General features: G+C 48.5%; 6 protein-coding genes and 1 long non-coding RNA gene across 15 annotated transcripts; 3 read left to right on the forward strand and 4 right to left on the reverse strand.

The window, feature by feature from the left end:
• Positions 1–18643: 18643 nt before the first annotated feature.
• Positions 18644–20820, reverse strand: LOC128120591 (hydroxycarboxylic acid receptor 2). Its single transcript, XM_052754749.1, has one exon. The coding sequence runs from the start codon at positions 20675–20677 to the stop codon at positions 19595–19597; it is 1083 nt and encodes a 360-aa protein (XP_052610709.1). The 5' UTR covers positions 20678–20820; the 3' UTR covers positions 18644–19594.
• An 11274-nt stretch (positions 20821–32094) lies between these two features.
• On the reverse strand, positions 32095–35929 carry Hcar1 (hydroxycarboxylic acid receptor 1). Its single transcript, XM_052754750.1, is given in 2 exon segments — positions 32095–34555; positions 34557–35929. Coding segments are annotated over 2 exon segments (1161 nt in total). The 5' UTR covers positions 35547–35929; the 3' UTR covers positions 32095–34384.
• A 24532-nt stretch (positions 35930–60461) lies between these two features.
• Denr (density regulated re-initiation and release factor) lies at positions 60462–80557 on the forward strand. 2 transcript variants are annotated; one of them, XM_052755420.1, is made up of 8 exons: positions 60462–60593; positions 61274–61388; positions 65888–65907; positions 67394–67478; positions 72953–73036; positions 76631–76747; positions 79957–80096; positions 80210–80557. In XM_052755420.1, the coding sequence occupies exons 2-8, from the start codon at positions 61283–61285 to the stop codon at positions 80252–80254; spliced, it is 597 nt and encodes a 198-aa protein (XP_052611380.1). In that variant the 5' UTR covers positions 60462–60593; positions 61274–61282; the 3' UTR covers positions 80255–80557. The 2 variants fall into 2 exon arrangements, with proteins under 2 accessions (XP_052611380.1, XP_052611379.1); XM_052755419.1 differs by lacking the exons at positions 60462–60593; positions 65888–65907; positions 67394–67478.
• Positions 80558–83453: 2896 nt separating this feature from the next.
• Ccdc62 (coiled-coil domain containing 62) lies at positions 83454–128799 on the forward strand. Of its 7 annotated transcripts, none has more exons than XM_052755412.1 (13): positions 83454–83637; positions 86291–86483; positions 91584–91750; positions 93704–93805; positions 96684–96855; positions 100291–100392; positions 107331–107419; positions 107932–108047; positions 110018–110746; positions 114085–114229; positions 118143–118259; positions 126121–126153; positions 126193–128799. In XM_052755412.1, the coding sequence occupies exons 1-13, from the start codon at positions 83473–83475 to the stop codon at positions 126247–126249; spliced, it is 2187 nt and encodes a 728-aa protein (XP_052611372.1). In that variant the 5' UTR covers positions 83454–83472; the 3' UTR covers positions 126250–128799. The 7 variants fall into 7 exon arrangements, with proteins under 7 accessions (XP_052611372.1, XP_052611373.1, XP_052611371.1 ...); XM_052755413.1 differs by adding an exon at positions 124939–125031 and having other exon boundaries at positions 126121–126235; XM_052755411.1 differs by having other exon boundaries at positions 126121–128799.
• Positions 128800–128901: 102 nt separating this feature from the next.
• On the reverse strand, positions 128902–131381 carry LOC128121038 (uncharacterized). Its single transcript, XR_008222047.1, has 4 exons — positions 130973–131381; positions 130645–130748; positions 130439–130555; positions 128902–129287 (listed from the first exon to the last, which is right to left on the reverse strand). It is a non-coding gene; the product is annotated as an uncharacterized LOC128121038 (long non-coding RNA).
• A 104-nt stretch (positions 131382–131485) lies between these two features.
• On the forward strand, positions 131486–162409 carry Hip1r (huntingtin interacting protein 1 related). 2 transcript variants are annotated; one of them, XM_052755409.1, is made up of 32 exons: positions 131486–131707; positions 147846–147957; positions 148200–148342; positions 148559–148615; positions 149433–149513; positions 149939–150015; positions 150245–150306; positions 153358–153498; positions 154065–154122; positions 154207–154282; positions 154396–154539; positions 154687–154748; positions 154927–154999; positions 155073–155256; positions 155340–155428; positions 155506–155622; positions 156314–156415; positions 156874–157068; positions 157859–158006; positions 158123–158209; positions 158526–158633; positions 158806–158942; positions 159159–159269; positions 159396–159454; positions 159662–159692; positions 159775–159837; positions 160081–160181; positions 160299–160404; positions 160517–160640; positions 160736–160797; positions 160899–161105; positions 161268–162409. In XM_052755409.1, exons 1-32 carry the CDS (start codon positions 131615–131617, stop codon positions 161313–161315), a joined length of 3258 nt encoding a protein of 1085 aa, XP_052611369.1. In that variant the 5' UTR covers positions 131486–131614; the 3' UTR covers positions 161316–162409. The 2 variants fall into 2 exon arrangements, with proteins under 2 accessions (XP_052611369.1, XP_052611370.1); XM_052755410.1 differs by having other exon boundaries at positions 147894–147957.
• Positions 162410–164475: 2066 nt separating this feature from the next.
• Vps37b (VPS37B subunit of ESCRT-I) lies at positions 164476–193601 on the reverse strand. The gene is made up of 4 exons (XM_052755418.1): positions 193417–193601; positions 170193–170364; positions 167504–167586; positions 164476–166627 (listed from the first exon to the last, which is right to left on the reverse strand). The coding sequence occupies exons 1-4, from the start codon at positions 193525–193527 to the stop codon at positions 166136–166138; spliced, it is 858 nt and encodes a 285-aa protein (XP_052611378.1). The 5' UTR covers positions 193528–193601; the 3' UTR covers positions 164476–166135.
• Positions 193602–202267: the final 8666 nt, after the last annotated feature.

The following is a 202267-nucleotide window of genomic DNA, read 5'->3' on the forward strand; positions in this document are numbered from 1 at the left end:
CTTTTACCTAAGCTGTCGCACACACACGGTTGTCTTTTTTCTGCAAGGAGAGAGCCACTAGGTTATGCGTGGACAGTCTTGCTCCCCTTTAGGTAAAACTATTCTTTGTCTCCTGTTCCAGAAGCACAGTATTGCAAAGGGTATCTTTTGCTGGTGGAATTTGGGGGGAGAGCTTAATGGCTACACAGGGGAAATCAGGGTTTCCTTTTAGTGTTCTTGGTCTCACTAATGAAAGAACTTAAGAGTGGACTGAGGTCAGCCTGGTCTACAGAGTAAGTTCCAGGACAGGCACAACACACAGAGAAACCCTGTCACACACACACACACAAAGGTCAAGTTCATGGGCTGGAGAGATGGCTCAGAGGCTAAGAGCACTGACTGTTCTTCCAGAGGTCCTGAGTTTAATTCCCAGCACCTGCATTGTAACTCACAACCACCTATAATGAGATCTGATGCCCTCTTCTGGCCTGCCGGCATACATGCAGGCAGTATACTGTGTACATAGTAAATAAATAAGTAAGTAAATAAGATACAAAAAAAGACTTGGCCAGAGAGGTGAGGACTGAGGACCTGAGTTTGATCCCTGGGACCCACGTGGTAGAAGGACAGAACAGACTCCTGGGAGTTGTCATCTGACCCTCATCTATGCCCTACAGTGCTCTTGCACACATACACATATACATATGTATGTATATGTATACATATAAGTCAAAAGTAATAAAAATAAACAGTGTGAAAAAGAGGTTTGCCTACTGTAAAAACCATATCCTTGCAAGATTCTATTTATTATTATCATTATTATTGTTGACATGAAATTCACACACTGTATAACTGCCCATTTTAAAAGGGGAAAATCAGTGGCCTTTAATACTTTCTCCTGTGCTCTGTCCCCATCATCTCTGCCTCGCTTCAAAACCTTTTCCTCATTCCCCAAAGACATTCAGTAACCGTCAAACAGTCCCCACCCTCCCCCTCTCTGAGGCCCTCGGCATCTGTCCCCAGTCTGTCTCTAGATTTGTCTCTTCTGGACATCTCATATGAATGAGCTCATGCAGTGTTTGACTGTTTGCAACTGACGTCTTCCCTTCGCCTCGAGTTTCTGGGGTTCGTGTGCACTGCATGTGTGTGTCAACACTCCCTCCCTTTGTGTGGCTGAACCACGTTCCATGGGATGAAGAGACCACATTTTGTTTATTTGTTTATCTGCCCCATGGGGGCTGTTTCCACCTTTTGGCCACTGCTAAAAGTCATACAGTGCTTTTATGTTCACACCTGTACCTATATTGCTTTGGACGACCTGTTTTTAATTCTCTGGGCATTTACTTAGGAGAGGAACTGCTGGATCATATGAGTGTTGTTGGTTGTTTTACTCTTTTCGGGTGCCTGCCATCCTGCTCCCAAATAAATCACACACAGAGGCTTATTCTTAATTATAAATGATCAGCCTTAGCTTGGCTTGTTTCTTGTCAGTTTTTAACTTATCCTGCCTACATTTGCCCCTGGGCTTTTCCCATTCTCTTACTTCTGTAAATCTTACTCTTACTCCGTGGCTGGCTGTGTAGCTGGGTGGCTGGCCCCTGAAGTCCTCCTCCTTCCTCTTTGATTCCTTGATCCTTTTCCTCCCAAATTTCTCCTTCTATATATTCTCTCTGCCTACCAGCCCCGCCTATCCTTTCTCCTGTCTTGCTGTTGGCCATTCAGTTCTTTATGAGACCATCAGGTGTTTTAGACAGGTAAAGTAACACAGCTTCACAGAGTTAAACAAATGCAACGTAAGTGAAAAGAACACACCTTAAAATAATATTCTACAACACATGAGAATGCCATGATTCACTCTCGGAGGAGTTGCCAAATTCAAAGCTCCTGAGAGAGAGTCTCATGTAGCCCAGGCTGGCCTCGGACTCACTATGTAGCTGAGGATGGCCTTGAACTTGAGGCGGTTCTGCCTCCACCCTCCAAATGCCAGGGTTACAGGCATGTGCCACCATGTTTTATGTAGTGCTGATAATTGAACCTAGGGCTTCAGGCATGCTAGGCAGACACTCCATGAACTGAGCTACATCCTTGGATCCCAAAAGCCCTTTAGAAAAATCAGGGGACTCTCAGCAGAACAGCCCTGACTGTTACATCTCCATGTCCACAGCACTGTCTAGGCAACTGACCAAAGCTAATCACACCCCACTCTATAGCTTGGTTGGGATCCAGTCACCTCCAAAGGGTGCAGTTGCTTGGAGGAGAGTCATTTTTCAGAAGGTGGGGGCAGGGACAGTGATGACTGTGACAGACAGGTTCAGTGCCACCCACCCCTGCCACTGTCCTACAGCAATCTGCTTTTCATTCCGGGTTATCAGTCAGTCAGCTTCTCTTCGGGGATTGTGTCGCTCTCTCTGTTCACTTGTGTGCTTGTTCTGTAAACATTTGTGTGACTGAGGGAAGTGTGGGAGCAAGAGTCACCGCAAACAGCAAGCCTGAGGATCAAGGCTTCCTTGATGCTTCCCTTAGAGCCCGGGGCCAGCCAGTGGCTGTGGTCCCCACCTCCCCCTCCAGAATGTAAAACCATATTTGCCTACTTCCCCTTTGGCCCTGGTATATGTGTGTGCAGGCCCATATCTCTCCAGCAACAAATAACTTTTTTTCATTTTGGACAGGGACTCTATGTAGCCCAGACTGGCAGGGAACTCTCTAGGTAGACCATGGTGGTCTCGAACTCACAGAGATCTACCTGCCTCTGCCTCCCAAATGCTGGAGTTAAAAGTGTGTGCCACCATGCCAACTGGCTGTGCAAACTGTATTCTGTAAGTGCTTGGGGCTTAAGGGTCACACCACCTCTGTCTCATACTCAGCCCTGCCTTAGATTGTCAAAGCAGCGTATCGATGGCCCATGAGTGACCCCATAGAGCATGGGTACAGGTGGGAGGAGAGACATCCCTGATTGTAAACAGTAGGAAGGAACACCCTCTCAAGTCACAACGGGGCAGAGACAGTCCTAAAAAATAGCAAGGACTTTTGCATTTTACACGGCGGCTCGTGCACTGGTCTGAGCCCCCAGTTCCAGCCCTGTGAACAGCCGTGTTCCAGTGCAGTGTTATTCATGCAAAAGCAGGCAGCAAGGTGGTTTGGCGTGTGAGCTGCAGTTTTTGACACTTGTCTGTCTTCAGCCCCTTTCGTCTCAACTCACACAAGTCCCCCAACTTCCCCAACAGCCAGTGTGTGTTCTTTATGCTTCTCTGGCTTAACTGAGGTCCTCCACAGATATTATTTTTTCCTTGTTTTAGAAAAACAGGAGACAACATGCTTTTTTTTTTTTTTTCAAGACAGGGTCTCTCTGTGTAGCTTTGCGCCTTTCCTGAGACTCACTTGGTAGCCCAGGCTGGCCTCGAACTCACAGAGATCCGCCTGCCTCTGCCTCCCGAGTGCTGGGATTGCATTTTTTTTTTTTTAAAGCATCATGTTTTACACACTTCCCAATAATTTGTGGACATGCTAAAAATCGGAGATGGTCATTGTTGTTGTATTTTAAAAGTGGCGGCGCGAAGGAGTCAAACCATGCAACAGGCCCACGTGAGAGGTTTACTGATGGGAGGGGAGAGAAGGGTCAGAGACCGGTCCCTGGGGACGAGAGCGAAGGAAGAGAAAGAGATGGGAGGTGGGCAAAGTCAGCCTTTCATAAAGAAACATAGCGAATGTGCACAAGGGGTGCTCTAAGCTGCTGCAGCTGAAGATAAAGCCTGTCAGAACCCTAAGGGCAGGCCAGTACAGATGCCTAAATGCTAACAATTATCCTTCATTATTAATTAAATATCCCATAGGAAGGACAGAGCATAACTCATTCAATCATTGCCCAGTTTCTTTGGACGGGCATTCACTCTGTGGCCAGTTTTCTGACCCCATCTACCACCAAAACAACAACAGTAAAAAAGACCTCCCGTAAACATCTTTAAAAAAAAAATACTTGAATACTGCTGTCTTTTTATTTCTTTGGGACAGCTTCCCAGGAATGGGATTAGCATGTCAAAGGGGACATTTAGTTTCAATTTAATGGACATTGCCAGATTGCTTTCCCCAATGGCCACAGAGTGTGTGAGAATGCCCTTTTCTCCACATTTCTGCCGGCATTGACACCACTTGCCCATCTCAGTCCGATGCGTGTAGTAATGGTTCCTTGCTGCTTTCCTTTATTTGTTAAATTTATTTTCATTGTGGGGGGAGGGGGGCTGTCAGATCCCCTGGCGCTGGAGTTACAGGTGTTTGTGAGGTGACCCACATGGGTGCTGGCAGCCAGACTCAGGTCCTCTCTAAGAACAAGTGCTCTCATCCCCAGAACCATTTCTTCAGCCCCTCGTTCGCGTTTTTTTTTTTTCTTTCTGACTACCCGATTTGAATTTGAGTGTCTTTTCCAAAGTCCATTAGCCATTTGGGTTTGCTCTTGTGTAAATAGTCCATTTGCCTGTGGCTTGGCTTGGTCGGGTCAATTTGTAAAAGTTCTTTAAATAGTGTGCAATTTGGCTTTTTTGGCTTCCGTCTGTGGGGTGACCCAGAGTGCTGCCAAGGGTCACATCTTGAGTCTGCCCTGCCTGCCCACGTGACCCCAGCAACTTATTTGACCTTGTCATGCCTCAGTTTCTTCATCTGCGGGGTAGCCATTGCCAGCGCCACCATGATTCCTACGTGGAGGCATTCCCAGAGGCAAATGCATGTGGAGGAAGCCAGCTGTTGCCTGGCATAGGGTAACAGGCAGCAGATGCTGGCGGCTGTTATTTAGATTGCAAACATTTTTTTTTTCAGCTCCGCCATTTGAATGGGTTTTATTTATGGTGTCCTTTGTCACACAAAACAGCTGAATGTTTATGCAGTCAAATATATCCGTCTTCTCCTTCGTGGCCTCCGAGTTCCCAGGCTCTAGTAAAGCCTCTCCCATGTCCTTTGTGACAAATCTTGCTCTTGGAGAAATCAGAAGTATACGATTATTTCCTACGCTGGTGTACACCATTGTCTGACCTCCTCGGTCTGTTTCCCATAGGTTTATAGTTTCTTGTGTGTTCACAGTGGTTCTCACACCATCTCTGTGGGCTTTCCACACCGACTGAGTCTCTTGGGACACTGTTATGATTTGAATCTGAAATGTCCCCCACAGGTTCCCATTTTGAAATGTTTCCTCCTCAGCCAGTGGAGCTGTGAAACCTAGGTGAACCCTGGTGTGTGGGAACAGGCCTTTGATGGTTACCCCACCGCTGTGAACTGAGCTGCTCGATGACGCCATGGACTGAAGCCCTGAAGCAAAATAAAAGTCCTTCCTTCATTTTTGTATCATTTACTTTTCTGTGGCTGTGAAAAGACACCATGACCAAAGACAACTTAAAGAAGAAAGTGTTTAGTTTGGCTCAGTTCTAGGGGGGCAGAAACTATCTCCTTTCTTTCCTCCACATTCCTTGATGGGCGGTGAAAGACAGCTACTCCTCACCTTACTCTCTGGGCATTGGCTGAGAGAACGGCATTTTGCAGTTTTCCCGACAGAGCATCCATTGGAAATCTTTCTCTCTTTTTTTGAGTTTTTTTTTTTTTTGTTTTTTTGTTTGTTTTGTTTTTTTGTTTTTTGTTCGAGGCTGGCCTCGAACTCACAGAGATCCACCTGGCTCTGCCTCCTGAGTGCTGGGACTAAAGGCATGAGCCGCCGCCACTGCCGCCGCCACCACCCAGCCAGAAATCTTTCTTTTTTTTTTTTTCTTTTTTTTTTTTGGTTTTTCGAGACAGGGTTTCTCTGTGTAGCTTTTGCGCCTTTCCTGGAACTCGCTTTGGAGACCAGGCTGGCCTCGAACTCACAGAGATCCGCCTGGCTCTGCCTCCCGAGTGCTGGGATTAAAGGCGTACGCCACCACCGCCTGGCTGAAATCTTTCTCTTTTATAAGAGTCTGATACGAAACTGTTAAGATTTAAACTGTCTGGAGTACATGTGTCCAAAACACCTTTCTCTCCTTTTCTTGAGTATTCGTTTTGATTTACTGAGAGAGGGTTTTCCTATGTAGCCCAGATAGGATAACTTAGGACTTTCCACCCTCAGCCCGCTAGGTGCTGGGATCATAGGTACTCACCACCACACTCTACCTTCTTGGGTTTCCTTTTTAGATTCATGGTGGCTTGATAGTCAGTACTTTTTTCAAGTACAGGTGGTGCCCTGGGAGCTACAGCCAAATTCTTTTTGTTTGTTTGCTTTTTGTTTTTTTTGTTTTCAGAGCTGAGGACCGAACCCAGGGCCTTGCACTTGCTAGGCAAGCGCTCTACCACTGAGCTAAATCCCCAACCCTGCTACAGCCAAATTCTTGAGTACCCTTTTATATCTTCTCCTTCCTTTTTTTTTTTTTTTTTTTTTTTTTTTTTGGTTTTTTAAGACAGGGTTTCTTTGTGTAAATTTGACTGTCCTGGAACTTGCTCTGTAGACCAGGCTGGCCTTGAACTCACAGGGATCTGAGCACTAGGATCAAAGGTGTGCCCAACCATGCCTGACTCTTCTTGATTCTATGGCTGACAAAGATTTTAAAACTACATAGAAGATGCTTGGTTGCAGTATGAGCCCGTTTTGTCCTCCAAATTCTCCTTCCCTAATTGTCCTTTCTAGTTATTTGTTTGTTTGTTTTTGGAGATAGAGTCACTCTATGCAGTCCTGACTGCTCTGAACTCACTATGTAGTCCAGGCTATCTAATTCCACCTGCCTTTGCCTCGTTAGTGCTGGGATTAAAGGTGAGCCCCAGCACACCTGGCTGTTTTGTGTGTTGAGACAGCCCATCATGGGGAGGGGCTTGCTAACTTTTTTTTTTTTAACTTTAAATTCAATTTTATGTACATGGATATGTTTCATCTGCATATATGTCTGTGCACCGTGTGCATGCCTGCTGCCCTGGGAGGCCAGAGAGTATCATGTAGGGTCCGAGGCAACGCTGAAGGAAGACCCCAGACTCAAATAGTATATGCAAGAACAAAGGGCATTTATTACAGCATATGCATGTGGGGGCGTTCACCTGTACAAAATGGTAACCACCCGGAAGGATGTGTGGTCTCCTTTTAAGCACAGCTAAGAAGAGTTTCAGGGTCAGCTACATGATTGGTTAAGCAAGCAGCAGTTACATTAGTATATTTCTAATTGGCTGAGGCTTAGTCTCATTATTTTAGGACACATCTGCACAAGCTTGGATGTGACTCAGAAGGGGGCTGCTGGGTTTGTCCTTGAGACACTGTGCGGCTGACTTAGACTCTCTGTGTTTGTCCTCTCCCCAGACCCTGAATATAAGGGTCTTGTAGATAAATGGCCCTTTGTTGGAAAAGACACCTGTTTGTCCTTCTCAGAGATCTGGAACCTAAATTCAGTTGTGAAAGTGGAAGAGTTTAACCCCTTTAGTCAGATCCCCTGGTACTGAAATTCCACATGGTTGTGAGCCACAGTGTGGGGTGCTGGAGATCAAACTTGGATCCTCTGGTAGAACAACCAGTGTTCTTAACCAGTGAGTCATCTCTCGGGGCCCAGGCTTGCTAACTCCAGGCTTTACCCACGGGCTGGGATTGAAGGAGCTGCCATCAAGCTTGGCTGCTTATCGGTAATTTTTATTAGCATGTTGTGTCATTTCTTTATTATTCTCTCTCTCTCTCTCTCTCTCTCTCTCTCTCTCTCTCTGATACACACACACACATACACACACACACACACGTACACACACACGTACACACGTGAATATAGCACATATCTTTAATCCCAGCACTCAGGAGGCAGAGGCAGGCAGATCTCTGAGTTCGAGACCAGCTTGGTCTACAGAGTGAGTTCCAGGACAGCCGGGACTACACAGAGAAACCCTGTCTTGAGAAACAAAAACAAACAAACAAAAAAATCACCATTTATTTGAGTGTGTTCGTATGTGGGGGTCAGAGGACGAGTTGCCCGAGGTCCATTCTCTCCTTTTACCATGTGAGTTTAGGGATCCAACTCAGGTCATCAGGCATGGCAGCAAGTACCTTTGTGCACTGAGCACTCTTGCTGGTGCTGTGTGCATGCGTGTGTGTGTGTGTGTGTGTGTGTGTGTGTGTGTGTGTGTGTTTAGAAATTGTGTTTTGCCGGGTGGTGGTGGCGCACGCTTTTAATCCCAGCACTCAGGAGGCAGAGCCAGGCGGATCTCTGTGAGTTAGAGGCCAGCCTGGTCTACAAAGCGAGTTCCAGGAAAGGCGCAAAGCTACACAGAGAAACCCTGTCTCGAAAAACCAAAAAAAAAAAAAAAAAAAGAAATTGTGTTTTAATCGATTTCTGTTATTGATTTCCATCATCAAACAAGGCAGATGGGGAGATGGAGGAATCAGTGGGGTGTGTTTGCCTGTGAGACGTCAATGTGTTCCTAATGTGATTCTGCTTTTTCTAATGTTGAATTTCTCTGTAACGCAGTGTAGCCGGCCTTTCGTCCAGTTCTAGTCAGGGTTATAGCTGATAAATCGTTTTTTAAGCAAACACATATGGTGTTCCGCTCTGGAACCACTGGCCAGTCCCCACAGAAGGCTGATAATCAGATTTCATCTCGGTCAGCCAGGGCTTCCGTGGCCAAGCAGTCCAGTCTAGGTAGCTTCAACAACAGACGTTTACCTTCCCACAGCTCAGAGTGGGATTGTTGGAATCTGAACTGTGTTCCACTGGCTCAAGCACTGAGTTCTTGTTCCCAGCTGGTGACACTCTTTTGGGAGGCTGTGACACCTTTAGGAGGTGGGACCCCATTGGCAGAAGTCAGTCAGTCACTTGGGGGAATGTTATGTCTGCCTTCTTCCTGCCTGGCTCTCTGCTTCCTGCCACCATGGTGAAAACACAACAACAGCCACGCCCACAGCCGTCTCAGAGAACGGACATGCTCCACCATGATAAACAAAACTCTTTGAAGACATGAGCCAAGAAGAATCTCTCCTCTCCAGGGTTGTTTCCGTCAATATTGACTACAGTAGCCTGAAAGAAAGGCAGGGTCCAGCATGGTGGTCCACACTTAGAATCCCAGAAGCGTTCCAGTGGCAGAGGCAGGAGGATGGCTGAAAGTTTGAGGCCAGTTGTGCTCCATAGCAAAACTGTTCCAGGTAGGTAGGTAGGTAGGTAGGTAGGTAGGTAGGTAGGTAGGTAGATGGATGGATGGATGGATGGATGGATGGATGGGTAGGTAGGTAGATGAATGGATGGATGGGTGGGTGGGTAAGTAGGTAGGTAGATTGCTAGATACACACACACACACACACACATACACACAGGAACTGAAGTTATAAATGGTTGTGAGCTATTAATAAATAAAAATAAATCTTTAAAAAAGGGGGGGACATTTAAAAAAAATTATAGTGTGTAGCCAGGTGGTGGTAGAGCACGCCTTTAATCCCAGCACTCGGGAGGCAGAGCCAGGCAGATCTCTGTGAGTTCGAGGCCAGCCTGGTCTACAGAACAAGATCCAGGACAGGCACCAAAACTACACAGAGAAACCCTGTCTTGAAAAAACAAAAAACAAACAAACAAAAAAAAATTATAGTGTGTAATGTTCTGAGATTGGCCTTTTTGTGGTATATCTATCTATATATGAACTACCACACCCCATTTATGCAGTATATATATATACAAATAGATTAATAAGAAGATAGGGCATGATGGCACATATCTGTGATTCCAGCACCCAAGAGGCTGAAACTCAAGAGATATGATACAGGGCTGGAGAGATGGAGAGATGGCTCAGTGGCTAAGAACACTGACTGCTCTTCCAGAGGTCCTGAGTTCAATTCCCAGCAACCACATGGTGGCTTACGACCATCTGTAATGAGATCTGGTGCCCTTTGCTGACAGACAGAGCACTTATGCCTTAAAAAAATACATAAATGAAATTTTAAGAGATGTGATATAAGTTCCAGGCTAGCCTGAGCTACATGATGAAACCCTGTTGGTAAAGCGATTGTCTAGCACGCAGGAGGCCCCGGGGTTCAGTCCCCTGAACTGCCTAAACAGGGTGTGGTAGTTCATGCCTGTGACCTTGCCCTTGGAAGGCAGATGGAGAAGGATCAGAAGTTCAAGGTCATCCTCAGCTACATAGTGAATTAGTAGCAGCCTGCAGGAGGAAGGGGAAGAGGAACGAGAGGAAGGAAGGGCAGGAAAGAGGGAGGGAGGAAGGGAGAGGAGAGAGAGGCCAGCAAGATGGCTCATCAGGTAAAAAGGTCCTGAGCCTTCTATCTCCAGAACTCACATAGAGGAAGAAGAGGACGGACCCCAGAAGTTGTTAGCCTCTGACCGCCACACAGATGTGTGTATCCAGTCTCTCTCTGTCTCTCTGTCTCTGTGTGTGTGTGTCTGTCTGTCTGTCTCTCCGTCTCTCTCTCTCACACACACATACACACATACACACAAATGTAGAAAAAAAATTTTTGATGTAGAGTCTCACTAGGTAGCCCTGCCTGGTCTGGAACTCTGTAGACCAGGCTGGCCTTGAACTCACAGAGATCCAACTGCTTCTGCCTCCTGAGTGCTGGGATTGAAGACATGTGCCACCAGGCCCTGTAAACCATTTTTTTAATAAAATATGTATTTACTTTCTGTGTATGAGTGTTTTGTCTGAACGTGTATATATGTATACCACGTGCATGCCTGGGGCCCACAGAGACCACAAGAGGGTGGCAGATCCCCTGAAACTGGAGTTACGAGTTGTTGTGAGCCACCACGTGGGTGCTGGGAATCAAAGTGGAGTCCTCTGTAAGCGCAAGAACTGCTTTAAACCACTGAGTCATCACTCCACCCCCACCTTTCTAACAATTTATTTTACTTTTAATAATGTGTGAGTTAGCTGGGCAGTGGTGTCACACGCCTTTAATCCCAGCACTCGGGAGGCAGAGGCAGGTGGATCTCTGTGAGTTCGAGGACAGCCTGGTCTACAGAGCGAGATCCAGGAAAGGCGCAAAGCTACACAGAGAAACCCTGTCTCAAAAAACCAAAAAAAAAAAAAATAATAATAATAATGTGTGAGTCTGTGTGTGGGTATGTACACATGAGTGCAGTTGTTCTTGGAGGCCAGAAGAGGGCATCAGAGGTTGTGTGCCACCACGTGGGTGCTGGGAACCCAACTCCAACCCTCTGCAAGGGCAGTTTGCACCCCTAACCTCTGAACCATCTCTCCAGCCCAGAGGAAAAACAAACATTTTTTTTTAAAAACTGGTTTTTCTAGACAGTTTCTTTGTGTAGCTCTAGCTGTCCTGGAACTCACTCTGTAGACCAGGCTGGCCTCGAACTTACAGAGATCCGCCTGGCTCTGCCTCCTGAGTGCTGGGATTAAAGACGTGCGCCAGTACCACCCGGCTAAGAAATATCTTAAGAGAAGAAAAAGAAACAAATGCACTAAGAAAGAGGAGCAAGGTCATCCAAGAGCCAGGCTTGGGGAAGGGAACCAGTCATTCTAGAACATCCTCTAAGTTCTAGGAACTTTGCCAGGCATCCTGGGAGGGGCCTGAGGCCCTAATGGTTGGAAACCTCGGAAGTTCTAAAAAATAATGCACACCCCCCCATGTGGGTCAACATTTCAGCCTACGTTTTCCAGTTCCTGTTGTCTGTCCATCTCCCATTCCTATGTGCTCAGAGCCTTGAAAACAAAGCCTGTGGAGTGAGATGCTTGCGTTTGCTCTCCTGGTTTATCATGGGCCAGATGTATGGCTTTGGATAAGTTACTCAACCTCCCCGGGACCTCAGTGGACTTCTCTGTGAAACAGGAAACTGCACCTACCCATCATGTCATCATTATAGGAAATCACCAAGCTAGGCTCAAACAGAAGCGTTTCTCTGAGCTGAGCACGGGGCCCACCAGATACAAGACAATTTCTGCTGTGATGACCCAGGGTGATCAAATGATGGCGATACTGAGCAGGACTCCTCTCCTGTCACTCCATCAAAACCCTTTTCCCACCCCCAAAGTGTCGCGTATTTTGCAAATGCCAAGAAGGAACCAGCTGCTTTCCGATCCGATGACATCAACAGAGTTCGCTCTCTCTTCTCTGCCGACCTGCCCTGAGGATGTCAGGTGCTGTTTCCAGTGTAAACCCACGTCTGGGTGTGGTCAGAGCTCCACGTGTATCAATATTTGTTGAGAGCCCAGAAGGACCTTCCTTTCTTGACACAGGGCCGTGGGACTGCGGACCTTAGGTCAGGCCCCGATATTTGCAATGCCCCAGGCCAGCTCCTTTTCCCTGAGGAGACAGAGTGCAGCCAAATGTTACAGTTGGGCCCGAAGAGAATCCAGCACCGGTTATGAAATAGTCATGTTCTTTTGGTCATCGAAGACAAAGAAGGGACAGAACTTTCTGTCTGTCTGTCTGTCTTTGTGTGTATGGGAGTGGTTGCATGCGTGGGTACTGATGTATGAGTATGCGCTGATGTATATGTGTGCGCTGATGTATGTGTGGATGCTGATGTACGTGTGTGCACTGATGTATGAGTGTGCGCTGATGTATGTGTGGGTGCTGATGTATGTGTGGGTGCTGATGTATGAGTGTGCACTGATGTATGAGTGTGCACTGATGTATGAGTGTGCACTGATGTTTGAGTGTGCATGCACATGTGGAAGCCAGAGTTTAACCTCAGGTGTCTCTCTCTCCTCAGGAGCCGTCCATCTTGTTCTGTTTTATTTTTAATTTTTCTTACATTTAGTTATGTACTTGTGTGTGTGCGTGCACGTGTGTGTGTGTGTGTGTGTGTGTGTGTGTGTGCATGTGCACATGAGTGGATATGAGTGCCACTGAGCACCTGTACAGGTCACAGGACCTGTCGGTCCTAGGTAGCGGTTGGTTCTCCGCTTCCACTATGTAGGTTCTAGAGACTGAACTTGGGTCTCCCAGCTCAGTGGCCAGCTCCTTCACCTGCTGAGCCAGTCCCCATCTTGCTTCCAGAGACAGGGTCTCTTCTTCGGCCTGGAACTGGACGAGTAGGCAAGTCTAGCTGACCAGCAAGCCCCAGGGATCTGCCTGTCTTCACCTCGCCAGCGCTGTGCTTACAAGTGGGTGTGCTTAGCTTTTTAGGTGAGTTCTGGTAACCAAACTTTTGGGTGCTCATGCTTGCCTGGCAAGCATTTTACCAACCATCCCTTGTTTGTCCCAAGTTTATGAAGCAGTCCATAACACCACAAAGACCTTCATCCTCCAGGAAGGTCTTCTCTGGGCTTGTGACTACGTGTCTAGAAGCTCACGGGTGAACGGTTTGAGCAGGCTCAATGTGCGTTACTCCCAAAGGTGCGTGGGTGTGGTCGGTAGGAACAGCTTTGTGGCATGGCTGACATGGCAGAGTTTTTGCAGAGAATTGAGATGGGCTTGGCTGAAAGCCCAGCCATGCTGGTGAAGTGGAGAGTTCCCTTTCACCTGACCCAAGGAACACCTGGCAGAGAGCATGTCTTTGTACAAACTGGTCTTAAAATGCCATTTACGCTGTAGATGAAACCAAGATGGCCTGGAGACCCTTCGCTCTTCTAAGAATGCTGGGCCAGTGGGTGAAGGCAGGCTGTGTCCTTTAGTATCTGGGGCCTCCTTAGTGTTCTGTCACCACTCAGCCTCTATAGTAGGGACACCTCAGGGGCCACCAGGTCCACCCACCACTGCCAGGGCCCCTTAAAGATTGTAGGTGGTAAGAATCATATAAACATCATATAAACCTCACCCGGCATGCCCAGCACCTATCACGGCCCCCAGGACCCCAACTTGGAGTAGCTGAAGCTGTGACTACCTCTGTTGGCTGGGAGGAAGTGTCTCCCCTATAGTCCCTGTTGAACATGTAAAACTTCTTTAAAAAAAAAAAAAGAAAAAGAAAAAGAAAATGTAAAACTCAGGTCTAGGAATGTAGCTCAGTGGTAGACCACTTGCCCTGTACTCCTGAACCCCTAGGACAGAACCTCTGAACTACAATAAATAAGCGTACAAACCAAAACACACGCACACACACACGCGCGCGCACACACACACACGTGTGCACACACACACACCTGTGCATGAGCAGTGCTCCTGTCTTTGTAATAATTTTTTAAATAATTATTGTTTTGTGTGGTGTGAGAGTGTGCATGTGGGTGTGATGGAGCCCTTTTGTGCTTAGGGACAGCCGTAGGGAGTCAGTTCTCTCCTTCCGCTGTGTTGAAGTCTCTCTCGTGGTTCTGACGTGCTTCTTGCTCCAGGCTAACTGGCCCATGAGCTTCCCTGCCTCCCATTTCACTGCAGGAGTTGCTATTACAGATGCGCACCACCACAGCCAGCTCTTTTATGTGGGTCCTAGCGGTTGAGCTCAGGCCATCAGGCTGGCCCAGCAAGCCTTCTTACACGCTGAACCATCTCACTGGCCCCTTATAATATTTTCTAAACAGTGATTAGGAATCAATGGTTTCTCCTGTGCGAAAATCTGACTTGACTGATATGTGCATTGATAGGTTGAGTCTCATTCGTGGCTAAGAGTGAGATGAAGGACCTGGTCCTGGCCCTTTGCTGCCCAAGCCTGGTTTATACTTCTTTAGATAGAGACTCACCATGTGGCCCTAAACACACCGGGTAATCCAGGCAGATCTTGAAGTCATGATCCTCTTCCTTGAACTCATGACCCTTCCAAGTGCTGGAACTACGCGTTCCCTGCTCCCACCTCCTGCCTGGTTTAGTATTCTCAGTTTTCTCCCAAGCATCCTTCCTCTCTACTTTTAATGTCTTGGGCAACCTAATCTGAAGTTGCATGGATTTCCTGAGACCATAGAGAGAAATGTCCGCTTACCTCAGCTAAGACACTGTGGACGGACACCAAAGCAATTCTGATTCTGCTCAAGTCCAGCTCGGTGAAACAGTGGGTTTCTAGAGATCACTCTCAGGAACAGAGCAGAAGAAAAGGCAGCTGTATCACTGTAAAGTCTGCCTCAGTGTGGTACAGCTCACAAAAATTCTCTCTGGAGCTCCAAGCCCAATCTGCAGGCAGTTCCGCTGAAGAGTCTCCCCTCGACAGCAAGTATTTACTGTTTATGTAGAAATCCCCAGAGACAGCCGTCTGGAGGCATCCCCCGTTCCCCCTCAAGGTCATGTTTCAAGCTGGAGGACACAGCTCCAGAAACGTGTTGCAGCTATTTGCAGCATAAGGACCCTTGCATTCAATTATTGTAACAAACACTACTTTCCTATTACTATAAGAAGAAATAAAAGTAATGTCTTCTCAGGAAGTCTGCCTGTTTAACATGAACAGCTCCAGACTCAGTCACCAAAGAATTTCACCAAAAAAAAAAAAAAAAAAAAAGTCTGAGCTGGGCAGTGGTGGTACACAACTTTAATCCCAGGGAGGCAGAGGCAGGTGGATCTCTGTGAGTTCCAAGCCAGCCTGGTCTATAGAGAGAGTTCCAGGACAGCCAGGGCTACACAGAGAAGCCGTGTCTCCAAACAACAACAAAACAAAATCCCAACAACAAAAGTCTGTTCCAGGGCCGGAGGATGGCTCAGGGAGGGACACTTGCTGCCAGGCCTGACGACCTGAGTTTGATCCCTGGAACCTACATGGTGGAAGGAAAGAACCAACTCCTTAGAGCTGTCCTCCGACCTGTACACGCACACACAATAAAATCCATAAGCATAAACTTTTGAACTGCTCGTTCCACTTTTTAGGGGCTTTTATGGGTGTGTGTGTGTGTGTGTGTGTGTGTGTATGGGTGAGTCCACGTGTTCGAGTGCATGCTGAGGCCAGGGGTTGATGGAGAGCGTCCCTCCTCAATAGCCTTCTTAGTTTTGACACAAAATCTTTCATTGAACCTGGAGCTCTCAGTGCCGCTAGGCCTGGGAGGTGGGGGCAGTAAACTCCAGTGATTCGTGTGTTTCTGCTGTCTCAGCCCGAGGATTACGGACGTGTGCTGCTGTGCCTAGCTTCTCGTTGGTTTGCTTTTCATTTTATTTAGTTTGGTTTGATTTGAGTTTTTTTGTTTTGTTTTGTTTTTTGAGACAGGGTCTCACTAATGTGCCGGGTTGGCTGGCCTGGAACTGGCTTATGTAGAGCAGGCTGGCCTCAGACTCCTCGAGAGCCACCTGCCTCTGCCTCTCAAGTGCTGACATTAAAGATGTGTACCACCACACCTAGCTCTCTCAGGCATCTTACCAACTGATCCGTGTGTGTGTGTGTGTGTGTGTGTGTGTGTGTGTTTTGAGACAAGGTCTTCTCGTATGTTGATCAACTTGGCCCCAAATTCCCAGGCTCAAGACATCCCCCTATCTAAGCCTTCTGAGTAGACCTCAGGTCTGTTCTAGAGGTACAGCCTTATTCTGATGTGAAGACATCACCAATTGAACCAAAAGATGGGCAAGCCGGAGATGACCTTGCTGCTGGTAAGTGGTACATTTCTGTGACTTTGCCAAACATTTTCGCTGTCTGAGGCACCTGGAAGAACTGCTCCCTTAGCTGAATCACCGATAACAGAAGGGCAGGGGATGAGGCCAGAGGCCCCTGGACAGGTCATCTATGTGGACAGCTGAGACTTGTCACCAGTGCAACCAGCACAAGTCCAGACCACGTTCAGGAAGTGTTTTGAATGTTAAACTGAGCCCCAGTTGAAGGGCCAGGATGTGTTGTCATTAGAATACTGGATGCTGTTCAGAGTCCCCTACACTAAGCACAGCCCCAGAGCGAGGTAGGGGAGTATCCAGTGTAATAAATCTGGAAGGGAGGAGAGTTCCTGACATCAGAAACAGGCATGGTCTTGAACCCCTGGTTTCTGGTTCTAAATTTAGGGGGCGATCTGTCCATGTTTGGAAGGGGTTGCTGAGCTAAAAGGAAGTCTCTCTTTACAAAGTTCAGAGTAATTGGAATGTGCGGGCCCCTAGAACTGCCACACCCCTAAAGTCAAGAAAGCAGTTGCAAGATAGATTTAGAGAGGGCGTAAAAGAAAATACACGCATAAATTATTGTGACTGGGGTAATGGGGGGGTGGAGGGGGGAGCAGGGGAGCAGTGAGGCGGCTCAGAGGAACACACAGCTACAAGCTGAGCTGAGTTTGATCCCTACAGCCTGAGCTAAGATGGAAGGAGGGAGCTGGCTCCACGAAGTTGTCCTCAGAGGCACAATACACACATCCTATACACAACAACAACAGCAACAACACACAAAAACTTAAAAGTTTAAAACAATTATTATGACTGCCCTTTCCAGTCAGCAGCTACATGTCCAGGCATTCATACACTGGGTTCCAGGACACCCATGGTGCCAAAACCCAAGGATGCTCAAATCCCTTGTAAAAATAGTACAATATTTACATAGATGATAGATGGCCTCAGTGGGTAGAGGATAGCATATATGAAGTCCTGGATCTGATCCCTAGCACCACATAAACTGGGCGTGGAGGCACGTACATGCCTGTAATCTCAGCAAGCAGGGATCAGACTATTGTGTCTACAAGCCAAATAGCAGAGGGTTTGCTGGCAGCCACAGAGGTTGGAGTGAGGTGACGCTCCTGCAGAGCCAACGCAAGAAGCCAAACTCAGCCAACACCTTGATTTTGGATTTCTGTCCTCCAAAAAAACGGACAGAATAAATTTGTATTGTTTTAAGACACTCAGCTTGTGGTTCCTGATTAGGGCGGCCTCCGGGAGACTAATTTGTGCTCATCAAATTCACGGTCACCTCAGGACCTTCGCACACACTTACTCACCTCGCCTCCTGAGCCCATATTTTTTTTTTTCATGGTTTGCTCCGTCTTGCTAATCCTGGCTCAACTCGACGTCACTTCCTCCTGGAGGCCTTCCTAGCCATCCCCACCCCAGTCATTCCCACTGTTCTCATCGTCATGCTTGACTGTTTTTACAACACCACTAAGCTTCATATTTACATCTTTCCTTCATTACCATCTGCCTGTTCCCTGTCTGGAATTTGAGTTCAATGGGAAGAAGACCATCATCTATCCACCTTGCTCCTGGATGCATTGCCACCACCTAGAACAGTGTCTGGCACCCCTTGTTTTACTTCATGAAAACCAGATGAATGAATGTAAGCTGTTGACTTCCACCGCTGAAGGACTGGGAGTTTCATCACCGGCTTCCCTGTGACTCACACTCTGAGTTGGGGAAATCCCTGCTCAGCTCTGAGCTCTGGTCTACCACCTTCCTAAAGAAGGCGACCCCCGCTTTTAAATCCCTACCTGGAGGAACGGAAGGTAGCAGAGACAGTAACCTGCAAGCACGCGCTCCAACTCCCAACTGTCCATCTGCCCCTTGTTTCATGCCATCCACCTCCCGGCTGAGACATCATCTGCATCCAACTTGGGAGGGAAAAGTGAAGTCTCATCTTGCCAAAGGATCAAGGAGGGACGGAGACTGGAAATGAAATTACAACAGAAACTTGGACCCATGGCAAACTCAAACCAGTACATCTCCTTTCCATCTTCGAACTGGGAACCGAAACCATTCCATAGGAAGCTCTCCCTTCCTCTTCCTGGGGGCGGGGGGAAAAAATCACACTGTGGTCTGATTCTTTTTTTAATGTGCAGCTATTCATAGCAACACTCACCAAACTGTAAAGGGGGAAACTCCATTTGCAAACTCTTCTATACAGCCTCCCCAAATGCAACGGCCTTGTGTTTCCCCCCACCCCACCCCCTCAGCTGTCTCATGACAGAGCTCTGTGCCCTTCAGTGCTTTGCAGCGCACCGGATTTTTCTGCTAGGATATAGTTCATAGCCCACATAGGTCTTAAGTAGTAAACCCATTGCTGTGAACTCTAACCCAGACAAATGCCGCCGCAGACCGTCTCCTGTTGAAATTTATTGAAACAGTAGATGTAAATACAGAAACACAAGCAAATGAACCCAGGAGGAATTCCACCCGCTCCCTTTTACCCGCAGACACTTTTAAACCCCTTTGAAAAAGAAAACCGAGAAGGGAAGCAGCTGTCTTCCCCGAAGCCTTTGAACGACGCGGCTGAATTTCTTGCTGATGGTTCAATTCCCTCCAACACTGTTAGTCCGGTCCCTCCTGGGGCTATCCTAACCCCTTCTTACCACCATTGGAGACTCTGAGAACAATCAAAGCTTTTGAATCTCCATCCCCTCCTCCATTTCTGCTAAAGTCTGGCTGAAAAGTGAACTGGTTCCACAGAACCCAGGTGACCTACTGGCTTGTTCAGTGACACCTGGGTAGAGGTCCTCTCCAGCTTCTTGGCTCTCTTTGTCCCCCTGGAGCCCACAGACAGGCTCGGTAGGACTCTAGGGGCTGAAGGACCATCCGAGGCTTTGAGCAGACAGGAAGGAAGCCAAGAAGCCATAGGTACGGATGGGTGTGTCTGGGGCTCAGAACTCCACAGGACTCGGTCCTCTTCAGCCCTGCAGGCTTGGGAGACTAAGAAGTTTCCGCCACCTGGAAACTTCACTTTCTGATCCTCTGAGGTTTCTGTGGCAGCACCTTGCAACCAAGCCGCTCACTCCACCACGGCATTTCTCTAAATCAGATTCTCTGAATCTCCAAGTTCCAATAGAGTGCGAGCCAAGTCTCATGATGTTACTCTGTGCAACGGCCAAACCGTCTCTCCAGAGAGCTCAGGCCTGAGTGGCAACCTCCCTTTTTTTTTTTTTTTTTTGCCATGGTGGCTTAACGAGATGTTGTGGCCAGATAAGAGGGGCTGCATGGCTCACTGGGGTCAGTCATTAACGCCTCTGGGACGCTTCGGACTGTGCTGTGGTCCCCCGTGAGCTCCACACTTGTACTCCGGTTATTCTCTGCTTCGCCCCATGACTTCTTCCGAAGGCAGCGGTTGATGCACGTGGAGAAGAAGTTGGGGAAAGACGGACTGGAGAAATAGTAGACCACCGGGTCCAGCATGCTGTTCATGTAGGTGAAACTGAGCGTGGTGAAGAAGGCCAGGTCCGCTGAGGAGTAGATATCACAGTCCCGCACGTCGTTTCTGTAGAGAAGCCAGAAGATGCGGATCCGCACAGCCACGCTGGGCAGGAAGCAGATGATGAAGACGATAGCCACCACCATGATGAAGTTGATGGCCCTCTTGATCTTGGCATGTCTGTCCATCTGCCTCTGCCGGAGGCTCCAGATGATCCTGGCCGAGCAGAACAGGATGATGCCTAGGGGCAAGAAGAATTCCAGGAGGAACATGGCATCATGCCACCTGAAGGTGTAACAGATGCTGAAGCTGCTGCATAGATTTGCCTCGCCATTGCGGGTCATCATGTTTGTATAGAGGAGATGGACGGTCAGGCCAATGGTGATACCCCACAAGAAGCAAGAGACGATGGTCGCCGTCCGGTTGGAGAGCTTGTTCAGGGAATGGTGGGGATGGACCACCCGGAAGTACCGGTCCACAGCCACCACCGTGAGGAAGATGATGCTGCCTTGCCGGTTCATGGCCAGCATGAAAAGCATCAGACGGCAGGGGATGTCTCCGAACCTCCAGTCCCACTTTTTGACATAGTTGTCCATCAGGAAGGGCAAGCAGATGATCAGGAGAAAGTCAGCCACGGCCAAGTTGAACAGGAAAATCCGGCTGGATTTCCAGGACTTGAGATGGAAACAGAAAATCCACAGGGCAAGGCCATTGCCCAGGAGCCCGAACACAAACTCCAGCCCCAACACCGGCGGCAAGACTTTGGCAATGTTTTCATCTCGGAACACGCAGCAGTTCTTGCCATTGATCACCAGAAAGTGGTTCTGTTTGCTCATGAGTGGAGCTGCTCGGTCCGCCCCAGAGCACCTCACCTAGCAAAGGCTCAAGGCAAAGTGTGTGTCTGTGTGGTGAACGTGTGGTTCAGCCCTCAGCTTTATGTCATGTCAGGGTGTTGAAAGAGATGACTGCATGGTTACCAGGAAACTACGAAATCATTTAAGGAAAAAAAAAAAAAAAAGCTAGCAAGGCTCTTATGCAACTTGCTGTTTGCATAAACAAGTAATAAAAAAATCCCTCAGGCAGACGGGAACCCACAAATTTTTCTAAATGTAAAGGATCAGTTTAGACAAGCAGACTGTCCATTGTGAATGAGTAAAATCTGGGGCATTCCTTCTGAAGGCTGCATGCATGCACACTGATTAGTTAACTGGCCTTGGAGGTTTCATTCACTGCCATTTGCTTGGTTCACCTAATTGACAAATTAACAATGACAGTAATCTTGCACTGTGCCAAATGAACAGCAAGGCTTTCAGAAACCTAAGAATTCACGTGAAATTTAGTAATATGTTACATTAGTAACACATGCATTAGTAATCTGTATACAGTTTCTTCTCTCTTTTCTTTCTAGGATTTACTTTTGTTTTTAATTATATGTAGGCATGTGTGTCGGGGTGGGTACATACATGTAACTGCAGGTGCCCAGAGGCTCCTAGATAGAAGAAGCTGGCGTTCTAGGCAGTTGCGAGCCCCCTGATGTGGGTGCAGGGAGCTGAACTCAGGTTTTCTGCAGGCTCAAGGTGCTGTTAACTGCTGACTCAGCCCTTTAGCACCCTGCTCTTCTCTCTCTCTCTCTCTCTCTCTCTCTCTCTCTCTCTCTCTCTCTCTCTCTCTCAGGGAATCTTGCTATGTTGCCCCAGCTGGCTTTAAATTGTCCATCTTCCTGCTTCTGCTTCCCAAGTCCCTGGATTGCAGGCATGGAGCACCGTGCCTGGCTGTGTGGTATGTGCCAAATTAGATTTGGATTTCAAGCCCCAAGAGCATGTGAGCCCTGCCTTGCAGAAAGACAGCATTTCCTTTTCTTCCCTCCCGCCACCTTTTTTTTTAAAGTGTGGTTATTATCCTATAGAGGATCTCCAATGAGTATTTTGGCATGACCATGTAGATGGGAGTTTTGAGGTCAGTGGTGCCCACACCTGCAGTTTCCAGTGTGCCAGGCTCCATGCCTTCAAGAGTCATTTGTTTTTGAATGTGCGTGAGTGTTGGTCTGTGTCAAAATATGATGTACACCACATGTTGTAGTGTGTGGTATGGCCAAGGAGGCCATAAGAGGGCGTCATATCCACTGGAACTAAAGTTATAGACGGTTGTGAGTCACCATGTGGGTGCTGGAAACAGAACCTGGGTCCCCTGCAAAAGCAGCCAGTGGTTTTAACAGCTGAGCCACCATCTCTCCAGCCCACGCTTTAAGTGTGTCATCTTGTTTTAGCCTCTGTAGCCCATGGACCAAAAACTCTTGTTGATTATGACTTCCACACGAGGCAAGTGAAGTTCAAAGAGGTAACGCGCCCAGGATAAATCCAGCAGAACTTGGGTTTGAATCTGGCAGACCTCCAAGCCTCTGCCCTCATCCTTGTGGTATACTACTTTTCACTTATTTATCATTTATTGGAAAACTGTAATTACATTCATTTATTTGGAAAGAGAGGGGATAAATGCCATGGCACATGTGTAGAAGTCAGAGGAGAGTCTAAAATAATCAGTTCCCTCCTGCCTGGGTATTGAACTCAGGCCGTCGCGCTTGGCAGCCAGCGCTTTTACTCAATACACCGTTTTGCCAAACGATACTGTATTTTTTAAAAGATTTTTGAAACATTTACTTTTCAAAAAAAATGTGTGTGTGTGTGTGTGTCTTGGTGTAGGTGTGTGCATGTGAGTGCTGGTGCCCTCAGAGACCAGAAGCAGGCGTCAGGTTCCCTGAAGCAGTAGTTACAGGTGGATACGAGGCCCCTGATATGGGTGCTGGCCATTGAATTCAAGTCCTCTGCAAGAGCAAGTGCTCTTAACTGAGCCATCTCCCCAGCCCCTTAAACAAGTTTGGAGACAACATCTCCCTATGCAGCCCAGGCTGGCCTCGAGCACCAGGCCTGACCACTGCCTCTTCTGCGATTGCCTTGAGCCTTATCTGGCATTAACGCTTGCCTTTCTGCCTGTGTATGCTTGGTGGTGCTTCCTCCCTGGATAAATGTGGACTTAAGGATGGCATGTGTTGTGGTTTGAATGTAAAGGGTCCCTCTGCAGGCTCCCAGGTTTGAACACTTGGTCCCCAGCCGCTGATGCTGTTTTGGGGAGCCTGGAGACCTTTGGGGATGGCAGCTGGTAAAGATAGGTCACTAGGGACAGGGCCTGGAAGGTTATATCCACTTTTGGTTAAGGCCTGCACTCCTTTCCTCCTGGTCTATGTGAGGAGCGAGCTCCGCCCCACATTCCTGCTGCCCTGCGTTCCTGTCACCATGGACTGATCTGCTCCTGACATCACACTCCTCTGTGTCACAGTGGACTGTGACCCTTATGCCAAAACAGACCTCTCTGCTCTAAGTTGTTACTGTCACGTTTTGGGTCACAACAACATGAAAGTAACTCGCACAACACCCATAACGTAATTTTTCGGGGTTTGTGGACTAAGAGTCAGAGAAACTACTAGTACTAATTATTTCCGGCATCCAGAATCTGCAAGGGAGACTCCTTCCTAAGTTAGAATTTTTTAAGTGTGTGGTGCGCACGCATACATGTCCGCGCAGGCGCGCTTGCCTGTGTGTGCTCGTGTGGCGACTGAAGGCTGACTTTGAATGGCTTCTTGAGCTGCTGTCTACTTTATTTTATTTTATTTTTTTTTTGAGCCAGGGTCTCTTATTAAACCCAGAACTCACTATCACCCATTGGGGTGACAGGCATGTGCCGCCGTGCCTACTTTCACATATGGGTGCTGCACATCTGAACACAGATCCCCGTGTTTACACAGTAAGCGCGTTACCCACCGGGTCATCTTGCCAGCCCCCCTCCCCCTTCTAAAATAAAAATTTAAACAATAAAGCTGGGCATCCTGTAATGATCCCAGTATTTGGAAGATAGAGGCAGAAAGATCGGGAATTCAAGGCTAGCTTGAGCTACTTGAGACACTGTCTCAAGACAGACAAAGGCAAACAAGAAGAAGAGGAGGAGGAGGAGGAGGAGATGAAGATGAAGAAGAAGAAGAAGAAGAAGAAGAAGAAGAAGAAGAAGAAGAAGAAGAAGAAGAAGAAGAAGAAAAGTCATTATAATGGTTAGCTTTAATTGTCAACTTCACACAACCCAGAATCATTTGGAAAGAGAGTTTCAATAAGGGATTGTCTATATTGGGTTTGCCTGTGAGTATATCTGTAGGGGATTGTCCTAATCAAGTTAATTGATGTAGGAAGACCCAGCCCACTGTGGGCAGCACCATTCCCTGGGCAGGGGGTCCTGAGCTGTGTAAGAGCGGAGAAGCTGAGCTGAGCATTGAGTCAAGCAAGCAAGCAAGGCTGCATGCACTCATCTCTCTCCGCTCTAGAGTGTGGATGCTGTGTAACCAGCTACCTCGACTTCCCAGCTTCACTTCCCCACAAAGGGGACTACAGTGACAAACGGAAATAAACCCCTTTCCCCCTTACTCTGCTTTTGGCCAGGGCATTTTCTCACAGCAAACAGAAATGAAACCAGACAGTCATGAATAAATCTTTTTTGGGGGTTGTGGGTGTTCTTTTTTAGAGACAAGGTTTCTCTATGTAGCCCTGGCTGTCCTGGAACCCAATCTGTAAACCAGGCTGGCCTTGAACTTAGAGGTCAACCTGCCTCTGCTGGGTTTAAAGGCATGCACCACCACCCCCCTCCCAATATACCACAGATAAAAGGAGGGTAACAACAAATAGTTAAGTTTGGGAAAGGAGAAAAGCCGGTAGCTGATTCTGGCTCCTTAGTGAGCTGTGAAGCCCCTCACTTGACCACTCAGCTTCCTCTTGTGGAAACTGAGGAACTAGGTGACGCCTCCCCTCCCCCGACTCCCCACCCCCCAGCCTCCCTACCATGCTCACATTCAAAGCTTCTAAACAGGAAACTGGGAGCTACTCAGAGGGAATATAAATTGAGGCCTCTGGGTGCCAGGGCCTGGTACGGAATTTCCAGTCTTCCCACCTCTGGAGGGCACGCCCTGTCTTGTGCTGGGCTTTCTTTTCTGGTTTTTTTTTTTTTTCTTTCTTACCGGGTGCATGAGCTGTACAGAAACTTGTTAGAACGAATCATTACAGAGTCAGGCCGTGATCCTCCAGTCTGGTGGAAAGGAAATGACCCTCACAAGTATGACTATCAAAAACCAACATGAGCCCCGACACTGGGTGGGACAACTTGGCGGTGTGCCATGGCACTCAGAAGTTATTATTAATTAAGTAATTAATTTTTCCTCTTTTGGTTTTTTGAGACAAGATTTCTCTGTGTATCCCTAGCTGTCCTGGAACTCACTTTGTAGACCAGGCTGTCCTGGAACTCACAGAGATCCGCCTGCCTCTGCCTCCCGAGTGCTGGGATTAAAGGCATGCACCACCACGCCGGGCTTAAATAATTAATTTTTCCAGTGTGGAGGGTCTCAGTATGTTCCCCAGGCTCACCTTGAGCTCCCGGGTCAAGGGACTCTCCTTCCTCAAAGCCCTCTGGGTAACTGGAGCTGTACATGTTTGCCACTGCACCCAGCAAACAGTTTTTAGAAGTTCAATACAGCGTAGTGGTATCTGTCTGTGAGCCCAGAACTCAGAAAGAAAACAGAGGCAGGAGGATCACTGCAAGTTCACCGCCGGCCTGGTCTACTTGGTGAATTGCAGGCCAGCCAGGAGGATCACATAGACCCTATCCCAAAAACAAACAACAGGGGCCGGGGGGTTGGTGGCAGCAAATCCCAGCACTGGGGAGGCAGAGGCAGGTGGATCTCTATGGGTTTGAGACCAGACTGGTCTACAAAGCTAGCTCCAGGACAGCCAGGTTGTTATATAGAGAAACTTTGTCTCAGAAAACAAAAACAAACAAAACCAAAAAAACAAAACAAAACAAAAAAACACAACAAAAATTAACTAATTAAAAATAAATAAATAAATAAAACCAAGGGGTGCTATCACATGCTTTAAATCCCAGCATTGGGAAGACAGAGGCAGGCAGATCTCTTTGAGTTTGAGGCTGACCTTGTCTACGTATTGCGTTCTGGGTCAGTTATGGCTATATATGGAGACCTTGTCTCAGAAACAAACAGAACAAAAATAATTGAGCAAATGAATATAATCGGGCCAGGGCTATGGTTCAGTGACAGACCGAGCTTGGTCCCCAACACTACACAAGTAAACTAAGAATACCAGCTGTCCCTTGTCAACCCCTTCGCTGTGCATCAGGCCTTGAACTGGGATTTCTGAAGGAGACACCCCACCCCCACCCCCGCCACTGCAACAGTGGGAGCTTCCTCCTGGACCCCAGATTAGGCACAAACCACACCCAAATACCTGTTTTCACAGAGAGCTCCTTTATTAATCGGGGGAAGAAAAGTTGAAGTGTTTTTCTGACTCAGACAACAAAACAGAGCCAATGACCTTGCAGGTAGGATTTTAAGAAGAGGAAAAGGGAGGTCTGTGTTAGAATGGGCTAGGATGCGGTGGTGGAGGGGGGGGAATGGGGGGGAGAAAGGGCAGGGGACAAGGGAGAGGAGGAAGGGGTATTTGTCCCAGAGAGACAAAGGACTGCCTCTGGATAGAGAGGAGACAGACGAGGGACATGAGCCTGTGATGGTTTATAAAGGTAAAGGGGGAACCCCGAGTTAGGGTGAGGTGTTTAATTTTAAGTGGGCATGTTAACTAGGTGAGCCAAAGGGGGCTTCCCCCCCCGCCCCCCAGCTGAGGACCGAACCCAGGGCCTTGCGCTTGCTAGGCAAGGCTCTACCACTGAGCTAAATCCCCAACCCCAAAGGGGGCTTTTGATAGCTGGACCTTGGTGGTCAGCCTCAGAAGGAGGGAGTGGCCCAATAAGGGAATAGCCCTTGGTGGCTAGCTTTAAATGTAATCTAATGATTTCCAGTAAGGCCGAGGGAATGGGGAGAAGGGCAAGGCCTGACCGAGCCACATGCTCGAGTGGGTTAGCGTCCCATCAATTTCCATGGGTGGCCTCAGTTTATCTTCACATAAGCCGAGTGAGGTGTTGTTATTATCCCTGTCCCAAGACTGGAAAAACAGGGCTCAGAGTAGCAGTTCTCAACCTTCCTAATGCTGTGACCCTTGAATACAGTTCCTCGTGTCGTGGTGACCCCCAATCATAAAATCATTTTTGTTGCTACTTCACAACTGTAATTGTACTACTGTTAGGAATCATCATGTAAATATCTGATGTGCAGGATATCTGACATATGACCCCAGTGAAAGGGTCGTCTGACCCCCCCACCAGGGGTCACAACCCGCTGGTTGAGAACCACAGTCGTCTTCTTCTTCTTCTTCTTCTTCTTCTTCTTCTTCTTCTTCTTCTTCTTCTTCTTCCTCCTCCTCCTCCTCCTCCTCCTCCTCCTCCTCCTCCTCCTCCTTCTTCTTCCTCCTTCTTCTTTTAAAGATTTATTTATTTATTATGTATACAGAAGAGGGCGCCAGATCTCATTACAGATGGCTGTGAGCCACCATGTGGGTGCTGGGAATTGAACTCAGGAACTGGAAGAGCAGTCGGTGCTCTTAACCTCTGAGCCATCTCTCCAGCCCCGTGTGTCGGTCTTCTACTAACCTGGGTTTCTGTTCAAGATATCTATTAACGAGTCACCACCAAACCCAGTAGCTGTTATTACCACTGTCATGTTCTTTCAAGGGTCTCTGGGTTGACTGCACTCAGCTGGCCTGCTCTCCTTGGGGGCTCTCAGTTGGTGCCTAGGCTAGAGTTAGATACCTGAGATACGACTTAAATTTTCTTCTTGCTGGGCCAAAATACACGACATAAAAGCAACCACAAGGTTTGGTTTGGTTTTGGCTCACAGTTTGAGGGGATACAGCCCAGCATGGTGGGGATGTGCGGCCGCTGTGAGTGTGAGGCAGGAAGTCGCCACACGTCTGCAGTCGGGAGGGAAGCAGAAGGAGATGGATCCGAGGTTGTTTTCTCCTTTTTATCAGCGTGAGACTGCAGCCTACAGAATGGAGCTGCCCACACTCAGGGTGGGTCTTCCCTTCCTCAGTTTACCCTCTCGGAGAACATTCCCCCAGATACACCCAGAAGTGTGGTCCCTGTAGATGACTGTAAGTGAAGTCAAGCTGACAATGGATCCTGACTGATGGCCAAGGACAACACCGAGCGAGATGCATGGGTCCATCACCTTCTTCCTATGGGTGTGTGCTTCTCGGTGTGGCTTCTTCACGGGGACCCTGTCATGTGTTTTCTCTACATGGCATAGGCTGGCCTGCATGTGGGCTTCTCGGGGTTTCCAGAAGTCCACAGGCAGACCTTCTTAACGCTGGGCTTGGGAATCTCAGACCACCACTCCTACCTACCAACCACGTCACAGCGAGGTTTCATCTTCCACTGAGACCGGAGACACTCTTGGGATCAAGCGGCGGGAAGCACAGATTCTCGGGGGACATTTTGGAAGATCTCCCACGGCAGACTGTAAATGACGTTGAAGGCACAGGTGGCTAGTAGAAGACCCGACAGCCCTGGGGCTCTAATAAAGGAGACTTAGCAGAAGCGGAGAAATGAAGGGGCAGACAGGGCGTTAGTTATACTGACCAGGGTGTATATGTGATCATATCTGTGGTATAAAGCAGTGGACATGCGTGTGTGTGTGTGTGTGTGTGTGTGTGTGTGTGTGTGTGTGTGTGTGTAATGAACGCAGTGAGGCAGGGGAGGGAGAGAAAAAAAGAATTTTTCCTTCCTGTTTTCATTTTCTGAGACAGGATCTCGGTGGAATTTCAGACATGCACTTCCATTTCCAGTTTATGTGCGGCTGGGGATCTAATCCAGAATTTGGTGCATAGTTCTGCTCTCCAGCACCGGGGTCGTAAGCATGTGCCACTATGCCTAATGCCATCTTGAGATTGTTCAATGCTGTTTAAAAAGAGGGGCCCAGGCCGGCCAGTGGTGGCGCACAGCTTTGATCCCAGCACTCGGGAGGCAGAGCCACGCAGATCTCTGTGAGTTCGAGGCCAGCCTGGTCTACAAAGGGAGATCCAGGACAGGCACCAAAACTACACAGAGAAACCCTGTCTCAAAAAATTAAAATAAAATAAATAAATAAAATTTAAAAAGTAGGGGTAGGGGCCCGACAATTTCCATTTTGCATTATGCCCTGCAGACTGCCGGGTCTGCTCGGCAGCCATGGATGCAGCCTATTGTGAGACTGGGGTCTTGCGTCATTCTGGAACCGGATTTGGAGCTGAAGGCCCAGAAAGCCAGCAAGGCCAGACCTTGCAACACACTCTGTTTCTCTTACAAAAGCTTTAACAACTGGTTTAACTCCTCACGTGCCAAAGATCTAATCCCTCCAAGCGGTGTGCATGCATGACTTCAAACCTCACCATAACCATTTTTCCTTTCATTAAAGGGGAAGGCATGGTGGTGAAGATTTTTCCAAAAACATGTTTTTAATTTATTTGGTTTTTTTTTTTGTTTTTGTTTCTGTTTGTTTTTTGGTTTTTGGTTTTTTTTTTTTTTGTTTTTTGTTTTGCTTTTGTTTTTTTGGTTTTTCGAGGACAGGGTTTCTCTGTGTAGGTTTGGTGCCTGTCCTGGATCTCACTCTGTAGACCAGGCTGACCTCGAACTCACAGAGATCCTCCTGGCTCTGCCTCCTGCGTGCTGGGATTAAGGGCGTGCACCACCACCGCCTGGCTCTTTAATGTGTTTGTGTGTTGTGTATTGGTGTTTTGCCTACATTTAGGAGTACCACATTCATGCAGTCCCTGCGGAGGCGGCGGGGGAGGAGGTTGGATCCCCCAGAACTAGAGTTATAGGCTGTTGAGAGCCATCATGTGGGTGCTGGGAACTGAACCTAGATCCTCTGCAAATGCAGCCAGTGTTTTTAACCACAGAACTGTCTCTCAGCCCCAGCAAACACCTTTAATCCCGGCACTCAAGAGGTAAAGGCAAGTGATCTCTGTGAGTTCAAGACCAGCCTGGTCTATATAAGGAGTTCCAGCCCAGCCAGTCTACATAGTGACACCCTGTCTCAAAAATAGAATAAAATAGGTTAAGAACATCTTTTCTGAGGATATTCCAGAACTCACGTATTTCCGTTATCATCGTCAATTAAGGACAATTGTCATTTCTTCCATATTATCCTTTTAGGCTATTGACTTTCCCGGGAGAGGGAAATCATTTCCTTTAAACACATTGTTTTTTATTCCAGACAGCAACCCACGCCATCACCCCTGCCCCCTCCCCCGCCTCCTTCTCACCAGTTCTAAAGAATGCTTTCTGGTAAGACACACTTTTGTCACAGTCTGCCAGCTTCAAAAGGGAAGTGTATGTAAAGTATGTCAAGGCTAGGCTTGAGGTCTTGTTTGATTTTCCTGGCTTCTGGTTTGCTCTGGCTGTTTTGTGGTGAGAACCTCTGTCCACAGGCCTGCCGTGGGCTTCTGAGTATCGGGCCTTCAGTTCCTTCTCTTGGAGGGCAACATCAGAGAAGGTTTCCGAGCAAGAGTCACACTTAAGAGACACACTTTCTTTCAAAATCCGTTTTTAATTAGGGTCAAGCAACAAAAGAGTGAAAAATTACGCCCCAGGGTAGAGTTAAAAGCAGGATTTTGCCGGGCGGTGGTGGCGCACGCCTTTAATCCCAGCACTCGGGAGGCAGAGCCAGGCGGATCTCTGTGAGTTCGAGGCCAGCCTGGGCTACAGAGTGAGATCCAGGAAAAGGCGCAAAGCTACACAGAGAAACCCTGTCTCGAAAAACCAAAAAAAAAAAAAAAAAAAAAAGCAGGATTTTCCCACAGATTTCTAGGGTTTTTTTTTTTTTTCTTTGCATGTAGGAGGAGTGTGCACTCCACTGTGAGTGTATGTGGAAAGCAAATCAACACCTGGTGTCATGCCTCAGGAGTGACTTTTAAAAAATGGTTTGCTTGTTTGTTTGTTTATTTATTTACTTACTTACTTACTTATTGTGTGTGTGTGTGTGCGCGCCTGTGCGCGCGCACAGGCATGTGTGAACACATAAGTGTAGGTCAGAGACACACTTGTAGGAGTCATTTCTCTCCTTCCCCTGCATAGGTTCCTGGGGGGATCAAGCTCAGGGCGTCAGCCTTGGTGGCCAGCACCTTTACCCACTGAGCCATCCTGTCAGCCTCTGCCTTGTTTACTTTGGTTGTTGTTTTGTTTTTAAGACAGAGACCTAGGGCTCCCCCATTCAGGTAATCTGGCCAGTGAGCCCCTCCCCTCCTGTCTCCGCCTCCCCAGCTCTGGGATTACCAACTTGTGCTGATATATGAGTTCTACGGACTGAACTCAGGTCTTGTGACTGGCTGGTAGCCTCTTTACTTATGGAAGTAGCTCCCTAGCCAGTTTCCACAGATTTTTTTTTTTTTTTTAAGATTTATTTATTTATTATGTATACAGTATTCTGCCTGCATGTGTCCCTGCAGGCCAGAAGAGGGCACCAGATCTCATTACAGGTGGTTGTGAGTCACCATGTGGTTGCTGGGAATTGAACTCAGGACCTCTAGAAGAGCAGTCAGTGTTCTTAACCATCGAGCCATCTCTCCAGCCCCAGTTTCCACAGATTTTTATCACAAGGCAGAGGCCGGACGATCTCAAGTTCAAGACCAGCAAGTTAGCCGGGTGACGGCGGTGGCACACACTCTTAATCCCAGCACTCGGGAGGCAGAGGCAGGCAGATCTCTGAGTTCAAGGCCAGCCTGGGCTACAGAGTGAGTTGCAAGACAGTCAGGATGACACAGAGAAAACTTGTCTCAGAAAAACAAAAAAAAGACCAGCAAGTTCCAGGCCAGGGCTATGCCGTGAAGCCTTGTCTCAAAAACAAAATAACAATAACAATAATAATAATAATAATAATAAAAACATGAAAAAAAAGAGGATATGTGATCCTTGATGCTGGTAAGAATTCTTGGCGGGACTCCTCCCTAGGAGGCAGAAGGCAGGTTGTGGCAATGGAGTGGCTGCTTAGGGGCTCTTGACTCCCTGCTTCTTTATACATATTTTAGATGTACCACATGCTAATGTGTCAGTCACTACAGAGTCACCATGAGATTCTCAGTCCTGGCTCACAAAGGCATGCATTCCCCTTTTCCTTTTCTTTCTTTCTTTTTTTTTTTGTTTTGTTTTTCGAGACAGGGTTTCTCTGTGTAGCTTTGCACCTTTCCTGGAACTCACTCTGTAGCCCAGGCTGGCCTTGAACTCACAGAGATCCGCCTGCCTCTGTCTCCCGAGTGCTGGGATTAAAGGCATGCTCCACCACCGCCCGGCTTTCCCCTTTTCTTTTTCTGTCTCTTTCTTTCGACCTGGCCAGAGCCTAAGCATCCTGTCACTGGGCACCTTTCCACTCTTCCTGAAGCCCTCTCCCTGCTGTGTGGCTGCTCATCCACTCTGCAGCTGTTGAGAAAAGCCATGCCTTTCTTCCTCCTCCTCCTTCTGCTGAGATTCACAGCTTGCCTGCCCTGGAATTTTTCTTTTAAACTTTAATGGAATTATCCTCGAGCTTAACAACAAACCACATGTAGTGTCGTAAGTCATTATTGAAAACTTGGAGCCAGATGTAGGGTCTCATACTTTACGTGCACATAGTCATTCAACAGGTATTTATTTATCATCTACGGTAAGCAGGTAGTCTCCTTCTAGGCACCTGGGACAAAACAGTAACAAAGTTCTTGTACTTCAAGATTATACATTCATTGAATCTGCCCCTAAACCCTGTGGAGTCAGTATTACCCCTGTTGGACAAATGGAGGAATCAAAACTGAACACGATGATATAAAATCTTCCCTAAGAGCACACATCTAATAAGTATTTAAACTAGGAATCAAACTGAGATCCACTTGACTGTGCAGCCAATACAATTGTTATTGAATTAATAAAGTGTGTGTGTGTGTGTGTGTGTGTGTGTGTGTACGAACACAGAGGCTTTGGGGGCCGGTCCTCTCCTTCCACCGAATGGGTCTCAGGGATGCTCAGGTTGTCAGCGTGGCAGCGGGCCCCTTTACACCCTGAGCCATCTCCCCAGCCCTGTAGCCAGACCGTAGTTTTGGCTACCAGGCTGTACAAACACCTCGGGCAAGGAAAGCCATAGGGACAGCCTAGAGGAGTGTCTCAGGCTAAGGACATGAAAGTTGTCAAGGTCCCTGCCTCGGGGAGAGCACCCTGGGAGTTGGAGAAAGTGTAAACCGGAAGAGTGACTGTCACCACTTTGGAAGCGGAGCTAAGGTTGACACAGGACCTATTTTTCCTTTCTCCAGGACAGGAGCAGCCTGCAGTTCACAAAAATCATCCAGTTGTGAGAGTTCCAGGTAGTATTTGGAGAACACGTGTGCAAGAGGGAGGCCCACAATAGGGGGGAGATCCCGATAATTGATTAGACACTGTTCAACAAAAGGGAGAGGAGCTGAAATGTCTCTGCTCGCCCCGCCCCCGGAACTTTTTTGTTTGTTTGTTTTTTGTTTTTCAAGACAAGGTTTTTCTATGTAGTTTTGGTGCCTGTCCTGGATCTCGCTCTGTAGACCAAGAACATTTTTTTTTAGCATTGGCTAACAGCGCTGTAGCTCAAAGAGGCCTCAAGGGGTTGGGAATGGAGCTCTGTGGAAGTGCCTAGCTCATGGAAGGCCCCGAGTTCAATGCCCAGCACCAAAGACAAAACAGATGAGGATACAGGATGGTGCTGAACAACGCAATATGTATTCAATAAGGACTTGAGAATGAATGAATGAATCAATGAATGAATGATTTTTTTTTTTTTCGAGACAGGGTTTCTCTGTGTAGCCCTGGCCATCCTGGAACTCGCTCTGTAGACCAGGCTGGCCCCAAACTTACAGAGATCTGCCTGGCTCTGCCTCCCAAGTGCTGGGATTAAAGGCGTGTGCCACCACCACCCGGTGAATGATTTCAACGCATACACAAGCAGTCAGAAGCAACCATGCTTGAACTGGCACATCCCAATAAGGATTCCTGGCCTCAGGGCCCAGGCTCTCAGCTTCTTCTGGAGAAACCAGAGCAGTTAGACGTGTCCCTCAGCGTCTTTGAAATGCAAACAAAGCAAAACCAAACCACTTAAAATCAGAAAAATGCAGAGCTGGAAGGTTGGAATAGATTTTTTTTTTGCTGTCCTCCTGGGCTACCTAGAAGTCCAAACACTGAAAAGGAAATGTATGGTGGCTCCCCAGGGAAGATGAGAAACCGGCCAGAACCAAGCATCCTGATGTAAAGAGTCTGCTCAGCTGGAAAAAAGTGTATCGACTTAGTCCAGTTTCTTTTTTTTTTTCCTGTCCAGGAAATACTGACAAAGTTATCAAGTTCATTAACTCTCTCAGAGCAAGAATAAGACCCAGCAACACTCACACCTCTTTTCTCAGCCAAGTAAAATGATGCAGGCTCTGAACAGTTCCTAACCCAACACACGTTTTCCTACACACACACACACACACACACACACACACACACACACACCCCGTCCCCTCACCATATAGCAATCAGAGTACTTGAACACAACCAACTCACTTCAAGCACCTTCTAGAAAAGGTTGAATGATGTGGATTTCATTTCCATCTGAGTAAGAGCAAGACATAGCTGAGACAGGGTGGTGACATTTTTGAAGTCCCCCCTCCATTTAACTCACAGTTGCCCGTCCTTCTGCCTTGCTCTTGGGCTGTTTGTCTTAGTGCCATTGAACACACTTGGAGATCCCACTGCCCGTCTGATGGCCTTTGGGGAGCTATTTGCCCCATCGATGGGACACTTACGACAGAGGGTGGCAATTGGCACCTCTTCTGACCTCTGTGTCTTCGAGCGGCCTGGGCGTTTGGGCCTCAGACTGCAGATGTTGAGCTTGGTATAGAATTTGGAGAATGAGGGGCTTGAGAAATAATAGACGAGAGGATCCAGCATGCTGTTCAGGTAGGTGAAGCTGAGGGTGACGTGGAGGGCTGTGTGGACGGAGGGGTCACAGGCGCTGGAGGGCACCGTCCAGAGGAAGTAGAGCCTGGCCAACACGCTGGGCAGGTAGCACGTGATGAACACGGCAGCCACCACCATGATGAACCTGGTGGCCCTCTTTATTCGAGCCTGTCCCGCCAGCTGCTGCCTCTGTCTCAGGCTCCAGACGACTTGGAAGGAGCAAAACAAGATGACGGCTAGCGGCAGGAAGAACTCCAGCTGGAACATGATGTCGTGCCACCCGTTGGCGGACTCCATGATGAAGCTCTCACAAGACGACACTGTCTCCTGCGCACACAGGTGACTCTCCATGAGAAGATACACAGTCCCCAGGATGACCAAGGTCCAGAGCACACAGGTGGTGGCGGCTGCTGTCCGCCTGGATATGGCGTTCATCGTATGGTGGGGGTGGACCACTTTGAAATACCTGTCCGCAGCCACCACCGTGAGGAAGACGATGCTCCCGGCCCTATTCATGGCCAGCATGAAGAGGACCAGGCGACAGGGAATATCCCCAAAAATCCAGTGTCTATGCCTGAGGTAATAGTCTGTCCGTAAGGGCAGGCTGATCATGAGGAGAAAATCAGCCACGGCCAAGTTGAAAAGGTAAATAGTACTTGGCTTCCAGGCCTTCACGTGAAAGCAGAAACCACACAGCGCTATCCCGTTGCCCAGGGCACCGAGCACGAAGGCCAGGATGAGTAGCGGTGGCATCACCTGGGAGATGGGGTCCCCCTCGATGAGACAGCATGACCCGTTGTCCATGGCAGTCGGGAGAGCAGACGCGTGTCCTCAGGTGGCCGGCACAAAGGCGCAGACGCCTATCTGAACGCTACCACTCCCCCAGCGGCCGGGCCTCTAACCTCATCGCCCTGGGATGCAGACGCTAACCCCCACAAGAGAAACTTCAGCCAGGAAATGAAAGCCTGGAGCAGGTCCTTTCTCTTCCCCCAGCAGCCTGGATCACAAGCTCCATGTCCCCTGCGGCTGGGCCAGGCTCGGAGGTGCAAGCCGTTTTCCATACGTGCGCATGTCTGCGATGCAGCTCTGGGGTCCGATGGGATGCATGTTGCAGAGGAATGGCGGGCCCCAGCCCTGGGGATGATTTTTCTTTTCTGCTTCTGTCTTCGTCCCCACAGCCTGCTGCAGAGTGCTCAGAGCTGCCCAGAAAGCTTGAGGGGAAAAAAAAAAAAAAAGCTTGTTTGCCCTCCCTCCTGGTGGAGAAATCTAAACATTTCCTGGAGTCATTCTGGGCCTCTGCCTAACTCTTTTCCTCCCTAACCTTTGCCTGACTGCCCCTGTCCTTCCCAATCCCCTGGGACACTCCCCTGCAGTGCCAGAGAGGGGAGACTGTGTTCTGCAACCTCTCAGGGCCGCGTCCTGTGCCCACACCCAAAAATACAGCTTGCAACACTCGGGAGGGCCTGCAGAGAAATGAAGTTCTAAACATGACATCCTTCAGGAATCAGAAAAATTCTTCGTGGGCTGAAGGTGTAGCTCAGAGATGGTGTGCAAAACTCTGGGCTTTATGTCTATCTCCAGTCCTTCTAAAGAGATACTCAGATTGTACGAAGGGTACCACCTTTCCCCTTCTGTCTCCATGAGGCCGCCCCTTCCAGAGGAGTCAGGTCCCTGCTCTGCTGGGAAGCAGAACTTAGTCAGTTACTTTTGCAAAAATTTGGTTCTGTTTCCTAACGGTGGCTCAGAAGAACCAAACATCACGGTCTAGTGTGTTAGTGGGGGTGAGTGAGGCATTTAGTGGTTGCTTAAGGAGTTGATTTCTAAAATAATCATGGGCAAAACGAGACTGCTTAAAAAACTGCTACAATGTCCTTCCGGTCCTTTGAGAGAGTGTCCATCTGCCCTGCGCCTTTCCCAATTTAGGAAGGGTAGGGAGGGGAGTGCATTGAAAGAATGCACAAGTTCATTCTTCTACTTGCTGATGAAAGCTAGATTTGAGCTAGAGGTGGTGGTGCAGGCCTGGAAAACACACACACACACACACACACACACACACACACACACACACAAGCACACATTTTAAATAAAGATTTATTTGATTATTTTACTTATGTGTCAGTGCTCATGGAGGCCAGAAGAGGGTGTTGAATCCTCTGAGCTGAAATCACAGGTGGTTGTGATGAGTCTGGGTCCTCTGGAAGGAAGGGCAGGAGATGCTCTTAACCATTGAGTCATGTCCACACCACCACCCTTTTCTTTCTTTCTTTCTTTCTTTCTTTCTTTCTTTCTTTCTTTCTTTCTTTCTTTCTTTCTTTCTTTCTTTCTTTCTTTCTTTCCTTCCTTCCTTCCTTCCTTCCTTCCTTCCTTCCTTCCTTCCTTCCTTCCTTCTCTCTCTCTCTCTCTCTCTCTCTCTCTCTCTCTCTCTCTCTCTCTTTCTTTCTTTCTTTCTTCCTTTCTTTCAACCAGTCTCAAGTGGCCCAGGTTGGTTTTGAACTAGCTCTGTAGTTGAAGATGTCCTTGAATTCTGTATCTTCTACCTCCCAAGTACTGAGATTAAAGGGTGGAGCCACTAACTGTCTGGAATCTCCTTTCTTATCTCCACCTCCTCTTTTTCTTTCCACTCTCCTCCACCCTTCCTTTCCCTAGTTTTTCTTCCCTCTCTTCCTCTTTCCCTCACTCCATCCTCCCTCAACTCTTCCAGGCAGGATCTCTGTAGAGCCCTGGCTTCCCCTGAACTCTTCACCCTTGAGTGTCACTGTGCCAGGTGCTTACATTTTCCCAACTCCAAATCAGGCCCATGGATTCCCTACTGCAGCTCCATCACAGACTCCATCACCTTCCATGTATCCACTGCAGCTCCATCACAGACACCATCACCCTCCATGTATCCACTGCAGCTCCATCACTGACTCCATCACCTGATCACATGAAAGGCATTTTTGTTAGTCTTATAAGTTAGTTTAGATTTGAAAAACCATACTATTTGATGAACTATCACATCTCCTAATCAAGAGGTCTCTCCTGTTCAAATCTGATCTTTATCAATTTTGATGGTATCCACAGATTTTCTTTTCCTGTGGAAACAAAAGCAAAATCTCTTGCCCAGTGTAACATTCTGAAGTCAACACATCCTTAAAGTATACAGGCTGATTTAATTTAGCAGGTTTTTGTTTGTTTGCTTGTTTTGTTTTTTGTTTTTTGAGACAGGGTTTCTCTGTAGCTTTGGAGCCTGTCCTGGACTAGTTCTGTAGACCAGGCTGGCCTCGAACTCACAGAGATCCACCTGTCTCTGCCTCCCGAGTGCTGGGATTACAGGCGTGCGCCACCACCGCCCAGCAGGTTTTTTTTCTACTATCCATTGTCTCTCTGCATCTGTTGTTCCTTTCTCATTAGCATTTAAAAAGTTTAAAGTTGATAAAGCATTGTGTATTCTGTGTCTGGGGGTCTTTATTACTCCTTTCTGTTTATCATGCATATCTTTTAAAGTGCGATTAGATCTTTCTATAAATGCTTGTCCTGTAGGATTGTATGGTATACCTGTAATATGCTTTATATTGCAATACACAAAAAGTGTAAAATGCAAAAAACTGTTTCTTTTTTTTTTTTTTTTGGTTTTTTTTTTTGTTTTTTTTGAGACAGGGTTTCTCTGTGTAGCTTTGCGCCTTTCCTGGAACTCACTTGGTAGCCCAGGCTGGCCTCGAACTCACAGAGATCCGCCTGGCTCTGCCTCCCGAGTGCTGGGATTAAAGGCGTGCGCCACCACCGCCTGGCACAAAAAAAAACCTGTTTCTTTTTACTAGAGACATATGCTAGAGTATTGTCAGTCTTAATTTGTACAGGTAGCCCCATAATAGCCATAACTTCTATAAATGTATGATTACAGAATCAGCCTTTTCAGAACTCAAGCATTTGCCCATTGAAATCCTGAATATATATTTATGGTATGGTGCACATACTTTAATTTTCCAATCTCTGCAAAATGAAATATATCCATTTGCCAAATGTCATTTCTTTGAGTACTCTTTGGGTTACTTCCTGCAGATAATGGAGTTTGTTTATACAAAGTACAAGTAGGACATTTCCTTATATTTACCTTGGCTTGTTGCCAAGTGATAGAAAAATCTTTCTTCAAACCTTAGGTGTTAACATGTTTCTTATGAAAATTTTCTTGGGAAAATCTAATAATACCATGAGAATGGCATATAATTCTGACTTTTGAACAGAATTATAAGGGCTTTGAGCCATTTTACTTAAATTTCTTGACTTATAACCTGCTTTTCTTGATTTATTTTCATCAGTATAAAATGTAGGGGCTCCAGAAATTGGTTTTTCCCATACAATATGAGGAAGAATCCAATTTAATTCTTTCCACAAACTGAAGTCTCTTACTTTTGGGATTTTTGTTGTTAATCTCTCCCAAGAAATTACTGCAAGCTCTTTGACAATGTTCATTTTCTGCCCATAGTGATGCAGTTTCATCATTAGCAATAGGTACCACAGTTTTGGTTGGGTCTATTCCTGATAATTGACAAAGTCTCAGTTTTCCTTTCAGAATCAGTTCAGAAACCTTTTCTACATAGGCCTTTCATTTTTTACTCAGTTTGTGTGGTAAAATTATCCATTCTAAGATATTATCTTCTCTCTGTACGAGAGTTCCTGTAGGAGAATGAGTAGAAAGTAGTATGACCAGGACACAATCAAGCTCTGGATCCAAACAATTCACATGTATGTCCTTTAATTTCTCTTCTACTAATAAGAGCTGGAGGGATGGCTCAGTAGCTAAGAGCACTTGTTGCTCTTCCAGCGGACCTGGGTTCAATTCCCAGCACCCACATGGTGGTTCACGATCATCCCTAACTCTGGTTCCAGGGGACCCCAAGCACTCTTCTTACCTCTGAAGGAACCCACTGTGCACATATATGCATGTAGGCATATATCCATAAACATAAAATAAAAATAAATAAATTTCTCTTCTACTAAAGCCAATTTTCTCTCAGTCTCAGCTGATAATTTCTTAGACTATTGAAGTCCTTATCACCTTGCAAAGTTTGAAATAAATTACTTAATTCTTGAGTTGTCGATCCAATTGTGTGCCATAGTCAGTTACTGTCTCCCAGCAAATTTTGAAAATCATTAAAAGTTTGTAATTGATCTCTCTTGATCTGTACTTTCTGTGGTTGAATTTTTTGTAAACCTATCTTATATCCTAGGTAATTAATAGAATCTCTTTGTATTTTTTCAGGTGCAATTTGTAATCCCCAACAAGGCAAAATTTTCTTTACCTCTTCAAACATTTTTTTCTAAGTTATCAGAGTGTGAATCAGCTAGTAAGATATCATCCATATAATGGTAAGTTATAGACTGAGGAAACTATTTATTAATTATTTCCAATGGCTATTGTACAAAATATTTATGCAAGGTGGGACTGTTTAATATCACTTATTCAAGAACTTTCCGCTGATACCTTTTAAGAGGTTGGGAAGGCAAATTTTTCTCTATCCTGTTCATGTAAAGGTATAGTAATGTTGCTGGATACCAATGACTCCCTTGGGGGAGGGGGCGAGAAGGCGCGGTGTCAACGACACAGACACCAGGAGTCAGTTGAAGGCAAACAGCAAACTTGTTTATTCAACAGTGGGGAAGGCCTTATATACCCTCCTTTCAGTATCCAAGCTGTGTCCCAATCTGGTGGCATTTTGTGGTCATCCCTCCTCATTGGCTGGGCACCATCTGGAACTCTGACAGTGGCCAGGAACTCTGACAGCACTTGTTGTGAGGCCCTCAGGCAGACTCCAGGTTGGCTCATAAGGAAGTATGTTATGTTCATGCCTTAGCAACTGGTTTGAGCCAATTTCCTTTACCCTATGGGCCTGTCCTACTACATGGTAAGGAAGCAGTTTTTTTTAAATCAATCATTATAATAGACCATCATTTAGGTAATAGAGAAGGCAAGGGAATTCCAGGCTGTAAAGAGCCCATTAGCTGGATAACCTTATTAATGGCTTTTAGATCTGTTACCATTTTCTCTTTTCCAGATTTCTTTTTTTTTTTTTGGTTTTTCGAGACAGGGTTTCTCTGTGTAGCTTTGCGCCTTTCCTGGATCTCGTGCTGTAGACCAGGCTGGCCTCAAACTCACAGAGATCTGCCTGCCTCTGCCTCCCAAGTGCTGGGATTAAAGGCGTGCGCCACCACCGCCCGGCCAGATTTCTTTTTAATGACAAATACAGGAGAATTCCAAGGACTGCTTGATTCTACAATATGTTGAGAATTGATCAGCTGTTCCTGTATCAGCTGTTCCAGTGCCTGTAATTTTTCTGATGTCAAAGGCCATTGTTCCACCCACACACATTCATCAGTTAACCATTTTAAAGGTAGGACTGTTGGTACCTTTGAAAGACCAACAGCTGTTGTGCCCTGCTTATGTACAACCTGAATGGTCAGTGACTGTTCTTGATAATACCTTTTAATATTTCTCTCAGAAGTACACGGTAGTTTATGGTTTGTTTCTGAGATTGGAGGAATGTTAATCTGTGTTTTTCATTGTTGTAATAAATCATGTCCCCATAAATTCATTGCTATCTTATGGTTTTAATTTTCCTACCTGTCTTTCTGGCCCTATATATTCAAACCATCTTGCACTGTTTTACCTGAGATAAAGTTCTAATCCCTAGAAGCTGAATATTTACCTCCTGAATCTGGATGCCAAGATTTTGGTGAAAGTATTGTTACACCTGTACCTGTGTCTAGTAAACCTTCAACCACAATGCCATTTATTTGTATTTTTTAGCTTTGGTCTTTGATCATTTATAGGTTTGCTAAAATTGCTGTTTTATGGTCTATCCTAAAATTTTTGTTTTATCTACTGAAGCTGTTCTGTCATCCAGAGCAGTGTGGTTTTTCTCAACAGGCATTAAGTCTTTAAATTGCTCTGTGGAGGGATTTTCCCAGTGTTGACAGAGAATGGTTGAGCCAAATTTGATGTGGGGGCCTGTGAGAGGCCCCCCTAAGTCTTCCCCAATGGCAAAGGGTTACCTTGTCTGTCCCATGTTGATCTGCATTCATTAGTCCAATGCCAGCCTTTGCTACACCTTCTGCATATTCTGTAAGGCTGAGGCCTTCTGTTTGGATTATCTCTAGAAATATCACTGTTTCTAGGAATATCATGCCTACAATCCCTTTTCAGATGACCTGGTTTACCACAATTAAAACATCTAACCTTTTGATTTTTCTTAAAATTTTTAGGAATCAGCCGGGCGGTGGTGGCTCACACCTTTAATCCCAGCACTCAGGAGGCAGAGGCAGGCAGATCTCTGTGAGTTCGAGGCCAGCCTGGTCTCCAAAGCGAGTTCCAGAAAAGGCGCAAAACTACACAGAGAAACCCTGTCTCGAAAAACCAAAAAAAAAAAAAAATTTTTTTAGGAATCACTTCTCTTATCCAAGTATCATTAAGTATGAGATCCAACATCAGCCATATTTCTAATCTATTCATCTATTGGTGCTGATCTTGCTTTTAAAAGGCCCAATCAGCCTTTTGCATTCTGAATTAGCATTTTCAAAAGTCAAAGATTCAATTAATATTTATCTATATTCTGGATCTGATATCATTCTATTTACAGCTGAAGTCAATCTTTATAAAAAAAAATTAGTGAAGGCTTCTTTTGGGCCTTGTATCAATCATTTTAGTAAATGACTCAGTTCTCTTTCCTAATTCTTCAACCCTGACCCAAGCATTCAAAGCTGCTGTATGGCACAGAGCCAAGGTGTGATCATCACATGTAATTTGTCTTTGCAAATTGGCATACTCACCTTCACCGAGAAGATGTTCTTGGGAAATTTCCATACTTCTAGCCCTACTTCATTGTTCTGTGGCCCTAGCTTCCTTTCTCCACCATGTTCTCCATTGTAACTGAGGACCAGCTTCCAATATTGTTGTAGCTAAATCTTTCCAGTCTTGTGGAATAATACTGTTCCGAGTTGCTCATTAATGTAACATCTACTTCACAAAGGGTGAATGCATATCATATGAAACTACTGCTTCCTTAAATCTCTTCAAATCTAACATTTCTCTAGGATTCCAGTTAAGTTCTGCATAGCCTTGGGGGTGTCTATCATCTGGTGGTTGTTCTTGTATGGTAACTGGATAAATTAAGGTTGGTTTTCTCATAACCTTGGGCCGCTTCTCTTCAGTTTCATCATGCCATGGTGCGGTAGGTTCTGCTCTAATCTCCTCTGTCTTTGTGTGAATATTTCTCTTAGTTTCACTAGTAGGTCTTTCTAAAGATTGCATCTTATCAATTTTTTTTTTTGTATTTGGCACTGATATCAAACCACGCTTTAAAGGATAGAATGTGAAATAACCAAACTGATAATGATTATAATCGACATTATGTCAATCCCAGCTAAGTTGATGACCCCTTCATTTAATTTTCCATTTTCAAACTATCCATTGTTGAACCACACAGAGACCTAACTCCATGCATCTTAATATTGTCCCTCATTCTTAACATGGGGAAAAATGTTTTTGTTGGTTTCTTTTTATTATTATTAATTCCCCCTTTAAGAATTCCCAGGTGAGCTGGGTGGTGGTTGCACATGCCTTTAATCCCAGCACTCGGGAGGCAGAGTCAGGTGGATCTCTGTGAGTTCGAGGCCAGCCTGATGTAGAGAGCGAGATCCAGGAAAGGCACCAAAGCTACACAGAGAAACCCTGTCTCAGAAAAAAACAAAAACACAAAAATACAAAAAAAAAAAAAAAACAAAAAACCCCACAACAGTTTTTTTTAGTTTGGAGACACCATCTTTTTTTTTTTTTATGGTTCAAGCTGGCCTGGACTCCACTGTACAGGCTAGGCTGGCCTCAAACTCATGGTAATCTTCTTCCTGCTCCAGACTCCTAAGCTCCAGAGTTACAAGCATGAGCCACTGCACCGTGTCTACGTTCTCAGAAAATTGGAAGATCTGCCACACTGGATCAGTATTCCCACACAGCAACAGCCCACAGAAGCTGAGAACAACTGTCAGCCCACCCTACCCGGGACCTGAGTCCTGGAGTTTGCCACGGTCCCCACCTTACATCTGGTTAGTCTCCTTCCTTTATGTCCCTGGTCTGTATGGGCTTTTGTCCTCTCTGCTCTAGGCTACAGTTCACATTTCTTGGGTTAATCCCAAGGATCTTCGTGGGCAATTCTGTCTGCCTCTCTTCTTCAATGTCAATCTTCTGCTACTTTTCTCCTAGCATCCCACCCCTGGTTAGTCCCATAATTTCTAATAGATAAATGAAGCCACCAAAGACTTAAATCTAGTTTCCGCACTGCTCCGGAAGCTCTTTGAAGACAAATTCTATGTGCTTGGCAGGTGAGGCATAAAATAAGGACCATGTAAGTGATTTTTTTGAAGGATTTGTTAAGTTTTATTTATTGTATGTGTATGAGTGTGTGCCTGAGTGTATGTATGTACATCACATCTGTGCGGGAACCAACAGAGATCAGAAACAAGTACTGGGGTTAGTACAGAGGATCCAAGTTTAGTTCCCAGCACACACACTTGGTGGCTTCATGACCTCCTCTAACTCTGGCTTTGGGGGTTCCAACACCTCTGGCCTTCCCCTGCAGTTACATGCACATACCCACACACAGACACAGACACACACAATTAAAAAGAGATTTTAAAATGAATATTTAGAACAGGACATTGTGGCACACTCCTTTAATTTTGGTATTCAGGAGGCAGATGCATATGATCTCTGGGAATTCCAGATCAGCCTGGGCTACATAATGAAACTGTGTCAAACTTTTTTCATTTTCAGTATTTTGAAGTGTGTGTGTGTGTGTGTGTGTGTGTGTGTGTGTGTGTGTGTGTGTGTGTGTCTGGGTATGTGCACATGAGTGCAGGTGCCCATGGAGGCCAGCAGAGGGCATCAGATCCCCTGGAGCTGAACCACTGAATCATCTTTCAACCCCCCAGCTTCTTTTGAATGTTAGGTAAGAATTCCAGTGCTAGGACAAAATATAAGCTTCAAAACTGCTTAGTTTTGGTGGCCCACAGAGGCTATGTAGTGAGACCTTACTCAGGGTCAGAGAATCTGAGCTTGCTTTACCCAGCAGGGCTGCATAAGGAGATGATTTGGCCACGGGCATGGTTACCAGGTGTTTTCAAGGGTCTACACTTGGCTGTACAGTGTGCTTTGATCTTGCAAGGGAGAGGGTTTTTTTTGCCTCTCCCCTCAGCATATTATAAAAAGCCCTTTTGAATAAACCTCTGGGTGACTGGGTATTGACTCAGGCCCTCCCAAAGCTATCTTGTGTCTCTGTCTTTCTCTTTGTTGTGTAGGTCTATCTTTCTACCTAATATTTCCTCATTCCTCTCTCCTCCACCCAAGACCCCTTTGAAAGGTGGGAGCAGGTTGGAGCTGGACTCCCACATTTAGTGAATGAGCTGGGCTTGGTGGTATGGCCCTTTAATACTGGCGTTCAGGAAGCCTAGGCAAGAAAATCTCTGAGTTCAAGGCCAGCCAGGTCTACATAGTTAGTCCTAGGACAGCCAGGACTACACAGCAAGACCCTGTCTCAAAAAAGCAAAATGCTTAGTGAATGCATCCCTGAGGTATTTTTCTTGGTGCTTTGGGACATCTCAATAGCCACACAATGTCTGGAGGAGAATGTAGCGGGGAAATAGTCCATGAGCATACCTAACAATAATGAAAAGCAACAGGAGCTGTGCATGGTAGCTCATGCCTCTAGTTCCAGCACTTGGAGGGCTGAGGCAGAAGGATTACTATAAATTCAAGTCCAGCTTAGGCTTTTCAGTGGGGTGAGTAGTTAGTTGTCTTAGTTATGATTCTATTACTATGAGGAGACACTATGACTGAGCCAACTTATGGAAGAAATCATTTAGTTGGGGGTTTGCCTACAGTTTCAGAGAGTGAGTCTGTGATCCTCATGGCAGAGAAGGTAGCAGCGGGCAGATGAGTTGCTGGAGAAGTAGCTGAGAGCTCACATCTGATCTGCAAGTTACAGGCAGAGAGAGAGAGTCACTGGGCCTAGCATGAGTTTGAAACCTCAAAGCCTCACCCCCCAGTGACACACCTCCTCCAACAAGGCCACACCTCCTAATCCTTCCCAAACAGTTCAGCCAGCTAGGAACCAAGCATTTTAACTTATTAGCCATTCTTGTTCAAACCACCACTACAGTAGTCTAAGATAATATTTCCTAAGTGTGGTAGATACATCAGAGATACTAGGAAAACGAGCCAAGGAGTCATAGAACAAAATATACGTTTTTATTTTACTAGGTATGAACTGAATGGGAGTTAGGAAATTGAAGTTGGTACCTTGGGCTCCTGAGCCCTGGATTACATGAAGAGCTTAGGAAGATGGAGAGAACTGTTAGAGTCTCCAGGGGAAGAAAAGAAGGAACTAGCTTTTGAGTGTTTGTTTTTTGAGGCAGGGTCTCATTATGTAGCCCTGGCTGGACTTGAACCCACAGAGACTGCCCACCACCTCAGCCTCCCAAGGGCTGGTATTAAAAGCATGTGCCACCATGTCTGGCTGAGAAAAGTTTAAGAAGCCTTCCTGTCCAGGGCGCTTAGGAGGTATCACATCCCTCAACTCCAGAGTCTTCCGGGAATCGCCTTTAGGCTGTGCCTCTTCCACGAACGATTCTACCGCCCACGTGCACACTCGCATGCCCACACACATGTGCGCACCACGCAGGAATGTGATGATGCTTTTCTTATGTGGCTTACCAGAACCTACGGAGCCCAACATGTGGAATGCAGAAAACACACAGCCAATATGTCTTCAGTGACTGAGGAAGCCAATGATGGCAGACCTGGCCAGTCCACTTGTTGCCCTGGCTGAGAGGACACTGTACTGAGCAGGAAGAAAGCATGGAAAGGTCTTGGAACTTGCCAGGCTGGTCTAGGGTCATTTCGGGGGCTCTCACATCCTTTGGTGCCGCCTACTCTGGCGCTTGTATAAGTTGGCGGTCCATTTTATCAGTGACCAGGGCAGGAAGTGCGATTCCCAGTGGGGCTACCTAGTAACAGGTGGTAGGAGGGGATGGGGATGTGTGAATTCAGGGACCCTGCTTCCCTAAAACTCCTTCCCCAGCTGTGGGTGGGAGTGTGTGCTGTCTGAGTTCCCTATTCTCGTGTAACTACTTATCACAGCTTGGCGACTGAAGTTAGGCCAGAGGGCTGAGAGTTAGGTGTCAGCCTTGGCTACACCGGCTCAAGGCCTGGTTCTGGGTTTTGCCTCTTCCAACTTCCTGGGCTTATGGTTCCATTTCTCTACTCTCTGGCTTCCTCTTCCATGTCTCTGTCTCTCTCTCTGAGTCTATGTCTCTCACTCTCTCTGTTTGTATGCTGTGTGTGTGTGTGTGTGTGTGTGTGTGTGTGTGTGTGTGTGTGTGCTGGAGACTGAAGCTAGGGTCTCATACAAGCTAGGCAATTGTCCTATCACTGAGCTATGGCCCCAGTCTCCATGCGGTTTTTTGTTTTTGTTTTGTTTTGTTTTTTTGAGGCAGGGTTTCTTTGTGTAGCTTTGGAGCCTGTCCTGGATCTCGCGCTGTAGACCACGCTGGCCTCGAACTCACAGAGATCCGCCTGGCTCTGCTTCCCGAGTGCTGGGATTAAAGGCGTGCATCACCACCGCCTGGACCTCCATGTGTCTTTTATAAGGATATTCACCATTGGATGTTAAGACCTAGTTAGTCCAAAAATATCTCATGGGAACATTTTGTTTTCATCTGTGTGTGTATTTGTGCATGTGAGTGCCGATAACCTCACCTCAGTCCTCATGCCTGTACAGAAGAGCTTTGCCCAACTGAGCCCTTACTCAACCTTTGTTCCGTTATCCTTTTTAAAGATTTGTTTAATTTTTAATCATGTGTATGTTGTTGTTGGTGGTGCTGGTGGTGGTGGTGGTGGTGGTGGTGGTGTGTGTGTGTATGTGTGTGTGTGTGTGCACATGCACACGCATGAGTGCATATACTGTTGGAAGCTAGAAAAGGGTGTTCGATTCCCTGGCATTTGAGCCTCCTGATCTGTGTGCTGGGAATCAAATTCAGCTTGGATTCTCGAAGAACAGTTTATACTCTTAACCACTGAGCGGAATGTTTCTTGCATATATATATATATACACACACACACACACACACACATACACACACACTGTCTATGTAGCCAAGACTGGCTCAGCCTCCCATGTGCTGGGTAGTCCTTAAGTATAACTACAAAGACTCTTCCAGATAAAGTCATATTCACTAGAAATCAGGTTTATAGAAATCAGGACAGGGAACTGGAGAGGTGACTCAGCAGTTAAGAGCACTGGCTGCTCTTCCAGAGAACCCGGGTTCAATTCCCAGCACCCACATGGCAGCTCACCACTGTCTGTAACTCCAGTTCTAGGGTGGCCCAGTCTTCCCATCTGGTCTCCACCCAGGACCACACGCGCACATTATATATAGACATACGTCCAGGTAAAACACCAAAACTAAAAATAAAATAAAAGAATAAATAATTTTTAAAAAATAAAAAAAATCAATCACTCAATCAGGGTGTGGATGTATATTTTAAGAGACTATTATAGTGTAGTGTGTTTTCAATGTCAGTGTTTGAGTACTGGGTTTCCTTTACAGCCAAGTATTTCAAAATATCTCTTTGGGAGGGAAGAAGAATTACTGACCGAAATTAAGGCTTAAGTGTTTCATCATATATATATATATATTTTTTTTTATTTGCTTGTTTCTTCTACAGGTGGCTTTGGCTCCGAGCTTAAAGCTGGGAGAAAGTTCTCCTAAGGTGAAAAGCAGAATTGCTTCACAGTGTGACTATGTGTCACCCTGATCTGTCACAGGTTCTGAAGGAAGTTCCCCCGCCATTTCAAAATAAACTCTGAAAACTACAAAAACAAACAGAAAAAAACCCTACAATTGATGGATTCTTTGTACATATGAAATGTAAAAAAAAAAGTTTAAAAGAGGAGAGAAACTCTAGACTTAAGGAGATTTAAGAAACTGATTGAGCCGGGCGGTGGTGGCGCACGCCTTTAATCCCAGCACTCGGGAGGCAGAGCCAGGCGGATCTCTGTGAGTTCGAGGCCAGCCTGGGCTACCAAGTGAGTCCCAGGAAAGGCACAAAGCTACACAGAGAAACCCTGTCTCGAAAAAACCAAAGAAGAAAAAAAAAAAAAGAAACTGATTGAAATCTGATGTAAATTCCTAAGTTATCTCTGTGAGTTCGAGGCCAGCCTGGACTACCAAGTGAGTTCCAGGAAAGGCGCAAAGCTACACAGAGAAACCCTGTCTCCAAAAAACCAAAAAAAAAAAAAAAAAAGTCAAAGACACTGGGCTGGAGAGATGGCTCAGGGGTTAAGAGCACTGGCTGCTCTTCCACAGGACCTGGGTTCAATTCTCAGCACCGACATGGTAGATCACAATGACCTGTAACTCTAGTTCCAGGGGATCATACACCCTCACACCAATGCACATAAAATAAAATTAAATAAATTATCCTTTTAAAAAAAGTCAAAGACATTGAGGGAAGTATGGCTATTGATTGACAAGTTGAGAATATTAAGGAATTATTACTAGTTATGGGTAATAATGATACTTTGGTTACATTTAAAGAAAGAATGCTTATTTAAAAAAATTTTTTAAGTTTACTTATTTGTGTGTGTGTGTGGAGGAGGTGAGCATAGTCTCTTGACACACTGAGGAGGTCAGAGGACAACTTGGGGGAGTCCATCCTCTCATTCCACCACGTGGGTCCCAAAGGTTGCACTCGGGTCATCGATCGGGTTTGGTGGCGCTACCCATTGAACTATCCTGCCGGACTCAGAGTCCTTATGTTTTACAAGGGACTGAATGTGGTGGCCCAAACCTGCAGTTCTAGCTCAGTGGTAGAGAGTTTGCTCAGCATGTGCAGGGCCCCGTGTTCCAGTCTCAGCACTGAAATAATAGCAGAAATAAAAGAAGCAAATGAGCCGGGCGGTGGTGGCGCACGCCTTGAATCCCAGCACTCGGGAGGCAAAGCCAGGAGGATCTCTGTGAGTTCGAGGCCGGCCTGGTCTATAAGAGTGAGATCCAGGTTGTCCTCTGACCTCCACAACTGTGCTGTCTCAGGGGCGTGGGCATGCATGCACAAACACATATACACATAGACACACACACACTCTCACACACGTGTGCATACACATACTATTTTCTTTAAAAATGTAAATATTTACTTTTTTTTTTTTTGTACAAAGGATTTCACCTAGGGCCTTGAGCCTGCCAGAAAAACATTCTAACACTGAGTTACATCTCTTTTATTTTTCATTTTGAAATGAGTGTCTTTTGAAAAGCCAGTGTTCTATTGCTGTGAAGAGACACCACGACCACTGCAACTCATGAAATAAAGCATTTAATTGGGGCTGAGTTACAGTTTCAGAGATTTAGTCCATTATCATCATGGTGGGGAGTGTGGTGGCATGCAGGCAGACATGGTGCTGGAGAAGTAGCTGAGAGTTCTATATCCAGATCTGCAGGCAGCAGGAAGAGAGGGAAACACTGAGCCTGGCTTAGGCTTTTGAAACCTCAAAGGCCACTGCCAGTGACACACTTCCTCCAACAAGGCCACACCCACTCCAACAAGGCCACACCTCTCAATCCTTCTCAAGTAGTGCCATTTACTGATGACTAAACATTCAAAAAATGAACCTATGGGAACATTCTTATTCAAACCACAACACAGGGTCTCATTAAGTTGTCCAGGCTGTTTGAGCCCACTCTCTATAGCCCAAGCAAACACTGAATTTGCAATCCTGCTGCCTCAACCCCTAGGTAGCTAGAATTACAGGCTGATGCTACAAGGTCACCCAATGCTCACTTTTTAAAAATTGTGTGTTTGTTTTGAGACAGAGTCTTCCTATGTTGTAATGGCTGACCTGGAATTTGCTATGTCAACCAGGCTGTCCTCTAACTTGTGGTAAAACTCAGCCTTTGCCTCCCAGTCATGAGCCATCTTACATGGCTCAATACTCACTGTATATTTCAACTCAATGTCAAATTATGGATTTAGTGTCTAAGGCTGTATTACAGTTGATAGAATACTTGTCTAGCACATACAAAGCCCTGGGTTCAATCTCTAATACCACATAAGCCACATGTGGCAGTGTATGTTTGTAATTCTAGCACTTGGGAGGTAGAAGCAGAAAGATCAGGGAGTTAGTTTAAGGTCATCCTAGTCTACAATAGTGAGTTTGAAGCTAGTCTTCGAAACATGAGGTCTTGCCTCAAAAATAATGTATATGGGACTGGAGAGATGGCCCAGAGGTTAAGAGCACTTGTTGCTTTTGCAGAGGACCCGGGTTCAGTTCCCAGCGCCCACATGATAGATAACGCACAACCATCCATAATTCCAGCCCCAGAGGATCTGATATCCTGACCTCCAAGGGTACTAGGCATGTATATGGTGCACAGACACACATGACGAATAAATCTGGCTCTTTTTTTTTTTTTTTTTTGGTTTTTCGAGAGAGGGTTTCTCTGTGTAGCTTTGTGCCTTTCCTGGAACTCACTCTGTAGCCCAGGCTGGCCTCGAATTCACTGAGATCTGCCTGTCCCTGCCTCCCGAGTCCTGGGATTAAAGGCATGTGCCACCAATGCCCGGCAAAATTGTTTTTATTATTGGTGTGTGTGTGTGTGTGTATGTGTATGTGTACACCACAGCATTTCTATGGAGGTCAGAGGTCTCTTTGGTCCTTGCAGTATAGATCTGGGGAATCCAACCCATATCATTAGACTTGTAGGCAGGCTTTACCTCCTGAACCATCATCTCACTGGCCCTCCAGCCTTCAACTTTTTTTTTTTTTTTAAACAGGTAGCATGTGACATTTTTATAAGATCGTAATGGAAGGCTTTTATGAGTTGTAGAAGGAATTTCAATAAAGATTCTCCTCGCATTAACCGACTTCGTGTGCCTCAGACCCAGAGATCTCGCGCACTGACTAAGGGAAAATGGTTTCCTGGCCCGCCTTCTCCTGATAACACGGTATTATCTTTCTAAATTGATCTTCTGCATTGAATATGCATGGGCCTCTTGTGGGAGAACCAGTTGAGTCCCGTGTCGGTCCTGTTTTGCTAGAATGGCAGATGACCTGATTAGACATCTAGGTTTTGGAGGAACCAGACAGGTTGGTTTCCATTAACCACTGAGGAACCCTCTCTCCCTCCCTCTCCAGTGCCTCATCCTGCTTGCTCGGCTCAGGGTTCTGGGATCAGGAGCCAGGGAGATGGCAGTCTGTATGCTGTGCTAGTGACCTCAGCATCCTGCATCCTTCTTCTGTCTCTCCTCCCTCTTTTTATTTGTCTGAAGTTTTCGAAGATGGGTCTCCAGGGGTTGAGGATAGCCTGGTCTACATAGTGAATTCCAGGCCAGCCAGAGCTACAAAGTGAGACCCTGTCTCAAAACAATAACAGCAACAAAAACTGTTCAAATAAAAGGGACCTCTTGAGAGGGGATGGATGGTCAAAAGGCAACCGACCAATATCCAGACCTACAAAATGGCTCCATAGGTGGACGCGCCTGCCACCAACCCTGATAACTCTGAGTTTGGTCCCTGGAACCCACACGGTGGAAGGAGAGAGAATTGACTTCTGCAAAATTCTCCTCTGACCTCCCCACGTGTACCCTGACATGTATGCCCACCCCCACACCCCCTACACACAAACAAAAAAAGAAATGTAACAAACACATTTTTCAAACGACATATCCACTTCACCATAGTTGGTCATTTTGAAAACCTTAAGAAAGATCCAGGCAACAGGAAATGTGTAACTCAGTGCCGATCCCGTCCCCAGAATGGAAGGCGAAAGCCTGTGATTTCTGGAGAATCTGGACCCTGTGATACAGCATCACATGTCGGTCACAAAGCCCAGAGCAAACGTTCTGATTCTCATCAGTAGGAGACTTCTCAGAAAGGGATGTCAACACGGCCCCTTCCTGCAGGCTTCGGCTCAATGGCTTGCCTTGCCGCATCACTTCCCCCTTGTTCTCCAGGCTGGCCTTTATCTCCTGACTTTGGACATGCTCAGTATGACCACAGATTTCTCCCCCCACCCCATTTCTGGGACAGGGTTTCTCTGTGGAGCCCTGGCTGTCCTGGATCTCCCTCTGTAGACCAGGCTGGCCTCAAATTCAGAGATCCGCCTGCCTCTGCCTCCTGAGTGCTGGGATTCAAGGCGTGAGCCACCATCACCCAGTTTAGATTTCCCTCTTGTGGTAAAGGAAATATCTGGTTTCCTGGTGGTGTCAGCCTGGTATGCATTCTATAGTGCAAGAGAAAAACCCTACTGTGATGGTTTGAACACATGGGGACTAGTGTTTTTCTTTATGTGTGTGGAGGACAACCTTAGGTGTCATCCCTCAGCCGCCACCCACCTTTTTTTTTTTTTTAAGACAGGGTTTGTCATTGTCCATCAAGCTGGCTAGGCTACAGGAGTGTGAGCCCCGGGACCCCCGCCTGTTTCTGCCTCTGCATCCCTGGTATTCCAAGTGTACCCGGGCCCAGCTTAGTTCTGGGAAACAAACTCAGGCCCTCAAGCTTGTCCCACAAGTACTTTACCAACTGAGATGTCTTTCCAGCTTCTGAGTGTTTGTCTTTCAAAATAAGAAGCCCAGCAAGAAGAAAGGCGAGAGCCCATAGGCCACCATTCGCATAATGATTAGCATAATATCATGAGTATAAGAACCTCTATTCTTAGGCATGGTCCTTATGGTCACAAGGTGCCAGTTCTGTTTTCTGCCTTATGTATATGATCCAGTTAAAAAGAAGGGAGCAGCCGAGTGGTGGTGGCGCCTTTAATCCCAGCACTTGGGAGGCAGAGGCAGGTGGATCTCTGTGAGTTCGAGGCCAGCCTGGTCTACAGAAGGAGTGCCAGGACAGCCAGGAAGATTACACAGAGAAACCCTGTCTTAAAAAACCGAAAGAAGAAGAGGAGGAGGAGGAGGAGGAGGAGGAGGAGGAGAAGGAGGAGGACACGGGTGAAGCTTTTTATGTGGTCCTGCCGTTTTTTTTTTTTTTTTTTTTTTTTTTTTTTTTTGGTTTTTTCGAGACAGGGTTTCTCTGTGTAGCTTTGCGCCTTTCCTGGAACTCACTTGGTAGCCCAGGCTGGCCTCGAACTCACAGAGATCCGCCGGCCTCTGCCTCCCGAGTGCTGGGATTAAAGGCGTGCGCCACCACCGCCCGGCGGTCCTGCCGTTTTATCTGGGAAGTGTTACATTATACAAAATGTGAGGGCTGGACAGATGGCTCAGTGGGTAAAGACACTTGTCACCAAGCCTGATGACCTTCTTTCAATCCTCTGTACCCACATGGTAGGAGAGTCCCAACACCTACAAGCTGTCCTCTGACCTCCACAAGTGCCCTGTGGTATGCAGGTGTGTGTGCGGGCACACACACACACACACACACACACACACACACACACACACAATGTAATTTTAAAATTATGTTTTTTTGTTTTGTTTTTTGAGACAGGGTTTCTCTGTGTAACAGCCCTGGCTGTCCTGGATCTCACTCTGTAGACCAGGCTGGCCTTGAACTCAGAGATCTGCCTGCCTCTGACTCCTGAGTAATGGGATTAAAGGCATGCGCTACCATGCCCAGCCAAAAATTAGGCATTTTTTAAAAAGATAAAAGCATGATTTGCCAGGCAGTGGTGGCGCACGCCTTTAATCCCAGCACTCGGGAGGCAGAGCCAGGCAGATCTCTGTGAGTTCGAGGCCAGCCTGGGCTACCAAGTGAGTTCCAGGAAAAGGCGCAAAGCTACACAGAGAAACCCTGTCTCGAAAAACCAAAAAAAAAAAAAAAAAAAAAAAAAAAGCATGATTCACTCAAGTATAAAATGTATGTGACGAGAATTTTACTTCTCTCTTTTTTTAACAAGGGAAGATGCTAAGGACCAGTTCAAAGAGAATTCAAGACAAAGCAAGACATAGAGCTGGCCGGAGCTCAGTGGACCAGTACTTGCCTGGAATGCCTGGCTTTGGCCTCCAGCACCAAAATAAAAACAAAAGCTTACGGTTTATCTTAGTTAGGGTTACTATTGCTGTGATGAAACACCATAACCAAAACCAACTTGGGGAGGAAAGGGTTTGTTTGACTTATGCTTCCACATCACTGTTCATCACTAAAAGGAGTCAGGACGGGAACTCAAAACAGGCCAGGACTCTGGAGGCAGGAGCTGATGCAGAGGCCATGGAGGGGTACTGCTTACTGGCTTGCTCCACCTCCTTTCTTATAACCCAGGACCACCAGCCCAGGAATGGCACCACCACCAACAAGGATCTATCCACACTACTGGAGGAGAAAAGAAATGATCAATCCCACTCAGCTACGAACTTCTCAAGCTACAACACTGACCTGCCTCACAAGGTCCATGCGCTAGTGTAATAGTGGCATGAACGTTATGGTTGTAACTAATCAGTTTCGGGTTGGATTTAAGGCCCGTTCAGTGAAATGGAACCCATACCTGATACTGTCACTGAGGCCAAGAACCTGTGCTAGATATATCATAGCCCTTAGGGGAACCCCTACTATTGTTGTCTTGCCAAATGGACAGAGCAATTAAACGACTTCTAAAGACTTGATTCTATCCCCATAGATCAGAGCGTCATTGAACCCTCATCAGAGAAGTGGTTTCCAGCAGTAGATGGTAATTGACAGAGACCCACAAGGGGAGAATGTGTAGGAAATAAGAGACTTCAGAACGCTCAGCCCTAAGTGGGCTGTTTCTCATCACACCCTTCCCCTCAAGGCTCAGGGATCTATGGATAAGAGGTAGTGGAAAGATTTCTAAGAGCCAGAGGTGGAGGTTACCTTCAAGGAAACAGCTTTCCAGATGCACGTATAAACTAACACGGAGTGTGGCAGCATGCGCAAGCTCAAGGCAGACATTCCATCATGGAGGAGAGGGGGCGGGCACTAAGTCCACCCCTCGCTGAGAAGCGATTGGCATTTAATTGCTCCTGGGAGAGGGAAAGTTGGTTTTCTTCGATGGAGAGACAGCTGGCATTTCGTCATACTTCAGGGCAGATCTGAAATCCTGAAATAGTCGATTAACACGAGCCGGACTTGCTGTTTTGTTTTGTGGTTTTGTTTTAGAGAGGAGAGCAGAATGTAAAATTTGGGTGGAGTTGGGGTAAGGGGACTTCCCAATAGGTAAGATATTATTAAAAAGCGTGGACCGTGGTGGCGGCACAAGCCTTTAATCCCAGCACTCGGGAGGCAGAGGCAGGTGGATGTCTGTGAGTCTGAGGACAGCCAGGGCTGCAGAGAGAAACCCTGCCTCAGAAAACAAACAAACAAAAAACAGAAACATGTCAAAACACAAACCAATAAAAAACAAAACCAATGTCTGTGTGTATGTTTGTGTGTAACTATGTTTACATCCCTACACACACACAGGCCATCAGAAAGGCTGAGCTGAGTTTCAATATAAATGAGAAACTACCTGATATCCACAGAGGATTAAACACAGCTCTTTGGAGTGAGCTCCATTTGCGGATCTGTGGACCAGAGCCAGTCTTGTTAGCATCAATATTATGCAATTGTGAAAAACCAAACACAGAGCAAGATGGAGGAGGGAAGGGAGAGAACAGCAGGACCAGATCAGCCAGGGTTCTTTTTTTTTTTTTTTTTTGAGACTGTGTCTCACTATGCAGTCCTGGCTGTCCTGGAGCTCACAGAGATTTGCCTGTCTCTGCCTCCCAGGTGCTGGGATTAAAGGCCCAGACTCTTGAATGATTTTTTTTTTTTTTTTTTTTTTTTTTTTTAGCATATATGTGATAGGTATTTTGAATCCCTGGTACTAGGTTCCTCCGCCGACACAGTAAGCCAAATCAAACGGAATTACAAGATAAAGGACCAGGTTTAATCTGAGCAAAACACTCCCGGATGATCTCGCGGGAAGAAAGCAGGAGAGATCACATGATCACAGGGCAGGTCTATGGACTGGAGCTCTGTAGGCTCTGTCTTGAGCAGCTCCAGGGAATGAGCCGCCACTTGGCTGGCTTTCTGAGGGGCAGGGTTTGGAGAGGGAGAAGGGGGGCCTGAGGCAGAGCTTCCAACCAAACCCTATGAGCATCAGGCTGCCTGTAGTAGACAGCTGTTATTTTTCTTTAAAGGTTTATTGTTAATTATGTGTGTGTATCTGCGTAGGGGTTTCTGCACCTGAGTGCAGAGGCCTGAGTTCCGAAGAGGGTGCTGGGGGTTATGGACATTTGTAAGTTGCCCATCATGGGTGCTAGCCACAGTCCAGTGTTCAGGAAGAGCTGCAAACACTCTTAAGTACTTGAGCAAATTCTCTAGCCAGGTTTTGAATTTCTGATCTTCTTCTTCTTCTTTTTTTTTTTTTTTTTTTTTTTTTTTGGTTTTTCGAGACAGGGTTTCTCTGTGTAGCTTTGCGCCTTTCCTGGAACTCACTTGGTAGACCAGGCTGGCCTGGAACTCACAGAGATCCGCCTGTCCCTGCCTCCCAGGAGTGCTGGGATTAAAGGCGTGTGCCACCGCCGCCCGGCAAATTTCTGATCTTCTTGCCTCTCAAATGCTGCACCTACGGGTGTGCGCCGGCCACACCCGGTCTACACAGAGCTGGAGCTTTCTCCCCAGCTGGAGACTGTCCTGCAGGCTAGGCAATGGCTCGTGCCACCAAGCTACATCCCGGACCCCTGAGGAGAAGGGCTGCATGTGAGTAGAAGACCACATCTCTCAGGAAGACTGTCCTGCAGGCTAGGCAATGGCTCGTGCCACCAAGCTACATCCCGGACCCCTGAGGAGAAGGGCTGCACGTGAGTAGAAGACCACATCTCTCAGGAAGACTCTGCCAGCAGCTGGAGTGGCACTGACCATACCTACGAGCTAAGACTGTGTGTTAGGATTGGAAAAAATGCAAACTTGGGTTCCAATGTCAAGCGTCCAGCCAAAAAAAAACAGAACCACCATGTAAGAGTGCAAAGTAAAGGAAAACTGAATTCTGGACATTGTTTGCACGTGGGGTGAAACTGTTGCGACGGAGCGGGGAGGTCACAGGGTTGTGAGCTTGAGGCTAGACCCAGAGTGGGTGCAACATCACAGAATCCCAGGCAGTGGGGGCCCCTATCAGGGAAGAAGGGGGCAAACGGTAGGAGTGAGGTGAAGGGACACAGGACCCCAATTACGGACAGGTATGCTGCTCCGGGTGGGAGAAAGCTGCTCCCATGGCTGCCTCCCATTGGCTGAACACCGAGCTAGAACCTAGGGACCAGGAAGCTGGAACAACAGCCTACACAGCCCCCCCTTCTGGACAAAGCTGAGTAAGACCAAAGTGTGAATAAAAACTCTCGAGGACGTTGGCATTTCAGACACAAAGGACTGGGCAAGTACTCACTCCCAAGTCATCGCATCCACATCTAAAAGCCTTTGACTGCCACGTGCACAATTATTTTATGTACCTTTAAATTTTGCCGAGTAAACTGGCTAATGCTAACAATCCATGGCCATTTGACATTCTGTTTTAATGGGTATATGCATGTTCTTACGTGTGCATATGTGTGTGTGAGTAGGTAAGGGGCAACACTGAGTGTCATCCTAAGGAACTGTCCACTTCCTTTGACACAAGGTCTCTTCATTGGTCTGGGCCTCACCAACTACTGTAGGCTGGATGTCCGGTGAGTCTCAGGGAATCTCCCTGTCTCCAGTTCCCCAGCACAGGGATTATACACATGGAGTACCACATCTGGCTTTAAATATTTGTTTGTTTATTGTGTTTTTATATGAATAGGAGTGCCATGGAAGACATGTGGGGGTCAGAGGACAACTTTGTGGGGTTGTTTCTCTCCTTTCCACTAACTTTATGTGGGTTCCAAGAATTTTAAACTCTCAGGTTGCTAGGCCTGTGTGGCAGGTCCCCTCTGTCCACCAAGCCAGCTCACTGGTCTCCATGCCTGGCTTTGGACATGAATTCTGGGAATCTAATCCAGGTTTTCATGCTGGCCAACTGGGCCACGCCCTCAGCCCTGAATCTTGGTGTTGATTTTTAAAATGTGCTTTTCTTTTTCTTTCTGTTTTTTTTTTTTCTTTTTTAAACACTGGTCTTACTGTGTAGCCTTGGATGACCTCAAACTCACAGCAATTCTGTCTTAGCTGTTTGAGTGCTGGGACTACAGGCATATGCCACCAGGTCTGGCTAAAAGTGTGCATTTTTTTTTTTTTTTCTTTTTGAGACAGGATTTCTCTATGTGGTCCTGGCTGTCCTGGAACTCACTCTGTAGACCAGGCTGGCCTCAAACTCAGAGATCCACCGGCCTCTGCAGGGATTAAAGGCATGCGCCACCCCACCCATCTTAATTTTATTTTATTTTATTTATTTATTTATTTTTTTTTTTTTGGTTTTTCGAGACAGGGTTTCTCTGTGAAGCTTTGCGCCTTTCCTGGATCTCGCTCTGTAGACCAGGCTGGCCTCGAACTCACAGAGATCCACCTGGCTCTGTCTCCCGAGTGCTGGGATTAAAGGCGTGTGCCACCACTGCCCGGCAATTTTATTTTTTAAAACAGGGTCTTATGAGGTAGCCTTGCCTGGTCTGCCTCCTTGATGCTAGGGTTAAAGATATGCATCATGAAACGTTGGAATGCTTTTTTTTAAATTTTTATTTACGAGGTAGCCTTGTCTGGCCTGGAACTCACAGAGATCTCTTCCTCCTTGGCGCTAGGGTTAAAGATATGCATCATGAAATGCTGGAATGCTCTTTTTTAATTTTTAAGAATATTATTAGAGGGCAGGGGCTGTAACTTAGTGGCAGAGCACTTGCCTAGCATTCACAAAACCCTGGGTTCAATTCCCGGTACCCAAAGAACGTTGTGGGAGGCCACGCTGGAGGACTCTCTGGTAAAGAGTGTTTTGGACAGCTAAGTCCACGCAAACTAAGCTGTAAACAGAAAATGAAAGGAATGGCGGCAGTGGCTGATGAAGTTGTCTCTGGAACGGAGGTGAATGCAGAAGAGCAACTGTCTTTCTCCCAGGCCCTTTCTTTCTGAGCTCTGAAAGTGTTCTTGGGACTTGGGGTGAGTATGTAGATGAAGGGGTTTCCCCAAAATAAAAACTAGGAAGCGAAACCGAGGCACGGCTGTGTGTGGTTAAAACCAGAAACCCTGAGACGGGACGCATACATTCCGGTAAGGGAACACGCAGAAGGTGAGACAGGCACAAATCCTAAGAGCTGTCAGCCTGGGGGAGGCCAATGTAAACAGTAAATGATATGATCCCTGCAAGAATAATTCCAATTTGGGGAAGAGTCATGGAAAGCAACCCAAGTGTCTCATCCAGCCGCAATCTCTCCGCGGAGGGGCTGACTTATCCATCAGGCTGGTGGGTAGCTGGGACTCTCGGATGTAGCCCAGACACTGGGGCGAGGCTGCCCACATCACCAATAGGGAGTCACCTGTGACTCAATGGTCTCTCCGCCAGCCCAGTCCACGCCCCGCTGCGCAGGGACCTCCGGAGCCGCCGGCTCCGCCTCGCCAATAGGTAGCGAGCGCCACCTACCGGCCGCCCGCCCGCCCGCCTCTACGCCACTCGGGCCCCGCCCCTCCACCCGGGCGCAGGGCGCATGTGCCCTCCCTCTTCGCCCCGCCCACCCACTGCCCCCCCCCCCCCTCCGGCTTCTCGCGACATCCGCCTAGCGGCTGCCGGGATCTCGCGATAAAGGCCTATTGTCTCGCGCGAGCGTGCCTCCGGACGGCTTTCGGGCTGCTGTGTGGCCGGGGCCGCCGAGTTGCATGTGTCGCTTCAGCTGGCGGGAGCGGAGGCGGCGGGGGCTGTGCGCCAGGCTGGGTAACGAGCGCTCGCGCCTCTGCGCGGCTTCTGAGGGGCTGGTCGAGCGTGTGGGGGCCGGGCAGCCGGGCCGAGCTCCTCGGAGGAAGGGGGCCGGCCCGAGCGTCTCCGCGCCCGCCCACATGGGGGCCTCCCGTGGCGGTCCCCGGGAGCTCCCCTTAGCGTCTGCCGTCCTGAGGGCTGCCTGTCCTTTTCCCGGTCCCTCTGCGCCCCCCACGGTGTTGTCAGCCCAGGCCGTGGCACTTGCAGCCTCGTCCCTGGCTCGCTCTCCCTCCCTTGGCATTTTGCTGTCGCCGCACCTTGCATTCTGGTCGCCTCGAGTGACTGGTTTGCATCCCTCCCGTGTCAGCCTCCGACCTGCCCGGTCTCTGTTGAAGTCCCTCCCCCCAACTGCTTCCTCTTTTTCTCGGGTGCCCCATTTGCCCTCGCCCCCAACGCTCAGCCTTCATGGCCCATCATTGCTTCTTGCTCCCCCTGTAAATCCGTGGAGCAGGTAGCCGAGCCTAGAACGAACGGATCGTGATGTTGTGCATCCAGTGAAACTCGGGTCCTTTTTAGTAGAATCGAAACAGCTTCGGGGTGCAGGGGTACATCGTGAGAGCGAAGACTGCGCCCAAATGCTGCTCTTCGGGGTGGGGGTCGAGCTCCAAAATAGTGATGTTGTGTTACTTTGCTTGCAGGTTTGTGAGATGGCTACTGACATTTCTGAATCCAGTGGGGCTGATTGTAAAGGCGACACGAGGAACAGTGCCAAGTTAGATTCGGATTACCCCCTTCGAGTCCTTTATTGTGGAGGCAAGTGTTGGAAGGGAAAAGAAATGCCTTTTGCTCACTGTTTTTATGCCTAATGTCACATTTGGTCTTGTTAACTCTGGCATCTGTCTTTGTGGTTTGGTGGATTCTTTTTGTTTTTTTGTTTTGTTTTGTTTTTTTCAAGACAGGGTTTCTCTGTGTAGTTTTGGTGCCTGTCCTGGCTCTCGCTCTGTAGACCAGGCTGGCCTCGAACTCGCAAGAGATCCGCCTGGCTCTGCCTCCCGAGTGCTGGGATTAAAAGCGTGCACCACCACCGCCCGATGTTTGGTTTTTTGTTTTTTACTTTAATTCATTTGTGTGTGTGTGTGCACTGTGTCACGATCCATGTGTGGATGTCGAGGACCACTTGTGGACCTTAGTTCTGTCTACCGTGTAGATCCTGGGGATTGAACTCAGGTCCTCTGGCTTGGCATCATGTGCCTTTACCCCATGAGCACCTTGAGCATCTTTGAATTATTATAGTACAGGAAGGGTGTTGTTTGAGGAGAGAGGAGATGAGGTCGGGGTGATGGGTAGTAGGGCAGTCTTGGGAAAGTCTGGTTTGGATAATTAAGGTTTTTTGTGTGTAGGTGTGGGTGTGTATGCATGTGATACCAGAGGTTCAAAAGTTGGGTGACCTCCTCAGTCACACTCCACCGTGTTTTTTGAAAAGGGTCTCTCACCGAATCTGACACTCTGATGAGCTAGACTGGCTGGCTAACAAGCACCAGGGATCCTCCACCTCCCCAGTGTTGGAACTGTAGTCCTGTGCCCGTGCTGGCTTTTACATGGATGCTGAGATTACTGGCCATCCTGATTAGTCTTTAGGCTTATGTGGCAAGTACTTTATTGAATAAGATGAAGGCATCTGCCCAGCTCCAGACTTTGTTTTCAAGATGGGGGTCTCACTGTGTAGCCCTGGCTGTCCTGGAATTTTACTCGGTAGACCAGGCTGGCATTGAACTCAGAGATCTGCCTGCCTCTGCTTCTGAGTGCTGGGATTAGAGGTGAGTGACATCATGCCCAGCTCTGCCTGGACTTTTTAACAAAACCGAGTTGGAGTTTAGTAAGAAACAGGTTTTGTTTTGTTTTGCTTCCCACCCCACCCCCACCCTATCACCAAGGAAAGCCTAAGACATTTATTTCCAGTCATCTTCCACTCATTCTTTTTGTTATTTAGTTACTTATTTATTTTTGAGATAGAGTTTCACTTTGTAGCCTTGGCTAGCCTGGAACTTAGATCAACCTGCTTCTGCCCAGAGTGCTAGGATTAAAGATAGGTGCCACCATGCCTAACTACTTTTTTTAAATGGGGTTGCATATGTGTCTGAGTGGATGTATGTGTGCCACAGGTGTGCAGGATCCCATAGCGGTCAGAAGAGGGCATTGAATCCCTTGGAACTGGAGTTACAGGTGGTCCTGAGCCACCGGTGGGTGCTGGGAATCAAACCTGGGTCTTCTGTAGGAGTAGTAAGCTGTCTTAACCATTGAGCTATCAGCCCCCAACCTTTATTTCTCTCTCTGTCTCTCTTTCTTTCTCTCTCTCTCTTTCTAAATAAGCTCAATTAGCTTATTGTAGAGAAACTGTGTGGTAGCCATGGTTGAATCCTGGGTCCTGTGCATGGAGATTCTGGTCTGAGTTTTCACATGCTATTCTGTAAGTTCCTGATAGGGAGATTTTAATGGACACAGTCTCTTTCCAGAGGGTCAGGTAGCTGAAGGTCTTGGAGATGGTACCAGGGTGGCCTTGGTGAAATTGCCCAGGTGGCTCTGCAGTCCCTGCCTGAAGTACAGTGGTTATCAATACTGGCCATTGGTACCAGCGTCCTGGACACAGAAGCCAGTGTCTCTGCTAGTGGAGATGAGATACACCAGTACAGAGCTACAGCAGCCTGTCACTTTGTGTGCAGTTCTTGTGTCCTCTGCACAGGGCTGGTGGAAAGCTTGACTCCTTGGATGGCAGCAGCTACTTCCTCGGAGCACTTAGGCTCCAGACTAGTGTGACTGTTGAGGTCCCCAGTGGCAGTAAATGCCTTGACTCTGGTCTGTGGGCCAGTGTGAGTGTGCTTCTACCTCAGGAGTCTTCAGAACCCATCTCCTTAGGGGATGTCCCAGGAGAAAGTCAATGTTCTGATTCCTTAAAGGAGAATGGTCACATCCTTGACCAGGTGGCTCAGCTTGGTGATAGGGGTTCCCTTCTTGCCTTTGGTCTTCACTCCATGAGTAAAAGTACTCCTTGTGGCCTCAGTCCTGGTCCCCATCATGACCCTAGAGACTGCTGCAGAGCCTCTGAGGAAGTTACTATGGCCACTCAAGCCTGGGCCCCAGAGCCTCTGGGCCCTCCCCTGTATCAGCATCAACTCCCCTTAGGTGTTTTCCCAGGGAAGATGTTGAGAAGCAAGGAAACAGTTCTACTGTAAATCCTAAGCACAGGCTTTAAGGGAGGTGGGAGGTGCTTAGGGAAAGGGCAGTACACAGCCATGTTTGCAGGCTTCCTGAGAGGGCCATCAGGAATCTACATGTAATCCCTGCACTCAACAAAGGTTAGTCAGGAGGATTTCAAAGTTCCAGGCCAGCCTGGGCTGCATAGAACCTGTCTTAAAACTTGAAGGGACAGAGTGAAAAAGGAAGAAATTACATAGGGTTAATTGTGTTTTGTTACGGTACTGGTCATGAGAGTCAGGGGCCAGAGTGTGCTTTCTGACTTCACTTCTTCCTAGGTTTCTGTAAGATTTGGAGATTTGTGTTGTAATGTGTGTAAGCTGAGAAAAAAAGATGACATATTAAGGAAGAGAAGCACATGTTAATCCCAGTACTCAGGAGACAGACACAAACTAGCCTGGTCTACATAGCAAGTACATACATAATAAGTAAAGATGAAGCAGGGCATGGTGGCTCAGGCCTATAGTTTCAGCGCTTGGGAGGTGGAGAAAGGAAGGTTGTTGAAAGATTCAGGGCTACACAGAAACCCTGTCTCAAACTGCTCCCCCTCTCCCCCAAAAAAGGAAAACCCCCAAACCAAAATGCTAATCATGGCACATACCAAGGAGGCAGAGGCAAGAGGGTCACCAGAAATTCAAGGCCAGCCTGATTTACATAGTGAGTTCCAAGCCAGCACAGGCAAGTCGATCTCTGAGTTTGAGGCCAGCCTGGTCTACAGATTAAGTTCTAGGACAGCCAGGACTACACAAAGAAACCCTGTCTTGAAACAACAACAACCAAAAAAAAAAAAAAGGTGTTCTTCTGTTGTTTTTTGAGACTAGGCTGGCCTCTGCTTCCCAGCTGCTGGGATTAAAGGTATAACTATACTGTACCACAGTGCCCAGTTTATGGGGGTCCTAGAGATTGAGCCCAGGGTTTCATGAGTGAGAGAAGCAATAAACTGATCTACAATCTAGACAACCTCCCCCCATGTATGTCACTTCTGAAGTGGCTTTTGAAAGGCTGACACTATTCAATCTGTGCCAGTGGTGAACAGTTACTAATCTCAGGTTTAATTGAATTATTTTGTGTGTGTGAGAGCAGAGCTCAGATCAGAGGACAGCTTTGAGAGTTAATTCTCCCTCTCTTGAGGATTCCAGTACTTGAACCCAGGGAATCAGGCTTAGACTGACTACAAGTGTCTTTACCCGCGAGATCATTCTGTTCTAGTCCTTAACCTTTTTGAGAAAAGTTAACTTTCTTCAGTTCCTGTCCTGCTTTTGTACTGGCATTACAGTTACTGAAGGAAGGGGTGCTTCTAACTAACCCCCAGGGAGTTTAAGATCCACATGTGTAAGAACCACTTGGAGTAGTGGGCTCAGTTGTAAAGGATCTGACTACCAGGCCTGATGACCTGAGTTCAGTCCTTGGGACCCACATGGTCGAGAATCGCTTAGGGAGTAGAAACACAGAGTCCATGATACTAACACAGCTATAGATTAGAAGTTGAGGAAGGGGGGGGGGTCTTTGTGAAGTGTGAAGTAAGGAAGTTGACAAGGAAATGGGTCGTTGTAAGACTTTGGTGATAGGTTTTTATATGATGGTTTTCTGTGAAACAACATTTTTTGTTGAGTGCTTGTGTGAGTCAAAGATAAGGCTGGACTCTAAATGCACCTTTTGGTAGCCTCTGCCTTACACACCTGGTTTACTAAGCCTTTTACCCAGAAATCTTTGCACAGTAGTATTTGAAAAGTGAGTGGTACAGAAAAGTCTGAAGGCAGGTGGTGCGCGCTTGTAATCTCTGCACCCAAGAGGCCAGGGCAGCAAGGTCATGAAGTTTGAAGCCAGTGTGTGCTTCCTGGCTGATACTGAGTATTCTTGGGGTCTTAAGAAAGGGAAAACTCTCAAGTAGAATATTCGATTGAAAAGTAGAAGTGGTGACACATAGGTGTCTTTAAAAAGGAGAAAGAAATGAAAAACCAAAGGGAAAAATTGAAGTACTCTGTCAGGTAGAAAGTATGAGGCTCCCGTGTTGTCATGGTTTTAACATTTCACGTCTTTTTTTCTCTCCATTTCTCTAGTCTGTTCATTACCAACAGAGGTAAGTCCTACTTGTTAGGTTTTTTTGTTCTCTTTTTTTCTGCATGTGAGATCACTCTTTTTTTAGAGTTAATCTGAGAGTTCTTCTATTTTTCATTTCTTATCAATTGATAATATTTCAATCTTTTGTAGAGAACTTTGAATCAGAATACTTAAAATTTTTTAAGTGAGAGAGAGTGTGTGTGTGTGTGTGTGTGTAAGTAAGTGTAAGTGACATGTTCCACAGTGCCCTTGTAGAGGTCAGAGGACAACTTACAGGAGTCAGTTCTCTGCTATCATGTGGGTTCCTGGAATCAAATTCAAGTTCTCAGGCTTGGTAGCAAGCACATGGACTCACTGAGCCATCTTGTTGGCCCTGGATCAGAATACTTTTTAATCTTATAAATTAGACATTTGAAGTAGGGTTTTAGCCAGGTGTGATGGTGCATACCTTTAGTCCCAGCATTCATGGGGCAGAGGCAGGCAGGTCTCAGTTCAATGATGCCAGGCTACACAGAGAAACCTTGTTCAGATAACCAAAAATGAGCCAGGCAGTAGTTATGCATGCCTTTAATCCCAGAAGTCCAGAGGCAGAGGCTGACGTATCTCTGTGAGTTCAAGGCCAGCCTGTCTACAAATTGAGTTCCAAGACAGCAAAGAGTACACAGAGAAACCCTGTCTCAAAAGAAAAAAAAAAAGAAAGAATGAATGAATGAATGAATGTAGGGTCTTGCTATGTTGCCCAGATTAGCCTTGAACTCAGCTGTGCTCAAATAATCCTTCCTTAATCCTCCTGAGTATCTGTGATTATAGATGTCTTTTTTCTTAAAAATACTTATGTATTTTTATTTATGTGTATTGTGTGCATCATATGTATGTGTGTACTGTGTGCATACAGTGCCCTCTGGTCAAAGAAGGCATTGGATCCATTGGAACTGGAGTTGGAGGTGGTTGTGAGCCAACATGTGAATGCTGGGACCTGAATTAGGGCCCTCTGCAACAGCAATAAGTGCTCTTAACCGATGAGCATCTCTCCAGCCCCGTGTGTACATCTGTTTTGTACTTGGCTGTGTGCTTTAGATTTTTTGTATGGAATTCATGAGTAGTCGGATGGTGGAAGCAAAAGTAACCTGAAAGCCAAGACTTAACATGCATGAGCAGAGGAAGAATGAGGAGTAGAAATTGTGTTTAAGACTTTCCTCAGTCAAGCTCTGTGGACAAGTCAGGAAAATAATGAAGGCCCTTTGTGACCAAAGCAGGGAACATCTTAAAGGATGTTTCCTACTTGAATTACAGATTTCCTATGGATGATCAGGTGAGGCTGAACATGGTGGCCTGTAATTCCAGTACCCTGATTTAGATTTAAGAGACTTCCTGGCTACATAGTGAGATAGTGAGTGTATGTGTGTAGTTTGCATTCTGTGTGTATCAAGTGTATGGGGTGTTTTAATTACATTGGTTGAAATGCACGTTTTCTCACTCAGTTTGTTCTTCTCCTTCCCTTCCAGTACTGTGAATATATGCCTGATGTTGCTAAATGTAGACAATGGCTAGAGAAGAATTTTCCAAATGAGTTTGCAAAACTGACTGTAGGTATGGACTTTTTCCTTTTTTGAACATAGGTTTTTATTTTATTCAAACTGTACTAACGAATCAAATACATGTGTGGCATTTTAAACATAGGGAAGTTTAGCTGGACCTGGTGGTGAAAGGCCTGCCGCCCGGTTTTGTGGCCGACTGAGGTTGGACAGCGATGTCAAGGCCAGCTTGGGCAGCTTAGGAGACCCTGTCTCTTAAAGAGGTTGTGGATGTAGCTCAGTGGTAGGGTGCTTACTTAGCATGTCCAGGGTCCTAGTCCTAACAGAAAAAGATAGGAAAATTCTTTTCAGGATGTTGTACAATTTCACCAGTTTTGGTTAACTTTAAAATTATTTAAATTCAGAGAGAAGATAGATCTTTGGGTCAACTGACATAAAAGTGAATGATTTAGGGGCAAATATATATTCATATTTTTCTTGTAAACAACTTGGCTGAGAATGGCAATTGTGGGTGGAGGGTGCTCAGAGCTGGTTAGAGAATGAGGCTGTTTAGAGCAGCATTGGATGTGAGGTGTGAGGAAGAGGGGCACTCGGGCTAGGGTTTAAGCATCTCAGTGGAATTGATGGTTGCTGGGGTGTCACAGACAGGAACAGATTTCGCAGCTCTTATTGATGGCTTCTCTTACAAGGTTTGTAAAAGGCAGCAGGAACAAGGAAAGGTAGGCTTCAGACAGGCCTATTTCACTCCAGTGCATCCCATGTTGCCCCTCTCTTTGCTGCTCAGTTTTTGTATTATATACATGAGGCAAACACTCTTGTCCTTGGTTAAGACCTTTGGAGATAATAGCTTCTTACTTAGTCACTCTTTGTTGAAGAGAACACTTAAAGGCTGCTCTTGTAATTAGCTCCTGCATTTCAACCCTGAGCATGACCTGCCTAGACATGCTTATGACTGGGAGAGGGACGTAGAAGCGTGTCTCATCCAGGAGCAGATGTTAACAGGATCAGTGTGAAGATTCTAAACTGACAATGAGATAAGTAGGATTGACTGGTTCTGTGAGTGCCCTCTTGTCTGCAGAGTAAATAAAGACAATTTTACACAGAGTGCTTTCCTCAAAGGAGTAGGAGAATGCCACCAGTGTGAGGGAGGATGGCTCACAGCAGGCCGGGGGCCTGACCCCTCCACCAGCTGTCATGTTAATAACAAGTTGTTTGTATTTTACTTTTGTTTCTGTGTTAAAGACACAGGTTCTATTTTGTTTAGTTTTTGAGACAATCACACCATTTAACTCTGGCCAGAACTTGATAAATGTAAAAAAATAAAAAAGATTAAAGTTTCTTTTTTTCCTTTTATTATTATTTTTTAGATTTTATTTTTAGTTTGTGTGTGTGGGTGTTTTGCCCGCACATATGTCTGTGCACCACATGCGTGCCTGATGGAGGCAGAGAGAGGGTGTAAGATCCCCTGTAGCTGGATCTTTGTGAGCTGTCAAGTGGATGCTGGGAATCGAACCCAAGTCCTCTGCAAGAATAACAATTGCCCTTGCCTGCTAAGCCATCTCTCTAGCCCCATAAGAAATTTTCTTGACCTATGTGTTTTACTTCCCTTTCACATGGGTACAAAAGAGTCATAATTTGTGAGTTGGGCATAGTGATGTATCCTATAATCCTACTATCTGGATGGCTGAGGCAGAGTTTTGTGGGGTGTTTGTTTTGTGTTTTGATTTTTTGAGATAAGGTTTCATTATGTAGCTCTGGCTGTCCTGGAACTCAGAAATCTGCCTGCCTCTGAGTGCTGGGATTAAAGGCATGCACTACAACACCTGACTTCTCTTTCTGTTTTTGTTTTTAGCTATTACTATTTTTTTAAAGTAGGTGTGTGTATAGTTGTATGCAGGTGTCTAAGGAAGCTGGAAGTGTCACATCTCCTTGGAGCTGGAATTAACAGTTATAAGCCACCTGATGTGGATGTTGGGAACCAAACTCAGTTACTTTGCAAGGGCAGCAAGTGCTCTTAACTTCTGAGCCATCTCTCTCTAGCCCCTGTTTTGTTTTGAGATGGGGTTTCCCTATGTAGCCCAAGCTGGCCTGATCCTCCTGCCAAATGCTGTCTTAAAAAACAAAATCCTTGCCGGGCGGTAGTGGCTCATGTCTTTAATCCCAGCACTCAGGAGGCAGAGGCAGGTGGATCTCTTTGATTTCCAGGACAGCTAGGGCTGTTACACAGAGAAACCCTGTCCTGGGGGGGCAGAGGGGTGGATCCTCAACCAGGCGAAGTGGTGCTCACCTTTAATTCCAGCACTCAGAGGCAGATGGATCTCTGTGAGTTTGAGACCAAAACAAACAAACAAATGCATAAATAAATAAATAAATAAATAAATAAATAAATAAATAAATAAATAAAAATTCTGGGCATTTTGTTCTCTATTAACCATCTCTATAGTAGATACAATAAACTTACAAAGAGAAAAGGCTAATTTGGCCTATGGTTCTGTTTAAAGATCTTTGTCCAGTCGGGCAGTGAGTGGTAGCTTATGTTTTTAATCCTAGCACTCAGGAGGCAGAGGCAGATGGATCTCTGTGAGTTTGAAGCCAGCCTGGTCCAGGACAGCCAGGACGACAGAAACCTGTCTCAAAAAAACAAAAGATGTCAGTCCATCACTGTGGTCCTCTTGGTCTGGGCCTGTACTAAGGCAGCAGGAGTTACTTCATGACTGGGAAGTGAAAAAGGAAAGAACTGGGTCCCATTGTCTCCAAGTTGAAGTCCCCAGTGACTGTCTCCTTCTAGACCATAGCACTCTTCACTTTAAACCCTCCTACTGTGCCCCACCCCTTAAAACAGTGACACCTTCTTGGGGACTAAGTCTTTAACACCTGAGCCTTTGGAGGATACATAGCCAGACTGCAGCACTTACTGTAATACTTTCAGAGTTCAATTTCATTAGAGTATAGTATAGTCATTTGCTTTGTAGATACTATATTCAGCTAGTGTGGGATGCTTTATTTACTTAGGTTGCTCAGAGGTAAACTTTAAAAAAACGCTATGTTTGTGTGTGTGTGTCTGTCTGTCTGTCTGTCTGTCTGTCTGTCTGTGGGAGCTATGCTTTCCATGTCACAAACTCAGGTTGTTAAGGTTTAAAGCAAGTGCCTTAGCCACTGAGCCTTCTCTACAGCCCTGTTTTTTTTTTTTTTTTTTTTTTTTGGTTTTTTCGAGACAGGGTTTCTCTGTGTAGCTTTGCGCCTTTCCTGGAACTCACTTGGTAGTCCAGGCTGGCCTCGAACTCACAGAGATCCGCCTGGCTCTGCCTCCCAAGTGCTGGGATTAAAGGCGTGCGCCACCACCGCCCGGCTACAGCCCTGTTTTGTGTTGAGATGGATCTCATGCAGCCCAGGCTGGCCTCAAACTTACTCTGCAACTGAGAATGACCTTGAACCCCCACCCACTCTTTTTTTTTTTTTTTTTAACAGTTGAAGAAAGGGGTCATTAGAGGGGTGAGGAAACACACAAATGCAATAGACACATAGAAAAAAAAGAAAAAGACCTCAGCAAAGGGGGGGGGGGATGACGACAACAGACAGACAGACAGACAGACACACACACACACACACACACACACACTTTCGTGTTTTAAAGCCTCTAAAGAATTTTCCTCCCCTAATTTGGCTTGAAGAAAGCTAGGATGGTTGGTCGGCTCAGAACTGTTGTGTGGCATATCTTGAGCAGGCTTTGAACTTGTTGAGCTAGTCTATTAGCAGGGGGCCTGCTGGTGGGAGACCAAGGCCTACAAAGGCCTCTCTTATAGAGCCTTTTAAGCTGCTGGGCTTTTGTCTCAAGTCTGGAGGGTAAGGAGGAAGCTGGCCATTTTAGGAATTCGCCACCTTTATTACCCAGCAGTGTCCTCTCTTCACTGTCTGTCTGCCTAACTTGTAATTTCCCTTCTCTCAGAGGTCACCCTTACTGCTCTTAGGGGACTCAAGGAGGATGATGGGGGCGGCAGTCAGAGTGCCTCAGAAGAGAGTCTGTCTAAGGGGCCACAAAACTTAACCAATGGCAGAGAGCTAGAGCATAAGACAGCCGTTTGGTGATGGTGTGTATCTTTGGAGCTTGTCATACTAGTTGGGTAGCATCTGTTAGTACACTGTAATTCCTACTAAGAGTGTAGTGGGAAAAATAGCTGGGGCAGTTTTACTCTTAGTAGAGGAAGAGAACATATAAAACCATCTAAGGAATCCTTGGCAGGCTCTGTCACAGGTATTGATGAGACTGATGATTTCTCTGCCACCATTGTCTACTGTATGTACACTGTGGAGAAGTTCTTTTATCAGGTTTTAGAGTTCAAGGAGCCGGGTGGTGGTGGCACACGCCTTTAATCCCGACACTCGGGAGGCAGAGACAAGCAGATCTCTGTGAGTTCGAGGCCAGCCTGGTTTACAGAGCGAGATCCAGGACAGGCACCAAAACTACACAGAGAAACCCTGTCTCAAAAAATCCAAAAAAAAGTAGTTCAAGGAGTAAGCTGGGCATGGTGGTACACACCTTTATCCTAGCTGTCCAGAGGCAGAAGCAAGTGGATCTCTGAGTTCGAGGCCAGCCTAGTCTACATTGTGACTTGCAGGACAGTCAGGGCTACACAGAGAAACCCTGCCTCCGAAAACCAAAACAAACAAGCCAGTTTAAGCTTATAAGTTGGCCTTTGAGTTTCTTTTATTGTAACCTCATGGGGAACATTTAAGACACAGGTTATCGGGCTGGAGAGATGGTTCAGAGGTTAAGAGCACTGGCTGCTCTTCCAGAGGTCCTGAGTTCAATTCCCAGCAACCACATGGTGGCTCACAACATCTATAATGAGATTTGGTGCCCTCTTCTGGCCTGCAGACAGACATTCAGACAGAACACTGTAAATAATAAATAAATAAAATTAAAAAAAAAAAAAAAGACACAGGTTATCACAGGAAGGAATTTTGGCGTCATGGTTAACATAAGTTTTGTTTAAGAAGACAAGGCATAATTTTGTAGCTGCCTGGACCGTGTACCAGAAACAGTAGAATACTGTAGCAGGCCTATTGGCAGTGTTTCCAGTAAGAAATACCACTGTCAGTGGTCCTCAAAAGAAATCTGAGACAAACCCCCCCAAAATGATGCAGTCTAGGAGTTTTGATCAGGTTTCTTTTCTCTGTCAGTTAAGTAATTAAAAGTAAATAAAAATCTGATAGCAGCAGAGAAATCTCAAGCATTGCAGACAATCAGCAGTTGAAGAATGGTGTTTATTGGGGGTGAGGAAACACATCAGTAGACACACAGAATAAAAGACCCTCTGCAAAGCGGTAGGGGACTCAGGAAGTGGAAAAATCCTGGCCTTGCACTCCTGATGCCTTTACCTCAGTGCTGGAATGAAAGTGGGAACAGAACCTAGGGCTTTATGCACTCAGAACTTTTTAGCCTGAGCCACATCCTCATCGTGTGATTTCTTTTTTTAATATTAGTATTAAAATGATGTTCATGCTCTTGTATTTTATTTTTCTATCCAGAAAATTCACCGAAACCAGAAGCTGGAATTAGTGAAGGTCAAGGAACAGTAGGGGAAGAGGAGGAGAAGAAAAAACAAAAGAGAGGTAAGAGAGCTGATCCACGTTTGATTTATGCAAACATCCCTCCTGTAGAGGATAGGGGAGTGGTGAGGGCTCCAAGGTAAAGAGCTTCTGCCTGTTAACGTGAGCTGGGCATGCTGGCTCATGCTTGTAATCTTAGTATTTGAGAGATTCAGGCCAGAGAACTGTGGGTATTCGAGGCCAGCCTGAGCTGCATAATGAGACTCTTGTCTCAAAAAGCAAAAACCAGCTGGTCACCTTTAATCTCAGCACTTGGGAGGCAGAGGCAGGCAGATCCCTTGAGTTCCAGGACAGCCAGAGTACGTAGACAAACCTGTCTGAAAAGGAAAAACAAAACAAAACAGATTCAAAATAAAAGCGTGTTTGTGTGCATTTAAAACACAGCCAGCCTGCTGAAGGTTCCTTCTGTTGAAGTGGAATGAGCTGTTAGTACACTTAGCTCTCTCCTCTCTAAAACAAGTTTTCTTTTTTGAGACAGGGTTTCTCTGTGTAGCAGCTCTGGTTGTCCTGGAACTTCCCTTGTAGACCAGGTTGACCTTGAACTCACAGAAATCCACCTGCCTGTGCCTCTCAAGTGCTGGGATTACAGGTGTACGTCACAACCCCCTAGCTAAAACAGATTCTTTATGCTATGGCACCTAGTCCCTACCCATCTCTTCCTCATTAATTGTTTTGTGAGTAAAATTAGCTTATCATTTATTTTTATTTTATTCATATAGGTGTTTTGCCTGTCTGTATACTGTGTGCATGCATTGTCCATAGAAGATAGACATTAGGGCCGGGCGGTGGTGGCGCACGCCTTTAATCCCAGCACTTGGGAGGCAGAGCCAGGCGGATCTCTGTGAGTTCGAGGCCAGCCTGGGCTACCAAGTGAGTTCCAGGAGAGGCGCAAAGCTACACAGAGAAACCCTGTCTCGAAAAACCAAAAAAAAAAAAAAAAAAAAAAAAAAAAAAAAAAAAAAAAAAAAAAAAGAAGATAGACATTAGGGGTCAGATCTCTGAAACTAGAGTTACAGGTGGCTATTCGCAGTCATGTGGGTGCTGGGAACAAAACTAAGGTCATCTTTAAAAACAGCAAGTGTGCTTAACTGCTGAGCCATTTTTCTAGCCGCAGCTTATAAATATTTTAAAGTTTTTTGCCATACACACACACCTTATTTTCCCCAGTGCTGGACATTGAACCCAAGGCCCTACCCATGCTACTTACAACATCTATAAGGTCTCTGCTAAGAGTCTGTTGCTATCTTTTCCTTACTTTTCTCACCCATTCTTAGCCAGATGCCTTTACTAAAGTGGACTCACCTCCCACCCCCTACATTTATTACTCACCGCTCACTCCAGCCTGCTTAACCTGACTTTAATTTTTCTGAAACTGCTCTGGTAAAAGTCACCAGTGTCTTGGTATTTGCTAAGTAGAAAGAACATATGAAAGCCAGGTGTGGTGTTGTGTGGTGTGGTGTTGCACACCTTTAGTCCCACACTCGGGAGGCAGAGGCAGTTGAATCTCTGTGCGTTTGAGGCCATCTGGTCTACAGAGTGAGTTCCAGGACATCCAGGACTACATTAGAAACCCTGTCTTGAAAGACAAAAAAAAAAAAGCACCTGAACCTTTCTGAAGTGTGGATTTCCCTGGTTTGTCTGTTTGTAAGGATCTCTTTTTTTTCCTGGTGTCCCTTCAGAGTAACTTCCCAGGCCCTGTCCTAGGTCCTCTTACCTTCTCATTCTGTTCATTCTCCCAGGATATTTCTATTGTATCTCTAACTTCTGCTACACTATATACCTGTAATACCTGGCCCATGTCAGGCTGGAAATGTGCATGGTCCCCACAGATACCACAAATGAAGACTTCCTAAGCTAAATTGACCGAGTCCTGAATCGATCTTTTATTTCCCCCATTTTAGCAGATGTAGCTCAATTATCCTATCGCCTGAGCTGGAAACCTGAGAACTGTATTAGGCTCTGCTCCCATTAACAGTCCTAGAATCCGACCTTTCTCTTGCTCCTGCTCTTTACAGCTGATAGTTGTTCCCAATGCCATATTTGGTTTATAGTTTGATTAGTTTTTGCTGGAGTGAATGCGGGAACTGCATTTGCTTCTCTTTCTACAGTTCACACTAGAGCTGACCTGATCTTCATAACCATGAGTCCATTCTTTCATTCTTTCTGTCTTGAGTGGCGTCTCTTTGTCCAGTGTAGTCATTGCTGAGCTTGGCTCTAGTTCTTACTGACTTCTGACCTCCTGTACTCCGTACCCATAAGCATGCTTCAGTAAGACAAGCATGCTTCCCAGATTCATTTTCTCTTGGACTGAATGGATGTCTGTCTTGTACCTTCCCAGTCATTTGACCTGAACACGCCTCAGGTCTCTAACACTCACTTCCATAGGAAACATTTTCTGTCCTTTTTATTTTTCATATATATCTATCTATCTATATATATAGATAGATATATATGTTTATTGTGCCAGGCAGTGGTGGCCCACACTTTTGTTCCTAGCACTCAGGAAGCAGAGGCAGGTCGAGCTTTGAGTTTTATGACAGCCAGGCTACACAGAGAAACCCTGTCTTGAAAAAAAAAACAAAACCAAAAAGTATTCATTGCGTGTGGAAAGTAGTATACACTTGAGGAGGTCAGAGGAGTCTGCAGGAGCCAGCTCTTTCCTCGCATCATGTGGGTTCTGGGGATTGAACTCAGGTCGTTAGGCTTGACACCAAGCACTTTTACTTGATGACACACCCATGGGCCCCTAAGACTTGGTCTTACCAAGTAGGCCAGGCTGGACTTGTGTAGCTTCCTGATAAAAAATGATTACCTAATTTATTCCGGTATAAAAACTCCAGAGTCAGAAGTTGAGATAAAGACTTGAAGAATCTAAGGAAAGTGGAGTGATTGGCTGACCCTCTCTCCATATTCTCTGGAACCTCCAACCTCAGAAATTCCACTCCCAAAGTCCTCCAAGAACTATGTCTAATCCGGGTCAGCCAATTGCTGACTTTGTCCTAGATTCAAGGTTGCTTTATTGGCACAGTGGAACAGCTATAGTGACAATTCTCCTGCAACAGACTTGAACTTAGTTTCTTCCCTCACTTTCTTTTTTTTTTTTTTTTTTTTTTTGGTTTTTTTTTTTTTGGTTTTTTCGAGACAGGGTTTCTCTGTGTAGCTTTGCGCCTTTTCCTGGAACTCACTTGGTAGCCCAGGCTGGCCTTGAACTCACAGAGATCCGCCTGGCTCTGCCTCCCGAGTGCTGGGATTAAAGGCGTGCGCCACCACCGCCCGGCTTCCCTCACTTTCTGAGTGCCGGCACTATAGGCCTGCACCACCATGTTTGGTTTAACACTCCCACCCCCACTCATTTTAATGGATCGTGAGTTTCTGGAGGGTGGGAACTATGTCCTTCCTGCTTATCTTTGCATCCTCAGTCCTTAGTGCAGTGCTGGGCACATAGTAAGTACTAATTGATAAATGTTTATTGAGTAAGTGGCCTGTGTGATTTTGTAAATTAGAAAAGGAGCTTGAACACAAAGCTAAAGACTCAGTATTGTATGTTTTACAATTATGAAAAGAGAAGCAATTGATGTGATCTCTTTCTTAATGAAGGTGGAAGAGGTCAGATAAAACAGAAGAAGAAGACAGTACCACAGAAGGTCACGATAGCCAAAATTCCCAGAGCAAAGAAGAAATACGTGACGAGAGTGTGTGGTCTTGCAACTTTTGGTGAGTTGAGGTTTTAGTTTGTTCCTTTGTTTACAGCCTGGAATATATCTGCTTAGATGTATAAACTGGAGTCTTATCTGTATCATGAAATACCATAGTTCTGCTGTTTGCTCGTTTTTGTGACGTTGGGGAAGCTGCATCACTGCTTCCATATATCTGTTTATGCCAAGAATATACTAGAAGAGGTTTTGCCTTTCTGGTTTTTTTTTGTTTTGTTTTTTGTTGTTTGTTTGTTGTTGTTTTCAAGACAGGCTTTGGTACCTGTCCTGGAACTCGCTCTGTAGCCCAGGCTGGCCTCAAACTCACAGAGATCCACCTGCCTCTGCCTCCCGAGTGCTGGGATTAAAGGTGTGTACCACCACCGCCCGGCTTTCTATTTTTATTTATTTTATTACATGTGTAGGTGTTTCACCTGCATGTATGTCTGTATACCATGTGCCCACAGAGGGTGCCGGAGCCCAAGGACTAGAGTTACAGATGGTTGTGAGCCACCATGTGAGTGCTGGGAATTGGACCCAGAGAAACTGTAAGAGCAGCCAGATATCTTTCTGGCCCCCAGTTCTGGACTTTTTTTTGGGGGGGGGGAGGGTGGCCGTGGCAACAAGGTCTTGCTTTGTAGCCCAGGTTATCCTGGAGCTTGCTGTGAAGTTCAGGCAGTCCACCCACCTTATTTTCTAGGTGTTGAGATTACAGGCATGTGCCATGTTCAGCACAAGACTCTTTCTTTTTTACTTTTTTTTTTCTTTCTGTTTTGTTTTTCTTAAAGGCAGGGTTGCCAGGTGTGATTTAATTTCAGCACTCCACCTTTAATTCCAGCACTCAGGAGGCAGAAGCAGGCATATGCCAGTCTGGTCTACATAGGTAGTTCTAGGTCAGCCAGGGTTACATAGTGAACCCTTGTCTCAAGGGAAAAAAAAAGAGTGGGTGGGGCTTCTGTATTTCAAGCTGGCTCTGCTAGTAATGAAGGGTAAGGATGACCTTGAGCTTCTGATTCTCCTGCTTCCACCTCCAAAGTACTGGTTTATAGGAGTGTACCACCTGCCTAGTGGTCCCCTGCTGGAGATTAAAAGTGAGGGCCTCCCAGATGCTAGGCAAGGACTTTTCCTATTCAGCTAAGTCTCAGGTTTTATATTTCTAACTATAGTTTCAGAATTAACATTTAAAGTCTTTCATAGAAGACACTAGCACAGCCGGGCGGTGGTGGCGAGCGCCTTTAATCCCAGCACTCGGGAGGCAGAGGCAGGCGGATCTCTGTGAGTTCGAGGCCAGCCTGGGCTACCAAGTGAGTTCCAGGAAAGGCGCAAAGCTACACAGAGAAACCCTGCCTCAAAAAACCAAAAAAAAAAAAAAAAGAAGACACTAGCACACCTCCACCCCTGCCCCCAATCTGGTGGTTTTGCTTGGTTTTATTTGCTTGCTTTTTGTTTTTGAAAGCTGTCTTGCTATGTTGCCTTGGCTGGGCTCAAACTACTGCTTAGCCTCCTAAGTTTCTGGGGTTGCAGGTATGTACCACTGCCCAGCTCTTAGGGGATTGCTGCTTGAATATATTTGCATAGAATCAGGAGTGCTAAGTAAGACTTGACTGCTGGAGAGAGGCAGTCCTTTTTGAGAGAGGTTTGAAAAATAGCCTATCTCTGGGAATGACTGTAGAGATGTGAGTGAGGGGAGGTGGGTAGTGGCAGGGAGTTCTGTTCAGAGCCCTTCAGTTGCTGGAAGATGTGTAAAAATGTAAACTAAGGTCTCTGTGTGTGACAATACAAAATGTACAGATTGAAAAATACAGCCGGGCGTTGGTGGCGCACGCCTTTAATCCCAGCACTCGGGAGGCAGAGCCAGGCGGATCTCTGTGAGTTCGAGGCCAGCCTGGACTACCAAGTGAGTTCCAGGAAAGGCGCAAAGCTACACAGAGAAACCCTGTCTCGAAAAACCAAAAAAAAAAAAAAAAAAAAAAAAAAAAGAAAAAAAAAAGAAAAATACATCACTGTAGCTAGAGTTTTCCTGCCTGGCCCACAGTCAGGGCAAATCTCTCTCACCTGCCAGTCCCACAACCTCTCAGACCCAACCAAGTAAACACAGAGACTTATATTGCTTACAAACTGTATGGCCATGGCAGGCTTCTTGCTAACAGTTCTTACAGCTTAAATTAAACCATTTCCATTAATCTATACCTTGCCACGTGGCTCGTGGCTTACCGGCATCTTCACATGCTGTTTGTCATCGTGGCAGCTGGCAGTGTCTCTCTGACTCAGCCTTCCACTTCCCAGCTTTATTCTCCTCCTTGTCCCGCCTACACTTCCTGCCTAGCCAATGGCCAATCAGTGTTTTATTTATTGACTAATCAGCAACACATTTGCCATACAGAACATCCCACAGCACTTCACTAAACTGCATTTTAAATATTAAGGTTATCCTGTTGAGGTGGCACATTCCTGTAATCCTGCCACTTGGGAAATGTCTTAGTCAGAGTTTCTATTGCAGTGAAGAGACACCATGACCACAGCAACTCTTATAAAAGGAAAACATTTAATTGGGGCTGCTTTACAGTTTCAGAGGTTTAGTCCATGATCATCATGGTGAGAAGCATGGCCATGTTCAGGCAGACGTGATGCTGAAGAGGTAGCTGAGAGTTCTACATCTTGATCCACAGGCAGCAGGAGACATTGTGTGTCACAGTGGGCATAGCTTGAGCATATGAGACCTCAAAGCCCACCTCCACAGTGACACACTTCCTTCAACAAGGCCACACCTCCTAATAGTGCAACTCCCTATGGGCCAAGCATTTAAACACATGATCTAAGAGAACCATTCCCATTCAAACCACCACAGAAGCTAAGACAGAAGTTCAAGGTCAGCGGGGCTCTGTAAACAAAACAGACTTAGGCATAGAGGTTTGGTTCTCTGTTGTCGGTTTTCTATTACAAAGAACTAAAGCATGTATGAACGTGATCTTGGAAGTAATGTGTTCCTGGATTCGTTCTGTTTTCTTTCTAGACAGGGTTGGTCTCAGTGTCGTCGTCGTCTCCCCCCGCCCCCTTCCACCATCTGTCTCGCCATTTTTGTCTTACTATGTTATAGAGTACTGTGGAGGATGCTGTTTTATGTACTGAGACTGCATGACCTTGAAAATATATGTTAAAATTGAAATATCTTTGTTGTCCAATTCCAATTATAGTCTTGCCCTTCTTTTTCTAAAAAACAAACCAAAACAGAAATTGATCTCAAAGAAGCACAAAGATTTTTTGCTCAAAAATTCTCCTGTGGTGCCTCAGTAACAGGAGAGGATGAGATCATCATTCAGGGAGACTTCACAGATGACATAATCGATGTCATTCAGGAAAAGTGGCCAGAGGTAAGTGCACAGGATGCATGCACCCGTAGAAACAAGATTTTTAAAGCAAGTCACTTCATTTCTTTGTTAATTTTTGCCTCAATTCCTGAACTTCTTTTACCTGTGTCTTTCAGGTGGATGATGACAGCATCGAAGACCTTGGAGAAGTGAAGAAGTGATTTTGGAGTCCTGTGTTTCTGAGCTGACCCGAGAGTTGACAGGGCCAACAGAGGAGAGGCCTTTCAGAAATATATACATATGTATATATGTGTATATATATATATCCTACAGTAAAGCTGTGGACTCCTCATCCTTGGCGTTCTCACTGTTCTGTACAAGGCTGCTTGGTTTGTTTGTTTGTTTGTTTGTTTGTTTTTTTAATTGCCAAAGTCTGATAAACAGAGAGAGAGAGAGAGAGAGAGACTGTCATGCTTATGCATGAATCTGAATTTAGTCAAATAAAACATTTTGGTCATTTGGTACTGATTTTTTTTTTTTTTTTTAATTTTTATTTTAGAAAAACACTGTGCCCCCCCCCCCCCCCCAACTCGGTGCTGTCAGTGGGACCCAGGGCCATGTGCTGGGCATGCATTGCCACTGAGCTGGACTCTTGGCACCAAAACCTTCTTATTTTGGGAAGTGTTTCTGTTGGTTATCTTACTGGGAGAAAGCTGAGCGACTCTTCAAAAGAAATTGTATTTCCTTTTCTTAGTAGAAGTGTGTCCTTGGTTGGTGAGAATCTAATGGGGTTTTGGTTGGATTAGGTTCTTCATTAACACAAAGTCCACTTCGTTGATGTAACAAACAACATGGAATGGGTAGGTTTGCTCAAGTCATTCCGGAGATTACTTGATAAGTACATTAAAAGCCTCAAAACCATGTGCACTGTGACCCTTCAACACTGTCCTAAGATAAGAACAAGTCTTGCATGCAGCTCATGGATGAGGGTACTATTCACAATGTTACTGATGATGTTAGAGCTCATAAATAATGCAGAACAGTTAAAAGAAATGCTGATGTGTCTTGTGGGTAGGACACTGTGTATTTGAAAAAGCTTTCCCCAAGAATATTAGGAACCTGCTTGGTAATGTTGAGTAGGGTCAGACCCCAAATTTGTTTTAGACATTTTTTCTTACTGTTACAAGTGGACGGATGCTCAGAGAGGCTGGGAATTCTTGTTCTAGCTATATATACCATGTGGGTAAAATTTTAACCAATTAAAAATGGCATGTATCTGTTCTCGGTCTACAGTTTTAGAAGTAGTAATTAAACTAACTTATGGAGAAACTGATCATTTTAATGAATGCACTGGGTGAAATTAAACTGAAAATCAGGTGTTCATGTGAAAAGGCTTTTATTTTTTAAATTGCTATAGGTGTGGGAGTATATATAGCTGAGCAGTACAAGCACTTGCCTAGCATGCACAAGGCCATTGCATTCAACCCAGTGTCACAAACAAAAGTTGTATAGAAGATACCTTTAAGAATTTAGAATCCCTGAAATCATTAATTATACAAATATATTCTCTCCCCCCCCCCTTTTTAAGATTTATTTATTATGTACACAGAAGAGGGCGCCAGATCTCATTACAGATGGTTGTGAGCCACCATGTGGGTGCTGGGAACTCAGGGCCTCCTGAAGAGCAGTTGGTGCTCTTAACCTCTGAGCCGTCTCTCCAGCCCTCCCTTTTTCTTTTATTTATGTGCACTGGTGTTTTGCCTGCATGTATGTCTGTATGAGGGTGTCTCGTACTCTTGAACCGGAGTTACAGACAGTTGTCAGCTCCCCTTGGGTGCTGGGAATTGAACCCAGGTCTTCTGGAAGAACAGCCAGTGCTCTTAACTGCTGAGCCATCTCTCCAGCCCTGAAAGGGTGTTTAGGGGAAAAAAAAAGTTAGAAAAAAAATGTGTAATAAAGATGGAAGGGTAAAAAGAAATTTTTCACCAACTGAAATTTGCCAAGTAGGAATACTTGGCAAAGCAAATGCACCTGTGATAGCTATTTGGCAAGTGTTCTTTTTGGTGTTTTTTTGGTGCTGAGATCTCCGTTTATGTACACATGTTCATGGAAAAGGCACTTTAATGTCCACAGTTAAGTTTTATAAAAAGGATGAATATTGCCCACAGAGGCCAGAAGAACCTGTGCGCCCCTACCCGCCCAAGCTGGAGTTACCGGTGACTGAGCTCCCATTTGCATGTTGGGAATGAACTTGGGTCCTCTGCTAAGGGAGCAAGCACTCTTTTTTTTTTGGTTTTTCGAGACAGGGTTTCTCTGTGTAGCTTTGCGCCTTTCCTGGAACTCGCTTTGAAGACCAGGCTGGCCTCAAACTCACAGAGATCCGCCTGGCTCTGCCTCCCGAGTGCTGGGATTAAAGGCGTGCGCCACCACCGCCCGGCGGGAGCAAGCACTCTTAACCACAGTCATCCCTGCAGCCCCCAAACAATTCTTATATAGCTATTAGATGATGTTACTGTCGGAAAATGAGGGATTAAAATGCCCTTATTGATAAAATGAATGTTTTCCTTTGACTTGAAATTTAATGTGCCCCACGTTCAAAGGTTGACTTTAATTCTAATTGGCACAATCTTTTTTAATTTGTTACATTTTTGTTTGGTGTGTACGTATATAATAAAGCGTTTGTTTCACAATGATGAGGACAGGAATTTGATCCCCAGCACACATGTAACTGCTTTCAATGTCCAGGGCCATACTGCTTGTCCTTCCCCGACCCCCAACACACACACACACACACACACACACACACCAGCGGGCGTCTGTCACGTGTGCATTTGTAATCCTAGAGCTGGGAACCAGGTAGGATGGCTGGCCAGCTTGTCTGGTGTAATTGGTGGACCTTCCTCAAAGGCCTTTCCGAGGAGACACCGCCTGGAAGCTGTCCTCTCACCTCCGGCCAAGTGCAGGGATGCACACACCTGAAAATGAGACCCGGGGTCTCCCTAGGTCTCCGGTCTTTCTACCTCAGCCCCAGGACCCAGCAATAATATGGTAGATGTTGATATAATAAAGTGTCACGGTTCTCATCACTATTGAGAGCAGATAGATGATTGATTGGCTGATCGATCCTTCTGTCTTGAGTGATCTTTGGTTTAGTCCTGTCTGCCCGAGCGATTATCCACAGGGAGGGAAACGGACGACATTCTAGTTGAGTTAAGGGGAACCAGAAAGCGAGTGAGCCGGGGCCACTGGGACCTGGACACGATTTTGTCTTTTCGCGCTGGAACGCTTCTCTGGAGACTTAATGTGGCGCGGGAGCCTTCCAGCGTGAGAAACCGGGTTCCCGTTCCCAAGCCCGGCGCATGGCCGCAAGTCTCGCGAGACCTGGAGCGTCCACCTGCGCGACGCCTCAGCGCCGTCGGGCCGGGCGGTTTGGGTGCGCATGCGCGGCCGCGAGGGCGCGGCGTGCCGGCCTGCGGGCTTGCCCGCGCCTCTGCGGCCAGGCGCCTATGGCGTTTCTGGGGTGACGCGCTGGTGGCACCGACTCTCTCTGGGGACCGGGGCATCACCCATGATCCCTTCGGCGACCTTCTTCTCCCGGCGCCAGGTGAGCGCCGCTGCCCCGGGGAGGCGGTGCAGAGCGGGGACGGAGCGGCCGTTTGCTCCGCCCGACAAAACCTGGGACTGAGCTGACGCCGCCGCCGCCGCCGCCGCCGAAGCGCGAGCACCCGGGCATTGCTGTTGAACGTTGGCAGCGACCTTGCCCTCCCTCGCTTACTTCACAGTAGCCCGGCGAGGGGACGGGCCGTCCCACAACTTCACTTTGACGGTCCTGAAAGGGAATTTGCCCGAGGTTTGCATTCCTGCATCCGCGTAGGGTGAGGCGAGCACGCTGGATGCTCGGCTCCTCGCCCGTGTTCCTCCGCCGAGCTCCGTGCCCCTTGCCTGCCCTTCCTATAGACTGGAATTCAAGTATTGTGACTTGGAATTCCAAGTTCTTTTGTGTGTGTGGGTGTGTGTGTGCTTAGTTACTAGTAAGTGTAAATCATCAGTATTTATAAGTCCTTTTCCAAACGCCGTGGTCATATACGTGAGTCTCCGATGAACTTGTACGGCCCTTCACACCCCGTGTAGGCAACGCTGGCGTCACTCTGGCCGCCTCTGCCCCCGGAGTCCCGAGAAGCTAGGTGTGAGCCACCGTGCCCCAGCTTTAATTATTGTCTTTAAGTTAGAACTCTCGGGGCTAGGCTTAGCTTAGTGGTGGAATTGCCAGGAGTGCGGGAGGCGAGTTCCAGTCCCGCTTTTCATACACAAAACCAGAACATAATTCGGCACCATATGGTTTACAGTACAATTTAACAGTAGCTCAGTGGGTAAAGGTTTGTTAAACCAGGCCTGATGAATTGTGTTTGATCCCAGGAACTCAAATGGTAGGAGAGAACCAACTTCTGAAAGTTGTCCTCTGACCACCCCGGGCCCCCCCCCCCCCCATACATGAATTAAGCCAGGTGTGGTGGTGCACACCTTTAGTCCCAGAAAGTACTTGGGAAGTAAAGGCATACTGATTCCTGTGAGTTCAAGGCCAGCCAGGGCTGCATAACAAGACCCTGTCTAATTGTAATTAATAATAATAACAGCTAATGTTGAGAGATTACTATATTCGAGGCACTTATAAAGCCACAGGCCTGTAATCTCAGATACTTTGGAAGCTGGAAAGTTCGAGGCCACAGAGCCTAAAAGGGGGGGGGGGGCAATTTAGTGAGCCTACATCTCAAAAGGTATTTTCTTAAAAAGCTGTGGGAACTAGAGAGATGTTTCAGCAGTTGGTCAAGAGCGCTGGCTACTCTTCCAAAAGACCTAGGTTTGATTCCCAGCGCCTATCTGGTGGCTCACAAATGTCTATCATTTCATTTCCTGCAGACCTGATATCCACTTCTGACCTCCACAGGCACTGAGCTTGGAAGTGGTACACAGATATACATGCAGCGAAACACTCTGCTGCACCATCCCAATGCCCTTTTAAGATTTACTTGTTTTTTATGTGTTTAGATGTTTTGCCTGCATGTATATCTGTATACATGTATGCCTCGTGCCTGGGGAGGCCAGAAGAGGGTATCAGATCCCCCAGAACTGGAGGTACAGACAGTTTTGAGTTTCTGTGTGGGTGCTAAGACTCAAACCTGTGACCTCTGGATCCTTTCTGCCCTTGTTTTTAACTATATATTTTGAGTTTGGACAAGCAACAATGTTAAATTGCCCTTGATAGATTGAGTGCATTTCAATAATGTGTCTGTTAATAGTAGATTTTAATTATTGTCTTCCTTTCATTATTTTTGTTATTGTTGCCATAATATCTCACTATGTAGTCCTAGCTGTTCTGGGACTTGATTTGTAGACCAGGCTGGCTTTGAACTCATAGAGATCCACCTACTATTACCTTTGAAGTGCTGGGACTAAAGACTTGTACCACCATATCCAGCTTAAGTTTTCTCCACCCCCCCCCCCCCCCAGGGTTTCTCTGTGTAGCCCTGGCTGTCCTTGAACTCACTATGTAGATCAGGCTGGCCTCGAACTCACAGAGGTCCACTGGCCTCTGCCTCCCAAGTGCAAGGATCAAAGGTATGCGCCACCACAGCCTGGCTATTTTCTTACAGATTAAAATTTCCATTCTTTGATCAGAATTATTTATAATATTGTTAAAAACAATTATTTCATGTTTACCTTTCCTTGATTTCTCCAAAATTTCTAGGCCAACGATTGGGACTGTAACTCAGTTAGATCACATGTTCATTAATGCTCTGGGTTTGAGCGCCAGGACCACACATACAGAAAGGCTGCCTCAGGAGTGTGTGTGTGTGTGCGCGCGCGTGTGTGTGTGCGCGCGCGCGGCGTGTGTGTGTGTGTGTGTGTGTGTGTGTGTGCGCGCGCACGCGCGCTGCAGGGCACAGAAGGGCAGAGTGGGGAGCAGCATTATTGACTGGAGCAGGAAGGTGGACAGCAAAGCAGGCAGAAGCGGAAGTGGAGGGTGCTGTGGTCAGCCAGAGGTTTTGGAAATGGTCCTCCTTTCTCAGAGCTGTGTGGTCTGATGGAAGCTGATAGCGGCAGCCTGTGTGGTGTAGCTTGTTGTTTTGCTCTTAAACGAGGATAGAGCTCAATTTCACAATTCAGAGTTGGCAGTGAAAGAGTATAATTTTTGGAGATATATTGTGGCTGATGTGTGGTATTGGGTTTATCTTGATTCAAAACCACCCTCCATGTAGAACATCGGGTCAGAAGTTGAGAATTCCACTATTGAAAAACAGCGGAAGGAGCTGCAGTTGCTCATTGGAGAACTGAAAGATCGAGATAAAGAGCTCAATGATATGGTCACGGTGCATCAGAGACAACTTCTCTCATGGGAAGAGGATCGGCAAAAAGTGTTGACTCTGGAGGAACGTTGCAGCAAATTAGAAGGTCAGAAACACACGCAGCTCCATCTGTATGTCTGAGTGCTGACACATAAAGAATTCAGCTCCTGATGTCCCCGGGTTCAGTCCTGTTGAAGACGGGCAGACTGTATAAACAGCCACGTAGGAGAAGTGCTGGCCAGAGCTACAGTTAGCATGGAGGGAAGGCTGTGGGTGTAGCTCAGTGGTAGGAAATGCTCAAAGCCCTGAATCACCACAGTCATTTTATAAAACATAGACAGGAGGTGGCAAGATGGCTCAGCCGGTAAAGGTGCTTGCTGCTAACCCTCAAGACCTGAGTTTAGTCCCTAGTACCTAAACAGTAGAGAGAGAGAGAGAGTTGACTCCCACAAGTTATCCTTTGAATTTTACAACATATAGATATGTTCTTATAAATATACCATAAATAAGCCGGGCGGTGGTGGCGCACGCCTTTAATCCCAGCACTGGAGGCAGAGGCAGGCGGATCTCTGTGAGTTTGAGGCCAGCCTGGTCTACAGAGCGAGATCCAGGAAAGGCTCCAAAACTACACAGAGAAACCCTGTCTCGAAAAACCAAATAAATAAATAAACCATAAATAAATAACTTTTTTTTTAAAATTTATGTGTATGAGTGTATGTATGCCTGCACAACATGCATGCAGTGCCAGAGGAGGTCAGAAAAGGGTGATGAATCCCCTGAGACTGGAGCTATAGATGCTTATGAACCACCATGTGGGTGCTGGGAATCGAACCTGGATCCTCTAGTAAGTGCTCTTAACTACTGAGCCATTTCTCCATCCCCTAAATATAATTTCAAAAAACTCAAATAGGGCTGGGAATATAGTGTTAATCCCACTAACTGAGAATAGAGACAATTACTCAAATTCTTTGGTTGAGTATGCAAGCTTTATTTTCCATCAGACACAGCTATCTTCCTAAAAGGGGGTTTGAGTCAATAGCATCCAACACAGGAGACAGTAGGGTTTATACAGCCCCCCCAAACTGCAATACCAGGGAGTATTCAAGGGTTTGGAGATTTCCAGAGGAACTTGGGTTACATAGGAACGTGGCTGAAATTTCAAAATTGCTTGACAAAACATCTTATCAGGGTGGAGGTTAGGTATTGTGGTGATATATTGTGTACCCTAATAGATTTGCCTGAAGATTAGAGAACAGGACAAGCCACTAGATTAAACATAGAGGCCAGGTGATGGTGGCACACACCTTTAATCCTAGCACTCGGGAGGCAGAGATCTGTTTGCATCTCTGTGAGTTCAAAGCCACCCTGGACTACATGAGATTGACTCAGTCTAGGAGAGAAACAGAGCTCAGCAGTGGTGGCACACACCTTTAATCCCAACACTTGGGAGTCACACGCCTTTAGTCCCAGCACTAGGAAAGCTGAGACAGGAAATGATATGGTGGGCAGAGAAAGGTATATAAGGCGTGAGGAGACAGGAACTAAAGTCTTTTGGCTGAGGAAGGCTTTTCAGGCTGAGGAGTCCTAGAGGTAAGAGGTGGCTTGTTCCTTTGTCTCTCTGGTCTTTCAGCATTTACCCCAATATCTGGTATTTTTTTTTTTTTTTTATTAAAAGACCATTTCACATTCAAGTTACAGATCTAGGGTATGGAACAGGTCAAATTCTAGAAAATGAGTCAAGACCTGGTCATATCCAAGTTTTATTTTGACCTTATAACAAGATGGCTTTTTGTTTTGTTTTGTTTTTTGTTTTTTGAGACAGGGTTTCTTTGTGTAGCTTTGCGCCTTTCCTGGAACTCACTTGGTAGTCCAGGCTGGCCTCGAACTCACAGAGATCCGCCTGGCTCTGCCTCCCGAGTGCTGGGATTAAAGGCGTGCGCCATCACCGCCCGGCAACAGATGGCTTTTAATCTCAAAGTAGAGTCAGGCTGGTCCATCAGTAGCTCAGTTGGTAGGGTGCTTGCTTAGCATGAATGAAGCATCGGGCTCTATCCTCAACATCAGGTAAAACCAGGATGGTCGGTGCAGGTCAGATGACCAGAAGTTCAAGGTCACCTTTGGCTACAGTAAATTTGAAGCCAGCCTGGGGTTCATGAGACTTTGTCTCAAAAATTCCAAAAATAAAAATAAAAAAGCAGCCGGGCGGTGGTGGTGCACGCCTTTAATCCCAGCACTCGGGAGGCAGAGCCAGGCGGATCTCTGTGAGTTCGAGGCCAGCCTGGGCTACCAAGTGAGTCCCAGGAAAGGCGCAAAGCTACACAGAGAAACCCTGTCTCGAAAAACCAAAAAAAAAAAAAATGAAAAAGCAAAATACAAGTATAAAAGATTGCTAATTGAAAGTAATATAAATATTGCCTGAAAGATGGCTTAGTGGGTAAAGGCACTTGCTGCCAGACCTGGGGACCTTAGTTCAGTCCCCAAGAGCCTCATGGTGGAAGGAGAGAACCAACTCTCACAAGTTGACCTCTGACCTCTGCACACACTGCGACACATGCTTAAGCATGTGCACACACACAATAAATGTAATTTTAAAAAATTTTAAGTAGTCTAAACAGCCAGGTGTGATGGTATACACCTTTAATCCCAGCACCGGGGAGGTAGAGGTAGGCAGATCTGTATGAGTTCTAGGCCAGGCTGGTCTACATAGTTCTAGGACAGCCAGGGCTACAAAGAGACCCAGTCTCAAAAAAAAAAAAAAAAAAAAGTAGTATGAAGATACTTCTTTAAATAACACAGATTGTATATAGCCATCAGTACCTAGTTTTTGAAGTAAGCAAGATTGGGGCTTGGGTATGCAGATTAGTGGAGGTGCTTGCCTAGCACCCAGAGGGCTGTTAATCTTCAGCGCCACGTACAAGAAGAAGACTTAATAAGTTCTTCATGGAAAGAGGAAAATTTAATAACCAGTCAATATGTTAGTATGTTCTCATTCTCATTAGTAAGTAGGGAAACACAAACCATAATGATAGACCATTTAACATTTGTTAGACTGGCAAGAGCTGTCAGGTGTTGGTAAACCAAGTTGGAGTCAACTCGGCAGCTATGCCAGTCTGCCTCTTGGTATCTGGCCTTGGAAGCCATGGAGGCTCAGGCCTTGCTAGCCCACGTATGGGAAGATAGAGAGCCACAGGGGGGGCTTATGCATTGCTCGTGGGAGTAAGTTACCGCAATTATTTCAACAGTGCCTAGTCAAGTTGAAGACATACATACCCTGTAAGAAAGGGTCTAAAGTCTGAAAGATGTTCTAGCTGTGGTCCAGCCATTCCACCTCCAGGAATTTTCACTTTAGCTGCCTAAAGAACCTAGTAAATGCAGATTGTGGGCTGAGGAATATGACTCACTGGGAAAGTACTTAAAGCCCTGGGCTCCATCCCTAGCAACCTCTAACCTCACCCCCCACAATAGTAGATTCTGATATAATAGGTTTGGGATTAAGAGTCTGCATTCTTTTTGTTGGTTTGTTTTGTTTTGTTGTTTTAATTAAAACCCCCTTTTAAGATTTTAATGTATATGGGATTTTTTGCTTCCATGTTTGCCTGTGCACCACATGCGTGCAGTGTGTTCAGAGGCCAGAAGAGGGCACTGAATCCCCCGGACTGGAGTTGAGGTTGTAAACTGTCATGTGGGTAATGAGAATTGAACCTGGGTCTTCTGGAACAGCAGCCAGTTCTGTTATCCACTGAACCACCATCTCTCTAACCTCTTCTTTTTTGTTTTTCAAGACAGGATTTCTCTGGGTAACATTCTTGGCTGTCCTGGAACTTGGTTTGTAGATCAGGCTGGCCTCGAACTCACAGAGATCTGCCTGCCTCTTCCTCTTAAATGCTGGTATTAAAGGCATGCGCCACCACGGCCCAACGATCTCTTACTTATTTTTTAAATAGATTCATTTATTATTTTTATTTTATGTGTATGGGAGCTTTGCCTGGATGTATGTGTGTGTGTCGCACATGTACCTGGTGCCCTCCTAGGCCAGGAGAGGGCATTGGACCCCCTGGAACAATACAGGTAGTTGTGAGCTGCCATGTGGGTGCTGAGAACCAAACTCAGGTCTGCAAGAGCAACACTGAACCATCTCTCCAGCCTTTACGTTTTCATTGTTATGTGGGGTGTGTGTGGGCACATGCACATGGTAAGTGCTGATGCCTGAGAGGGTGCTGGTGAGAGCCTGATCCTCGAGAGCTAGAGTTACAGGCAGTTGTGAGCCACCCAGTGTGGGGACCAGGAACCAAACTTGAGTTCTCAGCAAGAGCAGTCTAAGTGTAAGCTCTGAACTGCTGAGTCACCTCTTCAGCACTTGCTTTTTGTCTTTTCTTGTTTTTTAATTTTGGAAAGGGTATTCTGTAATTCAGGCTGGTTTTGAACTTGCTTTGTAGCAAAGGATGATCTTGGGCTCCTCATCTTACTGTCTTCACCTGCCTGGTGCTGGGCTGCTGGGATTACAGATGCCATGCCTCGGGGAGGGGTCTCATTTCTAGCAATTTCCCCAATGATGCTACTGCTTCAGGGGCAAGGACCACATTTTGAGGAGCAAAGCAGATATGCCCCAAGACACATGTAAATGGTCATTCAGAGCAGCACCATTTAACAGCTGCAAAGTAGGCATAACCTAGATAATCACCTAGATAGATGTAGAGTAGATAAATATATGTTGGAGTTATAATTAATAGACTCCTATTGCAGCGTTAGTGATGAACACAAGTTACAATGTGGGTGGCCCTCGGGATCTAATCTCAGCAAAACAAGTGAAGAGACAAACTCCTGAGTATAACTGCATCTGTGTTCGGCTCAGACTGTGCTTTGGGGTGGATGCAGAGCGAGGTAGGAGAACATTAACAGTAAAAAGCTCGGTGGTGGCCAAGTGCCTGGCACACCATCCTCAGCATGAGGGGCAGGTGGGCAGCAAAGAAGGGACCATTCTAAGATCAGGGCAGTGGCTTGGAAAGTGGAAATTAAGAGAGATTATGTTTGGGAAGGTGTCTTCTGGGTTGGTGCCAGCGTTTATGTCTGGAATACATGTTAGGCATTGTGCATTTCACAATAAGATGTTTTAAAAACATTTAACACACCTTTACTCTGTAATCTGATTTTGAAAATGTTGCCTGTTACATCTCAGTGCAGACACAGTGATTGAAATTTCCCTCAGGTGAGCTGCATAAAAGAACTGACATAATCAAGTCTCTCATGAAGAAGGTCAAAATGCTTGAATCCAATCAAATAGAGTGTCAGACCGCTCTTCAGAAGACTCAGCAGCAGCTTCAGGAAATGGCTCAAAAGGCCACACATTCTGCCCTCCTCTCGGAAGACCTTGAGGTTGGTTGTAATTTTTGATGATCTTCATTAGTCCAAAATCCAGGTTTCGGTTACAGAAAAATGAACTTTAAATGTCACCATTAAAAATGGCCTGTGTGTAGGAAATGTGCAGTGTGTGTTCTGTCCGTCCTGGCTTTGTGTTCTCCCGGCTTTCTGGCCAGCTGCACAGCACCGTTCTGTCCTGGAGGTGAAGTTTCATCACTTCAAAACCATAAAGGGTTTTGCTGTTTGGTTTAGAAGCATTGTCCTTTTTACCAACAATGGCTTATTTCGGAAAACCTCCTTTCTCGAAGTCTGAAATAAGTACCTTCGAGTTTTGGTAGCTTCAAATTTGGCTTTCTAGATTCTGAACCCCTCCCCTGCCCTCCCCTCCTCTTCCTTCCCTCTCCCTCCTCCCTTCCCTTTACCTCTCTCTCTCCTTTCCCCTCCTCTTTTCCTGTTGTGGAGATTAAACCCAGGGCCTTGAAGATGCAAGTGCTTTACATTCCCAGACATTTTTCCATGTCTCCTTTAGTCTCTAGCTAGTGTTGAACTGCGGTCCTCCAGTCTCAGCCTCTCTCTCAAGTGCTGAGATTAGCCTAATCTCTATCTGATACGATAAATACACACATACCCAAGCTAGTAACGTATCTGGGATAAAATTGGTAACATCAAGTTTTCAGTATTTTATTCTTTCTTTATTATTTATTCATTTGTTTATTATTGTTGGTTTTTTTTGGGGGGGGGTTGTTTTGTTTTTTTTGAGATAGTCTCACTATGTAGCCCAGGCTGGTCTCAAACTGGTAATCCTTCTGCCTCAGCCTCCTGAATGCTATGATTACAGTTTGTGATACTGTGCTCAGCTAAGCTGTATATTGTAGAACAGTTTCAGGGTTACAGCAAAATTGTATGGCAAGTACAGAGTTCCCATGTCTGCTATATCCACACACACAGCCTTCCCCACTTCTGAGACCCTGCACCACAGTTTGTTATAACTGGTGAATGTGAGTGAATACATCATTATCAGCTCAAGTCTAGTTTAGAGAACGGCTTACTTTTTGTGTTTTGCTTCCTATAGGATTTTTGCAAATGCATATTGGCATATTGAATGAAACCCAGGATAAAGCTTTTTTTTAATTAATTAATTGTTTATTTATCTACATACTTTTTTTTTTTCGTCTGCATGTATGTCCATGAGGTTGTCAGACCCCTGGAACTGGAGTTACAGGCAGTTGTGAGCCTCCATGTGGGTGCTGGGAATTGAACCCAGGTCCTCTGGAAGTGCTCTTAACTGCTGAGCCATCTTTCCAGCTCCCGGGATAAAGTTATTTTAGCCTGGATATTAAAAAAGATGTGTAGAATTCACTAAGGCCACTCCCTTGATGAAAATCCAGTTATCATTCATTTATTATCTTCTTTACTCCCAACCTAAAATTATGAATAAAAATAGGAAAAGGACACAAGTCATGAAAGAAGATGTAATTTATGTTTTTTCTAGTTTCAACTATCATAGATTTTTTTCTTTTTTTTTTGTGCTGGATAGTGAATAAAAAATGTAATTGACAGTGAACGTGTAAAATCATAAGCAAAGCTCCATGACTTCAGAACAGCCACTCTGTGTTCATGGAAAGGCATAGAATTTGAGACTGGGCTAGTTTTTGAGTGGCTTCCTTAAACCATCTGTGTGGTGTTTTATTTGTGAGTTAACTAAAATAAAATGATTTTACTTAAAAATAAATGTTTATCAACTTAACCTATATAAATCAGTACAGGTTAGAACAATTGTTAAGTATTGAGAGAAAGCTAGAGTTAATAGAATAGGTATTTGCCTTCTTTTTTGACGATTGCTTATTTAGCCCACTTTGTTCCTTAATAACATCAAATTTAAAAAATAGAGACACGAGTGTTGACTGTAGTCAGTAACATAGTGAAAGCACCCGCAGACTCAATATTTTTTGTGTTGTTCCCTTGTAGGCTAGAAATGAAAATCTCAGCAGCACGTTAGTGGAACTTTCTGCTCAGGTAGGACAATTGCAAGCTAGAGAGCAGGCTCTCACTACCATGATAAAGCTGAAGGTAATTGAAGTGCCATACCTCCACTTCTAGAGCACTCTGTAGCTTATAGAGCTCACCCACACACCCCAGCTCTCCCCAAGTCCTTAGCAGCCCAGAAACAGAGCTGCTACCATTGCGAATTTCATCTTCCTCTTTTAAAAATGAAAGAAAGCGCCGGGTGGTGGTGGTGCACGACTTTAATCCCAGCACTCGGGAGACAGAGGCAGGTGGATCTCTGTGAGTTCGAAGCCAACCTGGTCTACAAAGCAAGTTCCAGGACAGCCATGACTGTTACACAGAGAAACCCTGTCTTGAAAAAAAAAGAAAAGAAAAAGGTTTACACAGTGCTCCCAAAGCTTCTGCACTCCATCTCAGTGAATCCGTTCCCTCCCAGGTATCTGCTGTAGTATCCTGAAGGTACTGATCATTAGATGCTTGTTAGTCTTTTAGTAAGATAAGAGGCGAACTGGCAGCTGGCAGATGCTGGTAGAGTGTGAAGCACGGGTTCCTCAGAGACAGGGAGCGCTCCTCTGCCGCATGTATCTTTGGCAGTTGCTAAGCAGGGGATGATGTTGGTGTAGTGGTACATTTGTGTGAATTCATCTGTAATTTTCCCCCAGCATTAATGCTGGGACATGATCATGAGCAACCTTCCTGAAAATTAAAGAGAAAATATTAAAATCTGTAGAGTTAGCTTTAGTGAAAATAGTGACCAGCATGATGTCCATCCCAGCACTAGCAGAGCCTGTGAAAAACTGAAGGTGTTTCCAAGTGTCCCTATGTTAGGGCAGTATGTCCATAAAGAAGCGGCACACCCTCAATCCAAGTTCTAATGGAGGTGAACGGTCTTTGCTAGAAGCACATGCTTATCCCGACATACTTAGAAAGACTGAAACAGGAACTCCCAAGTTCCTTGTTTAAGGCGCACAGGGATTGAAGGAATTGTCTCTTGTTATTGGCTTAACTGCTTATTATTTTTAAACGTGGCTGGACACAAAGTTTTTGGTTTTTGTTTGTTTGTTTTTGTTTTTTTCAAGACAAGGTTTCTCTATGTAACAGCCCTGGTTGTACTGGAACTCACTCTGTATCACTCTGTAGACCAGATTGGCCTCAAACTCACAGAGATCCGCCTGGCTCTGCCTCCCGAGTGCTGGGATTAAAGGCGTGCGCCACCACCGCCCGGCTTGTGTTACTGTTTTAATAAAACAATTTTTTAAATGAATGGTGGTGGGATCTGAACCCAGGGCCTTTTATGTGCTATGTAAGCACTCTACTACTGAGCTACATCCTTAGCCCTTCTACTGTTTTTAAAGATTTTGTTTTTTGTCTACTGGCCTGAAACTTGTAATGTAGCCCAGGCTGGCCTAGGGCTCATTGATCCTTCTCCCTTAGCCTCCAGAATGCTGAGATTCCATCATGGCCAGTCTTCCACTGGCTGTGGAGTGGTTTGCCCCAATTGTTTTCTCTCCATAAGCCCTCCAAGCTTGGGAGGATCTTATCAGAATGCGTGTGTGGTGCTGCCGGAGCCGTGGGTGTGCGCAGGAAGGTACACCTGTTAATCATAGTGTTTCAGCAAGTGTCCCTGAGTCTAAGGAGTGAACCTGGGCAAGTGCTCTGCCACTAAGCTACCTCAGCCACTTACTGTTGTACATTAGTTATGGTTAGAATTGCTTTTCAACCATAGAAGTTTCTAATGCGGCATGTTGGTTGGATGAGGTTTTAAGAGTCTGTCCTTTTAACAAGCTGAATGTAGGTAGGAAATGTTGGCCCCATGAGACTTAAGCTGTCATCCAGAGAGTAACATCCCCATGGAAGAGCAGCCAACCCCTTACTTGCTGAACAGTCTAGCCGGGCCATCAAATTGTCTGATTTTGCTCGTTGTGGTGGCACACGCCTTTGATCCCAGTACTCGGAGGCAGGGGCAGGCAGATCTCTGTGAATGTGAGGCCAGCCTGGTCTACTGAGCAAGTTACAGGACATCCAGGGCTATGTAAAGAGACCCTGTCTTAAAAAAATGTCTGATTTTCAGCCGGGCGGTGGTGGCGCACGCCTTTAATCCCAGCACTCGGGAGGCAGAACCAGGCGGATCTCTGTGAGTTCGAGGCCAGCCTGGGCTACCAAGTGAGTTCCAGGAAAAGGCGCAAAGCTACACAGAGAAACCCTGTCTCGAAAAACCAAAAAAAAAAAAAAAAAAAAAAAAAATGTCTGATTTTCAACTTTTCAAGAGAAAGTAAGGTGTCATGACAGCACATGGTTTCTCAGGCCAGCCAACTACATTGAAATGGCTGCTTTAGCACCATGGTCAGATAAGAATTTTTTGTGCTGGGCGGTGGTGGCATGTGCCTTAAATCCCAGCACTTGGGAGGCAGAGGCAGGCAGATCTCTGTGAGTTTGAGGCCAGCCTGGGGTACAGAGTGAGTTCCAGGAAAGGCACCAAAGCTACACAGAGAAACCCTGTCTTGGAAAAACAAAAAAGAAAAGAAAAAAAAAAGAATTTTTTTGTGTCTACTGATTTCTTTGCCACTTGGTACTACCATAGAGTTACAACAACTGAGTTAACCTGAAAGGTGTTTAGAAAGGAACTCACTGCACAGTACAGTCTAAGTAAGAACAACCTAACTGATTATTTAGAATTTAAAAATCTAGACTAACCACTGCTGCCAAGCCTGACGACCCGAGTTCAGTCCCTGGGACCCACACGGTAGAAGGAGAGAACTGACTCCCTACAAATTGTCCTCTGACCTCCACACACAGGCTGTGGCATGACAACCCCAAGCTTCTCCCCTCCAATCTCCACCAAATCAAAATAAGTGTAATAGCAGACCATCATACACACCAAATAAATGTAATAAAAATTAACTTAAAAATCTAGACTAACAGTTTTCTCCTTGGTTTTTAGGACAAAGATATTATTGAGGCAGTCAATCACATTTCAGACTGTTCGGGTAAATTTAAATTGTTAGAGCATGCTTTACGTGATGCTAAGATGGCGGAGACTTGTATTGTGAAAGAAAAGCAAGATTATAAGCAGAAATTGAAGGCACTTAGGTTTGAAGTCAGTAAACTGAAAGGTAAGGAAATAATTTAAGATAGTATTACCATGTCTTAGGAGTTTATTTCTTCATCTGGGTCCCTTAATCTTATACTTGAAAGTGGGTTTATTCCTGGCTATGGATCCTAACGTGCAATATCTGTTTCACTTATATAGAATTGTGCCACAAGTTTTGTGATACAAGATAACAGAATTGTGATTAAACTGCACCTTTCCCCCCAGAGCTGAGGACTGAACCCAGGGCCTTATCTTTGGTAAATCCCCAGCCCTGAATCATATTTTGAAGGGAATCCTGCTTCAGTTCCCTTGACTCTGTCAGCTAGCTGTTGCTGGTTGGTACATGCTGTGTAACAAACAGTGCGGTGTAAGTGCAGCAGTTGTTAAACTCGAGCAGCTGGAGTTGGTCCAGATGAGTTGGTTTAGCCTAGACCCAGCTAGGCTTCTCACAGACTAGTTCTGCTTCAAGTGTCTCTTCTCCCCACCCATGGGCTAGTCAGAGCATCTCTTCCCACAGTGAGGGCAGAAACTTGAAGAAGAACAGAAACATTGGAAGATTTTTAAGGTTTAGGCCTGGACCTGCCACGGTGCCACTCCGTTTCATAAGCACCTCATGTGGCTGAACCCAAAGTCACTCAGTGGGGAACTGCTCAGCTCTTTGGGGGAGAAACATGTAAAATCTTATCAGGGGAGGTGAGGGATCTTGCAAATACCTTTTGGATGGTTTTCTAGTTTTGTTCTAGGTACTTCTGTGACTCACTTCTTTCTGATTCTTGATGTCTTCTAGTGAAAGATAGACCAAATGCCTTGGCTGTGTGTGTGTGTGTGTGTGTGTGTGTGTGTGTTGTATTTGAATAAGAATACCCATGATAGTGTTAATTTACATTGATCTTTGAGGACCTCGAAGTAGGCCCACTCCTCTCTGGTCTTCCCCCGGGCAGCTTGACCAGTGAGTGGGTGCTGAGGTGACCGTGGGACTGAGGAGCTATTGCTCTAGCCTCAAATCCACACCATTTTATAAATGGTGACTGGGTCAGGTTAGAGGACTGACTATTTAATAAGCCTCTGAGGATCTGCTACAGAGCCACAGCTTGAGGAAGTTATTCTCACGCCTGTCCAGGGTGAAATGCTTCATAAGACAGTGGCAGGACTGGAGAGATGGCTCAGTGGTTGAGAACACTGGTTGCAGAGCACTGGTTGCTTTTCCAGAGGACCTGGGTTCAATTTCTAGTATCCACATGACGGCTTACCGCTGTCTGTCAGTCCAGTTCCAGGGGATCCAACGCCCTCACAGATATACATGCCATAAATGCAGGCAAAATAACAATGCACGTAAAATAAAAACAAATCATTAAAGACAGTGGCTTAGTCTTCCTGAACATAGTCAAGCATGAGTATAATGTGGAGAAGATTGCTGCCTACTCTCAAATTGTTTAGATTCTGAAATTTGAGCCAGGCATAGTAGTACAGGTACTAGCACTTGAGAGGTAGAGGTAGGAGGATCATCAATTCAAAGTCATCCTCCACTACATAGGGATTTCAAAGGCCAGCCTAGGCTACATATGACCCTGTCTCAGCCCCATCTCCTAAATCTGAATTTTTTTTCTTGACCAATTTAATGTAACAGTCTGAGGCTACAGAGATGGCTCAGCAGTTAAGAGCACTGACTGCTCTTCCAGAGGTCCTGAGTTCAATTCCCAGTAACCACATGGTGGCTCACAGCCATCTGTAATGAGATCTGGTGCCCTCTTCTGGCGTGCAGGGACACATGCAGGCAGAACATTATCATAATGTTAATGCATAATAAATAAATAATTAATAAATCTTAAAAAACAAACAAACAAACAATGTCTTCACCAATGGTCATAAGTTCATAAGACCCATAGCAGTAGTGGGGACAGACTGTTTGTCTTTGGTCAGCACAGCACCAAGGATACACTGTGGGTCATCAGTGTTTATTGAGTTTGTGTGTGTCAAGTAGGATGTTCACGAAGAAGTCTGTTGTGTCAATATTTATATATTATAAATATTTGATTAACCCGATATTTATTTCAAATATTTTTTAAAGTAGGGTAATGGGAAATAGAACAGAGAGCAAGGGAGAAAAACTCATTTAGTGCAAGTTGACTGAGAAAGTAAATGTGAAGATTAGCATTTGACCTATAACTGGAGTGCAGACAGAACTAGCCAGACCCCAACTGAGAACTTTCTAAGCAGAAAACAGGAAGAACAAATGCAGAAGGCCCAGCGTGGATTTTAAAGTGGGGCTGTTCCGGGCTTATTTGTTTCCTTTTTGGAAAAGGGAGCTCTGTATTTCTCTTTTACCAGTTGGGTACATAGACATTCACTTCAGTTTGATGCTTTTGATGCCGTCTATGTGCCTGGAGTTAGTGACGGATCTCACGGGTTCATGCCCAGGAGACTGTTCCCACTTAAGACACCAGTTCCAAATCCCAGGGGAGGCTCACATACTTGTGACCAGCCAACTGGCAGTAAAGCAAGGGTTCCCACAGCCACCTGAGCGGCCACCACCATTTTCTGAGCCCCAGCATTGAAGAAAGCTCAGGGAAGCACTTTGCCCCATTTCTGGCTGAAACTCTGGAGCTGCGGATGGAAGTGGCTTCCCATGCAGAGCTCCTACATCCTCTCCTAAAGCAAAACCTGAACCCCTCTACATGTATGTAGCTGGGACTCTCCATCTCAGGTCCTCTGGAATCTCTATAGAGCTCTGTCTTCCCCTTGGTTTGGAGGCAGGTGAGTAGGGCTGAAAATTCCAGCCCTTGATGGCCTAGGACTAGCTGGTGAACAGTGGGTTCTAGATGCTAACTGGGGGGGGATCTGGAAGGGTCCCTGTTTTGTTTCATTTGGCTTTGTTTTGGTTTTTGAGACAAGGTCTTGTCATATAGCATAGCCCAGGGTAGCCTCAAATTTGAAATTTGTGATCCTCCTGCCTCAGCTTCCTAAGTGCTGTCATTAGCAGAGGGGCTTCTTTTGAATGGCAAGACATACTCATCAGTCAGAAAATTCCAAGAGATTCAGAATCTGTTCACCAAGAATGGAGAACAAAACCCAGATTATGTCTTCTTTATCCCAGAGGCAGTCAAGGAACTGAGAGAAAGAAGAGGAGAGAGGTAGGGAGCAGGGAAGGCCATGTCACTGTGGGCCTCGCTGTTTGCAGTAATGAGTTGGGTTTCATCCTGAGTGCAGCAGGGAGGGCCTCATACCAAAAAATGACACAAGGAGTTTTTAGTTTTAAAGATCGCTCTGGGTCCCCTGAGTGTAGCAAGAGAGGCCAGGCCAGAGCCAGGAGAGCAGCCAGGCCAGAGATGGGGAATGGGCCAGCTGTAGACCCGGCAGCGTCCTCAGAGGCGGCCGAGCACATGGAGGTTTTGTGCAGTGTCTGGTTCCTAGGGGGCTGGTGTTTACCTAAGGATTTCTCTTCCTTCTGTGTATGAAGAGGACCTAACCGAGAAGACCACGGAAAACAACGATCAACGAGAAGAGATCATTCGCCTCAAGCAAGAGAAAAGTTGCCTGCACGACGAGCTAATTTTTACTGGTAAAAGAATTGAAGTATTTGCATAATTGCATGTTTGTACCCTCAGCCTTTGGTCACAGGCTAAGGGGTGTACACTTCCCTAAAAATAAGGTTTTGGGTGTTTCCCCCTGTCTTTTGAGGGATTGGTAAGAGAATGGGCTTGAGTTTTAACATTCCTTTAATATTTATTTATGTATTTATTTTTGGTTTTCTGAGACAGAGTTTAACTGTATAGCCCTGGCTGTCCTGGAACTCACTCTGTAGACCAGGCTGACCTCAGACTCACAGATCTGCCTGCCTCTGCCTCCTGAGCGCTGGAATTAAAGGTGTGCACCACCACCCCTGGGCGAGTTTCAACATTTTTATTCTCTGTCCAAGTAGCTGATTTTCTTCCTGTAAAGTGGAGATACACCTTGTCCAGCTTGAATGGGTCATTATGCTTCTGAAGAAAACAAACTCCTCCTCCTGGAAAGCTCGTTCTAGGGAAGGCGTGTGGCTCAGTTGGCGGGGTGCCTGCCCGACACACAAAGCCCTGGGTTCAGTCCCCGGCAGTAGCTGGGCCTGGTGGCAGAGAACTTGTAATCGCAGAACTTGGAAAGTGGAGGCAGAAGGATCAGAAGTACCATCATTTCAAAAGCATCTTACAGGTTGATGAGGGGAGGTTGTTATTTCACAAATGCTAAGTCAACAGTCAGGAGTTCAAAGGGCTGGGGTGGAACCTAGTGTGCAGAGTACTTACCTAGCACTAGACTTACCAGCACTAAAAACGCTTTAGGAATTCAGCATTGAGTTTGCAAATTGATTACCGTCAGTTACTAAGTTGGGGAAACATTCATGTGTATGTGTAACTCAAAGTAAGAAAGCTAGGCACAAGCCTTCCTCAGTGATAAGTGTCCCAAGCCTTCCCGTCACACACCACCGTCCCCAGCACTGCCCCTGCCCATCCCACCTGAGACTTCCACTGGTGAAGTCCTCCCCCTTCTCGCTGTGGACATCGACCTTGTTTATACCCCTGCCCACCAAGGGTTCCCTCATTTCAGCAGGTGTGTTAGGAAAATCATAGTTTTGGAGGGAAAAATTCAAAGAGAAAATGAAATGAACATTTTTGGCCCAGCCATTCTTCTCCTCAATCCCCTCCTTTTAAGAGGAGAATTCCTGCAGTTAGAGGGAAAACACAGCATTACCTAATTTTCAAATACAATGGAGTCCTTCATTTTAATCGGGCTCTTAAGGATTAGGGTGGGACAGTGCCGGTTTCACCACTAGAGGTCACTGTGTTCATTAGTGCTAGGATTTCTGTCTTAGTTGTGCCTTGTGTGTAACTAAAGATACACTTGATGGTTGAAATCAGACACTCTGGGTCAGCCTGTATGATTCCACTAAAGCCGAGACAGTCACAGGCCACAGAGAATTAGAACTAAGCAGATGCTACGAAGATTCTGCTTGATTTCCTCTGGTATGTTCTGAGGTGTAATGTCAAAGGTAAATGTCATGCACGTCTTCAACTACCTGCATATCATATTAAGATACATACATATGTACATATAACACTGCATGGGAAGGTCAGAGGATGATGTCTAGTTTACAGGCTGTTTTACACCACCAGCCCCAATTTGGTCTTGAACTGAGTCTTATCGGTGTGCATCATTGTACCCAGCCCACCCTTGATTCATAAATATAAAAACCTCCTTGATTCGTAAAATGTATGAGACTTGTTAAATAAAACTATAATCCATTTTGGGAAATAACTTTTAAAAACATTTCTTTAACCAATTAACTTTCTACTGAAGACAATTATGCATCATTGTTTAAAAAACAGTTTTTGTATGTTTTAATTATAAAAGTAAATTGAGGGGACTAGCGATGTAGAGTTGGTGGAATGCTTGTCTATTATACCTTGGGTTTATTCCCCAGCATTACAAAAACCGAAGTGTAGCAGGGTGTAGTGGCATGTATCTTCAATCCCAGCAGGCAAAGGCAGAGGCAGGTGGATCGTTGTGAGTTCGGGGCCAGCCTGGTCTACATAGGAAAGCCAAAGCTACATGAGAACCTGTCTCTAAACATACAAAAACAATGAAAAAAACCAAGGTAGGTGTGTGTATGTGTGTATTATAGGTATACACCTGTAATCCCAGCACTCAGAGAAGGATCAAGAGTGCAAGGGCGGCCTCAGTTTATATATAATCAGTTTGAGGGCGGCCTGGATTATGTGAGACCTGTATTTAAAAACAAAGTGAGGGCTGGGGATGTAGCTCAGTGGTAAAGCCCTTGTCTAGCATGCCCAAGGCTCTGGGTACACATAAAGTAAGTACAGAATTAAATACATGAATAAGATTTGAGGGTATGCATGCATGTAGCTCAGTGGTTGAGTGCCTCCTGCCTAGCATACACTGAACCCTGGGTTCAGTACTCAGTGAAACAAAGGGGAGTGGGTAACAATTTGAAAGGCTTCCTGTGGTAACATGCTGTCAGTTCTGTGGAAGTACTGTGGCAGAAACTTGACACATTGTATTCAATGTTGGAAGACGGTCTCAAGTTTTACTTTCAGGTTGAGAACTTTGTTTCCTCTTATTGAAGGTGAAGCTCTTCGCATAGGCTTAGAGACACGTTTCATCTCTTTGTACCCGCTGGTTGGTCATGAGCAGCTTGCAAAGAGGAAGATCTTAGTGTGTCTTGCATGCTATGAATGAAGGCTTGTCCCATTGAAGTTCTACCTCAGGCTACATAGTCAGTACAAGGCAGGGCCTCAACTAGACTGGGACCCCAGAGCGCCCTCCTCCGTGCTGTGTTGTGCTCAATCAAGCAGAGCTGTTAGCACAACCTCCCCTCTTTGGTTTCTGTAACCGACCTATAGAAACGGACAGACCCATTGCACCCCCTCCCTCAGCCTAGCAGCTTTGCAGACCTCTGTCTGGATCAAGGAAGCATGGCTGTTTATGTGAGAGCTGCTTCCTGTGCAGCAGGAGGCTGTTCTAAAATCAGCGTTAAGCTGGGTGTGGCAACACAGGCCTGTAATCGTGGCCCTTGAGAGGTAGAGGCAGAAGGATCAGGGCTCAGGGCCTACCTTGGCTACTTAAGGTGGTAAAGGTCAGCCTGAATTACACAAGACCCTGTATCAAAAACACACAGTGGAGCTGGGAGGTAGCTCAATGGTGAAGAGTACTTACCCTGTAATCCTGAGGACCAGATGGAGCCCAGCGCCCAGGGCCAAGCCAGGCATCCTGAAATTACCCAGCTCTGAGGGGAACAGAGACATGGGGATCCTTGAGGTTTGCTGCCTTCTAGCCCAGATTTAACCAGATTCAGGGAAAGACTTTGCCTCACAGAAGTAGGTAGAGACTAGCTAGGCTCTTGAGATGGCTCATCCAGGAAAAGCGTTTGCTGCCAAGCCCGAGCCTCTGAGTTCAATACTTGAGACCTACACGGTGGAAGGAGGGAGCAGATTCTTACTCTCTGACCTCCACATGTATAACTGTGTGTGGTTCAGTGGGTAAAAATGTCTGCTGCTAAGGCTGGTAAACTGAGTTTAATCTCCAGGACCCACACTGTAGAAGAGAACTAAGTCCCAAATCCATGACCTCCAGAAGTGTGCATAGCACGTGTGCACTTGCAGTTACTTTAAAAACAAATACAATAAATTATTTGCTCCTTATAAAAATATAGGTGGACAGCAGGAAAGAGCCCCCAGTTGGTTATCAACACCAAGTGGTCAGCCTTGAAATCACATGTGGCTAAGTAACGTTATATGGACTGTGTGTGTGTGTATGTGTGTATGTGTGTGTGTGTATAAAAAACCCACAAAGAAGCCAGGCGGTGGTGGCGCACGCCTTTAATCCCAGCACTAGGAGGCAGAGGCAGGTGGATCTCTGTGAGTTCGAGGCCAGCCTGGTCTACAGCGCGAGATCCAGGAAAGGCGCAAAGCTACACAGAGAAACCCTGTCTCGAAAAACCAAAAAAAAAAAAAAACAAAAAAAAAACCCACAAAGAAAAAGAGGCCATGAATTTGAAAGAGCAAGGCTACGTGAATGGGATTGGAGGCGGGAAAGGGAAAGGGGGAAATGATGTGATTTTATTTCACTTTTAAAAGAATTATCATTAAAAAAAAAAAACAGGTGGAAAGTGATACCTCCTTTGGTCTCCAAGCATCTCACACACACTCATAGACATGCACACTGATAGACAAGTAGAAGTAAATCCTAATCACAAAATAATACTAAGATCAGAAATTAATGTTAAATTAAAATGTGTCTGTTTGCTTGCTTATTGTGTTTTTTTGTTTGTTTGTTTGAGCCAAAGTCTTATGTGGCCCAGGGAAGCTTTGAATTCTTGATTCTCCTGCCTCTACTTCCCATGTGTTGGGAGTATAGATATACACTAGCATACCAGCTTCTAAAGTTTGTTTATTTATTTGATATTTTTTAATGTGTATGAGTGTTTGCCTGCTTGTATACCTGTGTACCATACACATGCCTGGTGCCCAAGGAGACCAGAAAGGACATCAGATTTCCTGGAACTGGAGTTACAGATTATTATGATCTGTTGTGTGGGTGTTGGGAACTGAACCAGATCCTATGTAAGTACAGGTAGTGCTCTCAACTGCTGGGCCATCTCTTCAGCCTCCAAAAATTTATTTTTAATTGAGTCGTGATTCATCATATTGCCTGGAAATATAGCTCAGTATTAAAGCACTTTCTTAGCATGCTCCAGACCTAGATTTGATCTCTAACACCACTGATAATTGTAATAATAATACCATACACTTATGAAGAACAATGCATTAATTTAAAATACACATATACAAGGTTTGATACTATGGTATTTTAAATGAAAATATGCCCTGTAGATTCATATGTTTGAATACTTGGTGCCCAGTTGGTGGAACTGTTTAGGAAGGATTAGATTATATGGTCTTGTTGTAGGAGATGTGTCAGTAGTGGTGGGCTTTGAGTTTTTCAAAAGCCCATGTCATTCATAGTGAGCTTTCTCTGCCTCTTCTTTTTTTAAAAGATTTTATTTTTTATTTTAAATTGTGTGTGTGTGTGTGTGTGCATGCATGTGATTGCAGTGTTCTGGAGGCCAGATGAGGACAACCATGGGATTGGTGTTACAGGCGGGTGTGAGCTGCTTGAGATGGGTGCTGGGAGCTGAACTGTGGTTCTCTGGAAGAGCAGTAAGCACCCCTAACCACTGACCCACCTCTCCAGCCCTTTCTCTACCTCTTACTTGTGGATAAGGATGTAAGTTCTCTGCTGCTGACATGCTTCCCACCATGACAGTCATGGACTCTAACCCTCTGGAGTTGGAAGCCCCCAGTAAACTCTTTGATAAGTTGGTGTGTCTCTTCACAGCAATAGAAAGTAACTAAGTAACTAACTAAAGTAACTAAGACAAATACCAACTAAGAATAATTTCATTTCCATCTCTTGGTATTGATTTTTTTTTTTTTTTTTTTTTTTTTTTTGGTTTTTTCAAGACAGGGTTTCTTTGTGTAGCTTTGCGCCTTTCTTGGAACTCGCTTTGGAGACCAGGCTGGCCTCGAACTCACAGAGATCCGCCTGCCTCTGCCTTCCCAGTGCTGGGATTAAAGGCGTGCACCACCACCGCCCGGCTTGATTTTTTTTTTTTTTAAGTGAAGCATTATTTCTGATGTGGCTGTGTGAATCAAATCAATCCTTTTTTTTTTTTTTTCCTCAGAGACAGGTTTTCTCTGTGTAATAGCTCTGGCTGTCCTGGAACTCACTCTGTAGACCAGGCTGGCCTCAAACTCACAGAGATCCACCTGCCTCTGCCTCCTGAGTGCTGGGATTAAAGGAGTGAGCCACCACTGTGCAGCTCAAACCAGTTCTTATGTACACTGTTAATGTATGTTTGGGGATAGTACCTTTTTCTTTCTATATTCTCTTTTGTGTAATGCTGATGCTAGGGATCTAACCTAAGGCCTTCCATGTGCTAACTAAGCACTCTACCATTAAGCCTTATCCCCATCTCCTAAAAATCACTTCTTTATATGTTTTTGTAATGTTTTAAATAGGGTCCTTCTGTGTTGCCAAGACTATTCTCTAACTCTTGGCCTCAAATGAGTTTCATGTGTCAGACTTTGGAGTAGCTGGGAACACAGGTGTACATCATTAAGCCCAGCTTGTTAAAAATAAATTCCTAGGACTGGAGAGATGGCTCAGCAGTTAAGAGCAATGACTGCTCTTCCAGAGGATCTAGGTTCAATTCCCAGTAACCACATGGCAACTGACAGCTCACAATTGTTTGTAACTTCAGTTCCAAGGGACCTGGTGCCCTCTTCTGCTCCAAAAGCATGTATGTGATGTACATACATATATGCAGACACTCACATGCAAACAATTTAAAAAATCAAATCTTTAAAGTTAAAAGCAATTCCTTAACCAGACCTGGTAGGATACCATAATCCCAACAGTGTAGAGGCTCCAGGAAGATCATAAGTTCAAGGCCAGCCTGGATTGATAGAGGGATCCTGTCTCCGTGAGTAAAGATAATGACCACTTCTCAATACCTGCTCTCAAGCTTTGGTTTTTATTGTTTGTTTTTTTGTTTTTTGTTTTGAGTCAGAGTCTCATGTAACCCAGGCTAGCCTTGAATTTCCGAGTTTCTCACCTCCAACTCCCAGGTGATGCAATTACAGGTATGTGCTCCTGTGCCTCACTTGCTTTCGGGCTTTTTTTTTTTTTTTTTTTTTTGCATATTTTCTTATAAGCACATACATATACTTTAAATCCTTTTTTGACTTAACATCATTAATTACTTTGTGCATTTTCCTGTTTCATGAATGATTTAATTAGAATCACACATGAAAGCTCTTCTCAGTCAGTCATTCTACAGTTTGTAAGAACCACAACAAAAATGTTAATTGTTAAATCTTAAGAACCTGAGAGATGTGTGTTGATATTACTGATGAGAAATATCCAATCATTTTTGTCCTTATACAGCCGAGAGAGAAAAGAGGAAGGATGAGTTACTTGATATTGCCAAGTCAAAGCAAGATCGTACAAATTCAGAGCTACACAATCTGAGACAGGTATGTTCCATCTGTCCACTGTGACCATAGGTAGGAAACGTTGGGGAATTAGGAAGCTGTCTGCCTGTTGATTATGTGTGTATGTGGGGGGGGGAGGGGCTGTGTGTTTGTTTGTTTGTTTGGGGTTTTTTTGTTTTGTTTTGTTTTTTAATGAGACAAGGCCATCCTGGAACTTGCTCTGTAAACCAGGCTGGCCTTGAACTTAGAGATTGACTTGTCTCTGCCTCCCAAGTGCTGGGATTAAAGGCATACGCCGCCATCACCCAGCACCTGTTGATTTTGTTAATGGTGCCTCCTGGCTGTTCACTATATCAGGCATACGACATAGTTAGTGTAGCAGATAGTGTCTTGGCTGTGGGAATTAAGAGTTTAGGATGTATGGAAATATCCTTCTGCTACCATAGGAGACAGCAAAGCAAACCATCCGGTCTGTTTTAGGATTTCAAAGTGCCAAACTGTTGATTCAGTTTGGATTTGTTCTTATTGTATTGATTTGTTGACATCTCTGGCAGATTTACGTAAAACAACAGAGTGACCTGCAGTTTCTTAATTTCAATGTAGAAAATTCTCAGGAATTAATACAGATATATGACTCAAAGATGGAGGAATCAAAGGCCCTGGGATGCAGGTAATCTTAGCTGATGGTATTGATGTTGATTTTCACTTCCTCTGTGCTTTCTGTAAGCCAGTACCCGCCACTTTTTCTTGTACACTAGGAAATAAATCTGTGTACAATAATAATTACTATAATCCTAGTGCTATAGAGGACCTGATGTAAGAATTTATGTGTAATCTGTAGGTGTCAGCTAGTCATCTAACGAAAATAAAATCATAGGCCAGGTCTGTGTGTCTGTGAGTAAAAGGCTCTGAGCCCGAGTAGACACTGCAGATGGCCAGGCCTTCATTAGTGCAGCCCGGCCATTGCTTAGGTGATGGACTTACCGTCGAATAAGATCTGTGGGACTTGGTACCGGCCTCAAAGAATAATGCAAAGAATAGCATCAGTGACTGCAGCAGGGCTCAGCTTTTCCTGTTTGCCAGTTAGTAGGAGGCATCCTTCCCTGGATTGTGACAAGAACTGTGGGGATGAGGGGCCTGGAGAGATGGCTCAGTGGTTAAGAGCACTGGCTGCTCTTCCAGAGGTCCTGAGTTCAATTCCCAGCAACCACATGGTGGCTCGCAACCATCTGTAATGGGATCTGGTGTCCTCTTCTGGCCTGCAGGCAGAACACTGTATAATAATAAATAAATCTTAGAAAAAAAAAAAAAGAATTGTGGGGATGAGTGTAAATCCAAACCACTTGAAGAGTGGCTTGATAACGCAGACAAACTACTACAGTGGAGTCCATTTCCTTTCTTTTTTGTTTTTGAGATATGTTCTCACTAAGTCGTCACCCTGGCTGGTCTTACACTGATGGCAGTCTTCCTCTTTACTGGGATTACAGACCTGTGCCAGCATGTCTGACTAAAGCCGCTGTGCTTTTCAGGAAGAGGGATTGAGGCATCCCGTCTGCAGGGGACTACGAAGTCTGAACTAGATTGTCAGTGCCTGGTGACTCCAGCTCCTCTCCCGGGGAGAACTGGAGTCGGTAGCTGCAGGGCCAGGGCGTGAGAGCTGTAACTGCAGCTGGCAGCAGCAGGATTCACTGTGCTGCGCTGTACTTCTCTCCTCGTACCTTCTGCAGGAATTGCCACTCTGTTGCTCTGTGTCCCATCTACGGCTGCCACCAGCAGACCAGGCCCACGCAGTGTTCTCTTTCAAGCAGAAGCCTTTGACATATGTCTTTTCACTCTTTGAACTTCATTGCCACTGGGAGGCACTGGATGAGTTGAAGTTGCTTCTTAGAAGTAGTTCATGCCATGGCTGGCAGGATGGCTCCAGAGGTAATGGTACTTACCACCAAGCCTGAAGACCTGAGTTCCATCCCCAGCCCCATGTGGTGCAAGGAGAGAAGCAACTGCCATAAGTTGTCCTCTGACCTCCATTTTCTCTCTCTCTCTGTCATACACACACACACACACACACACACACACACAGAGTCAACCAACCAACCAACCAACCAACCAACCAACCAATAAATGTATAAAGTTAAAAAAAAAAAAAAAAGGAAGGAAGGAAGTGGCTCAGGCCATCATGGAAAGAAAGAGCTGTGCTTTCTAAGGGATCAGAATTGGTGAATACAAGCCCAGCATGGTGTGCATGCCTGTATTCCTAGTATTCAGGAAGATCACAGTTTCTAGGCCAGCCTGGGTTACAAGTGAGAACCTGTCTCAAATCAAACATAAAATCCCTGATAGGAAAAACCTTAGAGGGAAGCATGGCAAAGGTCTTGTTACATTTCTCTAGTAGTTTTGATTTTGTTGCTATTGTTTTGATGGTAAACACAATGAGTGAGGGATAGAAAGGGGAGGGGAATGTAGGCTTTTTGTTCAGAAAGGCTTCCTGTAGGAGGTGGGGCTGAAACTGGGCTCTGAAAGTCAGACTAATGGGTTTTATTGGGATTTAGGACTACTAATGAGGCTTGGGGGAGGTAATACTAGTAGATGATAGTATCAAATTTATCTTATAACTCCTATTTTTTTGTAATGCCACTGTAGCAGAGACATGTGTTTATCAGACCTTGACAATAACTACCCAAAAATCGATATTAAGAGAGAGAGAAATCAGAAGTCATTGGTTAAGGATCAAAAGTTTGAGGTCACGTTGGCTCAGCACAATAGGTCAGACAAGAGCTCTTGTGACGCGTGCAGAGAGAAGAAGCTACAGGTTAAGACTGCCTTTGGGGAAGGAAGTGTAATTGCTCTCTCGTCTCTGTTTACCAAAGACTTACTGGAGAAACAAAAGTCTTGGTCTCTGGGTGGAAAAATCCAGACTGAACCGGAAAACAAAGTTACACTATGCAAGATTCATGCAAAATCTCCAAGAAGCAATGGACCAGAGCTTCAGATGGAGGAGAAGCAGCTCTCAGAAACATCCATCTCGCTGCCTGAAGAGAAGCAATGGCATGACATCAATGTTTACCTGGGCCTTTCTAACTGCTCTGTTGTAAAACAGCCGGAAAAGCTTGATGGGGACTGCCGTGACCCTGCAGATATGTCTGAAATCTCATGCTGCACCCAAAATGAAGTCTGTATGGGTGACAGTGACCTGTGTGATTCCAAGTGCTGCCACCCGAGTAACATCATCGTCGAAGCCCCAGGACACATGACTGACGTAGAGTGGATGAACATTTTCAAGCCTTCCAAAATGCAAAGGATTGTTCGCCACAAAACTTTGTGCACTTGTTCAGGAGGTGTCAGTGGAATGAAATATAATTCCTCAGCAAGGTTAGTGATGTTCACATCTGTAAAGACAGGTGCATAAGCGACAACAGGCCCAGATAGGGCTGCAGTAGACATTTATGCCTATGGCCAGCGAGAAAGCACCGTTTGCAGACTGCAGTCGCACTTAAGACAGACCTTTTTGCTCTTTTCCTCTTGGCATAGACACTTGAGTCTTTGTGCAAGAAGACTTTATAGACTCCCATAAAGAGAGTTTGCACTGAGGGCGGCTTCTGAGGCAGAGGTTTTACTTAAAAATAAAACCAGTTATGAGTTGGGCAAAGCTGTTTTGTTAGAAAACAAACAAGTAGGTCACTGTGCGGAGTGGAATGCTGTTCTGGAGCATTCCTCACCCTAGGATCCTTTCCATTTGATAGGCTGACCCTTTGAGGCCCAGACTGCAGTACAGACCCCAAGTCACCGTTTCTGTTTGTTCTTATCTAGGATCACTCCACGTCACATACCCACGATGCCTCACCTCTGTGTCCAGCTCATACCTGTTTTCAGTTCCCAGGCACCTCTGTGTCTAGCTCCTATCTGTTTTAAACTTTTCATTTCCTAGGCTTTCTTATTTTTTAAATAAGTGAAAGACAGAACATTGGTGTTTAACAAGCTGATAAAAGCAACTGGCTTCTTTTTTCATAAGATAATTAGTATATGCTAAATTATTCAAGCTTGTCTTATTGTTAGAGTTGCTGAATCTTGTGGCTGAGTGGCACTGTAATAATGCCTGCTATTTTTAAGTAAAGCATAGCTCTTCAGAGCACAGAAAGGATGAAGTTTCTATATTGAGAGCCTTATTTTAATCATTGCATTGACTTTCACAGGACTTTAGGATTAAAATTTCTAGTACTTACATTATGTAGGGTATTCTTTGGGCCTTTTAAAGAAGCTTGAGTCATTAAAAACCATAGAGATATTCTGCCAAGTGCAAAATTAAAAATCGTTTGCTATACTAGATGTCATTAAGTCATTTGGTTTTTAAAGATCTTTGGAATGCTGCAAGTATCAGGCAGGCATAGCTGTCTGTTTATCCCTAGTAAGCAAGATCTTGTGTGTGTGTGTGTGTGTGTGTGTGTGTGTGTGTGTGTGTGTGTGTGTGTGTGTGTGTGTTGCTGGGAATTGAAATGGGGGCTTTGTTCATGCTGGGCAGGGGCTCTGCCACTAAGCTACAGCCTTGAGAACTATCCCCCAGAAAACATTCTCTCTTTATAAGGGGAAAGCCTGCATTGGGTAGTTTTGAGAGCAGTGTGAGTGTGTGTGTGTTAAATTGAATGTACAGATAAATTCAAATTTACATTCAGGGTTTTCCTTCAAGGCCCCTTTGACCTCACTAACTTCAGTAATTTAATGTCAGCTTGTTCTGCCAGCTGAGCCACATGCTCGGGACCAATGCGTGATTAAGTAGGAGATAGTGGTGTTTTCCTGTTTCCCTCAGATTACAAGAACCTGCGTATCCACTTGATTAGGCGAATGTTCACGTTTGTGCCTCTTTCCACTTAACAAGTGAGGTCTCTTGGTGAGGGGAAGCACAGGCGCTTGCTCTTCTGTGTTTCCTCAGCTCTGGTACCTGCAGGGACACCTGCCCAGTGCCACTCCACTTTCACAAAGTCCTGGGCATGTGTCATTTCACAAGCCAGAAGCCTAACTTTTCATGGTTTATTCTTACACTGTTAGTAGTGCTTACCCCTGCCGTCTGGGGGATCTTGTCCCGAGCACCTTCTTTATTTTTTCACTAAAACTCTGTTTGTTTTGTTTCAGAGTTTGAACCCAGGGCTGAGAATGTTAAGCTAGTGAGCTTGCACCCCTAGCCTTCATACTTAAAAAAAACAAAAACAAAAAAAACAAAACTACATTTATTTATTAGTGTGTGGAGTTCAGAAGTCAACTATGGAGTTGGTTCTCTCCCACCATGTGGGTTCTAGAGATGGAATTCAGCCCCCAGACTTAGTGACAGGCAGCTCTACCCACTGAGCTGTCTTGGTCCTTCTGTGCTTCTAAAGCTTCATTTATTGGTTTTTTTGAAACACGGTTTCATTGTATAGCTCTGGCTGCCTTTGAACTCACAGAGCTCCATTTGCCTCTGCCTCCTGAGTTCTAGGATCAAAGGCATGCTCTACCATGCTGGACTTTTCTTTGTTTCTTTGTTTGTTTGTTGTTTTGTTTTTTAAAAGGCTTTTTGAGACAACGTTTCTCTGTGTAGCCCTGGCTGTCCTGGAACTTGCTCTGTAGACCAGGCTGGCCTGGAACATAAAGATCCACCTGCCTCTGTCTTCCGAGTGCTGGGATTAAAGGTGTGTACACTGCTGGGCTAAAGGTTTAAAAATACATTTTTTAAATAATTTTATCTTATGTATATGGGTGTTTTCCAGAAGAGGACATTGGATTCCTTGGTACTAGAGTTACAGCCAATTGTGAACTGCTATGTGGGTTCTGTGAACTGAGCCCAGGTACTCTTCAGAAGCAGTAAGCAGCAGTGTGTGTGTGTGTGTGTGTGTGTGTGTGTGTGTGTGTGTGTGTGTGTGTGTGCGCGTGTGCGTGTGCGCAGTTGTTTGTAGAGGCCGGAAGAAGGTGTCAGATCTCTGGAAGCTGGAGTTGCAGATGGTTGTGAATGACCATGTGGGTGCTGGGAATAAACTTGGGTCCTCTGTAAGAACAGCACACGTTGTTAACTGGTGAGCCATTTCTCTACCCCATACCTCTGTACTTTTTGAAAGAGGAAAATTCCTTGTTCTTGTAGTTACCCTGAACTACAGATTTTAATTTTTACTTGCAAAAGTATGCATTAATGTATAATATGCTACTCAGATCAAATTATTCCATTCAACCTTAACTTCATTTCAAAAAACATGTTTAAGCTAGAGGTGGTAATGTATGCTTGTTAGCCAAGTTTGAGGCCATCCTGGGTTATATAGCAAGACCCTGTCACAATCTTTTTTTTTTTTTTTTTTTTTTTTTCTGTGTAGTTTTGGTGCCTGTCATGGATCTCACTCTGTAGATCAGGCTGGCCTCGAACTCACAGAGATCTGGCTGGCTCTGCCTCCCAAGTGCTGGGATTAAAGGCGTGCACCACCACCGCCCGGCTACATTCTTCTTTGTTTTCCCTCTCTCTTTTTACTTTTCAGACGGCATTTCACTCTGTCCCCTAGGCTAGCATGGAACTTACTGTGTAGCTCAGATTGGCCTAGACGTGTGGTGGGTTAATCTTCCCACTTTGGCTTCCTTACCAAGTGCTGGGATTATAAATCTGAGCAACACGCCGGCCCTTTTTGGTCCTCTTAGCGTACTTTGAAGTGTATGAGTGACAGGTGTGTGACACTGTTTCTTTTTGGTCTCGTTTGCAGTGAGCTTATAACCATCCAGCCTCCGCAGTGTTTGGGGTCCTCCAAGTCTGCTGAAAGAGAAGATGAGTCAGGGGCCTCTCCAGACAAAAGAACCTCATCCAAGAGTGTGTTCATCAGCAAAGATGCCGCATTGTCCAATGAAAAGGTTTATGTTTTACATGAAAGTTCCCAGTTTAGTCAAGCAGAGTTTCTCCTTGGCATGCTTTTATTCTTCTGTAGCATTGTTGCTTAATTTTGGCCATTTCTAGGTTTTCCCGTCACGGGCTTGTGTGACTGAGCCTTCTTCCACACTGGAGAGATGGTTCAGTAGTTAGTGTTTGCTGCTGTTGGACAAGACCCAGGTTTGGTGGCTCACAACCATCTACAAATCCATTTTCAGGAGTCCTCTTCTGAACTTCTTGGGTATCATTCACACATGTGCTCATGCATACAGCCAAAACACTCATACACATAAAATAAAATGCATCTGAGTGTATTTTGGGGGTTTTTCTTTTGGGGGCAGTTAGTTTTGGAGACAGGGTCTCTCTACATAGACCTAGCCATTATGGAACTAGTATCCTGGAACACTCTAGACCAGGCTGACCTCAAACTCAGATCCTCCTGCCGAGTGCTGGGACTAAAGGCGTGCGCCACAGTATCTGGCACTAAATTTATTTGAAGTCATAGGCCTCTAAGGTTACTTGAAAATGTTTATTTTTTCACAATTTTGCACGCGCGCGCGCGCGCGCACACACACACACACACACACACACACACACACACACACACCCTTTGATCTTGTACTTTTCCCCATTGTCTTCTCACCCCTTTTTAGGTTCTTTTCTTTTCTTTCTGTGTTTTTTGTTTTGTTTTGTTTTTTGTTTTTTAAATCAGTGTTTCACGGAATAGCGCTGGCTGTCCTGGAACTTATTCTGTAGACCAGGCTAATAGGTGTTTTTCCACCAACGCAGTAAGCCAGATCTAGCAGAATTGAAGAAGTATAGCAACAGGTATATTGAGCAAAGCAATCCAGGACAGGTTCACTGGTCTCCAAGAACAGGCCAGAGAAGTCTGGAACCCGAACTAAGGCAGGGGATTTTATAGACTGTGGGCGAGGAGTGATGATCCACAAGCTGGGTTTGTGCCCAAGCATGGTCAAAAGCTGAGCATTGGGGGTGTGGAGTGGGAATGACTTGGGCGGCTGGAGGCATCAGGGGAGGAAGTGGCTATAGTCGCCAAGAGTGCAGAACTGGGCTTCTTGGCACCTTTCCTTTGTTCAGAGACTCTCTGAGCAGGCAGGGTTTGGAGAGAGAGAGAGAGAGAGAGAGAGAGAGAGAGAGAGAGAGAGAGAGAGGAATGGCGCTTTCCAGACCATGTAGGTGAGCCGGAGGCTGGCCTTGAACCCAGAGATCTACCTGCCTTTGCCTGCCTCCCCGAGTGCTGGGATTAAAGGTGTGTGCCACCACCATCCAGTTTACTTTTCTTTTCTTAAATTTTCATTTATTAATATTGTCTGTATGTGTGTGATGTGCATGTGTGAGTGCAGGTATGTGCGCATTCATGGGAAAGTCTGAGGCTAGCTTTCTAGTATTGGTTCTGTCTCTCTACTGTGGGTTCCAGAGATTGAACTCAGCCATTTTGCCAGTCCTCAAGGTTCTTTTTAAAAAGTATTTTTTCCTTTCAGAAACTGCTGTATTGATTTTTTTATTCAACTTGAAACCAACAGCAATACAAAAAGAATTGGCAGCAAATTCCACTCAGCTGCCTGTCCTTAGCCGCCCATCCCTCCACACACCCCTGGTGACAGCAGTCTCCATAGAGTCAAAGGTGACATACTGGTGACCTTAAAGACATGGCTGCAGAAATGACAGTGTACAGCATTGCATTTTACTACAGAAGGAACCCTCCCACCTTTGTGAGTCCCCGGAAAGCTGGGTCTGGATGAAATCTCCATTCTGCCCATGATCATGGGCAGAGCAGGTCTGGTGATAAAGCAGAGGGCGTAGCTTTCCTTCCACTCTCCTGCGAGTGTGTGTGTGTGTGTGGTTTCTCCTTCAGCATCTTACTGATGGTAAGGATTCAGGAACTACAGCAGGGATGAGCACTTTCTCTAAGTAAAGGATGTTTTATAAATTCTTCCCCTCCTTTTCTGTTTTTTTTTTTAAATGTGTTTTTGGGGTTTTTGTTTGCTTGCTTGCTTTTATTTTGAGACAAGGTCTCATGTAGCCCAGGCTGGCCTGGGACCAGCTGTGTAGCTAAGGACAACCTTGAACGTACTTGTGCCCAAGTGCTGGTGTTATAGGTGTACACCACATCCTCTTCCTTCTCTTTTTCTTTTTTCTTTAACAGGGTCCCCTCTTCGGTGCTTGAATTATAGGTATGAGCCACCACACCTACATTTTCCTCCTTTCTCAAAAGAAAAGTAAACAAACAAAAACTAGCTCGGCTTTGATTACACACATTTAATCCCAGCACTGGAAAGACAGAAGCAGGCAGATCCCTGAGTTTGAGGTCGGCCTGGTCTACACAGTGAGTTCCAGGGCAGCCAGGGCACACAGAGAGACTGTCTCAAAAAAGAGGGGGATGTTACTGTCTGATTTTAAATAATAAGTGAGCGCAATAAGCTTAGATACAACAAATAGTTTTTCAGATCTTTTATTTCCTTTTTTTTTTCTTTTTCTTTTTTGTTTTTCTTGAGACAGGGTTTCTCTGTGTAGCTTTGCGCCTTTCCTGGGACTCACTTGGTAGCCCAGGCTGGCCTGGAACTCAAAGAGATCCACCTGCCTCTGCCTCCCGAGTGCTGGGATTAAAGGCGTGCGCCACCACCGCCTGGGCTCTTTTTTTTTTTTTTTTTTTTAATGCACAAATCCCATAGGAAGGAAGGCAGACAACACCGAGGTTGTGGTACACACCTGTAACCTGACACTGCAGTCAGAGGCAGATGATTGTGAGTCTGAGCTGACCTGAGCTACATAGTGAGTTCTAGGCCAGCCTGGGCTACAGAGTGAAATGCCAGTCTCAAGAAACCAAAAAAAAAAAAGCTGGTGAGATGGCCACCTCCTTCTGCATTATTTATTTGGCTGTAGGGTGGTTGGGTTTGGGTAAAGGCAATCGCAGCCAAGCCTGGTGATCGAATCAGACACCCAAATCCACTGGGCAGAAGTAGAAAACTGACTTTGCAAAGTTTTCCTCCAACTTCATGTCGTGGAACATATCTTCCACACACAAAATAAATCAGTGTTTTGTTTTTAAATTAAAGACCATCTAGATGGCTCAGAGAGAGGGTAGGTGCTTGCCACCAAGCCTGACAACTGAGTTTGGTTCCTAGAACTTACACTGGGAAGAGAGCTAACTCTTTTACTTTGTCCTCTGATTGTCACCCTCAAAAACACCAATAAAAATAAAATAGCAGGATTAAGTTAAAGCACATATCCACATACCTTTAGTGCTAAGGTTCTGTTTTGCAGTTACTTTGACCTGCTAATCATGACTTGATTTCTTAAGACTTACTTGTTTTATTTAATGTGTATGAGTGCTCTATCAGCATGTATGACTTTATGCCAGAAGAGGGCATCAGATCCCACTTTAGATGGTTGTGAGCCACCATGTAGTTGCTGAGAATTGAACTCAGGACCTCTGGAAGAATAGTCAGTGCTCTAAAGAGCTGAGCCATCTCTCCACACCTCCCCCCACCTTTTTTTTTTAAAGACGAGGTCTCACTATGTATCCCTAGCAGGCCTGGAACTCATTAAGTAGACTAAGCTAGCCTTGAACTCAGAGATCGGCCTGCCTCTGCCTACCAAGTCCTGGGATTAAGGGTGTATGACACCATACCCATCCTGGTTTTTATTTAGGAAATGTCTAGAAACCTTTTCTTATAATTAGTTGTAGTAGGTTCTGTTTACGTTGCATTATTTCACTGAGTAGGTTATAAGAAATGAAAGGAATTGGGTGGTTTTTTTGTAATACTGATCTCTACCATTGATAGAGAGTTAACAGCTGTGTTATAAACTGTGATTGTGCAAAAGCACTTAAAAATGCACCTTGGCTCACAGTGCTGAACTGCATTGTTTTTTCAGGATGACTTTTCTCCTACCAGTAAGCTCCAGCGCCTGCTGGCCGAGTCTCGGCAGATGGTCACGGATCTGGAGCTGAGCACACTGCTGCCCATCAGCTGTGAGAATCTCAACAGAAGTGTGCGTTCCCCTTTCTTTCTCTTAAAAAAATTTGTGTGTAGGTGTACGTGCAGTGAGGAGTGTGCATGTCTGTGTGTGTGTGTGTGTGTGTGGTTATGTAGGCCAGAAGACAACCTCAGTGTTGTTGCTCAGGAGCTATCTGCCTTGTCATTTGAGACAAGGTCTCTCCCTAGGACGTCTCTCACTGGGACCTAAGCTTGATGATTAGGCTAGTCTGGCTGGCCAGCAGGTCCCAGGGGATCCACCTTCTCCAGCTCCCCAGCACTGGGGTTACAAGAGCATGTATCACATCTGTCTTTTTATGCAGGTGTTGGGGGTCAAACTCAGGTCCTCATGCTTGCATGGCTACACTTACTGACTGTTCTGTGTCCCCAGCCCGGACCCCCTTTTCTTGAGATGTACATCGATAGAGTCTGAATATGTCTCTAAGCGGTAGGGCTCAGGGAGTACTAGGAGGTGGCCGTTCTGATAAAATGAAGGCTTCAAGAAGAAAGGCAGGCACTGTGCTGAGGAGAAAAAGCCATACTGTGGTCTAGAGAGTAAGACAAAACCAAAAACTGTCACTGTGTCAAAACTGCCCCTGCTTCTTTCTGATTTGTGGGACATCGGAATGCATGCATTTAGTGTTTGTCATTTTGTGCTGCTGCAAACGGAGCCTAGGGCCTTCCATAGTACCTTACCCTTCACCTAGGTTCTTGGGCATGTTTTAAAATACACAGAGTTTCACAGGGTCTCCCTGTGTAGCACTGGCTGTCCTGGAACTACATAGACCAGACTGGCCTCAAACTCACTAAGATCTATCTGCCTCTGCCTCCTGAGTGCTGGGATTAAAACTGCACACTACCATGTCCGGCTCCAAAATTTCAAATTTAAAGTGTACACAGGATTTTAAGAACACACAAAAGTAGAAAAAAATAATATAATTGCACATCTGCCATTTAAAATTTTTATGTTCCTCCTCTGTATGCTTTAAAATTTACGTTTCTTTACTTTTGTGTGTGTGTTTGAGACAGGCAGGGTCTTATCCTTAACCCTGGCTAGCCTGGAATTACTATGTAGACCATGCTGGCCTCTCACCTCACTCATGGAGATCTGCCTGCCTCTGCTTCCTTGGTGCTGGGATTAAAGAAATATGCCAGTATGTCTGGCGTTTCTGTGTGTTTTCCTGTGTGTGTGTGTGTGTGTGTGTGTGTGTGTGTGTGTTCGCAAGCATGTGCACAAGCGAGAGAGTGAGGAGAGAGAACGAAAGAGAGGGAGAGCAAGAATGTGCATAGTATATGTGGGGGTTCTTTCTCTCCTTCTGCTGTTGGGCTCTGAGGATCCAACTCAGGACATCAGCCGTAGCAGCAGGGGCCTTTACCTGCTGAGCCATCTCCCCAGCCCCTCTGTACGCTTCTCAGAAGCAGTTTAGAGCAAATTCAAGACATAGTCTTTCACTCTTGGATATTTCAAGATGCATCTCTTTCAGGTGTGTGATTTCTTTGGCGGGCGGGGGCAGGTCTTACTATGTAACTAGCCTAGAACTCAGCCTCCTCCCGCCTTTACTTCCTAAAGTACAAAAGATTATGTGCATGTGGCACCATACCCAGCAGGTGAGGACTTTTAAAAAACAACCATAATAACATTACCACACTCAGGAAAGCCACTGCAAACCCTCAGTGGCCTCTAATGACTGTCTTTTCTAGCTCTCCCACTCACTCGACACATCTGTTTGCTCTATGTTCAGATCATTATCCAACCAAGGCCTGACCTTTGCATTTCTTCCCCTGAAGTCTCTCTAATCCTAGTTCATTGTTTCTTCTCCCCTTTCCAGCCTCCTTAACTTTTTTTTTTTTTTTGGTTTTTTGAGACAGGGTTTCTCTGTGTAGCTTTGTGCCTTTCCTGGAACTCACTTGGTAGTCCAGGCTGGCCTTGAACTCACAGAGATCCGCCTGCCTCTGCCTCCCGAGTGCTGGGATTAAAGGAGTGTGCCACCACCGCCCGGCTTAACTTTTTTTTTATGTTGATTTTCAGACAGGGTCTCTCTATGTAGCCCCGGCTGTCCTGGAACTTGCTGTAGATTACACTGGTTTTGAACTCACAGATCCATCTGCCCCTGCCTCTTGAGGGTGCACTTGTATGTGCAGGTACACATGCACATGTGTGCAAATGCCGATGGAGGCTGGAGGACAATGCTGGGTAGTGTTCCTCAGGTGCCACCCACCATGTTTTGAGACAAGGTCTTGTACTGGAACTCACCAAGTAGGCTAGTCTGGCTGGCACGTCTCTGCTTTCCCACCTCTGAGATTTTCAGCCCGTTCTGACACACTTGTACTCTTTAAAAGGTTATTGTGTGTGTAAGTGTTTTGCCTGCACGTGCTGTGCACCATGTCTGCTCAGTGTGAGGGGAGGCTAGAAGAGGGCGTTGTGTTTATGTTAGACCCTGTCTGCTATCTCAGATCTAACCCAGCACTTCCTCTTTTGGTCTCCGTGGTCTGTGTATTTATCTCCAGCAGCATTTCCATCAGGGTACACGATGGTTGATCCCCCTGCTACCCAGGCTACACAGTAATGACTGTGAGTGGGAACTGAGAGGAAAGTTCAGGGAAAGGGACAAAGCTGTGACCTTGAGTCTAGACTGAAAAATGTACTGAAGCTGTGTGAGGCTGGTGAAAACTTGATTTGAGGGAATTCTGAGTTGGGAAGACCCAGAAGAAAGATATAGTCCTAACCCTTTCCTATAGAGTCCTAACCCTTTACTATAGAGTCCTAACCCTTTACTACAGAGTCCTAACCCTTTACTACAGAGTCCTAACCCTTTCCTATAGAGTCCTAACCCTTTACTACAGAGTCCTAACCCTTTCCTATAGAGTCCTAACCCTTTCCTATAGAGTCCTAACCCTTTCCTATAGAGTCCTAACCCTTTACTACAGAGTCCTAACCCTTTACTACAGAGTCCTAACCCTTTACTAAGAGTCCTAACCCTTTACTATAGAGTCCTAACCCTTTACTACAGAGTCCTCACCCTTTACTAAGAGTCCTAACCCTTTCCTATAGAGTCCTAACCCTTTACTATAGAGTCCTAACCCTTTACTACAGAGTCCTAACCCTTTACTAAGAGTCCTAACCCTTTACTATAGAGTCCTAACCCTTTCCTATAGAGTCCTAACCCTTTACTATAGAGTCCTAACCCTTTCCTATAGAGTCCTAACCCTTTACTATAGAGTCCTAACCCTTTACTAAGAGTCCTAACCCTTTACTACAGAGTCCTAACCCTTTACTATAGAGTCCTAACCCTTTACTATAGAGTCCTAACCCTTTACTACAGAGTCCTAACCCTTTACTACAGAGTCCTAACCCTTTCCTATAGAGTCCTAACCCTTTACTACAGAGTCCTAACCCTTTACTAAGAGTCCTAACCCTTTACTACAGAGTCCTAACCCTTTACTAAGAGTCCTAACCCTTTACTACAGAGTCCTAACCCTTTCCTATAGAGTCCTAACCCTTTCCTATAGAGTCCTAACCCTTTACTACAGAGTCCTAACCCTTTACTAAGAGTCCTAACCCTTTACTACAGAGTCCTAACCCTTTACTAAGAGTCCTAACCCTTTACTATAGAGTCCTAACCCTTTCCTATAGAGTCCTAACCCTTTCCTATAGAGTCCTAACCCTTTACTACAGAGTCCTAACCCTTTACTACAGAGTCCTAACCCTTTACTACAGAGTCCTAACCCTTTCCTATAGAGTCCTAACCCTTTACTATATAGACGAGGAAAGGGGATTAAATCTTTTGCTCAGCATTCCACAGCCAGGATCAGAAAATCAGTTAATTGGGAAAAAAAAAACTGGCTTCAAACAATATTTTTGGAGGGATTAACTAATTCTGGAGATGTCAGGAAACCGGATTTAAACAGCAGAAATGTTCTTGGCAATGTTTCACACACTCTTTCCCCCATGCCTTTGAACTTACTAACCTAGAAACAGGAGAAGCAAACAGTTTCATAAAAAATCTTGTTTTTGCAACAAGGAAGCAGGGTAATGTTCTGAGCAGCCTGTCACCTCTCTGAGGTATCACGGTCTGCAGCTAAAGACAAGGGTAGTAATTGTGTGGAAGAGATGCTCCCTCAGGAAACCGCAAGGTTTCTGTCCCTTTGAGAAGCAATGTCACTTTGTGACTCTCCCAGACCCTTCTGCATGGGTACAAAATGGCATCGTTCCAGGTTTTCCTTGCAGCCTTGCTTACTAGCAGAGTGTACTTTACATAGGACAAGGACTGTTCGCAGCAGGATGCAAAGGTACAGACCACATTCCTTCACGTGTACGCCATATTATTTACTGAATAAGAGATATGTGCAAGAGCTCATGGGTGGAGGTCAGAGGACAGCTTGTAGAAGACCATGTGGATCCTTGGGGTTCCAACTCAGATCAAAAGGCTTGGTGGCGGGAACCTTTAACTGCTAAAGACATCTCACGGCCCGTTTTTAAATATTAGTTGGTGTTTTTGAAACAATGTAAATGTGTTAACTATTCAACAACAACAGTAACAGCAGAACCCAGCAATTTAAAACTTAGGTAGAACAAAGGAAAGTAAATTGCAGTGCTGCTGACCACACCCAGGGTGACCCTGACTGTAGTTGAGAATGGAGCAACTCAGCCCTAGACCGAGCTGGCCTTGTGACCGGTACACAGTGCTGGACATTCTATTTATGAGCTTAAGATTATGCCTGTAATCCTGAAACTTGGGAGGCTGAGGTGAGAGGATCATGAGTCCAAGGCCAGCCTGGGCTACATAGTGAGACCCTGTCTCAAAAAAAAAAAAAAAACAAAAAAGTGATCAGGCATGATGACACATACCTTTATCCCAGAGCTCACCAAGTAGGCTAGTCTGCCTGCTCAGTGATCCACCTCTCTGTCCTCCAGCTCTGAGATTACATGCCCATATTAACATTCTTGGTTTTGTTTGAGACCAGGATTTCTCTGTGTCCTGGAACTCACTCTAGACTAGGCTGGCCTCAAATTCACAGAGATCTGCCCGCCTCTGCCTCCCAAGTGCTGGGATTAAAGGCATGCACCACCACCACCATCCAGCCACACTTGTATTTTTTAAAAGATATATTTATTGTTATTTTATATGATGAATGTTTTGTTTGTATGTATTCTATACTATATCTGTACAGCCTGGTCTACATAGCAAGTTCCAGGCCAGCCAAGGCTGCATAGCAAAACCCTGTCCCAAAACAAACAATAAAATAAAGAAAAATTAAGCCAGAAGTGGTGGTGCACACCTTGAATCCCAGTACTTTGGAGGCAGAAGCCGGAGGATCTCTGTGAGTTGGAGACCAGCCCAGGACAGCTAGGGCTACATAGAGACCCTATTTAAAAAAAAAAAAAAAAAAAAAGCCAGACGGTGGTGGCACACGCCTTTAATCCCAGCACTCAGGAGACAGAGCCAGGCGGATCTCTGTGAGTTCGAGGCCAGCCTGGTCTACAGAGTGAGATCCAGGACAGGCACCAAAACAACACAGAGAAACCCTGTCTTGAAAAAAAACCAAACCTCCCCGCCCCCCCAAAAAAAGGTGAAGGAGCCACTGAAATGGCTCTGTGGGTCTGTGGGTAAAAGTTATTGCTGCCTAAACTGACATTCTGAGTTCGACCCCGGGACGCACATGATGGAGGTTGAGAACTGACTCTGGCAAGCTGTCTTTTAACCTCCACACACATGCCATGCCATGTACATATACACAAATAAGTAAGTGTATTTTTAAAGAATCTTTAAAAGTGGCAACAACATCCAGCAGTGGTAGCGCACACCTTTAATCCCAGCACTCGGGAGGCAGAGGCAGGTGTATCTCTGTGAGTTCAAGGCCAGCCTGGGCTATAGAGCGAGATCCAGGACAGCCAGAGCTAGAGCGAGATCCAGGACAGCCAGAGCTACACAGAGAAACCCTATCTCAAAAAACCAAATCAAAACAAACAACCACAAAAAATGGCAACAACAACAAGAATGATGGGCTGGTGAGCTGGTGAGCTGGCTCAGCTGGTAACAGCTCTTGCCAGCAAGGGTTCTGTCTCTATCCCTAGACCCACCAGGGGAGAATCAGCTCTCAGGAGTTGTCTTCTGACCGCCATACCCACCCCCACACACACACCACCACCACACAAACAAGCAGAGAAAGACGACAGAAAGGCTTTGTGAGCCAAGCACAGTGCTAAGTGCCTGTAGTCCAGACACACAGAGACCGAGCACAGTGCTAAGTGCCTGTAGTCCAGACACACAGAGACCGAGATGGGGGAGTCTGAGTTTAGGCTAGCCCAGCAGAAAACAACACAGTGAAAGTGTCCCCCAAAGACAAGGACATTATATTGTTTGTGTGTGCGTGTGCGTGTGCGTGTGCGTGAGAGAGAGAGAGAGAGAGAGAGAGAGAGAGAGAGAGAGAGAGAGAGAGAGAGAGAGAGTGAGAGCGAGCACTCAAGCGCCAGCGCTGTGGCATGTGTGTAGCGGTCAGGAGTTGGTCCTCTCCTACTGTGAGCCTTAGGTACCCTGTTCCGTCGTAAGGCTTGCTCCTCATGTGCTTCTAGTCTAGACCGTCCACCAGTCCCTCAAGGTCTTTGGAAGGTATTCCCGCTATACGCATGTCTAGTTGTCTAAAGTATTTTTAATGTCTGTAACCTGGATACTAATTTTGGAGTTGTTTTCTAGAAATTAGAAGTCTCAGAAGAGCCAGATGACAAAAACACCCTTGTCAGTCATTGAAGGAGACAAAGTCAACTTGGACATTCACTGTGGCCATGTGTAGGTCACCTTTGCTTGTCTCACTTTATATTGAAGTTGATATTAATAAGTAACTAGGAATGTTGATAATGTAGAGTCAAGGCCACACGTTCATCTGACCAGTAATTCTTCCTCTTCTGCCTGATCTACGTTTACTATAATTAACCTGAGTAGAATGCCAATTGTAAGAGAAATACAGACCAAAAGATTTTTTGTTCTTAATACTGATACTTTTTATATCTAAGGAAGTTGGTGTATAAATCCAACTTTAAAGATTGGAATCTTAGCCAGGTGGTGGTGGTGGTGGTGGTGCTGGTGCACACCTTTAATCCCAGCACTCAGGAGGCAGAGGCAGGCTGATCTCTGAGATTTCGAGGCCAGCCTGGTCTACAAAGTGAGTTCCAGGACAGTCAGGGCTACACAGAGAAACTCTGTCTTAAATAAAAAGAAAGCCAGGCACAATCTGTAATCCCTGTGGGGAGTCTGATGCAGGCAGAATTACAAGTTCAAGGCACTAGCTAAGCCTAATAAGACCCTGCCTCAAAAGGAAAAAGGGGGTGGGGTGGGGTGGGGAGAACTCAAGACCAGACACGGTAGAATACACTGTGGTAATCCTAGCACTCTGGAAGTTGGGAAGACTGAAGCAGAAAGATGAGGCGTTGGAGGTCTGCCTGGGCTACACTGGTGAGACCCTGACCCAGAAAATAGAATTTTTCAAAAGGCATCTAAATTTACATTTGAGGATCACTTCTGTACGTCTGCCTAGAAAGAATCATGTGAGCCTGCCACCCAGGAAGTACTTTGTTGGGTTCTGTTTGCTTCTGTCAGCCCTTCATTCCAAGTGCAGCTCTCTGGACTGTGGCAGAGGTGCCCCAAGAGGTGCCCCGGGTGCCGCCCTTTAAGCGCAAGAGCCTTTCCAGTAGGAAGGCAAGACATGTGAGCATCCCCTGCCTCCCCCACCCCACCCCGCTCTCCTTGCTGGGAGGTTTTCACGTATATAGTACAGTGAGGAGAGCCAGGGTGTGTAGTCAGGGTCTCAGACGCCAGGCACTCTTAGCGTACTGTGCAGAACTAATCCTTTTCATTTTAACTGCTTCTGTTCTCTTTCAGAAGCAGGACTCTGTTTGGAAGGCAGAAAGCAGATACCATACTTCATGTAAAGACAAAGGGGATTGTGATTCCTACCATACTTCATGTAAAGACAAAGGGGATTGTGAGTCCCACATAAGCAGCATTTAGTACAAAGGCCAGCAGAATCTCAAAGTTTACTTCTTAAAGCAACTGTATTTTGTTTTTGATGAACCATTTTTGTGTAAAAAAATATTTTTATACCAAAGAAATGAGGTCGTACTCTACACACCTGTTTGGAACTATGCTAAAAGGAAAAAACAAAATATCTCTGTCAGGATGCAGACACGGTTTAATTAACCAGAGAAGCTCTTTAAACCTGGCAGTATCCGTGAACCCTGCGTGGAGGAAGCTGCTTTCGCTGCCTACCTTCTTACAACCTGGTGTGTATTCACATTATAGCTTCTCAGCGTCAGCTCCCTATGTGTGATGTAGTCTTTTCTTCTCTTAGGGTTTTAGCACTGGACTTTGTTGTGTTGATGGGCATGAGATAAGATGGTATAAAATGTTTGTAATGGGACACCATCACCTTGCTGGCAGTTAAGGCCAGGCTGCCCTCGGGCGACAGCTGCATCTTGTCTGGCTCTGTAGTAGGCAGTTCACTTACACAAGACAGCACTTGCTGGAAGATCAAGTTTTGTATGGATTTTTAAAAATATATTGAAGACTATATAGATAATAAAAATTTATTATATTGAAATATAATTCCATTTTAACTTTAAAAAATTTTAATTAAAAAAAGATTACACTATTTGCTTCTGTCCCTTCTACTAGAACTGATCAGTTTCATTCAATAAAGATATTTTTAATAATAAAAATAATTTTTTGGTTTCCTTTTACAATACAGGACTAAAACAAGGAACTTTATTTATTTATGTATTTTTTCGGTTTTTCGAAACGATTTCTTTGTGTAGCCTTGGCTGTCCTGGAACTAGCTCTGTAGACCAGGCTGGCCTTGATGTCTGTGGGATTCAACTGCTTTTGCCTCCCAAGTACTGGGATCAAAGGGATGTGCCACCACTGCCTAGCTAACAAGGAACTTTAAATGTAACCTGGCAAGTTAATTTCTCGGGAAAGTATTCTCTTAAGCAGATATCAAGGTTGTATTGTGCTGGGTCAATGCCCCTTTGTTAGAGGCTTCAGGGTTTCTTGAGAGATGATTTTCATGAGCGGGAAGGCTCACCCTTGTAATGAGGATGCTGAAAAGAAACTGAGCGAGTCTGACTACACTCTGTAAATACTGGCTTTCTCTTCAGACTGGTTGTATCCAGCAAGACTGGGAACATAGAACTGATTCTGAACCAGCACTTGCCAAGTGGGAAACCCAGAATGCCCTTGGAGAGCCCCAGGTTCCAGGCTGAGAATTCAGACACTAAATTTTTTCCTGCTCTGTGTGGTAGGCTCATGACTACTCCACTTGCCTGTGACAGGAAACATCCATTAGACGTTCCGTAGCAAAACTTAGGGTAGAACAGGATTTGAAAGACTACATTCTTTTATAGCTAAATGTAATTTTAGTTCATAGGCTTGAAATATCTATGACACTTATGTACTCCAGGCTGGCTCAAACTTGTGAGCCTCCTGCCTCAGTTTCTCAAGTGCTGGGGTGACAGGAGTATACCACCATGCCCAGCTTTATAACACCTGTGCTTACTCAACAAAATTATTATGAATCAATTAACATGAAATTCAGAGTGGCCGATTTTAATATGGTCAGCTCCTCTGTCTCAACATGTTCTATTTATATAGGAGCAATTTATCATGTGTGCAGGAAAGAGTTGCAAGATAAACTAGCCTTTAGGATTTGTGTTGTGTCATTATCATTCTTAAGACCAGCATATCAGGAGGCAACTGAATTACACTATAATCTGTCTGCCAGAAATGATCTCAGCATTGGAAAAGACTGATACAGGGTATTTTTGGAACTTCTGAACAGACCTTTTAAACAGAAATAGAAACACCCCCTCCAGAAGAAATTCTGAATCAAGACTATACATAAACACTTAAAACAGTTTTACCCAAAAGGTGCCAAGAGAATGCTTAGAATTGAGACTGTGTGGTATGAGGCCAAGGATGGAAGCCCTGTCATGGAAGCCTTGTCACACTCTGGATAGTGACCCATGGTGTCTTCTGTGTCCCTGATTTGTAAGCCTCTTGCTAGGATAATGCCTCTAGCTTTCTTTCCTTTAAGACAGTTGGTGTGATTCTGGTAGTGCACAGTGCAGGAAGGTTATTCACTTAAGCCTCCAGGAGAATGATCCTCCAGGAGAAACAGCATAACCCTGATGTTCTGGAGATCAGAGTGCATAAAGTCAGCTAAGATGCCAGACACATGCATCTGGGTTAAAATGGGTGGCCTTCCAGAAGAGTCTATTGAATGCACAGTGCACATTAACTAGCTCTGCTAAGGAGGACCTCTGGGTTCTCAGCCAAGTAATGCTTAAAACAAACAAAAAGGATCTGTAACCCCATCTACTGGGGAGGCTAGGCAGGAGGATGACAAGCCGAAGACTTAGGCTGCAGTGAGTTCAGGTTCAACATGGGCAACTTTAGTGAGACCTCATCTCACAACGAAAAGTAAAAAGAGGGCTGGAGCTATAGCTCGGTGATAGAGCACTTTCCCAGCATGCACAAGGCCCTGGATTTAATCCCTGGTACCTCACTCATACAAATTCATTATGAGCACACCACACAGCTTTGCCAGCCATGGGAGATAACAGTGTAAGCCTTGCTTACATTCTGGTAGGGGACACAGACCGTAAGTAATCACTGGGAAGACTGGTGCTTTAATGCAGAATGTTGAGATACTGGCACATAGGTCAGGGTGGAGGAATCAGGGAGGGCTTCCTGGAGAAGCAGCATCTACACCAAGAGCTGCAAGATGGGCAGACACTCACCAGGCAAACAGGAAGAGGATTCCAGGTATAGTAACAGCATGTGCAAAGTCCCCGAGGCTGTGGAAGGAGCATGATGCATGTGCAGACTTGATAGTCCAGGATGGCGCAAGATGAACCCCAAGAGGGGCTGGGTGGATCGTGCCTGTGTGTCAGTGAGGCAGTGGCTGTTACCGCATACAGTCTTTTTCGGCGAGTCCCCAAAACTTTGCTGCCTTCCTGAGTTCTCCCAGATAGGGTCTAGTCTGCATTCCCCTTGGAGGAAGATTAAACAGCTGTCACAATTTACCAAAAGGAGATCACAGCCAGCTAGTGACAGCCAGGCCCGGACCAGGCCCCTTTGTCGATGATGTCTGGGGATGAACCTTAATTACCCAAAGGGGTGGAGTTTGCATCTTTGTACCCCCAGAAATGCCCATTTATATCATAAGCATACAGTGGAGTACTCATTCTGTTCTCCACTCTCTGGGGCTGGTTTATTCTTCCAAACCTTCATTTTATACTCCACCTCCTTTTTTACTCACTGTGTAGATCATGCTGGCCTCATAATCACAGAGGCCACGTGCCTCTGGCTCCCAAGTGCTGGCATTAAAGGTGTGTCCTGCCATGCTTGCCCTCACGCTCATTTTTTAAGTTAAATTTTATGTGTTTATTTTGTGTATGTGTACATGTGCAAGCCACAGCTCGAAATAAAAGGTCAGAGTCCTCCCTCTCCTTCCATCATGTGGGTCCAAGCCTTGAACTCAGGTCATCAAGCTTGGCATCATTGCTAGCCCTCATACCCATTTTTTTTTTTAAACATGGTCATGTATTAGGTACTCTGCTAGGCATGGAGAGCAGGATGATGGTTAACACAAGTTGACCTCCGGCAACTCAGAAATCTCATGAGCAGACACATTACTTATAAAAGCCGTAGGGACTCCAGTATCATCGAGTCAGTGGCGTGCTTGTCAGAGCACACTGGCTTGAAATGGGGCAGATCGGAGACCACATCCTGACAGCATCATTTTGCAATTGTGTGAGCCGGGACTGAGCTTGGGTGCTATGAAGATAAGCCCTTTTCTTGGTCTGTAAAGATGAAATGAGATCCTGCGATCCTGATGACTGGATGGTGAGCGCCACACCTAACACACTAATGCCTCTGTTTACTAAAAAGAATGGGCGTGTTTGATAATGACAGGCCACTGTGGGAGATGTACTCTACCCAGTGGGAGCTGTGGCCTCCTGTGTGTATATGAAAATTACAGGATAACTGGTTTGGTCCCCTGTGAGAAAAAGTCTGAGAAACAGCTGGCACAAAGCAAAACAGCCCCTTTTTTATTTATTATTTTTTTAAACCATGGCCGTTTAGAGAATTGCTGAGGATTAGGAACTAGATAATACATATAAAGGGTTTAGCCCCGTACCTGACAAATATCGGCTGTTGTTATTACTCTATCGTTATTCGAGCGAAGAAGCTTTTCATCGATGGGTATTAGATAAAGCACGGCTAATCTCGGTGTCGAAGAGAGCCTCGTCCAACTCTGAAATGTTCAGTGGATGTCAGCACAGTGAGGAATGGTTCAATGGCAATGAAACTGTCCCCCTGGGTCCTCAGAGAGCTTCATCTAACCTGGGAGACGATGGTCAGGTGTCTAACTCAAGGTAGCATTCCTCTGACAGGTCGTTGAAGCTTCATCTCAAAAAGCAAGGGGCTGGAGGGATGGCCGGGCTCAACTGAAAAGACAAAGAAGCCTGGCTGTGCGGCTACCGACCAGACTCAAGGAGACCCAGTTTGCTCCGGTCCTCCCCGCCCCCCGCCCCCCCCCCCGCCACCCCGAGGTTGTTGAAGGAGACCCAGAGTGAGGAAGGGGTTAGGGGTGGGGCCCAATTCATTTTTCCTCGAGTTAGGAGGCGAGAAGAAGGTATGTAGTGGAGCTAAGGGGGTATTTGGTCCTTACACTTGGTTTGTCAGGGGGCGGGGTGTGTTAGGAAGTCCTGGGGAGCTAGAAGTGTGCAAGGAGACGGGACAGATGTGCAAGGGGCATTCCCAGTGAGTCCCCGGGGGACAAAGCAGGTGCAGTCTTGGGGCTCAGGGCGTCCCGGGGGAACCGGACCAGAGGGGTGCTGGGTAGGGCGTCCCAGGGGACCAGGGGGGTGCAGGGCAGAACGTCCTGGGTGACAGAGGGGTGCAGGGCAGGGTGTCCCGGGAGTCCTAAGGGACCCAGGTGGGTGCAGGGCAGGGTGTCCCGGGAGTCCTAAGGGACCCAGGTGGGTGCAGGGCAGGGTGTCCCGGGAGTCCTAAGGGACCCAGGTGGGTGCAGGGCAGGGTATCCCGGGAGTCCTGGGGTTGCTCAGGGGATGCAGGGGGGGCGGGGCACGCCAGGACTCCCGGGGGCCCGGAGGGGGCGGGGGGGGGCGGAGCGTGCGGAGCCGGGGAGGGCGGGGCGCCGGTTGGACGGCCCGAGTGACTGGCGGGAGGGGCGGCGGCTCCTCCCCGCGTGGCGCGGCGCGCGGCCTCCGGGTGCCTAGGCTCGGGGCGGCGGGCGGTGACGCCTCATTCTCGCGGAGCCGGGCCGGGGACACGGTCGGACGGCGGCGACATGAACAGCATCAAGAACGTGCCGGCGCGGGTGCTGAGCCGCAGGCCGGGCCACAGCCTGGAGGCCGAGCGCGAGCAGTTCGACAAGACGCAGGCGAGCGCGGGCAGGGCGGGCGGGCAGGGCGAGCGGGCGAGCGGGCAGGGCGAGCGGCGGTGGGGGGTGCCGGGCCCTCGGGAGGCTCGGCCCTGCGCGGACGGTTGCCGGTTCCGCGGCCCGGCAGCGGCGCAGGTGACCGGAAGCCGCGCCGCCGCCGCCGCCGCCGCCGGGCCGGGCTTCGGGGATGCGGACGCGGCCCAGGTGCGCACGGCCGGCCGCGCGGGGACCCGGGGCGCTCTCGGCGCCCTGCCTGCCGCCTTCCCGGGGAAGCTCCCGGCTCCCTTTGGCTGTTTCCACGGCCGCACTGGTGGCTTATGATCTGCTGGGGGAAAAGTTTTCACGGATGTCGCCGCCAGACTTGTTTGCCCGCGCGGGGGGGGGGGGCCCACTTATAAATAGGCTGCCACCCCCTCGTTAAACCCCGGCGCCTGACAGACGGAAACTTCCCAGGCTCCTTCCTGCGCTCCCACGCGCCGCTCCTCTCCCGGGAGAGGGCCCGACCTGAGAAGGTGGCGTGGAAAAAGGAAATAATGCCCGGGTGCGCACTCATTCACGCATGGGTTCTGGGTTCGAGGACCCACGCTGCAGGTGTGGCTTTGTCTAGTTTTTTTTTTTTTTTGGACAGGGTCTCACGTAGCCCCACGCTAGCCTTGAATTCCTAATCCCCGCCGCTTCCACCTCCCAAATGCTGCTATTGTGGACATCCACCACCACGTCTGGCTCCCTCCTTTTGGTTTTACAAACTCTGCCCTGTCTTGGGTGGACGCGCAGTGGGGAGGGGGATGGTCACTACTTGATTATTGCCTAGACTAAGCCAGCCAAGGCCGAAATGGCAGCATTTTCTGTTTAAGCTTTAACAATAAAGGAAGCCAAAGACTCCTCCCACCTGAGTCTGAAGCAGGTTGCTGATATTTGCATTTGTGGGTGCCACTGGCGAGTCCACCCCCCCCCCTTGGTCAGAGCAGAGAGCAAGGACTCCGGCGGTTGCTTTCAAAACAAGTCGGCACAAGCGGTTTCGTTTTGAAATAGGAGAAAACGTGAGATCTAACCTTTGTGCTTCTGATGGGCAGTGATAGTAATAAACTTCAGGACGAGAGTGAACCGTGCAGGCCAAGTGCCGGCACCAACCTGGCTTGCAAATGATTACTGTATCCATGGGAGCTCCAGCTGGTCCAGCCTGGATCACCCACCATTAAAAACAAACATGGCGTTTGATGTGAAGTCATTAATACATAATTAATTGTGCTAGTAAACTTGCAGAGCCTAGGGAGATGGACAGCTGCCACTGAGAATCTGGGTGTTGTCAGGAACCTGATTTATTCAGGGGGATTTTAGAATCCCCCCCCCCCACACTTTTGAGCAGGTGCAGAGAATGCTCTGATTTTAGCTGCAGGAAGAGATGGGGAGGAGATGGGATTTTAAAGGTCAAGTTCATTGATCTTCCGCTTTAATGATTATGTCAAGGGTAACCTTCCTGAATGTCAGGGGGGACAGAGCCACATGTGTTTGGTGGTTGGTTTGTGAGGTGGTACTTTTGACTTTGGCTTTGTCCATTTTTAAAACTCTTAGTGCATTTATTTATTGTGTGTGTGCGCACACGTAAGCACCACAGCCCATGAGTGGAAGTCAGAGGACAATTTGCAGGCTTCCTCTCCTCTCACCCTATGTGTTCCAGGAATCCCAGGTTGTCTGGTTTATCCACAAGCGCCTTTACCTGCTGAGCCTTCTTGCCTGCCCTCGAGTTTTTGAGGGATTGAAAGGATTGCTCAGGAAGCGTAACTTTGTACTGAGGAGTCTCATGGGGCTCACCCACTCCAGAGCAACTTTTTCATAGGAGAGAGAGCGCGTGAGCGAGCCTGAGCCCGGCATCCAGCTATGTGTCTTCATAGTGACTTAGTGAGGGATGTAAGAATGAGGTTTTGTAAGTAGTTAATATTTAATTAGATCATTCCCAGAAATATCGAGCAAGCCGCCAGCCTGGCTCCTTGCAAGTTAGGCCTAGAGAGCCCTGGTTACCGCTTCCGTGTCTCCTTTGGGATAGAAAATAGCACATCCAGTACTGGGACCTGCTTCCCTTTGGAACACACTGCCTGTCTTGACATTGACAGTGGCAGGGTGGCGGCCATGGGGCAGCTAACTTAGAAGTCAAATCCTCAGCAATCTGGCAGTCTCTCCTCTGGGCTCCTGGGGCCAGGAGGAAGAGGAATGCTTACATGTTTGCTCTGTGGACAGGACACGCCCTGTTTTGCACAGAGCTCTGTGGTTACCTCTCAGGAGTGTCGAGGGAGGCAGTCATCCTTCCTTTTGGCAGCTGGCGTTTGAATTATGAGCTTCTGACCCCAGTGGTGTGTCCCAGAGACCGTCCGCCCAGCCCCATTACTGTAGTCCCTTCGTTGATAAGAACCCTTTTCAAAATGTCGTGTTTTGAGTAGAAAATGCTGCGCGGCTCATTGTACCCGTAGTCTGAATCGCAGACCTTTGAAAAGACGGTGTGACTTCATAGAGCATACTCGTGGCCAGGGTCGACCTATCTCTCATCTGTGTTAAGGGCAAGTTGCCTTACTACAGAGCCTGCTTTTTCTATGGAAAGCAGGGCTGGTTCTGTGTTTCTGGAAGAGTGTACTTGTGAGATACTGGGAGGTAAGTTGAGTCATGTCCCTGCAAAGATGACCGCAGCCTAACTAAATGTATTATTTGCGTAACTCCGATTGCAGATGGAATCAGTTGCTCACCCACTGACCTTGAGATGGGAGGTTAGTGTGAGTCACCAGGTGGGCCCTATGTTGCAAGGGTCCCTAAATGGAGATGAGGGAAGCAGGAGAGGCAGGTGGTCACAGTGACACAAGATGACACTCTGCTGGCTGCATGCAGCTTTGGAAGAGCCAACAGTTAAGGAATAATACCATCCTTTATAAACCGGAGAAGGCAAGGAAACAGATTCTGCCCTAGAACCTCCAGAAAGAAACGCAACCCTTTAACCCTGTGATACCCATTCCGGGGGCCGGGAATGTAGTTCAGTGCATAGACTACTTGCCCAGCATGCATGAACCCATGTGTTTGATCCCCAGCACCACAGAGATCTATCATGGTGGTGCATGCCTGTAACCCCAGGATTTGGGGGTGGGGGACAGAGCAAGAGGATTAAAAGTTCAAAGTCATCCTTGCCTTCAGGGCCAGTGCAGGGGCTATGAGAACATTCCAGACTTCTGGACTGCGGAACTGTGAGATGTATCCGAGCTGCTTACTAAAACTGTAGCAATTTGTTACAGCAGCCAGGACGGGCTAATACACACTACACACTAAACACAAGTAGTACCTAGGACATAGTAACGGCTCAGCAAATAGCTGGCTGACCGTTCTCCCATCCGTCCACCCCCAGAGTTCAAAATCTGGGACCTCCTGAAAGAAGCCAGCCATCTTTGAAGCACACCATGACCCACGCTGCAACTAGAAGCCGTGAACATACTGATTGTATCTTCCTTTCTGTGGGAAAACACGTTGCCCCTTTTCCTTTGCTTCTCTGAGCCATGATTTACCCACAGCATACAGAGACAGAGGGAGGGGTCTTTCTCAGGTCGGGATTCGAGAAACCCTTTAATCATAGTGCACGGTTCAATCCAGGGAAACACGGCTTCAGAGGTGAAAGGGTCAGGGGTGAGGCGTGCCCACTGGGGAGCCAGGCGCTGAGGCAGCAGCAAATGGAAATGGTTCATACCTTTGGTTTTCCAGGTCAGTGACACATCTCAGTAGCCCCCGAGGGACCAAAATCTTGTAAAGATTAACATTTATTGACAAGTCATGACTTCCGGGTGCAGCTGCTCAATACGGCAGCACAGCTGAGTTCGATGCAGAAGAGAGGCCAGGTGTATGATACATTTTAGGTCATCTACTGGCTTCTAGAAAAAGGTAGCAGGCAGGTGAAGTTTGTTTGGGTTTTATCTTTGACTTCACGCACATGTCCTGAATCAGTCCCTCTTAACACTGGATTACTGTTAAGTATGAATGGGGTATTTCTCATTTTGCTCATCCATGGAGTCAGTCTTTCAGGCATTCAGCAGCTGCCTGTGGACAGCGCAGGTGTGAGAATCGGCCAGACCTCAGTGATGGCAAATGGGGGTGATTTGGCAAGGGGGCGGAGCCCCCAGGCATTGCTAGTGTGTGGACTTTTCCTCAGCCAGGTGATTCTCAGAACCTAATTAGGAGAGGCAGGCTACCAGAGCAAGCATGCGTCCAGAACCTGCCCTAAGTTTCTGGCAATTCTGGAAAGCAGTTCTGGAAAGCAGTTCTCAAGTTCCGGGATCCTCTCAGATCCCGTGCTATACTGGGGGCTCTCACTCACTCAGCCCTGGTCTGCTCATAGCTCAGGGTGCTGCTCGTCGAAGCTCAGCCGCAGAGCGCTTGCCTACATTTGAGAAGCCCCAGTTTGATTACAGGCTCTTCAGAAGGGGGAGGAGTGTAATTATAGCATGTTACTTACATGCTTGCACACTCAAAATATTTATAACAATAGGAAAAAAAAGCCCCAGAGTTGAAGAGCCCTAACCCACGTGGTGGATGGCCAAAACCCCCAGCTCTGTCCAGCTGTTATAATTGGTACTGGCTGAGGCCTTGGGGGCTGAAGTGGTCTGCCCTCCGTCCACTGTGTCCCCAGGAGCAGGCAGATGCCCGTGTCACCACAGCTGGCAGAGCGAGAGGAGACAAAGTCAGGAAGGGAAGAACAGGTTGGGCTCACAAACGCTTTAAAAAAAAAAAAACCTCCGAATGATTTTAACCCAGACAAGCCATCCTTAAAGACCCTCACAGTGCACCCAGGTGGGCTGGGGCCTGACTGAGGCTGCCAGAGTTCTGAAGTCCCCTCTCCCAGGCCGAGCAATCCTAAGGGACACTTGTCGGGGTGGGGTGGGACTGGGCTGCTCATTCTTTGCTTCTTCCTACCCTTGCTCCTGTGCACCCCTGGGACACACTGACAGGGGCACGCCGACTGCCCCTCTCAACCTAGTCCTAGAGTTGGGGTGTGCAGTGGGAGAGGGGAAGAGTCACCACTGTGACCCCTCCCCCGGGGAGAAGGGGTGTCAGCTGTGACAAGTGTGCCGAGAAGTTAACCTGGGTCAGGCCTGCCTCTGTCCGTCACTGCTCTGTGCCTCTGTTTCCCCATTTTCAAGACAATAGTAATAACACAATCCTGTCCCACTGGAGTAGCTGTAGGTGTGTGCAGGGGTGGAGCAAATGTGATAGCAGTTAGAGTGTATGCAGGAAAGCAGACAAGACGGAAGGAAATCGAAAGTGCCCCTGTGTCCTGAGTATAGCCAGCCGTGAGGGGACAACTGAGTCAGACTGCTGGACAAAGGGACAGCTGGGTAGTGTCTGGAGGGTGGTGCATGGGGCACCATCCCTGCAAGAACGAGTGTCTGGTGTACACCTTTTATATACTGTCCAGCACAGGCCTAGCCGTCCTTCTGGAGACGTGGTCTGCCATAGGGATTCCAGGGAGTATGGGGCAGAGGAGCCCGGGACTCCCCGCAGACCTGTCCCCTTCCTGAATGGGGTAGCAGCTCCTCCGTGACCCAGCTCCCAGGCCAGTGTCCAGCTGCTGCTGTACAGGAGCCTGTGAATGAAACCCAGCCGGTCACTTGATCCTAGCAGCTGGGTCCCTGCCGGCCGTGAGTGGAAACCCTATGGGGTGTAGGTCTGATTGGCAAGGGATGGGGAAATTCAGCTGGCTAACCTGAGACGCCTGGCCAGCCTGGAACTGCCTTGGCCAGCCTGGCTCCACTGGCCAGCCTTGCTCTTCCCCTCCTCCACCTGGGAACCCCTATTCATTTCCTTGGTTACGACGACATCTGTCTTCCTCTGCCCAAGCTTTTCTCTCTTTTGTCCCTCTGGTTCTGATGGCATAATGTGTGGTGTCTTCTAGCTCCTCTGTATAAGTGACCTGGCAGGAATGAAGATATTCTAGACTCGTGGTTCTCAACTTTCCTAATACTGCAACATACAGTTCCTCACGTTGTGGTGACCCCCCCCAACCATAAAATTATTATCGTTGCTACTTCATAACTGTAATTTTGCTAGTGTTATGAGTCGTGATATGCAGGGTATCTGATATGTGACCCCACAGGGGTCATGACCCACATGTTGAGCACTGCTGTTCTAGAGAGACACACCTCTTAGCTTGGACTGTTGAAGCAATGGACCCCAAGAAATGGGAATCCCCCAGGAATCTGACACCGGCAGAAGGAAGAGGCTGAGAGCAGGAAGGGGGACTTGTCTCCTGAGGAGATTGTCGGTTCTGAGACCTTGTCACATCACCTTGCAAGATGAGACTGTAGCCCAGCCTGGGAGGGTCAGTGGGGCATCCTCACAGGGTCCGCTGAGATGTTCCTGGCCACGGCTCTCTATTTAAACTTTAATCTGACTGCAGAACCCTGAAAGTGGACTTGAGGGGCTCATTAGATCTTTGTCCCTCTTCCCAGTGTGGCCACGTTGACTAAACCTCCCTTTTCTGCCTTGTACTGGTAATTTGGCTGTTTTCATTGGCTTCTGGAAGATGGGTCACTGAACAAGTTCGGTGACGTGGACACGTTAGAGCCAGCCTGCAGAGCAGGAAGAAGTGGGCAGCTGTGGGGTTGGGTATTTGTTTCCACCCAGGGTCAGCTACTGTTCAGATACACCCACCCACCGCCATACCCGAGATCCTCAAGTGGGGATCGGGTGACCTCCTTAGGGCTTCACTGAGCCTCATAGTAAGGACAGCCATGGGAACTGGTAAGCCCGAGAGGTCCTGGCCTGAATGGCCCACAGCACCATCCTGGATCGAGTAAGCCTATGGAGGAAGACATTAGTCCCGGCGGGACTTTTTTCTTCGTCTTGCTACGTAACCATAAGCCCCAAACTGCAATAGGTTCGTCTGCCTGGGTGTGATTCAGTCCTCTGGCTTGTTGGACAGTCAGGTCTGTGATGACATCACCAGTACCTTGGGAACAAAACCGCCCAGCTGCCTCCCTGTCTGTCTAGATTCTGGCACAGCAGAGGTGTGACTCAGGACCACATCTTTCTCTCTCTATTCCACCCACAAAGTCTGGAGCTGGGGTGGCAGTGGGTTGGGCCATGAATTTGTCAAAGTGACCAGGGGACAGATTCTTTCCCGGGGCTTTCATGCTGTCCTGTGAGGTGTGGACTGCGCAGAGTAATGCTTGCATTTCCTGAATGGCGGGATGATGGGGACTGGACCAAAGGGACAGGAGACTTGGGTGAAGAGGAACGCAGTTGAATGAACCAGGACCGTCGCTGCTGACTTCCTGTCTGCTGAAATGACCCAGCCTTCGGTCTCTTCACTCCTTCACTTCCTCAGCTACAGACCTCCTGTGTTTGTGGTCATCAATGGCCTTTGAGGTAGCAAGAGTGTGTGAATGAGAGCACTCTGTCCTTCAAGCCAGTCTTTGGAATCAGAGCAAAATAATTCACCGCCCTGCCAACAGCCCTGAGCCCGGGCTCTTGAGGAACCTGTCTGTCCCTGCCAACTGCTGCTGTTAAGCCTCGTGATAACCACACAAGGAGGCTTCAGTTGATTCATTTCAGGGGAGATTTTAAAAATAGAAATTGTTTTAAAGCTACCTTAATAATTAACTCTAGCAGCTCAGTTTTAGCTGGAGAAAGACACTTCCTTGAAGTTACCCAGTGCTTAGGTCTGAAAGAGCTCTTGTGCCTCAAGTGCCCCCTCTGACACGTGTCCAATAAAGATTTATTGACTGTCCTGGAGATGCCACAGAGGAGAAGATGTATGGTCATTCCTCAGTGTCTAGGGCAGTGGTTTTCAGCCTTCCTAATGCTTCGACCCTTTAATACAGTTCCTCATGTTATGGTGACCCCCTAACCATACAATTATTTCCACTGCTACTTTATAACTCTAATTTTGCTACTGTAATGGATTGTGATGTAAATATCTGATATACAGGATATCTGATATGCGACCCCCTGTGAAGGAGTCATTTGACCCCTCCCCAAAGGGTTGCCACCAATAGGTTGAGAACCACTGGTCTAGGGAGTTAGGTCCAGAACCTCTGAAAATACCAGGATCTGAGGGACCTGTTGACACACATCTTTAATCCCAGCATTCAGGAGGCAGATCTCTGTGAGTTCAAGGCCAGTCTGGTCTACATAGTGAGTTCCAGGCTAGCCAGGGCTACACAGTAAGACCCTGTCTCAAAACAAACATACTAGAATCCATAAATGTTCAAGTCCCTTGTGTAAATGTGCAGTTTTCACATGTGGTTTATACACACCCACTCACATAATTTAAATCATGTCCCTGATACAGTGTCAATTACATATATATGATCTGCTGTCCTCTGTTGCTCAGGGACTTGTGAGGACAAAGGCTGGGTGTGGGCAGTCCAAATGCAGAGTTCTCTCCTTGAATATTTTAATAGGCATTTGGTCAAATCTGTGAGTATGAAACTCATGGATGGGGTGCCTGTGTGTTCATAGAGTTGGAGACAGAGTGTAAATGATAATCTAACAAGACACTTTCAGATGTGAAATTAAACAGGATACAGCCAGGCATGCTGGTGCACACCTTTAATGCCTGCACTGGGAGGTAGAGGCAGGCCGATGGATCTCTGTGAGTTCCAGGCTAGTCATAGACTCTCACAAACAAAACCAAAAAAATCCAGAATGTCTTTCAGCCACAGGTAGCTGCTCTAGTTAGAGTAGCCATGGACAGGCCACCAAGCGGCTCAGAAGTGTGATGGGAGGTCTGGCCCCCTGAGGAGCAGGAGGCAGTGTGGGAGAATCATAGAGACGCATTTGACGGGTGCTGTGCGTTGATTGGGTTTTCCTTCCGTTTGCGGGGGATGGAGCCCAAGGCCCTGTGCGTGCTGGACAGGAGCTCTTGTCTAGAGCTGGTGTGTCTTCACTTTCAAGGAGGCCCCAGGGTTCTCTGCTTCACAGCTGGGGGAGCTAAAGTCAAGGCACAGGACTAAAGCAGTGTCTCCGGTGTGTTAGGGGCACCCAGCTGAGGTGCTGCAGCCAACAGCAGAGAAACTGGGTGAAAAGAGCCGCTTGTCTTGGGTGTGTGGACTCCTGGAAAAGCAGGTGGTGAATCCAGTCCACGTTTATTCTGGGCCCACTGGGCTGTAGGCTGCCAACCCGACCATGGCTCCTCCGTGTGCTAGGTGGCCACAGGTGGTGGTGTGTAGGACATCACTGAATGCACAGCCCATCTCTCATCCGGAGCACCCTCACTCCCATGTGCTCATGTGGACAGTGTCTCCTCTGCTGAAACAGGAGTCTCTAGATGCCTGCTGGGGACCCTTGTAGGTCATGGTCCCGGGCTGTTGGCAGCTCTGGGCACATCAGGAGCCAGTGGGCTTCATTCGACCCTGGCTCTTCATGGCATCTTTTTTTTTTTTTTTCCTGAGACAGGAAGAATGGAGTTGTCATGGATAAGCAGGGCAGGTACACCCTGAGGACATGGCCTCCCCAGGGCTGTTGTTAGGCCTCTCAGAGGTCCAACCTGGACATAAGATTGAAGCTGCTATGGGGATCCAAGGTAGGGAGGTGAAGGGCAGGTCCAGCGTTCAGAGTGCAGCACCAAGGCATGAGACGTGTGGGGGGCGGGGGGCGGGCATGGTCCTGGCTCCATCTGTCTGCCTGTCCACCTAGCCTAACCCTTTATCACCCATGACTTAAAAACAATCCCACAGTCCAGATCCATGTCCTGATTTTAGTCAGGCCAGGTCCTCTGTTTGGGGAGCCTGGGAAGCTTGATTTCGGAGTGGGCTAAAAGGATACCTACATGGAAACTTCTTCCTGAACTGTCCCTTCAGAGAGCCAGAGAGGCTGCCCTGGCATTCTTCAGAACCTGGGGCCTGGAGTGAGTCTTGGCCAGCCACTTGTAGTTGAGGGACAGTGGGCAGACCTTCTGCCCTTCCACACTGCTGTTCCCATGGGATTCTCAGACACGGCCACATGAGGGTCCTGTTGTGAAGTGTGGATGCTTAGGTAGGTACAGACCTGGGTAGAGTGACACAGTGTGTTTTATTTTTGTGACCTTGGGTAAGTGGCTGACTCTCGAAGCCTCAGTTGTCCTTCTGAAGACCTGGTGAGGTACCCTGGCCAAGCCCTTGGCACGAGGATGACCTCAGTAAAGAGATGGAACCCTTATGGTACTGGGACCTGGTTGCTGGCCCTGTGGCACACGTTGTGGCTTTTTTGAGCTTGGCTGTGTTGGCGAGTCTGTCTCCGGGTTGTGAGGCGTTTATCTTCCCATGGCTCTGTGTGGCTGCCCTGCGCTTCCTCCAGCCTCTGCCCTCCCGAGGGTCAGTCAGCACTGAATGGAATAGGATGCAGATACCCTGTCAGTGACCACTGGCTCCTGGGGCATAGGTGTGGTCCGTATGCCCGCCCTCGGCCATGTCTGCTGACCGCCCTCTTCCTCGACAGGTCCCCTACCAGTTTCCAGGCATCTCATAGTCACCATGGAGTCCATGATTGCCCTGTTTCCTCCGGAATTGTCCCCTCGCTGACTGAGGGGGCCTCTTCTGCCTTTGCAGAAGTGGGGAGACAGGGTCAAGCATGTGGTGCACACCTCTAATCCCAGCACTTGAGAGGCAGACAGGCAAATCTCTGAGTTCAAAGCTAGCTTGGTCTATATAGTGAGCAGCCAGGGCTAGAGAGAGAGAGAGAGAGAGAGAGAGAGAGAGAGAGAGATCCCCTCCTGTATCTCTGGGACCCCCAGGTGCACACCTCCTCTTTACTCAGTTGTATGGAAATGGCTCTTCTTGGCTTCCTGAGGAGTCAGACAGGACTCAGGGTGTGACAAGCACCCAGACACCCCCGTCTGGCTTTTCATCCTTATCTTGGGGTTGTCCTTCCCTGAGGTCTCTCCAGAGTGGTGGACCCTGAGAGCTAGGAGGGATCACCTTTGCCTGAGTGCATCCCTGATGTACCAGGATGATAGAAGAATGTTCTGGGCCAGGGATTCCCTCCTCCCTCCCCTTAACTCTGCGGTTTTCCACCTGCTAGGTGAGGGTGAGGGTGACCTGGTTCCAGAATCCCAAGTTTCACTGAGGTCAGACCATATCACACTTTAGCCTGAGAATAGAGCGAGCATATTAGAGTCCGTCAGATATTCCGCACACTGTGAGGTTCTGAAGTGCTCTTCACGCCGCTCTTGGCTCAGATGTGCCCCACAGCCGCCTTGCTGAGGAAAATCCACGTGGGAAGCTCAGGGGAGGAGGGTGGTTGTCACCCCTGCCTGCCCGCTGCTGCCTGGGAGGCGGAGTGAGGGCCAGGAGTCCCTACAGACTCCCACTGTGTGAGCACTGGGTCTCCTTGTGTGGCGCTGGCCACCCCACACATCTGCCCACCCTGCAGACAACGGGCCTGTGTTCCCGGGAGCCAGCCTGCGCCTGCACAGGATGGCTAGCTGACACGGTCCTATCCCTGGTGGCCAGCTCAGGGATGGGCGGCACCCAGGCCCTCCACAGAAGACCCTGCCATGGTCCCTCCCGGGTTGCATTCCTCAGTACCTCATGACCTCCTTCCTTCTGCACTGTAAGTGTGGGGGCAGCAGCCACACACACAGAGGCAAGACTGCTGCCATGTGCCACTGACATGCCATGAGGTGACATGAGAGAGAAGCACTATCAGATGGGCTTTTGGAGAATCATAAGTCAGATTTAAAGAGGGCCAAGGGCAGCTAGTGTGGCACACACCTTTAGTCCCAGGACTTGGGAGGTGAAGGCAGGAGACCTCTGTCTTCCAAGCCACGCTTTACGTAAGTTTCAGGATGGACAGAACTACGGACGAGACCCACCCTATCCAAACGGCATCAGCAAGGGAGCCGAGGGTCTGGTGCTCCTTGTGGCTCAGGTCTGGTGGTGAGAGGGGCTAGGTGTGGTGCACGATGAAGGCTCAAGGAACCAGAGGCCTGCCGGGCGGCGGCGGCGCATGCCTTTAATCCCAGCACTTGGATCAGGAGTTCAAGTTCAGCCTCAGCTCCATAGTGAGTGTGAACTAAGCTCCTTGACACCCTGTTGTAACAAAAGGGAGGGGGTATTGAAAAGGCTCAGCTGTTAAGGGTGAGGGTCCCACCAAGCCTGACACCTGGAGTCTGGATCCTGGGAGTCACATGGTGCAAGGAGAGAGCGGACTCCCTCAAGTTGTCTGTCCTCTGACTTCTACACCCGCAAACACACACACACACACACACATACACACACACACACACACACAGGAAAAGAGATTTTTAGGAGTCAGACTCTCAAAGTTTGAACCAACACCAGCTACTGAGTCCTGTTGAACTGAACGACCTTCTCTGCCCCCTCAGATCGTTACTTTGCTGGCCAAGGTGGGTGCAGAAGTCTCCAATTTTTTTTTTGATACTTTTTTTTTTAGAAGCATAAATGTTTATTCATAACAAAGGAGTTTGTGTACAGTGTTGAAAATCTACAACTTCTTGTTAAATACACATTTGCACTTCTCCTTTTTAAACATTTATAATCATTATTTTATATAGATATGTAAATACAACATTGAGTTCAGTGGTCCTTCAGCATTTTCCACTGAAATGTTTTTTTTTTTAAACATAAAAACAGGTTATAATCCCAAAGTCCAGAGTTATTTGAAACTGGAAAATATTTTCTCTGTAAAAAATAGTAAAAAATGGTAACATTTCCCAATAAGCCCTTTTAAGCCAAATAGTAGCTGAATTATACATATAAATATTGATTAGATCCTGGGATACAGAAGAAACCTATCTTCGTCTGTCCAGAGGGCTGTGTTTTACTTAAGTTGTGTAAGTGAGATTCCTATTCATCTTCCCCTTCACTGTTTGATTTACGGCAGACATTTTTCTATAGGCTAATCCATAATCTAAAAAGAGTTTAGCCTCCCCTCCTGAAAGTGCAGCCAGCATATCCTTTCATCAGCTTGATACGGTACAAATTCTTATCCTAATAGTGAAATGTTTCACTAAAGCTTGCCCAGTGATTGGGCAAAACCAAAACTTATTCTAAGCCACAGTCATCCTAGGGTCCCCCCTGAAGATGTGGGTTGCAGTCTGATTGCCCTTTGCTTTATATCTAGTATCCACTTATGAGTGAGTACATACCATGTTTGTCCTTCTGGGTCTGGGTTACCTCTCTCAGGATGATATTTTCTAGTTATATCCATTTGCCTGCAAATTTCATGCTGTCATTGTTTTTCTCTGCTGAGTAGTACTCCATTGTATATATGTACCACATTTTCTTAATCCATTCTTCAGTTGAGGGGCATCTGGGTTGTTTCCAGGTTCTGGCTATTACAAATAATGCTGCTGTGAACATAGTTGAGCATGTATCTTTGTGGTATGATTGGGCATTCCTTGGGTATATGCCCAAGTGTGGTATGGCTGGGTTTTGAGGTAGATCAATTCTCAATTTTCTGAGAAACCGCCATACTGATTTCCACAGTCGTTGTACAAGTTTGCATTCCCACCAACAGTGGAGGAGAGTTCCCCTTGCTCCGCATTCTCTCCAACATAGACTGTCATCGGTGTTTTTGATCATAGCCGAATGGTGTAAGGTGGTATCTCAGAGTCGTTTTGATTTGCATTTCTCTGATGACTAAGGATGTTGAGCGAAATCTCTAATTTTTAACTATGTATGTGTCTGTGCAGGTGCCCACAGAGGCCAGTGGTCCAATCTTGGAGCTGGAGTTAGAAGTGGTTGTGAGCCTCCTGATGTTAATGCTGGGAACTGAACTTGAGACCTTTGGAAGAGCAGACAGTGCACTCTTAACCCATGAGCTATCTCTCCAGCCCCTGGTTTTTGTTTTTGTTTTAAAGCAAAGAAAAGCAGAGGCTCTGCTGCAGGCTGGGGAGGCCTGGGGTCTGAAAGGTTTCATCATGGCCTCTTGGTGGCCTTTTTCCTCAGAGGAAAAGATTCCCTGCTTACCCATTCCCAGACTGTACTCACCACACGCAAGTATCTCACCCCTCCCAGGTCCTCGTCATCGGGGCCACCGGGCAGTTCCGTCTCCTCCCTTCTTCCCAGGCATCTTCCAGGACAGGTGGCATTCATCATTGAGCCAACTCCCAGCTCAGGTGTCACGGCAGTGAAGACTGTGGCAGCACAGCCCAGAGACGGGACACTCCTTGCTGTGAGCCACAGCTGCTTGCCTGTTGCTCCGGGTGGCCCAGCTCACTTATCACATGACCCCTGCCAAACGAGAGCTAACTGTACCTGGTGTCTCAGTCACTGTAGGGACTCAGCATGGAGTCCAGCAGACCTGGCTCACAGCAGACCAGGGCACACACGACACCGAACCCCTCTGGGCTTGCGTTTCCTCTAAGAAAACAGCATGCCAGCCGTCTCCCAGGTTGCTTCTGGGAGGTATGTGCCATGCTGGCATTTGCCAGGTCTCTCCGATTGTCTCCATGGCTGCCATTGTGCCAGATCTTCCCTCGGTAGAGGTGAAATACCCTTGATGTGCACAGGGGCAGTCTTGCCACAGCTACTGGGTGGCCACCCTGTGTTTGTTATTATTATTATTATTATTTTCAGTTTTCCGAGACAGGGTTTTCCTGTGTAGTTTTGGTGCCTGTCCTGGATCTCGCTCTGTAGACCAGGCTGGCCTCGAACTCACAGAGATCCTCCTGCCTCTGCCTCCTGAGTGCGCCACCGCCGCCCGGCCACCACCCTGTGTTTGTAAGGTGGCCATGGATGCAGGCTCAGCATACACAAGAACAGGTGATTGGCTGGCTGAGGCTTTGTGTACTTGGGAAGGCAGACCCTGCCTGCGTTCCTTCAGGACCCTAGTTCAGTGAAGTGGGAGGGCTTGGCTACAGCCCAGGTCCCTAAATTCCAATGAGTCTCCCATAATGGGCCCTGTGTGTGAAAGGGGTCAGTCCACCTTGCTGGGCTGTGGGGTGCAGGGGCCAGCTCAGGAGCACCTCGTGCCTGGCCCTGGCAGTCCCCAGTTCTATCCATCAGAGCAGAAAGGAAACCTCAGCCCTACCAGGTTAACTACTCTTATGGGAAAATTGAGCCAGCCTGCTTAGCATGTCCTGAGGCATCCACTGTGGGCCTGAAGCATCCACTGTGGACCTGAGACATCCACTGTTGGGGAATCACTTCCCTGACAAGTGGAGCATCACTGCTCAGATACTGCTCTGGGAGAGCATGGTGGTTTCTGGGAGAGGCAGAGAAAGAGAACATATCACACTGTCCAGCCCTGGCTGGCCTGTTGAGTGTGTCCCCAAGTGGCCTGCCCAGTGTGGTTTCTCCGCTCATCTGGGTGAGGACACTGTCTGGGTCTGTTGCATGCCCTGGCCTCTGGATCTGTGCCTGTCAGTCCGTTCCACCCTCCTGCCCGGGGCCTGGGGAGCTCTTCTTGGTTCATAAACACTGGTGACCTGTGAACAGAGGCTCGTCTGAGCTCCCAGCCCTGGCCCTGCCAGTGGAGTCTCAGGGGGACTGGGTGACGGACGGTGTTTGCTGTGTGTGCCCTGGCTTCCTGCCTCAAGGAAGCCTTCCTGGATGGTGTTGAGCTGGGGAAATAAGAACCACCTTCAGGACCGAGGCTGTGGTTTTGGTCAAGTGTGAGGCTTCTTCCTTCTCAGATGACAACAGCCAGGTGCCAAGCGGACTCTCCTTTGGCCATCCCCATCACCAGGGGCCACAGTTGTCCTTCTCAGTGGCATGAGCAGGCACATGAGTGGCAGCCAATGACAGGGCCTGGCTTCTGCGTGGTTCTGGTGAGGGTGTCAGCTGATGTCCTTGCCGTGGGCCCTGCTGTACAGGAAAAGGGGGTGACATGTCCTTTTCTAGAAGGAGCAATGTGAGGGCAAGGGGCTCAGGTGGGCCAAGGGCCAAGTCTACTGCTTTTCCTGGTAGTGAACTTGGATGGAGGATGCTATGTCGGGCCATGGCCTCAGCCTCTCCTCCTGGAATCGGGGGGCCTCCTCAGGGAGAGCAATGTGAGGTAGATCAGTCGTGCCTTTCTGAGCCACAGCCCAGCTTTTCTCCATGCCTCCTGAGCCTGGAGCTCTTGGTCGCCTGTGGCACTGACGTCAGCTCCAGGTCATGTAAGAGAAGGTTCCTCAGCATGGCTCCGAGAAGGCATTCTTCCTTCTCCTTGCCCTTCCCTCCACCAGACGACAGCTGCAGGCGGGTGTCTGACCCTGCCTCTGGGTTCCTCACAGGCCATCAGCATCAGCAAAGCCATCAACAGCCAGGAGGCCCCTGTGAAGGAGAAGCATGCCCGGCGTATCCTTGTGCCCCTTGGGTCTTCGGGAGGTGTCAGGAGACTCTGGGCTGAGCATGGTGCTGACCCAGGGTGTGCTGGGGTTGGGAGAGCATGACCTAAGAACGCTAGTTGTTGCAACCTGGGGTGGATGGGAACTTGGGAACTGCAGGAAGTGCTAGGGCCCAGTGAAAGGGGCTGTCTGCGGAACACCTAACTGTCCACACTTCAGTCTGTGTCCCTCACTTGGCCTTGACCCTCTAAGGCATCATTCTGGGCACTCACCATGAGAAGGGGGCCTTCACCTTCTGGTCCTACGCCATTGGCCTGCCGCTGCCCAGCAGCTCCATCCTCAGCTGGAAGTTCTGCCATGTCCTTCACAAGGTCCTCCGAGACGGACACCCCAACGTGAGCAGTGACCCCAGCCCTTGGTTCTCACAGGCTCAGTAGGGCAAAGCCCCCATTACACCAGCCGACAGCAGCCACAGTGTCCCTTTGAAGTGTACAGCTTTGTCCTTCTGTCTGTCCCCCGGCTCTGCCCACTGCCCTTTGCCTTGTCCATCCTGTCCTGGGTCGGGAGGGACCTCTCACGGTTCTGTGTCCTCACCCTCCTCCTGGCCACAGGTGCTGCATGACTGCCAGCGGTACCGGAGCAACATTCGGGAGATCGGCGACCTGTGGGTAGGTGTGGGGACAGCACCCGGGCAGCATCTGGGGCGCTCTTTCCTCCCTCTGTGCAGCAGCTGGAATTGTCGTTGGGGTTACCGTGTAGGCCAAGCACCAGTCGGGGAAGTTGTGGCCGTGTTGTTGGGGCCTAGGAGGCTGATCGGCCTCCACCCCCTTAAAGCAAGCCCGTTAGTCCCCGAGAGTGGAAAAAGGTGGCAGCCCGTGCCTGTGTGGAGAGCAGGGACTCCTAGGCTCCCCCGAGTGCGGCTCCAGAAGCCAGGTTCTAATTCTCAGATTCAGTAGTCAGACTCGGGGAGCCTCCTCAGAAGTCAGAGGGAAGAGGGCCCCAGGCCTCGTTCTCTGAGCTCTCCTGGATCCACACTTAGCCGAGTGGATCTCAGAAGGAGGGCGCTGCCTGTTTGAGCCACCACACTATTGACTCATCACAGTGCCCCGCCGTGGACACGGGCCCAGCTGGTGTGGCCACACACCGTGACATTTGCAAGAGGGAGCTGGACTCTCCGTCCAGGCCAGAATGCACCTCCCGTCTGCCACCAGCGCTTTACTAAAGCGCCCCAGCTCGGAACTGCCTGTTGCCCTGACCAAGGGCTCTCTGGCAAGAATGGCAAGGAGAAAGATTAAGGAGAGGAAAAGCTAGAGACAGAGTAAAGAGACTGGTGAAGGCTGGCAGGGAATGCTTGGTGGGTGAGTGAGTGGTTTCTGGAAGAATGGCCCTCGCCTCGTTCCTTCCTCTGCCCTGATGAATGCTCAGTCCTCAGGAGTCCCGGGCAGGCTCTTGACAGTGACCTCACACTGGGCTCCACCCCCACAGGGGCACCTCCGTGACCAGTATGGACACCTGGTGAATGTCTATACCAAACTGTTGCTGACCAAAATCTCCTTCCACCTCAAGGTAGTAGAACTGTGGGGCCGAGGGACTGGGGGAACTCTTCCGTCTGGGACATCCAGAGGCGTAGAGGGGGGTTGGCACCTGTCCTGTCTGTAGACTGTCTCCTTACCCATGGAGGCTAGGATGATTGACAGAAGACAGCCAAATCACCTCCGTGTTTACATAGATCCTGTTCGGATGCCCACCCCCCATCTGTGCCCCAGTATCTTTCAGTCCTGGCCAGGTTGCACCTGTCCTGCCCCCAGGCTTTCTGTTACCCCCAAACTCTCAGCCCCTTTGGCTTAACCAGAGTGACAGGGTCACTGGAACAAAGGATTGGGAACCCTCTCTGGCCACTCCCCTTCTCGTGGGAGCTGTCAGGAGCAGGGATGGGGCCAGTATGTGACCGCTCACCGAGGCAGTAGCTGAGTGGGGGGCTGTCTCTGCAGCACCCCCAGTTTCCTGCAGGCCTGGAGGTAACAGACGAGGTGCTGGAGAAGGCGGCTGGAACTGATGTTAATAACATGTGAGTCTGGGTGGCCTCAGCTTCTCCCAGCAGGGGCTATGATGTCAAATGGAGCCACACTGCTTGGGTTGAAGGTCATGGTCCCAAATGGGCCAGGCTGTGGGTAAGGGGTGGGGTTTGTTTGGTACTCAGTGTTTCTGCCTGGTGGAGTGTGTTTCCTGTTCCAAAGAGGTCTTGGGGATTAGGTGGGTGTGTCCTGCACCCATGCATCCCTCCCTCTCTCTCCTAGTTTCCAGCTTACCGTGGAGATGTTTGACTACATGGACTGTGAACTGAAGCTTTCAGAATCAGGTGAGCACGCCCCTCATGCCGGGTCATGAAGACACCAGTGACCAGACTGACATTTTCAGTGTTGTTTTTCCTGGGCCCATGCTCCTGACAGAGCCTGCTGCCGCCCAGGGCTGTGTTCTTAAGTGCACCTGTTCCTCGGCCCCTCCAGAGCACAAGCAGAGAGAGGCTTCCCTGTGCTTAGGACCCTGTGTGTTTGTCCAGGACACAGCACATGAGCATCACTCTGTGGGCCCCGGATGTGGAGGGGGTGGGGTGTGGGCTGTGGAGGAGCTCTCTAGGCTCCTGCCTGGCCTCAGCAGCTGCAGTCCCTTCAGGGAGAGAGAATGTGGGTAACATTTCCTGCTGCGTTCTGAACTGCCTCTGGGCCCCTTCAGACTGTTCAGCGGGAGAACTGGCAGCCACTGGACAGGAAATCTCAGAGGGCCCGCCCTCTCAGGCCAGGGGGTGATTGTTCTGGGCTGCACCTTCAGAGTAACTGCCGGTGACTCAGTGTTGTCCATGGCAAAGCCCACGATGCCTTTTTAAGGGAAAACAGGGACTTGGGAAGAGGCAGGACAGCCACCCTGTACCCTGGGTCTGGGCCTGTGGCTCTGGTGGGTGAGAGGTCAGCTTGGAGCCTGCCCAGGACTCAACATGGGAGCAGAGGCCAGGTCACCAGGGTGTGGCCCAGCAGTGCAGCTGGACCCAGGCCACCGGGAATTGTGTTCTGGCATAAGAGCTAAGCCCAAGCTCCCCAGAGCACACAGACCATTAGATTCAGATCACACAGCATGTCCCCACCCTGGCTGCTCTTGGCCTGGGAGGAGGCCCAAGTGGGCAGGCTGTATTCCCTACAAGGGAAGTGAGGGAGAACCCACAGACCTCCCATTCTTGGTGACACAGATGTGTTAGTGAAGTACAAAGACCTCACTGTTACCTGAGCTTCTGAAGACACACCTGGGTGACAGGTGTAGGGTCCCCTCACCTCAGCCTGCAGCACAAAAGACAGAAACCTCTGCACATCCCAGTGGAGCGCTGGCCGCAACATGCCGCCTTCAAAGGGAGCACAAGGCTGTTAAGAGACATGTGTTACTCAGAAGTCTGAGGCAGGAGAATCATGAATGTGAGACCTGCTTGAGCTAGAGTGAGTTCAGGGTCAACCTGGGGAACTTAATGAGACTCCGTCTCAAAAGCGAAAAGCCGGGGCTGGAGAGATGCGTCCGTGCAGAGGGGCACTGGCTGCTCCTTAGCGGCCCTGCAGCTGATTCCCAGTGCAGAGGGGCACTGGCTGCTCCTTAGCGGCCCTGCAGCTGATTCCCAGTGCAGAGGGGCACTGGCTGCTCCTTAGCAGCCCTGCAGCTGATTCCCGGAGCTCTCGTGGTGGCTCCCGACTGCCTAACTCCAGCCCTGGGGGTCTGATGCCCTCTTCTGGCTTCTGAGGGCACTGCATGCAGGTGGTGCACCTATGCGTATAAAATAAAAATAAAGGGAAAAACTTTAAATAAAAAGAGGTCTGGACGTTGTGGCACGGGCCTTTAATCTGTGTGCTTGAGAGGCAGCGGTAAGTGGATCTGAATTTAAGGCCAGCCTGGTCTACGTTAGCCAGGGCTGTAGCTCAGTAGTGGAGTGCTTACCTACCTAGCACACAGGGGACCATGGGAAGGAGGGATGGAGGACATTCTGCCTTGGGCAGAAAGATCTGGAGAGCACTCTGCCTGAAATAAGACAGATTGCAAAACAGTTCACTCACACACTTGATGTCCTAAGCAGTCACAGAACGCACCTGGTGTGACTTCCAATTAGGACGGAAGGAAAGGTGAGGAACCTTCCATCCCCGGCTTTTCCCGGCCACTGCTAAAGCTTGCAAACAGCCCCACCCCATCAGGGCCAGAGCAAGGCTCCGGGGGCTGGAGCTTCTGGAACCGCTGAGAGTGCCCAGTGTGGGGCCTGGCCGTGCTCCCACTCTGGCTCACGGCCTGCTAGTTGTCATTCCCAGGGAGGAGGCAGCCTTGTGTTTGTCCTTTATCCCTGCTCTGGAGTTCTGATACAAGGCCTGATTGTCAGGGTCTCCAGGACAAGTGAGGTATCAGGTCACTTGAGGCTTCAAAGCCTGTGACCGGAACAAACCCTAGCCTGTCTCCTTTCTGTAAGATGAGGTGTTTTTTTCACGGGTAGGGGTGTTTTGCCTGCGTGTACATCTGTGCCTGGTGCCTGCCGAAGCCACAAGAGGGTGTCAGGTCCTCTGGACAGACTTACAGGTAGTGGAGGCCCCAAGTGTGTCCTGAGAATGGAACTCAGGTCCCCTGGGAGAACGGCCATCTCTCCAGCCTGCTCTTGTTTTTGAGACAAGGTCTTGCGTTGTAGTCCAGTTTGGCCTTGAGCTTAATCCTCCTGTCTCAGCTTCCTGAGTGCTTAGATATAGGTTTGTACAACGTGTCTAGCTGGAGTGACAGTCTTTTAAAACAAATTTTACACTTCAGTTTCTGTTGTGTGCATGTGCGTATGTGTGTGAACATGCCTGTGCACATGTGGAGGTCAGAGGACAACTTGAAAGGAGTCAGTGCTCTCCGACCATATAGGTCCTCAGATTAGTGGCCATCATTTCCCACTGAGCCATCGCTCTGGCCTTTGGTGACAATCCTAAGCGTCCCCATTCCCTAAGGTTCAGTGTAAGTTTGAGGTCCTTGTGTGTGGAGTGGTCACTTCTGTCATCCAGCACCTTGTCAGGCCCACACTGGTGGAAGGTTCTAGAAAACCCTTACTGAACTGGAGCGCATTGAGAGCCTTGCTGTACGGCTTGACCTCATTCCTGGGGGTGTGTCCTCGCCCTTGGCAGCCACCAGCACAGGGGCTCCCGTCCCAGGCTAGGGCATGCTGTTCAAGACCCAGATTGGAGTCCCGGCCATCTTCAAATCTTCACCATGGTTTTGACAGCAGCGTGGGGGGTCACTCATTGATTCCAGAGCCACCACAGCCTAAGCTGTCACTTAGGTGGCCGGGGGTTGGGGCCACCCTGTTCCCGTCTCCATCCGCATCTGCTCATGCTCGCTCCCGCCTGGCTCCTCTTCTCAGTCTTCCGGCAGCTCAACACAGCCATCGCCGTGTCCCAGATGTCCTCCGGCCAGTGCCGCTTGGCCCCCCTCATCCAGGTCATCCAGGACTGCAGCCACCTGTACCACTACACGGTGAAGCTCATGTTCAAGCTGCACTCCTGTGAGTTGTCCAGCCTGGGTGGGGCAGATGAGGCCCTGCATCCCTCCGTGTTACAGAAAGGAAGGGCTGAGATGAGCCACTGGCGGGTCACTGAAATCCATCCTGTTAACACCAGGAATAATGTGCTTTATGAAAACCACCGCTTTCCAGAGAGAGAGACCATGCACGTAGTTCTATGATTTCCCGGCTCTCCGTACACCTGGTGTCACGGGAAGAGGACAGTGGCCCCTCCCCACTCCTGAATGGCTCACCATGTTTTCTGGGGGGCAGGAGTAAAAAGGTCTCACTGTAGTGTTAGCAAAGGTCCTCAGGTCCCGTGCGCTGCTCCGGGCAACTTTCACAGTGGTTGTATCGTGCCCCAAAGCCAGGCACAGGTGAGGCGGCTGTCGCCTTCTCTGATTCAACGTTAGAGCTCAAGGGACCCAGGAGTCGCCTTCCCAATTAGGGTGGACTGGGGAGGCCACGGTGACCCACTCTTCTCCCGTGGGTCTGGAATCTCGAGGGGCAGGGAGGGAAAGCATGCCTCAGAACAGCGTGGGGGGGTCCTGTTCCCTTGTGCTCCTCAGGTCTCCCAGCGGACACCCTGCAAGGCCACAGGGACCGGTTCCACGAACAGTTTCACAGGTACCAGCCCAAGGGGGCAAGACTAAAGCATGGCTGGAAAGGGCTGATGGCTCCCCTGTGACCTGTCTCCCCGCTCCATTGCAGCCTCAAAAACTTCTTCCGCCGAGCCTCGGACATGCTCTACTTCAAGCGACTCATCCAGATCCCGAGACTGCCCGAGGTGCCCATCCTCCCCTCCCCACACTCAACAGCCCCGGCTCCTTCCGGGCTCTGGCTGAGTCCCCGAAAGGCTTGTGGAGATGGCTGAGCATCTCCTACCTGCTGTCCCTACAGGGACCCCCCAATTTCCTGCGGGCCTCAGCCCTGGCTGAGCACATCAAGCCTGTGGTGGTGATCCCGGAGGAGGAGGCCCCGGAAGATGAGGAGCCTGAGAACCTCATTGAGATTAGCAGTGGGCCCCCTGCCGGGGAGCCCGTGGTAAGCTCTCTGTCCTAGTCTCACCCCATGAAGAAAGGTCTCCGGCACAAGCTGGGCAAAGCGTAGGGTTTGCTCCTCCACTGGGCCTCCCCCACCATGGAGGGCACAAGAGTGTGGGGCAGAGGTCCGTTTTCTCTGCTATGGCAGGTGGTGGCTGACCTCTTCGATCAGACCTTTGGACCTCCCAATGGCTCCGTGAAGGATGACAGGTGAGTTCCGGGTGCTGACTGGGGTGGGAGGCTGGAAAGAGCCTTCTGACTGGAAAAGCCAGAGGTGGGAACTAGAGTCATGAAAATCCCGAGGGGCCGCTAGTGAGGTCCAAGACCCCGTGTTGGGCCGTCTGTGACCTTTCGGTTATGAACTTAGCCCCATGCCCTCTGTCCCCAGGGACCTCCAGATTGAGAACTTGAAGAGAGAGGTGGAGAGCCTCCGTGCTGAGCTGGAGAAGATCAAGATGGAGGTGAGGGGATGTGACCAAGGGCGGTCCCCACAAGGGTGGGCCTGGGCTCCATACTCTCCTTCCTGCCCTGCAGGCCCAGCGGTACATCTCCCAGCTGAAGGGCCAGGTCAATGCCCTGGAGGCAGAGCTGGAGGAGCAGCGGAAGCAGAAGCAGAAGGCCCTGGTGGACAACGAGCAGCTGCGCCATGAGCTGGCCCAGCTGAAGGCCATGCAGCTGGAGGGCGCCCGGAACCAGGGCCTGCGAGAGGAGGCGGAGAGTGGGTACCTCCTCGGTGGTACCCGGCAGTGGGAGCGTGGGTTCTGTCCTGCCTGCCCATCTCACTCGGACTCGCCCCTGCAGGGAAAGCCAGTGCCACGGAGGCACGCTATAGCAAGCTGAAGGAGAAACACAATGAACTCATCAACACGCATGCAGAGCTGCTCAGGAAGGTGGGTGCCAGCCTGGGGGGTGGGGGGGGGGAGTGTGGGTCGGGGTCCAGAATCAGCACCCGTCCCCTGCCTTCCAGAACGCAGACACAGCCAAGCAGCTGACGGTGACGCAGCAGAGCCAGGAAGAGGTGGCCCGGGTGAAGGAGCAGCTGGCCTTCCAGATGGAACAAGTGAGGCGAGAGTCGGAGATGAAGGTGTGTGGAGTGTGAGCCCCGCGTCGTCCCAGCCCCGCGGCATCCCAGCCCCGCGGCATCCCAGCCCCGCGGCATCCCAGCCCCGCGGCATCCCAGCCCCGCGCCGTCCCAGCCCCGCGGCGTCCCAGCCCCGCGGCGTCCCAGCCCCGCGGCGTCCCAGCCCCGCGGCGTCCCAGCCCCGCGGCGTCCCAGCCCCGCGGCATCCCAGCCCCGCGGCGTCCCAGCCCCGCACCGTCCCAGCCCCGCGGCGTCCCAGCCCCGCGGCATCCCAGCCCCGCGGCATCCCAGCCCCGCACCGTCCCAGCCCCGCACCGTCCCAGCCCCGCGGCGTCCCAGCCCCGCGGCGTCCCAGCCCCGCGGCGTCCCAGCCCCGCGGCGTCCCAGCCCCGCACCGTCCCAGCCCCGCACCGTCCCAGCCCCGCGGCGTCCCAGCCCCGCGCCGTCCCAGCCCCGCGCCGTCCCAGCCCCGCGGCATCCCAGCCCCGCGCCGTCCCAGCCCCGCGCCGTCCCAGCCCCGCGCCGTCCCAGCCCCGCGGCGTCCCAGCCCCGCGGCATCCCAGCCCCGCGGCATCCCAGCCCCGCGGCATCCCAGCCCCGCGGCATCCCAGCCCCGCGGCATCCCAGCCCCGCGGCGTCCCAGCCCCGCGGCATCCCAGCCCCGCTGCCCTACTGACATGCTGTCCTTCCCTAGATGGAGGAGCAGAGTGACCAGCTGGAGAAGCTCAAGAGGGAGCTGGCAGCCCGAGCCGGAGAGCTGGCCCACGCACAGGAGGCCCTGAGCCGCACAGAGCAGGTGCCTGCTAGCCGCGAGCGCTGGGCTCAGGCCGGGACAAGCCGGTCCTCTTTCCTGTGAATTGGGCCATAGTCATGTGGCGGTGGGCCCTCAAGCAGGCCGGGTGCAAACTTGGCCCTCAGGAAGCTCTCAGTCTTGGGAGTGGTGTGATAATAAGGCATGGGCTGTAAACACAGGGTAGGCCAGGCGGGTTTGGCATGGCTGTTGACATTCATGTTCACAGAGCGGGTCAGAGCTGGTTGGCATGGCTGTTGACATTCATGTTCACAGAGCGGGTTGGAGCTGGTTGGCATGGCTGTTGACATTCATGTTCACAGAGCGGGTCGGAGCTGGTTGGCATGGCTGTTGACATTCATGTTCACAGAGCGGGTCGGAGCTGGTTGGCATGGCTGTTGACATTCATGTTCACAGAGCGGGTCGGAGCTGGTTGGCATGGCTGTTGACATTCATGTTCACAGAGCGGGTCGGAGCTGAGCTCCCGGCTGGACACCTTGAGTGCCGAAAAGGACGCGCTGAGCGGAGCCGTGCGGCAGCGGGAAGCAGAGCTGCTGGCTGCCCAGAGCCTGGTGCGGGAGAAGGAAGAAGCCCTCAGCCAGGAGCAGCAGCGCAGCTGCCAGGAGAAGGGCGAGCTGCAGGGGCGGCTGGCGGAAAAGGTGCGGCCTCCGAGAGTCAGGCACACCGTTTGGCGGGAGGGAAGGAGGATTCTCACTGCTCCGAGCCTGGCTTCCTGCCGTTGCGGAGACACTCGCCTCTCCTAAAGCCCAGGCATAAGAACCAGCTTCCACGTTCCCCACGCCCTGGCCTCCCTTGTTTACTCTTTTAGCCAGCCGCATGGGTACAAAGGGCTTGCTTACTGTTCTGAGACAGGGTCTCTCTAGATGTAATCCAGGCTAGCCTCAAATTCAGGGTAGTCCTCCTGTCTCAGCCTTCTGAGTACTGGGTGTGTCCTGCCACCCACAGGATTTTGATTTGCGTTTTCTAGTTGTCTAAGATACTGAATAGTCTTTTCTTTTTTCTTTTCTTTTTTTTTTTAAGAAGACAGTTGCATTGATTTTGTTGGGGTGGAGGTCAGAGGACAGCTTGCAGCAGTCAGTTCTTTCTTTCCTCCTACCTTCTGGGTCCCAGGGATTGAAATCGGGTTGTCAGGCTTGGTGGCAGACCCCTTTACCTGCTGGGCCGTTTTGCCAGCCCATTGAACATCTTGCTGTGTGCTCAGTGACCCTATGAGAGAAGTCTGTTCCGGTCCTGAGCTGTGTGCCCCCACCCCTACCACAAGCCCTGGGGGGGGAGGGGAGGGCACAGTCTAGGAATCTCCACCCCAGCTGGGCTAGGGCAGCCTTCCATGCAGGGAGTCGGCGAGCCTTGACCAGCTGCCCACTGTCGATCCTTGGAGCTCGGCCCCGGGCCCTGCAGGATCCGAAGGTTCTGTCTCCTTGTCACCAGGAGGCTCAGGAGCAGGGTCTGCGGCAGAAGCTGCTGGATGAGCAGTTCGCGGTGTTGCGGAGCGCTGCCGCGGAGGCCGAGGCCATTCTGCAGGATGCGGTGAGCAAGCTGGATGATCCTCTGCACCTCCGCTGCACCAGCTCTCCGGGTATGCGCCCTCCAGGGCAGAGCCGCTCATCCATCGGGGAAGCTTGCTCCCGGCCCCCACCCTTGAGAAGCAGGTGGCAGGGACTGAGGCCTCACACTTCTTCCCTGTACTTGCAGACTACCTGGTGAGCCGGGCCCAGGCAGCCCTGGACACGGTGAGCGCCCTGGAGAAGAGCCACACCCAGTACCTGACTTCCTCCGAGGGTGAGTACAGAAGGAGTCTCTGTAGGTTCCTGAAGCTAGGGCTGCCTGGTGCGGGGTTCTCGGGGTGACAGGCACCTCTCCAGGAAACCTGTTGCCACTCAGAACCTTGTGCCTGCTAACTCTGGATGGGGGGTGTCTGCAGGAAGTAGAGGGAAGGGGCCTGGGGTCACCCTGACTTGGTAAATGACCTGTTGCCTCCTAGCACCCCCTCTGTCCTCATCCATATACTGGGGTGCTGGAGCCTTGGCCCAAGCTCACTGAGAAAATGATACAGTTACCTTGATGCTCCCCACACCCTTGGCCTCGCCCCCTGCAGATGCTTCTGCCCTGGTGGCAGCGCTGACCCGCTTCTCCCACCTGGCCGCGGACACCATCATCAATGGCAGTGCCACCTCCCACCTGGCCCCCACCGACCCTGCTGACCGTAAGTCGATCCTGGTGGCAGGGCCTGGTTGCTTCCTCCTGTCTCCCACAGGGGTCTTCACAGTGTGGGGGGACAAGTCCTGGCGTCAGGTCGTGGGCCAGGGTATGTGGGGGACCTTATCCAGGATCTAAAGCAAAGGCTCCCCTCACAGACCTTCCCTTAACCCCAACAGGCCTGATTGACACTTGTAGGGAATGTGGAGCCCGGGCTCTAGAGCTCATGGGACAGCTGCAGGACCGGACAGTGCTACCGAGGGCCCAGCCCAGCCTGCTGCGGGCCCCCCTGCAGGGGATTCTTCAGCTGGGCCAGGTGAGGTGTGCAGCCAGGCAGAGTGCGGGCTGAAGCGGGGCTAACCTCTCTGTTCAGGCCATGAGCTAGGCTAGGGAGGCGCGCATGCTCACAGCCTGCAGCTTCAGTAAACCGTGGACCTGCACACACCGCCACCTCCTAGTCTGCTGTTCCCTGAACATCTTTCCCTGGGCCTTGATGAGGTTCAGTCTACCTGTCTGACTCTTACCATCCCAGGACCTGAAGCCTAAGAGCCTGGATGTGCGGCAAGAGGAGCTAGGGGCCATGGTTGACAAGGAGATGGCTGCCACCTCTGCAGCCATTGAGGACGCTGTGCGGAGGATTGAGGTGAGGACTGAGCATCAGGGCTCCCCCAGTTCCTGCAGGAACTGAAAGGGCTGGAGGCTGCATCTGAGCTGGGATAGACAGTATATTCTTGCAATCCGCTGGCTCATGCTCTGTCACTGGGGATAGGACATGATGAACCAGGCCCGCCATGAGAGCTCCGGAGTGAAACTGGAGGTCAATGAGAGGTAAGTCCCGCTTCCATCCCCAAAGCCCCAGTTTAAAGCAACTTCCTTGGGTCCGTGGGGTGTTCTACCTCCCTGACTGTTGAGCTGCCCAGAAAGGGGACTGGGCACGAGGCTGCACATGTCCCCTGCCCTGCTGTGGCTGAGCCTTGCATGATGTCACAAGGCCACCCTGCAGACTTGTCTGCTTTCTTCCCTGACCCTCCTCAGGATCCTCAACTCCTGCACAGACCTGATGAAGGTGAGTGCAGTGGGTGGGTGGGCGACCCCAGGGCAGGCTCTGTGTCGGGACCACCTGGAAAGCCACATCTTGGTCTTGGCAGGCCATCCGGCTCCTCGTGATGACCTCCACCAGCCTACAGAAGGAAATCGTGGAGAGCGGCAGGGTGAGCAGGATGGGCTATGGTCTGGCAGTCCCCCTGGCTGGGTCAGCAAGAGACATACCCTCAGACGCCCTGACCCCTTTGTGCATGAAACCCCCCACCATACAGTGTCTGTTGCCACGGCTAAAAACCCCCACACCTCAGGGAGGCTTCAGGGATATGCCTTGTGCTTCAGGGGATACCCTCTGGGCACCCTTTCCTACCTGAAATGTCCTTGATCCTCTCCTGTCCTTCCATCACCACTAGGGGGCAGCCACGCAACAGGAATTTTATGCCAAGAATTCACGGTGGACGGAAGGCCTCATCTCTGCCTCTAAGGCAGTGGGCTGGGGAGCCACACAGTTGGTGTATGTCATCCCAAGTGGGGGTGGGGTGGGCCAGGCACTAAGGTCTGGTGTTTGGGGTTGCCCTGGTGTTCATGGTGCAGAGACCCAGACTCTGACTGGCCCGCATCCCTCCCTCAGGGAGTCGGCTGACAAGGTGGTGCTTCACATGGGCAAATACGAGGAACTCATCGTCTGCTCACATGAGATTGCAGCCAGCACGGCCCAGCTGGTGGCAGCCTCAAAGGTGAGGGAGGCTGTCCTGCTGTCCCCACTCCAGGCTTTGGGTCAGGCCCGGCCTTGAGGCCCCCACTGGCTGCCCATGGCCAACACAGCCGTGCCCACTCTGCCCCCTGCAGGTGAAAGCCGACAAGCACAGCCCCCACCTGAGCCGGCTCCAGGAATGCTCCCGCACTGTCAACGAGAGGGCCGCCAACGTGGTGGCCTCCACCAAGTCGGGCCAGGAGCAGATCGAGGACAGAGGCGAGTGCTTGGGGACCCAAGGGGCTTCCCAGAGCGGGTGGGGGAGCTCACTCAGCTGATTCTCCCCACTCCCCCCCCCCCCCCCCCGACCACAGACACCATGGATTTCTCCGGCCTGTCCCTCATCAAGCTGAAGAAGCAGGAGATGGAGACACAGGTGAGCACCTCGTGCCCCAGCTGCCAGGCTCCCTCTTAAGAGGATCTCTAGAAAAGGCCCGGGACTCATGGGCAGCGCTGAGCTGGCTTTGTGGCCTGCAGGTGCGGGTATTGGAGCTGGAGAAGACGCTGGAGGCGGAGCGTGTGCGGCTGGGGGAGCTGCGCAAACAGCACTATGTACTGGCCGGGGTGATGGGGACGCCCGGTGAGGAAGAACCCAGCAGACCCAGCCCAGCTCCCCGAAGTTCAGCCACCAAGAAGCCACCCTTGGCCCAGAAACCCAGCATAGCCCCCAGGCCAGACAACCAGGTGCCAGGCATCAGTACTGGGTTCGGGAGGAGAGCATGAGTGTGTGTGTGTGTGTGTGTGTGTGTGTGAGTGAGCGTGCAGGGGTGTAAGTGTCTGCACCTGGATGATACGTGTGCTTCTGGCTTCATCTACTGACCCCTCCCTCATCTTTGACCCCTGCAGCTCAACAAAAAGGATGGTGTCTACCCAGCTCAACTCGTGAACTATTAGGCCCTCTAAGGTGTTCAGCAGGATGGCTGCTGGTCATGCCTGGGCCTCGTGTATCCATCTGGTCAAGGGGCCTCTGAGAGTCCTCCAACGGCTGGACCTGGAGCCCAAAGCAGTACCCCAAGGCCCCAGCCTTCACCAGCCGAAGAGGCCTCGGCTCCGTGGGATAGTTCGTCTGGATTTGAGTCTATTTATCGTAGGTAGGAACTGCCCAGAGCAGCCGGGACCCAGCAGGCCTGAGCGACAATGCAGTGAACATCTGGGAGGTGTGAATATTCTGTTCTCTCTTTCTAAGTCTAGTCGGCACACTGGGAAAAGGCCAGGAGCCTCCCTGCCTCTGAACTCTGAGGCTGTAAGTGAACAGAAAGAGGGTCCTGTTGGCTTTTGGGGACAAGGGGGATGTGGCCCTCACGGGAGAGCAGGTGGGCTGGGCTGTGTCATCCTCTGGGGGCCTGGTGCTAGGACATCCATGCTCGGAGCCCCAGGAAACGGCTTTGTGTGGGAGCCCGGCAGCAGGTGGCCGGGGCCCTTCGGCTGTGCCTGGGGCAGCCCTGGCTCAGGTGATGCCTCACTGAGTCTCCATTCCCAGCCGGACTCCGCAGCCACCCTTCACTTCCTGATTTCCGTTCTGGCCTGGCTGCCTTCACTAGTGTGGCTGCTTATCGCCCACCTTCACGGGTAGATTTCAGTCCTCCCAAATCTTGGGCCTTTCAGCTCAGTAAGGAGCTAAAAAACAAAACAAAAACCCAGAAGCCACAGCCCACTTTTCGGCGGCTCAGGAATTCCTGTGGGCCTCAGGTGGAACAGCCTAGACTTGGAGGCCTGGCCTTGCCTGCCCCCAACAGTTTGAATACATTTGTGTTTCTCGAGCCTGAGGGGGAATGGTTGGGGTGGGGGGATATCCAGGCCGCCAATAGAGACAGCAGCTGGACTGGATAAGTGCCCAGCTTCCCTCCAGCTGCCTGCCCTGTGCCCTGGGAAGGCTACCAACCATGGGCCAAGGTCCGGAGCTGTGGGAGGGAGCCGACGCCTTTGCCCTGTCTGGTCCCTGTGTTTAGTTCCCCTGGCAATAAAACCCTGACTGTTGTCACCAGTGACCTGGTGAGGGCCTGCGCCAGCTTTTCATTTCCCCAGAGATGCACGTACACAGAGATCCTGGCACTGTGCCGGAGGCCGCAGTTGTCACTAGAACCTGGGGACACAAAGAGCCTGGCTAGTACAGCTGGTGGCTGCCTCATGCACCACCAGTCTTCCTGTCGAGGGCGACAGCATGGGCCATCCTTTACTACAGGCTGAACTAGCCATCGCCCTCCCACCCCCAAGGCCACTGCTACTCCAGCCTGGAAGCCTATGCTCTCCCCAGGTCCTCACCAGGGGTTAACACCAGGCACCACAGCTGTGACCATTTGTCCCGGTTACAGTTGGCAGTTTCCAGACTTCTAGGGTTTGAACTGGTAGGTGAGGACTGTCACCTCCTTGCCACACGCTCCAGGTTCCAGAGATCACCACTCAACTTACAGCCTCAACAGAGGTGGCTGGGGGCCCCTCATCCCCACACTCAGCATTTACAGGACACAAGAACAATGTGTGGTGCTGTTGGGGTTCAAGTGCTTTGCAAATTGATCTCCAGTCTGAGGCTGATGGAGCTGGCTGCCAGGTCTGAATCATGTTTTTCTAGAACTTCTAATACTTCTTATTCCTATTTACAAACCAGAGAAAATTGGTCCAAGCTAAGCTAGTGACCCCCAAGGGTCTGTCTGACCTTACATCCTGGGGCTCCAAACTGGAACTGGAGACAGGTCATCGCAGGTATCCTACACCGGAAGTCAGTCCCGCGCCTCCAATCATTCACCATCCTTCTCTGGTCCCACTTGTAAGTAAAGAGGGTCCAAGGGGGAGACAAAGATCCAGTAGGCCTGAGGTCATAAAGACTCATAAATCACCAGGCAGTGACGGTGAACACATTTAATCCCAGCACTTGGGGGCAGAGACAGGCCGAGTTTGAGGCTAGCCTGGTCTACAGAATGAATCCCAGGATAGCCAGGGATACACAGAGAAACCCTGTCTTTGGAAGGAAGGGAGAAAAAAAAAAAAACAAAACCTCAAATTACCGTGAAGTCCGACATACAGGAAAGGGCCACAAATTTGGCTCTAAGCTTCCTTGGCGACTATGAAAGAAATGATCAGATTCTTTTTCAAGGTGAATCGCTTTCTTCTTCCTGATAGGGCCATAGGGATCTCCTGTGTGTCGTCATAGGGCTGTGTGAGCATCTTCCTCAGAAGGTCATTCGACAGCTTGAGCAGGGTTGCTCTTGGGTCAAATCCCTTGGAGGGGCCTTATGGTCCAGACACACAGCTCAGCAAAGGTCAACAGAGCACAGGTCACAGGGTACACAGCTCAACCAGGGGCAGCAGGCACACACAGTCAAACAGGCATGCAGCTCAGCCTGGGGTGGCATGTACCTGAAGGCCCAGGAGGGGGGCAAGGCCCCTCCCTCACAGTAATGAGGCAGCACACAGTGGGGCTTGGTGTGGCGGAGGACACTGTTCTAGAAACAGAATGTTAGCGCCCCAACCCCACCCCCTGAAGCAGCTGGTGTCCTAGCTACTTTGTCAGGTGCACAGGCCTGTGGACAGGTAGGGACGGCGGTGAAGTCACCCTCAGCACACTGCCCCAGCCCTGTGGCTGCCATCCCAAACAGTCCTATGTCAGCAACATTGTTCTGTTACTGCTATATATAAAATACAAGAGCCTAGCCAGGCATGGTGGCGCACGCCTTTAATCCCAGCACTCAGGAGGCAGAGGCAGGTGGATCTCTGAGTTCGAGGCCAGCCTGGGCTACAGAGCGAGATCCAGGACAGTCAGAAAAACCACCAAAAAGTCCTGTAGCTAGGGCCAGGGATCCCGAACACACCACAGCTTTATTTTTTTGAGATGGGTCTGTGTAGCCCTTGCTGGCCTGGAACTTGATTATGTAGAGCAGGCTGGCCTTGAACTCAGCAATCCTTCTGCCTCTGCCTAGCCATCAGGCTTTTGTTTGTAACTCCAACAACTGTCACTGCCCCTGCTGGACCTGTGCTCACTGACATTCTAGAACCATGTCACAAACATCCCCAGGTAAAGCAGTGGCAGGCTGAAAGAAAAATAAGAAATGCAACAAACTGAAATGAGTAATTCTCAATTTATTAAGAGTTCTACAGCTTTACAAGCCCGGTGCCAGCTGTGGCCCTGGGCAGTGATGGCAAGGTCAGCCTGGCAGCCCCTTCCCCGCTCCACCTGGAGCTCCCACGTGGCTGCCGCCCGTGACCGGGCACAGGGCGTTCCTGGTGGCAGCGGAACCAAGGTGGCACACAGCTTTGTCTCTTTACAGAATAGTTCCAGTGGGGAGGAGCCCAAGTCCATGATCAGAGCACAGGACTTGGGGACAAAGGCTGGTGGCCCTCCCTGCCAGGGACAGGCTCTCTAATCAGCTCTGCCTTGACTCTGTCACCTTGGGTGGCAGCCAGCTGGCAGGGTGAGGGGATGGCTCTAAGTTCTACCCACAGGCACGCAGCCCTCTTCTGGGAGCAGGGATGGGGGCTGCCCCTCCCCCACCTGGGCCCTGGGAACTCTGCACATGGCACCCGCAGATGAGATCCCAGAGAGGAAGGAGCCACTGCTGCCAATCCCGTGAGGGGGGCTTCCCCAGACCCTCCCACGCCCTTGGCCAACACCGCAGTACTGTCGGCGAGGGCAGAGAACACTGCCCGGGAGGGAGTACCCCGGGAGTACCCCGGCTCAAGGTGGATGGGCCTTCTCTGACCTAGCACAGAGCAGGGAGGCCCGCCAGGGCCCTGCCTAACTGTGGGCCCAACAGGGCAGCCATGGCTGGCACACTGCAGGCATCTGAGTCCTGGCACCAAGTGAAGCTAAGGCACAGCACGGGCACTGACCGATGTGACCGTGCACTGCTCTCCTGACAGGAAGCGGCACTCAATAAATCTGCATTTTGAACCAGCTTGAAACAGTATCTGCGTTTTTTTTTTAAAAAGTTTCCCTGAATGGTCTTGAGAGTGTCAAAAAAGGTTTTCTTTCCAAATATAAAACAGGAAAATTACAAGTGTAGTAAAAACACTGAGTATTTTTTTCACAGAAACCGTCAGGAGGCTTGCTTGAGGTGTGAGGTGAGGGCTGAGGGCTGTACTGCGTGAAGTCCAGCTCACACTGGCCTCACACCCAGAGCCACAGCTCTCCCGGCCTCTACACACAGCAGCCAAGTGCAAAGTCTGCTCACGGTTCTGAACCGAGAGAGCATCCAGTCTGGCGGGAGGGAGAAGTGACTGACGGCCTGCCCGGCACAGACGGAACCAACAGCACAGCTGCCCAGCCAGGCCAGGCTGTGGGCACCCGTTCCAGGCTGGCCAGTGCAAACCAGCCTTTACCAGCGCCACAGCGGCTGGTGGACCAAGACTTGAAAATAAAACAGATATCACTAACCATGCTTATTAAATAAAGCTGCAACAGGAGGGCCATGATTCTAAATCGGAGGGGGGAGGTTTATCTTCCCAAATGCACAAGTCCATCAACACTAGATACTTAGAAATCACACCCGGAGCACAGACTGGTGTGATGAACGGGCCTGTGGCCGGGCACAGACAGAACTCCCTTGGTCCACAAAACTCGTTCTCTCTTACTTACCACGGACCTACAGTTCTGAAATCAGATGGACACATGGCCCAGGGCACCCACGCCACTGGCCCAGATGCTGGACTCCACAGCCTCCGTTCGCGGAGCTTGGCACGGCAGGCGAAGGGTGTCTTGCAGGAAGTAGAGACCCCGGAGCTCACTGGAGGATGAAGCCTGGCTGGTGTGGAGCCAGCCGTGGAGGGGGTCTCTGGGGCAGGGCTGGCGGGTACGGTGACACCAGCTGTGCCGAGAATCCTTGCTGAGAGGGGAGGCCCACCCTGGGGGGCAGAGGTGGGCACTGTAATCCTGGGTATGGAGAAGCCTGTCCTGAGCCCATGGCAGCCGTGAACGGGGTGGCTATGTGTCCTGCAGGCACCGGGGGTGGAGGCGGGGGGATGCGCCGCGGCACGACAGAAGGGAGCCCGGTGGCCTCCAGAGGGGGATAGGGCAGGGGGGTGGCAGTGGATGGCTCGGGCACCCTGGGGGGTACTGGGGCCCCGGCCTGTGGGAGTCTCTGTCCCTTCAGCACCAGCTCCTGGAGCTTCTCCACTTTCACACGTCGCATGTGGGCCAGCTTCCGCTTGCTCTGGTAGACATCGATGAAGGCATCCAGAGGCAGCTCTCCATCCAGGAACTTCTCTGCCATGTTCTACAAGAAGCAGGAGAGACCTGGTTACGAGACTGGCCAGCCAACTGTTGGGAAGCAAGCTCCCCTCACAGTCCAGGCAACGGGAAGGGTTCTGTCCCCTGCAGCACCCCGTCCGAGAATATGCCTCACTGCCTGTCTTCTGCCATGGGCTCAGAGCAGCACACCCTGGAGCTGGGCCTGGGCCTGGGTGATGCTGGCAGGAGCCCTCACCAAGCAGAGTCACAGGAGGATGAGGTGGGTGGTCCTGCTGTTGGCCACCCTCCAGAATCGAGACAGATGGCAGGACGGGCAGGGCCTTGCCCTACAAGGCCACAGTCCTGAGCCACTGGCTCTCTCCTCCAGAGACGTCCCTGCCCAGACTCTGCCCTCTGGTTTCCACCTGGCTGCACCTGACCAAATGACTCCCCCTGAACGGGTCAACAGCAGAGGACCCTGCCTGTGGCTATCAGGGCCCACCAAAGCCTAACGGTTAGTCAGACCAGCATAGTCTGACCTGGGCAACCTGCGCCAGCCCTGACTCACTTCCTCCCTGACAGGGCTCTGGCCATGTATTCAGCCAGCCATGTCTGAAAGGCTCTGCAGCGACCTGCTGACTCACTGACCACAGCAGACGCTTCTCAGCCACGGGCACCCAAGACTGGCAGGGCATCACGCACACCCTCCTCGGGGTCAGCGCCCTCTGGACCCCTGCCTAGCACGTTCTCTAGCCAGAGGCCAATATCCCCACTTGCCCGCAACCCCGTGTGCTTGGGAAGTGCCACCTGTTGGCAGTGGAGGCGTGGGGTTCCCATGTCCTGAAGGAAACAGGTCCACTGACTGGACAAGGTGACCCAGAAATGCGGCCTGAGGTATTCCCACAAGGCCGTCCAGCCTTACCTCAGTGTCTTCCTCAATCTTGGCCCCTTCTGCTTGAAGAAGTGCTAACAGAGTCTCCAAGGAAGCACTGTTTGACTGTTTATCTGGGAAAGCAAAAAAAAAAAAAAAAACACGATGGCATGAGGCAGGGCATCCCACGAGGATGCTTCCAGTTTCCTTGTTAGAGAAAGCGTGCGTTTGTTTTGTTTTTCGAGACAGTTCCTCTGTGTAGCCCTGGCTGTCCTAAAACTCAGAGATCAGCCTGCCTCCAGAGTGCTGGGACTAAAGGCATGCACCACCGAGAAAGTCCTTTTAACTAGAAAGGCAACAGGAGCAGACTTTCCAGGATCTGAAAGTAAAGCCTCAAATACACCAGAGGGACCGCAAGGAGCAGGTTCCAGGAGGCAGAGCAGGCCAGCATCTGTCCAGGCCGGCCGCCTCCCATGTGAGACTTCAACACTAATTCATCATCGGGCTTTCGCCAGCACTAAGGGTTAACAAGGGCCTCACATGCAAAAGGCGGGCAGTCTGCCTCCGCCCTCCATCTGTACCCCACCCACTCATAAGGTAAGACACAATCTCACTAAACTGGCCAGGCGGCCTGAACCTTGAAGTCCTCCCCCGACAGCGGCGGGCCTTTGTCACCATTCAAAGGAGCATCTCCTACTTTTTCTCTAATCAGGTCCCAGTTTTGACTGATACCTTAATCTAGCACACACTCAGGCCTTAGGTCGTAGATTAAAAAACGCAGGAGGGGCTGGAGAGAAGGCGGAGTTAAGAGCACTTCCTGCTCCTCCGGAGGACCTGGGTTCAGTTCCTAGCACCCACGTCAGGCAGCACACATTCACACAGACACCTACATAAAAATCAATCTTAAAAAACAAACACACGGATCTCTGTGAGTTCGAGGCCAGCCTGGGCTACAAAGCGAGTTCCAGGAAAGGCGCAAAGCTACACAGAGAAACCCTGTCTCGAAAAACCAAAAACAAACAAACACACACACACCACATGAATAAAACCTGAGTACTTCCCCCACCAGGGCAGGCCAGAAAAGACCTCCCCGCAGGCTCCATCATGTCCACTCTCCCTTCCGCTTTCAGGGCTGGCCTCTGCAGCAGACAAGGCTGTCGTGGCTCTGCAACCAGAGCGTGCTCTGGCTATTTACCTCAACTCAGCATCATCTCCCTGCCCACAGTCTAGACTCTAGATGTAACTGAGATTCATTTCTTTTCAAAGCTGCCATTCCACTGCGTAAACACCATGCCCCAGCACGCACTCTGCAGATGGACACTTAGGACTATTCTTCAACTTAATGCTTATACCAAAACAAAAAACGACCAAACAGAAGCCCAGTGTCTGTGCTGGCCCTCTCATGGACATGGCATCCCCTTCCACGGCTGCGTGCCCAGGTGTCCCGAGTCACAGACTGTACTGTGTGTTCAGAAGGCCGGGCCATAAGGCTCTTCCAAGATGGTGTCCCAAACCAGCACCAGGTATTTCTAGTCTTTTCAATTTTCCTTCCATTCTGGGAGGGTGTTGGTAACTTTACTGATGTTACAGAGACAGAAGGAACTAGAACAAACAGCAGCCACCACTAAACTTCACAAAAGAAGGTGATTTTGGTTTTCATTTTTGAGACGGGTCTCACTAAGTAGCCCTGACTGGCCTGGAACTCATTCTGTAGACCAGCTAGCCTAGAACTCACAGATCTATCTGCCTCTGCCTTCTTTTTTTTTTTTTTTTTTTTTTTTTTTTTTTTTTTTTTTACTTTTTTTTGGTTTTTCGAGACAGGGTTTCTCTGTGTAGCTTTGTGCCTTTCCTGGAGCTCACTCTGTAGACCAGGCTGGCCTCGAACTCACAGCGATCTGCCTGCCTCTGCCTCCCAGTGCTGGGATTAAAGGTGTGGCCACCACACCATGTGTTTTAACGCTTGTGTGTGTATACCTGCATGTGTGTCTACATGTATGTGCTGGTACCAGAAGACACTGAATCCCCTGGAGCTGGAGTTACAGGGAGTTGTTCGGTTGCCTGCTGTAGCTTCTGGGAACCAAACTTGGAAGAAGAGCAGCAAATATTCTTAAACCCTGAGCCACGTCTCCAGTCCAGACAATATTTACCTTTTTTGTTTTTTTGAGATAGGGCCTCTCTGTGTAGCCCTGGCTGTCCTGGAAATCAACTCTGTAGACCAGGTTGTCCTCAAACTCACAGAGATCCACCTGCCTCTGTCTCCCAAGTGCTGGGATTAAAGGCGTGCGCCACCATGCCTGGCCTCCCCGAGGTTTCTTATTTACACCCGCAATTCCAGTACTTGGGAGGTAGAAGCAGCAAGGTTCTACCTTTCGAGCACACACACGCACGCACGCACGCATGCTCTCACTCACTCAGTCCCTCGTCTCTGCACAGAGGTGAGACTCCCGTGACATCTCCACCCGACGCTGCAGTGGTAGGCTCTCTGGCCATCTAGAACCGCACACTTCTGACCACCACGACTCAGAAGGCTGCCTTTTCTCCTCCGCTACCTGGAGCGGGTGCAGTCTTCAATTCAGAAAGTGGCTGCCCTGAACAAGCGGCACACACCACTTGCTTTTTACGGCCGAGTCTTTGTCGTGGCCTCAAGTTTTTCAGGTCATTCTCCTGGCAGGGTTATCGCTTGAACTATGTAGCCTTCCTTCAACTCTTTAGTCTCAAGAGCTTGCCTGAGGAGAGTTACCTAGCTTGGTCTTCTTTATCTGATAGGCCTCAAAGAGAACCTGGAGTTCCTGGTATTTTTGGGTCAGGTGAGCTTTCTGAGCATCCAGTTGGGGCTGGTACAAAAGGTTTGCCTCTGCCAGGCTCCGGTTGCTAGCCAGTGTCATCTCTTTGTTAAGCTGAACAGTCTGCGTCTGCAAGAAACACACAAGCTGGTGAGACCCACAGAGCTTAGTTCATGGGCAAGTGCTAGGTGCCCCCCTCCCAGAGCCTCCCCCCCCACCCTGCCCCGCTCTCTCCCAGATGGCTCCATGCAGAGACTCCTGCCCCTCCACCGTCTTGTGGGCGCTCCCCCCAAGTCACAAAGGGCAAGGCCCGCTTCCCTCCCAACGGTTCAGCGCAGGACTCTGGCGTCCATGGCTGCACTGACTTGAATTCTGTACAGCTGCTGCTGTGCTGGCAGAACTCAACAGCTGTGACGGCGCAGGCAGGACTGTCCAGGGCCAGCTCCTGCTGCTGCAGAGGAAATCAGGGCCACTTTTATCAGAGGGGTCTAAGCTGGCAGGATGCCAACGTATGCTTCATCAGCCTCAGATCAAAGGAGCCCAGCCGGGCAGAGAGAGAATTATGTTTACAGTGACCGCGTCTCCCATGTTTCCCACGCCCAGCAGCCCCGCTCCTGGGTCATCCCATTAGCAAAGCCAACCCATGGGGAAAGGGGTGACTGTGCCTGCCCATCAGGCTTCTCCTCACTGACTCAAGGCTATCTGGCTGACAGATACCGAAAGCTGGCTGTGTGGACCTTGGGGTAGGAGGCTGTGAGGGGTTAAGGACAAAGCTTGGCCACAGTCTGTTCAAAGACTATTCCCTCACTCGTGACATGCTCCCTCTCCCCAGCCTGCCCACTGCGACCTCACTTTCTGCATTTTAAGTTCACCCCTCACCAAGGCGACACGTCTACACCTCTTCCAGTGGTTCTTCAACCCACCCAGCCACCGGTTTTCCCGTGAAAATCGTCTGCCACCCCACCCAGGTTATTTTTGCTAAGACTTCCTTCCTCTCTGCATTCTGTATATAGTCCTCTGCTCCCCCACCTCCCACCAGGTACGGGGTGGGATTGCACAGCACACTCACACACGGTACACACCCAGCAGAGACAGGAACTCCCAGAACAAAGGAAAAGCCCTTGAATATTGGGCACCTGATCCCCATACACTTGTTCAGCTACGACCACAGGCCCTAAAGACCACAGTCCTCCGAAATCAGAGAGGACCCCAGTCCCAAAGCCACTTGACACCCCTCCCCCATCTCAACACTGTAAAACCAGAGCCTGCAGCACCCCAAGGCTGGTGGCAGGGACACCTTTCTCTCTCTGCTGCTTAAGCAAGCAGGGAGAGTCCGGCAAGGGAAAGCGGTACTTTAAGGAGGGCCCCTGAGAGGCAGGTAGGGCTCCTGGGCCCCATCTACCCCAGAGGCACCCCGAGCTCGCTGTGGGCTCCGTGGACTGATGGCCACGTGAGTCTTTCCTTCCATTGTTAAGCTGTTGGGAAGAACCAACAAAAATAAACCGTGTCCATCCACTCTGGCACTTCTTATGAAACTAAACATGGAAATATCATTTGACCCAGAAACTGTACTTCTGGGAATTCATCCAGAGAAACAAAAGCTTGTGTACACACACACACACACACACACACTCTTCTGCACTTGAATTTCCCAGTAGATTTGTTGAAAATAATCTAAAACTTGAAGCAGTCAGCTTTGACACATCCATACCATGGAATACTATCTGGCAACGAAAAGGGAGAGCACACTCATACTTGGAACAACCCGAATAAAAACCCAGGGAATCACAAGGAGTGAAAAAATCCAACCCTGAAGGGCCATGTATCCCATGATTCTACACATCCAGTAGTCTCAGATATCAAAACGCAGAGGTGTGGGGTTTGTGAAGAGGCAGAGGGCTGTGAGGAGACTACCTCTGATTGGTGGCAGACGTCTCCATTGACCAGGGTCAATACCGTGGCTGTGAGAATGTAATGTGTTAGAACTTTGCCAGAATCTACCACTGGGGATGAGATGAGGGACACAGGAGCTCTGTCTTACGTCTAACATTTGAATCTATGGTTCCGCCAAAATCAAGCTTGGTCATAAGCAAACAAACTGCTGTGGGCCCCCTCCTGCCCCACCCCCACCCCGTGTTGCCTTATGAGAGGCAGGGGCATGTTCAAGGCCAAGGTGAGTACCAGGACATGGCTCCCAGGCCTGGAGCTCTGTACTGTTAGTTTTGGGTTTTGTTTTTGTTTTTTTTTCTTTTTGGAGACAGGGTCTCACTGTGTAGGCCAGGCTGGCCACACACTCACAATCGTCCTGCCTCAGCTTCCCAAGTACTGAGATGGAGACACCATGACCCACCACTGTCACGTGGCATGTACACGCCAATACTGACACTGTAATTCTTTGATCCATAAGCATTTGCTGAAAAGCCACCCTCTTCCAGGCCTAAGGTAGGCAGAGAAAACTCAGGAGAACAGAACTCTCAGGAAAGCGACATCAATGGAACCGAGTCTTCCACCTTCTCTGTAAGGCCACTCTTGCCCCTTCCCTGTTGGCTGAGAGCAGGCTCTGGAGCTGGCCTGTTCTTCACACTCTTGCTCAGAGGCTTCCGACTGTCTCAAACTCACAGCTATCCCCTGCCACTGCACTCTTTCTACAGTAAGAAATGGCTCTCCTTGTTCACCGTCTATCACGTCCCATCAAAACCCAAGCTACTAGATGGTGCTTGGCACAACAGACCTCAGGACACAGGGACCACTCAGTGAAATCTGCTGATCCACCAGTACACGTCCCCCACCCCCTCACAAACAAACCAGAAACCATCTGCTTGCTGGTTAATCGTGTGCAAGGCCCTGGGTTCCATCGCTACCGTCAAACAACAATGCACAGGGTAACAAAATATGGAGTAGGAAAAAGTGAGCCGTGGTCAAGGGACGCAGAGCATTGTGCTCTACAGCTTTGTGCGCCCGCCAGCTCTCTAAGAATGTCACTTGAGTCTAAGCCTATCTGGGGGCACGTGGGGTCACACACTGTGGGTAGTTTCCAAAGCAGAATGTCCCTAGAAGTTCTTAGCAGAAGCCACACAGTGGACTCAGGGTCGTGAGGCGGGCGTGGGAAAGGTGGCATTCAAGTACTTGCCTTGGCGTCCTTAAATGCAGCTCACAACAGCGGCTACCAATCAGAATGCTCCTGAAAGGGAGTGTTGAAAAGCCCAGTGCCCATGGGCTGGGGCACAGCTCGGCAGCAGAGCACCTGCCTAGCATGCGTTAAGCTACACACACCCTAAATCCACACCGACCACTACCAGTTCATGTCTGGAGGGGCCCAGGCAAAGACACTTTCCCCAACTCTCAGGGGATCCCACCATGCGGCTAAACTGAGACACACCACTCCAGTTTCTCTATGAAATGCAAATACAAAAATACCTTGTGCCCACAGGGTACAGTCAGGACCACTTGCCCTACACAGCACAAAGTCCTGGGAGGAAGAAGCACAAGGAAGCCTGTGCTTTACAAGGCAACCTGAGAGGAGCCACCCACCAATAAAGGCAGCCAAACCAACGCCCACCGCCGGCAGCCAGCTGTTAAACCGCTGTATTTTTTTATACCCTTTGGGCCAGCTGGTGGCTTTTATGTGAACAAGTAAGGGCAATCCTAAGTGGCCACCCCAAGAAGGTCCCCAACCTCCAGAGGACACGGGTCGGGAATGCCCTGGCCAGGCGGACCTCCTTTTCCTAGCTTTTGTAACTTTGGCCGAGACCGGGGGCTGGGCCGGATGGAGGGACCAGGGAAGTTCAGCAGGGCCACCCTGGCCCAGTAACGGATCTGAGGACACAGAGGGATGTCCACTTTAGCAAATGTCAGGCTTAAAAAGAATCCAATTTGCTCACACCCTTGTCCTCCTGACAGCGACGGCGTGTGTCCCGCCAACTGAGACGGGCAGTGGCCGCAGCCCCTGATCTTTTCCCAGGGCCCATCCTTCTTCTTAACCATAAAGAAATCTTTTCAGGAAACCATTTCTCTGTGGTGAAGGACCATTTCTGTAAATGTTCTCAGTTTCACTTCGCCTTCCCTCTCCTCCTACGGGAAAATGATCGGTGCGTGACATTGATCAGGGCCCATTTGCATGGCTACTTCTGCCCCTGAGCTTGAGGAAGGCTGTCTAGGCCAGCTGCCCAGAGTTAGTTAACATGGCCGCCCGGCCTGGTGGAATCAGTTCACTTTCACTCCTTCTAATTTGAACTACCACTTGATTTTTTTTTTTTAATCACTTGATTCATTTTAACAGAGAAACAAGTCATTTCCTTACAATAAAAACAAACACAAACAAAGCCCCACCTTTCTGATGTTAATGCAGACAGAAGGCAGACCCCCGGGGAAACAAAGGGCCCCCCTTTAAAGATGAAGGGGGAAGGGCAGCTGGGGAGAGTCCACAGGTAAAGAGCCCGAGGACTGGGTTCAGATCCCAGCCCATGCAGGAGCCCGGTGTGTCTCAGGCTGTAAGTCCAGTGCTGAGGTGAGAAGCTGGCAGAGCCTGGAGCTCACAGGTCAGCCAGGCCAGCCAGCGGGTGAGCTCAGGTTCAAAGAGACCTAGTCTCAAAGGATAAGGGGAGGGAGGGAGGGGGAGAGAAAGAGAGAGAAAGAGAGAGAGAGAGAGAGAGAGAGAGAGAGAGAGAGAGAGAGAGTGAGCAAACCCCAGTGCTGATCGTTGGCCTCCGTCAGTGCGTGTGCACGCACACACAACACACCAAAAATGACATTGACTGAAATGAACAGACCCATTAGAAAATACCCAACAAGAAGCAAACAGAGCTGGGCGGTGGTGGCGCACGCCTTTAATCCCAGCACTCGGGAGGCAGAGGCAGGCGGATCTCTGTGAGTTCGAGGCCAGCCTGGAACTACAAAGTGAGTTCCAGGAAAGGCGCAAAGCTACACAGGGAAACCCTGTCTCGAAAAACCAAAAAAGAAAAAAAGCGGCAGACAGATGTAAGCTCCCTGTGCCCGCGCCACGCTTACAGATGGGACACAGACAGGGACAGAGACACGAGACTCCCTGAAGCCCTGCTGGCTAGGGCCAGGTCAAAGGCCGAGTTTCCAGTGGACACTATCCAAACCAGCTACTTCTCAACATGAAGTTCTGACCCAAGCCGACCAGGGCTTGGCTCCCTCGTCTGTAATTATAGCCATGTCTTCCTAAATGCTAAGGCAGGCGAGTCTGTCCCGTTTCCAAGCTTTTTCATGGAAAACTACTCCTGGCAGGCAGCCCCTGACTCCCGCTTTACACACAGGATGACCTCAGCATGACAACCCAATCGGCACTGCTGAGCCACATGAGCAAATACCAACAAATGAATGGAAAGTCTCTTTATTTCGTTTTTCCACACAGGTTTCTCTGTGTAGTTTTGGAGCCTGTCCTGGAACTCACTCTGTAGCCCAGGCTGGCCTCGAACTCAGAGATCCACCTGGCTCTGCCTCCCAGGCACTGGGATTAAAGGCGTGCGCCACCACAGTCTAGTTGGAAAATTCTTAGCAGTCCTGGAAGTCTGTCAGATGATGCAAGTCCAGTGAGCACTGGGCCCGGCTGGGTCACCTCTGACCACCCTGTGGGTAGTGTATGCACAGGTGTGCAGCCTGGCTGTACTGAACAAGCAAACATGTCACTGGGCAGTAAACCGAAGTCCCACACCTGGCAGATAGGACACTTCCCACTAGATTTGTTCACACGACTCCTAGGTCCCCACTGTCCTACCCACACCTCTGCCAGGCCTGGCAATGGCTCTAAGCTGCCTTTATCTAAACTGAGCGGGCCCCACCCCAAACCAGACCCTCACCCTCAACGCGCTCTGCGGCCTCTGAGTGACAGAACTGTGGCCACAACCCAGGGAGCTGGCCGCCACAAGAAGTGAGAGACCGGCGTTCTCCTGGGTTCTTCTAGACCCTCCAGGGACCACAGGCACATCATGCCAGGCCCCTGGACCGTGCCACACACATTCCTGTTTTGAGGCCACAGGGCTGGCATCTAGTCCCCCAGGTGCACCCTGGTTCCTGCTGCTCCTCCAAGTCAACTGACTGAACTATGCCTCTAAGATGGAAGAAGGGTGGGCGCTTCTCTCACGAGGAGACACAGCACTCTCCCTCATGAGAGTCACCCAGGCTCCCCCTCATGCTGTCCTCCTCCCAAGCGCGTCCCCAGAGAGCAATCAGCACTCCCTTTTCCCACCAGGAATCCCTCCATCCAGTGTGCCCGCGTCTGTCCAGAAGCACGCTTTCCCTATGCCTCCCTATGCCGTGAGGCCACACAAGCTGTCTCCCGTCTGATGAGGACACTCGGCCCCTTCAGAGCACAACGACATGCCCTGTGTGGTGCTCCTTGTGCGATCCCAACACTCCAGATACAGCTGCAAGTTCAAGGCCAGCCTGAGCTACAGAGCTACAGAGATTGACCCTGTCTTAAAGAACAAAACTAAAAAGCACAGAACCACACCCATGTACCGTGTGTGTGTGTGTGTGTGTGTGTGTGTGTGTGTGTGTGCGCGCGCGCGCGCGCGCACGCACGCAGCTACAGCTACACACACACACACACACACACACACACACACACAGCCACCAGCTCCTCTGAAGGGTAGAATCTTTAACTGTCTACAGTTTGGGTGGCATTACAGATTAATGTTGGTGACTGCCTGTCACCCTGGTTTGCCACAGCTAGAAATAAAGGGAAAAGAGTAAGATTATGATGATGATTGCCAAGACAGACCCCAGCACACGAGACACGAGGTGGCTTGGTGAACACCTGCCAGCTGATGGTCAACCCTCCCCACTTGCAAGGCTTGATGGGCATGTGAAAGCCGGGTTACCATGACAGCCCTGAGGCCACTGTAATTTACCCACTTATTTAAAAAACCAGAAGCTTCAGGGGGTCCCAGCCCTAAACAAAGCACTAGGCAAATAATGACTGTTGGGGAGGGGGGGCAGCCTCCTACAAGGATGGGCACTCTGACTGGCTGCCTTACACAGTGGTCAGCGCTGAAGGCGCCGCACACAGAACAGAAAGGCGCACACAGACACATGTACGCAACAATACTAACTAAAAAGAAGAGCTGTCCATCTGAGGAGGGCAGCACAGGAAGGAAGGGAGGGAGGGAGGGAGGGAGGGAAAGTGTGTAATTCTATTTTAACTGAAGGTGTATCTTAAAAACCACAAGCAATTGCTCATCATGCTCCAACTCAGTAACTGGTCATGAGTTCATCCCCTCGTTCGTTCAAGAAACACACAGGACGCACATCGAGCAGACGATGATCTGGAAGCAGCCCAGACCTCCAGTCTCATGGTCGAGACCGTCGTGTGCAGAGGCTCCGCTAGCTGGGCACTGGCCCAGTCCCGGGATGGGTCTTGTCCAACGGCACCGTGCCCGAGTGAAAGCCTGGACGGCGGAGGGGAAACCAAGCAGACGTGACGTGGAGCTCCAGGAACTGACTGAAAACTTCACGGTGGCCACACATTTCTGTATGTGCTAACTTCTAGTCGGGTTCTGTGCCCTGCTGGGATGCTGTGGAAGGTTTTGGCTAAGTGTGTTTTCTGCGTGGTTTGGCCAGGAACCAGGAACCAATGGAGATCTGAGTGCACTACCCTCCACTTCCAAGTTTTAACAGCCACCCGGAATTCTCGCCCACTCGAGTCCAACTTTTTTATTTCCACACACAAAGCAGCCACAGAGAATGACGCAGCCACGTGCAAACCTACTCCAGGTTCGTGTAAAGGGCTAGACACTGAAGCAGAGTCTTGCCCACACTGGAGGACCCATCCACACTGGAGGACCCATCCACACTGGAGGACCCATCCACACTGGGTCACCACCCTTCACTTTTAAAGCATCTTAAAGCAGCACCCTGTCATTCACCCCTGAAAGTGTGGTGTGTGCCGGTATGGGGGCGCAGGCCTTTAATCCCAGCACTCGGGAACCACCTGAGCAATTCTGTAACCCTGACTACGATGCCACAATCACTCCCTAAAACTGACACTTTCTTCAACACCAGCCATCACCTGCACGTGGTGGCTGAACTCTGCAGAGCTTCCTCCTTCCTTGGTCACGTGAGAAACAATTGACACAGGAACAACGTGGTATTTCCCTTCCCTATCACCCTTTAAAGACAACTTTTGAAACAAGCCTGGCGGCTTATGCCTGTCATCCCAGCACTCCGAGGCTAAGGCAGGAGGATCGCTTGATTACAGTGTGAGACTTTTTGTCTCAAAAGACCAGAAAAAACAAAAGCCAAACAAAGGAAACCAACTTGTAGGAGGGAGTGAGCATCCGCCTAACACCCAAAACTGTCCAGTTGGTGAGGTCATCGTCAGGTGACCACGTTGTCTGACCTTTGCCACTTCTGATCAGTGTGAAGCTCTCTGTGACACAATGACGAAGGGCGAACCTCAGCTTCTGCTCCACTCTACCATTCACAGCAAAGGGTCGAGACTGCACTGAGTCCTTAAACACTGCAGGCCTGCAACCGAGCAGCAGAGCAACGGCGGCCTGCGGTCCGAGGGCACGTGCTCCGCAGGCTAACTGCAGCTGCTTTCACCAGGCCGCACGTGACTTATCTCACCCATCTTCTGGACGCCAATCCCCAGGTCACGGGCTTTCCGTTGTGGGGTTCTTTGTAACTGTGCATGTTCACGTGTGTCTGTGTGTGGTACGTATGAGTGAGTGCTGGTGCAGGAGCTGTGCGTGTTCTGAACCTCAATCATCTCTCCAGCCACATTAGGTGGTGGTGGTTGTTGTTGTTGTTGTTATTATTGAGACAGGGTTTCTCTGTGTAGTTTTGGTGCCTGTCCTGGATCTCGCTCTGTAGACCAGGCTGGCCTCGAACTCACAGAGATCCGCCTGACTCTGCCTCCCGAGTGCTGGGATTAAAGGTGTGCGCCACCACCGCCCGGCCTATTATTTTTATATTACATAGTGTGTGTGTGCGTGAGGGAAATCAGAAGACAACTTGGACGAAGTGGTTCTCCCGTTCTATCATCAAACTCAGGTGGTCCTAAGACTTGGAGACAGTCACCTTTACCCTCTGAGACATCTTGCTGACCCTGTGGTTATTAGAAAGTTCAAATTCATCTCCCATTCAGAAAGACAGAAGCCAGTCCCCAACTGACTTTGGGTTTCCAGAGGCCTGTGATCCGAGCCTACAGGGGAGTCCCCCACAGGTCTGCTAGAGCAGTGTGATGCGGCCTATTTCAATTCAGATCTCCCTTCGCTTTCCTGAGAAGAACTGAACAGTTGCAGAGTCAGGCTGCTTGACACCGTGACAAGAGGGAAGATCTGACTGTACAGAAACTCAGTGCAGAGCTGCAGAACATTATGAAACTGTCCTAAAATACAACTGTCCCGGGGGTTGAGTGAAACCATCTCCAAGACGACAGCCCACTCAGGAAGGAGCTCACCAGCTGCTTCTCAAAAGCTCCACCAACTCGGCTGAGAACCAAGGCTTCCTGGGCGGTGGGGCTCACGCCTTTAATCCCAGCACTCGGGAGGCAGAGCCAGGAGCATCTCTGTGAGTTCGAGGCCAGCCTGGGCTACAGAGTGAGTTCCAGGAAAGGCGCAAAGCTACACAGAGAAACCCTGTCTCAAAAAACAAAAACAAAAAAAAGTGAAGCTGTCCAATGCCTTCTTACTGGGATGGAAGCTGCTTTCTCAGAAAGGAGCAGGTAATGACCTCTAAACTCAGTCCCATCCCATGTGGCTAAAGATCAGGATGCCATTGACTTGAAGAACAAAAGCTCACAGAAATGCAAATGTCCAGGCTTGAAAATAATGGGACCAGTCCCAGAGAAGAAATAAAACTGACTCTGGGACAGTTTGTCAGTGTCCTTGTTCTGGCAGGATGACAAACCAGGCCTTGGTGTTTCCTAGAAGACTTATTTCCTATTATTCAGATAAAAATAAGCAAGCTCAGGCTGGGGGGGGGGGGCGGTGGTGGCACACGCCTTTAATCCCAGCACTCGGGAGGCAGAGCCAGGTGGATCTCTGTGAGTTCTAGGCCAGCCTGGGCTACAGAGCGAGATCCAGGACAGGCACCAAAACTACACAGAGAAACTCTGTGCCAAGAAAAAAAAAAAAAAAAGCAAGTTCTTGCAACTTGGAATTACTTGGATATGGTGTGAGGAGCAGGGAAATAGGACAGGTTTGGTGGCTCTGATAACTGGTACCCACTTTGAGATGTGACCTGACTACAGCCACCTGCTTCGTGGTAACGCCAACCCTGGGCGGAAGCAGGAAGGAAGGAGGGCGACGGGAAAGCAGGATGGAACACCCACACTGATCACGATGCCAACGGCCCTTGTCCCTGGTGTCCTGAAAATCGTGTGTGTGTGTGCGCGCGCGCGCGCGCGTGTGTGTGTGTGTGTGTGTGTGTGAGAGAGAGAGAGAGAGAGAGAGAGAGAGAGAGAGAGAGAGAGAGAGAGAGAGAGAGAGAGAGAGAGAGAGATTGATCCAGACCACTGAATCCCAACTTCAACTTCTGCTAAGCCTGGGAATTCTGCACATAATCAGAACCAGTTAGCCGTTAGTTAACTAGGCAGGTTTAGTTAAAGCACCCTCATGATAAACATCTCAACTGTTTTGTTCTCTCTGGGACAGCTCTCACTAAGTAGTCCAGGCTGGCCTCACACTCATGATCCTCCCGTCCACTACCTCAGGGGTGTTGGGAGAACAGGTGTGCACTGGCTAACCATTTTATAGGCAGGTATGAGCGCCCCCTTTTCACTTAAGACAAAGGTCTGTGTGTGTAAGCAGGTGCACGTGTGTATGCACAAGTGTGTGGAAGCCAGACACATGTTAGGAGTTCATTCTTCAGGGCCATCCACTTGACTGGCTTACTTTTAGACAAGGTTTCTCACAGACTGGACAGTGTGCCCCAGGAATCTTCCCGTCTCTGCCTGGCCAGCACTGGGATTACAAGTGCACAGCCTGTTACATGCCACGCTTGTGGGAGTTTGCCCTTGTACACATGGCTTCTGGGGAGGGAACACAGACGTTCACGTACCTTGCCCTGAGCCATCTTCCTCGTTCCCAGGTCTTCATAAAAGGCTCCACTTTCTCTTTCTCTCTCTCTCTCTCTCTCTCTCTCTCTCTCTCTCTCTCTCTCTCTCTCTCTCTCTCTCTCTCTCTCACTCTAGCCTTTTTTAAAGATTTATTTTGTATGTCTGTGCACCGTGTGCATGCCTAGTGTCCACAGAGGCCGTAAGAGGGCATTGGATCCCCTGGAACTAGAGTTACAGATGGCTGTGAGCTGTCATGTGAGCGTTTTGAACTGAACCCAGGTCCTCTTGTAGAGAAACTAGCGCTCTTGACCACAGAGCGATGTATCTCTCCAGTCCCTCCAACTTCTTTTCACATGGCCACACCCTTCCACGGAGTGAAAACCCAGGCATTAGACAAACACCATGAGAGTGGAACACTGGGGGTTCTTTGATTTGCTCCTGGTCTAGTTCCAACCTCGTTCACCGGTGAGGTGAGGTTCTGTTCTGTTTTTTTCCTGGTAGAAGACTTTGTACCAGCACTTTCTAAGGCACACGGCTTGGTCTTCCTAGCAGCAGCCCTTCCTCCTTCCACTCACAGCTCATCAGCTGGAGAGTACTACACAATCACTAAGCAGATAAAGCCAGGATGGAGATCTGGCAACAAACACAGCTGGCCCTTGGTTAGCATGTGGCTGCTTAGAGAGCGAGCAGCAGAATCGCCAGGCTCACCAGAGGAGGGGTGAAGGGTGTCACACTTCTTATCATGTAAGTTTTTGGAGACAGGTCTCTCTCTACCTAGCCCTGGCTGTCCTGGGACTCACTATGTAGACCAGGCTGGCCTCGAACTCATAGGAGTCCTCCTGCCTCTGCCTCTCAAACCGTGCGATTAAAGGCGTGCGCCACCACATCTGGCTGTATTTCTATTTATTTATTTGTCCTGAATGAGGTGTCACTGCACTGCTGGTCTTTAACCTCTGAGCTCCAATGATCTTCCCCCATCAGCTATTAGGATACCGCACGTGAGGAACTAGGAATGGTAGTATTCTGACCCACCCAGCATCCTGATGTAAAGTTCCTTTAAAAACGGAAACTGCTCCTCCCCCGCTAGCACGCTCGCTCGAGCGCTCTCTCTCTCTCTCTCTCTCTCTCTCTCTCTCTCTCTCTCTCTCTCTCTCTCCATTCCCACAAGGTGTACACCCTCGACCCCTCTCTCCCCCCATCTCTTTCTTCCTTTCTATCTTTCTCTATCTTTCTTTCAAATGAACTCTCTCCTCGTGGATGCAGTGCCTGGGGTGTAAGGGACTGTTCCCCTGCCACAGCCCACTGCTGCATCTGCCCAGCATGTTTCCCTCACCCGAGGGGCCACCTTGGCCCGGGCGGCCAGGGCCCCGGCATGCAATATCCCAACATCAGCCTCCTAAGTGGTTAGGATGACAGGCACATGTTACCAGGCCTGGCACAGTCCCTCTTACAAACTTTTAAGTGCACACACAAGGGTGAGCAAGTAGAATTGCGAATGGGAAGACAGGCACATCACAGGGGCGTGAGACATGCCGGGGGATATGCTCGAGGTGAGATACGCACACCATTTCTGGGACTTTGTTTGCACCATGTGGGCCCTGGGAATCAAATTCAGGTTGTCAACCGCTGTTACCCACGGAACCACCTCACGGCCTGCCAGCCACTTTTGCAAAGACAGATGGAGAATTGGGGGGGGGCACTTAGTGAAGTGCAAAGGTCTCAATCTACAGCTTCTGTGGTGATCTTGTTTGGTTTGTTTGTTGATTTTCGAGACAGGGATTTCTGTGTAGCCCTGGCTGTCCTGGAACTCACTCTGCAGACCAGGCTTTGAACTCACAGAGATCCTCCTGCCTCTGCCTCCTGAGTGCTGGGGTTAAAGGCATGCGCCATCACAACCGGGCTACTTCTGTGGTAATTTAAAAATGAAGACTCTCCTCTCCCCTGTCCACCCTTCAAAAAATTCAGCTACTAAAGTTTCTAAACCCCAACTTTTTAATTTCTTTTTCCCCTTTGTGGGGGACAGGTCTTACCTGTCTTACCCAGAGTGCTCTTAAACACATAGGCTCAAGAGACCCTCCTCTCAGCCTCTCGAGTAGCTGGGACTAAGAGGGAATGCCACTGCACGCCCGGAACCTGGTTTCCTTAGTGGTTCCTCTTCAGGACCACCACCAAAGCACCCAGGTTTCTCATGGCCTCGGCTTTCTTTCCCATTTCCTCTTACCCACAACTTCAAGAGATTTGTATGGGGGCAGTTCTCAGCTTAGGATCCTGGGGGACCCTGGGTTAATGCCAAGCAAGACTGTCTTTTGATGACTCTGCTCTTCTCTTTACTATGTATCTTGACATGACCTTTCTAACCCTGACTCTCAATTCCGTTTAATAAGCTTTACTCTCCTGACTTTGATTACTCATGCTCACCTCAGTATAAATGAGAAAATCCTGTTCTAATCAGGTGTCTGGTCGTCCCCTCCTTTTGTGGGTAGTTAAAAAGTCAAAAGAGAAACTACTGCTCTCTAGATTACTGTTTAAGTTTCTCAACAGAAATCTAGTTATTTCATATAGAGAACCAGATGCCTAAGCCGTCCTGACTCCTGACTTCCCATCACTATAACAAAACCCCCGAGTTAATCAGCTTATAAAGGGGTGCTTTGTTTTAGCTGCTCACACTTGCGTGGCTCTAGTCCCCAGCAGGGCTGACACACTGCCTCAGGCCTCTGGTAGAGGGGACCAGATGGCGACAGACACAGGACACAACACCCACACTCGGCAACACAAAAAACTATTCACCTCATGGCCAGGAAGCAGAAGAGCAAGGAAGAGCCAAGGTCCCACAAGTCCCTTTGGGGTCACACCCTCAATGACTTAAAGCCCAGGTCCTCTGCAGTAAGGGATCTTAACAAGCAAGCCATCACCAAAGTCCCAATACTAACCCATTGTAAAGAAAAAAAAAAAAAAAAGCTAAATGCCACTTAACAGATTCAAAGATGTAATTACAAAATTTATGATGGGGGAAGAGAGCCACCTGAATATCCAGAAATACACAAATTAGGACAAAGACATAAGATGTCAAGTAGCCACTGAAAATCATGCTTTGGGCACAGGTAGGATGACTTGGCCAGCAAGCCTGATGGCCTCAACTCCAATCCCTGGATCCATATGGTGACAGGAGAGAGCTTTTCCTTGAAGGTGTACCCTGACCTGTCAGAAAGAACAAACACAAGCTACTTCCCTCCCGAAACAGAGTCCAAAACTCACGTGGCCTTCCTCCATGCCACAGAATTCATTAGAGACACCTCACAACTAACTCTGTGCTGCCACTGAGATCCCAGGGCCCTTGGGCGGTAGCAGCAGATGTCATTTATCCCACGGTAGGCCCCCCGGGACCCGGGGTCTACTACAATCAGACAATTAGAATACTGCACACAGGTGCACAGCCTCAGAACTTCACCTCACATTCTCCTAACCCCCTAAGGGGTCCCCCATCCCACTCACCGCATCCTGGCTAGAAGGAAACAAAGCAACCTCTCTCCAGCCCATTAACCACCATTTCCCCAACTCTATTTGCTGAGAGCTGTGTAATCACCACCAAGAATTAAGACTCTGGGAATTAATGTCTGGAGGGAAATGTCTGTCAGCTCAAATGGCCCCACACTCCTGTGTTAACTACAGAAAGGCCCTTCAATTTACTGTCTACTACCATCAGGTACCATGCTAGCTCATACAGTCTATCTTGTTTAATCCTCGGGGTAACTAAATGGGATGCCTTTCTTCCTGTTCTTGTCCCAGGCTGGCAGCAATCTCCCTATACAGCTGATTTGGTCTTGAATGCCTGCTCCTCCTGTCTCCAGCTCCCAAGTGCTAGGAGCACAGACTCTCCACTCTGTGTATCGGATGCTGGGGATTAAATGCACACCAGCTGAACTACAACCCCTTCATACAAAACAGCTCCCCATCTCTTGTTAAATAAAAGGGCTCAACTCCGTCACCCTGTCTAGCCTTAACTCACACCCCTACCTGAGCGTCCCACAGCTGGGTAACAGGCAGACGGGACGGGCACAACATCCGTTTTAGGATACTACGGTTGATACTGCCACCACGGGAACAGTGGCGAAGCTAGTATTTGGGAAACTTGCCCCAAAGTTTGCTTGCGCCCCAAATCTCGTCTTAATCGCCTACCCTTCCTACCACACATGGTAGCTACACACCTGTAGTCCTAGAACTCCTGACACCAAGGCAGGAAGGGCACCAGTTTGAGGCCAGCCTGGGCTACCTAGCAAGATGCTATCATCCTCCCTGCCACCACCAAAAAGCACACACACACACATATACACATAAGGTTGCCTTTCCCATTTTCGTAGTTTTGATAACTTATGCCATCTCTTTTCCTGCTGAACACAAACACGTATGGATCTGTTAGCTTTCTACTACATCCCTCTATAATGTGTGACCGACACACACACACACACACACACACACACACACACACACACACACACACACACACACGACAGTTCACTGTTATTCCATCCGGGCAAAACAAGACCCAGCGAGCTCTGCCGGGAGTGCAGTCTCTGGCCCTCAAGCCCACTGTTTTGGCTGCTCAAGGTTCAATTTTATCTTTCAGCCTCCTAACTGATCTCCATGTTTCCTAATCTTATCCCCTCTAGTCCACCCCCACACTCCCACATGCACACCAGAATCATCTACATAAATGTCAAGGGCAGCCAACCGCAACCCTCCCTGGCTTAAATCCTGTAGTGGCTCTCTAGAGGATCAGGCCAAGCTCCTTACCCTGGTGGCCTGTGAGGCCATCTGGTGCCGCCTGCCTCCCTCAGCCCAGCACTGGTCCCTCCAGCCATGTTAGTCTATCACTGTGCACGCCTCTCCTCAGTCTTAGTTCCTGCTGTCCACCCCCAGGCCCTACAGCCCACTCCCTTATTACCCAGTTAACTCTACCTCAGCCTCTGAATTACAGCTCGTGAGTCCCCGTCCCCTCCAGGAAGCACTCTCTGCTGACCTTCCCCCATGCCCCAAAGGCTTCCTGGGTCTCCCCTGCCTAGGGCACATTGTTAAGTTACAGTACTTCTTGTGGATTTAGCTCCATGTACACCAGCATGATGCTAAAGGATGAAAATCCGGGGCTGAGGGTCCAGTTTGATGGGGGAGCACCTGGCTCGAATATGGAAGGCACTGGACTCTATCCCCGGCCCCACAAAAAAAGAAAAAGGATGCTGTGGCTTTACTGGTTTCACATCCCCAGAGGAGCACACAACAGGTTCCCCATAAAGGCTGAGTAAATGAATAAACCTCCTTGAACTCAGCTAGGGCCACACGAATGAAACCGGCTGTCTGTAGGTAGACATTCACTGGCACCCGCTGTGCCCTCCACCACGGACATTCGTTAACCCTGGGAGATAACAAAAGCTTTCATTTCAAAGAATTAGGTGGCCAGCCAGATGGCTGAGCATGTAAACAAGACAGCAACGGGACTTCAATTGCTGGGAGCGATGGGTAGAAAGAACCAATCCCCCAGCTGTCCTCTGACCTCCCCACAGGCACACACCTAAATGAAACGTCCACGGTTCTAAGAAAGAAACAGCCGGGTGATGGTGCACACCTCTAATCCCAGCACTCGGGAGGCAGAGGCAGGGAGGTGAGTTTGGGACCAGACTTGCTTACTAAAGGACCGTCAAGTCGGCACAAGAGCAAGTTCTCAGCACAAAGGAGATGTATCTGCCCAAAGGGGCAAAGGGCAGGGGAGTAAGAGACAAAGACAGGACACAAGACCAGGGAGAAGGGAAGAGGAACGAGGGAGAGGGGAGGGGAGGAGAGAGGTGAGGGAGACGAGGAAGGGATATTTGTCCGGAGGGACAATGGACTGCCTCTGGATAGAGAAGACTTGGCAGTTTATAAAGGGAAAAGGGGAACCCCGTGTTAGGATCAGGTGTTTAAGCTAATTAGGGTATGTTAAGTAAGGGGGCTTTTGATTGCTGGATTTCAACACTTTGATAGCTGGACCTTGGTGGTAAGCCTCAGGAGGAAGTGGCCAAATAAGGGAATGGACCTTGGAGGCTGGCTTTAGGAATCTAGCAGGGCAATGGAGGCGCAGGCCTTTAATCCCAGCACTCAGGAGGCAGAGGCAGGCGGATCTCTGTGAGTTCGAGGCCAGCCTGGTCTGCAGAGTGGACAGCCTGGGGTACACAGAGAAACCCTGTCTTGGTAAAAACAAACAAACAAACAAACAGAATGTAATCTAACGGTTTAGCAAGGCAGAGGGAATGGGAGAGAATAGTAAAAGGCAAAAGCCTGTTGGCGACATGTTGGCTATAGTCAGGCCTGCTAGAGCCCTTCAGTCCTCACAGCGAGTTCCAGGCCAACCGAGGTTGCTTAGTGAGAGTTAGTCACACAACCCGGAGATAACAAAGCCAAGTGCACCACATCTGGAATTCCATTCTCCTTCAAGAAGAAGTCCCACAGGGAGCCTCGTCTCCACCTCTGTCCTGCCAGTGAAGACAGTTCTTCCAGGTGACGGCCAGGGGGGACACAGCCAAATACAACTCTAGTCTCAGCGTGTTACGGGCGCCAGTACTGCCGAGTCTTTGTAGATAACCTTGCACCGAGCTGGGCATGAATCCCCATGGCAACGTCCACTACAAATACCGCAGTCAGGGCCCCAGGAACAACACAGCTGGCCTTCCTCAGCTCAGGGGCACAGCCACTGCAGACCAAGTTCAGTGTGGCTAGTTCTTCTTCGGGTCAGTCAGCCAGAAGCACAGTGAGAGGATGTCAAAACAGGGTCACTGAATTCCGGGCTCTTCCCCCAGCTAGTCCATGGCACCTCTTTGCTTCTGACGGCACACTAATTACCTAGCAGTCATTCGAACCTTACAGTCCCTTTGATTTCCAAGCACTCAAGGCAGGCTGAGGTCAGAACCTCAGGAAGATGGTTCTGGGGAGCTCCAGAGCGGCACACACTTCCTCCTGCCCTGGAGGTGCCCTGTTGGAGCCCCACATTCCAACAGGTATCATTTCTCCCTTCCCACCTACAGGAGCCCTCCTGCACTCAGTCCGGGCTGGTCTACTCATCCCCTGAAGCCACACCACTGCTCACGGTGGCACTGATGGGGACACCCTTTTGTCAGGCATTACGCTGGCGCAGTGTGGAACGGGGCCACAGGGAAGCGGCCAGCTTATAAAATGGGTATCGAATGCCCCAGATGACGCCAATGAGGAGGCTAAGGGACAAGGAACATGTCTGTGACTGAGGGAGCAGGGAGAGCTCTACGGGGAAGTGGATACTCAGGGAACAAGAGGTATCAGGCTGGCGCAACTCAGACCCTGGTCTCTTTCCTTCTTTTTTTTTGGGGGGGGGGGGAATAGTTTCCTTACACTGGAGTCCAATCTGGTCTCAAATTTGTGACAATCCACAAGCTTCAATCCACCAACTCAGAAAAGCTCTGACTAAGAAAGGGGGGTGGCCTCTAGGGAACACTCCCTCTGGGTCACACAAAACCCTAAAGGCGGGCACCACCACTCTCCTTAAAAGTCGAGAAAACTGAAGCGCACGGACTTGAAGTAACTTAAAGGCAGTCACCCAGTCATGTGACTCTTACCTATCATCCTGCCATAAAACTGTAACACTGCTATTTAAAAAAGCCAGACGTGATGGCCCACACCTTTAATCCCAGCCCCCAGGAGGATCTCTGAGTTTGAGGCCAGCCTGGCTGATATAGTCAGGCCAGGACAGCCGGGGCTACAGAGTGAGACCACTGTATAACCTCAGCAAGTTCAAATCTCGGTTTCTAAAAAAACCAGGGCCCACCAGCAATGATTCAGTCTGTGTGTTCCCAAGGAGTCCCGGGTTAGCGTTCCATTTCAATGAGCCATTATGACTGGGGCAGTAGCTGCTGTCACACACAAATCACGGCCTAACAGACTCAAGGAAGCGGCTTCTTCCAGACCAGAGTTCTTTACTTTCCACAAAACACTGTCTTTTCAGGCGCCCAGCATTTCTGTGTGCTGACACTTTCATTCCCACAGGAACAAAGCTGAGGAATTTGAATCCTCTGTGAGACGGTTAGCTGGTGTACATCAGGCAGCATTTCCTTAGAAGACACAGGCAGAAGTGACCCAAGAGGTCCCGTGTGCTTGCCTAATCCCCCAAGCAACCGCTCCTTTTATGGGAGGGCCTTGCCAGTCAGCAGGGTTCATGGGGACAGATAAAGGCACATTCCACTGCCATGTAAAAATAAGTTCAAGAAAGAAAGAAAGCCAGTAAGATGGTTTAGGGCAGTGGTTCTCAACCTTCCTAACCCTGTGACTCTTTAATACGGTTCCTCATGTTGTGGTGACCCCCCCCAAGCATAAAATGATTTTCACTGCTACTTCATGACTGTCATTTTGCTACTGTTATGAACTGTAAATATCTGTGCTTTCTCCCATAGTCTTCCGGCATGACCCTTGGTCATTCAACCTCCAGAGGGATCGTGACCCACAGGTTGAGAACCACTGGCTTAGGCGGCAAAGGCCCTCGTTGTTCAAGCCCGAGTTCAACTCCTCCATCCCACGGAGGAAGGGAAGAGCGTACCCCTCAAAGCTGTTCTCTGACCCCCACTTGGACATCAACATCCATTTGTACGTTAAAAAAAAAAAAAAATTTCAGCCAGGTGTGATTGCACACACCTTTAATCCCAACCACTTGGGAGGCAGAGGCAGGTGGATTTGAGGCCAGCCTGGTCTACAGAGTGAGTTCCAGGACAGCCAGGGCTATGTAGGAAGACCCTGTCTCGCCCACACAAGCACACTTTTTGTCCCCCAAAAGATGAGAAGGCCCACTAACGATGTCTGCATTTAGGGAGCAGCATAATGGACAGGAAGACAGGAAAAGGGAAAACACACAGGGCCCTGGAGCGCCTACAGCACGACATCATTTCAATGTCCGGAGCTGCGCTAAAACTCACACACTGCAATTAAAGTAGTGTAAGCGAACACAATGCCCACTGCAGTTAAGCCTAAAGTGAATGTCTTCGACAAGCCACACTTTACAGCAGCCACAAAATATCCCCTCAGGCTGGGAGAAGCCTCACTCTACAATTTAAAACACTTCCTTCTGCCAGTTTAAAGAGAGAGCCTTCATTTCAGTTTACCGCCAGTCCACTCCCCGAGGCTTCCTAGGGCCACTGAGTCACACAACCCTTTCGACTGTAAAAAGGTAAAATGTTTTCTAGGCTACTGGCAAGTCTAAATTTACCTTAAAATTTTTAAAATGAGACCCTATTCATCTGTTGGGGTGACAGCAATTATTCTTTCAAAAAGAGAACCCCAGGTGTTTACTCTGTGTGTGTGTGTACACATACACGTGCATACGTACACAGGGCAACATGCATACAAGAGTGTGGAGGCCAGAGGAAAACCTCTCGGGTGTTCCCACCTCGGGTAGACCTTGCCTCCTCAGGGGCAGTCCACCTTGTTTTATCAGAGTCCCTCACAGGCCTGCAGTTCACCCATTCGGCTAGACTGGCTGGCTGGTGTACCCCAGGGAGCCTCCTGTCTCCCCAGTGGCATCTCTGGCTTTTTACATGGGTTCTGGAGATCGAATGCAGGCCCGTGTGTCCACAGCAGGTACCTTACCAACAGGGCTCCGGTTCCAGCAACTTCTGTTATGGAGTGCCGAACACTAACCATAAGCTGTGTTAGGTGTTTCAAAGTCACATCGCACCTGACCCTTATCATCATGCTGTCCTTCCCCGGAGCTGTTCAGAGAGGTGCAGTGATCTGCCTACAATCACACAGCTCGAGAGCAGCCAAGTCCAGTCCATAGTCTACGATACCACAGCCGGAATGCTCCTTAACACTTTATCATAAATACTCCACTTGGTCAGGAGTGGATGGTTCACAGAATATTCGCTTGAACCCATGCCAAAATAAACAAACTCATGGCACTGTCAAGTGAGGGGAATAACTAGGTTTGCGAACCAGGTATTTTGGTTTTCCAGTCGTTTCCTTGTTTTCAAACCACGACACCTTCACAAACAAATTACCGCTAGGTAACTCCAATAACACTACGTGGTCTACTCAGGTGGGGTCCGTCGGTCCTCAGTATTTCCATAGGGTACTACGGTAAGGACACTTTCACTAAGAAATTTTAAATCCTGCCAGATTAATTTGCCTCCCTCCTCCTATTACAATCTCCAGGTTTCAGCTGGGTGTGAAGGGGGCGCACGCCTTTTTAATCCCAGCACTCAGGAGGCAGGGGGCAGGTGGATCTGAGTTTGAGGCCAGCCTGATCTACAGAGCAAGTTCCAGGACAGCTAGGGCTGTTTCACAGAGAAACCCTGTCTCAAAAAACCAAATCACAACAACAACAAAAACCAATCTCCAGGCTTTTAGGGAGAGGACACATGGGAAGCCAGAGTCACCCACCGCCAGGCTATTTGACTCACCCCCCACCGATCCCTCCACTAAATAGCAGTTTGTTTTATTAAATGTCCCACCTACAGCGTTCCAGTAGCTGTTCTGACTGAAACAGAATAGTCAGTCACACACGGCAAAGCAGCAGCTTGCCGGCAGGGTCACATGCTGAAAAGCATACCTATCATTTTATTATTAAACTAGAAAGACACTCTGCCAACAGCCAACCAAAAAAACGTCTCCCAGGAACTGCAGAGAAGCGGAGACAGGATTGTCCTTTCTTGTGCAGACACGGAATTCTCATTCAGCCAAGAAGGATGGATTTTGTCTCTTAATTCTCTGAAATGGAAAGTGCCACACGGATACCACAAACTGGGTAAATTGCATCTCCCAGCAACGTTCTGAGAGCCAAGCTGCAAAGCCCGTGAATACAAGGGGCGTATTAATGGAAAGACTGATACCATCGTACTACAGTGGCCCCTCTGTCGAGGCAGACAATGATCTGTTGAGGGTTTTCCAGGGATTCTGAATGTACAACCTTCTTACAAGCCCCCTTGGAAGGGGGCTGGCTGGGTGCTGAACAATCCCTCTTCGGAAAGCCAGCCAAAAGCCCCTTTACACCAGCTTCTGGCAGGAGGAAAAACTAGGCACTGCGGGCATAGGGAAGCTCAGACTTCCCAGACAAAGGAGGGAGGTGGGCCAGGGAGAGCTGGATCAGACAGCCCCGGGCTCGGCGCATCAGAGTCAGGACCAGTTGGGAGAGAAGGGAATAGGGAAGTACTACCAAGGGTGAAGTCAGTCACTCCTCAGGGCAAACCACAGGCGAGGTGTGGAGGAAGATAAGCAGAAACATGGGCGGGCACATGCCTTCCAGAGGCTGGGCAGGCCGTGGACTAGGAAGGGGGGGGGTCAGCAGTCAGCTCCCAGCCCCCCCCCCATTTACTGTTGCCAGAAGCAATTTCAGGAACCCAAAGAGGTGGGCAAACAACTGTGGGGGCACAGCCAGCCATGCTACAATTCCCCTCATCCCTTCTTTCCCAGAAGGCCGGGATGCCTGGAGGAAAGGGGATCCTCTTGCCGCCCACAGACCGTTTACAGAACAAGCGAAGGAAGGAACTCTTGAGCCAACTCTGCTAAGGCCGCTCTCACGGGAAGGGGCACTTGGGGAGCCCGGGAGCACGGGGTCCCTGCTCACCTCAAGCCTGGCTGTCTGCGGCCTGGGGGCCTCTGAACTTCCGAGGACCCCTCTCGGAATCCCATCCTCAACTCGGCTCCAGATCTCTTGCTCCCCACACGCCCCTCCAGGAACCGTCCGTCAACTCGGGCGAGCCCCAGATCCCGCCCGCAGGAACCGGCTCCAGGGCCCCTCCGACTTTCCCAACCCTTCCCCTCAAAGCGTTCCCAAAACCCGTGCCGGATCTACCTGCCTTGGTCCCCCTCGAGTCCCTGGGGGACACTCAACCGCTGTCCCCTCCCTCCCGAGCTACCCACCCAATCTCAGCGCCCTCACTGCCTCTCACGGGCCCCAGCCCGGGCCCCCAAGACCCCCGCAGTGTGCCGGTTCTAGGCTCCGATCCCCGTCTCAAGCCGGCCTGGGGCCCTCAGTGCCCCCCCCAATCCTCGCTTCAGGGCCCCACTCTCGCCGTCCCAGCACCCCCACCCCACCCCACCCCACCCCACCCCACCCCCCGCCCGCCCGCCCGGCCGGCCGGCCGCCCCAGCGCGCCCGCTCCCAAGGCGCTCACCTCCTCCATGCCCCGGACCATGTCGCCGAGCTGCGCGTCGTCCTCCAGCAGCTCGTGCAGCTGCATCAGCGACAGCCCCGCGAAGCGCGACTCGCTCGCGGCGCCCGCCATCCCGCCACTCGGCCGACGCCGCCGACGCCGCTGCAGCTGCAGCCGCCGACGCCGCCGCCGCCGCTCGGGCCGCCCAGGCTCCGCCGACCGGAAGCGCCGCCCTCAGGCCCCGCCCACTCCGCGCGGTGGGGGGGGGAAGAGGGGGCACGTGACGCCAGCGCTGGGTGTGACGTCATCGGCGCGCGAGCGCGCCGCCGCCCGGGTCCGAGGCTTGGGAGGAGGAGGAGAAGCGAGAAGCGGGGTGGGGACGGTGTGCACGCGGTCGTGATGTCACGGCGGTGAGGGGATGTCGTGAGGTCATAAGAGCCTTCCCTCCCCCCACCCGACCCCCCAAAAATAGCCAGGACTCATAGAGCAGGCTCGCTGGAGATTGGTCAAGGCTCTCGCCTGCAATCCCTGCGCTTGTGAGTTCGAGGCCACCCAGGTCTACATAGTCAGCCCCCCCACCCCACCCCACCCCACCCCCGCCTCAAGCACGGAAAAATAAAAACAGAAAGCAAACAGTGAGAAGAAATGCCTGAAGCTTCTGAGTCGAGACCGAATCCCAGAGCCCTGAAGGAGGAGACTGAGGGAGAAAAACACGTTTTTCAGATGCCGTCAGCTCCCTTGGAATTTAGTACAGTATTAGGCATGGAGTATAGAATTAAAAAAACAAAAAAGCCGGACGATGGTGGCGCACGCCTTGAATCCCAGCACTCGGGAGGCAGAGGCAGGAGGATCTCTGTGAGTTCGAGGCCAGCCTGGGCTACCAAGTGAGTTCCAGGACAGGCACCAGAACTACACAGAGAACCCCTGTCTCGAAAAACATAAAACAGACGTGTGTGTGTGTGTGTGTGTGTGTGTGTGTGTTGTGAGTACAGTGCCCTCTGAGGCCTGAAGATGGTGTCCCATCCCCAGCTGACCCATCTCTCCAGTCCCACAATTTATCTCAATTTTTTGAAGGGGGATCTCAGTGTAGCCCAGGCTGACCCAGAATTCAGTCTGTAACCCAGACTAGCCTCAGACTCACAGCGATCCTCTTACGGCCTCTGAAATGCTGGGATTGCAGACAGGAACCACCAGGCCTGGCTGAGTGTACAGTTCTGAATAAACAGGACAGCCCACCTACATAGAGCGACAGGGGGCCCCAAAGAGACGAAAGTAGCATACACCCCAGGAGCTCAAAAAACAGTGCTTCCAAAATAAGGACACAGTAAGAAAGAACTTACTTAGAATTGTGAGAGGTGCCCTTCCGGAAGGTAGCAACTGAGGAGATCTGAAAGAGGGAAGAACCCACCACCATTCCTGTAGGAAGCTGGAGCAGCAAGTCCATCATGTGTGAAGGCCCTGAGGCAGCACACGCTTGGGACATTTCACGACTGGGAGAGAAGTATGTGGGAGAAGGACTCATGTGGGTGGCCCCTTTGACCATGCCAGGGGGAAGATGCCCACACATCCAGGTGAACCAGCTGGGCCCTTGCAGAGACACACAATTTAGGGTGCAACGTCTCAGTCTCTAGCTATCTGGAGATGGAGGAGTGAGGGAATTCATTACCCTGCTTTAGACTTCATCACAGTTCCAGTCAGAAGAAACCTAAGTCCCGGGCTCATCTCTACATGGACATATGGAAACTGAGTCCTTGGAACCCGCCCACAAGTCAAATAATTGGCAGGACTCCTGACTCGAGGTCTGGCATCCATCACAATGACGTCACACCGAGCTGTAGTCAGGCATTCAGCAGATGCTTGTTGGCTGACCGGTGGCCTTCATGTGCGAAGATGAGACTTCTGTGACTCCATAGTAGAACACGAGGTCTGAGCTGTCCACCCGTGCATTTGACTGGGCTCCACTGACCAGTCTTCCAGCCCTTTGTGCTCAGGAGAAGGCACACGAAGTTAGAAGAGGTGTTTCATTTTTGCTACAAGCAGAAGGTTTTACTGACGTCAGAGAGAGAACTTTTCGTTTTCTTCCCTTGAAATTGTCATAGTTGGTCCAGAAATATGATCCTGTGGGCAAAAGACAGGAAAGCATGTAGGAAGCCGAGTTTATGGTATTTGACCTCTTTCTCCTGGAAAAGATCACACAGAGACTTATTAGTTTTGAATATTCAGCCTAACTTTAGCTCATTTCCGGCTAGCTCTTTTAACTGAAATTCACCTGTTTCTCTTTGTCTACCCTTTGCCTCGGGGTCTTTTTAGTGTTTTGTTTTGTTCCTTCTGTATATCTTACTTTCTCTGCTTCCTGTGTCTGCTGACTGGCGGTTGCCTGACCGATCCTGGGCATCTCCCTTGTTCTCGCCTCTTTTCTTAGATTTCTCCTCCTGTTTATTCTCTCTGCCCACCAGCTGTGTCCCCCCCCCAATCCCTCTCCTGCCTAGCTATTGGCCGTTCAGCCCCTTTTTTAGACCAATCAGGTGCCTTAAGCAGGCAAGGCGAAACAGATGCAACACATCTTTACATCATTAAACACACATCCTTAGGTCATTAAACAAATGTGGCATAAACAAAAGTAACACACCTTTACACAGTTAAAGTAATATTCTGCAGCAGAAACAAATGTAACACACCTTTCCACAGTTAAAGTAATAATATCCCACAACAGCAAGGCAGCTTCTGCATGGCTCACCAGCACAGTGAGAACTCAAGGGCTTTGTCTTTTTGTCGTTGTTGTTGTTTGTTTTGGTTTTTCGAGACACGGTTTCTCTGTGTAGTTTTGGTGCCTGTCCTGGATCTCACTCTGTAGCCCAGGCTGGCCTCGAACTCACAGAGATCCGCCTGCCTCTGCCTCCCGAGTGCCGGGATTAAAGGTGTGCGCCACCACCGCCCAGCGGGCTTCATTCAAGTGAGGCTCACATCCCAATGTTCCAGCTCTGCTCGTCCTCAGAGCTCCTCACACCCTGCCTCTTTGTCACCGACCTGTTCAAGTCACATACCACTTCCTTTGTCAGAGAAAACCACAAAATCGTCTTGTTTCTGCTCCTCCCGAAGTGTCTCTTCACTCTTCAAAGGGGCTGAGAGAAGTCGAGAAAACCACCACCAGGGTTCAGGGTGCTGATGTCACAGCTGCCTGTGGCAATCGCTTCTCTGGGTTTCGGATGTGTGGTGGTACGTTTCTCTGCACCTACATCTCCTGTCGTACTCGTGGGTTAGCCAGGCTTTTGCTCTGAGGAATCGAGCGCCGCCTATGAACATGGCTGCCAGCGCCTTCTCAAAGGGAACATTGTTGTTGGGTAAGCCTGATGTTACACAGCATCAGGAATCGTTAGGAAAGCACTCAGTACTTGCAAAAAAGAAAAAAAAATCTTCCTGTAATTTGTTTTTGTTTATTTGTTTTCTTGGTTGGTTTGTGTTTGAGACAGGGTTTCTCTGTGTAGCCCTGGCTGTCCTGGAACTCGCTCTGTAGACCAGGCTAGCCTCAAACTCACAGAGATGCGCCTGCCTTTACCTCCCAAGTACTGGGATTAAAGGCACGTGCTACCCTATCTGGCCTATTTAGTTTTAATGGTAAAATCTCCTAATCTTAGGTAGAATTCCTTCTCTCCAATAGTCACTGATAGAATTATTCATAAATGGTGTCCAGTTTAAAGCCAGGGATGGTAGCTCATGCCTGTAATCTCATCATTTGGGAAACTGAAGCAGGAGGATTGCTGTGAGTTTGAGGCCTGGGCTGTCCATATATAGTAAATTCCAGACCGACCAGCCTAGGCTGTAGTATAAGACTTCATCTAAAAAGTGAAGAGAATAGGTTTCTGGTTGGAGAAGGTGGGAGAGTCTGTGTGACTGTGATAAGGTGTGCCTGGCCTAGGCTGTGGAGCTGTGTGTAGGTGCTAGAGGAATTGTTCCCCAAGGCATCAGGTGTGAGGGCCGCACCCCTTGGAAGACTCACAGCCTTACATGCTGTCATGCGTTCACACCTAAATACCCAAAGTTACCAACGCACGAGTCATCCACAGGGATAAAACTGTAGATAATTTTGGCTTTGGAGAGTAAACGAAGTTGCACAAGAGGATTTAAATGCCTATTTAAAGCTGATGTTATTTGGGTGTGCCATCAAAGTAGAGGATGCAAGGTTATTGAGAGTTTTTTTTTTTAAAGGTTTTGGGTTTTTTGAAGCAAGATCTCACTCTCCAAGCCAAGCTGGCCTCCAACGCAGGGTGATTCTCCTGTATCGGCATCACAAATGCTGGGCTTGCCAAATACATGCCACCCCATTTACCTCATGGTTGGTTATTTTGTTAAGGATTTTATTTTTAAATATGTGTTTGTATGTGTGGGTTGTGTGCAGCTGAGTGTACAAGAATGTAAGCCAGAAGAGGGTGTCAGGTCCCCTGGAGCTGGAGCTACAGGAAGTTAGTTGTAAGCTGCCCGATGTGGGTGCTGGGAATTGAACTCAGGTCCTCTGCTGAGCCATCTCTCCAGCCCTAAAGTTGATTGTTTTGATATGAGGTTTGAGTCTTGGTTTTTAAATGTATATCTTCGTGTTCAGAGAATAATTAATATCCTATATCCTTATATTTTACCATATATATCCATATATATGGATATATATATCTATATATATCTATATCTATATATCCATGCGTTTTGAGAATCAATTCTTTCCTTCTGCCTTGTTTTGAGATTCTCTCTCTCTCTCTTTCTCTCTTTCTCTCTCTCTCTCTCTCTCTCTCTCTCTCTCTGCAGACCAGCTAGCCTATGGGACTCCAGAGGCGGCTCTGCTCTCCACCACCCATCTTGCCTTAGGAGCGCTGGGGTTGCCGGTGTGTCCACTGCATCCAGGTGTCCAGGTTTGTCTGTTAATGTGGTTTCTAGTAAATCAGTCAGGTTGTCAGGCTTGCTGGGCAGGTATTCTTATCCACAAAGCCATCTGGTCATTTCACTGGTCCCCTCCTCCTCCCTTTCTGTCTTTCCTTCCTTCCTTCCTTTTACAGACTTCCCTGCCTAGCAATGGCTAACCTGAACTTCATTATGTAAACCAGGCTGGCCTTAAACTCATATGTATTCCATCTCCACTCCCAAGTGCTGGTGTCAGAGGCCTGGGCCGTGGTGCCGTTTCAGCCATCCTAACCATGACTAAGTGCTTAGTTGTGTGGCGTTGAGGACGTTTACGCGGCATGCCATCGTCACCACTGGAGAGCTCCTTCACGTCACAGAGCTGACAGCCCCACCCGCCCTGTGTCTCCACTCCGCCCCCTCCGGCCTGGCGACCACATCCTGCGGTCTGTCTCTGTGTTTGGCAGGTTCAGGGCCTCGATCCACCAGTCTCTGCAGTTTCCTCCTGTCACTTACCGAGTCTCCAGCTGTGGTATTGACCATATCAGAATTTCACTCTAAGACTGTGTTTTGTGTGTGCATGCATGTACGCATAACACCACGTGTATGCCGTGGCATGCTTGTGGAGGTCAAAGGACGGCTTTCGTGGGTGAGTTCTCCTCTTCCCTTCTTTGAAGCAGGGTTCCTCTTGGGATTTCTGCTGCACCGTATGCTCCAGGCTAACTGGAGCATGAGTTTCTGTCTTCTCTCTATGGGAGCGCTGGGTTAGAGATTCTGATTTTTCTTCTTCTTCTTCTTCTTCTTCTTCTTCTTCTTCTTCTTCTTCTTCTTCTTCTTCTTCTTCTTCTTCTTCTTTTTCAAGAGAGGGTTTCTCTGTGTAGCTTTGGTGCCTGTCCTGGATCTCACTCTGTAGCCCAAGCTGGCCTCGAACTCACAGAGATCCGCCTGGCTCTGCCTCCCGAGTGCTGGGACTAAAAGCGTGCGCCACCACCGCCGCCGCCTGGCTCAGGAGTGTTTTTTAAAAGAAACTATAGGATCAGGAGAGAGGGCTCAGTGGTGAAGAGTACTTGTTGCCTTTGCAGAGGACCCCAGTTTGATTGCTCACAGCCTTCCATAGCTCCAGTTCCAGGGTCCATGATCTCACCTTCCACTTCTGGCTTCCATGGACACCAGGTGGGCACATGGTGCACACACATACAGGCAAACCACTCCAACACATAAAGTAAGTAAAGTTTCCAAATTAAAAAAAAAACATTTTAGATCCTTTTTTAGTTTTAAAGTCATTGGCAATAGTTCTTTTCATTCATTTGTTTGTTTTGTTTAGTTTTGGGAGACAGAGTTTCTCTGAGTAGCCCTGGAACTTCCTACCTGTCCTGGAACTTGCTTTGAAGACCAGGCTGGCCTCGAACTCAGAGATCTGGACCAGCCTCTGCCTCCAGAGTGCTGGGATTAAAGGTGTGTGCCACCACCACCTGACCCCATATTTGTTTCTTGACTGGGTGATGGGCTTATAATAATATAATACAATAATTATAATATAATATAATAAGTATAATATAATATTCTCTATCCCTTTGGGGAAATATGAAATATTTCCTAGCAAAACACGCAAATTAGCTGGTGTGCTGATTTACACCTGTAACCCCAGTCCCTAATATGCTGAGATAGGAGGATTGCCGTGAGTTTGAGACCAGCTTGGGCTACATGGTAAAATCCTGTCTCAAAACACAGACATGTACTAAGAAGCAGGAGGGAAAAAAGAGGGAGAGGAGAATGAAGAAGAGAGAAAACTACCCAACAAACACATGAGAAAATCCCCAACCACCAAAGAGAATTATGAGAACCATCCCAAGGAGGACTGTGGTGGCACACGCCCACAACCCCGCAGCCCTGAGACCCTGACTCAGAAAGAGGAGTAAAAAAACCACACATACATAGAAGTTCTACCTCCACCTAGTCAGAATGGCTACCATCAAGAAGACAGTAGCCACCAGGCCCGCTGGCGCACTCCTGTAATCCCAGCACTCAGGAGGTGGAGGCAGAAAGTTCAAGAGTTCAAGGTCAGGCTCCACTCCGTAGTGAACTTGAGCTAGCCTGGGCTACATGAGACCCTGTCCCAACTCCACTCCCCCTACCAGAAAAAAATAACCAAGAAAAACCAGCAACAACAAAAAAGAAAGATAATACAATGGTGGTTCCCAGTGTGGTGTGGGAGAGAGGAGTATTTATATACTATCAGTGGGAATTAATGCAGCCATTATAAAAATCAGTATAATAGCTAGAGCTATTATGTGACCAAGCCATACCACTTCGGGTACCCGAAACAGTCATTTAATTATAGCACTATATTCACCAAAGCCAAGATATGGAATTAATCTAAGTGCCCATCAGCAGATGAGTGGACAAAGAAAATGTGTCATATATAGGCTAGGGACCGCAGCTCAATTAGTAAAGTGTTTACCTAGCGTGTGTGAAGTCCTGGATTCAATTCCCAGGACTGCATAATCCAGTTGTGCACATCTGTATTCTAGGACTCAGGAGGTGGAGGCAGAAATATCAGAAGTTCATGGCCATCCCAGCTACATGTCAGATGTCTACACATTTAAAGTTTTGTATGTGTGTGTGTGGGGGGGGGGGTTGCTAGTAAAAACTAACAAAGCCAGTTGCAGTGATTCATACTTATGATCCCAGCACTTGGGAGTCTGAGACAAGAGGATTGGCATGAGTTCAAGGCTAGCCTGGGCTATAGAGTAGACCTGGGCTATAGGTCTAGAAGACCTTGTCTCAAAACAAAACCCAGCCAGGCAGTGGTGGCACTCGGGAGTGAGCCAGGCGGATCTCTGTGAGTTCGAGGCCATCCTAGTCTACAAAGTGAGATCCAGGACAGGCACCAAAACTACACAGAGAAACCCTGTCTCAAAAACAAAAAACAAAAAACAAAATAAAACAAAAAAACCCAATATACATCACATGATAGTAGAGAGGGAGTGCATGTGTTTAGGGAGACCCACAGGAAGGGGCTGAGGGAATGAGGCAGGGGAACAGGAAGTGATTATGGGCAAAGACCATGACATAGACAGCCTCACAATGAGGCCCACTGTTTGTAGGATAACTTAAAAAAAATAAGTAGAAATGTTGGAAATTTCTGCTGGCCTGCATCCCAGAGGTGACCATAATGAACAAATTGCTTCTCATTCTAGACTTTTTGTTGGTTGGTTTGAAACAAGGCATCGTGTTGTATCCCAGGCTGGCTTAGATCTTGATGGCAATCCTCCTGCCTCAGCCTCTTCGTAGTTGGGCTTGCAGGTGTGCCCCACCGCGCCCAGCTTTACACCTTTTCTGATTATTAGCCTGTGCTTCCCGTGTGGTTTCTCATTTAGCAGAAGTGAGAGGTCAGCACACCGCAATTACCACCACTCCAGTGCCTTTTTTTTTTTTAATTATTTTTATTTTATGTGCATTGGGGTTTTACCTGCATGTATGTCTGTGTGAGGGTGCTGAATCCCCCTGGAACTGGAGTTATAGACAATTGTGAGCTGCCATGTGGGTGATGGGAATTGAACACAGGACTTCTGAAAGAGCAGAAGCTAGTGCTCTTAACCACTGAGCCGTCTCTCCAGCCCCCATTGTACTGCTTTTAACTAGACTAAATTCCTTTTGAATTTTATTATTGTTATTTAATTAGGTATAAATATGTGCACGTGAGTGCAGGTGCCCACAGGGGCTCTGGCCTGGAGTTAGAGTTACAGACATCTGACATGGTTGCTGAGAATTGAACTCCGGTCCTCTGGAGGAGCAGTGCATGCTCTTAACTGCTGAACCACCTCTTTCTCCAGCCCCCAAATTCTTTTTCAGTGGTACATAGTATTCCTTTGCTCCAATGGCAACATTTTGGGTTTCCTTTGTCCGTTCCATATATTGCCATGAGCACTAAGCATCTAAACACATGCATGTAGACTACTAATTCCTAGAAATTGAATCAGATCAC

Source organism: Peromyscus californicus, unplaced genomic scaffold (assembly GCF_007827085.1).
Source record: "Peromyscus californicus insignis strain IS unplaced genomic scaffold, ASM782708v3 Scaffold_2__1_contigs__length_46816999, whole genome shotgun sequence".
NCBI lineage: Eukaryota > Metazoa > Chordata > Mammalia > Rodentia > Cricetidae > Peromyscus > Peromyscus californicus.

Coding starts and splice junctions, on each gene's coding strand:
- Hip1r (XM_052755409.1), top strand. CDS start 131,615: ATGAACAGCATCAAGAACGTGCCGGCGCGGGTGCTGAGCCGCAGGCCG. Junction 147,958..148,199: donor GAAGGAGAAGCATGCCCGGC/GTATCCTTGTGC, acceptor TGACCCTCTAAG/GCATCATTCTGGGCACTCAC. Junction 158,943..159,158: donor GGATTCTTCAGCTGGGCCAG/GTGAGGTGTGCA, acceptor TTACCATCCCAG/GACCTGAAGCCTAAGAGCCT.
- Denr (XM_052755420.1), top strand. CDS start 61,283: ATGGCTACTGACATTTCTGAATCCAGTGGGGCTGATTGTAAAGGCGAC. Junction 65,908..67,393: donor TCTGTTCATTACCAACAGAG/GTAAGTCCTACT, acceptor CTTCCCTTCCAG/TACTGTGAATATATGCCTGA. Junction 67,479..72,952: donor GTTTGCAAAACTGACTGTAG/GTATGGACTTTT, acceptor TTTTCTATCCAG/AAAATTCACCGAAACCAGAA.
- Vps37b (XM_052755418.1), bottom strand. CDS start 193,527: ATGGCGGGCGCCGCGAGCGAGTCGCGCTTCGCGGGGCTGTCGCTGATG. Junction 167,587..170,192: donor GATAAAGAAGACCAAGCTAG/GTAACTCTCCTC, acceptor TTGCTTTCCCAG/ATAAACAGTCAAACAGTGCT. Junction 166,628..167,503: donor AGATTGAGGAAGACACTGAG/GTAAGGCTGGAC, acceptor TGCTTCTTGTAG/AACATGGCAGAGAAGTTCCT.
- Ccdc62 (XM_052755411.1), top strand. CDS start 83,473: ATGCGCGGCCGCGAGGGCGCGGCGTGCCGGCCTGCGGGCTTGCCCGCG. Junction 93,806..96,683: donor CTACCATGATAAAGCTGAAG/GTAATTGAAGTG, acceptor CTTGGTTTTTAG/GACAAAGATATTATTGAGGC. Junction 100,393..107,330: donor CGACGAGCTAATTTTTACTG/GTAAAAGAATTG, acceptor GTCCTTATACAG/CCGAGAGAGAAAAGAGGAAG.
- LOC128120591 (XM_052754749.1), bottom strand. CDS start 20,677: ATGAGCAAACAGAACCACTTTCTGGTGATCAATGGCAAGAACTGCTGC.